Source organism: Vombatus ursinus, unplaced genomic scaffold (genome assembly GCF_900497805.2).
Source record: "Vombatus ursinus unplaced genomic scaffold, bare-nosed wombat genome assembly UNPS02009994.1, whole genome shotgun sequence".
In the NCBI taxonomy this organism is placed as follows: domain Eukaryota; kingdom Metazoa; phylum Chordata; class Mammalia; order Diprotodontia; family Vombatidae; genus Vombatus; species Vombatus ursinus.
Window position 1 is genome coordinate 6,806,740 of NW_020949772.1, and position 288,358 is coordinate 7,095,097.

General features: G+C 40.6%; 4 protein-coding genes across 16 annotated transcripts in view; 3 read left to right on the forward strand and 1 right to left on the reverse strand.

The window, feature by feature from the left end:
• Window positions 1–28,712: 28,712 nt before the first annotated feature.
• Window positions 28,713–115,846, reverse strand: KNTC1 (kinetochore associated 1). Of its 4 annotated transcripts, none has more exons than XM_027853497.1 (64): window positions 115,596–115,846; window positions 113,944–114,099; window positions 110,527–110,647; window positions 108,864–108,979; window positions 108,387–108,465; window positions 106,967–107,044; window positions 105,671–105,705; window positions 105,237–105,347; window positions 102,898–102,991; window positions 101,514–101,566; window positions 101,157–101,272; window positions 99,752–99,803; window positions 99,003–99,101; window positions 98,223–98,266; window positions 98,078–98,143; window positions 97,893–97,968; window positions 96,818–96,943; window positions 96,634–96,723; window positions 95,809–95,862; window positions 94,439–94,500; window positions 93,699–93,810; window positions 91,688–91,831; window positions 91,419–91,475; window positions 91,220–91,321; window positions 89,230–89,346; window positions 88,993–89,136; window positions 88,610–88,708; window positions 87,675–87,778; window positions 86,890–86,989; window positions 85,695–85,829; window positions 85,080–85,199; window positions 82,455–82,527; window positions 78,876–78,943; window positions 75,962–76,242; window positions 74,997–75,169; window positions 73,610–73,707; window positions 69,410–69,548; window positions 69,155–69,211; window positions 68,065–68,228; window positions 66,713–66,817; window positions 64,366–64,494; window positions 61,291–61,407; window positions 60,047–60,156; window positions 58,581–58,791; window positions 54,418–54,507; window positions 51,958–52,129; window positions 51,806–51,864; window positions 51,456–51,672; window positions 50,443–50,516; window positions 49,621–49,831; window positions 49,418–49,527; window positions 48,005–48,051; window positions 44,420–44,495; window positions 43,470–43,588; window positions 42,636–42,771; window positions 41,669–41,764; window positions 39,879–39,935; window positions 39,408–39,462; window positions 39,232–39,295; window positions 37,692–37,821; window positions 32,285–32,374; window positions 31,565–31,710; window positions 31,113–31,203; window positions 28,713–29,476 (listed from the first exon to the last, which is right to left on the reverse strand). In XM_027853497.1, the coding sequence occupies exons 2-64, from the start codon at window positions 114,070–114,072 to the stop codon at window positions 29,453–29,455; spliced, it is 6,624 nt and encodes a 2,207-aa protein (XP_027709298.1). In that variant the 5' UTR covers window positions 114,073–114,099; window positions 115,596–115,846; the 3' UTR covers window positions 28,713–29,452. The 4 variants fall into 4 exon arrangements, with proteins under 4 accessions (XP_027709298.1, XP_027709299.1, XP_027709296.1 ...); XM_027853498.1 differs by having other exon boundaries at window positions 51,513–51,672; window positions 89,230–89,349; XM_027853495.1 differs by having other exon boundaries at window positions 89,230–89,349.
• Window positions 115,847–116,138: 292 nt separating this feature from the next.
• RSRC2 (arginine and serine rich coiled-coil 2) lies at window positions 116,139–134,393 on the forward strand. Of its 3 annotated transcripts, none has more exons than XM_027853525.1 (10): window positions 116,139–116,227; window positions 121,415–121,571; window positions 122,742–122,785; window positions 125,283–125,495; window positions 126,336–126,509; window positions 127,162–127,284; window positions 130,537–130,616; window positions 132,436–132,668; window positions 133,038–133,127; window positions 133,743–134,393. In XM_027853525.1, the coding sequence occupies exons 2-10, from the start codon at window positions 121,491–121,493 to the stop codon at window positions 133,920–133,922; spliced, it is 1,218 nt and encodes a 405-aa protein (XP_027709326.1). In that variant the 5' UTR covers window positions 116,139–116,227; window positions 121,415–121,490; the 3' UTR covers window positions 133,923–134,393. The 3 variants fall into 3 exon arrangements, with proteins under 3 accessions (XP_027709326.1, XP_027709325.1, XP_027709327.1); XM_027853524.1 differs by having other exon boundaries at window positions 125,305–125,495; XM_027853526.1 differs by lacking the exon at window positions 116,139–116,227 and adding an exon at window positions 123,625–123,702 and having other exon boundaries at window positions 121,523–121,571.
• A 5,973-nt stretch (window positions 134,394–140,366) lies between these two features.
• On the forward strand, window positions 140,367–164,168 carry ZCCHC8 (zinc finger CCHC-type containing 8). The gene is made up of 14 exons (XM_027853544.1): window positions 140,367–141,053; window positions 147,615–147,657; window positions 149,224–149,298; window positions 149,691–149,796; window positions 151,558–151,635; window positions 153,056–153,159; window positions 153,288–153,353; window positions 154,104–154,164; window positions 154,753–154,895; window positions 155,078–155,220; window positions 157,981–158,099; window positions 159,121–159,207; window positions 160,260–160,380; window positions 163,103–164,168. The coding sequence occupies exons 1-14, from the start codon at window positions 140,807–140,809 to the stop codon at window positions 163,903–163,905; spliced, it is 2,196 nt and encodes a 731-aa protein (XP_027709345.1). The 5' UTR covers window positions 140,367–140,806; the 3' UTR covers window positions 163,906–164,168.
• Window positions 164,169–214,032: 49,864 nt separating this feature from the next.
• The window catches only part of CLIP1 (CAP-Gly domain containing linker protein 1), a 147,759-nt gene continuing 73,433 nt past the window's right edge, over window positions 214,033–288,358 (forward strand). For 3 of the 8 annotated variants that reach the window (XM_027853480.1, XM_027853481.1, XM_027853482.1), the window contains exons 1-10: window positions 214,033–214,108; window positions 243,988–244,183; window positions 246,437–247,014; window positions 269,241–269,365; window positions 271,902–272,121; window positions 275,215–275,412; window positions 275,982–276,085; window positions 279,017–279,077; window positions 283,921–284,025; window positions 286,982–287,926. In XM_027853480.1, the coding sequence (XP_027709281.1) occupies window positions 244,099–244,183; window positions 246,437–247,014; window positions 269,241–269,365; window positions 271,902–272,121; window positions 275,215–275,412; window positions 275,982–276,085; window positions 279,017–279,077; window positions 283,921–284,025; window positions 286,982–287,926 (2,421 nt within the window). In that variant the 5' untranslated portion in view covers window positions 214,033–214,108; window positions 243,988–244,098. The remainder of the gene's footprint in view (window positions 214,109–243,987; window positions 244,184–246,436; window positions 247,015–269,240; window positions 269,366–271,901; window positions 272,122–275,214; window positions 275,413–275,981; window positions 276,086–279,016; window positions 279,078–283,920; window positions 284,026–286,981; window positions 287,927–288,358) is intronic. The other 5 variants (XM_027853483.1, XM_027853486.1, XM_027853485.1 and 2 more) reach the window with 3 other exon arrangements.

The window sequence follows — 288,358 nt, forward strand, 5'->3', positions numbered from 1 at the left end:
AAGCATTAAGAGTTTTCACTGAGGGAAAAAGGGGCTTCTAAGTATTATAGTTTCAGTTCCGAATCTCAGCATGGCAAGAAAAAGTCCTGGTTTGTGGGGAATTAGTCACCTGGCTTTGCTGCTAAGCTCTTTTCTGGCTCCCAGGCACTCCTGGATTCCTTGGCGAGTAGAAGCTTGTCCCTGACCTCCTTAGTTCTTGATAGGAAACTTATAGATGGTCCCACCCTATCTGCCTGAACAGAGATAAATAAATAATGAGAGTAATCTCGGGACATGTTTACTCTGCAACACTTCTGAGAATCAAAGAGCTATTGGGAACCCAGGGACCTTGGGGAGCAACCTCCCCACTTAAAGATGAGGCATCGGACCTTTAGGGAGGTGACAAGATCATGGGCTCATAGATGTAGAGCCGAAAGAGACCTCAAAAGCCATCTCGTCCAATTTTCTCTCTTCCCTTCCCCTCCCTCCCATTTTATAGGTGAAGAAACTGAGATCTAAAGAGAGGAAATGACTTGTCCTGGGATTACACAAGTAGTAAATGACAGAACAGGATTTGAACCCAGGTCTCCTGACTCCAAATCCAGTACTTTTTCTATTTAATTGCCTTTAGTTACTTTTCTTGTTAAAAATTTAATTGACATCTTTTGTTTTCTTACATCATCTAAATTTTTGTGTCCCTCCCCCAACTCAATCCAGGAGAATTATCCCTAATAACAAATTATGAAAGAAAAGAGGGAAGAGGTAAAAACCCCCAGCAAAACTGATCAGCATATTTTTTAAAATCTGATAATATATAAAATGCTCCATATCCGTGAATGAGCCACACTTGTGGAGCCCCCACCTCTGCAAATGAGTCAGGGGACTTTGATTGCCTTTCAATTGATCATTCAGCAAGCATTTAAGCTCTTATTCTGTGCAGGGTGTACGAGACACTAAGCTGGGCTCTGGAGCAGCAGAGAGAAGAAAGCTAACTAGACCCTGCCTTCAAAGAGCTCATATGCTAACAGGGAGAAACACTACGTGCACAAAAAAGTATACATGATATATACAAAGTGGATACAAAGTAATGCTAGAGGGAAAAGCGCTAGGAGCTGGGTTAGGGTTAGAAGATTGAGAGAGGTTGCCTGCAAAAGCCTGCATGTGATTTGTATTTTTAAAAATCAAGCACATTTTTATTGATAGCTTTTATTTTTTCATTATCTACATTTCCCCCTGTACCTCTTCTCCTTCCATGCCCCATTATTATAAAAAAAAATTTTTTTATAGAAGATGAGGTAGAAAAGAACAAAAATTCAGCAAAACCCATTGATATGTTGAAGAAACCTACCATTCTATCCAATGTTCTACACCCATAGACATCACTCCTATTCATACCTCTGCAAAGGAATGAGGGGAGATATCTTTTCATATCTCTTTTCTGGGGCCAAGGTTAGTCATTTCCGATTGTTCTTTCCCTGTACATCGTTGACTAAGTCTTGAAAGAAGCCTGGGATTCTAAGAGTTGGAGAGGAGTTGGGGAAAACATTCCTGGCATGGAGGATACAACCAGTGAAAAGGCACATAGATCATCGCTTTTACAAAGAGGAAGAGCCTGGTGCTCTGAGAAAGACCAGGGATTTTCCCTAACTCAGAATCCATGACTCAGTGGAGGAATCAGATTCAGAAATGTATAATTCTTAAAACAGCGTGAGTCTGCAAGTATCTACAAAACTATCCCTCATGCAAAGAGGAGGATTGGTTCCCTTGAGTAAAGCAAATGGGCAGGGCAGAAAATAAGTTTTCTCTCTTTTCTCTTATCATCCATTTCAGCCGATCCCTCCAGGGACATTTTGTTGGCTTCAGAAAGTCTCCAGCAGTAACATGGAAGTATATTTTGTGGGAGGGCGTGATTAGTTCTACTCTATGACAACAACTTAAAATAAATCACAATATATCTCAAATATGTTGAGCGCCTTTTAATAAAGTCATGAGTCTATTATCCACAGGAGTTCTAATCTAAACTGGTCTTTAAACTATTTGCCCTTTGGGACCCCTCCTCTTGGTCCACGGTTCAATTAAATTGACTGTCCTCTGTATAAAGTAGGACTTTATTTCTTCTAAACAACCTCCTTTCCAAGCACCAAAGTGATGCACCCTAGTTGTAGTATTCCAAACACTGAGGAAAAATGCTATGTTTATCATAATTTTATAAACTTCAATTATGGCCATCTTAGAGATTTAATCTTGCCTGTTTTTCTTTAGTATGTTCCCTTGATCATGTCATTGTTCAGTCATGTCTGACTTTCCATGACCCCATTTGGGGTTTTCTTGGCAAAGGTACTGGAGTGGGTTGCCACTCACTTTACAGATGAGGAAACTGAGGCAAAAAGGGTTAAGTGACTTGCCTAGGGTCACACAGCTTAGCTTGATTTGAACTCAGCTCTTCCTGACCCCAGGCCCAGCAGTCTATTCACTGTAACACCCAGCTACCTCCCTTGATCATACTCATAACATTTCTCTGGACCTTCTCTAGACACCACAGTACAGTAAATTGGACACTGGTCTTGGAGTCAGGAAGATCCAGGTTCAAATCCCACTTCGGATGTGTGATCCTGTACAAGTCATTTAATCTCATTCTGTCTCTGTTTCCTCATCTGTAAAAAAGATATGGTTGGACTCAGCTGCTTCTGATGGCTCTGTAAATCTAGGACCCTCAGCACTTTGTGTTCTTAAGGTGGGGTGAGCTCACCAGAAAGAAATACATATGGGGGCAGCTAGGTGGCGCAGTGGATAGAGCACCACCTCTGGAGTCAGGAGGACCTGAGTTCAAATGCGGCCTCACACACGTAATACTTACTAGCTGTGTGACTCTGGGCAAGTCACTTAACCCCAATTGCCTCATGCCAAAAAAAAGAAAAAGAAATACATACGATGTTTTAGGCATGGGTGCTATAATTTTATACAAAGCTAGGGATAATAGCAAATGCCATTTACATAGTGCTCTGAAATTTACAAAACACTCTATATACATGATCTTATTAATGATCCCTACAATGACTTTGTGAGACAGGCACTACAGGTATGATCATCCTCATTAGCAGATGAGAAAACTGAGGCTCAGAAGGGGTCAGTAGAATGGAAGCACCTTAACAGTAGGTACTGCTTTTTTTTTTTTTTGTCTTTGTAACCCTAGCTACTAGTTCATCCAATGGCACACAGGAGGTGCTTAATAAATGCATGCTGCATTAAACTGAATGACTTACCAAAGGTTTAACAGTTGTTAAGTGTCAGAGGTAGAATCTGAACTGAAGTTTTCCTGACTCTTATCAGCTAGGCCAAACCATCTTTGAAAAATATCAAGATAGCTAGGTGGCAAAATAGACAGAGTGCTGGGCTTGGAATCAGGAAGATCTGAGTTCAAATTCAGCCAAATTCAGACACTTACTAGCTGTGTGACCCTTGGCTAGTGACTTAACCTCTGTCCTCCTCAGTTTCCTCAACTGTAAAACAGGGGTAATAATATCACCTACCTTCCAGAGTTCTTGTCAAGATCAAATGAGACAATATTTGTAAAGTGCAGAGTATATAGTAGGTGCTTAATAAATGCTCATTTCCTTCCTTCTTTCTAACACCTTTCTTAGTGATTGTGAGCAGTTAGATGACATTTCTGGATGCAACAGATAACAAGATGTCTTCATAGAATGGCTTAGAACATCGGTTCTCCAAGTGTGGTCCCTAGGGGTCTGCAAGATTAAAACTATTTTCCTAATAACACTAAAATGTTATTTCCTTTTAAAATACTTCTCCCTTTCAGCCATGTGAGGCTGAATTTTCTTCATATACTTCAACCAAAATAACATATCACAACAGATTGAATGCAGAAGCCCATAGGAAAATCTAGCTGTCTTCTCTTTAGTCAGACATTAAAGACAATAGTAAAAATATGTAAAACAATGCCACTCTTCTCATTAATTTAATTTGGAAAATATTTTTTAACTAACAAATGTCATTTATGCTAACATGTAATGGTGTTATTATTTTAATAAATAATTAATAATTATTTATTTTATTATATGATAAAATAATGATGATGATGATGAATTAATAAATAAATATTTCAAAATTTTATCAGTTTTCATTTCTAACATGGTAAATGTTCATAGATATAACCCACATAAATAAAAGCTCTTTGGGGTCCTCAACCATTTTTAAGAGTGCGAAAAGTTCCAAGGCCAAAACGGTTGACAACTGATGGTCTAGAGTACCTTATAGATTTTTTTTCCGGGTTCTCTTGATTGCTACTCAAAGATAAGTCAGCAGCATTTGAGGTATGTGGCACTGATGATGGTGCTTGAAGTCTTAGACTACAACCACCATTTTTGTTTTGTTGTTTCAGTCGTGTCCAACTGTTCATGACCCCATTTGGGGTTTTCTTGGCAAAGGCACTGGAGTGGTTTGCTGTTTCCTTCTCCAGATAATTTTACAGATGGGGAAACTGAGGCAAACAGGGTGAAGTGACTTGTCCAGGATCACACAGCTAGTAAACATCTGAGGTCACATTTGAACTCGGGTCCTCCTAATTTCAGGGCTGTCACTCTATCCATTGCACTACGTGGCTGCTATACGGCCCCTGTAGGGAGATGAAAACCTAAGAGCTGGGCACTGCCAACAAACTTGGTGCTGGCAATCCATTTTTCTGTCTTCACTGTCAGATTGCTGTCAGGTTCCATGAAGATGGAATTGAACTCTCTATACTTTCCCTCATCAGACTTCATCTGCACTATTATATTTGGCTTAGGGTTCTAAGACTGAAGAAAGACATGAGGAAGCTGAGAAGTGTTCAGTAGAGGGTGACAGATAACGAAGGATCTAGAGTGCAAGATATTTGAGTATTGATCAATATCTGAAGGGCAGCCATGTGAAGAGGGATTTGGATCATGGTTTCAATACTAGAGGCCATCTTGTCAAATCCCATCTTTGTTTTTCACAGATATTGACTTATTCATCACGTTGGCCATACCTATAATATATAGTCATACTATTGACAAGTAGTAAGTATTTGATACAGTACTCCTAATACAACTTGAAAAGAAATATAACCTAACACAGAAAATATGCTGGTTGAAAAAAGAGGAGTTTTATTTTCAAGATGGTTATGAAATGCCATTCGTTTGGATATGATGTTTCCTCCCCCACCCATTTTAAAAAATTCTGAAACTAATGAATATCAGCTAAAAATGAGCACTTGTCCTTTAGGTGTGATAGTAAAAAAATAGAACTTACCATTTTTATTAAGAAAACAAAACTTAGTTTTATTGTAAAATACAGCATAGCTCATGGGATTGAGATCATTGGTTCCTAGACCTAGAGAGCATTGGGTCCATCTTTCACGTTTTACAGATGAGGAGACTGAGGCTCAGAGAGGGGAAATGACTCATGTTAAGTCACACAACTGGTATGTGCCTGAGTCAGAATTCGAACCTAGGTCTTTCTTGGCTTCATTGCTCCGTTATGTTACTCTGCTTCACCAGTTGGGGCTAGGCAGATTATGTAATCATAGGATTATCATTTAGAGCTAGAAGGGAATTTCTGGATCATCTTGTCCAACCACAGTTTCCCCATTTTACAAAAGAGGAAACTGAGGGCCAGAGAAGATAAGTTACTTTCCCAAGCCCACACAAGTGGTATAAACCAGAGCCTGGACTCTAACCACAGGATCACTGAATTTAGAGATGGAAGGGATGTCAGTGGAATTTACTTCAACCCACATCTGAAAACAATCCCCCCGCCCATGTACCTGATAAGTGGTCGGGTGTATTACGGTGGGACATATTGGAACAAAGATCCTAACCTATTCCCACCTTTGCATTGAAGTTACCAGGTATTGTGTATGTTGATTTAATTTGGAGGGTCTCAGTCTTTAATAGAATTTTTCTGTTTATCTTTTGAAACTGAGGTTGATTGAGTGAAAAATACTAAGTGCTTACTATGTGCTAAACACCGAATTAAGTATGGAGGTTCAAAATGGAAAAGCAATACAATCCCTGTTCCGAAGGAGCTCCCTTTCTGACAGGAGACAACACCTGTTGGAGGTCTCAATTTCAAGTCAGTCTAGAAACATTTATTAAGTGCCCACTATATGCCAAGCCCTGCGCTAAGGGCTGGGGATCTTTTTGTTCATCCTTCATTTTGAAGATGACCAATAACATCATGGGGAGGGGGATTTATAGAAAGACAAAAAAGAGCCCGTGCGCTCAAGGAGCTCACCATCTAAAGGGGAGACAAGATGCAAACAATTACATACAAAGAAGACGCAGATAGGCTAAATTGGAGTCAGAGGGAAAGATCCTATGATCTTTAGGCAGCATCAGGAAAGAGGCAGCAGGGCATCTTTAACGTTCTCTTGATTTCATCATTTCTGACAATGAGCTATTTGAGAGTGCCAAGGACTTTGGTAAAGAGAACTTTCTCTTCCGGATCTTTAGTAGCTATGGCTGCTGAGGAGGGAGGGACCACAGAGGCAATTGGAGGTTGCATCTCCAAAAAGGCTGATTCGTGGATGGAGTACCCACCCTGGAGTCAGGAGAACCTGAGTTCAAATCCAGCTTCAGACACTTGACACTTACTAGCTGTGTGACCCTGGGCAAGTCACTTAACTCCATTGCTTAGCCAAAAAAAAAAAAAAAAGGCTGCTTCTCTGCATAATGACTAGGGCCAGAAGAAGAGGTGGGGGCGTGGCGGGCTGTGGGGCTCAGAGTCCTGGAATATTCTGCCCCTTTGGCTCCAATCCTTAAATGTCCTTGGCTTCCTTTGAGATTCAGGCCTTTCTGCAGAACTACCTACTGCTTTCCCAGTACTACACCCCTAACCCTGTTCCACCCCAGACTTCCTTCTGAGACTACCTCTTGTTAATATTGTATATATTGTGTATGTTCATAGTTATTTACATTTGTCTCCTCCTCTCCACCCCAAAGAGAATTTGAGTCCTTGAAATTCAAGGAATATATGTGTTGTGTATGTGTATATGGGTGGGTATATGTGTATATATTTACTACTTTACATATTTTTCCAATTATATGTAAACTTTTTTAACATTCTTCTTCTAAATTCTGAGTTCTGTGGAAATATGTTTTATATGATTGCACATGATTGCTTGCCATCTCAGGGAATGGAGAGGGGAGAGAGAGAGGAAAAAAGGGACAAAATTTTAGAACTTAAAATCTTCTAAAAATCCATGTTGGAAATTGTCTTTATATGTAATTGGAAAAATAAAATACTATTTACATTAAAAATAAATAAAGTTTTGAGCTCCAAATTCTCTCTCTCCTTCCCCTCCCCCTCATTGAGAAGGCAAGCAATAGGTTACACATGTGCAGCAGGGACAGTATTTTAAAAGTTTTCATAAGTTTTTATTGATGTCTTCTGTTTGCATCATCATCTCCAGCATTCTTTCCCCTTCTCCTCTCAGAGAGCCAACCCACATAACAAATAGCATTTTTAAAGACAAAAAAAAAAATAAAAAAATCAGTACAATTGATCAATCCATTAACAATCTGCAAACATGTACCCCACATCCATGGGGGGGGGGATGTTCTCTCCTGTCTCTTCACTGAGTCATGCTTCGTCTTTATAATTTTGCTACATTCTCTTTTGAGTGTGTGTGTGTGTGTGTGTGTGTGTGTTCTTAGTACAATGTTTTTTACTTTCCTTGTATAAGAGGGGTTTGGCTAATGAAAGCCCAGTCCCAGGAGTATGTACAAGAGACCCACCTAGATGTATGGGGAGCCTACTTACAATTATGCCAACTAGAAAACCTTCCCGTCTGTTTTAGAGCATGCAAAGGTATTCTATGACTATTTTCAGTCTGCTCACTGCCTGCCTTTCTGATCAACTGCTGAGTGGAAAATGGGGGTACGTGCAAAAAAACTCTCACAGAGGCAGCCTGGTCTCCCTCCTGCCTGTTGTCATTTGAGTAAGGAGGATAGAATGCTGTGGGCCTCTGGGAGGGGGAGGCCTCATGAGCCTTCCTCTTCCTTCTGTCTCTTGTTTCTATGCTTCCCAGATCTTAGGTGAAGGCGTTTTGGAGATAACGGTGAACTCGTGAGATTCAAAAGGTCAGAAGTCTGAGCTTCTAGAGGTCCAGGAACTTTAGTCCATGCCACAGTTTGCCAGCAGTTGAACCCAGTGAGGAATGAGCCTTAGCATCCCTGCCCAGGAGTCAATCAGACCTGGCAGTGAGATGCTATTTTCTGGAGTGACTTCCTTGCTCAGTTTTGCCACTTTTAAAAGTGAACTTAGTTGGGGAGGAAGGAGGGATGTCAGGGAGCAAACATTGTAAGTTTGAGCCCACTCTCCTCAGGCACTGAGATAATATAAGGGAGAGTATATATTAACTTTTTTGTACATCTGTTCTTACTATATTTTCTCAGCTACATATTATCCCTTGGTGAAAGAGTATTGATATTTATTGGTTACGTGATACTAGGTGCTAATCACTGGGTCAATGAATGACATAAAGTAGATTAACATTGCAATGGGGGCAATACATATATACATCATTCCATTCATATGCACACACATACATACATATGTATTAGAAAGACACACCACATCCCTTCCAGGGATCAGGCCTTGTTCTGGGGTACCTGTCCTCTCAGTGCAGGTCCAAGTTGGGATAAGGCTCCCTAGAGTCTATAAAGGCTACATTTGTATCCCTGGCATTTAGCACAGTACCTAACACCTATTAAGGGTTTAATAATTGCTTATTGACTAGACTGTTTCTCATTGCCTTTCACCATGTGATCAAACTGACTGCCAACTCTTTCTTATAACCCCATGGAAGTGAGAGAGGGTATAGCATGTACCACTCACAGGTCCATTTCATTTGGCCAACATGTCTTTCCTAGGTTTCCCAATCAGTTCAGGTGGTTTTCACAGCATGCCAAATATATTTATTTAAAAGCACTTATCAAGCACAAATCAGAGCAGAGTTTCAGGTGAACCACACAGCAGAGAAATTCAGCTTCTGGAAGAGTAGGAGGGTAATGTTAATAACAGCTTGATTTTTCCATAGGCAAACAATGTCCAAATGCTCTCCACTTCTCTCCACCTGCCTTTTATTTTAGTGAGGGAAATTAATCACAGAACTATGTAGGATGCAAATTAATGGATCCCAGAGAAACAACTTTTATTAGCCACCTTTCACGATAAACAAAAGAAATAGCTCATCCTCCAGGGTTCCCATGGCAGTTGAACATTAGGCTGGTTAATACTTATTAATTTTTCCCCCTACTTTCAAGGAATTAAAGCAAGACTGCTATAAATAATACAACTCCTCTAGAAAAAAATTAAGCACCTCAATATATCTAGCTTTATTATTATTCTTAATAAAAAACTCATCTTTTTTATTTTAAAGGTATAGGTTCTAGATCTGTTATTTTATCCATACAGAGAACTCCTGGATGAGGAAACTCTCTTACCACTGCAGGTCAGCATCTTCTCTGCAACTTATATTAGCTTATCACTGACTTGCCCAGGGTCACACAGTCAGTATGTGTCAGGGATAGGATTTGAATCTGGGGTTTCCTGGCTTCTAGGCCAGCTCTCTCCCCGCTTTGACTTACTGCCTCCTTCTTTTAAAAGATGTGACTTGAGGGGCAGCGAGGTATCTCAATGGATAGAGTACTGGCTTTGGAGTCAGGAGGACCTGAGTTCAAATATGACCTCAGATGCTTCCTAGCTGTGTGACTCTGAGCAAGTTTCAACCCTGTTTGCCTCAGTTTTCTCATATGTAAAATGAGCTGGGGAAGGAAATGGCAAACCTCTCCAGTATCTCTGTCAAAAAAAACCCCAAATGAAATCATGAAGAGTTGAACATGTTGCACTGTATTTTTATTTATTCCGTTAAACCTTATTCAGTTAAATCTTAATCTGGTTCTGCACACTAGGTTGCTTTCCTGGCTGCATGCAGCTGGTTTAGCAAAGTCTGCCACCTCAGGACTAGAGGACTTTTAAACTTCCTTCCCTCTCCATACGTGTGATCCCAAGCAAGAAGCAGAGGGGCAATTTGAACCCAGATCTTCTCCAAAACCTGAGCTTTTTTCCTTTCATAGCACCAGTATATGTCTCTAAGCAATAAATATATTTTAAAGAATTTTTATTGATCCCTTTTGCTTTTACATCACATTACCAATCTATCCTTCCTCCTCTGCTATCCAGAGAGCTAGCTCTTCAAATAAAGAACAAAAGAACAAAAACAAAACAAAACGAAACAAAAAACCAGCAAAATTAACCAATGGATCCAAAAAGTCTGACATTGAATGTGGTGATGCACGCCTCTGGTCTCCCTCCTCTGCAAAGAAAGGAGAGCATAGCTTTCTCTCTCTCTTTAGGAGCCAAGTTTTATTTCATTTCCATTGTTTTACTGTTTCTGTTCTCTTTATCTTACTTCGAGTCACAAAAATTGTTAACCAGGAAATTGAGAGGATGCCCATCAATTGGGGAATGGCTGAACAAGTTGTGGCATATGAATGTAATGGAATACTATTGTGCTATAAGAAATGATGAGCAGGCAGACTTCAGAAAAACCTGGAAAGACTTGTATGGATTGATGCTGAGTGAAGTGAGCAGAACCAGGAGAACGTTGTACACAGTAACAGCCACGTTGTGCGATGACTAATATTGATAAACTTAACCCTTCCCAGCAATACAAGGACCTAAGACATCTCCAATGGCCTTGTGATGGAAAATGCTATCCACATCCAAAGAAAGAACTATGGAAGTTGAATTGCTATTTTTTTTCTCTTCTGTTGAGTTTTGTTTCCTCTTTCTGGTGGTTCCTCCTATTGGTTCTAATTTTTACTTGTAACATCACTAATGTGAAAATATGTTTAATAGGAATGTATATGTATAGCCTATATCAGATTGTGCACTGTCTTGGGGAGGGTGGTGGGGAGGAAGGGGGAGAAAAATTTTAATCTCAAAAGCATATGGAAGTGATTGTTGATAAATCAAAATACATTAATAAAAAAAATTTTTAAAAAAAGTGAGGTCCTTAAGAAAAAAAATTGTTGACCAGAAAGTGGTTAAGTTTGTCCACCAAATTTGCATAAGCTTCATCATAACTGTCTGGGGAAACCAAACCTACTCAAATTGAAATCTGACAACCCATAGAGGATTCGTGGCTCAAAGGATCCCTGGGTTTATTAAACTACCTCCTGGGAAAACATTCCAAATTTGAAGAAAAGGCAAAACTTAGCAGACTGACCCGAGTAAAAATGGCTCAGCCCCCTTTCTAGGTTTCTGTAAGAATGTCTTTTTATGGATTTTCCATTTATGAGCCTCGAGTGACCCTGAAATCAATCTCAAGAACTCACAGTTGTCCTCAATTTCTTCAAAAGTGAACTGGGAAGGCACTAACGTGCACAGAGATAAGTAAATACAAAAGAATTGGGAGAAGCAGATTTCAAAAGGTTCTGAGGAAAGATAGATAGGAATCTGTGGATAAAATGCTTCAGGGGAAGTCAGTCCAGCAAGGACGGTAGATACTCAAGAATGAAGTCCTGAAGATGAGAACATTGATTGGTTGTTGTCCTTCATGCTCAAAGAGGACCAAAATGACATCACTATGTTGGCGTCAAGATACAGTGTGTCTAGGAGCAGCCAACTGGCTCAGTAGATAGAGCACCGGCCCTGGATTCAGGAGGACCTGAGTTCAAATCCAGCCTCAGACACATAACACTCACTAGTTGTGTGACCCTGGGCAAGTCACTTAACCCCATTGCCTAGTCAAAAAAAAAAAAAAAAAAAAAGATACAGTGTGTCCGACTGGCTGATCAGACTGATATAAGTTTGGAAGGCTCTACCACAGGTCAGGCACAAAGAGTCCTTATGAACATCGGAACATTGTCTCTCAATCGATGCATCTCAGATTTCTTTTGAGCTGCTGCAATTCTATAGAACACAACGCCTTCTTTGATGCTGGCACGCCATGCTGGATGGTGCTGTGCCAGTGTCTCCGATGTCTCACAATCGATTCCAGAATTCTTCAGAGAGACCTTGAGAGTGTCATTGTATCATTTTTTCTGACCTCCGCGTGTGCTAGTCTTGTGTGAGTTCTCAGTAAAATAGTCTTTTAGGTGAATGTACACTTAGCACTCGAACAACATGGCCAGTCCATTGGAGTTGCGCTCTCTGCAGTAGACTTTGAATGCTTGGCAGTTCAGCTCAAGAAAGGACCTCCGTGTCTGGTATCTTATCCTGCCAGGTGATCTTCAGAATCTTCCTAAGACATTTCATATGGAAGCAATTCAGTTTCCTGGCATGGAGCTGGTTACTGTCCAGGTTTCACAGGCATACAACAATGGGTCAGCACAATGGTTCTGTAGACCTGCAGTTTGGTAGTCAGGCTAATACTCTTCTCTCCCACGCTTTCCTTCAGAAACTATTAATTTGTTCAAATACATTTTTAGTGACGCTTTTGATTTTTGATATCTCCAGAACTTTGACAGGCACCCCTTCCTTTCCCCCACTCCCAACAGCCTTCCCATATAATAAATAATATTTGAACAACTATTTAACTATGTTCAAGGTATGATGCTAGATATTGGGGGGAGATGCAAAGATAATTAAGACATGGCCCTAAGAGAGCAGATAGTAAAACAGGAGGATATAACCACACACACACACATACACACACACACACACTCTTACACATATATGTGTGTGTGTATATATGTACACATATATAACTATATTATTATAGAAATATTATTTCAACAGAGCTCTGATCTTATATTAGCCGTAAGAGCTAACATTTATATAGTGCCTTTAAGATTTGCAAAGTGCTTTATATAAATTCTCTCATTTGATAGGTGCTGTTATTATCTCCTTTTTATAGGTGAGGAAACTGAGACTCAGAGAAGTTAAGTGACTTGCCCAGGGTCACATAGCCAGCAAAATCTGACACAAGATTCAAACCCAGGTCTTCCAGACTTCAAGACTTGTGTTCTAGCTATTGGGCCACATCTAACACAGTCATGATAATAATTCGTATTTACATAGAACCTTAAGGGCTTCAAAAGTACTGTCTTCATCCTTCTATGAGGGAGGTAGGGACAAGCGTTATTACCTCCTGGCCATTTCCAAATCATGCCATAGATACCCAAGCTCTCCCACTCCTTCTAGCACTAGACCTGAGATCAGGAAGATCTGAGTTCAAATCCAGCCTCAGACTCTTACTAGCTGTGTGACCCTGGGCAAGTCACATCACCTCTTATCTACCTTGGTTTCCTTATCTGTAAAATGGGGATAATAAAAGCACCTACCTCCCAGGACTGTTGGGAGGACCAAATGAGATAATAGTTGTAAAGTGTTTAACAAACCTTTAAGTGCTATATACATGCTGACTTCTTCTTCTTCTTCTTCTTCTTCTTCTTCCTCTTTCTATTCTATTTATTCTTTCTCTAATGTCTCTTATTCTTATATCCCCAGTGACTAGCACTAGCGTTTGGCACATAATAAATGCTTAGTGATTTTTCATTCATTCATTCACTCATTCATTCATTCTCTTTTTACAGAGGGGAAACTGAGGCTTGGAGCAATTAAATAATTGCCCCAGAACATAAGAGGCTTCTGGTACAACCATCTCTGAGCAGCACATTGAGCAGGAGGATGGAGTCTTGGAGGCCATCGTTTTCTACTTGGAGAGTTAAGAGAGGCTTCATAGGGGTGGGAACGGGAAGGAGAAGGAAATGGAGACTTAATAGCTAACACTAGAACAGGAGAGTGTTGTAGAAAATTCAAGAAAACAAACTCAATATAACCTGGATAAACAAATCACAACTGTCATTTTTATGTGGCCTTAATGTTTGCAAAGTCCTTTGCAGACATTATGTCATTTGAATCTCATAACAACCCCGAGAGGGAGGGACTGCACGTATTTTTATCCCCACTTTACAGATCAGTAGACTGAGGCTCAAAAAAGGGATTGGTATGCCCAGGGTCACACAGCTAGCAAGTACTGGGGTTAGGATTTGCACCCAGGTCTTCCCAGCTCCAATTCCAGCACTCTTTCTAGTAGGCAGCCAGGTGACGTAGTGGATGGAGAGAGAGACCTAGAGTCAGATGCAGCCTTGTGACCTTGGGCAAGTCATTTCTCCTCTGTCTGCTTCGGTTTCCTCATTTGTATAATGGGGATAATAATAGCATCTCCTCCTAGGGATGTTGTGAGGATCAGATGAGATGATATTTGTAAAGCACTTTGCGAACCTTAACTTACTACATAAAATATAATAATAATTATTATAATAGTTATATTAATAATTATTCCTGTTACACCCCCCTGCTCAGAGTATGGAAGCCCCTGCTTGTTTCTACTACCATCCCCTTCTCCCTCAACTCCTAGTAGAGTTTGGAAGTGGAGCCTTTCCAGAGACGTTTTGTTGGGGGGCAAGGTGAGATGGGATAAAGAGGTAAGTGATGTTTTTTTGGGGGGGCAGGGTGAGAGGGGGTAAAGAGGTCAACAGTAAGAGCTGGATTATGAGTTTGCTTTTACACTGTTCTCGACACTGTTCTTAATAGATTTCTCCACTTCAGTAAACCCTGGCACTTAACTCCCAAGTCATTGTGTAACATGTAAACTATAAAACCAAATGACCAAGTCCATCTTCTGTTTGTTTTACCAAGCCTTGACTGGTGGGGGAGGGGTGCTGAAGAGAAATAGAGCAAGAAATCAATCACTCAACCGACAAGCATTTATTAAATTCCTACTATGTGCCTAGAACTGTGCTAAGTGCTGAGGACATAAAGACAAAAGGCAAACAGTCCCTGCCCTCAAGAAGCTTATGTTCTAGTCAGTGCAGACATTCTTAGTCTGGGGTTTGTGACTTAAAACAAAATTTTTTTTGGTACCTGTTATTTCAATATGATTGGTTTCCTCCATAATCTTATGTTTCATTTTATGCATTTAAGAACATGATTCTGAGAAGGGGTCCATAGGTTTCACCATACTGCCCAAAGGGTCCAAGACATAAAAGATTATGAATGTCTACTCTATTGGATAGGGCACTGAATTTTGGAGCCAAAAAGGTTAAAATCCTGCTTCAGATACTTGCCAACTATCTGACCCTGGACAAGTCATTTAATCTCCCTGGGCCTCAGTTTTTCCATCTGTAAAATGAGGGGTTCACCTCCATGGCATCTAAAGTCTCTTCCAGCTCTAAGTCTCTCCTGTGATCCTTTGTGCATATATAAGTAAGAGCTAGAGACATCAGGAAAGTCTTCATGTAAAGGTGGTGCCTGAGCTGAGCCCAGAAGGAATCCAAGGATTCCAGAGGCAGAGGTGAAGAGGGAGAACATTTTAGGCATGATGGACAGCCAGCGCCAAGGCATGAAAGTGACTCCAATTCTGGCATCTTCCCCTGAAATCCCCAGAATTCCTCAGATCCTGGGGTATGCTGGAGCCAACTCAAACTGGCTCTGGAAAGCCAGTTGTTAAATTTTCAGCATAGCATTTACACCCCAGAACATGCTACAAATTAACACTTGGTTGACTGTCTTGCTGATGGTCTAGACTTAAAAAAGTGATAGAGAAAATGTTAACAACACAGATTCAACTTAAAAAGATGACATGGGTTTCTAAAGAGCCAGTTGTTAAACATTTATCAGCACACCCCCTGCTCAGAGTATGGAAGTCCCTGCTTGTTTCTACTACCATCACCTTCTCCCTCAACTCCCAGCAGAGTTTGCAAGTGGAGCCTTTCCAGGGATGTTTTGTTGGGGGGGCAGGGTGAGATGGGATAAAGAGGTAAGTGATATTTTATTTTGGGGGGCAGGGTGAGAGGGGGTAAAGAGGTCAACGGTAAGAGCTGGATTATGAGTTTGCTTTTACATTGTTCTCGACACTGTTCTTAATAGATTTCTCCACTTCAGTAAACCCTGGCACTTAACTCCCAAGTCATTGTGTAACATGTAAACTATAAAACCAAATGACCAAGCCACCTGCAGCCTAGACCTGTGTCAAAGTCAAATGATTAGGAAAAACAGATTTCACTGCTGATCAGGCCAGTCACATTTTGGACAGAGAGAAGGCGCTTAATAAGTGCTTATTAAATGAAGCACACTAAGGAATTCAGCATGGCTCGTTTGAACTAGAGGCCATCCCACAGGCAACTGGACACCAAGGGAAAGAGGAAGAGGCATGTGAATTCCGCTCACTCCTCCAGACGGGGTGTTTCTTCATGCCTGCCAGGGAACTCAAGACCTGCAATGTGTATGGTCTAGAAAGAGGTGGTTTGTTTATTCTAGGGGCCTTCAATTGACTGGAATGTGAATTGTTTCCAAAACAACCAATAAGGGTGATTAAAAGGAGAAAAAAAAAACCAACTCATAGCAAAACATGAAATCCTGCTGATTTAGAGCCAGATACGGGGGCCAGGCACCTTAGCTGCATCTAAATGACAAAACCCAGCATGGGTTACATACAAAGCCCAAGGTGGATATGAGGACTGTCCACTTACCAAAGACATAGTCCAGCCAGAGCACGGGAGGAAGGAGAAATAGTCTTTGAAAACTTGTTTCTTACACATAAATTCTTTTTGTCTTCCTGTTCACATAACCCGAGATTGCTTTAGCTTTGTCCTATCCACATTCCTATACACAATTTTTCCTATATGCACTACCCTCTTTAGTATTTTTGGGGGGTTGGGGGTGGGAGGGGGAAGGTAGGAGACTGGACATATTGTTTTACTGGTGAAGAGAATGCCTGGTGAGGAAGCACCTTGTTCCAATGCAGATCTAACCTTAGTATCATAAATAATAGCTAGCATTTAAATACTACCTACTATGTGCCAGGCACTGTGCCTAGTGTTTCATAAATATTATCTCATTTGATCCTTACAACAACCCTGCGTAGTAGGTGCTATTATCACCCCCATTTTACGGTTAAGGAAAGTGAGGCAGGCAGGTGAAGTTACTTGCCCAGAGTCACACAGCTAATGTCTGAGGCTAGATTTGAATTCAGGTCTTTCTGACTCCAGGCCCAGCACTCTATCCACTACATGACCTAGTTGCCTCTAGACATAAAACTGTCTAACTTTTCCTATTAATATTTAAGCATACAGCCCAAAGGGTTATAAAAATGTGCATACCCTTTGACCCAGCAAGAGCACTTCTAGGGCTATATCCCAAAGAGATCACACAAATGGGAAAAGGACCCACATGCACAAGAACATTCATAGCAGCTCTTTTTGTGGTGGCAAAGAATTGGAAACTGAGAGGATGCCCATCAATTGGGGAATGGCTGAACAAGTTGTGGTAAATGAATGTAATGGAATACTATTGTGCTATAAGAAATGATGAACAGGCTGACTTCAGAAAAACCTGGAAAGACTTCTATGGACTGATGCTGAGTGAAGCGAGCAGAACCAGGAGAACATTGTACACAGTAACAGCCACATTGTGCAATGACTAATATTGATAAACTTAACCCTTCCCAGCAGTACAAGGATCTAAGACATCTCCAAAGGCTTCGTGATGGAAAATGCTATCCACATCCAAAGAAAGAACCATGGAATTTGAATGCAGACCGAAGCACACTATTTGCTAATTTTTTTTGTCTTCTGTTGAGTTTTGCTTCCTCTTTCTGGTGGTTCCTCTTATTGGTTCTAATTTTTACTTATAACATCACTAATCTGAAAATTTATTTAATAAGAATGTATATATATATAGCCTATATCAGATTGCACGCCGTCTTGGGGAGGGTGGTGGGGAGGAAGGGCGTGAAAAATTTTAAACTCAAAAGCATATGGAAGTGATTGTTGATAAAATAAATTAATTAATTAAAAAAATTTAAGCATACAGTCCAAGGTATTTAAAAGGAAGATAGTTTCCTGCCCCAGAGTCCTCCTCTGATGGCTCATCTTGAAATGGCTATGACCCTGGATTCTCAAAGGCTACACATCACAGGAGAACAGTCTCTGGTAGGCCCTGCACAAAGCTGGAAGGCTTTGAGTGCAGACCAGAGGACGGGCCGAATGCTGGTGGAGACCCAATTGAGATAAGGCCTGAGAAGGCTGGCTCCACCACAGGGCAGGTGCATGTGATAACAACACCTCTCAAAGACCGTCTGCCGAGATCTAGACAATGAAACCTGTGTCAGTTTAGGGAATCCACGCAAAGAAGAAATTTCAGGCCCTCAAGCAATGGACTCCTGGCTTTCCAAGGCAGAAACACAATGCGATGAGTGAATGGATGAATGAAAAAAAATCATTTAATAATTGTCAGGCAGCTAGGTGGTGCCATGGATAGAGAGCTGGCCTAGAGATGAACTCAAATCCAACCTCTTTGCTAGCTGTGTGACCCTGGGAAAGTCACTTCACCACTGGCTGCCTCAGTTTCCTCTTGTAAAATGGAGATAATAATAGCACCTCCCTCCCAGGATTGCTGCAAGGATTGAATGAGATAATATTTGTAAAAGCACTTAGTACAGTGCCTGGCACATGGTAAGTACTATATAAGTGCTAGCTATTATTATTAATAATAAGTGTTTACAAGATGTTGTCCACCTTCAGAGAAACAGAGGACAAATGAACATAGTCTGATCTTACATAGAGGCATAGGAATGTAGATGTCTATAGATGACTATGATTATAGATATCTAAGTATATGTATGAGTAAGTGTATATATGTATGGGTATATGTATGTATATGCATATATGTATAACTGTGTGTATATGTCTATGTATGTGTATATGTGTATATGTGTATGTGTGTATATATTTGTGTGTACACATATATGTTTATTATATATATATATGTATGTATATATGTATATGTGTGTGTATATGCTTAATTGTAGCCTGGAGGTGGAAAGGGGAAAAAAGAACAAAATAAAAAAAGTACACAGCAGAGAACAAAAGAAAATTTACAAAGAAGCAAAGATGGACAGCTCTCAACACAATGCATAGTATTTATTGCATAAGTTTTCTTGAAATGGAAATTTATGACTGTATACTTTGAATCCTCTCTCATGTTTTGCTGTGCATATGGCAATACTTTTTTTTCTTTTCTTATTTTGTATTATTTTAGTTTTAGTATTTAAGTTTGTTCCTTTTTCTTTTCTTATTTTGTATTTGTTTAAAATAAAAAATTTTACCAAAAAAGTGTTTACTGCATGCCAGGCACTATGCCAAGTGCTAGGGATATAAATACAAGTAAGTACAACAGTCTCTGCCCTCAAGGAGCTTACATTCTAATAGGGGAAGATAAGATGTAAAGGAGAGGTTGAATGTGGGAAGGGGAGAGTTATGCGCTGGACCGCATTGTTTGGAGGTGTCCAGGAAGTATCATGGCCTGATTCTGGGCAAGATAAGAGGGCAACTCATACCAGAGCATGGGGTCCCAAGGTGGCTGGAGGAAGAGGGCCAGACAGCATGGTTTGGAAATGGCGACCATAAGTGGTAGGAAATGAACACCCTCCCTTGTAATGTTCTCGCCACTGACCTTTTACTGTATAACCCTGGAATGATGGCAATAGTATCATCTAACCAATTAACCCAAACACCCCCCTCCGAAGTTGGACAAATGTCTCTTCCCTTTACGCCTCAACCATCTCTCTTCCTACTTTTGTTTACTGTCTTCTTCCTTCCTCATTAACACTGACCTATTTTTTTCTCTTTGCTGAACTGCTTCCTTTTTTCAAAAAGGCCAAAGTAAAAATTAAAACAGGATTAAAAAAAATCCAAACCAATAACTTCACTTCATATGCCAAATCAAGAAGACATGCCTCACTTTGGCTCCCAGAAAAATCTCACCTCCCAAGGTAAATAGAGAAAAGATTAGGGGATGAGGACCAGATAGGGACAGGATATATGGAAAGGATTACTACCACTTTTGTTACAAAATTCTTGAGAGTCAAATCCAATGGACCTGGGGTCCGTGAATCTATTTTTAAATGATAGATAGATAGATAGATAGATAGATAGATAGATAGATAGATAGATAGATATAAAATAGACAGATAGTTATAATAGACAGATAGATAGATGAAGGAATAAATGGATACATAGATATAATAGACAGACAGGCAGATAGAGAGAGAGAATAGACAGACAGATAAATAGATGAAGCAATGGATAGATAAATATAATAGACAGAGAGACAGATAGTTATAATAGACAGATGAAGGAATGAATGGATAGACAGATATAATAGACAGGTAGATAGAGAGAGAGAGAGAGGGAGATAATAGGTAGATAGATAGATAGATAAACTATATTTCAATAGAATTGGTTTCCTTTGTAACCTTATGTATTTCAATCACTCAACAAGCATTTATTTATTAAGCACCTATTATGTGCCAGATACTGTACTAAGCACTGGGGTTACAAAGAAACAAAAAGACAGTCCCTGCCCTCAAGGAACTACAATTTAAGTGAGGAAAGAAGGAAACAAGTATATATTAAGTACCTGCTAGGTGCCAGGCACTGTGCTAAGCACTAAGGATATAAAGAAAGGCAAAAGACATTCCCTGTCCTCAAGGAGCTTACAATCTAATGGACAGTTTATTTTGTTCTATGCATTTAAAAACAGAATTTTGACAAGGGATCCAAAGACTTTGATTGTCAAAGTGGTCCAAGACACACAGAGAAAGGTTTAGAACCCCTGATCAAGTCTGTCTTTTTCTAGATTGTACGCCATATCCTATAGAGTATGAATGCTCAAGAGTCAGAGGAAAACACATAGTGTGTCAGTAAGATGTCTGGCTCTGTTGTTCCACCATATACAACAATGACCTGATTATTAAATGGTCTATGACCATTGTGTGTTGCAATTTCTTCATCTGACTGTATGGAAAAACAATATAAGTTATGAGTAACTTCTCCCTTTAAGGCCAAAAATACCAAGTCTATAAAAAGAACGTTGAGCAAAGTGAGTTGGTGCTAATCATTCTTTAGCTGTAACACAATGTTCTCCTAAATTATTTTGTGATTTATTTGAAGAAAAAGGGCTATTTTCCCTGGGCTAAAATGTTATATTCTTGGGGGCAGGGAAGGACTTGGCTTTGCCTTAGTGTCCCCAGTACTGAGCACTATGCCTGGCACACAGGAGGCACTTACTAAAAACTTGTTGATTGATTCTACGTGCATACACAGGGTTTCTTAAACTTTTTCCACTCGTGACCTCTTCAGCGCTTCTTAAACTGTGGGTCACAGATAATGTGAAGACCCAGGTTCGAATCCTACCCTCAGATCTTTCCTAGTTGGGTGATTATGGGCACATCCCATTTCAGTTTCTCCAATCACAAAATAAGACGAAGAAAAAGGGTCCAGGGCCCTTTGCAGTTGTGGGGAAAGTTCACTGTAAGACTTAGAGCAACGTAGAAATTCGAGTTTTTAATAATAATAATGAACACCTAGACATGTTCTTCCAAGTAATTTGTCTTTTTTTTTTTTTTGGAGAGGTAATCAGGGTTAAGTGACTTGCCCAGGGTCACACAGCTAGTGAGTATCACGTGTCTGAGGCCGGATTTGAACTCAGGTCCTCCTGACTCCAGAGCTAGTACTTTATCCACTGACCCTTTATCCAGCTGCCCCTCTTCCAAGTGACTTGAAATTCATGCCTTCTAAAGCTTTTTGTAGCAAGCTACTTTCCTTAGGCCTCCCAAGAAAGCTTCTGCTCCCATTGGCTGCCTCTAGTACCCAGTCTCGAGTTTCTACTGTGGGGATTTGGCAAGGTCCATGATGGTTTCAGGCTTCTTAGCAAATTTTTTAAAAATGTATTTATTTCTATTGTTTAGTTTGGCTGAACAACCTTTGTTCCCATTTTCTTTCAAAATCTTTGTCAGGAGAAAGGGCTCACAGGGTAGAGGATATATTCAGAAATGAAGGTGGACAGAGGACTGGACCTGGAGTCAGGAAGGCCTTAATTCAAATCCTACATGAGACATTTAATAGCTATGTGACCTTGGACAAGTCACTTAACCTGTCTGCCTCAGTTTCCTTATCTGTAAAATGGAAATAATAATAGCACCTTCTTTCAGAGTAGTTATGAAGCTCAATATTTGCAAAACTCTTTGCAAACCTGAAAATGCTAAATGAATGTGAGCTATTAAAAACAAAGTAAGCTAAACTTTTTTTTAAAAAACCCAACATCTAGTCCAGGGGGGTGGGAAACCTGAGGCCTTGTGGCCTCAAGTGTGGCCCTTTGATCAATCCAAACAATTTGTTCCGTGAAGTTTGGATTCAGTCAAAGGGCCACACTTGAGAACCTAGAGGGCCACATGTGGCCTCAAGACCGCAGGTTCCCCACTCCTGATCTAGTCCTTTAGAATTGCCAGGTGTTTGGACTCAATTGCATTTATTTATTTGGTGAGGCAATCGGGGTTAAGTGACTTGCCCAGGGTCACACAGCTAGTAAGTGTCAAGTGTCTAAGGCCAGATTTGAACTCAAATCCTCCTGACTCCAAGGCTGGAGCTCTATCCACTGTGCCACCTAGCTGCCCCTTTTGGACTCAATTTAACACCAATTTGTATTGAATACCAATCACATGCCAGGCACTGTACCAGGTACTGGGGACACAAGGACAAAAATGACATCACTCCGGGCCATCAAGAAGCTTACGTGCTAATAGTGTGCTTTGTGTACGTGACAACAAACTCCTAGATAATGAAATGCAAGGTCATACAATGTCATTTCAAGAAGGGCAGAGAAATGACTACTGGGGGAGATCAGGTGAGCCCTCCTGTGGGCTGTGAGAGGTACCTGACGAGTGCTTTGAAGAAAGCTGGGCTTCTAAACAGATACAATGAATACAACATTAATAATAAATAATATGATAATAAATAAATAAATAAATAAATAAATCATGATAAATAAATAGATAATAAAATAAATAATAATAAAGAGTCCCAGGTATATTTGCCAAAAACCCCATGGCCTAAGGAAGGAAGATGAAGGGAAAAAGAATATGCCTTTGCAAAGCCTTAGATAGAAAAGATTCTGTCCTCAATCTTCTCCAAGTGACCCACTTTCTGGTTGGCTTTATAGAAGAGAGACAGGAAGAACTGGCATTTTGCAAGACTCCCTAATTTTACGGAGTAACACAGTGGCAAGGCTTACTCTACTGGATTAAGCAAGATTTGCTCTTACCATACATTTCTCATTGATCTCATGACAGATTGGAGAGCAATTCTGATAGAGTGATGGTCTTCTGACTTGCTGATGCACGTGTCCTGTGGGCTTATGTTTAGCTTTCGCACTAGTAAAATGACTAAGGGCTGTATACACAGAAAGAGATCATGGAGTCTCAGGTTGAGGAATGACCTCAAAGGTGGCCTTGTCCAACCCAAACTGGACCAAGAGTCTCTAACATTGCTAACAAACTCACACGCTTATTCTACCTTGGCCTAAAAAGGAGAGATTCATTCATCCTGTTTCTAGATAACTCTGATTGTTAGCAACTTTCTTCCTTGTGCCATTGAGTCAAAAACTGCTTCCATTGCTTCTAGTTTCACATGTGAGGGCCAAGAAGAACATGCCTTCTACATGATAGCCCTTTACATGCTTGAAGGGGAAGAGGGAAGGGGATGAGTGACCCCATTTAGGGTTTTCTTGGCAAAGATACTGGAGTGATTTGCCATTTCCTTCTCCAACTCATTTTACATATGAGGAACTGAGGCAAACGGTGAAATGACTTACCCAGGGTTACACAGCTAACAAGTATCTGAGGCCAGATTTGAACTCTGAAAGACTCATCTTCCTGATTCCAAGCCCAGTGCTCTCTCTATTGCCTCACTGAGCTACCTTTATTAAGCACCTACTATGTGCTAAGCACCCCACAAATATTATCTCCTTTGATGACAGCAGGGAATGAGCATTTATTAAGCACCTCCTATGTGCCTAGCACTGTGCTAAGCACTTTACAAATATTATCTCCTTTGATGCTAGAAGGGAGTGAGCTCCTATTAAGCACTGTGTGCTAAGCACTTTACCAGTATTATCTCATTTGATGGTAGCTATCATATCCCTCCGAAGGTTTCTCTTCTCCAAGCTAAACAACTGTCATTTTTTTTTAAGGCAATTGGCGTTAAGTGACTTGCCCAGGGTCACACAGCTAGTTAAGTGTCAAGTGTTTGGTCTGAGGTGGGATTTGAACTCGGGTCCTCCTGACTTCAGGGCCGGTGCTCTATCCACTGCGCCACCTCGCCGCCCCAACAACTGTCATTTCTTTAACCAACCCTTGTCTGGTTGAATATGGTGATCTCCATGATCTCAAGGCCCTTCACCAAACAGATCACTCTCCTCTGGACCCCCTGCAGATTGCATAAATGTGAATAAAATTACCATTATTATAGAATTATAGACTCAAGAGTCAGAAGGGTCCTCAGGAGCTATTTAGTTTTGAGCAAGAGTCCCTTCTATAACGTTGCAGCATAGAGTAGTGGAAAGAATGCTGGATTTACAGTTAGAGGTCCTGGGTTCAAATCCTGGCTCAACCCCTTCTTCCCAGGGGATGTTCAAGCAGAGACTGGGCGACCATTTGCAAGGAATCATAGATTTAGAGTAGGAAGGCACCTTGGAGTTCTTTGACCCCCAACTCTGCCATTTTACAGATGAAGAATCAGACCCGTGAAGAGTTTTAAGTGACTTGTCCAAAGCCATGCTGGTAATAAGTGGCACACTTCTTCGTTTCCCAATATTATTGGGCTTCATTTACTGATCCAAAGGTCAGAGCGTCATAGACCAAGGAAGGAGTTCTTTAATGGATTTATGCAAGGAAAAATCACAGAATTAGGTTAACAGAGAGCAACTAATTCATCCCCTTCCTTTTAAAGATAAAGAAAGGGAGGGGTCAGGAGGTGGTCCAAGGTCACACAGGTTCCAAGTGGCAGAGCTGGGACTCTGGCTTAGGACCTTTCTCCCCCCTACCGGGAGAAACTGCTCTAGGGGCAGCTAGGTGGCGCAGTGGATAGAGCGCTGGCCCTGGAGTCAGGAGGACCAAATCCGGCCTCAGACACTTAACACTTACTAGCTGTGTGACCTTGAGCAAGTCACTTAACCCCATTGCCTAGCCAAAAAAAAAAAAAAAAAGGAAAGAAAAGAAAAGAAACTGCTCTAATATAACTCAAAGCTTCTAACAACCAGGAAACTGTTTTTCCTTTTTCCTTCTCTCTCCAGCTCTTAGGACGCTGCCCTGAACACAGGAGGCACTTAAATACTTGTCAGTTGATTGGCTGATTAATTGGTAAGTCAAATCCTCAAAAAGATTTAACCATTTCTAAGTTGGGAGGGTCCATTGTGGATGTACGAGGCCAATTACACTCTGCTCAAGTCTTGGGCTGAACTTGAACAATTTCTAGTACAAAGCAGCAGTTAGCCATGACAGTAAAATTAGCTAAAATCATGAAAATTAAACAAGGTACACTTATTTAATTTGACTGTAGCTAATCTAGTAAAGCAGGTGCTACCATTTGCTCATTAAATAAGGAAGCATTTAAAACATTCATTTCCCTTGGGAACCTGGGAGGGGATATGCTAAAAACAAACATTATGGCTAATTATCCACTTTATCTTCTTATTAACCAAATGTTGAAGATAAATTTGTATTCTAAAAGACATTAGGCCTCTAGCCCACAAATGGGTGGGGGCTTAGCTATCTGGCAGTGGATGCTGGGCAATGAAATCCAGGTTAAGCTCCTTTTCAGCTCTTGGGAATCACTTGGCCAAACCCCAGGGATCCCTTTCCATTTGTTAAATTCTAGTGCCCCCACATGAGCCTTTCCTTCCCTGGCATTTATACCCAAGAAGAGGGCTGTGCAACATCCTTAAGAAATTTCAGCTTCAAAACTCCTGTTTTCTTTGTTGGTTTGGGGGTGAGTTCTCATAACTAAAATGCTTTCTAATTTTCCATTAACTCTAAGAAAACGAATGTTCACTTGTAATATAATTTACAATCCACTTAATTTTTAAAACTTGATGTTATTGTCTCTGTATTAATCTAATAGGCAAAATACTTCTAAGTAACAGGCCTAGAAGGGACCTCAGAAATTATCTAGTCCATAAACTTAACCCTTCCCAGCAATACAAGGATCTAAGACATCTCCAAAGACCTAGTGATGGAAAATGCTATCCACATCCAAAGAAATAACTATGGAAGTTGAATTGCTATTTGCAATTTTTTTTTCCTCTTCTGTTGAGTTTTGTTTCCTCTCTTTGGTGGTTCCTCCGATTGGTTCTAATTTTTACTTATAACACCACTAATGTGAAAATGTTTAATAGGAATGTATATATATAGCCTATATCAGATTGTGCTCCGTATTGGGGAGGAAGGGGGAGAATAATTTTAAACTCAAAAGCATATGGAAGTGATTGTTGACAAATCAAAATAAATTAATTAAAAAAAAAGAAATTATCTAGTCCAATACCTTCTTTTTACAGATGGAGAAACTGAGACCCAGAAAGATTATGTGACTTGCCCACAGTAAAGGAAGATAATGAATGTAGAGAACCCTTGTCCTATACTAAGCTTCACTCTCCCCTACTGCACTCCATAGTTAGACTACCGGAGTTGGGGAACCTGCGGCCTCGGGGCCACATGTGGCCCGCTAGGTCCTCAAGTGCAACTCTTTGATTGAATCCAAACTTGGATTCGGTCAAAGGGCGGCACTTGAGGACCTAGCGGGCCACGTGGCCTCGAGATCGCAGGTTCCCCACCACTGAACTAAACCCTTGAAGGAATGAGATGCTTTTGGGGGCTTTCAGAATAATTTTAAATTTTTATTGATTTTTTTTCACATCACCATCATTTTCAAATACATCCATCAGTGAGCCATCCAGAAGAAAAGCAAAGCAATTCTGCCAAATTAACCAAGAGACAAATGGAGTTTGACAACCACTTCTGCAAAGAAGAGAAGATACATATTTTCTCATTTTTCTCCCATAGGCCAAGCTTGGTCATTATAATTACATAATTGAACGAGCCCCTTCATATGCAAACCCAGTGGGGCTAGGGAACAGGCCTTGATTTCCTAGGTGTGTGGGGAGTTTTGGAGAGGAGCTCTCTCTACCAATGCAGGCTGCCACCTTCTCTGAAACTTGTCATCTGAGAGAGTTGCTCGGAACCCTAACAGGTCAAATGACCCACCAGGGTCACTCCTGGGACGTGAACGCATGTCTTCCTGGCCCCAACACTGATTCTAGATCAATTAGGTCAGATGTGCTTCACTTTTGTTGTGTCCTGCAACCCCTGGACTATGGACCCCTTCTCAGAATGTTTTTAAATGTATGAAGTACCCAGGCTAACAAAGGAAGCCAATTATACTAAGACTAGGCCATGCTGCCTCTCACGGAAAAGCAAAATGCCACCGGATAATTATGGATTCTGTCACTGGTTCTCCTTTATAGCCTTGTACCTGGATTATGGCCATCACTTCCAAGCTAAAGATGGCTTCCCTCCCTGGCAGTATGTTCTGCTCCCCTCTGGCTGATCATTCTGCCCAAATGCTGTTCTCGTCACATTCCCCGGCCCCCAAATGTTTCACGTTGCCCGGGAGCACATTAGGATTTCCTGGCAGCCCCATCCCACTGCTGACTCACACTGGGCTTCCTTCCTTTCAGGCGCCAGCTTTTACATAAAGCAGGACTGTAGTCTATGCAGGTCTCCCCCATCCTCTGCTTCTATGGTCGATCTCTGCAAGCCCAAGTGTTTTCCAGCCCAGCCACCAAGAAGGAAGGAAAGAAAGGCAGAACCATGGACGGCTGTGAGACCACCGAGGCCAAAGGTGACGCCCATTCCTTGTACCTCTGGGTTTCTTGGTTTCTGGGCCCTTTCTGACTGTTGGCTTTGAGCATCAACCACACTGCAGGGATTGCTGTTATTCTAAAAGTACTAGCTTTAAGAGATGGAGATTAAGAAAGTAATATCATTAATAGCCAGCATTTGGTTTTCAGGTTAACAAAGGGCTTTACAATCTATCTCATTTGACCCTCACAACCCTAAGAAGTAGGTTCTCTAATTATCCCCATTTTACAGAGAAGGAAAGGAAAGCTGAGAAAGGTTAAGTGTCTGGCCTAGGGTTCGCACAGCTACTAAGGCTCTGGCACAGGATTTAAACTCGGATCCACCTGACTCCGAGTCAGGCTTGCCATTTCTATCTCCCACTTCACTTTGGGAAACTGAGCAAAGCTCATGATAAGTAGCTTTGATTTAATTCAATTCTCCCTCCCTCTCTTTTTAGTGGGAGTAAGTTTCCCAGTCAGAAGTTATCAGTTATAAAGAGGTTCATTTAAAATACAGATCAAAGCCCGTGATCCATGAAATTCTCTGTATAACAAAAGTGATCCCTCCCCTCACTTGCTTGGAGCAGTACTAAGGAAGTTAGGTTGGATCATTTTTTTTTTTTTTACATGGTTTGCACGTACTTTTTTAAACCTGTGATTTCAGTGGCATGGGGAAGTTGCAGAAAGGAAACCCCCTCTGTCAATGTAGAGAGACCCTGCCCTGCTACTTTCAGCCTCCGATATCTCTGGGTGGCCCTGAGCGCTCAAGGGAAGAGAGGTATTGATCTAATCGACAAATCCAGAGGCCCGGGGGGCACTCAGAGGCCAGTGTGTCAGAGGCGCGGCTAGAACGCAGGTGTTTGAGGCTCTGGGGCCGGCTTGCGGGGCCATCTCCAGTCCTCCTGATCTATATCTGGCCAGTGGCTCTGGAGAAGAGAGCGAGACTGGTGACCTTGCACAGCGCTGCCTCACTTCAATCCAATTCGCTTACAAGTCAAGACATTACCTTCCTGACCTCAAGGTCCTCTTCTAGACTGAAGGCCAAACAAACAACAATCAACCACGGCCTGCTGCCTCCTTCTCCGTATTGAATTCGGAACAAGGGGGGAACATTAGCAAAGAATGTCGGAGCAGGTTGTAATGTGATTTGGTCTTTAATGTAAAATTGAGTCAGTGATGATTTCTCAGTGGTCAGAACAAAAATAAATTACAGTTAACAGTTTATAGTCACGTGAATAATCACAAATGTCTTAGGCTACAAACAGAGGAAAATAAATACAGCATCTAAGTTTTATACTATTGACAAAGCATTATTTCTCCAATCGCCTTCAACAAAAGTAACGTATTGAGGATAACAAAACATTTTATGGATGCGCGGGCTTTAACACAGAGCACACATTCCGAGGACGGCTCCTTGCTCCCCTTTCCTTGAAACAAAAGGGAAGAGAATTCTCATGTTGATCCAATGGCCAAATTCTAGACGTGCGTGTGGCACGTCCAAGAGTTCTGTGGCCTTTGAACCTCGGGCTACTCAGAGGCCAGAGAGCGCATGGACGCACCGAGATGCTCCATCTCACTTGACAAGCAGTTACGTTTCTATTGCACAGTAAATGCTGAACCACAGTGACGACTGTTGTTAGTGAATGTCAAGTTCAAAGCTCCACTCGTCCGGAAGGAGGTATGAGGTTTGTGACAATTACTTTGATTCACTTAGAAACATCTGAAGGGAGACAAAGGAGACAGAGTAAATAATCAGGAGTCTGATTTCTCTCTCTTTTTTTTTTAAGGCAGTTGGGGTTATGTGAGTTGCCCAGGGTCACACAGCTAGTAAGTGTCAAGTGTTTGGTCTGAGGCCGAATTTGAACTCAGGTACTCCTGACTTCAGGGCCGGTGCTCTATCCACTGTGCCAACTAGCTGCCCCTGGGAGTCTGATTTCTTAATAATTTTTTTTCCACAAGAAAAAAGATTTTGCAACGTCAAGCAGCGTTTAAAAACTGAATTGGATAGGGCAGCTAGGTGGTGCAGTGGATAGAGCTCCAGCCTTGGAGATAGGAGGACCTGGGCTCAAACCTGGCCTTAGACACAGGTTTGTTAGACACTTAGACACTCACTAGCTACATAACCCTGGGCAAGTCACTTAACTCTGCCTCAAAAAAACCCAAACAAACAAAAAAAACTGAATTGGATTACTGAAATGCACGCACAAAGCAGCTCATCTGACCCTCGGAGTTTAGGCAAGACAAAGGAAAAGTTGAAACATAACCTCCAGACGGCACAAGCAATTTTTTCCTACTTCCTAATTTTATTTTCTAAGTTTCTCTATTGAATCAACTTTCCCTTTCTTGAGGAAAAGTCGTCTTGCACCATCAGTACAAGTGTGTTTGGTCTGATCTGAAATGAAGAATAAAAAAGTTTTAATAAAGCTTCATTTACACGGCATTCTAAACAAAAGCTTCAGCTTATGCTTGAGGTATACAATTGGATTTAAAGTCATTGGCACGTTGGGAACTGAAGACTGGACTCTAGAGTTCAAAGCCTGCCTCTGACATTTAATACCTGTGTGACTCTGGAGAAGCCCTTATGCTCCCTGAGCCTCAGTTTCCTCACCTGTAAAATGAGGGGGCTGGACTAGATGCCCTTGGAGGTCCCTTTCAGCTTTAGAACCAAGATCCTATGTCCCACCCTCCACCAACACAACCTGAAGCCCACCTACAGCAGCCCAGAGAGGCTGTGACTGAGCTATGATCACTGCTAAGTGTCAGAGTCCAAGGCCAGGCCTTTGCCCATCACCCCCCAGTGCCTCCATGTCATCAAACCGCAACCTGCCAGAGGCGTTATCATTCTTGTTGTTTACGTATCGATACAACACCTGTTCTTCTATTGAAAACGTAGCTCCATGAGCAATCAGAGCTGAAAGAGACTTAGGGAAAACGTCTAAGCCCACAGCCAGGGGGTGGCCGAATCTTCAGACTCCAGACTCACCAGGACGCTTTTCCCAACAGACCACACTGCTAAAATCTATATTTCAAAGATTCACTGAAAATATGAGCAAATTCTGAAGTACACACAGCCAAAAAGATTGTAAACACACCCATAATCTTTTTTTTTTTTTTTTTGGTGAGGCAATTGGGGTTAAGTGACTTGCCCAGGATCACACAGCTAGTAAGTGTCAACTGTCTTGGGCCAGATTTGAACTCACGTCCTCCTGACTCCAGGGCTAGATTTCTATCCACTGAACCACCTAGCTGCCCCTAACCCACAATCTTAATAAAGAAAAATGGTCCACTTTAGGATGCCAGGAACGTGTATTTCGGAAGTGAAGGGCACTTCCTATGGTTACAGATGCTCTCCTTACCTTTACAATGTCACAAGGAGCTGTGTCTGGGGGCACAGGGTTCCCACATTGTTTTAAGTATTCTGTTATTAGGACTGAGGCTTCTTCCAAACTATGTAATAGAAAAGTAATCTCATTAATGCTTCAGAGGTCATGTGGTTGCAATACAAATAACATGGACCTACCACCAGCTATAGTCACATTGGAGGAGAGTTATAGGAAATAGTTTGACTAGTTATGGGCTAAAAGTGCAAGCCAGGCCTCAGCATCTGAACAAAATCCTGGCAAATGCTACTCTGGTAAGGGACAGTGCTCCTGTGGCAGGACCCATTGGGTCGCTGACATACAATTATCGATTCAAATATCAGCCTTTTTCCTGGAATAAGGAATTTCAACCCCATTCAGTTGTCTCTGTCTCGTTTCTTGCTTCAGACATAGAAGGAGACATCTCAGGAAGCACTGGGCCAACATACCTGTCATCATGGACAAGATAGTTCACCAACTCCTTGACCTTCTGGGTACTTATCACTTGTGATTTCAACAGGGGAAAGTATTTTGTGTTTGCCAGCATCCCGAACTGCCTCTTGTTTATGACGTGATTCAGAATAAAATTCCTCACCTGTGAAATGACAAAACTTCCTCCATTCGGATTGTGGCACAGACCCCAGGCCATCACCCTGAGCTAAGGCATTTCTGATGACTGCACACAGGACACCCACAGTAGATCCCTTTTCCGGGGGGGCTAAATCCTGTCTAGGACATGATAGGACAGCAAAGACTCGACAGTGTCTGTTACTGTTCTGCACGGCACAGGGAAAGAATCTGTTTAAATAGATATCACAGCTGGAGATGCACACTTTGAATACGTGACTGTGCGAAGGAATGTTCTAAGGAGCGGCAATTTTGTCTGCACAGAGAAGGCCTCCTCCACTGATCTCGTCAGTCCCAGGCCTCCGCCTGAGGCCCAGAGAAGTGAAGTGAAAAGTCCCTCACCCACCCCCAGCTAGGAAGGGTCAGTGGTGGGAGCTCCACCAGGGCTTCCTGATGAACTTGGGCTCAGCATCTTCTCCCTCTACGCCAGGCCACCCCTTGGCAATCTGGAAGTGAGAATGTCCCAGTCCTCATCGAGGGCCGGCTGTCGCCCACGAAGATAAAATCTGTGATGTCAAAAGGGAACTGAAGCAGTTACTCACTTGACAGGCAAACCCCGCCAGCCGCCCGACGTTCATATGCTCGTCTACTTGCTGTAAGACAGTCTCAGGATTACACCAGCCCAAGAAATTCTGTGGGGAAAAATGGAGTAGGAAAAATCAGCAGTGGAGATTCAAAAGTGACAAAAAGAAAGCTGCATCCTCACTAGTAAGTTAAGTCACGCTTGGAGCATTTCCACTCGAAAATTGCCAAGAAGGAAAATCAGATGTAGAGGAGATGATGGAGCCATCACGGGATTGCTCATCATTGATGAATCACAGTTGAGTTCAGTTCAGTTCAATCTAACAGGTTCTTACTGGGCAAGGCAGTAGGGATACGAAGATAAAACACAGTCCTTGCCATCTTCCCGGGAGCAAGGGGGAGATCAAACATTTACACATATAAACAAACACAAGACACTTTTGAAGAGGAAGGGGACGCCAACACATGGGGGAGGAGGGAAGGCCTCCTACAGGAAGTGGCACCTGGGTTAAGCTTGAAGGACAGAGGGATTCTAAAGGAAAGAAGGGAAGGACGGAAGGACAGGAGGAAGGAAGGAAGGAAAGAAGACATTCCAGGCTCGGGGACAGCCTGTGCAGAAGTACAGAGGTGGCAGGGGCAGCCGGCTTGGACAGAAGTCACTACAGCACGTGAGGGGAGGACTATTGGACAGTCCTAGACAGATAGGCTGCAGCCAGGTGGTGGTGAGAGGCTTTAAATGTCAAGGTGAGGAATTGAAATTTTATCCTCAAAGCCACAGGGAGCTACGGAAGCATTGGGAGCAGGGGAGTGACTTGGTCGCACATGGGGTGACCCAGGAAGGGTATTCTGGCAGCTGTTTCCGGAGCCGCCGCTGAGCCCTCCAGGAGGACCACGTGCAGGCCGCACGCGCTCTTCTCCACCCCGGCCTGACTCGAGCACGTGCAATACCATCCTTCTGGCCCCCAACCTTCCACTTCTCGCCTGGGAACTGTAATCCACCAGCCACTGCTCCTGGAAAGGGCCTGTGTATCTCTGTGAGTTCCCCGACCTGGTCACCCACTTCCTGTGTGCACTATCTCAGGGACTCGTTTCCTTGTTTTTGGATCACAGGAAAGCAGCATAGAACCTGGCCCACAGTAACGGCCTTTTCATTCATTCCTATGTGGAAGATGGACGGGAGCAAAAGAGACTTGAATCAGGGGGGCCGATCAGGAGCCGTTACAACCATCCAGGGGAGAGGTAACAGGGACGCGGCCAAGGGCGCAGAGGGAAAGGGTGTGTCCGTGAGAGACGTCATGGGGGCCACTGAGCGCGGCGAGAGAGACGGCTCAGACGTCCCGTGGGGCATCTGCAGGAGGGGGAGATCCCACATCCGGTGAACTGTTTCCTGCTCGGCTGCCTTCTCCTCTCACACCTCCCGCACTAAACCACGAGGGTGTTTTTCCCAAAGGACTTCCCGGCCACATGTTCCCCTTCCTGCTCTCGCACAGGTGATAGTGGGAAGCCACGGGCTAGCCCTGGTCCTGGTCACCTTCTCTCTCACCAGCTTGAGAACATGCGACCAACCTGGGTCCTGGAGAAGAGATGTTTTACCAAACCCTGCCCCATTACTTCAGCCTGAGTTTATTCATTCAGTGAACCTCTACTAAGTTCCAGGATGGAAGATGTTCGGTGCAGGCGTGGACGTGGAGATACAAAGAAGGAATGGGATGCTCCCTGTCCTCTTGGACACAAAGAGGCTAGAAATACACACCCCTCCCTGCTGTGCGGGGCTGGGAGACTGCGTGTGCACAACACTGCACATGGTGGACGATACGTCATCGCCATAACGGACATTTACACAGAGCTTACTTTGTGCCATGCACCATGCCCAGAGTTTTCCAACCGGGACCCTGGGAGGGAGGTGAGAAGGAAACTGAGGCAGATAGCGGTTTAGTGATTTGCCCAAGGTCACAGAGCTAGTAAGGATCTGAGGCTACACTTGAACTCAGGTCTTTGTGACTCTAGGCCCAGTGCTCTATGCACCACCTCACTGTCCAAATACAACTGATAGGTCGGTTGGTTTCGTTTTTTGGTGTTTTTAATTCTGTTACAAGAAATGCTTCCTAGGTAGAGAACGGAAAAGGATATGGTCAGAAATGAAGGTGTTGTATAAAACCAAAGATATCAACAACATCCCCCCTAAAAAAAGGTATAGCCCTTATCCCCTAAAGGGATTTAAGATCTAGTAAGAGAGATAAGACGGAGACACAAATAACTATTATAAAGTATGGGCCTCTTTTTGGTGCCAAATTGGTTGTGTTGAAATAATGTCTTGTTCTGGCCCCCCGACCACCCCACCTCAAAAAGTTAGTATAGTAAGTTTATAAGTAGTTAATAAAGGTAACAACAGTAGGAAGTCAGATTGCAAAAGGGGAACATAGAAGTTACTTACAACTCTTCCACAAATGAAGGATGTATAACAGTTCCTTGAAAACCGTCTCATAAATTTACAGGAGCATAACAGGCACCAGCAACTATCTCATACACTCACTGAGGCCACATCCTGAGATTACGTACTAAATTAGGGGAAGGCAGCTAGAGCCTCTCCATCTGTAAGCTACAGATAAACCCCAGACATGCACAGTAAAACCAGGAACACATTACGCAAACAAACTAACCCTAAGATGGTGTCGATAACTTAGAGATGTGGATGTGTTAATGAACTAAGCCGAAGGTGGCATGGGTAAGAGTCAGTCATTCCCACCACCAAATATAAAAAAGGGGACCCCAAACTCCTGCCCCTGGAGCAGGGTCTGTGCTGCCCAAGTGCTCCCAACTCCAATCCAGTGATGTAAATGGCTCTTTGTGCCCCCAGCACTGCCCAGCTCCCTCCACCACCCCCTCCCTGGTCCCCACACCATCAGCCTTTGTACTCTCTGGGCCTCACCAGGGTGCCTGAAGCCCTACTCCCCACGTGCTGCCTCAAACAACTGCTCTGCTTGCCTCCCTTGTCTTTAAATTCCCATTGTTCAGCACAATGCCTGGCACATAGTAGGTGTTTAATAAATGTTTACTGATTTGATGACACACAAGTGGAACGTACACATCCAGAAGAGGAACAAAGTGCTATGAAAGATTCAAGAACAGAAAGAACACTTCACCTAGAGAAATCATTGAAGGCTTCAGGGAGGAGGTGGCATCTGAGCGGAGGCTTGAAGGACAGAGGCTATCGGGAGCTAAAGCTGGGAAGAGGGAGAGCAGCTTCTCGGTGAGCAGGATGGTGTGAATAAAGGCACGGGCAGAGGCAAATATGGGACAAGTTCTGGGAGGGGCAAAGAATCCAATTTCCCAGAAATGCAGAGTGTGTGAAGAGAGTAAACGAGAGAAGAGCAGAAACACAGGTTTGACAGAGACTGTCAAAGACCTTCAATGTTGGGTTACGGAGGAGTCCTGCCTTCATCTGAGCTCTTCTTAACCGCGGTAATCCTTGTACTGTTACGTAACATCTCTTTTGCAGTCTTCAGCTACTAATCAAATCCTGGAGGGCTTTAATTTTCACCTGTTTATACAGTCGCTCAGACTGGACTGTGAGTAAGAAAGTCCATCTTTGGAACAAAAACAAATGCGTTTCTTTGAATCATGCTTCAAATGACATTTCTTTTCCTAGCAAAGACCTACACGGCTCTTAGTTTGATTAACTAAAAAAAAAAATTTGAAAGAAAGAAAAAGATAGTAAGTCTGAATGGATTTTTCTGGTCCTTCAGACACCAGTCCCCACAGAAGAAGATGGACGGCTGGGGTTGGTGCTAAAGACAAAACGACACTCTGCATGGAGGCCGAGCTCTGAGCTGTAGCAGCCACAATCTCTTCCAATAGAAATTCTTCCTTATGTGCCACTGGACCCTTTGGGCAGTGTCTGCTGAAGCCTAGGGACCCCTGCTCAGAATCGTGTTCTTAAATACACCCAAAAAATGTAGATGACAAAGGAAATTAATGATAACGAAACAGTTATCAAAATAGTACAAGCTGGGCAGCAGGTTACGAGCCTCTGCTTTAAAGGAACGATCCAGATGAGGCTCATGGGCTCACAGCATTTAGATTTGGAAGAGACCTTGAAGGTAGGCAAGTTCAGCTCCACTTTACATAGAGGAAACTGAGGCCAAGAGAGGGTGAAGGACGTGCCCGAGGTCACACAGATTTAAGGAGCAGAGCTAGGATTTGAGTTCAGAGGCAATGAGTAAAAGTCAGCATTCTTTCCTCAATAATAATAATAGCTACCATTTCTATAGCCATACTGCGTGCCAGATACCGTGCCAAGTGCGTTACAATTAGCATCTCATTTGATCCTCGGAACGTGCTACTAGTCTCAAAGAAGGGCAGCTGGACGGTGCAACAGATAGCGCTGGACCTACAGTGAGGAAGACTCATCTTCCTGACTTCAAATCTGGCTTCAGGCACTTACTAGCTGTGTGACCCTGGGCAAGTCACTTCACCCTGTTTGCCTCAGTTTCCTCATCTGTAAAATGAGCTGGAGAAGGAAACAGCAAACCACTCCAGGATCTTTGCCAAGAAAACCCCAAAAGGGATCATGGAGAATTGGACACAACTGAAAAACGACTGAACAGTCTAAAAGGAAGCTCCTGTATGAAACCTTCTTGGACTGACCCAAGGAGAACTGAAAACTTTTGTGTCTAGTCTTCCTACCCCTAGGCTCCTCCCAAACACACACCCAACCAAGCATTCACAAGGGTGGTCTCATTCCAGTACACTACTCAAAACAAAACACGTCAATAAAAACCAACTACTAAAAGAACTGGTTTTCAATCTGAAAGGGACAAATGAAAGGAGCCCCTGGTAATATGACGGGCGAATCTTCTTGATGCAGCCGGTGCGTTAGGCAAAGACAACCACTGCCCCATGAACAGAGCACGTTCTGTGCCTGCCACAACAAGGGCCAGCTCTGAGAAGGGCACCTTGGGAGCGCGGAGAGGTGATGACAAGTACAAGGCGCCACCGAGCGTGGGCACTACAAAAGTGAAAATGCCCCGAGTGAGCTTCAGCCTCCCAGAGGAGCAGAACCGGGCCCATTGGGCGAGAACAACTCAGAACAACTAATGCCCAGGAGAGGGACAGGGTGGGGAGGGCTGGGGAGGAAGCAGCCAGCAGCCAGGAGCCAGGGAGCTCTTTCAGAGCTTAATATCTTGAAAAATCAAGACTTCATGTGGGATTCTTTCCCCATGAGTAGAAAATTAATGCGGTCCAGGGAGAGTCACTTCTGACTGCTCACAGTTTTGACTACTGGTTTTCAGGAAGCAGGAATGAGAGCTGACAGCTGAGGTCTCGCAGGCTCGTGGAGAAACAAGCAGAGTCCTGGGCTGGGCAGACGCCACGCAGGGGGGGTCTGCCGGCCCCTGGGCAGGGGTCCCTCCTCCACCTCCTGAGTACCTGAAGCTGCTGGTCTCTCTTGTCCGAGTGCGGCATCAGCAGGAGGCAGGCCAAGGCAAAGGCTGGAAGCTCCAGCTGGCTGTACTGCTTGGCAATCCCAATCATATCCAGGTCCATGGAAACAGGGCACCTTCAAGAGAACAGGCAATCACTTCCTAAAGATAGGTCTGGGGCAGAAGGAGACACTAACCACCTTTAGTAATCTCCCACAATTGCTTTTTGTCTCCTCAATTTTTTATTATTAAAAAAAATAAAAGATTTTTCAAACAATTAAAAAACTGCTGGCTTAAATGCTGATTAATCAGTAAACTAAAGTCATCCATGACCTTGCTCATGGACTGGCATGAAAGGGAAGGCTAAACTCACAACTAAATGTATCATCTAAGCATTTATTAAGTGCTTACTGTGCTCCAGGCAGACAATGTGCCGGGAGCCTCGAGGAGGGCATTGTCATGGGGCAGATGGAGAAAGGCTGGAAGGCATTCGGATGGGGAAAGTAAACAAAGTTCCTAACTATTTGCTGACTAGGGCCTCCCCTCCTTTAGCTCTTTCCTATTTCCTCCTATTCTGTCTAGAGCTCATTTGTCCGTAGCTGTTTGCAAGCTGTCTCCCCCATTAGACTGTAAGCTCCTCGAGGGCAGGGACTGTCTTTTGCCTTTCTCTGTCTCCCCAGAATTTAGCACAGTGCCTGACACACAGGAGGTATTTAATGAATGTTTATTAATTGACAGACTATTTAAATCAGGCTTGAAAGGCTAAATCCTTAGATAATACAATGTATCTGTCTCTAAAGACCTAGAAGTCTTAAGTCTAAAAGTATTGTTTCTCTTGTTAGACACATACTTGGTGCTCCACAAATCCATGGGGAAAAATAATCATTTTATTTACAGAAAGTAAGCTAGGTAGTACAGTGGACGGAGCACTGGGCCTGGAATGAGGAAGACTCAGCTTCCTGAGTTCAAATCCGGCCTCAGAAACTCACGAGCTATGGGGCCCTGGGCAAGTCACTTCACCCTGTTTGCCTCAGTTTCCTCATCTGCAAAATGAGCTGGAGAAGGAAATGGCAAAGTACTACAGTGTCTTTGTCAGGAAAACCCCAAATGGGGTTACAAAGAGTTGGGCGTGACTGAAACGACTAAATAACTAAAAACATTTATCCACCAAGGTGCTACTTACATGGCAGAAAAGATAGGATCAAAGACACCAGACTGAGAAGGCACCTCAGAGGTCCTCTAGGTTTTTCTTTCCGGTCCCTACATTTTATAGATGAGGCTGCGACTTGCCCAAAAGTACGTGGACAACAGGTGGCAGCGCTGGGATTTGAACCCAGGTCCTCTGATCCCCAACTCAGTAGGCCCTCAATACCACACACAGCAGCACAGAAGCTAAGGCATGATAGGCCATGAGAAAAGCTTACATGGCAGGTTTAGCCTTGAAAAAATGTGGAGGCCTGCCTAGAGAGTTTCTTAAGATTAAGCGTTTTTCTAATGCAGTAGGTTTATCATTTTTCTTGACAATATAGAAACAACATTTTACTTACTCGAGCAGAACCACGAGACTTTCACGACAGGCTGACAACTGAGTAGGACTCAGTGGGCAAGAGGCTGAGAATAAAATTTTCAAAACCCAAATGAAAAACACTGACATCACAACACTGTTCTTCTTACTGAATTATAATACCTGGGTATTGGAAAGCCAAAGAACGGAAAAAGGTACCTGAAATTAGAGGTATCTGGGAGACGCGCTGCCACGCCCTGCCGAAGTAAGGGATCTGTAGGAAGTAAACGCATCTCACAGATTCAGGGTCTGCGGCAGGGCCTCTGTCACCTCCAAACCGCGGCCCTCAGGCAGAATTCCTGCACGACACTGCCCACCGTAACAAATTCCTAACTGTCTTCCCATTCAGGAAAATGTCATCCCCACCGGGTGGATCATACCAAGTGACTCCACTCACCCAGGGTCAGTGGAACCATGGATGTCCAGGTCAAACCATGACCGCTCCACTGATCAGAGAGCACAAAGCATGGACCTGACCCCCCTCCAACAAGAGGCCTTATTCTGCGACAGAACACACTGTAGCGTACTAGGTAACCACATATACCTCATGAGGGGGGAGATCCCACTAAAATATCTACCTTAACCCAGGAAAATGCCACTGTACAAAATCTTCTTTTAAAAAGTACATACCTGCCATAAGGAATGTATATTGGAAATTGCCGTTAAAACATTCCTTAGATAGTTAATCTGGAAAAAAAGAAATTTCAATGAATAATTTATTATTCCACAGTTTCAAATGAGATATTTGAAGATAAAACATATATTCTATCAAGAGTACACTTGTAAATTATACATAAACTGCCCAGAAATCTGTGCAGACATTTTGCATATTAATTTAATAATAAAAGCTAGCATTTCTACAGCTCTTTAATCTTTGCAAAGCACTTCAAACACGTTATCCTATTTTTTTTTTCTTTCTGGTGAGGCAAGCAGGGTTAAGTGACTTGCCCATGGTCACACAGCTACTTAGTGTCAAGTGTTTGAGGGGGAATTTAAATTCAGGTCCTCCTGACTCCAAGGCCGGAGCTCTATCCATTGTGCCACCTAGCTGCCCCATATGTTATCCCATTTAACCTACACAAGCAACCAGGCAGGTAGGCAATATTATTTCCCCCACTTTACAGATGCGGAAACCGAGGCTGAGTAAAGGTTAAGTAACTTGCCTAGTATCACACAGCTAATGAAAGTGTGATGCAGGATTTGAACTCAGGTCTTCCTACCTCCAAGTCCAGTTTTCACACTACCTTTCCTGGCTGCCTCCAAATGTTTTTTCCCCCATGTTTTGCTCCAAAGCCTCTTGGGGGACCTAAAGGGGACCCTGGGCTCTCAGAGGCTATGCCAATAGCACATAAACAAGGGTATGGCCAGGCTTGAAAGGCTTCAAGAAAACATCTCTTTGTCATCTGAGGACCCGCCACGGTGAAGGGCAGAGGCTCGGAACCACGGGGCTGGTCACCGAGTGGCTGCTGATGTTTTCAACAATTCATGAAGATGGGCTATTAGAAGCAGCTAGGTGGCCAAATAGATTCAGTGATAGACCTGGAATCAGGAAGACCTGATTCAGACTCTTACTAGCTGTGTGACCCTGGGCAAGTCATTTGGTCTATTTCCCTCAGTTTTCTCATCTGTTAAAGGGAGATAATAATAGCACCTTCCTGTCAGGGTTGTTGCAAGGATAAAATGAGATAATATTAGTAAGTACTTTGCAAATCTTAGAGCATTATATAAATGTTTATTATTATTATTATTATAGCACAGAGGGACTGCAATCTTCACTGACAGGAGAAGTACCTGGACTGATGAAATCTTAGCTTGGTGAAGGACTAAAGTATAAGTTTAATAACAGCTCTTGTAAACAAGTCTGCATCGAGAGATTTAACACCACATTGCACCATATCCATTTATGGATGGTGGGCCGCGTGATGGAGTTTCTGCAGAATAGGATAATTTGTCTAAGTTATCGATACTCACGTGTTTTCTCTCCCCTACAGCTTCTGAGTCTCAGGACCGAAGGGGCTTGTACAGGCGCGTGCATATTATTTTTCTTTCTATCTCTCTATAGAGATAAGCCTAGCCTAGACCTTTGCCCATAATGGGTGCTTAATAAAGGTTACTTTTAAAATGTACATATCTGCAGTAGATAGTAACCACCACCAACACCACCACCACCACCGGTGTAAAATACTTAAGAAATTCACTGCTGGGGTAGCTAGATGGTACAGTGGATAGAGAACTAGACCTGGAGTCAGGAGGACCTGAGTTCAAATCCAGTTTTGGATACTTAACACTCACTAGCTGTGTGACCTTGGGCAAGTCACTTAACCCCAATTGCCTCACCCCCCCCCAAAAAAAAGAAAAAGAAAAAGAAATTCTCTGCTAAAGTCACAACATTTTCTCTACTGAAGAGGAATAAGTCTTACCAGGTTGAAGCCAAGCAGCTTTTGTAACAGCCCACTCCAAAGCTGAGTGTCATATACCTTGTATTCCAAACAAAGTTCAGTCACCAATCTCACAGCCTGAAGCCAAAGAAAAGGAATACTGTTATCAGGCAGTCATTCATTAAGCTCTGTGCCAAGACCAGGGGACACAAAGACAAAAAGAAAACAGTCCCTGCCCTCAAAGAGCTTATATTCTATCAGTGACTTAGGCGATCCCCTACCGCCACGTTCTCCCCAGCTGCAGCTGCTGATACACCTTCAGAACAGAAGCCTTGTCCTAAGTACCAAACTCTTGCCCTGACTGGTGAGGGCCTCATGTGGTGTCCATATGGAGACAAGCCCAGCCACCTTCTCCTTTACTTGCCGCCATCTTTTTGCCAAATGCATTTGCATTTTTCTATTCTAGAACCATCATCAAATCAATACCACTGCTACTGAAAAGGGTGTATCCACCTACTACCATATGGCTTCAGGAACCAAACCTGTAACTTTGCAAATTAAGATACTGCTCCCCTCCCCCAACATGTGTTGCCCCTCACCTGCTCCCATGTGTTTTTTCTCCCATTCAAATAAAAGCTCTTTGAAGGGCAGCGACTGTATTATTATTTTTTTTTTTTTGGTATTTGTATCCCTGATGCTTGACAGTGCCTGGCAAAAGCAAGCACTTAATAAAAGCTTTTTTATTCATTTGTCCATTCAAAAATTAGAGGGAATTTGGAATCTCATATAAAAAGGAACTGAACCTGAGTGTATCTATGCACTGACAAATTTTATTTTTGAACATCAGTTGCCTCCAAAAAATCCTTTACCTGTAATGAAGGGGAAAACACTGTGGCTTCATGGTATTGGAGAGAAAAATAAATTCAGGGCTACAGAAGACTCTTCCCATTGCTCCCTTTTAGCCCCAGAAAAGAGTTTTCAATTTACCTGACTGACTCAAATTACATACCATAGGTTCATGGCTATGATTTTTCCATAGGCCCTTAATCATTCCTTCTTTAGGACTGTTGTGAAACGATTCATATGTGAGAGGGATGTTCAACATTTCAAATGCAGCCAGGAAAGTGATGCATTTCAAAAAGCACCTTCAAATAAATACATAAATAAACAAATAAATAAATAAAGGAGGTATTTGGAGGGACAGAGTTTTAGTAGTTATCTACAAATGAAGAATTCTAACCATCACATTTAAATATCTTCAGAGAAAACATTCATAATTTGAGATTAAATAAATTATTTGTTACATTTTAAAAAAAATGGAATAGTCCTAAAAAGTTGCTTTCATTTCTAAAAACATTTTAAACATTAAGTTATAAATGAGTGTAAGGTGGCAAACAAGGCTAAAACACACTCTGTTAGGGGGGGTGTTTTAAGAGATTTTTTTTTGTGCTGTTGTCGTTCAGTTGTTTCAGTCTGACTCTTCGTGAACCCAGTTGGGGTTTTCTCGGCAAAGATACGGGAGTGATTTGCCATTTCCTTCTCGAGCTCATTTTACAGGTGAGGAAACTGAGGCAAGCAGGGTGAAGTGACTTGCCCAGGGTCACAGCTAATAAAAGTCACATTTGAACCCAGGTTTTCCTGTCTCCAGCCCTGGTTCGCTATGCACTAAAAAGAGATTTTTAGTTTTTTGTTAATGTTAGCATCATACCCTCAAATGATTAATCATGTTTATTAACATTTATTAATTCTTGAAGGCAAAATCCACTAAAATGAATTAGGCTCCATCAATTATTCAGGGAGTCACAACTATACATGTTTCTGCTACAAATTTAATTCCACTTACTTTACTTCCTCAAAAGGTTTCCTGAAGAGAGACTCAATTGTTTCTCTGTCTGCCAAACACAAGAGACAGTGAAGAGCTCGTCTTCTATAAGCAAACGTCAACTGACCTACAGCACGAGTCTGAAAACCAAGAAGAGTTTTGGGAGTCCGTTCACTCCTGCCGGATGTAGTCAATATCACCTGCTCAGACTCAGACAACAGACACAAGACCAGGAGACCCCACCAAGCACCACAGCCCAGGCTCTTTGGCAAAGCAGATTTTTTCTGTATAATCTGTTAGCTCTGCCAATGGGCAGTAGCGCGCACCACCACACATGGACTGTGCCTGGGACGTGGGCAGAAAATGCAACTGGAGAGAAGATGGTGATGGTAGCCCGCCCCAAGCGGCGAAGTTTAATCATGTCTTGTTCATACGGTTTATAATGGATGACTTGTTTTCCAGAAATCTAGCGGTAAGCAAAGACTTCATTATGAGTCATAGAGATTTCTTAAAGAAATTAAATCTAAAAATGTGAAAAGAGCACGCCATGAGGGATGGTTGAAAAAAATGAGACTGTTTAGCCTAGAGAATAAAATTGGGCACAAAGGCTGCCCTGAGTATCTGAAGGGTCGTCATGGGAAAGAGGGAGTCACTTGGCTCTGCTTGGCCCCAGCAGATAGAAGTAGGATCAACAGCTGAAAGTGGCCAAGAGACAAGCTTAGTTTGACATGGGGGGAAAATTCCTAAAAGTCTAAAAGTGGATGGACTGCCTCAGGAGGCAATGGATTCCATCTCACTCAAGGTTTTCGAGCCGAGGCGGGAGGACCCCTCGTTTGGCACATCACAGAAGAGAGTACTTTTGAGCTAATGGGCTAGACTAGCTTCCCTGTCAAGCTGCTCCAACCTGAGATCTTGAGATTCAGATATAAGAGGCAAAAGTAGGTTTCAGTTATGAGTTTATGTAAACTTACAGATACAGAAGTTGCAGCCAAAAATAACATTCTTGAACTATAATCAATGGGACGTATTTGGAGGAGATATATAACTCTGCAAATAACAAAGAGGAAAAAATCCATTTATATTTAAAATAAATGATAAAATACTATGAGATTATAGTAGTACAAATGAGACTTCAGTTTCTATTAGAAAAGATGAGACTTCCCTTAAGTATAATTATATGTACATATATTTTTATATAAAAAGCATATATGTATGTACACATACACACACACCTCTTAAGTATAACAATTAAAAAATGGCAAAGAAAACTTGTTTAATGACGTTAAAAGGGGAAAGCAAATAAGGATGCTACTGGGCTCAAATGGCTTTAGTCTTCCTTGTGTAACCTTACTAATACTTGTGATAAAGCAAGAAGTTCTAGTTTTGCACTGTACCAGGTGTTAGGGACCCAAAAGCAAAAGGAAATCTGCCCATGCCTTCAAGGAGCTTACATTCTACCAGGAGACGACTTATACATATGATGCAACATGAATAGGAAGCAGTTTAGGGAGGGTGAGCACTAGGAGTTGGGGGAAATTAGGAAAGGCTGCATGTAGAGGGTCACTGAAATTTTTTTTTTAGATAAAATGTGTAGAACAGAGCAGAAAGAAGAAAAGAATTACAGACAAGCAGGACAGTTTTGAACATTACATACTGAATTAATTGTACATTTTAAAAGCAAAGCAAGCTGTACATAACTGAGATTTGTAATTTCAATTCTTTTTTTTCTGTTAAATTCTGAATAAAACAATTATTTTAAAGCAGTGCTTGAGAGAGATGAAGAGGGAGAGGATTCCAGGCATGAGGGACAGCCAGTGACAAAGCACACAGAAATGTGGGAAAAAGAAAACTAGACCACAATGTGTAGGAAGTGAAGTAAGGTAGAATAAGGCTGGAAAAGTGGGTTGGGACCAGGTTGGGAAATGCCAGGAGTTTAATTTAGATCACAGAAGGTTACTGAGCAGAGGGAGACAATGTGCTCACACTGTTGCAGCTGTGTAGAGGACATAATGGAGTGGGGAGGGACTGGAGGCAGGGATACCAAGTAGGAGGCTATCGCAATAGTCCAGGCTAGAGGTGAAGACAGACTGCACTCTGGGTAGCGTCTGTGTTATAAGGAGGAGAAAGTTTTGATAGATGTTGTGGGGATGGAAATAACAAAATCCAGCATCAAATGGCCCTGGGGATGAGGGAGAGTGAGGAGCTGAGAATCAGCCTGAGTGATGGTACTCTTGACAGAAAGAAGACTGAAAGAGGGTTGGGTTTTCAGGAGGAGGGACACGTTCTGCTTTGGATGGATAGAGTCTGAGACACCTATGGGACATCCAGTTCAAAAGTCCAACAGGAAGGAATAAAGCTCAAGAGAGAACAGGGTGAGTTATAGGGCTATGGGAATAATGTGCACAGAAATGATCATTTTACCCATGGAGAGGACTGCGGACAGAGCTGTGTGATACATCCACAGTTCAGGGGTCATGACATGGATGATGGTCAGCAAATGGAAGGAGGAACAATTAAGACAATGGGCAAGAGGCAATGAGGTCCCCTTTCATCATCCCCCTCTAGTCAATAAACTTCGGCTCCCCATTGCTTCTACGTTCTTCTAAAAATCAGAAGAATACCAGGAGAGAGGAGTTTCACAAAAATCCAGACAGGAGGAGAGGGATTATCCAGGAAGAAAGGGCGATCATCAGTGTCAGATGCTGTAGAGAGGTCAGGAAGGATGAGGATCGAGAAAAGGCCATGAGATGTGGCAAGTAAGAGATCACCGACAACCTGAGAGAGCCATTTCAGGGGAGTGATGGGGGTGGAAGCCAGACTGCAAAGGGTTGTGAAGTCAGTGAGGGCAAAGGAAGTGGGAACAATGAATGAAGACAGCTTCTTTTAGGAGCTGGGCTGAGAAAGACAAGAGCTGGAGGGGATGGTAGCATCTAGTGGCATGAGGGGACACTGGGGTGTGTTTGAAGGCAGCAGGGAAAGAACCAGTAGATAAGGAGATGTGAGAAAGGGGATGACTAAGGGGGAAATCTGCTAGAGAAGCGGGGAGGGATTGGGCTCAGGTACACAAATACAAGGTTGGTCCTGGCAAGAAGAGTTGGGAGGATGATGCGAGGAGGGATATGAAATGGCTGGAAGGGATGGCAGGGTACAGCAAGGATTTTATTTTTTTAAAGGCCGCAGAGAAGAAACCAGTGGAGAAAGGGAGATTGAAGACAAAAGAGGAAATGACTCAAGGCCAATTTAGAAGACTCTCTCTCTTCATTTCGGCCTCTTAGAATCCCTGGTTCTCCTAAGGCTCAGCTCAAATACCTCGTCTAGAGAAGGCCTTTCTGGGTCCACCCTCTCATCTTCCACCTACTATGATGGATCTATTTATGTAGAATGTGAGCTCCTGGAGGGCAGGTACAGTTTGTTTTTGCTTTTTCTTTGGATTCCCAGCACAAAGCAGAGTGCCCAGCACATAGTACTGCCTAATACATGCTCACTGATTGATTTACTGCCAGAGAAGACAGAAAGGGATGGCTGTTCATTAACAGATTGTGGTACACAATGTAATGACACTGTTGAGCCACTGTAAACGACGAATGCAAAGAACCACAGAATTTGGGGGCTAGAAGAGACCTCTAGCCTAACTCACAGAATTCAGAACAACATGAAAAGACTTGTATGAACTGATGCAGAGTGAAGTGATCAGAGCCCAGAAAAGAGTACACACAATGACTATAACAGGATGAATGAAAAGAACAAAAAATGAAACTGAAGGCGGTATGATTACCTAACTTAATGACCAAGTTCTGTCCCAAAAAGATGAGAAAACACAGCCCCGCTCTTTGGTGGGGGGGAGTAGGGGGGCGGGGAAGAAACGGGTATGGAACCTTGCTTGTACAATCACACTCTGCTAACGTATTGGTTGGTTTTGTTAAACTATTTTTTTTGGGGGGCTGGGGCAAGGCAATTAGGGTTAAGTGACTTGCCTAGAGTCACACAGCCAGCAAATGTCAAGTGTCTGAGGCCGGATTTGAACTCAGGTCCTCCTGACTCCAGGGCTAGTTTTCTATCCACTGCGCCACCTAGCTACCCCTAAACTACTTTTTTCTCACTGTCTTTTTTTTCAATTTACATAAATGGGATGATTCCCTAGATGAGTGAGGGGTAATGTATTCAGAAATGAAGATGGTATACATACAAAAGATATTGATAAAATATTTTAAAAGATGTCTGAGTCTTGGAATGCATGTTGATGATAAACAATTATGATCTGCTGAGTATTATCAAATAATGAATCAATGAAATGGACCTAGGGGAAAAAAAGATTTCTGCATAAGCTGTATCAAGAGTCTCAATGACGAATCATTAACCCACTCTGTAGTATAACTCTCCAAGATCTGGACCTGGTGACAAGATATAGTTTAGAGTACAGGACTTCTTACACTTTTTCCGCTTGTGACCCCCCATTTGTGATTGTGACACACAGTTTATGAAGTGCTGGACTTTTAGACGCAACTAAAACATTTATTTTTGTAAAACTCTTCTAAAAGTAAAGAAAATGAGTGTACCTTTGGAGGGCTTCATCTCCTTGAATATTAAAGAATTCTGAAGGTATCTTTGAAAATTTAAAAAAAAAATCAAATTAAAAAAATCAAATAATGACATCCAAAAAATTCCTTAGTTTGTATAGGTATAGCTCCATTTAGGAAATTCAAATCAAATCCCATATGTGAAACATTAAAAAAAAAAGTCATTCTTTGCTTTATGAAAGGATTCTTGTCTTTACAGTGGGCCCCACCATAGGATTAATTTCCATACAATGCCCTCTTTATGAATTTAAAGTATAACTGACATGCCCTTTTCAGGAGCTCTCCAGGGACTGAGTCAGTGCCAGGCTTGGTCAGTGACTAATGCTCTGATCCCCTTCAACCTTCTTTGCTCATCGGTACCCCACCTCCCCCCAGAATAGCTTCCTGAAGGCAGCGCCTTTTTCATACATTTTGTTTCTGTATCCCCAAGCATGGTGGCTCACGCATTGTAGGCATTTACTGAATGTTTGCTGAACCTTGAGGAAGAAGGTAGACTATTTTTTTTTTCCTGGATCTGTCATTTAATTGGTGTAGGGAAATCCTGGTGAAGAAACTTCCTCCACCAAGGCAGGTGAGGCCTCTCTGCAATTTCTAATCCTAAGAGAGCTGGCTGGGGGCACTCAAAGTAGAGGATTTGCCCAACATGTGCAGAAGCAGGGCTTGAATCCTAGGCTCCCAGACTGAAGCTGGCCCTCTATCCATCACTCCATACTGTCTCTTTTAAGGCATCTTATTTATGTATAACCACAGACTTCAAAGAAAATGCTGCTTACTCCTGGTGCTTACTCTTGATGATGCTATCCACTAAGCTCTACCTTAAAATCCTAAAGAAATAATGGAAAAAAAAATCAATATTGGGATAGCAAATGCTATCCTGAACTAGAAATGTTTCTCAGGTCCTCTTTTATGAATAAAAGAAAAAAGAAGAAAAAAATCACACTTTGGAAATTCTCAATCCTAAGACGTTAAACTGCCTAAAAAAAATAATATTGTAAAGAAAAAAAACCCAAAGCAACAAAATTCACCCTATTCAAACCTTTTCGGTGTAAGACCTAAAGACTCAGTACAGAATCCCCCCATGGGAGGAGAGCTCTTTTCATCTTCGGCCAGAGGTCGCCATGTGGCAAGAGTAAGAGAGAGGAAATGGATTGCCCACATGCTGTACTGGCATCTTTAAGACGTCAAGAAGCTGCCAGAAAGGGCCTACGCCGGGGGGGTGGCTCCCCTGTGACAGATGCGTGTGAGGACATGGATAAGGCTCACAAGAAGTAGGACCAGATGGGGAGCGCGTGCATACAGTGAGGCGTTTCTGATCCCTGCCTGGCTTGGGGCAGAGGTCATGAGTTTCCTGTTTACAACACCAAATCCCCAGAGGGATCCTTAGGAACTCACTTCATTGGTCTGTGTTGTTGGACATAACCATTTTTCAAGAAGCGTGTCCCAGATTTTTTCCAAATCCAACTTGTTAATTTCAGCTATTTCCTTGGCAGCTGCATGGATATCTATAGGCACACAATAGAAAGTGAATTTTTAACCAGCATTTTGAATACAAAAGGAGGGAAAGCCAGGCAGCCTCCTTCTGTGCCAGGCCTCACCAGGACACTCTTGGCCCGCTGGTTCCTGGACCCTCAGCGGGATGCTGCTGTGCTCATACAGACTAGTGATGAGCTGGGCTGGCTTCCCCAGCAGCCGCAGGTGCTCCGGGGCGCTCAGGCGGTGGGTGATGAGTACAGTCTCGGTGCCTGACCGCTGGTACTGCAGCCTCAGTTGCTTCAACAAGGCCTCAGCTTTCTCATGGCTTTCATCCTTTGAAAAAGAAAAATCACAAACCAAAAGGCAATCCTGTATTACAAAGAAGAAGTAATGTTTGGAGGGTAGCTTCATGCTTTCTCCACACTGACTCTGCCCAGGAAGTTATGCAAATGTTACTCTCCACATTCCATAGATAGGGCCCCAGGGCCAGACAGGTAAGATGACCCCTCTTTGGCCCATCTACTGGCTGCTGCCCCAGAGTTTCTCCTCATCAGCTCTAGACCCTTGACTGACTCACAGGCAGGTGCCTCAACCCCTGAACAAACCAAAGGATCTCCCATCAGTGGGGAGGCATTGATTTATTGATATACTGATTTATCTATTAGTCTGGACCTGTGATTTCACCGGTGGAGGGAGCTCCAAAATAGAAATTCCCTTTATGGGCACAGGCCAGTGACTGGTCTGCACATCAGCCTACTGGAGAGTTGGCTGGGCACTGAGCGGTTCAGGGGCCTCCTCTTGGCCTGTAGCCACCATGTGTCAGAGGAAGAACTTCCTGCCTCTAAGGCAGTGTGGCCACCGTGACACATTACCTCTCAGAAGGTACCTTAAGCAAGCACAGCACACACAAATGATAAGCTGAGAATGACATCTAAAGGACCAACCTGGGACGGAATCTTCTTCAGCCATTTCTCAGCCAAATAAAGGCAAAATTTCAATGTAGTTATCTTGTAGCAACCTAAAAAGGGGAGAAATTCACCTTGTCTCAAATGATCCTTTTTTAGTTAAGCTGGAAAGTAACACTTCCAGTATATTTCATTTACATATCTGATTGCTTTTTATCTTGCATAAATTATCTACAAAATACTTTTGAAGAATATGAATAGTCTCTATTTCTTCTTTCGCAATATGACTAACGTGGCAATATGTTTAACATGACTGTACGTGATTGCTTACTGTCTTGGGGAGGGAGGAGGGAAAGGGGAGAGGGAGAAAAATTTGTAGCTCAAAATCCTACAAAGATGCACGTTGAAAAACCATCTTTACATGTAATTGAAAAAAAAAATGCTATTAAGTAAAAAATTATTTTAAAAAAAGAATATGAACAGTCCTTTGCATTTTTCTAGCTTAACCAAGGCAATTTTTATTACCTGTAGCCAAAAGGAGAGCCCTAGACCATGAATATACATGCAAGCAAGTCTAATAACCCTGTTCTCCACTCATTGAGAATGGCTGATCGATTTATTGTATTGAGGAGCCAAACACATAACATGAGAGTGGTAAAGTATTGAAGACAAATGGGGGTGCGTACAGCGGGGAGATGAAGGTACGAAGCTGGGAGATTGATGATGGTATAATTAGCAGGGGCACAGTGACCCTGTTGTGGTTAGAACACATACTGAATCTGACTAGGCACATTTCACTGTTCTGCCTAGAGACAGCATACTTTCCCATGGGAACACATTTCCCCATAGTTTCTTTAGGAAAGCAACACCTAGTTTATCCACAGGCTTTTGCAATAATGCCGAGATTTTTAGAGATATAACCAAATAAGATAGAACTGAGATCTTGATCCTATACCTAGGGAGCAAATAAATCACGGACCTACATCTATTCAGCCAATGTTTCAATGCCTCGAGGAGTTGGGATAATGGCTTCAATACTCCCCAATTCCTACCTTCTGGAATGTCCTGAGCAAAATTGATGGCCACAGCAACGGCCCATTCAGGATTACCTATGGATAACAAATAAGACTGCAGAGTCTCATAGGTTTTCGCTATTTCCTTGCTGTTCAAGGTCGAGCCCTGAGCCTGCATCTGCTTCAGCAACTTTGGCTTCAAGCTTTTTTCAAAGACTTGCTTGGCTGTCGACACATACAAAGAATCCAAAGAAACCTTTAATGATAAAGGAGACAGGTCACAAGTTAACAACAATTTACACAAGGTATACGAGCGGCACAAAATTCTCGTCGTCAGAGCCTGGACCAGTGGGTTAAGAAGAGGGCTGGCAGGGGCTTTTGCCCGATACCTTCATGAGTTTAGTGATCAACAGGAACGTTGGGAAGGACTCCTCCCTGAGCTCGGCAGCTACGAGACAAATGGAGAAAATGGTTTGTCTGAGAAATCAAGGGACACATTTTTCACTTAACACTGAACCAAAGAAACCAGTGAATAACATACAAAGGATCTTCCAGAAGTTCTGCACTTTTCCGAAGAAAATTAGGTGAAAAGGCAGCCGAGTCTGAGCAGCCGAGGACAGGGTCATCGCGTGGTTCATGATGTACTCGTGTTCCAGATTCCCAGGAGGGGATGCTCGTCTATAGGATTTCAAATGCTTCACGAGACTCAAGCCCTGCGTGGAAAGAACAGTGGTTTCCTATCAGATGAACAGGTATCCGTGACCTTCTTTGAAAAATCTCTACTCTTGGGCCAGCTAGGTGGTGCCGTGGATAGAGCACCTGCCCTGAATTCAGAAGGACATGAATTCAAATCTGGCCCCAGATACATAACACTTACTAGCTGTGTGACCCTGGGCAAGTCACTTAACCCCATTGCCTAGCCAAAAAAAAAGAAAGGAAAAAAGAAGAAAAATCTCTACTTTCGAATGTTTAAGCCCCAAGGAAGATTACTGCTTTCATAGAGAATATCATCCCCTGGTTCTTCTTTTACTCCAAGTGACAATTCCTGGCCTTTGTATATAAGAACATAAAATGTGTCACACAAGACCAGACCTCTGGGCCTTTAAGCACAAGATCCCATCCTTCATAGTGTCACCAAGGGATGTTTCCTGGAAACATGTGGCGATTAATCTGTCCAACATTCCCTCAAAGACTATGGATCTGTCTCAGACCACCCTGTTTTACTGAACACTGCCTTCCTTTTGGCTCATCCAACAAACCTCTTAATGTAATGAATGTCTCTGCTTACCGTAAGACAACAGGACATGAGGTTCATCACAAGGCCAACTGCCGTGTGATGGATTTTTAACCTATAGCTATTCTCAAAGATTATCTACTACAATTGAGGAGAAGGTGCAAATTGTGTCAATGGAGGAAGGACCCCTGACAAAGTAATGGACACCTGGAATACTGAAAGATGGGGGAAAACAATTTAGAAAAATTTCAGTGTTGGACCCACTAACAGTAAAATGGACATTTAATAGAGAGATATGCGCTTTGTCTATTTAATAGAGAAATTCCCACAAAATTATGAAAACTTTTGGAGCAGACTCAGTTTCGTGCATTTTGGGCAAACTCGGTACTCCTTCAGCCACAGCTGATACACACATTTCTTTTGGGCAATTGCAAATTGCTTCAGTCTCCTGTTATGTTTTTGTTCTCTTCACCCACGGCTCTAATGACCTCACTCGCAGCATGTGACTATCAAGGGAACAACCATCCTCCCAGTCCCCCAGGCTCACCACCTTATCATCATTAGCAGCTCCTCACTGCATTCACTCCACAGAACTAAACTACTGCCAGATCTTGTTGAGTTTCTACCCTCATCACAGCCCTCACATCTGTCCCCTTCCTTCCCCTCCAAAAGCCACTACTCTTGTTCAGGCCTTTATCGTTGTTGCTCGTCCTTCTTTCTGGAGGAGGACCATGACCTCAAGGAGGTGATGCCACGACATGCAAGTGAATTGGATTTAAGCGAGGGTGAGGGCGGGCTGTCAAAGTCACCAGCCTCGCTTTCTCCTCCAGAGCCATCTGGGTCCAATGGCCAGATATGGATCAGGACAACTGGAGATGGCCCCCAGGCCTTTATCACCTCTTGCCGGAACAGAGCAGAGGCCTTCTAAGTGGTTCCTTTATTTCAAGGTCCCTCTACTCCAGTCAATCCTATGCACAGCTACCAAGTGCTTCTGGGCTATGTCACATCCCTTCTTGATGAACTCCAGGGGCTCCCTGTTAGCTCCAGGAACAAAAAGAAAGACTTTCCACACCTTGGCCCCTTCCCATCTTTCTGGTTTTCTTATACTTAATTCTCCCCAAGAAATACTTTACACTCTCTACAATTTAGGTGCACTGGTGCCCCTGCTGTTCCTTGGACACAACATTTCCACTCTCCTCTATGTGTCTTTCCACTAGCCATGTCCCCCATGCCTAGGACACTCTCTCTTCTCACTCCCTACCACTTCTCCCTGGATTCTTTCAAGACTCAGTCCAAGTCTAGGCCCTCCAGCTACTACTTGTCCTATGAAATTACCTTTACATTTACTCAGTATGTATCTAACATGCATGCAGTTATTTACATGTTTTCTCTCTCATTAGAAAATGAGCTCCATGAAGACAAAGACTGTCCTTGCTTTTCTTTGCATCCCTGGACTGTTTAGTACTTGGAATGTAGAAAGTGCTGGATAAATATTGATTGATTGGTTAACCAGATAGATTGGTCCCCTAAGGAAGTTTCAACACCTTAGGAGTATAAGGAAGTTAATTTACATTTGGAAAACACCAATTTAGCAACATTAAGATAAAATGCAAAGCACAGCAGGAGGGAAAATACTTCTGTAAATACTTCTAAAACTTTTAGAAGTTTTAGAAAGGCTGCTCAAGAGAAGTGTAAAGTCTAATTCTCATGATCCAACAGAAACATAACACAGGGGCATAGTTATTATTTATAGATTCTCTGGTATACCTGATTAATATTGACATTGGTGACCTTTTCATCAGCTTTCTGCATAATTTTCAAGACGACTTCAATAATTTCATAGTCATATGGATCCAACTGTTAAGAAATATAGACATAAAAATTGTCACACAATAGGATCAGCTTTCAAAAAAGATATCAATCCCAACGCACAAAAATTGCATTAATTAAAGTTGTGGATATACACATAAAGCACTCTCAAATGTAGTCAACTGATTCACAGGACCTTAGGAAATCTTAAATTGCTATTAAAATATGTGCAATCAAAGAATTTGTTTAGTCGTCTTTTTCAGTCATTGTCCAGCTCTTCTTGACCCCCTTAGGAGTTTTCTTGGCAAAGACATTGGAGTAGTTTGCCATTTCCATCTTCAGTTCATTTTACAGATGAGGAAATTGAAGCAAACAGGGTTAAGTGACTTGCTCAGAGTCACACAGCCAGTTAATGTCTGAGGCCAGATTTGAACTCAGGAAAATGAGTCTTCCTGACTCCAGGCCTGGCGCTCTATCTACTGAGCCACCTACCTGTCCTCAATTAAAGAATAAGTACCCAATTTTTCTCATTTCTACAATCAGCATTACCAGAACAAAATTTAAATATTTAACAGGAGCTTGAGGTTGAAAATACCCTTTCAAAAACTGCTGATACCAGAACAAAACCAGGAACTATATGAACACAATTATAAAATACTTTCCACACAAATAAAGTCAGATCTAAATAACTGGAAAAAAATCAGTTGCTTATGGGTAGGCCGAGCTAATATAATAAAAATGACAATTCTGTCTAAATTTAATTTATTTATTCAGCACCATACCAATCAAACTACCAAAAACTTATTTTACAGAACTAGGAAAAACAATTACAAAATTCATCTGGAAGAACAAAAGATCCAGAATATAAAGGAAACTAATGAAAAGAAATGCAAGGGAAGGTGACCAAGCCATTCCAGATCTTAAATTGTATTATAAAGCAGCAATCATTAAAACTACTTGGTACTAGCTAAGAAATAGAGTGGTAGATCAAATGGTCTGCAAGACAAATAGTCAATGACAATAGTAATCTACTGTTTGATAAATCCAAAGACTCCACCTTCTGGGATAAGAAATCACTATTTAACGAAAACTGCTGGGAAAACTGGAAAACAGTGTGGCAGAAACTGGGCCTAGACTAACATCTTACACCCTATACTAAGATAAAGTCAAAATGAGTATGGATTTGGACATAAAGACTGTTACTATCCATAAGCAAACTAGGAGAGCAAGGAATAGTTTACCTTTCAGATCTATGGAGAAGGGAAGAATTTATGACCAAACAAGAGATAGAGAACTTTATGAAATGGAAAATGGATAATTTTGATTACATTAAATTGAAAAGTTTTTGCACAAAGCCAATGCATCCGTATTAGGAGGGAAGCTTTTCTTAGAAAACTAGGAAAGAATTTTTATAACCAGTATCTCTGATAAAGGCCTCATTTCTAAAATATATAGCGAACTGAGTCAAATTTATAAGAATATAAGTCATTCCCCAATTGATAAATGATCAAAGGATATGAACAGGCAGTTTTCAGAGGAAGAAATTAAAGCCACCTATAATCATATGAAAAAATGTTCTAAATCACTACTGATCAGAGAAATGCAAATCAAAACAACTCTGAGGTACCATATTACACCTATCAGATTGGCCAACATGACAAAACAGGAAAATGATAAATGTTGGGGAAGATGTGGGAAAATTGGAACACTAATGCATTGCTGGTGGAGTTGTGAACTAATCCAACCATTTTGGAGAGCAATTTATTACTTAGTGTTCCTTTTGTTGAGGTTATTAAACAGTTCTCTGGAAATGGCCTACTTCACTCTGTATCAGTTCATACAGGTTCTCCCATGGTCCTCTGAGCTCCCATCTGTCTTTTCTTAGGGTGTTAACATTATTCTATTGCATTAATTTATCACGACAAATTGGTCATTCCCTGTTCAAGGGGAACCCACTTGTTACTAGTTTTTTGCTACCACAGAAAGTGTCCATGTATAAGAAACCTTGCTTTCTGCCCTTGACCACCCTGAGGCATATGCCCATTAATCCCTGGATCAAAGGAATAGGAAGAGTTTAGTGGTATTCCTTACTTAAATTCCAAAACAACTTCCTGATTCATTGGACCAGTGTTCCTACTATCAGCAACAGTTGATTAGCATTCCTGTTTTATGCAGCCTCTCCAACACTATTTCCATCTTCTGTTTTATGTTTGTTTGCTTTTTAAAAGAAGGTTCCAAATAACCAAGAATCTGGGAAGGGTAACACCTGTGCTTTAAACCTAATAATTGTGTTAGATTCTCAGTTAAAGTTAAGAATATTTTATTTCTTCCATTTATTATAAGTAATTTGGAAGAAAGTGAAAAATGACCATTCCTTGGAAGTAGCAAAGCTCGAAACTTGGGACCGATTCTCACAAAGGTTCTCCTTATTCTTTTTAAGATCAGATTGAGAAGATACATAGCATAGTGAGAGTTACTGAGGTCAATGTGTATTTCTAGAGGAGAACAGGAATGCAGTGCTAAGAGCTCCATTTGCCTCTTCTCTACTGCCACCATGTGGACCCCTGAGTATGGGAGCAAATGCCCTATAGTAAGTGACCTTCAGCATGTTCAGTGGTTTAATCCGGGAGTGTTAACTAGCAGTCTCTACTAAGGCAGTCCACAACTCCCGTGTTGAAATGAATCTCTGGCTTCTTTTCAGCCCTGCTTAGCTTGTGTCATCCCTGAGTTTCCATTCTCACGCATCCTCCACGTCCAATCTGTTGTCAATCTTGTTTCTACCCACACGCCTCTCATATACGTCCCCTCTTTTCTGTTCGCACTGCCATCCCTGGTGCTGGTCCTCGTGACCTCAAGCCTGGAGTACTGCAATAATTTGCAGGTGGGTCTGCCTGCCCCCAGGCTCTCCCCACTCCAGCCCATCCTCCAAACAGCTGTTAATGTGATTTTCCTAAAGTTCAATAAAACTCCAGCGGCACCCCAGCCCCTCCAGGACCGTGCATCAAGTCCTCTGTGTGACACTGTAGGCTATTCCCAAGCTGCTTCTTCCCAGACCTTTCTGGTTATCCTAACCTTCACTCCCCGCCACCTCTCTATGACCCAGCCACGCTGGCCCACCTGCTATCACTTGCACATGACATTCCTCTGCACAGGCCACTGGAGCCTTCATCTCTAGGGTTGCCTTCCTTCAACTTTGTATGTATCTTGTATGTACCTTTTATTTATTTACATGTTACCTCCTCCATTAGAATCTAAGTTCCTTGAGGGCAGGGGTTGCTTACACAAAATTTTGCCTTTCTTTGTATCCCAGGGCTTAGCATGATGCCTGACACTATGCCTGTTAACGGGAAATTAAATTTTGAACCCTTTCTAAACACAATAATTAGGCAGAAAGGTCCCAAATATGCCAAAATAATCATAAGCAGTACTTTTTGCAGTAGCAAGGAAAGTGGAAACAAAAGTATGTATCAATCTGATGGGGAAGGGCTGAACAAATGAAACATAAATATGCAAAACATATTTATATAAATGTGATAAAATATTAGTGTACCACAAGAAACAAATACAGAAAATTCACAGAAACATGAGAAGACCCATAAGAACTATTTCAACGCAAAGAAAGCAGAATCAAGAGAATAATACATAACAATGAAAACAAAAATGAAATGAAATGAAATGTTAATGAAGATAACAGTAAAAGGAAACTCGACTGGATTAAATGGAATGACCAATCCCCCTACAAAATAAGGATTTACAGTGCTTTCTTTGGTTGGGAGGAAGTCATTGAGTTTTGCACAAAAGCTTTTCTTGGTTACAAGGGTGAATTCTCTTGGAAGGGAAGCAAGAAATCATTGGTGTAAAAACCAAAAAGTATCAATAAAATTTAAAAAATTTTAGTGGTTTGAAACTTGAAAAAATAGAATTTCAAAAAAATCAGTGCGATTATATAGCCCAGCACTTACTGGCTACATAATTTTCCCACTAAAATAAAAAAGGAAACATGTCTCCAATTGCGAAACGTATTAAACTATCCATTAGTCCCCTTTCAAGTGTTAATGTGAGCACCTGCCAAAGAAATAGAAGATAAAGATGAAAAGAGGCAAGGTGAAATGACCACCCACCTTGTACAGGATGCCACTCAGACTCACAACCACATTCCTTGTGCTTTTCAGTAAAGGTACGATCTCAAGTGCTTTGGCCAGAATTCTAGAGTGGGGCTGTTTCACAGAATATGTGGCACTGTCTTCCTCACCGTGGTCGACATGATTATGGTGGAGAATCAGGGTTTCGATGAAGAGCTGAAGAGCTGCATCACTGTCCAATTCATACGTGCTTTAAGGAGGGAAAAATTAAGTTGAATGTACAAATCCATGTTCAGTGGTGAAATGCAGAAGGGCCCCAGTGGACACAGGCTCTGCACCTGAATTAGGCCTCCCTCCTCTCGCAGTCTGACCACATGAAGACTGCGGCTACTTCAAGGACCTATGACCCACGTTGGTGTGGCACTCCACTAACAAGAAAAGATTGCAACCCCTTTAGGATTTAGCAGAGGGTCTTACAAGAGTTGCTGTGACTGAAAAATTGACAGAGTTCAATATGATCATGAGTTTCAACAAATATCTTTAGTCTGGTCCCCAAATGAGACGACACATTGTCTTCCAGCCCATGATATCTACAGATATCATCACACAACAAGCTGCATTTCTGAAAGTAGCTAAAAGGTTAATGTACATAATAATAATATACCTTGAATCTCTGGTAACGTTTTACCCATAAAACCCAAAAAACTACATCTGTTTCAGAGAATGATGACTGACAGCTTTGAAATCTAAAGATTAAGAAGGGCTCTGCAAGGACAGATTTTTAGATGAACTAGATTCTCTCTCCTTTGGAAGGACATCTGTATTGAGCTGAATGACTTGGGGCAAAAAGGCAGTATACATAGACAACTCCTCACTGCAAAGTTCACAGGAATGAATGTTTGCTCCATATTCATGTGGCAGATCTTAGATCTAAGACAGACTTGAAATTTCTAGGGTCAGCTAATTTTGAGAACAGTGTTCTGCATTAGCAAAACTCCCCCAACTCTCTGAATGCAGACCACTGAGGGAGAAGGAAAAGTCTACTGTGAATTGATAAATTCAAACTGCACACTAACGCACTCTCCACACTTCAAAGCGTCCACCACCACAAAGAGCCGGGCTGCCTCCTTGGTCAGAACAGTCGCCTGCTGAAAATACTCTCGTTGGCAGGAGAGAAACTACTCAAGAGGGGAAAAGGGAGAGCCAAAGAAAGATCACTTAGACTCTACTCATTTGTTAATCTAAAACTGTAAATCCTTTGCCTCCCACATTTTCATTGTTGAGAGCCCTTAATCCCTACATCCTGTGCCTCTCCTACTCATCCAGAATGAAGGATGAAGAGGAAGCAATTAAGACGAGTTTGGGTTTCTTCTGTATACCAATGGATTACTCTCAAGAATCAAGAGAAGGGAGGGTACTCCCATGAGCCACACAGGTATTATTATTGTTATTCTAGCTAGATGTGCTGCTGATAGAATGTTCTAAGATCTAGCTGAACTGATTACCTGCAGTATTCCAGAATGAGAGCTGTGTCCACATCTGTATTCTTCACCAGGGTGCTCATGAGTTCTTTTTTTCTTAGTGAATGCTCCCTGAACACCGGCTGAAAAGAAATCTAGAGATAAAAAGCAAAAAGATACCACAAAAAAAAAAGAGAGAGAGAGAGAGAGAAATGCCTGAGAATTAATAGATACAGGTATGGGACTTAAAATAACCACATAAACAAACACATAATTTTTCTGATCTTGCAAAAGCAAAACCAGAATTCCCTAAAGCTCCTCAAATTCTATTTCCCCATCGCTCCTCCTAAGAGTCTAAATATGAATAGCGGCAGCTTGCAATATCCCCAACAGTCACATTTTAGGGGCAATCTTGTGATGTTTGGCCATATGAGCCACATGCAAGATATGGTCTCAAAACATTATGGTCATACCATGTGGGGCTCAGAGATAGGGCACAAGGCTGGTCAAAAATAGATCTGAAACATTTACCCTAGTTACAAAGTAGGCCAAAGAATCACAGCGCTACAGCTGGAAGCAACCACAGAGGCCACATTTTAAAAGACTTGGGTCATGGGATTTTCAGCTAAAAGGGACCTTGGAGACTGTACAATCCAGCTCCCTCATTTTACAGATGAAGAAACTGAGTCCTGGAGAGTTCAGTGACTTGCCTGAGGTCACACAGGAAGCTAATTGGTAGCTAGGATTTTAACCGAGGACCTCTGACTCCAAATTTCCTTTCTACTATGCGCTGGATGGATTCTTGAAAAGTTCATTATTTATTTGCCCCACAAAATTAAGTATCTAAATAAAAATCCACTGCATTTATACCATGCAAATATAGTTGCACAGTAGAAAGAGCACCGGATATGGAGTCAGGGTTAGGTCCCTTCGGCCTGCTGCTTATTCTCCGGTATGACCTTGGGCTCCGCACTGATCTGGGACTCAGTTTCTTTATGTGTAAAGAAGGGAATTAGACGAAATGATCTGTGAGGTTCCTCCTTCAATGCTTACTCTGTGATTCGATGAAGCCGTCTACTTCAAGCAAAGCTAAGATACAGTCTTGAACTGTCCAGTGACCCTTCCACTTAAGGCTAGGCCTGAACTTGATGGTGGGTGTTGGGACCACACACACACACACACACACACACACACACAAAGAAAACAGAACTCTCCCCTCTATCCCTAACCTGACAAAGGAAGGCTATTTCCCAAACAAAGCATGTGAGTCAAACACTCAGGCCACTTACCCCAAGTTTCCCGAGGCGAAGCCCCCACCAGGCATCTGTAATTAATTCCTGGAACTTCCGCCTTATTTCTGGTTCCTTATAGAGATAAGCCAGTTGAGCTCCCACCTGGGACACAGCCTAGATGCAAAAATAGGACAAAATTTGGTTGGAAGGTAGAAGACTCTTCCATCTTGCTCAATAAAAACCTCCCAACAGTAACATCTTGTTGTGTGAAGGCCCTCAAGGCCATTCATCAATCAGTAAGCATCTACGATACACCGACTATGTGCCAGCACTGCGCTCGGTACTAGGGATGCAGACAGACACGGAGCCCTAAACAAATGATTTTGAAAATGAAATAAAAGGCAATGGAGATCTCTCCCCCTTCTCAAAGACAAACTCTAGAAAAAGTTGTCTCTGATGGCCGCCTCCACTTCCCTCTTGCCTCGTGCAATTCGAAGCCCTTTGAAATCAAGCTCCTGACATCATCAATCAGATGAAACCACCTTCTCCAAAGCTGCCTCTGAGTTCTCAACTTCCAGATTGGATAATCTTTTCTCAGTCCTCCCAGCCCCTAATTTGAAACCCCTCCTCCCAGACACGCAGGCCCCGGGCTTTTGTGACACCTCTCTCTCTGGATTCTCCTCCGACCCGTTCCTCAGTTCCTCAGTCTCCTTGACCGTTCCTCAGCCTCCTTGACCGGCTCATCACTCACATCACACCCCGAGCAGTGGATATTCCCCAAGGTTATGCCCTAGACCCCTTTTCTCTTCAGTCTGCACAATCTCTCTTGGTGACATCTTAGTTAAATTATCATCCCTAAACAAGTGACTCCCAAATCTTATTTCCAGCTTTGGTTTCTCTTGAGCTCTGAGAAAAATTAATATTACACCATTATATTAATAGCGAATAACCAATGATTGTTTATTACTTAATAATAACTAAATATTAATTTTCCTCCTATATTTGTCAAGACCTGAAAAGGTCAGCCTCTGAAGGGTATAACTGAGTAAGGTAATCTTCCAGCCCCAAGGCATCTACCTGGGGAGGGACTCTTACTTTCTGTTTACTCTGTAAACAAAAGCCAGCCTCAGTCCCCAAGATGTGTCTGTCCTTGATTCCCTCCATTAGAGTTTAGGGCTATCCAGATGAGGAAGGAGAAAACTAGCCAGGGAGGTGAGGATGGAGACGTTTCTCCATCCAGCAGAGGACGGATGTTCTCGGTAGGAAGAGCTGAAGACTTTGAGCCCACCTCCTCACTAAATGTCCACCGATCAGGGTAGAGTTTCCTGTCAGAAGGGATACACCTAATTTAAAATGTTTCAGAATCTCTCTTGGCATCTTTGGTGACCAAGAGAAACCACTGACCATTGATTTATTGACTATTGGCTAGCCTAATTAATACACTGATTAACAGTGCCTGGAAACCTCACCTCTCAGGGCCTTATTTGCGACAGCTGCAATCCTGCTTCCCCACCTACTAGACATCTCAAACTTGACGTGCCCAAAACAGAACTCATTACCAATCTTTCCCCTCAAGCTCACTCCTCTTCCACGCTTCCCTTTTTCTGCTGTGGGTACCACTGTCCTTCCAGTCTCTCAGGTTCCCCATCCTCAACTCCTCATTCACCTTCACCTCACATTCCCAATCAAACTCAGAGGAGCTGCTGAATAAACACTGGGTGCATTTACAGACTGCAAACTATAATGCCGGGTATGCCATCGTAGTATTAAACTGCTTCTTCATCCAAAGGGTCCAGCAAATGTCTATTAGGAGAATTGTCCCATGAGAATGTGGTTCTGCTTTTATAAAGGAAGCCAATGGATTCCCTTCACTGGAATTTGCTTTATAGTTGGCTTTGCTAGAATGGAACTATTCTTCAGAGCAAATAACCATGCTGGTGGGAAGGGGGAAGGTGAGAAATACTATTTATAATGCCCAATATTAATCGTCATCATGGGTGTAGAGCTGACCGGGTCTTCAGAGGATCTTACATACTCAATCAGGACTCGCCTTCTTCCACAAGATCTCTCACGTCAGACCTCTTCTCTCCACCCCAACAGCTCCCAGGCAATCAGTCAACAAGCCTCTATGAAGTGCGGACTGGGAGCCAGACACTGTGCTAAGCACCGGGAATATGAACTGAAGCAGAAAGACAGTCCCTGCCCTTGATACGTTCTAATGGGAAAAAAGCAGAGGAGGGGAGGCATGACCGAGAGAGTTCCACGGAGGAGACTCAGCGTCCAGCCTGGACAGGGGTGAGGCTCTTTCGCCTGGCTTCTTCCTTCCATTGGAGGTTCTGGGTGGCACTGGCCAATCAGAAGGTGAGGCCTGGGGAGGTGGGGGGGTGGGGTACTTCCAGTGTGAAAAGTAGCCCAGGGGTGGAGAGGAGAGGTTTCCTATGCAGATACTGACTGATATGGCTCTCAGCTCTCAGCCCTTTCCACATTCACAGGAGCTCTGCTTTCCCACAAAATTATCTTCTGATGGTGCGAATTTGACATTGTATCTTGTTTGTTTTGTTTTTTAAATCAGGAGAACTGAAATTGGCCTTTACAAAGGAGTCAGCAAGACAGCCTCCGTTCAGGGCCTCATCACCTCTCACTGTCCACAGCTCCCTCCCTGGTCTCCAGCTCTCCCCAGCCTACCATCCACACAGCTGCCAAAGTGATTTTCTGGAAGCATGGATCTAACCGTCTATCCCTCCCCTACTTACAATCCTGGAGTGGCTTGCCTCCATGAGTTAGCTTTTAGAGTACTTTGCCCCTCAGTCTTGACCTATCTGTCCCACCTCCCAACAGGCGACAGTCCAACCAAACTGGCCCTCTAGATGTTTCTCATGCATGGCACCATCTCTTGCCCTCCTCTGCGCCTAGAATGCACACCTGAATCAACTCTGCTTTGCTAAATCCCCCTTCTGTGTCTTCAAGGCATAGCTCCAAGACAACTTTCGGGCCCCCAGTTCCTACATCCCTCTCTCCCTAATTACTTATTCATCTGATTCACCTCCCATAGTACCAGGTAAAGAGTAGAAGCTTTAAATGCTTATAGAATGACATGTGAATGAAACAAAGGAATTCTTTTCTTAGCCATACCAAAATCTTGTTGTAATTCTGCCATGTGGTATCAATGACTTTCCAGATAATTTCAAAGACATCTTTCTTAGGTAAAAGAGTGCAGTAACCCAGGGCCAGGTCAAGATCCACCAGACGACAATTAAATACCTAGAGGAATAAAGCATCAAAATCAGTAAAATCTTCCCATTAAAACAAGTAAATTTCTAAGGGTCCTTTAGTTACTAATCTAATGATGGGCTGTCGGTGAGACCGAACACAAAGAAGAGGAGTTACTTATCCTCATTTGCAGTTATGGCTTCCATTTGCTCGTTCTGATGTTCTCAGTCATTCACTGGAAGTTAAGAAAAGCTATACAATTCAACCTGAAGTTTATACAACTCTCTGAAGGAACGGACCCCATCTTACCTAAACTCGGGATCTCTGGGGCCGAGTATGCTGCTCCATATAGAGCAAACCTTTAATAAGTGTTTGGCAAGATGAAATGAAAAGTGCCCATAATAAATTCTATAGGGTAAAAATAGACAAAGGCACAATAAACTGTGAGAGCATTGGGGGAAGGGGTCAAAGCAGAATGGATTCAATAACTACAATGTCAGAAATTCAGAACTGGTCTATGGGTAGTAATTTGTTTCACACAACTGAAAATGTATCGGATTTTTCAGGCTAGAGAGCACAAATGGGTTCAAGGGCCCAACAAGACACTGAATCCCTGCTCTTCAAGACATTAAAAAGATTCCGGCCAGTGAAAGCAGAAGCCAAATTTGGGGAGCTCATAATACGGCAGTGGAGGATCCCCCAGCACGGGAGGAAAAAACAATTCTGTTGTCCAATCTTTTCCCCCAAACTTGACTTGAACAAAACCAGAATGTGGCCTCTACATTGGCGTGATTTTTGAGCTTTTACCTTTTAAAAGAAATCTCACTCTATGGGAGCATTCTACATTTGGACTAATGTGGGCAGATAATTCAAATCACCTGAAAATTTCATAGCATCCATGAACTAGGACTGAGGATTCCCAGCTCATCAGTGGGTATAGTCAGGTACCTATTGGGGATTTCCTGGGCTGGCCTCTCGGCCTGTACTAAGGCTGACTGTTCACTGGGGCCTTCCTGCCTTTGGCTGCGGGTCCATTCCTGTTTCTTCTTCTGCTCAGAGGAATACTCCATTAGCTTTCTTTAGATTTCCTCACCAAGAGAGGAGTGTGGGAAAGCATTGCTGGCATTTCCACCCATCCTCATGGGGCTGGTTGGCTTGTCTCTAAACCTGGTTATGACAAATGCCTCCTGCTCCTCTGTCCAATGAGCACCATCTATCCTCAGGTAACTCTCTCCCCACGGCACGCTCTGCCTCATTCACTCCCCCGGACAACACAATGTAAATCTGTAAAGGGCAGGGACTCTTTCTGATCTTTAGAGCTCAGAGTCGGTGCTTAATAAACGCTGGGTGCATTTATGGACTGAACACTAAAATGCGGGGGATGCTGCCGCAGTGCTAAACTGCTTCTTTATCTGAAGGGTCCAGCAAATGTCTATTAAGAGAATTCTCCCATTAGAATGTGGCTCTGCTTTTACAGAGGAAGTCAATGATTCCCTTCACTGAAATTTGCTTTATGCTTGACTTTGCTAGAATGGAACTATTCCTCAGAAGGGGACTTCAGAGGAGATCTAGCCCGATCCATTTATTTTATAGACGAGGAAATGAAGTACCAATAAGTTAAGTGACTTACTTGATGTCACAGAGCTTAACAAGGCCAAAATGTGAACTCAGGTCCTCACCGCAAAGAAGGCAGGTAGGTGGCTCAGAGGACAGAATGCCAGGCCTGGAGTCAGGAAGACCTGACTTCAAATCTAGCCTCAGACACAAACTGGCTAGGTGACCCTGGGCAAGTCACTTAACCTCTGTTTGCCTTAATCCTCTGGAGGAGGAAATGGTAAATCACTCCAGTACCTTTGCCAAGAAAACCCCATGGACAGTATGGTCATGAAGAACTGGACATGACTACAAATCTCACTACAATCCAAGGCTTTTTTCCACTGAACTACACTTAAGAGTACCTGTCCAGGCCAATTAGAAAGTTCTATTAGTTAGAGTAAGAAAAATAAAATGACTGCAACAGAAGAACTGGACAGGGACCAAAGCTGTTGGTGTCACTGATACTGCAGGGTGAGGAAACGCCCTCCGACCTCTTGTCCATAACCTACAGTCTTACAAGAGTTGTCCAGGGAACTGAGTGGTCCAGGGTCACAGAGCCAGCATGTGTAGGGATGAGACTTGAACCTGAACAAAGTCCAGAAGACACAGAGCTACGTGGAGAGGTATAGCCCAGATAAGCTTCACAGGACTGATTCCCACCCAAAATACTCACTTTGTGTAACAGGGCTGCAGCATTTTTTCTGATTAAGTTCGTGGATTTTTCTTTCAAGCCAACAACAATACTTTTTGTATTGATCAACAGTCTCTCTTCATACAACTTTAAGAAAAGATCCAGAGTTACTAGTGCAGTGAGAAGAGATCAATCTTAAACATTAAGTTCATATGACTGGGTGTATTCTCAGAACTTCCTCTGACTTCCTCTTAGATTCCAGCACCGTAGAGAATTCAATCAGAGTAAGAATGAAAGCCATGCGTTGAATCAGCATCAGCATTTATTAAGCCCCTGCTGCTTCCACGGGGTCCTCTTTGATGCCGTGAATTAATATCCCTTACAAACAGCAGGCACTTAAAAAACGCTTGCTGACTGATTACTCAAAGAGAAGTAGAAGACAAAGCACTCGGCAAAGGGCTACGAAAAGAAAACTATTATTATTACCTAGAAGCAATTATTCCCACACCCTCAGGACAACAGCTCCCACCTCGAAGACCTCACTCCAGGTGATGCCCAGTGTGGTCACTTGATTCATTGAGCACTGTATCTACTTCACCTCATTTGACCCTTGCAATGACCCCATAAGGTGGGTGCCGTCAATATCCCCATTTAACAAATAAGAAAACTGGAGCTCACAGAGATTAAATGACTTGCACAGGGTCACACAGCTAGTATCAGAGGCAGAGTTGGAACCCAGCTCTTTCATTGTTCTATCTACTATTCCAGAAGGAATGAATCTTGAATCAACTTGAGGACAAGGGTCATTTTTATCTGTGAATTAATCCTTCATGCCTAAAGGAGTTCAGCACACAGCAGGCACTTAATAAATGCTTATCCAAAGGAATAAGGTATTGACTGGTAATGCCATCTGATAAAGGAAATCCCCAGCCAAGACAATTTGTCCTTCAGAATTGTTAGGTCTCTGAATATTTAAATTAAGCCATCAACTAGGGAAACTATAATAAGAATTTGGGTCACATTACCAGTTAAGAGATAGAAAAAACTTTAAATTTTCTCATCATGGAGTCCAGACTAATTAAACAATGTGTCCAAATTCCTCTTTTCAATAGATCTTATTTTTGTAATTTTGGGGGGACCAGGCCTATGATTTCAAGAATGTAGGGAGCTCTCAGTGAAGGAACTTCCCCTACCAATACACATAAAAATTGGCACCTTTTCTGCCACTGACGGTCTCAAAGATTCTCAGGGTCACCGATAATTTAAGTGACTTGCCAAGGTCATCCAGCCAGGATGTGGCAGAAGCTGGATTTGAACCCAGATCCTCTTGACCCCAAAGCCAGCTCTCTGTTCACGCCCCTTATCCACACTTATCCATATCCAAGGCCCATTACCTTCTCACTCAAGGAGATATTCATGCAGTTTGACATTCCGTGCTGAAGGCAGATGCCAAAGGAACCTACTACAAATTTCAGAGCCAGCTCCCACTGGCTGGATTCCTGCAAGCTCTGAAGCAGCGCAGAGATAGGGTTGATGATAGGTAAAAGAAGATTCTCTCCTGGGAAATGACAAATAGTTTGGTGGGTCAAAAATGTTCCCCTTCCTCCACCCAAAAAAACCCCCCAAAATAATGATAGTGAAATGCAGATCAGGTCAATTTTAAAAGGTATTTATTACCTATTTCATTATTTCAACACCTCAAAGCTCTGGGTCTACCAGAAAAAGGGCACAACTCTCCAGAACTTATCACACAGTCTTGGCGCATTGCATTGGCCAAAAAATTTATCACTCTGAGACGGATCTTAAGAGTGACCAGCCTGTACCAACTTAAGTAAGCCAACTCTTTGTGGGGACTGAGCAAGAGTTACCACTGAACCTCAGCTGGCAGTGTGTTCATGGGCTCCTTGTCCCTCCATACCACCAGGAGGCATCAGAGCCAGACTTTGGTGATGAGCTCCTTCACGGTGACAGGGCTGGAGCTAAGATTTCATTGGTGTGTGGAAGTCCTGATGGGGAGACTCCCCCACCCACTCTGCAAGTCAAAGGGCTCTAGAGAATCACTTTGGAGTTTACACTAACCTTGCTTTGGGGGAAAACAGTAACATCTGCATTCAAGATCTCTGATACCACACAAGCAATCCTGATGATACATGGAAAATCTGAACTACAACATCATTAAATGTGGCATAATGAAGGACTTTCATGGTACTTTGTTTATTAAGGAATTGCTCAACGACAACTACTTCAGTTGACCAACTGTCACTAGCCAGAGATCTCTTTCCTTTGAAATGAAACTAAAATTTATAACTTGACTCATAAATTTTTTTATGCAGTTGAATAACATAAGGCCCCTATAATAATAAACAGAACCAATCGAAGATGATAGTGAAGAAATTGAACCTCCCACTTAGAATTTAAGAGTTCATTTAAATTTACAAAAATAGAAATAATAACCAAAGTTATAAATTTTTGATTTTCAGATACCTTTATTAAATGGGCAATATGGCAAACTGGCAGAGTCCAAAGGATATCTTTTGCCTCCTACAAAAAGAGAACGTTAATTTGAGTGATCATCGGAGAAAAAACTACAAGAATATTTTATGCAACTTTCTTAGATGCTATATTACATATGCTATATTACATATATTACATTACATATATTACATAGCAACACTTCATAGGTTTTTTTTAAATAGAATTAAGGTAGGTATAGAAAATAATGATCTAAGTGAAAGTTACCAGATGCATGTATAAGAGATGAAATCAGTTCATAGATAACTGGCAGCACCAGCTGTGTTTCAAGAACAATTCCATCCTCACTGAAGAAGTCATCGTAAATCCACTCTTCGTAGGGATCTCTGTCAGCTCCAAAGGAAGTCTAAACACCAAATGATTGGGAGGAAAAAAAACAAAAACGCAAATAAAATAGGCCACATACAGTCTCCAACCGCCCTCAGGGGAACCAGTATTGGTCACAGCAACGCAAAGAACTTGGTTTCTCTGGGAGGACAAGTAGACGTCATTAAGTCTTGATGTGAACAGCGTGTAATGCCAAAAGTGATGACCTTTATAATCTGTGATATGACGTAAACTCTTATTCTAGACTGAGGGAAGAGGTGGCGGGCCTATGAAGTCCAAGAGTTAAAATGAAAGCCTGTGCAAGAAAACTGGGCAAAAGTGAAGAGTAGGGTAGCTGTTTTCTAAATTATTACTTGAAAGAAGAGGAGAAGGCTTAGAAGGGAGGGAGGCAGAGAACATATAATAATAAAACCAGCATGAGATCAATGTGGGGTACGTATGTGAGTAGACTGTTATGGTTAAGCCCTTGGATTCAAATTTTACCAAATTTCTGGCTTTCCTGTCTGTGTGACCTTGGGTTAATCAATTAAGTGCCCTGGGCCTCAGTTTCCTCATTTGTAAAATGTAGAGATTGCACAATCTAGATCTAGAATGCAATGAAGTTAAATGTATCACTAACATTACTGGGAAATCTGATACCGTCCTCTCATATTAAAAATACATTAAGACAAAAGATATGCTCTGGTTCCCCTTGCCTGTCAGGAAGGAGGGTTCACTGCCCAAGAACAAGGAAATTCACATGTGTTCGGGTCACAAACAAGGGAGAAGAACAAGCAGTGAATTTTTCAAATAAACTTCTTCAGTACAAGTTGCTTTATGAACTGGGGGGCCTTGGTTCACTATGCTTACTGGATTTCACACCTAGAGGTAGCCAGGTGGTACAGTGGACAGAGCGGTAGGGCTGAAGTCAAGAAGACCTGAGCTCAAACCTGGCCTCACACGTTCACTAGCCGTGTCACTTACCTTCCATCTGCCTCAGTTTCCTCAATTGTAAAACAGAGCTAATAATGGCAACTACCTCCCAGAGTTGTGGCGAGGACCAAATGAGATATTTGTAAAGTGCCTTGGTGGTACATAGCAGGCAATTAATAAATGCTTGCTTCCTTTCTACATGTTAACTGGGGCGTGGAAGAAAGTCAGGATAAATAATCATTGTAGACAATTTGGCCAAAAGACCCAGATTCCAGGATGGATTCCAAGAAAGGAAGAACAGTTGTGCCTCTGAAATGATGGGGACACACAGCTACTGCTTATTTCCCTGCTTTGTCGTCCCTTATTTCTATAATAACAGAATTATTATTCTATTCAAGAATTTCAGGAAATAGCTTCAGGGTGCCTATCAGTCATGTTGGAGAGGATGGAAACTGGCCTGGCCGTGGCAGAAGATCGGCAAATGGGAGAAGAGCTCTATGTGGAGTACCCGGGCACTCAGGAAGAGCAAGGAGAGAAGGACTGAGTGGACAAGAGGATGTGTTACATGGTAAGAAAGAAGAAGTGAGAACTGGGGCATGGCAGACCTAGCCAGACCCAGCTGGGTACAGACCCCCTGCTACGCATGGACTGGGTGGGGCCTAGTAGATGGTTGTGACCAGCTTTGTTCTCATACCTCTTATCTATGTCAGGCAGTTTGGGAGCTCTTTCCAGCACACTCTGGGGAACAGAGCATGTGAAGGGGCCATAGGGTGGAGTGGCACATGGGAGACAGCTTCCAGACACTGAGATGCAAAGCAAAGCCAAGGAGTCAAACAGGCACTAGTCAGGGATGTTGTAATGCGGCTTTGTCAATGAACAAGCCACATGGAGCCTGTGACATGAACACCGGTCAGCAGCCAGCTGGACCCTCAGAGCGTGAGGAACTCCATGATGGACAGGACCATCTCTGCCTCTACATTTGGGCCATCACTGGGGTGTGAATTAACATCAGTATGTAGTCCAACCCACACTCTAAATTTGAACAAAATCAATAGACAGCTAGCCCAACTGTCAATCCTACCTTATCTGGCTTCAAAAAACTGGAGTAAAGCCTCTACCTTTTTATTCAGGGACTCAGCCTTCCAGAAGCTGGAAGGGACTTCAGAACGCATCTAAGCCACCTTGATGGGATGAAGAAGAGACAGCAAGTGGTCACCTGGACACACCAGCCACGTCCCCTAGCAGCTGCCAAGAAGATTTTCCTTTACATCAAAGCCAAACCTGCCTCCTGGCAACTCCTGCTCCCTGCTGCCAGTTTGCTTTTTGTGGCCAAGCAGGCCTAGTCTCATTTTCGCCACGAAAGCCCTCCAAATACTTAAAGAAAGCAGCATGTCCACTTTGGGTCTTTCCTTTTTCAGGCTGACCAAACATCCCCAGTTCCTTCCACTGATTGTCATGGCATGATCTCCAAGCCCTTGCCCATTCCGGTTGGCCTCTAGCTTATCAATGGCCTTCCTAAACTGCGGCCCCGACAACTGGACACAAAGCTGCAGAAGTGGTCTCGCTTTCCGAGTGTTACACCCTCTACCTCTCTTAACGGCTGCCTCAGCTGTCTGGGTTTCCATATCACTGTCCACTCATAGAAGGTTCATGGTCCACTAAGATCCCTAGATGAACCACTGACTAGCCATTCCTCCATGATCTTGTAGCTGTTGGTTTACAGAGCTCAAAGTACAAGAAATTACACTTATTATTACAGATTTTCATCTAATTAGACAGGCCCAAATATTCTAATCTGTCAAGATATTTCTGAACGTGGCTATGTGATCCATCTGAGCTCTCCCTCTCAGCGTGGCTTCACCTGCAAATATGGTAACTATGCCCTTTGTCCCTTTATCCAACTCACTGGTAAAAATATTAAATAGCAAAGGGCCAAGCCCAGATCCCTGAGACACTCCATGGGAGACCTCCTAATGACACAACATTGACGCATTAATGATTATTCTGTGGGTTGACCTATTCAACCAATTCTGAATCCCGTTAATCCTTTCATTGTCCAGCCGGCCCATCTCTGTCTCTCTCTCTCTCCCTCTCTCTCTCTCTCTCTCTCTTTCTCTCTCTCTCTCTGTGTTTTTCCTACAAATAAAGCAAGAGAGAATCTGGTAAACGCTTTGCTAAAATTTAGCCCAGGGGTGGGGAACCTGCAACCTCAAGGGCACATGTGGACCTCTAGGTCCTCAAGTGCAGCCCTCTGACTGAACCCAAACTTCAGAGAACAAATCCCCTTAATAAAAGGATTTGTTCTGTAAAGCTTGGACTCAGTCAAAAGGCTGCACCCAAAGACCTAGAGGGCCACATATGGCCTGAAGGCCGCAGGTTCCCCCACCCCAGATTTAGGCAAACTGCACCAACTGCATTCCCTTAACCTACTAGTTCAGCAATCACATTAATAAAGAAGACGAAGTTAGCCTGGCATGACTTGTTGGTGATGAAGCTGGTTCTTTGATATAACTGGTTCTTTATCTAGATCATAGGTTGTTATGCAGGGGTCCAATAAAAGGAAAAAAGAATGACATCTTTGTTTTCATAAGCCTCTAACTGAAATCCAATTCTTTAAAAACATGATCATGAACACAGGTCCCAGGTATCACTAGATGGGGGGGGGGAAGGGGCAGGACACAAAAAGGGTTAATCCTGCTCTGGCTGCACAGAAACCATCCATTCAGTAATACCTTCTAAAACCTTGCTAGGAGTAAAGTTAAACTCACTGATTTACAGTTTGCTGTAACAACAACAATAAAAAAATCCAGGACATTTGCTATATTGTCAGCACACAGAGTATCAGGCTTGTATCGGTCTGATCAGACCTGCTCTGACGACTTTGGAAAAACCTAGATCCTTTCTAGGAACAGAAGTAGAATGCAAACGGGGGGAGAGGGGGGGAAGGCAGCCCACTCTCAAGGAAAGCTGCTTAGACCTACTGCCCCTACCTTCTCCTCCCTCTGGGATCTGTCTTCCTCCTTCCACTCCTCCTCTAGCGCACCCCTCCCTACCAGCCCAGTGGAATTGGCATTAACAATTCTGCAAGTCACTTAAAAATGGCACCCAGGAGGATAACAGGTAGATTTTAAAGTTTCTTACACAAGAAGAAATTCAAATAGACAATACCTTTGTTAGTGTTCCACACTCCTCCAGCTGGCACTGTCTGTAAATCTCCATGGCAGTTAAAGTATATTTACACATTTCCAGAGCATCTAATAAAAAATCTGGAAGAATTTAAAAGATGTGTCATCAGTCTAAATAGAAGAATCTTTTTACCTAAAACAGTCATTCAGCCATTTCCATTTAAAATTTTCAAGGTGAAAAATGGAATGCAGAGGTTATTTTGTTTTGCCTTCCTATGAAACACGGCCCCAGGATTTTTCTTACTTTGGTTTGAAAATGAGATGTTGCCTCTCTCCCTTTCTTCTCTGCAGCGGTGGGGGACTATGGGTGTGGAACACTGCATATATTATCAGACCTAGTTGTTTTTTGGGTAATTTTGCAAAAGTATCTTTTCTCTTCCTTTTTTATTTTGTGTGAAGAGAGATGGCTCTCCAGTGAGGCGAAGATAAAAGGATGTAGTTGGAAATAAAGATGAAGTAAAAACAAAGGACATAAAAAAAATTTTTTTCAAACAAATTGGTTATAAGGTCAAAAAATTAATAAAGAAAATCAGGAGCTGGGGCAAAAATTTTCTCAATCCTACAAAGCTGAACTTGGATAGATAGATAGCTATGGAGATAGAGAGATAGCTATGGAGATAGAGAGATAGCTATGGAGATAGAGAGATAGCTATGGACATAGATAGACAGACAGCCAGCCAGATAGATAGATAGATAGATAGATAGATAGATAGATAGATAGATAGAACAAGTGAGCATTTACAAAGAAATCACTACTATGTGCCAGATGTGGTGATAAGCACTGAAGATACAAATACAGGAAAACAGAAGATACCTACTCTCAGGGAACTCACATTCTATTCGAATAGGAGAAGATAGCACATCTATGGCAGCTGGAAAGGTGGGAGAGCAGGATCCCGAGCAAAGGAGGCAGACAAAAATAAGGAGGAGCGGGGCAGCTAGGTGGTGCAGTGGATAGAGCACCGGCCCTGGATTCAGGTTCTGGCCTCACACACATAACACTTACTAGCTGTGTGACCCTGGGCAAGTCACTTAACCCCACTGCCTATCCAAAAAACACACAAACAAAAAAACCCTCAAAAATAAGGAGAAGTACAGAGAGAGAGAGTTGAGGCATGAGATGATTCACTGCTGGGATTTTGCCCAAAATGGCAGGTTCAGAGAGGGAATCACCCATCAGTAAGAGCAGAGTCTCCCATCCTCTATGGTTAACAAGAAAAGGATCTACATTTGAAGTGTCAGGCAAGAGTTCATTTAAACCCCACTCTGTAAAACAGGGCCAATGCATAGTCGGTGAGAGCCCTCAAAGCTTCCTTGGCAAACAGTGCCATGGACACCTCACCATGTTGTTAACGATGCTACGGTCTCACCTGGGCTACAGATGGTGGCTGCCTGGCATGCCAGCTGATGGATCTCCAGAGGAAGATTCAAACCCTCAGGCAGAGTCATTGGAGCATCAGCCCCCAGCATCTGACAAAGCTTCTCACATGCCAGAACCAGCACTCTTCCCTTGTTGGGATTGCAGTGATTTTGAAACAAATTCCTTTGGGGAAAAAAAGGGAGGGTCCATAGTTAGAACACTGGTCTTGGGAACTGCTGTCATTGTCTTTGCTTCTATTAAAGGAACTCGCTGGATATTAATGATTAAGTAATGCTAGTAAAAGTTTTTTTTTTTTTAACTTGGATACATTATAAATAGCATCATTCCTTTTTCATCTCTTGCTTTGGTAGAAAATGAAGGGACAAACTGCTGAGTGAGTCAAGGCCAGGGACCTGTCATGCTTATGTTACACATATATGTTACATAATGAAGTTCAGTTCCTGATCTCTGGAGGGGCAGTTACATCCTGGGTGTAGAGGATAGAAGCCAGGATTTGAAGTTAGGAGGACCCAAGTTAATTCCTGCCTCAGATACTTTCTAGCTGCATGATCCTGGTCAAGTCATTTTTAACCTTCTGAGCCTCAGTATCCACATCTGACCCCAAGCCCAGCGCTCTATCCACTAGGCCACCTAGCCTCCTAAGCAAACAGAGTTATGTGACCTGCCCAAGGTCATATAGCTACTAAGTGTCTGAGATTAAATCTGAACTCAGGTCTTCCTGACTCCAAGCCCGACACTCTATCCGTGAACCCCCTACCTGCTCCAAGATATTACTATCAGTCAAACTAATATACTGGCTTAAATTTGTGGAAAAGCCCTCATAACAACAACCTACTGTAAATAGCTAAATGCTTTCACAGAAGAGTCCATTCATGTCATGGGAACAATGGAGGAAACCGATGTCATTTTCAGAGCATTGCGCAGAGCTGGGACAGGCAGCCTCCCTACAGTCACCTGCAGAGCTCGAGGGCTTCCTCAATTCTCCCTGAATTTAAGGTCTCCAACACCACTTCAGCCTCCAAGTCTTGCTCCGACACCAGCAGACACAGAGTCTGTCTATACAAACTCGATCGAAGGGACGCATTCTTTGGGTTTGTGGGGGCCTCCTCTGGGGTCCTCCTAGATTTTTGCCAGGCCTGGGTAATTTCCTGAGTGTTAATGGGTTCTTTGTGAAGTCCAGCTACCAGTGAATGATTGCTGTAGCTTTCAAACGGAAGGAAGAGCTCAAAATCCTCCTGTGATAAAATAAAACAAGACAGGATCCTCAAGTATTAACATCCCTCCTTTACTCATTCACTTTTCATGACCCTTCTAATGTGAAGCCCATTTCTCACTGGGATGGGAGCTCCATCTAAATAGGACGGTTCCTTCTTTGTCGTACCCCCGATCCAGCAGGTATCAAGTATCAAGCGTGTATGAAGTTCCCACTACGTGCCAGTTACTGAGCTAAGCCTTGGGAATACAAAGGCTAAGAACAAAATGATCCCTATTCACAAGGATTTACATTGCAATGAGGCAGGCCCCAAAGACATTTATAAGTAAAAAGAGTAAGCACACACCAATAAAAAGGAGGCAAAGACTAGGTCGTTTGAGAGTGGGTGCTGAAAACTGAGGGGATCTGAGAGGCCTTCACTGAGAAGGTGGTGTTTGCACTGCGTCCTTCTGAAGCCCAGGGATTCAGAGAGTGGAGGCAGTGTGCACCATGCCTGGAGGACAGGTGGAGGACAGAATGCATGAGTAACCAAGACAAAGTCTGGCTGTCCCCATGGAGAGGGGGGAGGGGAGCAATGGACAAGGAAGCTCCAAGGAGTGCAGAACAGGGGGGCAGCTAGGTGGCGCAGTGGATAGAGCACTGGCCCTAAAGTAGGGAGGACCTGAGTTCAAATCTGACCTCAGACCAAACATTTGACTCTAGCTGTGTGACCCTGGGCAAGTCCCTTAACCCCAATTGCCTTAAAAAAAAAGGGATGAATAAAATGTATTTAAAAAATAAAAATTTTAAAAAAAAACTCAACAGGGAGCAGCTAGGTGGCCCAGTGGATAGAGCACTTGCCTGAAATCAGAAGGACCTGAGTTCAAATCGGGGCAAATCACTTAACCCTGATTGCCTCAAAAAACAAACAAACAAACAAAAAACAAAAAAACCAAACATTACATTCTAGAGGCAATAGGGAAGCCAGTGGAACTTACTAAGTGGGAAAGCGACAAGGTCACCGGGCCTAGGACAAAGTAGGTGTTTCTGCTTACTGTTCAGTCATTTCAGTCCTGTCTGACTCTCTGTGACCCCATTTGGGGTTCTCTTGGCAGAGATATTGCAGTGGTTTGCCATTTCCTTCTCCAGCTCATTTGACAGATGAGGAAAAGGAGGCAAACTGGATTAAGGGACTTGCCCAGGGTCACAGAGCTAGTATATGTCTGAGGCTGGATTTTTTTTTTTTAAAACAGTGCTGGACAGCCTGCAGTAGACTATTAGAATACTTAGAACAAAGAGCAAGATCTTTCTGACAAGTAACAAGAGACCCAAAGCTTTATTTTTTATATATTAATAAAGGGAATCTGTCTTTAAACTAGTTTTATACCCATTAGACTGGATCTGTCTCCCCACAGCTTACATTTAAAGGTCCACCAGTCAATCCTCTTTCACGTAAAGGCTGGGGAAGGCACAGAGACCTTACTGTGACCCACTGAGAGCTGGTTCTTAAGGCAGAAAGGCTGCCAAGGGGAGCAAGCGACAGCTCCCCCTGGAATCAGGAAGAGCTGGGCTCAAATCCCAGCTGGGCACTCATTAGCTGTGTGACCCATGGCCAAGCCTCAGACAAACATGGAAGCCGAGGTGTCCCCAATAGGATCTGCCACCATGGAACAAGCTCCTGCACCTAAAACATCAAAGGCCCTTGAGCTGGTGACAAACACAAAGGGCTTGCTGCCACACAACACATGGAGGGTCAGCACTTTTAGCACCAGTATATTACCTATGCTTTGTGTAGCTTTGATTATTTTTACCACAATCAAGTGATTTCCCCATTTAAATTTCTTAAACAATCTTACAAACATAATTTCTGCTTAGTGTTAAGAAAAAATCTTTTCTACATAAATGCCTCTGAGAGTTAGGGTTAGGCCTCAGTTTGATACTATAGTTAATGGAAAAATATGACACAATTAACTAAAATTAATTTGACAATTATCTTTTCAGGAATGCTTGCTTTCTAAAAGTAATCTCCTTGGATTGGCTTCTCTGTCTCTTTCTCTCTCTCTCTCCCCCTCCCTCTTTCTCTCTGTCTCTCCTTCTCCCCCCACTCAACTCAAGAAAGAACATAATGGTACCTGTCCAGGCCTTTAGTGCCTGAATCCGAAAACCAGAAATTCGTGAGAGCTAACGGATCCGTTCCCCAAGTGCTTGTCAGCCAAACCTCCAAGCCCTCCTACACATCAATATAAATCAAAGTCTTCAAAATCAGATTTTAGGACACTGACTCCATTCAAGGTCAACAAATTTTTAAAATTAAATTTCAAAGTAAAAATAGATTGGCTAGAAATCAACAAAGCCAACGTCCTTGAAGATATTATCAAATGGTATATGATAGGAATAAATGGTTGCTTGGAACCTCTCTTTACTATCCTTCCCCTCTGCATAGTAAAGGAGTTGAATGAATCAATGAAAAAGCACTCACTAAGGATTTACTTACCACAAGTCAATCAAGGGGGAAGTAAACTGAGGAGAGTCAATACCAGTTCTCAAGGAGCTCCCACTCTAATTGGAGCAGATAATACAGAGAGGAGCATTCACCAGGACTCCTTTCAGGAAGATCCAGTACCTATCCCTAACAGTAGCAGTCTGCATCAAGACCCCGCAACGCAGATTCCTCACCTGTAAGCTCCTAATGGTTTTAAATATTTTTAAGTTTTCTTCGCATTCATCCATCTTCAGAGGGTTTTCTGTAATTAAAATTTTAAAAATAGCAGCAACAAATTATTACAAGAGCCTTAAGATGAGCAAATTGACAGATTCCAAAGAGATCAGAAAGGATGGCTAAACATGTAATTGACTTTGTTTCTCCTTTCTATCATCTTAACGGATTTGCACCAGGGCTGAGTAGATGAAGTAGAATACAAACCACTTCATTATCCAGGACGATTAGAGACAAAAGAAAGTGCAGAGGATTAGAAGTGAGGGGACAGAAAACCCCAAACTCACCAAATTAAATTTTGAAACGAACTTTTGCCCTGACAGCAAGGTTACTTCCCTAATGACCTTGCTTGGGTTAACAATACAATGAGTTTGCATTTTCCTGACCACACACAAATGAAGGAGAAGGCAGATAGTTCTGGAGTAGGCTAGATGGCAAGGAAAGACAAGAAGCAAAAGTTAGCTGCCTTTTATATGGCTCAGCAGTCTTGTTGCCACTGTGCTAAGGAAAACTCCCCTGGCCTTTCTTGAGCTTTCTGACATCGTGTGCTTGAAGCAAACAGGTCATCCATGATGCTGAAGTCTGTAAAACCAAGCTTGGGACATAAACTTCAAGCTGCAGTTTTGGCCAGCTAATTCCCTGACCGTCCTGATGAGAATCTTTTTCTCCTCCTTTCTGACATATATACCCTTATCTTCTCCTCCTGCTTTCCGTAAAATTCCATTATACACAACCTGCTTGGGTATTTACATTCTATGTACATTCTACATTGATGACAAAGTTATTTTGGGCTCTCTGACTTTTTTCCAAACAGATGAGCCCAAGCTCTGAGCATAAATAAACCGGCAAATCTCTGCATTGTTGATTAGGTAATCAATGAACTCCTTGGATAATTCCTATCACAATATGAACGCACACACACAGGAAGGACCTGGGAACTCTTGCCTTGAACACATATCAAGCTCATCCACAACATAATAGATAACACCTAAGAAGCTGACTGAGTTGAGTCAAGATACCTTTATGAAGCATCTGCTACATGCCAGGCACTGCGCTGAGCCTGGGGAGAGCTCCCAAGGAGCTCACAGTTTAACGGGGGAGAGAAGATGTAAATAACTGTGTACAAAGAAGATATAAGCAGAATAAATTGAAGAAAATCAACAGAGGGAAGGCATTCGTATTAAGGAGGACCAGGAAAGGCTTTTCCGCAGAAAGTGAGACTTTGGCTGAGACTCAAGAAGCCAGGAGGGGCAGCAAGGTGGTGCAGTAGATAGAGCACAGGCCCTGAAGACAGGAGGACCTGAGTTCAAATCTGGCCTCAGACCAAACACTTGACACTAGCTGTGTAACCCTGGGCAAGTCACTTAACCCCAATTGCCTCAAAAAAAAAAAGAAGCCAGAAGGAAATGAGGAAGGAGAGAATTGTAGGCACAGAGAGATGGAGTATCTTGTGTAAGAAACAGCCAGGAGGTCAATGTCATGAGATTATTGAATATATGGAAGTTAAAAAAAGGTATAAGAAGACTGGAAAAGTAAGACGTGGCCAGGCTACGAAGGGCTTTACAAGCCAAACAGAGCATTTCACATTTCAGCCAGGAGGTAACGGGGGTGACTGAAGTTGACTGAACAGGGGCAGAGCTATGAAGGGGGTATGACATTTTAGAAAGATCAATCATTGTGCTTTGGCCTTTGTTCTCAAAGAGGACCATGACATCAGGGAGATGATGACATGACTTGTAATTGACTTTGATTTGAGTGAGGGAGGGCTATGCAAGGTCACCAGCCTCACTTTCTCCTCCAGAACCATCTGGGTCCAGTGGCCAGATAGCGATCAGGATGAGTGATGCAGTGGGAGACCTTGGGTTTTTTTTTTAAAACTAAGGTCTTTCTGAGTTCTCACTTTGAGTGAGGCACTGCCCCTTCAGTGAAAAGGCCTTTTAGAATTGTGGAACGATCAATCAATTTGACAGCTGACAGGAGGATGGACTGGAATGGGGAGAGACTTGAGGCAGGCAGAACCAGTGGCAGCTACTGCAGTAATCCAGATATCAGATGATAAGGGCCTGTACCAGGATGCTGGCAGCATGCTCTCAGAGGAGAGGAGGGCTTATACAAGAGATGTATCGCCAGGACTGGGACATCAAGTAACTTGCCCAGGGTCCACCACATAGCTAGTAAGGGCCAGAGGCAGGATTTGGACCCAGGTTCTCCTGATTTAAGTAACATTTACATAAGCATCATCACAAAAGTTGACAGCAGGTATATGCATTCCTAGTCTGCCAGAAGAACAGTGGGGAAGGATAGCTGTCACATGGAGAAATAGGGACAGCACCAGGGAAAAAGAGCTGGAACAAGTTAGAAGACTTAGAATAGGATATCAGTTCTGAGCTAATTTGATTAGTTAACTTGGGTAAATAACTGTTCCTATCTGGGCCTTAGTTTCTTCACCTGTAAATGAGCACGCTGACTAGGATAGCTCCTGAGTCTGTCATAGCTAAGGCACTTCACAATTCCAGCAAACCAGCCGGAACCAGCATGGCACCATGAAACCAGCAAACCTTAAACCAGCAAAGGTGAAAACTGTGGCTGATGATGAAACCTTGGCCAGCATTAAGATTTAAAGCTCAAATTGTGGAATCAACTTCAACATAACTTACATTTATTAAAGACGGAGGTGGCAAAGCACAGGGCTAGGCACAAAGACAGGAAGGCACAGAGCTTGCTCTTGGGAAGCTTCTGGTCCACGGAAGGGAGGCGTGAGCAGGCGGTGAAGTAGTGGGGTTAAGTGTAGATGACTCTTTGTACAAGTTCAGCAGTGAAAGAGAAGGGAGACAGATGACCTTGATCAAGGATGAGCTTGACAAGATGGAGGAGTTAATGGAGAGTTATTAACCAAGATGTGCAAGTGACATCTCAGGATGCAGAAGAAAGGGAAAGGGGTGGAGAGGAAGATGGCAGTCAGGAATGTAGAAGAATACCCAGAAAGGTGTCAGATGACAGCTCTAAGAATTACAGGAAGAGATTCCAGAAACTTCAACAGACGGCCAAAGCAAGGGCCCAGAAGGGGCAGATGGAGCGAGGACAGGTCAAGGACGCTGTGAGATACAGCGAGTCAGCATTAAAGGGGTCCAGTCAGAGATGTGGACTGTTCCAGGTCCAGGTTAATGCTGGGAGGTGGAAAGAGCATGAGCTCAAGGATGACAAGAAATGTGTACAAATGGAAGAGGAAGGCGTAAGGGCACAGCCGAAGCACAGGGGAACAGGACCTTGTGGGGGTGAGCAAACAAAAGGCAGTTCAGATGCACACGGGAGGGAACAGCACGGGGAGATTTGTCAATAGGCAGGTGTATCTGGATGATGGATAAGTAGGAAGGCTAAAGACAAACAGAAAAGGTGTTTGGCCTTAGGGGATGGGGAATACTGAGGAGGCACAGATGGCAAATTCAGAGACTGGTAGCAATTAAAGAGCCCCAAGCTTCCATTAAAGAATTAAGTCACTCTGCTACACCAAGAAGAAAGAATCACCGTGAAAAACTTGCCTTTCTGAATGTCACGTAGAGCTTTTATAATGTTTACAGTTGTCTTGGCTATAGATACCCTCTGTATCTTGTCCTGAAATGAAAGTGGCCCAGTGAAATTTTTTTCCACCTTGGATTGATTTTAATACAAAGCAAAATGCATACAGAAATCTATAACAGTTTTAAAGACAAAAAAAAAAAGGGGTCCTGTTAATGTGGTCCCAATTATAAACTCAACAATCTATGACAGACAGGAGCTTCAATGAGCCATTCACAAATACCTTAGGTTAAGTACAGTTATGTTGAAAGAACTCTTTTGCAATCTCAAAAAAAACCAAAAACTTCCTGTTAACGCCCCAATGGTGCTTGACATAACTTAATACGTCTGGTAAATGGTAAGTGCTTGCAGTGAATTATTACTTGTCATCCAAACACAGAAGCTACTGCTTCCTATTTACTGTGATGGATGCCAGCTGGCTGCCTTCTTCCTCTCCTCCTCCTCCTGACTTGTTCCTCCCAGCTTTCTTTGTACAGTTTTCTGCCATTAACTTTCGTGGCAGGACAGATCCCACTCTTACGACATGACATGGAAGAGAGTGAGGTTAAACCAAGGATACATAGCGAGTTACTAGCAGAGGCTGGATTCAAACACAGCTCCTCCGACCCCAAATCTGGCAATCTTTCCACTGCTCCAGCGTGTATATAAAGTGCTTCATAAACAATTATGTTTTGTTCTTTAGTCGATTAGTCATGTCTGACTCTTTGTGACCCCATTTGGGGTTTTCTTGGCAGTGGTTGGCCATTTCTTTCTGCAGCTCGTTTTAACGATGAGGAAACTGAGGCAAACAGGATAAAGTGACTTGCCCAGGGTCACAGTTAGTAAGTGTCTAAGGCTAGATTTGAACTCAGGTCTTCCTGACTCAAGGCCCAGTGCTCTATCCACTGAGCCATCTACCTGTTCTTATCTCAGGTTAGTATGTGATAAAACCTCATAACCCTCAGTTACTTGCTTGGATATCTTCTTTGCTTATTTATTTTTAGGATTTTTATCTGAGTACAATTTAAGTGCCAATGAACATACATCTTTTCCATTCCCTTAGGTGGGAAACGATGACTCCGCACACCTAGGACTTCATAGGAATCCACAATGTTTTCGTGACCTGTTGGAACAAGTGTCCGTTCTTGGGAGTTTTCAAGGTGATAAAGCCATCCACCTGGACAGCTCAGAGACTCCTTTCCCTGAAGAGAGGGAACTAGCTCAGGTCTTGGGAGGCCCTTCCCAGTCCTACCCTCTATGATCCTGAATGGCCACAACACAATACTACGGTCATCAAGTGCTGTTCCCATATCAATAATAAAAGTAATAGCTGACATCTACAAACCTGAAGCTTACACAACCTTTATATGCGGTGTCTCTTGTATTTAATCCTGACAACAATTTGACGACTTTGGCTGGGGGAAGGGATGCCCCCAGCAGTGGAGGGTATGGGAAAGACCCGCTTGTGGGGGGTGGGAGATGGTTCCTGGGCTAAGCTTTTGGGGAGGTGGCCACTCTAAAAGTCAGAGGTCGGGAGGAAGCGCATTCAAGGCCTGGGGAGCAGCCTATGAAAGGCAAAGAGAGAAGACATGACAACAGGAAGAAAGTCAGCGGGGCTCGAGCATCCAGTGACGAGGAGTAACATCATTAAAAAGCCTGCAAAACACTTACTAGCTGTGTGACCCTGGGCAAGTCACTTAACCCCAATTGCCTAAAAAAAAAAAAAAAAAAGCCTGCAAAGGTGAGTGGGCCCAGTTCTGAAGGGCATTTCATGTCAAACAAAGGAGCTGGTGTTTTATCTTAGAGGTTCCTCAACAAGGGCGTGACCTGGTCAGACCTCAGCTCTCAGGAGATCACTTTAGGGAGGAGGAGACTTAAGGTAATCAGATCATCCACCCAGAGTGGGAGGAACCTCAGAGGTCCTCTGGTGCTGCCCCTGTTATGGTGGAGGAAACTGAGGCCCAAAGAGTATCAGTGACTGTCAAGGTCACAAAGGAAAGTAATCATCAGAGGCAGAATTTGAACCCAGGTCCTCTGACTTCAGAGCTCTCCACGAGAGGTATTGAGGGCCTGAACTAGAGTGGTAGACATTGTGTAGATGCCATTTTCCCCAAGAGAATGTCAGCTTCTAGAGGGCAGGATCTGTTTTGTTTTCCTTTGTACCCCTGGGGCCTATGCTAACTGTTCAATTTCAGAGATCAGAAAGCTGAGGCTAAAAGTGAAGTAACCTCTGGTCACAGCAAGAGACCGTGGAGGCAGGATTCAAACCCGAGGCCTCCCGTCTACAAGTCCAGAGCTCATCATTATTACAGGACATTATCAGACAGTCCCCAGATGGCACACAATTCCCACTTTAATTTATTTAGCAGGACACAGTGGGAAGGAAGGTCCAAAGCCCTCTCTTTAGGTTTTCTTATCCCTGGGATTGTGCTCAACCCCAAATGATATGGAAATGAGCAGTTAGCCTATAAATGAGACATTTGCTGAGAAATTTGGTCATCAATCCACCCATGAAATTTAAAAAGTGGCTCTTAGTGAGTCAATAAATCTATGTGACACAGCCCCCAATATTCACAAGCATGGCTCGCGTCACCAAATGTAAATGATACCTCTTCAGAGTTCTCTGGCTCTTCCTGGAGCGCTAAGCGTGCCCATATAATCACTCTTTCTGCGGTTTTCTCAGCTTCGGCAGGAGGCAGGGATTTCAAGAGCGATAGGCATTCTTCACCCTAGGAATATTACATGAAAAGGGCAAAAATGGACATCACTTACAATGGAAATAATTTATCCCTCACCTCCCCCGCTCCTTGTCTTTTGTTTTTCATTTGCTTAAAGAAGAAAAAGTATCTTTTCAGAGAAAACAGATTAACAGGCCAAATTTGCATAGACAGAAAAAGCACTAAACCGCTTTGCAGGCAACAAACGCTATCCATCCCCACATGCTGAAATGAAACTTAATTTCTGCTGTCTTTGTTTTAAGAATTACCAAGAACAGAGACCCACTGACATGCAGAGCACAAAGCAAGACCTGCCCTATCATTGGATCAGTGGGTACAAAGAAACGACATCAGAAATGAGTATCTGGTGCTTCTGGCCCACTACAAGTAAAGGGTTTGATGCTACTTGTGAAGGCCGTGGCCACGAGAACATGGCCTCTCCTTCACCCCCAAATCACAGCTCACACATCTGTTGGTGTAATTCACTAGCTTCCTGGGCTGACGTACCTGTTCTCTGCTCATCAGGTCAATGATCCATAAGCTGTAGATTTCATCTTTAGACAACAGGTATGCTTGGGCTACCTTTAAAGCATCCTCGAGAGAGGTTGGGCCATTTTGCTTAAGGATGTATCTGATCACCCTCTGAAACCAAGCATAAAACAATCTTACTTTTTTTGGAGAAACGATGCTATGAGGATGAAGAAATCTGACTAAGAGAACCCAGAACGCCTCAGGAGGTTGTAGTTTCCTATAAAGGGTCCCATAGGAACAACAATTGACTTTTCAGGTTAGACAGCACCTGACTCTATTTTCTTACTGGATTCTCAGAACAACTGTGGAGACACTTGAGAGAGGAAAAGTGACTTGATCAGGGTGACGGCTCTTTAGTGTCAGAAAAGAGATTAGGTGCCAGGGTTTCCAGACTCCAGGTATGCCGCACCATAGAAATGTAAATGAAAACTGTGTCAGGGCAACAGGTACTATGTGAAGATAAGCACAAGTGATAGAATTTTCTATTGAAAAGTCTATGTTCCTTTCATTTTGGGCCCTTTCAGCCTCTTCCACTAGGGTTCTAATATCAGTAAATATCAGTAAAGAGTCAGGAATTTTTTACCTAAAAAAAAAAGTACAAGAAAGTAGTTTTAAATGTATTTAAAAAAAAAACAGGAATCACAGAGCATAAACTATTGGAAGAAATTTAAAAGGAACCTTAGAGACCATTTAGTTCAATTTTCTTTTTTTTTTGTTGTTCATTTATTTCAGTCATGTCCAACTCTTTGTGACCTCAGTTGGGGTTTTCTTGGCAAAGATACTGGAGTGGTTTTCCATTTCCTTCTCCAGCTCATTTTACAGATGAGGAAACTGAGGCAAATGGGGTGAAGTGACTTGCCCAGGATCACACAGGTAGTAAGTGTCTGAGGCCAGACTGGAACTCAGGTCTTCCTGACTCCAGGCCTGGGACTCTTTCCACCACGTAGCTTCATTTTACAGATGAGCACACTAAGGCCCAGAGGTGTCCACAGTTATTGCAGAGGTCAAGACAGAACATGGAGTAGGATTCCCATAGCCTTACCTTGAAACTAGTGCATTACCTAATGACTCCTTTAGAGGAGGAAAAATCTCATTACATTTCCCACTATGTTGCTAAGAGCAGAAGAAGTTGAATGGGGTGAAGGGAGAGTGAGCCCTTTAGCTTCCTTACCATGATCTCCTTGTTTAAAAGATTGGCATCTCTTATTCCATAACCTCGAACAAGCTTCTTCATCTCCATTAATTTGTAACTTTCCTGTAACAATTTGACTCTAAAAAGCAAACGTCATAGCAGGGTGAATAGTTTATCCTCTTGTGTAAGGCGATAATAGTAATTATCACAATAGCTAGCATTTACACAGCACCTACTATGTGCCAGGTGCGCTGTGTGTGATGCTTTACAAATGTGATCTCACCAGATCCATGATCTCATTCAGTCAATCAGCAAGCGTTTCCTGTGCCAGGCTCTCAGAGTAATGAAGGAATTCCCCCCAACCACAAAGCTCGCACACCCAATGCCTGCCCTCCCTGTGGGACTTTTGCCCACATTCTCCCAAAGATCTGGCACAGGGGGTCCTCCTATTTGCTGGTGGCTTTCCTCAGTTTCTCCCACCATTAGTGTTAATGTTGTTGTTTGGTCATTTTTCAGTCACGTCCAACTCTTCATGATCCCATCTGGGATTTTCTTGGCAAAAACACTAGAGTGGTTTGCCATTTCCTTCTTCAACTCAATTTAAACATGAGGAAACTGAGGCAAATAGGGCTAAGTGACTTGCCAAGGGTCACACAGGTAGTAAGTGTCTGAAGCTGGATTTGAACTCAGGTCTTTCTGACTCCAGGCCTGGCGCTCTATCCACTGTGCCACCAAGCTGCCCATCAGTGTTAATATTGCTCATTTAATTTAAATGACCTACATTTTCTCTAACAAAGTAAATGTTTGACAAAATCAAGTCTTACTTGGGATGATCCATTTCCAAGTGCTTTTTCACCAGCTGTTCTACGGCTGTGCTCCAGGGCACCACAGCCCCATACATGATCTGCAGCACGGCATCAAAGATGAGCTACAAGAATAGGCAGGCTGCCGTTACGACAGATCCCCACATTGCAGCGTGGGGCCTTCCCACCTAAACTTCAGCCCGCCACTCATTCACGTCTGCCTGTCTTCTTCAAGTTTTCTAAACGAGGCCCTTCATATTGTTTCAAGTCACCATGCAGGCACACAGTCACCTTGGATTTATTTTGCTATATTTGCTGTGAACAAATATCCTGGTTTCATTTTTTTAAAATTGCTATTTTCAAGATACGTGTTTTCCAACACACTCATCTGCCCTGTCAAAAGCTCTGCAAATTCAGGGTCTTCTGCAATCTGCCCCTAATCTACCTCTCCAGAAATTATCTTCTATTTTTTTTTAAATTTCCTCTATAAACGTGGTACTTATGGCATGCTGGTTTGTTTGCAATTGCCCAAACCCATCTCGTGTCTTCCTCTATCCGTGCCTTGGCTCATTGCTGGTACCAGGGTGCCCTCTCCATTGACTCTGGCTATCAAAACCTGCCCCATGCAGCAAGGTCCAGTTTGAATGCTGCTTTCTTCCTAAAGCTTTCCCATACGCAGGCAGAAGCAAGCTCCTCCTCAGAAATGCTCTAATGGCTATTATTCATAAGGCATTGATCTCATATTGCCTCCTATTGTAAATACGTACGGACATGCCTCGTCTCTTACACTAGACTGTAAGACTGTTGAAGGCAAGGACCACATTCTGTTTATCCTTGTACTTCCACGGCATCTTGCACATAACAGGTGCTCAGTAGGTGTCTGTAGCATGGAGAACCAAACTCTCTTAGAAAAAGCAAGATGAAGGAATCTCAGCTCCTCCGTAGTGGTTACTTACATCCGTATCAGATAAACAGCCTATAATTGCCATGGCTTTGGACTCCCAGGAAGTTTCAAAGAGTGATGCAGATTTGCAACTATATCTCTCCAACATATCCTAAAAACAAGAAATAAATCAGCGGAGAAAAATCAACTGGTTACAAACACGAAGGGAAGGCTGCTGAACAGGAAGGCCCCATGATTCCTGAGACAAGAGTAACAACTCGGTCTGCTCTCAGGACCAGCAGTGTGCCAACAGCACAGTGGGAAAACAGTGCACGCCCGCAGAGAGGCCTGGGCGGATGCCGAGGAACGTCCTCGGGAGCCCAACACCTGGTCCGCTCCCAAGCACTCCAGAAAGAGATGCAGCATGAAGACGAGTGCACCCGGGCTGAAGCTCACCTTTATGTACAGCAGCAGAAGTGGCTCCTCCTCCAGGTAATGCTCCTTCATGTACAATTTTACATATTTCTCTAAGACGGAAGGAATAAGTTCTGGGGCGAAAACTTTGTCAAGCATCCGAAACACAATGGTAGCGGTGTCCTCCTAAAAGCCAGAAGACACAAGGCCTAGATGTAACGAGTTCTGAGCAGGGCGGAAGGCCGTGAGGGGAGCCGCTCATGGAATTGGGCATTCTACCTTCTCAAATTCAGACAGGGCCAACTTGCAGTTGTATTTCCGGTACAGTTTGATCAGTTCTTGCAAGCTGTCCACCAGCTTCTTCAAATGGCAGACTTCTTCGGTGTTCTGATAATCCTTCTGAAACAAAGAATCGTCAGCACAAAACATCTGAAAAATTACAGGATTACACACAGCTCTTGCACATCAGCCAGTGACCATCTCAAGGCCATCCAGTTCTTGCCATCTGCCCTACTGCGGACCTCCTTTATAGGTGGCACACTGTTTCCTCCAATTAATGTGAGACTAGAGCAGGGAATACCACCTTCTCCTATCTGTATCCCTAGTACAAGGAGCAGCATATAAGAAGGGTCTCATAAATGCTTTTCTATTCATTCCTTCATTTATTCATACTGGTAGCATTTTTAAAATGGCTTTCATTGTCTACACATGCCAAAGGTTATTTTAAAAGTAGTTTACATTCTTAGAAGATTCAGGGTTAACTCTAGACTAAAATTATGCAAATATTCCAAGGATTCATGATTTTGTCACCATGCAGAAAAAACTGCCCACATTTCTAGCTTGGTAGATGAATCCCAGTGAGTTGCTTATGGCACATAGAGGACAATGTCAAACATAAATGTCACAGAACTAAGTGAGTATCAGAGGCAGGATCTGAACCCAAGCCCTCTTAGCTTCAAGCCCAGCACTCTATGCACCAAGGGACCCTTCCTCCAGGGCAAGTATCATCATTATTATTTATTATTAACAACAACAACAATAAAGATGGCTCATATTTATATACTGCTTTAAGGTTTTAGAGCACTTTATGTATATTATTTCACTCGATCTTGCAATTGAACACGGAACAAGATTCAGTGTTATGAGTCTAGGAACTAAAAAAGCTGAAAATTAGCAACATGAGACTTCTATTTTTGTCAAAATATTTTAAACTAGACTAACTAGAGGTGCTCCCACTTATTATGACAGCTTTCAAATTTGACAATTTCAAGGGTTTTTAAAATCTTACATACAAATTCAAGCCACTTATTTGTTATACCATATTATACAGCATACTGGAAAAAATACTGGCCTCGAAGACAAGAGACCCATATTCAAATCCTGTCCCTGATCCTAACTACATATAATCATGGGCAAGTCATTTAACCTCAGTGAGACTCAGTTTCCTCATCTATAAAATAGGATTATTATTATCTGCACCATCGTACCTTCTAAGAATACTGTGAAGATCAAATAAGGGATTTGTAAAAAGCACTTAGCATGCTACCTGGCACACAGTAGGTGCTATATAAATCCTTATTCCTTTCTTTTCCCCCCTTTTAAAGAGAAGAGTAAAGAGATTCTCCCCAAGAAGTACCAAATACCATCTTATGAGGTGCTAAGAACTTAATGTTTAAGAGACGGGAAGGATAACAGGTATTTAACTCATTTCAGAATAAATTCATACAGGATCAGGAATTCTATTCACTGAGGTTTCCGCACTGGAGACAAAACTTCATCTTACAATAATGCTGTCCATAGGGGGACAAGGCCATTGAAGATTTTTTCAGTGAGACCTTTTGGAAACTTGTTCTTTAAGCCACAAAAGCTCCAAGATCTTCACAATAATGAGATGAACTTTGGCATGGCTTAATCATTCAAACAACGGCTGTAGCTGGACTAATACAGCCTTGGAAAACCAATGCTAACTTTGGTTCTAGCACTTTTGAAATGGAATCTACCACTTTCCTAAGAGGAAAAAGTTCCCCTTAAATTTGGTCATATTGTTTTCTCGGTGGGGACAATCTGTATTGTCCTTTGATTAATTTCAACGGGTTAATGAAATACTCTCAAAAATCTACATCAGGAAGAAAAAGGCAGAAAAGTGGTGAACACAGAAAAAGAGACGATCATATTCCTGATCCCCTAATTCCCCACTACATACTCACAGAAATTCTCAGAGTTTTTCTGCTATATAACCGAACATAACTTTATCATACAAATATCATACCAACAGGATGCAATGGCAGGAAGATGTCAGCCCTAAGGAATCTGGATTTTCAGACGTAAAAAACACTTGGGCCACCTCAAGTCCATTCTCTGGCCAGTTTGCCTGTAAATGGTATCAGATGCCAGGAGAGAGCTTTAAAACCACCAAAGGAATTATACAGAACCTAAGCCTTTTTCTGTATCAATTACACTCTTATTACCTTATCAGTTAACTCAAGATTCCTCGCTGCTTGCTCCAACCATTTTGCAAGGATTCTCTGAAAGAGAGATTGTTCTCAAACTAAATGCCAGCTTGTCATTGTGTGCACACAGTAGGTAATGCAGAGCTGAAACCTCCAAAGAAGCCCGTTTCCAAACACACTAACAACAAACTGCTGTTAAAATAAATTGATGCTTCAAGAAGAAAGCCAAGGAAGGAAAGAAAGGAGCAACTCCACTAGAATGAGCACGGAGCAGAGGGACCACGTACCTGCCCGTCCGGTAAGATTCTTTTCACAAATGGAATCACGTCACTCTGAAACCACAGACAAAGCTCTCGCATGGGGATACTTGTGCTAATTGAGTTCAGCAAATTGTCCAGCGTGTTCACATCAAATCTGCTCTCAAAATCTGCCTAAAAACACAGGCGATTGTTGGGATTTGTCCTATGAATTTATCCAAACCGACCAAGAGCTTCCAAAAACGAAAGGCTGCACCAGTAGAACAGCAGGAGAGAAGCAAGTCATCAGCAAAGGGCCTTGACCCGCCAGTGCTGGCTAATCAAGTCAGACAATATCCGAGTACCACCAACTCCCTGTGGACTACTCCCCTACACTGGTCTGTACGGTGTGAACCGTGAGATCGACATATTTACCAGCACACGGCCATCATGCCCACTAAGAAGGACAAAGATTGAGTGGGGCTTTTTAGGGTTTGAGACTAATAGCTAACAAAATGTTACAGTGATGGATACAACGTAGGTGTGCTTGACGTAACAAGTGCTTTTTGTCGCTGACTTGATAATGAACTCTACCACTCTACTGTCAATAGACATAATGAAATGGAAACAAATAGAGCAAAATCTGTCATGCCCACTCTGGTTCTGATTCTTATTGGCTCTGTGACTAGAGGCAAGTCAAGTCACATTATCTTTTTGTACCTCAGTTTCCTTATTTGTTAAAAAAAAGTGGGGGGAACTAAAAAAGGGCTGCAGCTTATTATCGAAGACGACTTGTGGCCACTTGGATATTACAAACATCATCTTTTATGATCAGAAAAAAGGCGGATGGGTTGGCTGTGTACCAAAAGCCAGGACAACAGCAGGACCCCCACAGGAAGGCCTCTGCCATGGGTGAGTAGAAGTCCCAAGGAGAATTTTCGGGAAGACTGAAAGAAGCGAGTTGGCAATTTGAACCAAGAGAGGGAGTACCCTCAATGATGGCATGAAGTATTGAATATTCATGACTTCTACTATGATAAAAGGATGATGCAAACCAGGAGCCTTGATAGGTGAGTTATCATATTTGTTTTCAAGGGTAACAATAATACACACACGAGTTCTAAACACATAATACAATCATAAGGTAGAGAAAGGGTTGAGTTTCCTATCTTACTAATATAAAACTTCAACATTTGAGGGTTTTGAATCCATGACTTCAGAGGGCAACCACTCATCCTATACAAGAGATGCAATGGAGAATCCTCAAATCTCAATGTAGTGTCAGATTTGGGGACTTCTCATAGCAAAAGTACGTAGATTTTAACATGTTACATTAAATGTTAAATGTTTTCATACTGTCTGTTTTAGGAAAGTTATGACCTATATATCTAAATGTGCTTAAAAATAATCAGGATTCCAGGCTTGTCTTATTTTGCCGAATTTCTAAAGAGCTGGATGTTACTGCAAAGGGGCACGGGTGGGCTACAGATTGCTGTCCAGAAGGACTATGGGAAAGCACTTTCCCACAGGAACCTTGGCTGCTGCTAGGCGGCTCAATGGAAAGTATCTGCTCAACTTGCTATAATGATTTTCTCTGCATATTGGAATAGTGGGATGGATCCCGGACCCCAGGCAGCCACTGAGTCTCATTGACTCTACTTTGGATACTTTTGTTAGTCTCCTAACTTGCACCATCTTCATTTGAGTCATTTTTGTCTTCTCAAAACATTATGAAAAATTCCACTCTGCTCTCACTGGAGAAGGTGCTGCATCATAGACTGAAGACTCCAAATCTACATTTGAACAATCAAGAACACTTGGGCCAAATGAGAAAAATTCAGAGTAATTAATCAATTATTCAATAATTGTAGTGGAGCCATAGCGTACCTTCAAAGTTATTTCATGACCAGAAATTTCACATCTTTTAAGGGGCCGGCTTGCTCCAAATGATCAGAAATTTAAATTCAACATGTCATTCCTGGCAAGGTTAGTCTCCAATATTCATTTAATGATATTTCCACAAGCTATGGAGTCATTCACATAATAATATGAAATCTCTTACCCGATGGCGAAGCCAAAGAAACTGCGCACAAAAAAGGTTTCCTTCCTTTAGCTGCAGATAGATATCCTTCAGGATATCTTCATTTTTCAGAAATTCAATCCAAGCAATTCCACTGGGATATCAAAAAGAAAAAAAATAACGATTTGTCAGGAAAGGATTAAGTATATGCCTAAAAAAGCTAACATCATTACTGTATAACACGAATTACACATGGGATACATGTGGGGTAGCTAGGTGGTACAGTGAATGGATAGAGCACTGGCCTGGAGTTGGGGAGATCTCAGTTCAAATCTGACCTCAAACACTAGGTGTGTGACCCAGGATAAGTCACTTAACTCCTAATTGTCTCACAACTGGTACACAATGGAGGACACAGAAAACCACTCCAAAGTCATTGCCAAGAAAACCCCAGGGATTTGGGGTGATGAAGAGTGGGACACAACTAACGACTGAACAATAACATTTGAAAAGGAGAAGGACTAAAGGAAACTTAGCAAAGAGAGAGAGATAAAAATATGGGGAAATTTGGGGACATCAAAAAGAATCTTGTCATTAATTTCTTCATAAGGCATTCAGCTGACCATTTAGCAGGAAATAAAATCCTCTATATGCCCCTGAGCCATCAGAAAACAAATTCTGCTTCCCTTTCCTGGTTTAGTTAATAAAAATGATTCACCTATGATAACATCCCATATATTCAATGCATAACTTAAAACCTGAAAATTGGTAAAAATATAAACCTGAATTTGTCTGGTCCAAACGCTCCATAAAAAGTAGCCAACTTTGCACGGGCTTTTAATACCTATAATGGAAGTAACATAATATACACTATTTCAAAAGCAGACACACTAACAGACAAATACACACACACACACACACACACACACACACTTAGAGGAAACCTACACTGAAGTCTAACTTTGACACATCTCTGTGGTACAGAAGTGAGTCTAGGTTCTTAAAACTATGTTGGTGAAACAAAATTCGGCAAGTTTCTGCCAAGCTGGAAAGACTTCGGAAGTGGGTCCAGTGAAAGACCAAATGTATATTGTGACAGGATCATCCTGGCTAAACTCAGAGAGACTCACCACCAGAGTGGGCATCAGGGTGATGACTCTTTTAATCTTCTGGCTACAGCAATTCTTAAAAACCAGCTACTACTAAGTCTGAGAGTGGGCTGATTTCTTAGTTTGTGAAATGAGTAATCACTGTGATGAAATCACAGATCACTAAAGGATATATAAAATGCACATATGAATGTACAGGTACTCACATATACACACGAATGTTTATGTATTTTTGATTCTACATACTGGTGAAATCATATGACAACAATTAACACTACTTAGAAAATGTTGTTTAATAAAATTATTTCTAAGAACACTAAGCGTAACGTCATTTTAATCCAATGCAACATGTCTAACGTTTCCTTGAAATGTAATTAATGACACATGAAGTATAAAGTAATTGCATGGCCCTTTCAAAATCAATTACTTCAGAGTCTCCACATTGATTTATATAAAAGTCCTTAGGAAAAAATTTTTTAAAGAAAGTCCTTTAGGGCAACAACTGAGCTAGGCCAGGCTAGACGTTTTGTTAAAAATAATAAATACAAGTAGTAGGGAGATTTGTCATGCAAATATTTGTTATTATTATTGTTAGACAAAATATTACTGATCCTTCTGGTTAAAAATGAACCACAATAGGGGAAAATCAGTGTTCATAAGCACTAGTTTTTCTCAGCTGGAAACAAACATTAGATTAACTTATAATAACTTATCAAGTTATGGCAGACATTTGAAAATAAATACTCTTAGGGGCAGCTAGGTGGCACAGTAAATAAAGCTCTGGCCTTGGAGTCAGGAGGACCCGAGATCAATTCAAGCCTCAGACACTTAACACTTACTAGCTGTGTGACCCTGGGCAAGTGAGTTAACCCCAATCGCCTCACCAAAAAAGCAAAAAAAAAAAAAAAAAAAAGAAAGAAAATAAATACTCTTTATTTGATATAAGTGGAAATTTTAAAAGTATGTCAGAACATATGGCAAATCTTATTTTGTAAAAACTATTAATTTAGACAAATCCAATACTGTTTCCATTCATTACTTACCTCTGTTAAGCTATCTGAATAGGTAGTAGTCATTTTATCTTCTTTCTTCAAAAGCTAAGACAATTGAAAAAGAAACATACAAAGTTAGAGAAGCATGTGTCCAAATGAGAGTTATATGATATTCTCCATTCATGAGAATATTTTGGGGTTTTTTTAAATATTAAAAGAAAACTTTTCCTTAATTAACATAATTGTTCTTAGTTTTGTGCTAAAAGAACTGAAGTTAGTAACCTAATGCTGTTTAGAGAGACACACATTGTCTTTGTCCTTCATTTTCTAAGAGGACCAATGACATCACTGGGTGACATCTTGACCCACAAGTGAACTGGATTGAAGTGAGGCAGAGTTGCACAAAGTCATCAGCCTCACTCTCTCTTCCAGGGTCATCAAAGTCCAATGGCAAGACAAGAGTCAGGACAACTGGCAATGGCCCAGGATTCAGTGGGGGAACCTAGTCTTTTTGATGTCTGATCAAGCTCTGAGCCTTCATGGTTATTGGAATAAATTGTTCTCATCCACTTGGGAAGTCTTCACATGCTTGGGGTAGACACCCCCAAACTCATCGACGGGTTTGAGGCCTGTCAGTTACCCTCAACCTGGCTTAGCTCATCTGCTGAGACATTTACCAGGGTGTGATTGCTGCATATGCTACAGCTTCTTGTAGCCACAGGTGACAGTTGGGTGAAAGACACCAAAGGTGGATGAGCAGCCTTGCAAAGGGCGTGGCCACCCTCACACCAGAGGTGCTAGTCCTCCTGGAACACCCCATACACCCCAGAGGGACCCATATAACAAAGGAGGAAAAGAAGATGTAGGAAAGCTTACTCTGACTTTGGCATAATTCAGCATTTCCTGAGTTGTCTCGAAGGTTGGCCACTGAGCTTTCAAGCAGTAATCCACTACAAACTGGTCATCCTGTTTCATAGAGGATACGCTATCAGACTTTGAGACTCTTTAAACGCAGATCACTGGGTTAAAACACACTAAATACATAATGTGAACAACATACCTTGATTTTACATAAACTTTCTTTAGCTTCATCTACAACTTGCCGCCAAACTGTTGGCCCATGCGTGCCTACTGAACACAAAGCCATTCTTTCCAATAGGTCATTTGATTTTACCTTATAAACAAGCTGTTAAATGCATAAAACAGTTTTAGCTTATGCAATGACATTAACACCAAGCATATCTTAAACAGTCGGGGACCTCACTCCTAGCATTTCTTAGTGTCCTTAAAACAGAGGAGACAAACTCACAACCCTTAGCCAATGCTGACAGCAAAAAAAAAAAAAAAAAAAAATGATTGGGAAATGTTTAACAAAATAAATAAAAATACCATACCAACCCAGATAATGTTAATTTGTGGTTTTCTAAGTCAATGTGCTGCTGGCTTTGAGTCTGACACCACTAAAGAATCCAAGGGTTTTGTACCTTCCTCACGAACAAACAAAATCTGTACCCCTGAGTGAGGCCTCCACCTTGTGAATTGGCCTAAACCATCCAAGTGTTCTATACCTTCCTCACAACAAAATCTCCACCCCTGAGTGAGGCTCAGAGACGTGGAGAATAGATGGCAGGCACATGTAACTTTTGAATAGGAAGGGGGGGGAAAGAACCCCAACACTGGAGTACCTGCAAGAAAACCGATACCATTAAGAATGGCTATCCTGCCATGTTTTCTTGGTTAATAAGTGCTGAAGTTTTAAAAGCTGACACTGCTAATCTTCACGGTATGTCAACATTCCCGTGCTAGCTGAAGCCAGCAGGAATCCCTAGGTCTTCTTTCTGTGGCCAGTGTTCTGCCTGACAGGCCAAACTTGGGTTCTTCAGTTCAGGTGGCCAGAAAGAGTAAGGAAGCACAGAGAAGCCACGGAGGCCACCCTGACTTCCCAAACATGACCCTCTGCTTTCGTTCAGTTTTTCCTTGAGGTTCTCCTATGAGAGAGAACCCACAACCCTCCCAAGCCAGCTCATCGAGCTTGGCCAGCTCTAATCGCTAGCAGGGTCTCCCTAATATCCAAACTCCATCTGTCTCTACAACCTCCACCCATCACTGCGAGTTCTGCCACTGAGGCCCAGTACCTCAACATCCAGTCCAAAACTGATGGCAAAGCTTTCAGCTTCCGCAAACTTGTGCTTGTGAAGTAATCTACTCAATCTGGGAAATTGGAAATGAGATGCAGTAAAATAGACAATATTTATTAATTAAATATTGGTAACTAGTTAATTAAAGACTATCTCATTAATCAATATGACAAAGAAGTTACCTGTTTTCTGGTAAGGCTTCTGTTAGACATCTAAGCACTACAACGGACACTGAGCCTTCAGGAGAGCTGAAAACAACAATGGGAATCATTAGAAATACCCCTCTAGTTCCCTGCTCTGCCTGAAGAAACAGAAAATATTACCTACTTGTGGTCATTTTCGCAAATTCCTTCCAGAAGGTAAATTGTATCCTGCAAAAATAAATCAATAAGTACTGACTAAGCACTTACTATGCTTCGGGCACTGTGCCAGGCACTTCAGAAACAAAAATAAAAACCGAGAGCGGCCCTGCCCTCAAGGAGTTTAGACTCTGCTTGCCAGAGACACATATACACTATGAGCAGCTGGGGGTGGGAGGGCAGAGAAGCAGGAAAAACTATAAGTAATTATGAAAAATTTAAACAGAAAAGAGAAATGAAAAAAATCTATCTCACTTCAATCTCTGATTTCTATAAATAAGGAAGAAACTTAAATAAATATGCTGGCATTCCAGGAAACAGTTTTATTTTGCTTTTCATTTGGAAGAGCTGATATTATTCTTGGACATATATTTGGGGAAATTATGGCAATCAGTAAAGATTTTTATTAATTGGAAACTGAGCCAAGAATTTCATTATATTCCACTTGGAGCATAGACTAGCGATATTTTTAAAGGCAAGGGCTCCTAAGTTTATATTCATGAACTTGGGTTTTAAAAAAAATATTTATTTTGATAATTGTATTTCAGTCTAATTTATTTCCTTTCTAATTCTGTGCAACTGATCTCAGGCATGTAACGACCTGATTCTGAGAAGGGGGGTTTATAGATTTTCCTAAACTGTTAAAAGGGTCCACGACACAAAAAGATTAAGAAGCGATTCAAGGAGTGCGTGCGTGCGTGTGTGTGTGTGTGTGTGTGTGTGTACGTACACACATATATTAACTTACTGAGCTGACTCCCATCCTGACAAGTGTAGAAACAGCAGAAACTTCCAAAGAGTAGAGCAAGGTCATTGTAGGTAGTGAGTAAACCATGAGGTTTCTCATCTTAACAAAGAGTAAAATCAAAAACAAAAGAAGAGAAAAGGGAAAATGATTCATTTCGTTACCATCTGATCCTGAAGACAAAGCACAGATCTGCTAAAAATTTAGTTGGACAGGAATCATTATGGGATGTTTCTTTAAATCTATAGGTCTTGTAAAAAGCACTGACTCCTTAGGTACAAGTTCTAGTATTCAGTACCTATGTAACAGCAAAAATTTTATACCGGAGCTCCATGACAGTTCATTGTTATTAAGCTGGATATACATTAATCAAATTGAATTCCTCTCAAACACAGCCAGTAATAGAAAAAACTTACTGTGATAGCTGATAAAGGGGAATCTACTGGTCTTAGGGAAGTAAGACATGAATTATGAGAGCATGAGAATTACAAGGTTCTGTTTAAAACACTCAGAAGCATCGCCTATTTCCTGACATATATTTTAAGATACAAAAAAATCATAATTATAATCTAAGCTTCAGAAGGAAAAAAAGTATTGTATTAGTTGGGGTTTGCTTTTGCTATACATGTTTAAAAATCTGACAGCTGGGCTGATACACTGAGCACTAATTAACATCAATTTTTAACTTCTGCTAATGATGTTTTTTCAAGACTGACCCATAACAGGAACTAGGTCATCAAAAATATCTTTACCTGATTACTGGAAGAAGTCAGAGCTATTAACTTCAGATTAATAATTCCTTGCCTAAAAAGGAAAAAAAAAAGGGCACTTTCATTAAGTCAAGTAATTAATCTTTGCCAACTGTTGGGTATATTAGAAAAAGTGTTATTTCCAGTCTGAAAACATGTAAGCGGGCTCAGATCAGTTTTTAGATTACCATGCTACTATGTTTCCTCATCTGATTCAAAGTTCATTTCAATTCAATCACTCGGCACATCATAGTACTCATCTATATACCCCATCCCAACTTTGAAAAAAAGATGACTAACAAAGATGAAAATGGCCACATTAATAGAAGGTATCAAGATCTCCCTCAGTTTAATTTATGGTTCAATTTGCCACTTTGTCACAGAATAGCGAAAAACTAAATCTTACCCAACCTTCAAGTTCCACACTGAGCCCCACATCCTGCCCTTCAAATTTTCCCAGGTACCACAGCCTACACTGGAGTCTGAGCTTTCCATTTGAGAAACTTAATTGCATACTTGTTATCTGTATCATTAATGCAGAAACTTGGAAACATAATTCCAGAGCTAGGAAGAACCTAAGAGATTACACAGTCCAACCCATGTGTTTTACCAGTTTACTTAAATATGGGCTCTATTTCACCCAACAGACAATGTGAATGACACACAGCCAAATACCCAAGATAACCCAGGGAAGTTATGTAGCCCTCTGGCCTTACGAGACCACCCCATCCCCCTTCTCAGAAGGGAAAGAACTTAGGGTTGCTAAGGAGGCCAGCAACCTTCCCTCTGGTGAGTGCCATTAGGACGGAATCATAAAATGATCCTTCAGATTAAGTCATTTTAAACCCTATTTGCCTCAGTTTCCTCATCTGTAAAATAAGCTAGAGAAGGAAATGGCAAATCACTCCAGTACCTTTGCTCGGAAAGTACACGACTGACAAACTGAATAACAAACCACACCCACCCACCTCCAATTTAGATAACTCCCTCATTTTAAAGGTGAGCAGACAAGGGGGTCCAGTAAGACACAGTTTATCCAAGTCACATACAATTAGTAAGTAGCAGAGGTAGAATCTAAGACTCTGGCTCTACTCCTGGTGTTCTTTCCAGATACTACAGATCCCAAACTGATGGGCCCCCTCTCAGTCTCCAGCTCTTCTCCACCACAAGAAAGGCTGCTACAAATCTTTTACACATGGATCCTTTCTCCTTTCTTTGATCTCTTTGGAGAATGGACTTAGGAGTGGTATCACTGGATTAATGTGCCTGTTTTCCCACAGCCCCTCCAGCATTTGTCATTTTCCTTTAACCTTAGTCATAGATGAGCATTTGGTAAGCATGCCATAGTTAACTGAATTGTCAAAGAGAAGGAAAGGGGAAGGGCAATCCATGACATGCTTCCATTTACCAAGTGACTGATGAAGAAGAATCAGCTTCTGTGGTGAGAATAAAGTCTTCAAAACAGGTACAAGGCCAGTTCCATACAGGAATTAGAGTATAAATGTCCCATAAGCTCAATATATTCTATTAAAAAAGACAGAGAAATTTTACAATTTAAAACTTACTTTGGTATATTGAAATAAAAACAATGAACATTTCTAAACTCTGAGAAAGTAGATATATATGTACAGCATATATAGCTTTAGGATAGAAATGTACTTTTCTTTTTATAACAATGGACTCATTTCTATTTAGTGCATAGGTTATTGGGAATCACAAATTTTACAACAGCATTTTAAGAAGAGGTATATAATCGGAGACATACAGCAGTATCCAAAATGAAAAGCAGATTGTCTATAAGTTGAACCTTCTTCACACCTACAAAAGAAAATAAATAGAAAAGTTTAGGTTGGGTATTCTACATGATGACAATCCGATAAGCTTTTTCATAAATTTATTGACTATCAGAATTACATAGGAAAATATATCTGCCATGAAAGGGAAGGTTAAGCTTTGTCATTTAATTAGATCAAACATTAATGAGACAGTTTCACTCTGAACCAGAACATAAGCTAACTCTTTCACAATGGTCACTCCAAAAAAAAAAGAGATTCCAATGGTCATTTGTCCCTTGCCCTAGTTTTCAAAACAACCCTCAAAAGTGAAAACTGAGGAGCAGTGATGAGGAAAGTGAGAACTCTAAAACCCAGCTCACTACAATTAAGTTACTGGAATTGTAACAAATAATTTTAGTTCAAAAACTCGTCCTTGTTCTGTACATTTACTCGGAAGTTATGAATTTGTAACATCATTGTGTTTACGCTCTACTAACGCAGCAGATCTCAATGGAGCTAAATCGGGGTCGAACGTCTGTCTACTTATGTGGCTCCGGCCAACCTGGCGATGAAACTGGCTTGGTCTTCAGGTGACAGGAAGCCAGTCCCTCCTTACTCTCCATCTCCCATCACTTTCCACGTCCTGTTAATTCTGCCTTCACAAGACTGCTTGCTTGTACACAGCCCTCTCTCTCCTCTAACACCTACCTCGGTGCAAGCCTTCAACACCTCACGCCCAGACTCCTGTGATGGCTGCTGATGGGTCTGCCTGCCTCAGTCTCTCCCACTCCCACTCATCCTCTGCTCGGCAGCCAAAGCTCTCTTCCTAACAATGTGTGTGTCTACCCAAGCCACCCCGCTATTCAGGAACTTCAGCGGCTCCTCATTACCTCCAGATCAAATATAAAACCCTTCGTTGGGCTTTCATAATTTGCACCCCTTCCCCCCCCCCCAGACATCTTACATCTTACTCCCACTCACATACTCTCCAATCCAGCTTCACGGACTGCTCCTGGAACAACACATTCCATCTCCTGACTCTGGGCATTTTCGCCAACTGGGCCTCATGCCTGAAATGCTCTCCCTTCTCACCTCTGCCTCCTGGCCTCCCTGGCTAACCTTCGTGTCTCTTGCACTGACACAGTTGCTTGCATGTTGCCTCTCCCAACACACTGTGAGCTCCTTAAGTACAGGAACTGTGGTTTCTGCCTTTCTTTGTACCCTGGGTGCTAAGTGCAGTGCCTGGCACTTAGCAGGTGCTTAGTGCAGTGCCTGGCACTTAGCAGGTGCTTAACAAATGCTTATTGGCTTGAGTTGCCCTGAAGGAGGACAATAACAGAGACTAACAGCAGCTTCAATAGGTTCCTGCTTTACCTTCAATCATGTCTGAATCAATAAAATTCTTAACAGATGCCACTTTGTTCTCAGGATCCAGCTCCCATTTAGAGAGCGCAAAACGACCAGCTCCCTAAGAGAAAAAGAGGAAAAACTACAGTATCATTTGCAAATTTGCTTCATGGAACTGAAAACAACTAGAAAAAAGTATGATAATATGATACGGTCATCAAAGTCCAATCGGAATTTTGTAGAAAATAAAAATGATCATATCCTATTGCTTTATTATTTTAATTTGCTTTCAAGTGTATTAAAAGGGAATAAAATCCCAAAGAAGAATTATTTATGTGTGTTACATATGTCAATCTATGGAAAGAGAGCAACAGAGAGAGAAGAGACAGAACAAGAAAAACAAAGACAAAGAGACTGATTCAAACAGAGACACAGAGAGGCCACTCAGAGAGGGCCTTGGAGACCTGTAGACGGTTTTTTCCCTTGAGATGTTTTGGTTCTGCCTCTGCATAACAAACAAGAGGAGGAGGTACACACTTTCTGGAGGTTCCTCCTGGTCTTTTTAATGATCTCACTGTGATCCTTAGACATTATTTTGTTTGTTTGTTTTGTTTTTGCCCTTTTTTTTTTTTTTTAAGTGAGGCAACTGGGGTTAAGCGACTTGCCCAGGGTCACACAGCTAGTAAGTGTCAAGTGTCTGAGGCCAGATTTGAACTCAGGTCCTCCTGACTCTACGGCCAAAGCTCTATCCACTGTGCTACCTAGCTGCCCCTGATCTTAGACATTATTAAAGCAGTAATCAATTATCCTATTTTGTAGTCAAGGGAACATTACATAAGAGCTTAGCAAAATGAATTGTTCTAAAATGCTGGTGAACAGTAGGTTAAAAAGATGCTTATGGTACTATCTACAGGTTGAGATCTAGGTATCTAGCAATACGAACTATCTATCATATTGCAAAGTATACAAGGTTCCTTGACAGAAGCAACTATAGAATTAATTTTAACAATTCAAATATAATTAAGATAAGCAATGCATAACACCGATAGATTCTTTCTAAAGGGGGTCATTAGAGCCAAGCAGATTGTTCTACAAAGAGTTAAACAGAAGAGAAAAAGGTTCTCCAGATGTTCCTATTTGCAGGTGACATTATTCTGGTTGTGTCAAACCTCAGAACGCTTCAAGGGCCTTCTGGATGAGACCCAGGGACACTCAAAATTGATCAGTCTATCAATCCACTCAGGAAGAATCAAGGCCATGAAGAATGTTGATTGCTCAGACTATGACATTGAGACACTCCATTTTCCCCAGATGAGCACTAATGAGATGGCGCCAGAACTGAACAGGGAGAGTAGAGGGGATTACTGGCAGCACTTACAATGATCCTAAGTTTTTCCTTGACAAAAGACCAGCTTTTCAACACTGAAATTCTCCTGGTAATGTGCCAAGGCTCAGCTTTAGGTATGTCCACAAGAGATACTATAAAAGGATTGCATCTCGAGGTTGTGATCACCAGAAAAAGAGGCAGGTCAGCAAAGTAAGAAAAGTGAGAGATGACAGACACTAGTTTACATCCATGAGATGCTAAAAGACCCAGAGAAAGAACTATGCTGTGTTAGGTAGAGCTGCTATGGAATATTTATAGAAAAATATAGACAAAAATAGCCCAAGAGAAGAGGGCAAAGATGTGCTATGATTTATGTTTCCTTTCATTACAGGGAATACCTGTACCAATAAGATCAAAAATCCATCAAAACAATGGTGAAGGGATATAAAAAATAGCAAATATTATCAAAAATATATACATGTGTGATCAAAATGGCAAATAAAAATGCTGACATTCTATATGATTCATTTTGACTCTCCCCATAAAAACAATCATGTTGGTTTTTAAAAGAAAATTTAGGACCTACACTATAAGAAATTAAATCTAAAATGCTGTGGGCCACTCTCTGTATTAAAGAGTTTTTGCTATGCTCAGATTATGTTTTTGAACCATTTCTTTCTGATTATTGTGTAAGAATTAAGCTTATTTTGCCCAATTTCCTTTTTTTTTTTTAAACCAACAACAGGTTTGTGAGCAAGAAGGGTAACTTGAGCCCCTGAAAAAAGGCAAAGAAAATCCCAGGCAGGGATTAAATCAATGACCTTGGCCTCATTAGCACCACTCTCTAATCAAATGAACTAGACAATGAAGAAAGTAAACTGAATCAAAAATCCAAAGCTAGTTTTGCTTATCAAGTTAGTTTCAAAGCCATAAAATCTTCTGATTTTCCAATTTACATTTAATTATCACTTCTATACCAAACTAAATACTTCATTGCATCTAATATTACAAAATAAGATGTAGGAAAAAAAAGAATTACCCCAATCATCACATGGTTTTCACTTGTTAAATCACCAATCACAAAGCTTAAACAACCAAGGTTATGATAATTTTCAGTAGCTATAAAATTGGTCTTGGTTTGTCCCTGTAACTGCAAAAAGGAAAAAAATTAAGTTAAATTATTATCCCTAATTTATAAAAGAGCATAGGTGGGGGTTGTGCAGTTATTTTTATAAAATTTTCTAATTCAAAAACTTCAATGAAATTTGGAAAATTTGGCTAACTTAGAGTTTAATATAAGTAAAACCACTTTGAAAGCTATTATACCAAGTGAAACTGCTAAAAATATCTACGACAGTTTAATCATTTCTAAAAAATAAAGAACAAAGGAGTAGAATATGTTATACAAAACACAGAAGTGGAATCATTTTGTCACAAGGTCAACAAGGTTTTATTCTTTATTAGTCTTCTTACCTCCTTTGCTGCTCTGAAGTCCTTCTTCTCAATGGCTACATTAAGAAAACATTTTAGTATTAGCAAACAATATGCAAACAAGGCCCACCCTTCAGATACTATTCACATATTTAAATTAATAGCTCCATAAATCACAGAAATCATTGAGAAAACATATGGTCTAGTCAAGTGGTTCCCAACCACCGAGATACAGACACCCGGGGGGCTATGGAACCAGTGTAAGAGATCCTTGGTTTTACATACACAGCAAGCACAATTTCTCATGAGCAGCTCGGTGGCACAATGGGTAGAGTTGAGTCTTCCTGAGTTCAAATCCAGCCTCAGACACATAATACTCACTAGCTCTGTGACTCTGGACAAGTCACTTAACCCCAATTGCCTCACCAAAAAAAAAAAAAAATACAACTACCACTATGTGTCCATCTATTAGAAATTTTTCCTTTACCTTAGAAAAGTCAAGATATTCAACAAGGTTGGGCACTGCTGATCTAGTGCATACAAGTGGACCAGGAATCCAGAAGATTAAGACATATTTCTAGTCCTACCACTGATCAAGAATGTTACCTTGGATAAATACTGCTTGGGTCTCTAGCTCAGAGGCAACTTGAATTCAAATCTAGTCTCAGAACCTTACTAGCTGGGTGACCCTGGCGAGTCACTTAACCTCTGTTTGCTTCAGTTTCCTCATCTGTAAAATGGGGATAATAAAAGCACCAGGGTTGTTGTGAGGATCAAATGAGACAGTAATGATAAAGTGCTTTGTACAGTGCCTGGCACATAGTAGGCACTTAATAAACGTGTTTTGCCTTCCTTCTAGGCAGATTTGTTTACTCTCTGCCTCCGAGAATATGCTAGGCACCCCCTAGCCTCTGCCTGCTCAGGACATTCTAAACCCGAGCAGTGCCTGGCTCAGATCTCTGCTTCTCAGTTGAATCTCTTCCCAGCCTAGCTCTCAGTCTCTCCTATCACCAAAGCCACAGTACTACTCCTTGGGCCACTCATTTAAAGATCTGTCTGCTGACTAGCAGGTCATCTAGTTTCTTTTGTCAGTATACTTTGTCTTCCCGACTAAACTAAAGGTCGAGGAAAGCAGAGATAGTTTACACAAGGTATATTTCTTTGTATTCTCCAATAATAATCCAATAATTATTTTTAATGAATGGGTGACTTAACCTAAATCAGTAAATCTATAATATGTCATTATAATGAGGATTCCAAAATTCATCAGCAGAATGCTATAAATATAGGTACGAATCAGAAATAGGTCATTTTTATATGCATGAGCCTTTGTCTCACCTTCCCGAATTTGCATAAGTTGTAGATCCATAATGCAAAATAATCCATTGTGTGTAAGAAGGAACATATGATATGTACCTATTAATGTGGAAGAGAAAATAATTATGTCAATTTAAATATGTTTTCACAATGTTTTCAGAAACAAAACTGTAGATTTTGTAGGCATCAGCCAATTACAGAAAGTGTGACTACCAACATATTTATACAGAGTAATGATGATACCAATAATAGGTAAATAATGGTTATAAAAAATTAAAATTCACTTTATTCAAATGTAAATTCAATATCATTGTTTTGCTCAAATGCAATTCAACAAACATTAAATGCCTACTACACACAAAGATTTTGAGGAAACAGAATTTTATCTGATGAAAATGAAAAATAATCCCTAATCTCGAAGGCTAACATTCTAAAAAAAAGCATAAATATATAACTTAAGTCAAAAATATGGTTTTTTGAAATAAACAGATTGGTCCATTTAACAATTCATTAAACAAAAAAAAAAAATAGAGATTATGCTCATGAACTTTATATATTTAAAACCAGGAAAAATAGAACTTCTGATAAAAGAATGGCAAGTTATTTGCCAAAGTGATAGTAATAAATGCTAGTTGATTCTCTGAAGCTTTTCCTACAACATTACACTTTTCTAAAATAGAAATAGCTGAGGTGCTCAAAATGTACTTTGAAGAGTCAGCTTATGTTTGCCAAAATAACAAGTACTATGAATTAGTAAAATCCACACATTTTTCTTTTATAGGAAGTAAATGTTCCCATAGGTATTCATTTTACTGAATTCTCAAAATAGTGAGCAGTGTGCCACTACACTAATTAGCTCAGAAGGGTTTTATATTTAGAAAAATAATTACAGAAACAACTAATTAGTTCATACAACATCTCTGGTATGAAGGAACCTAGTATGTCATTAAAAAACATTTGTTCCTTTTCAGAATGTTATAAAACCTCTTGGAAAAAGAACTAAGAGTTTTGGAAAACAAGAACTTATCATATTATTGGTTACTTCTACAAAAAGTTGAACACAGGAGAACTAGCACATAAGGAAGGAAATTTGTGTGGCCAAATGCCTGCCACCCACAAAAGCACTAGGTGAGCGACAACAAAAGCAGAATCGGGAGAATGGACTTTGTGTTCATTGCAACCGTCAAAGAGGAAATGTGAAAGAGAAAAAAGCAAACTAAGAGTCTTGATGAGAACTTGGAGGAGTGAAAAACTGTTACGATACCAGGTTAAGATGAATTCATTTTCATGTCACTAATGACTGAGCAATTTCCAATGGCTGCATTGATATTCATTGTTAAGTTTCAAGTGACTATTTAAAAATAAAAATAACCATGTGAGCTGATCTGGGCACGATATCAGAGTGATTGTATAGCTCGAAAATCACAGCAGGAAAACTCACCTTCCTTTGAGCCATCTTGTTCTATGATAAGATCCTGATAAGTACACTGATTTTCATCTGGCGCTCGCTGAACAAATGCCTAATTACAAATTAATTTTTTAAATGATAGTTCAGTTCTAAAAAACAAAAAAGCTTACAAATGGAAGACAACATATTTCAAACCCAGAAGCATCATCAGCAATCATTCTTCCCCAAAACACAAAATTTTAATCAAATGACGAAAAATATTTTGGGCACGCTCACTAGGAACATCTTCCTCTCCTCAAAACACCATTTCATTGTTCATTTCTTCACACACAACTTGTTTCCTGGCTATGATATCTAACATTACTGAACATGAACAGTCAGTCTCTTAATTTAAAAGGAAAAGTCATTTTTACAAAATAAAATTTAAGTCAGGGCTCCAGCTAGCAATAGTTAGCTAGGATATGATTCGGAATCTAATTCATGAAAAGGAAACAATAAAAGAAGTCATACATTAGTAAGCAGAGTCTTGTTTGATGTCACATGAATAAGGTGTAAGTTTCCACTTCTCTCACCAACCAAAAGAAATTGTCCTCCTTGACACAAGCCAACTACTTCCACTTTAGTATCTGAAAATTTCAAATCAAAGGACAAGTTTCTTTAGACTTTTGACTTTACTTACAAAGACTACACCTCTTTGAAAGCACTTTATTCAGAGAATTTGGGAGTTGGAAGGGACCCCAGCAACATAAAGGAATCCCTCCTACAACGTGCCTGACAAGTGGTCAGCCAGCCCACCTCTCAACGCAACTGATTCCACTTTTGGACAGCTCCCTCTGTTAGGAAGTGTGCCCTCCTATCAAGCCTCAGTTGGCTTCATTGCATCTTCCACTCACTTTCCTAATTTTGCCTACTAGGACAAAGCACAATAAGGTGGATGCCTCCGACATACCACACTCTCCAAATACCTGAATGAAACTCTCCTCTGTCACCCTCTGAGTCTTTCCTCTTTCAGAGTGTAACCTATCCCTCCCAACAGACTGGAATGGTGGCCAAATTTAATAAAAGGAAATGTTATAAGGATAAATGAAAAGCCCCACAGATGAATTCTTAAAAATCAAATGCACAAACAGAGACAGGAAGAAACTGGCTAGAAACACAGTTTGTGTGAAGAGGTCCTAGTGATCTTAGTGGACCTCAAGTTCAAAACAAGTCAAGAGGATGATGTAGTGGTCTAAGAAGCTGTGATCTTAGGCTGCCTTAATAAAAGGATAATGTCCACAAAGGAGGCAATGATCACATTGTGCTCTGCTCTGTTCAGAACATACCTTCAATATTGTATTTAGCTCTAGACACCAAGTGTTAGAAAAAAACACCAATAAATTGGAGTGTCTTCCAGAAGACAAAAGCCAAGATTGTAAAGGGCCCCCAAATTTAGTACCATACAAACATAAATACCATACAAAATTTAGCTGAAGGAAATGGGGATTCCTAGCAGGCTCATGATCACAATTTTCATATGGCTAATAGGTATTTATTTTTTATTCTCAGGTTTTATTGGTGTCTTTCAAAAAAAAAATCACAGTGAAAGGCTAACACCTAAAGAGACAAGTTCACTTGTTCTACTTAGCCCCGTTTGGCAGAATTAGGATCACTCAGTGGAAGATACAGAAGGACATATTTTGGTTCTCTACAAGAAAACATTCCCCAACAATCAGAGCTGCCCCAACGTGGAAAGAACAGTCTCTCCTTCCGTGGGGGTCCTCAAGAAAAGAATGCATATCAGAGATATAACAGAGGGGCCATTCATGCTTAGCAAAAGCTGAGGTCTCTTCTAACTCTGAGTCTAATAAAAAGCATCCTTTAACATGTACTTTAGCAACTCTTTATAGTATCCTGAATGTACAATATTGTGTAAGATTTTGAATGTATGTCACATAATGATCTATCACCCAATAGAGACAGTGTGCGAAAAATTCTGTGCACAAATTTTAAGCATTTCAAATTCAATGAGAATAATTCTGCCTAAGCTGATTATCTGCAGTTCTTAATATTTTCAATTGCCTAAGATATAATAGGATAAAATAGCAAAAAAACAAGATTAGGTAGGAGTGGAGAATTAATCTCCGTGCCTAGCTGACTTACAATGTGTTTCATCTCTCTTCATTAAACTTACCAAACTGAAGGTGCAGTTGGAGAGACCGACAAATATTGTCAAAAAGTGTCACTGACTGATCAACCACGATGATAAACCCATCACTTGAGCTGGAGGCATGCAACTTTGGAGAAAATGAAGCCTAGAAGAGCAAAAAGCACATCTCTGAAATCCATAGCATTTTGGGTTCAGTAAAAACACGACGTTAGGTAAAATAATGTTGCTAGTTAATCAGTTCTATAGGAATTATATTATAAATGGAATGTAGTTAAAATGTAATGATGAAGCTATGCATACAACACTACCTATCCTACAGGCAATGTTACATATCTAAGACCTGCAAAGATTTTCATCAATGGGACCATTCCTACCCTAGTTAATCAAGCTTAAAACTTCTCTTTTCACCCACATAGCCATTAAGTTAAAAGTTTCATGATGTCTCTTATTTTCATTTATTGTTTCCATTTTATTTTAACATCAGTCCCCCTCATCTCCTTGACAGACCTTCCATACGATTTTTGTGGAAAAGGTAAAAAGCTATGAGCTACAAAATAATATAATTAATCACATTCAGAACTGACTGACTTTGTTGTTCAGGCATTTTTCAGTTGTGTTCGACTCTCCGTGACCCCATTGAGGGTTTTCTTGGCAAATATAGTAGAGTGATTTGCCATTCCCTTCTCCAGCTCATTTTGCAGGTGAGGAAACTGAGGCAAACAGGGTTAAGTGACTTGCTCAGACAGCTTATAAGTGTCTGAGGCCAAATCTGAACTCATGAAGATGAGCCTTCCTGACTTCAGGCCCAGCACTCTATCCACCGCGCTCCCTAGCTGCCCAGTTGGTTGACTGGCAGGACCCAAAGAAGTCCTTAATGATTCAATATCATATTACGGTTGGCCACTTGCTGTTTAAAATGTTTATCAATGACTAAGATAAAGGTAGAGATGATGCAGTCATCAAAAAAGCTGATGACACAGCTAGGCAGGATAGCCAACACCTTAAATGACAAGGTTAGGATCTAAAAAGATCTTGACAGGCTATAACACTGAGCTGAAACTAATGAGGGGAAATTGAACAGTGATAAAGTAGTCACTGGGGAAGCATGTTTAGATAGCAATTCATCTGAAAACAACAGTAGTCAATAGTGTGGTAGGGCAGCCCAAAAAGCTAATGTAGCTACAATTAAGAGAGGCAAAGTGTTCAAGCCACAGAGTTAATAATGAGGCTATACTCTGCCCTTCTAAGATGACATCTAAAGTACTCAGTTCAATTTTGGGCACCACAGTTTAGGAGGGATATGAATAAGCTGAAGATTGTCCAAAGAAGAGTATAGTCTGCAAGGCTTTGATCGAATCAACTTGAATTTGGGCTGCAGGTAAGGTTACAGAGGACTCTGAATTTGGGATAAGCGGGTAGTGGATGAGGCTGCTAGATGGCTCAGTGGATAGAGTTCCAGGCCTGGAATTAGGAAGAGCTGAATTTAAATGTGGCCTCAGACACTTACTAGCTGTGTGACCCTGGGCAAGTCACGTCACCCTGTTTGCCTCAGTTTCCTCATCTGTAAAATGAGCTAAAGAAGGAAATGGCAAATCACTCCAGTATCTCTGCCAAGAAAACCCCAAATGGGGTCACAAAGAGTCAGACATGACGTTACAAAAATAGACAATAGAAGGGTGCAGGGAGAATTGACAATAGAATTGAGTCCTGAGTGGAGGTATCTACCAGACAAAAGCTTGGCTTGGGACTGTAGATGAAGTTACAGGGGCAAAGAGTTATTAATCTATGTCAGCTTGACTTAAAAATAGAATTAAAATCAATTTTCGATTTTACACCAGGATGGTAATGGACTTTGAGGCAACACTCTATGAGGATCAGCTGAGGTAGCAAAAAGTGATCAACCTGGAAAAGAGAAGACTGAGAGGGGACATGAGAGCTGTCTTCAAGGGTCTTCATGTGGAAGAGGGATCAGACTGGAGGGTCCATGAGTGCAGGATTAGGGTGGAAGATAGAAAGAGGAAGGTTCTGGCTGGATGCAGGTAAAAACTTCCTAGTGCTTAAGCTACTCTAGAGAGCAAAGGGACGTCTCAGGAGGGAACGTATGGCAAGAAAGGGTAGGCGATGATGTGGAAGAGGAGTTATTATGTCTCCCTGGCTCGGACTAGCGGACCTCTGAATTCCCTTCTCGTTCCGCAACATCCGTCATCACCTCATACATGGACTTCTTCGATGGCCTCGCAAATGGTCTCCTTAATGCCATTCTTTCCCCTGGCATTTCCTCTACACGTCACCACCAGATCCACGGTCCAAAGCACGGCTTTCACCACTAACAACCTCCAGCCTGTCATACCACAGGTGTTACACCTCAGATGCCCTGCCTCTCAAACGTGCCCAGCTCCGGCCCTTTGCTCCAGCGCTTTGTTCTCAATAATCTCTCTCCCCTTCTCTGCCCACTGAATTCCTGGAGAGATGGCATGCTCTAGGAGCACACAGACCTGAGTTTGAATCTTGTCTCTGTCTCTTACTAGCTGTGTCCACGAGTAACCCACTTACCTTTTTCAGCTTTTCTTTTCTCACCTGCAGAATTGGGATAACTATATATGTAATATATACATATACATACATATATACAAACATACATACGTATACATATATATATATGTGGCGGCTAACAATACAGGGTTGTTGTGGGGCTTTAATGGCAGAATCTACATAAACCACTTTAAGGAAGAGATGTCAGATCTAAGCCCTAGCTTCCCTTTACAGGCAAACTCTGTCAGGAGGTTTTCCCTAATTTCCCCAATACTGGATGACAACAGTAAACCACAAACAAGTATTTATTAATTGGCTCCTCACTGATAGGCAAAGGGGATCTGGCTACAAAAGCCAAACATTCCCTGTACTTAAGGAGTTTACATTCTAATCAGAGAATAACAATATAGACAAGTGAATACAAAACACACTACAAAGTAAATACAAAGTAACTTCAGGGAAGAGAAGGCACCACCCCTCTCCGGGATCTTGAAAGGCCCCACAGAGGAAGTAGCACAGGGGGAAAGTGTCAAGATGCCAGTGCTACAAAGCATGGAGGTAATGATAATAGCCTGAATAAGGCCGCTGCCGGGGTGTTCAGAAAGGAAGCAATCAACGTGAGAAAGACATCGTGAAAGAAGAAAATGGAAACAGACAATACCGTGGTTTCACGTCATGGTGATCTAATGAGAATTACGGCACCATGAACAGCAGTACAAAAGCTGGAAGGGGCCAGTGATTTTATGGGAAAGACAGGCTCAGTTTAAGACATGACGAACTTGAGGTGACAGTTCACATTCCCATTCTACACGGCCAACAAACGGTGTCAAACTCTGGGACTGAAGGAACTCACACAAAAGGAATTATTTTACACACACGGTAGATTGCTCGACATGTCAGAAACCTCACCTTCTCAGAGGATATCTTGACTAATGTGTCCACTTGATATAAAGTTGTTCCATGTTCTTCTCCTGAACCAATACTTAGGCAACCACTTCCTGTGTCGTCGCTTGTTAGCAGCTCAATATCATCCCACATATTTGTCAGTTGTCTCCCTGTGATAACCTGTTACGACACCGCTGAATAAATTTTGAAGTTACAACAGGATATGGAGTCTGGGTCTCCAGACATTCAAACAGAGCAACCTATCACTGAGAGGCATCACAGTATGGTAAAAAGGGTGCTAGATTTGGAATCAGAGGTCCTGAGTGCAAATCCCTACTCTACGTAGCTAGGTAACTTTAACCAGGATGTTTCACCTCCCTGGACTGGTTTTCTCTTCTGGAGACGAGATGAATTCCAAGGTTCTTTCCAATTCTTAAACTTGTGATCTAGCACAGTATACTAAAAAGAGTAACGTGACTTGAAATCAGGAAAAACTTGGATTCAGATCCCACCTATACATGTCATTCAATCTCATCTCAGATCGTACCTGCAGTTCCTATCTCAGTTGTTGGAAGACCAAATGAATAATGTATGTTAAAGTGCTTTGCGAAGTTTTAATTGCTATAAACTATGAGCTCTGAGAATCACAGACTGAGTGTAGGAATACACTCTAGAGGTTGCCTCGCCCAACCAACAACCTCTTATTACCTACCCCTAAGATTGCACTGAGTGTAACTGATTATATGTGAGTACCCCGCTAACAAGCTTTGATCACAAGACTTAAGGGTTGGAAGGAGCCTTGGAAATACCATCTAGTCCAACCCCTTCATTTTACAGCAGAAGAAAATGAGGAGAGATGAAGTCGCAGGCCCAGGGTGAGTTACAGAGCCGGGATTTAAACTTAAGTCTACCAAATCCTGATCTCGTGCTCCCCCCACTACACAAGTATGATCAATGCTGAATGTAACTGATTACTGTTGTTCAGTCATTTCAGTTGTGATCGACTCTCCATCACGCCAGGTGGAGTTCTCTTGGCAAAGATACTGGAGTGGTTTGCTATTTCCTTCTCTGGGTTAAGTGACTTGCCCAGGGTCATACAACCAGGTGCCTGAGGTAGAATTTGAACTCTGGTCTTCCTGACTTCCTGAATCCAGGTCAGGTGCTCTATCAACTGTACTACACAGCTACTCCGACAGACACTCAAGCAAAAGGATTCATTGTGATCTTTTCAAACTTTAGGGGGCAGCTAGGCGGTGCAGTGGATTAGAGCAGCAGCCCTGGAGTCAGGAGGACCTGAGTCGACCTCGATTACTAGCTGTGTGACCCTCGGCAAGTCACTTCACCCCAATTTGTCTCAGTTCCTCATCTGTAAGATGGGGACACACTAGAGAAGGAAATGGCAAACCAGTCCGGTGTCTTCGCCAAGAAAACCTCATGGACGTAAAGTCAGACACGACTGAACAACGACAAACATCCTATCGGAAGTCTGCCCCTCTGCATCCGACCCCCCCCTGCACCTGGTTCTGCCCTTGGGGGCCAGGTCAAATCCTTCCACAAGGCAAGCCCCCAAGTCATTAAAGATGGCAAGCACGTCCCCGACCGTCCCCCCACCCCAGGCCTCTCCTTTCCTGGCTCAACACCTCCCAATCAACATTTATTAAGCGCCTACGGTGTACCTGGCGCTGTGCTAAGCACTGGGGACACAAAAAGAGGCAAAAGACAGTCCCGGTCCTCAAGGAGCTCACAGTCCCAACCTCCTCGGCAGACACGGCTCGCCGGCCTCACCAGTGACCGCGTGAGCGAGGTAGGACGGTCTCAGAAACCACGTCCTCTCCTCTCAACCGCCATGAATCGGTACCGCCACCCCCAGTTTTAAATTGGCGGGAGAAGTCCCGACCCAGCCCTTCGCTACGGCGGCCAGAGCGGGCCAAAGCTCCTCCAAAAGCGAAGGCGGCCCCCGCCTGGTTCACATTCTTATCTAAGTAGTCCACCTAGAAGGCCGCCTCCCCAGTGCGTTCGCGCCCCGCCCCTTGTTTCTCGTTCAGTCTCCCAGCCCCCTTCGAAAGAACTACCAATCGCCGCCACGAACCGCGTTGCCGTAGTAACTCTTGTCCCCACCCCCTCATTCGTCCCACCCCCAGGATGCTTTGCGGCGCCCCAGGCCCCAGCCCCTTTGTGCCATCCGGGCCTCTGGCGCGAGCGGCTTAGTCAGTCAGCGGCGAAGCCTTGGCGGCGGCGGCGGCGGGTACTGGTGAGAGTGGCGGGTGGAGGCGCGGCCCCAGCGGCCGGGACTCTGCGGAACATGGCGGTAAGTGGTGAATCCTCGAGCCGGAGCCGAGCCGAGCCGGGGAAAGGGGAGGGAAAGGGCCCCTCCGCGAGGAGAGAGGTTTGACTGCCGGGGAGGGAGTGCGCGTTAAGTGTGTGGACAAAATGGCGCTGCGGCCTCCTCCAGGCCCCGCCATCATGGCTGCCCGCCGGAGGGTGGGGGAGGCGAGGCGGTGCCGGCTGAGCAGGAGGGGGGGCCGCTGGGAGTGCCTGCTTCCAGAACTTTCCTCGCGCCACCCCGGCGGCCTTCCCGCGGCCCCCGGGCCTGCCTGCGGAGGCAGGAGAGGTTTCACTTCCTGCCCCTTCGTTCTTGGGATGGGGGTGGGGAGAATGGGATGGTGCAGCCGGAGGAGGAGGAGGAAGGCAGGAAACGGCAGCACCGAGGCTCCTTCTGCCCCTTTTTTTCTTGGGGGTAAGGGGGCGTTGAGAGGGGCGGTGTCTACGTAGGAAGTGGGGCAGGAAAGAAGGAAGCTGGGCCTAGCCGGTCCCCCCGGCTGCCGCCGCTGCCTGCGCATGAAAGCGCCCCGAGAATCCTTCCCGACCAGCGTTTGCTGTGTGCGTATGTGTTTGGGTCTGAGCCAGGTAAACTTGGCTGAAGGGACTTGGGGAGCATGTTCCGAGGCTCAGGTGTCCTTCATAGGACCCATTGATCTGACCTGGGGGAGATCCTCCAAGACCCCTCCCTCATTTTTCTAGGATCGGAAGAGATTTTTTCTTTTTTAAAAGGTCATCCCCTCCAAGCCCTTCATTCTCCTGGGATTATAGATTTACACCTTGAAGGGACTTTTTTCCTTTTCCACTCCCAAGCCTTTTTCTAAAATGTTGGATTTACACCTTGAAGGGGCTTTTAAAAGATCATCCATGTAGGATCATAGATTAGAGCTGGAAGGGACTTTAGAGGTCGTTCAGTTCTCTCGTTTTCATAGCATCGTAGATTTACATCTGACAGACCTTAGAGACCATAGAGTCTAATCCTTTTATCTTCATATATGTACATGCATATATTTGTAGGTGGAAGGAACTTTAGAGGTCATCCAGTCGCCTCATTTTTATAGAATCGTGGATTTTACATCTGATAGGGACTTTAGAAGCCTTCCAGTCCAGCCCCCTTTTCCTAAAATTGAAGATTTATAGCTAAAAGAGGTTTTCGAGGCCTTCCAGTCCAACTCCCTCTCATTTTTCACATATGAAGAAAATAAGGCATTAAGACAGTTTCTGAGAATTGCTTAAAGACCATAAAAGTAGTAAGCAGCTGATCCCAGATTCTAACTCTGGTAGTCTGAATCCAGGGCTCTTAACATTACACTTTCTGTCTTTTCTGAGATCTGAATTCTGCAAGGTATGTGAATTATTGTGCTTCTCTCTCACTGTCTGCCCCATGTGGCTAGATTTTAATCTGTAAGTCTGAAAGACTTATCTCTTCAATGTAATACTGTACTATGTGTCTTAAAGATCTATCTTAATCCCCAAATTAAATTTATTACATCCTTATTTTAAGTACTGTAGTAAAAATACTTGTAGCACTCTAGTTACCTTCCTTGAACAAGATTGTATTGTTCTTAGCTACATACCAATGGGTGGCATTACATAATTTCTGTTTGTCTTGTAACAATAAAAATGTGTGAGCTTTTTGTGTTCTTTTCTACTGACAGGTATAAGGGAAAATTCTTGTAAAAATATTTTTTGGATTAGTTAGTGTGTTGTAACTTTTTGAAGACTTTTCCCCCTTTGTAATCTAGAGTATATTAGCACTGTGCCTGGCATGTAGTATGTATTTAAAATGTTTTTCAGATTAAAGCAGGTATGCTATTAACATTTATTGCCTTGATTCCCTCTGGCTGGAGTCAGGCTGTTTGTTCTCCTTTCCTCAGGTTCTCCCCCACCCCCCTCCAGCCATCTGGTTGTATTATTACAATAGTTTTTAAGAAGTTAGGAGTTCCAAGGATTGGTTACACTGGCTCTATGTGATCAGGAAGTTGGAATTACATTTTCAAATGACTCCTTGCTTGATTTTTCTGGAAAATAAATACATGTGTGAGTATGTAAAAATAGCTAGCTGAAACATCTCATGGGCCTAGATTTTGTTTCAATGATCTAACTTTCAGTCTTAGAACTGTAGAAAGAAATACGTTAATCTGTCAGATATCTTAATCCTCTTACTAAGTAAACATTTTCTTGGTTTGTACCTTATAAGAAAACTGCTATCAATGCAGATTACCAGTAAACGAGACCATGAGTCTGACTATACCTATACTGCTAAAATGACATCAAGCAGCAATAGTCTATTTTGATTGCGAGTTTTCTATAAAATTTTCCCCTAAACAATTCTAAATAGAAAATTGTTGACCCTGTTAAATGAGTAGCTTTTTCACAGTAGCTTTCAAGCTAAGGAAATTTTTCTTACTACATGAACAAGTTTCTCTTAACTTGGTGTACATGTAATTAACTTTATTTAAGTATTGACTAGTGTTGTCTTACCTTCTTTTCACCAGCTAATGATTTTCTTTTCACTGTAGGATAAATGAATACCAATACCCCCTCAAAGCTTTGGGGTGCTGTGGGGGCAGGGCATTGTACAGACATCTGGTAATCAGTCCTAGCCCCAGAGGTGTTTCTCTCTCATCAGTCCATCAACAAAGATTGATCAGGGACCCATAAAAGATGAACCATTTTGATGTAGATATGAAGAAACTGAGACATGGATAGGTTAAGTGATTTGCCCAAGATCTCTAATTATGGGTTGGGTTTTGGATCCAGGGCCTCAGATTCTACATTTGTGCTTTTTCCATTTTACCGGGTTCCTTTCGGGGTAGGTGATAGAAGCTTGAGTACTGGGGGTGAGGGGAATTTGGGGTTTGGGTGACATTTTCTAATTAAGTGCATAAGCATTTATTAAATGACTAACTTCTTTGTCTTTCAGGGTATTACAGTCTTAAGATAGTTGTGAAGATGGGGGGAAATGACTTCCTATCCTAATGTCTCTTAAGATGAAATTCAGATTCCTCAGCTTGCCATCTGGTTCCAGCCTACCTTTCCAGATTTCATATTCTTTCCTTTCTGCCACACCATCTCTCCTCATCCACCACCCCACCCCAACTAGTTGTATACTCTTTGAAAGGGAACTTTTTTTTTTGCCTTTTGTCTTCCAGCCTAGTGCTTTGGCTTCTTGACACTCCCCATTCCTGGATGGCTATCTTATTCCATGTATATCAAAATCAGGCAGCTAAAATCATTTTTGGAATTTTAAAGAATTCTAAATAGAACCTGCTGCTCAGCCAAGTTCCTGACTTTCAAGCCCTACATCAGTGGTTCAAATTCAAATAGAAATGAAGGCCACTAAACCATATATAAAGATCCATGGGAGTTGCATATTGACTTAGAAAACCACATGATAATATCTGTGTTCTATTTTTTATTTTAACTACTTCCCAATACCATTTTAATCTGCTTTGGACACCATGTGTTTGACTCCTCTGCCCTACATAATCTAGCCCACCTTGGCTATCCAACTCCTTTTCCCCCTGTTACCTCTGAACTTGGTGCCATTTGTTACCTGCCAGGTCTTCTCAGTGTATATGTGTGTGTGTACTTATATATATATATACTTACATGCACGCACAAACACCCTATGATCATTCCTTGCCATTTTTCTCTCCTTAGGGACCAAGGTGCAGCTCAGATCCTACCTCTTTCCAGCATCACTTTTTCCTTGGACAGAAGAACCCATTTTTAAAAATGGAAATGGCTTGTTCAAGAATGTTAGCTGCATTTATTCTATGCTATTTTTATCTAATTTTGTTTTGTAATAACTAGCATAATAAAAAAAACATACTAGTGATTTATAGCATTCTTAATTTAGAGCTGGGAGGGTTAATGTTTATACGGTACTGCTAGATACTGTTTCCATTAAAAAGTGGTTAAGAAATTTAAGTTCACTATCAGATACTGCTTATCCATAATAGCAAATTTTAAAAAAAAAATTTATATTGGTAGACATCGTTTCATCTGTGCTAAAAATTACTCTTAAATTGTTTGTCTTTCACTCCTTATGCTCATAGCATGTTTTTAATAAAATTATAACTTTGTAAAATACATTTTGGATAAATCGGCTAAATGAGTACTTAAAAGCTTATAGGATGATCTACCTAGTGATCATGCAAAGAACAGAAAAGAGGATTGGATTGCATATTGATGTTGAATTATTAATGACTCTTTGGATCTAGCCATTCAACCAGTTAAAAATCCATCTTTTTCTTAAGTATAACATGAAATAATCATCAAATAAGGGTAGAGACTGGATTTGTGACTTTTATTGGTATAGGAAACTTCCTCCTACAAAAGTTGGTGGGAATAGTGTCTTGACAGCTCAAAGAGTTCCCTCAAATGCTTAGTTCAGAATCTATGTAAATTATTTCTGCACCATTTTCCTGACGTATTAGTCTTTGTCGCTCCCTTCCTGAAGGGAAATCTTTGTCATTTCCCTTCGTTTCAGTGGCTCCCTATTCCCTCTAGGATAGTGAATGGAAAGCGTTTACCAAGTGCTTATTGTGTGCCAAGCACCATGGCCACTGCTAAGGATACAATTATGAAAGCAAAGCATGGACCTTGCCCTCAGAAAGCTTCTAATTAGGGGAAAATAATACATAATGAAGTGGTGACCAACAAAGTGTGGTTTTCTCCAACACAGACATAATCAATTCTTAGGAGAGGGTAAGTGAATTAGTAATAGGGGTTTTGAACCCCATCTTCCTGACTCACAAGTCCTGTTCATTTTCTGTTTTCATAATTATGCATATAATAACTACACTGATTTAGAGTTTATGAACAAATGGCAGAATTAGAACCTGAGTAGATCACTGGTAGCATTTTACTAACTCAAAACTTAACAGTCAATCCTGTTTTAAAAATCAGTTTAATTCAATGCACATTGTGTCTATAGTTCATCTATATCCCACCCTACCCCCTCAAATAAAAGCCCAGCCACTTCCCTTAAGGAGCTTTTACTACAAGATAACCTTTTCTGATCTACTACTTAGAATTTTTTTTTTAATCCCTTGAATATATGTATTTTTCTGTATTTTTTTAAGAAGCCAGAGTGGTTTTATATGTGTGTGTATTTCTTAAATGCCACGAAAAGCTTTAAATTAATCATTGTTCCTTGAACGTTTAGGCTAGTGACACAGAACGAGATGGGATAGCCACAGAAAAGTCATCTCCAGATAGAGATAAAAAAAAGGAACAGTCAGATGCCTCCACTTCTCCTAGAGCATCAAAACATCATTATTCAAGATCACGATCAAGGTCAAGAGAACGAAAACGGAAGTCAGGTATGAATATTCTGAAACGCTACTTAACGGTATTTACTATATTCTGTATAAACTACATATAAATTATTCTGGTTGTAGTTGATTATTATATTGATACATTTGTCAACTTTATCAGAAGTTTAAAATGAAAGTATATTTATTTCACGTACCTTATTTTAAGGCAGGAAGTATATAGTTGATAGTGTTGCTATTTGCTCCTCCCAAAGTTTTCTGCCTCTTTGAATGTTTTCTGTTTTCAAAGTGCAAATTGATTGTTGGTTGTGCCATTCAATATTTATTACTTATAATCCTGTAAAGTAATTAAAACCATAAGGGAGAGGGGTGAAACATGGAGAAATAGTCTGTTTATAAATGAAATCAGAAATACTCTGATAATACTTGAATCCATAAGCTGATGGGGGGGTATTTAACCGATGTATTTATGTCAGTTGTAGTATCATGGAGAATGAGGTCTACCTATATAAATGAATGCTTAACAACCGAAGTTTATCCCTTTAAGTACAAAACATTTTTGTAAAAATGTTGGCTTTTCATGGAAATTTTTGCCCAAAAGCTTATGTATACTTTACTGTGTGCTTAATCTTTTCTTAATGACTTGAGCTCATTAAAAACTTTAGTTATGTTATAGCCATATCCTCAAGAGCTGCTGAGATGTGTTACCCGTATACAAAGTGGCTTCAGGCTGCTGTGATTTTTGAGTAATTCTACCTGCTTTTTATATTTCTACAGCCCTTCCTTCATGATGTTTTTCATTTCTACATACTTCAAGCAGCCAACTTTTAAATTTGCAGTGAGCTGCACCTAGTCTTATAAGAACTGCATTTACAACAAAATGGAGGGGAGGAGGAAGAGGCTGGCTCTTCTCAGTAAAAGTTGTTGAAGCTCAAGCATTTGTGGCTTCTTTTTTTTAACTGATGAGGGCCTTTTTAAAAAAATGTTCTGATTTTGAGGTTTTGGATACTTGATATTGTCAGATAAACAGAAGTTTCTGTAACAAGACCTGTGTAGATAACCGTAAATAGGTAAACAAAAATTAAAACCTCAGTCTTTGGGGAGTCATCCATAAACAGGATCTCTGTAGAACTTGTCTTAATAGAATAAAATAAAATAATTTAAGATTGTATCTTACTGAGCACCTGCTTATGCTAGTGATAATTTTTTTCCCCACAGATAATGAAGGAAGAAAACACAGAAGTCGGAGCAGAAGCAAAGAGGTAATTAACACTTTGTAGAGTATAGGTAATTTTAAAATACTTTTAAAGTTTCTTGTAGAAATGTATGTGTGAAATATGTAACTATGATATGGTAAGTACCGAAAACTTTGAAAATTTGGAAGGTTAATTGGGTTATGGAGTATCATAGAGAAGCATGATTTGGATTCCTCATTTTAACAAGAAGATAGTTGTTTATGGGAAAAGTACATTCAGAAACTTAATTTTAATTTGTCGTGAAAGTTTTCACAATGAAATTTTCATATGAAGAAATATAATTGGTTCTTTAGGGCTGTCACACAGAGCTTCCATTAACCTGAGGTCCCGAGTCTTCTGATGCCTTAACACTGCTCAGGACTTTTAAGTAACAGTCATCTGCCTAGGGATACATTCATTTTATTTTATTTTTTGGAAAGATAACAAGTCCTCTTTTCTAAATTAGTTCGGTTTTTCTAATGTTAGTATTGAACGTGGAAAGACTGCTACAGGGTCACAAGAGTCAGTGAGGGGCAGCTGGAAATGTGGCAGTAACAGCAGAGCTTGAGGGAAAAGGCAAGGGGAGTGAGAAGAGGCAGCAGCTGTGGTACAGAGGAGATAACTGGCTCAGCCACCAGAGAAGACGTGGAGAGAGCCAACAAGGAACAGCAGAAATAGCAGCCAGAAAGGGAGGAGGAGTCCTTTTGGGGGCTGGGTGAGGGACTCCTAAAGCTAAATGTGGGGCAGGGACTTCACCTCCTCCCCTAATGGAAGCTCTGTTAAAATTTTAATTTAGGAGAGTTTTTGTGAAAATGACTATTTTGTTTAGCTCACATGATAACATTTCTATAATAAATCATACTCAGCGTGCTAATGCGCGAAGAGACTGAACTGAAGACGCTGCAGACTCAGATAGCAAAATTATAAGCCTACTTCATGATAAGGTAACTATTAGTCATTCAAACTCCTATTTCCCTTAAATATATCTTAAATCAGTTAAGGGTTTTGATGGGTTTTTTTTATTCGTAGTAAAGTATTATGTATGGAAAACTGAAATAAAGTTTGAAAATTGACCCACATTTTGGAAAGCCTTTCTAATTTGCCATCATACTGCAGAGTCTAAGAAAAATTTATCTTAAGTGTTATTTTAGAGGGGAATTGGCAGTAAAAGTAAAATCTACATGTCACAAATTTCTCTTGTAAAATTAACTGTTATTATATAATCATTTTCATAAATTACAACATGCATGTTTAGACAAATGGTGGCGCTCTTCAAAGTATTTTAGAAAAAAAATGCCAAGTGCAACGAAATACATTATTGCATGTATTTTACTGCATGGAGTAACACTGTAATATCATGAGAAGCACATTGAACTAAGAGTTAGGAGACCTGGGTTCTAGCCCCAGCCTTGTTAAAACTTAACTGTATGAACTTGGACAAGTCACAGTGTCTTGGACCTGTTTCCCTCATCTGCTAAATTAAGAGGGTTGGACTAGAGTATCTTTAAAATGTATTCCAACTCAAATTTTTTTTTTTAAGTCCAGAATCTTGAACTTGAATAACAGCTGGATCAGAAAGGCAAATCTAGATGCCTGTCTCAGGGGCAAGAGAGAATAATATGTAACATTACTTTCTTGAATATATGGGTGCTGATAAATTTAGTTTTAGCTTAGCTGCATCTGTGAAGGCATTGATGGTACATAGTGTGGTATGGTTTTATTTTTTATACTGGCAAAAATAATATGATGGCTTTGGGATTAATTGTGCTATTCCTATCTTGAATTCCAGTACCATTTTTAAAGTAAAAGTGCTTGCCATTTTTTACCGTAGGTACCTGTATCAAAATAAAAATCCCAAACCTGTCTGCGTATGTCAAGAAGAAAAATGACTGCTTCACAATTTAGTCTCCAATGAAAACATTGGAGACAGTCAGAACTGACCTTGCAGAATACTTTTAACACTATAGCTGTAAAAGGAAGAATGTGTGTCTGCTTAAAATAATTCCGAGGGTGCAAAAAAAGCTTAGTAAGCTAAATCTTATTTAGAATAGTCATCCATTTAAAACTGCATTTTCTAATGCATTTCCTAGTTTTCTAAGTGTCTCTAATCAACTGTTTAATTCTAACATCACAATTCAGTGGTACTGTGTACTTCAATAGTTAAAAGATTTATGCATTCATAAGTGATGTGTGTATCTGGTGTGTATCTAAATAGTCGGTTGTATATATTTGAATAAATGTGTACCTCTATTTTATTAGACTATGAGGTGAAATTGAAATTGTTTTCACCTTGCTATTGAAAAGATAATTTTATGGGACATTACTACTATATTTGGGGGTGGTGGGAGGGGAATTATAAAGAAGAAAAACAAAAGTAGTAATATTCACTTGCAACATTGGGTGATGTGAACGTAGATAATTATTGACTGAGCCACACTCCTAAGGTTACTAATGTTGCATCACAACATATTTTTATCTTCTGATACCCATACTAACTCTCTTTGTTGCACTATTTTCCTGAAAGAACCAACTTCTTCTTACAACAGGCAAGAAGACATGAATCCAAAGACAAGTCCTCCAAGAAACATAAATCTGAGGACCATAATGATAAAGAACATTCTTCTGATAAGGGAAGAGAGAGACTAAATTCATCTGAAAATGGTGAGGACAGACACAAGCGCAAAGAAAGGAAGTCATCCAGAGGCAGAAGTCATTCAAGATCTAGATCTCGTGAAAGGTGAGTTGTTTATATCAATACTTCAGCAGCACTGGTCAGATAGTTTCTTCCAAAGAGTTCTGCATTTCTAAATACACATTAACCACATGAGCCCCAAACTGTTTCCTGCCCTTATCCAGATATACCAGGTTTTAAAAAATAATTGAAGGTGTAGTTAATAATTGCAGGAAATGGCATCTTATGGCCCTAAGGATTCAGGAATGGTCAAGAAAACTAGAGAGCCTATGTAGGAGAGGAAGGACCCCTTGATGGCATGTGGTAATAACTCAGCCATTAAGTAACATATCTTTTGATTGGATGCAATATAGTTATTAACAGTAAAAAGCAAGTGCCTACTTTGTGTGAGACATTTTAAATAAAATTTCTTTCAGTAGTTCTCATTGGCCACATTTGTAGAATTTTTTTTTTTTAAGCTAAAATAATACTGCCTCCTATAGAAGGCATCGAAGCTATACTCAAGATTTTCTTTTTCTGTGTGCTTTAGAAGAATCTAGAAGCTCAGGTAACCAGTTGGTTTTTCTTAAAGGACAAGAATTTGAGCATTGCACATTTAGAAAATGTTCAGAAGCTTGCTTTTTTTGTAGATTTATGACTTTTTGGAACATCAACTTTAGTAGTTACTCTCTTAGAATTTTGTAGAGTGTTGCCATTTGAGGCAACCGAACACATAGACTAAGTGGCATCCCAAAAATGTATAAGTGGCTTTGAGGGAACAGTAAATTTGAAGTATATTTCTTTTGTTTTTTCTCGATACAGTAATAGTGCGTAAGTGTTTCCAAAATCACTTGTAATTTAAAGATCAGTGAGTAAAAATATATTTTTTAATGTTTGTTATTTCAGGCGTCATCGTAGTAGAAGTAGAGAACGGAAGAAGTCAAGGTCCAGGAGCAGAGAGCGGAAGAAGTCAAGGTCCAGAAGCAGGGAAAGAAAGCGTCGGGTTAGGTCTCGATCAAGGTCAAGATCACGACATAGGCATAGAACCAGGAGTAGAAGTAGAACCAGGAGCAGAAGCCGGTATATGTTTATATATTACTTTTAAAAGAATTTGTTGACAGCTAAAATATGTGTTTTTAGTTTTGAATTGTCTAGAGCCAGGAGTGGGGAACCTGTAGCCTCAGGTGTGGCCTTTTGACTTGAGTCCAAGTTTTAAGTTTGGATTCAATCAAAGGGCTGCACCTGAGAGGACCACATGTGGCCTTAAGGCCACAGCTTCCTCAATCCTGGCTCTAGAAATAAGACTCTTTGGTTTTATTTTTTGGGATTTTTTTCTTTTTCTTTTTCTTTTTTTTGTCATGAGTGGGTTGGATTTAGATGATTTCCAGAGTCCTTTTCTAGTCTGTTCTGCCCCCAAAATGAAATTATATGTAAAATGAATATTACTTCTTACAACATGTTTGGCATTTTAAAAATATATTCTGAAAATAAAATACCAATTGGATGGGCTGCACCAAATTTTTAGAAGAGGGGAATAGAGAACAAAGTCCCATTTATATTTTACATTGTTATAAAACTATATGAATCAAACAGTTGTTGAGTCACAGAATTTCTATTTTATAAGAAATTTTACACATAAAAATCTTAGTTCATTTTTCTGATGCTTTATTGTTATGTCATATCAATATAGTAATAAATTAGCACCTCATAAGACTCCTAAAATTAATTACAGGGAAAGAAAGAAGAGAATTGAAAAACCACGAAGATTTAGCCGAAGTTTAAGTCGGACTCCCAGTCCACCTCCTTTTAGAGGGCGAAACACAGCAATGGATGCACAAGAAGCATTAGCTCGAAGGTATGTTTATTGTCTTTACTCATTTACCTTAAGTTGGCTTTGATGAGCTTGACGTCTAAAAAAGATGAGGGGTTGATCCTGTCACTGAATCAGGGGGATCAAAAAAATACAATAGGTTCCATTTGTAATCATATTTTAAATAGTGTGGCCTTTTGCAATACAGAAATAGATAGTTTCATTAACTTTTACCTCATAGCATGGTTTCATTTCTTTGCAAAGCTTATGAAGATTGAGGTGGTTGAAACAAACAGATCCTTCCCCTTTCTTCCTCTTCTTAATTATTTAGGTTTTTGTTTGTTTGTTTGTTTCAGGGTTTTTTGTGCCTGGTTTTTTTTGCAGGGGGGAGTTTTGGTTTTGTTCTGTTTTGGTTTTTTTCACTGAAGGATCAAAAAGTCCCAAGACTTGGGATTGAGAGTGCAGTGGGCCTAAAATTCTTGAAACTGTTTTCACTTATGAGACAAGGAAATTTACTCTTTTGATTATAAAAGACACTTTACATTTCTACTTCTTAAGAACATAAAATAACTAGACCAATATTTGACCTTTGGTTAGAATTATGTGAAGTATGTTATCTGTTTTGAAGGAGGGAATAATTGATGTAGTTACATGCTGTGTCAATAAATAGAAACCGTTTTGTGAATTTGCCCTTAGAAAATCTTAAATAAAACCCTGTTGTTAAGACAGGGAAAAGTACACGTTTTCTTAGATTTTATTGCCTAATTATGTGTGGTTCCTGGGATAACACACAAGGGAGATGGAGCTATCTCATTCAAATCTACCAAGGTTAAGTCTTCCCAAAAACTTAAATCATTTGCAAAGGCAGGAGGAAAATCACAGCACTTCATATTTGCTATTTTTCCCATATTCTGCGAATTCTACACTAGCTTTTGTTGTTTTTCTTTTTAAAATTGAGTTTCTATTTTTTTCCCATTGCAAAAATACAGTTATCACAATGTAACCTGATGTACTGCTGCCCTGTGAACCCAGCCTGGCAGAAACTGTCTCCAGCTGAACAGCAGCAGCAGCAGCAACAAAGGTGTGAGCTCACCCCTTCCTCATTCCATTCACCTTAGTGAATGGTGTTGATTTCAAAACTTGCAATGGCCATTTTAATGCAAGTAGTATCGTTTATTAAGCAGTTACTCATCCTTTATATTTGATTTTTTTCTTATTGAAATTCAAAGCAACAGAATAAGTGAGTATTTGTTATCAAATCCATAAATAAATGTGCGTTAGATGGCAAAAGGTGATGCTCTCAAAATGTGAGAATTTTCTTAGCTTTTCTGTGTTTAAATTTATAGTGAATGTTACACGTGCAGAATTTTTTTCAAAACCCACCAGTTTACAATTTACTCTTACAGTATGCTTACATTTTTCACTTCCAGATTTTAGTAGGATTTGAGACTAACACTGGTAGTTCACAGTTCCTTGCCCATTTATGTGACTTAACTACCCATTCTTCACTATAGGATCAGCTAAGCTGTTACTGGGTTCTTGAAATTTGAAAGGACAACTTAGTTACTGAGAAATTAGCTACAGTATAGGAAATCTTGAAAAATAAGAATAAAATGTATCTTTGTAGTTAAAAGTATTTAAATAGCTTTGCAAATAGTTTCAGGTACAGCTGTTGAACGATAACATTTTCGTTGCCCGATCTCTTGAGCTCATCGAAGTGATGGTTGTTATCTTGTATTTGCTCAGAAAGGTTGAAATCATACTGATTTGATGTAAACCTTTCAAAAACTATTAGAGAGCAAATACAAGCTGCCTGTTCAGCTGAATCAGACAGTATGCCAGCCTACTTCCTTAGCATATTACAGGTAGGTGGGCCTGTTAATTTACAACACTGATCTCTTTAATTGTTGCTTTTTTTAAAATTCCATTTCAAATGCTGAAAGTGAAGTGCCAGGTACCAGATTCTGCCTGCTCAATAACCTATAGTTCTCTTATTCAACTTTGGCTGCCAAAATGGAATTCTTTTGTTGCAAAACTGCTTTCTCTAGAAGTGCAACCAAAAACAAAAAATCCTGTTTTATTCCTTGCCTTTCATGCAATTTTACTAGTAGGAATCTCATGGAATTCGAATTTTGGAAAGTGATTTTGGCTTCTTAGGAAAACACGTTATCAAGAAACAGTGATTTAGATTTTATATAGGGAGGGGAAGACTTCTGAGTTTGTGTTTTAATTTTTGTCCCAGAATTGTAATTTCACAGCTTTAGAGAATTCACTCCATGGATGCTTGTAAGCAACTAGTTTGGGACTAAAAGTATACTCTTTTAGTAACACATAATTGAATCAAGAATAGCATAGTTCTTTTAAAATACATTTCTGTGAAATTTTCAGATGCTTTGCCTTCTGAATTTTTTAGGCTTAATAATAAACTTAATTTTCAGTCCAGCCTTGGATTAAGTGAAGCATGAGTTAATCGTATGTATTTGACTAAAGAGTCTTGCAATGTTGTCTAGTCCCCTGGTTTTTATAGGAAATTTAGACTCAGAAAGTTGAAATGACTAATCTCACAATAAATTAGTGGCAGAGGGCTCAAACCCAGGTCTCCTCTATTCCTAGGTGCATTGGTCTTCACACCACCACAAAAATTGAAAGCAACCAAATGAAATGACTGAAACATGTTCACTTTTTAAAAAATCTGTACAAGAGTAACAGAGCCACTTGCATTAAGATGAATTTGGGAATTGTAACATTCGTTATTTCATTGTATTAATTTGCAAGGCTGTGATAAATGCTTTAAAAGAATATATTGAAACACATAATCGTCACGAGTTAAAATTTTACTTGTTCCTCAAAACTGTCTCTGCATCCCCTGAAAAACATTCAGAAAATTCTGAAATCAACATTGTTTTCTACTCACCAAACCTTAATTGTTTCTGAATGTGGACAAGTGAGTGTTTTATTTATAAGGTTGATTTCTTAGTAAAACAATGCCAGTGTGTGATAAGTTTACAACCATCTTATATACATTCCCAGTAAAAAATAGATCTTAAAATAGTTTTATCTCTAACATGGACATTAGGACAGACTATTGCCAGAGAGATTGCCTTTAGGGTAGAAAAGGTAGTTGTTAAATATTACAAGACCTACAGAAAGAAATTTTTAAAGGAAGTTAAAAGAATGGGCATATTAAAATCCCTTATTACTTTTTTGTCCTAAAAAAAAGTATTAATGTGTAATTTCATATCTTTTTAAGGGGTTCTTTCACCTTATGTACTTTGAAATTTTTTCTGTTATCAATAGGTTGGAAAGAGCGAAGAAGTTGCAAGAACAGAGAGAAAAAGAAATGGTTGAAAAACAGAAACAGCAAGAAATAGTAGCAGGTAACTTTTTTCATAAATTGATTTAGCCAGAATTTTAAGTAACCATTCTGACTATTTAAGTTTGACTGAAATTCCAAAGAACCTTAGTTCTTTATTTGAAAATAGAGACAATGGAAAATGTGTAATTGACGCACCATGTTAATAATAAAATGTCTCTGAAAAGTTGGTGATCGAAGAGAGCTAAATGTGAAATTCCATATTAACAGATTTGTCTAGATGCAGTGGACAGAACACTAGGTTTCAATTTAAAATCCTTGTATTTAAATCTTAGTTCTACCTGTGTGACCCTACCTGGCTTCAGGTTCCTCAGGTAAAAATGAGCTAGGGTTGATTATATAGTTCCAATGTTCCTTCCAGCCCTAAATCCATGATCCTAAAACTGACTGAATTTGTATGACCATAATTTAGAATTTCTTTCCATTTATTTGTTATATCTAAGTTGCTTGTGTATGTGCTGTTTGTAGTTGACACACCTTCCCTAGGTCAGGGAAAATTACATAATGATTAACTCTCACCTGAACTATTGCAATAGCCTCCTAACTAGTCTCATTTCCAGTCTCTGGAGTGAGGCTGACACTGCCACATGATTCTGCATGATTTGAGTCATTTCACTCCCCACTCAAAGAATCTTCAATAGCTTCTTGTCCATCTCCAATCCATGTGAGATAATCACACTACACTTCAGTTCATGTACCCTGCATTCCGTTTAAATTTGCCTTGTCTGAAGCCCTACAGTTTGATGACTCTTTGCTCTTGTTGGTGCATGTGTCTAGAATGCAGTCCTCCCTGACAACTGTTCATTTTTAAAGGCCTTCCTCAAATGCTGTTTCTTCGGGGCAGCTTGGTGGCGCAGTGTATAGCGCTCTGGCCTTGAAGTCAGGAAGACATGAGTTCAAATCCAGTCTCAGACACATGACACTTACTAGCTGTGTGACCCTGGGCAAGTCACTTTTAACCCCGATTGCCTCACCAAGAAAAAAAAAAAAGCAAAAAAAAAATGCTCTGTCTTCCATGAAGCTTTCCCTAATCCTTCCACTAAAGGAGTATTCTCTCCTTTTAACTTTATATCACACTGTACTTTTTTATCTTTCATATACCTAGCTATTTTATATTGTCTACAATTGCCACACTTTTCACCTTTGGACATCACTACTCCCCTGGTTGAAACTGAAGCTGACGTTGACTTAAATCATTAATAATCCATCCTTTAATGGCCAGTTATCACTATCTGTAGTATTTATTTTTGGAGTATTAAGTACCTACTATGTGCCAGGTACTGTACTAAACACTGGAGATAAAAAGAAGGGCAGAAGACAGTCCCTACCCTTAAGGAGCTCACAATCTAATGGGGGAAGATAATACATAAAAAAAAAAGCTGAAAGGGAAGGAGGAGTACCTAGCTTGGGGCCATAATGCAGACCTACAGCTAAGTGGAAAATGATGATCTGGGAAGAGCTCTTCAAAGTCTACCCTCTGCAGTCAGATGGAGAAGGATTTCCAGGGCTGGGGGTGCCAAGTAGGTGGGAGTTTCAGAGTTGTTGCAATCTTGCTGGAAGATGAGTTACTGCAGACAGTGCTCCTAGTCGGAGACAAAAGTCTAGGAAATCAGAAGGTAGGAGATGATGAGATGGCTGCACTGGGCCCTTCAAAGCAGTTTCCCTCTATATCTGTTTCAAAATCATATACAAAAGCTAGGGCATTATGAATGAATTCAGATTTTTAAAAATTTAACTGCTGTTATCTTTAAAGTTTTGAACTAAGTGTGATTGTGCCTTTAAGTAGCCTTGCATCTTAATATTTGCTTATGTTTCTTCTTCAGCAGCTGCAGCTACTGGAGGGTCTGTCCTCAATGTTGCTGCCCTTCTAGCATCTGGAACACAAGTAACTCCTCAGATAGCTATGGCAGCTCAAATGGCTGCACTACAAGCCAAAGCATTGGCAGAGACGGGAATAGCTGTACCTAGCTATTATAATCCAGCAGCTGTGAATCCTATGAAATTTGCTGAGCAGGAAAAGAAAAGGAAAATGCTTTGGCAAGGCAAAAAAGAAGGGGTAAGCTTCTGTTATTTAATGGGTCAATGTCTCTTCTGACATTTGCTGTTTCAAACACACACCAAAAATGGCCAGGGGGCAGGATGGGGAACAGAGGCATGGTGATTTTATCTTGAAAAATTATGTTGGGCCCAGCTTGCTTTAAGTATTTACCAGGCAACAGTTATTAGCCACTTTATAAAGTAGCCATAACTGAGTCTGGATTATGGGGCACTCACTTCCACCTCACATCCCCAGAACAGAACAGAGTCTTAGAATGGGATTTCACACAGTGATAGAGTTGGTTGTTTCCGGGTTTTAAACGGCATCATAGACTGTTTTAAACATTATGACTGATTGAAAATGTACGTGTTTTAATGTCTCCTACAGGATAAGTCACAGTCTGCTGAAATTTGGGAAAAATTGAATTTTGGGAACAAGGACCAAAATGTCAAATTCAGAAAATTAATGGGTATTAAGGTAAGGAGATGTGTGTATGTGTATGTTTGCATATGTAGTTAGGAGTGACCTAGTTAAGTGTCTCGTCACCTTTACATTCAGGGTAGTAGTTCTCGTATTACCCAGTACGTGGTTTCATTAGTAATGCTTATCTAAAACTCATTATTCCTGTAGAAATAGACTCATTGTAAATCTGTTAATGACTTCCAAAATCCAAATTTGAAGCCTGTGCCAATTAGTATATCTTTGATTATAGTTGAGTTTACACTTAAATTGCCTATGCTAATTAAGACATTCTGCATAATAATAGTTATAACTGCTAACTTTAAAATGGTAACATCTCTAATCTGGGTGGGAGTTTATCCAAAATAATAATTAGCATTCTCCAGTAATATGTAAGAAAATAGCAAAATATGTATACTGTCTTATTGCTAGGAACCATTGTCTCCAGTAGCTGTAATATATTGCCACATACTTTTATAAAAATTTAGTGTAAGAATTATATGTACAATTTGTAGAAAATATTTCCAAAGCAGAGAAAGTAAGGTGTTCCTAAAGTAGGTCAACTTTATATTGTCTGTCAGTTTTGAAAGCTTAAGTCTGCCTAATCTGTTTGCTTATATGTTTGATTTCCAGAGTGAGGATGAAGCTGGTTGTAGTTCAGTTGATGAAGAAAGTTATAAAACTCTGAAGCAACAGGAGGAAGTATTTAGAAATCTGGATGCTCAGTATGAGATGGCAAGATCACAAACCCACACACAAAGAGGAATGGGATTGGGCTTCACATCTTCGATGCGGGGAATGGATGCAGTTTGAAAAAACATGATTTTAACGTTTGGGACTTTGTGAATTCTTGTTCTGATGTCAGGTCCTTGTTCACCAAACAGCTAGCATTCTAGCTTGCATGGGTGTTGCATTGACTTTAATTTATTGAAAAATACAATTTTTTTGTAAATATCAGATCAGTGATACTGGTGTTAGTGTTGTAATCAGGTTAAACCCACTTCCATTAAACTTGACAGAACTATAGAAGGACAATATTTTTTAGTTAACAAGTTCTACTTTTCAAACAAATATAAAGCTGCAGGTGGGGTAAAATCTCATACATGGATATTTCGTGTCCACTGTCTTGTGTACTTTTGTACTTAACCTTGTACAGTTATTTTCATCTCTTGAAACATGAAAGAAATGTTGTGTAGATGTTCTTTAGAAGATCTGGCCATTGGGCACATAGTCCAGCACAGAAAGCTGGATGGTGATGATAATAAAAGATGTTTTTTCTCAAAACTGGTGTTACTTTAAGTTCCCTGAAATCCTTGTTTGAATTGGTTTCTTTTATGGTTGCTACAGCATTTTGGTATAGTTTATAATAAAGACCAATTAGGAACTCTCTTTAGTAGAATAGTTAGAACTATGCTGTAGGGAATACCATAGTGAGAGAAAATGTAAAAGATTTTTCAGAGCAGGGGACATAGAAGCTGAATTGAAAACTTTCACTGAAACAGTACTGTTCTTTGCTGCTGGGGGTGGGGGTTAGGAGGGTGTACAGCATTTGTTAAAAACTGTATGTTATTCAGGTAATAGATTAATACATTAAGGGTGTAAGCACTTTTATTACAATAAAGTGCCTTATAACAACAAGTGTTATGTATGCACTTTGCTTGATCAACCTGAGTTTGGATCTTTTCATCTCTTTGAGGTATCTAGCTTTGCAAATTAGTTGCATTAAAGACATACAGCTCTTGAAAACCACTTTGTCACTAAATGCAATCCGGCATAACTCTAGAGTTTGTTATTTTGTATTTGTTTGTTAGATTGGTAGATCATCACTGTAAAAGGGATCCAAGTAACTTGGCCATGGCTTTTGTGTTTTTGTTTTTTTTACTTTTACTAAATCCAGTTCCTTATGCCTTTTCTCTCCTTGTTACTACCTGAAAGAAATCAATTAGGTGCACCTTTACAACACAGATTCCAAAAATGTTGCCTATAATGCAAGTTTGTGTATGTGTTTGAAACCCATTTTCTCGTTGGCTTTCATGATATCATTAGAGATGACTTCCTTTGGAAAAGATGTTAGCCACAGAATGGTAATAAAATCACACAATGCAGCAAAAAGGAAAAATGGTGTTTTTCTGGTAAAGTATTAGTGGAATCCCTGGTGATAAGGTGACAGATTTGATAATATACTTAAGTGGAGCAATTTCAGTAAGCAGAATACAGTTTACTTTAAAAGGTATTTATTAAATTTCCATTGTTTCAAAACAAGATCATGGATTTCTAGCTAGTTTGACAACTCTTTGTTGATATTGTGCTGGAGTTAGTGACTTTTTCAAGTACACTGGCCTGAGGAAAAAGCTATAGAAACAATTTGAATAGTGGGTGCACACTTATTGAAGTGTTTTCTGTGGTCTGAAAATTGTTGAGTCCTTTAAAAATTGTTAGTAGTAGTTGATATGTACACTGATTTAAGGGCTCAAAAATTAACTTGCCCACCATTAATAAGTGGTAGAGAAAAGATATAACCCCCAGTCTTCTGATTAGAAATGAGGTGCCTTTTGCCCTTACAATCAGAATACATTTTTGGATGTCGTTATGCAAACAGTGCATGTTATTTCCCAATTTCTATTTTATAAGTTAAGTTTCACATTCCCAAGCCACACTATCATGTATGGGAAAATAGGAGGAGCCAGAGAAAGTTGTACTTTTAAGCAGGAGCTTAATGTATGGCTCATTTAGATAATCAAAAATGTATCATCTTCACTTTGTTTGGAACTTTCCCTGTTCTTTCTGGGCTAGTTAAATTTGAACTCTGGTTGGAAAGAATCTCCAGTTGTTGTTCATGGATGGTTTTTTACAGCATCAATAACTGCTTGATTGGAAAAACTGGAATAGGTGAAAAAAGTCCATATGCAATTTGGCAGTAGCCTATTGAGGCTTTTATTACTAGTATCTTGAAGATATTTTTAGTCAATAAGCTGGGACCAGAATTAAATACATTGGACTACAAAATTAGCATTAGCATAGCAGTTTCCTGCTGTGAAACCCCATCTTTTTACCACCAGTATTACTGCTGGTTGTCAGTCAACAAACATTCGTTAATGCAGCACATTATGCTAAGTTCTAGGGCAAAAATACACAGTTCCTACTTGCAAGGATCATGCATCGTAATGAAACAACATGCAGACAGCTGTACATGGGAGACACATGGAATATTTGTAAATGGGAGATAATTTTAGAAGGAAGGCGCTGGGCGGGGGGGGGCGACTGGAGAAGCACTCCTGCACAAGGCAGGATTTAGCTGAGTTGGAGAAAGTTGACGGCCAAGATGTGGGGAAGTAGTCCAATAGGACGACAACCAATAAAAATGAAGGCCGAGAGTTTAAAGGTCATGCAAAGGATTTTACATTTGATCTTGGAAGTTATAGGGAGCTTTTGAGAAACATGGCACACTACAGTCTCAAAAGTCCAAATTAAAGATTTCCCAAATAGCTAAGCAAAACGATGCATGCTTGATTATGACATACTATCAATGAGAACACTTGAACAAAAAGTAGCATTAAAGACACTTCAAGGACAACCAGAAAAGTCAATGAATTGGTAATATACCAAAACTGAGGAATTCGGAATGCAATTTGGAACTAAGCCCCAAAAGTTACCAAATTGTGTATACTCTTTGACCTAGCTATGCCATTACTAGGCCTTAGCACCAAAGAGAAAAAGGGTATACGGTATATATACAAAAATATTTCTAGCAGCTCTTTTTGTAGTCACCAGAAATCAGAAACTAAAGGGGTGTCCTATTGGGGAATGACTAAACAAATTGTGATGCATGTATTAATGTGATGGAGTGTTACTGTGCCAAAAGAAACAATGAACCCGACATATCAGGAAACATGGAAGACCTCTGTGAAATGATTCATAGCAAAGTGAGCAGGATGAGGAAAACAGTTTATACAATGATAACATTACATAGGGAGAAGGAAGTGGCAAGCCACTCCAATATCTTTGCCAAGAAAACCCCACACAGGGTCAGGAAGAGTTGGACACAACCAAACAACTACATCATAGAGAAAAATATTAGATATTTTAGAATGATGATCAACAAATAATAACCCAAGAGTCCAAATGAATGATGAAACAACACTCATCTTCTGACAGGTAATGAACTTAAAATGCAGAGGTATTTTCGGATATGGCCGATGTGGACATTTATTTTGTAGACCTATGCAGCTGTGATTTAAGAACTCTATTTCTTATATTTTTAAATTGGCTCAACGAGAGAGAGGGAGGAAAGAAAGTGAAAGGTCCAGATTAGTGTTTTCAAAGGATATTTATACTGTGATACACCCATTTCAATGTAATTTGTTGATGTACTGTGGTGGTGGACTGAATTAAATCTCAGGCACTGAACCACACATTTATTCTACACACCGAGTCATTCACCTACCAGGAGATGGGTAGCACAATTCTTCATCTCAGGTCCTTTGGAATTGCAGTTGGTCGTTGTGTTCATCAAAGTTCCTAATTCTAAGTTCTCTGACTTTACCATACTGTTGTCACTGTATAAATGTTCTCTTACTTTTTTTTCACTTCACTTTGCATCAATTCATATGCCTTTCCATGATTCTGTGAAACCTCCATCATTTCTTGCAGCGCAATATTATTCCATCACATTTACATACCATAATTTGTCCAGCCATTCTCCAACTGATACTCCATCAGATGTCCTGTTATTTGCCACCTCAAAAAGAGCTGTATTTTTGTGCATCTTTATTTTGTTTAGGTTAGGACTAATCCCTCCTTTAATCTACTGACCTGCTACTTCTGCCTTCTGCCTTTCCATCCTATTTCCCTGAGGAGGTGTATTTTAATATCCCACTGTGTGTATTCAAGTGTCAGCTGCTCTCCCCTACACTATCCCCCTCAAGATGTCAACTTGCGTGCCCTAAATATGTAAGATAATTTTCTTTAACCTTCCTTTCCCTTCCTTCCCCACCTGTGTATTCTTCTTCCCTTCCTTCCAATTTTTTTCTTATGAAGATAAAGACATAATAGAACCACTTCCAGACTTCCTAATTATATTCCTTCTATGACCCCTGATGCTGATAAGATTCAGTAGGAGCATATGTATCTCCATAACAGAAGGCAGTTTATCCTTCAATTCTGTATCATTGTCCATGTTTACTTACCTTTCTTATATTTCTCTTAACTCTTGTATCTGAACCTCAGGATTTCTACACAGCTCAGATCTTTTCATCAGGAATACTTGGAAGTCTTCTGTTTCATTAAAGATCCACTCCCCCCCTGCAGGACTATATTCACTTTTGCTGGGTATATTATTCTTGATTGTGAACCTATATGCTTTGCCTTCTAGAATATGGTATTACAAGTTCTCTTCTTTTCGGGAGGTGGTTGCTATATCATGTGTGATCCCGATTGTCTCTTTTGTACTTGAATTTTTTTTTTTTGACTCCTTACACCTTTCCTTTGACATGAAAGACCTGAATTTTGGCTATAATGTTCCTGAAAGTTTTCATTTTGGGGTTTCTTCCAGAAAGTGATCAGCGGATCGTATTTTCACTTTGTCCCCTGATTCTAAGAGATCTGGCCAGATTTAAGAATTCCTGAAATGTGATATCTAGTCTCATTTTTTATCATAGCATTAAAGTAACCTGATAAATCTTAATTTTTTTCTCCTCAGTCTACCTTCCAGATTAGTTGTTTATGCTGTGAGATACCTTACATTTTCTTCTATTTTTTTCTCAGTCTTTTGACTTTGTTTTATTCTTCCTTATTTTGTCATGGAGTCAATGACTTCCATATGGTTCATTCGAATTTTCAGGGAGTTTGTTGCTTGAGCAAAGTTTTATATCTCTTGTGCTAAACCGTTGATTCTTTTTCCAGTTTTTCCTTCCATAGTTCTCATTTCTTTTCCAATTTTTTTCCTCTTGTGATGTCATTGCATTGACAAAAGCTTTGAACTTTTTAAAAATTCTTATTCATCCAGACATTTTAGTTGGATTTGTGCCTATGTTGTATTTTTCTTTGAGGCTTTGCTTATATGTTTGTCATTCCTGCTGGGTTTGTGTCTTGAGAATCCCCGTCACCATAATGGCTTTTGATTATGGGATTCTTTTTTTGTTTGTTTGTTTGCTCACTCTTCCAGCCTACTTCTTAACTTTAGACTTGATGTTAGGACCAGGCTCTGTGCTTTTCCATAGGAAAGATCTGAACTAGTCCTTTTGCTCCTTTTTTGGTTTACAAAATATTATGTTCCATGAACTCAAAGAAAGATTGCTCAGGATGGGGACCTACAAGCTTCCAATGCTTCTAACCTGGTATGATCTAGAGTAAAGTCTGATTGCTATCACTCTGATTAGAGCTCTGCAAGTTCTTGACCTGCAATAGAAGGATGCTGGAGTCTGCCACTATCAACCAGCTGGGTAGCTCTACTAGAGTGACAGAACTGCACTGTCTCCATTGTTCAGGAATTCCTACCTTGTTATTTACAGTCCAGGACCTGTGCTAGGGACTAGTGGGTGTGGGACACATTCTCCAGCTAAGTCGTACCTAGATCTGTGACCCAGAGCTCTGGGCAATCAAGCTGTTATGTTGTTATCTGTCCCTGTCGTCCCCATGAAGACTGAGACTTCCTCTTCCTTCTTTGCATAGCCTCTCAAGCTGGAATACTCCCTACAGTGGTGGGTTCTATGAAGACCTTATCCCCAGAGTGCATAGACCTATTTTCCTATGCATGCCTGGACTGGAAAAATAACTTCTTGACTTTTGCTTGGGATTTCCCCAACAGAATTCTGTCTGGTGTGTTTTCTAGATCTCTTTGGAGGAGTTGAGGAGGGGTGGAGCTCCCTCCTGCTACTCCTAAGATGGCTTTCAACACTTCTCTCTCTTCTATGGGTGTGGAACCCATCTGTGCTATTTGACAGAGTTAATGCGTTGCTTAGTTTTGCTCTTTTTTTCTTCATTCTTTTTAATAAGGTCCGGTTCTCTGGAAGAGTAAGGGGGGGATGTATTGGGATATAAATGTGATATAAAAACTAAATATAATAAAATTTTAAAATAAAGAAGCAGCTGTATCCATCTCAAACAAAAAACAACAATGGGAATAAATACTGAACAAGTAAACTTGCTTAACATATATTTACATAGGACCACAAAGGAAATCAATTACATTGAAATGCAGCTATTAAAATGTTTTAAAAACAATTTTACCGTACCCGATTTAAGAACCCCCCCCCACTTAAATTAATTATTTAACCACTCCTTCCCCCAACGCCCATTCCCTCTTAAGCCCTTCGGCAGTTCTACGGTCCTTCGGAACTTTCTCCTTTTACACCACGTTCCGTGAAGACTTCTTCTCCCAACGCGCTCCTGCTCACACCGCCTAGACTCCGGGATTTCCGAGCCACCAGAACCAATCCCGGTATGCAATGCGAACAACGGGCGCCCAGATTCCTTCCACCCCACCCCATCCCATCCCCCTGCACTGTGTTAAACCACAAGTCCCGGCATGCCTGGCGCCCGAACCGTCTCCGCTCTCCCATTCGGCAGACTATTGCCTTCTGGGAGTTGTAGTCCAGTCGGCTAGTTTAGACAGGCCGTCTCGAAGCTGGCCGTTCCGGGAGACCGTCCGCTCTTCCCCGTCGCCCCGCCCTTTCTCCCGTCTCTCCTAGAGCGCCAAGATGGCGGCCGAGGTGGACTTCGGCGACCGGGAGCTGTTCGAGGCTTTCGGCGGGGACGACGAGGCGTCCGGGGAGCCCGTTCACATCCGATTCGAAGCGGAGGAGGGCACGGCGGAGATGGCGGCGGATGAGGGGGAGGAGGACGAGACGCCGCAAGAGGAGGCTGCGGCTAACGGCGTCGAGGACGAGATGCTGCGCGAGCGGCTGCGGCGGTCCGAGGAGACCATCGAGCAGCTCCGCGCCGAGAATATCCTTCCGTCCGGTCGCCCGTCCCGCCGAGCGGCTGGGCCGCGGGGAGCCGGGAAGCCCGCCTGGGGAGGGCTGGGGGACCCGGTGACGTCAGGCCCGCTTGCCCTTCCCGCCCGGGCGTCGGGGCTGGAGCTCGAGGGGCCGCGCCTGCCCTCCTCCCCGGGGGCCGGCCGCGGCGCGCGAGGGAGGTGCCCGGGGATGCCCCCGCGGGGTGCCAGCCCTTCTGTCTGCAAACGTTGATTAGGCGCCTGCTGAGTGCGCACCCCGATACCGCTCCTGGCGCTCTTGCGGCTTGAGTTGTGCTTGCAGGGGAGACCACGTGAATGCGGATGAGTTATCCGTTAATCAGCATGACTTTATTAAGCTCCAGCTGGGTGCCAGGCAGTGGGGCTGCCCCTCCTGCCCCCCAGCTGCTCAAGTTGTGCCCGGAGGGGAGACCACGGGTAAGCGGATGAGTTATCATAATCAGCATGCCTTTATCAAGCGCCTTCTGGGTGCCCCTCCTGCCCTGCAGCTGCTCAGGTCAGTTTCTGAAGAGAGAAAAGGAGTTAACTGACAAAGTATCAGTAGATCTTTTAGCAATTTATTTGGTGCCTACTCTGGGATCCCACAATTCTTCCCCCTCTTCTTCGCCCCTTCCCCGGGCCGTCTAGCTAATTAAAAAAGTGGGAAGGAGAAAGAGAGAAAGTAAATCGATTGAGTGCCCCGTAGAGATTTATGAAGCCGTCTTGATTATTTCCATCTTGTCCCATCTATAGTTTTTACCTACATAGCTGTTTGCATGTTATCTTCTGGGGACCCCCCCCCAATTTCATTGAGCTGCTGGAGGGCAGGGACTGTCTTTTGCCTTTCTTCGTATCCTTGGGGTTAGCGCGGTGCCTGGCACATAATAAATGTTTATTGACTGACTTTCGATGCCCTTGCCCTCCACGAACCTGAGGGGAGGGGCAAGAAGGAGAAAACATTTAAGCAGATGAGTATTAGTTAATCAGCAATTATTAAGCCCTGCTGTGTGCCAGGCGCTGGGATACAGAGACAGTGGCATCGCTTCCTTTCCAGTTCTACTGATGGGGAAACCGTCTGTAGGTGTGAAGATGAGTAGATAATCTGTTATCAAGAATTGATTAAATCCTGGGGATACAGAGACCAGAACAGTCCCTGTCTTCCAGGAGCTTAATGTGCTTCTGCGGGATAGAAGGGGAGAAAAAAAAGTGTATTGAGATGGGTAAATAATGCCCCTGGTTCCCATGAACAAGACACCCCCGTTTCTTCAGGCATTGCTCTCCCTCGTCATCTCTGCCTCCTGACTTCCTTGGGTTCCTTTAAGTCCCAACTAAAATACCATCTTCTGCAGGAAGCCTTTTCCAACTCTTCCCCTTACTTCTAGTGCCTTCTTTCTGATTATTTCCTATTTATCCTGTGTATAGCTTGATCTATATATGTTTGCTTGTTGTCTCCCCATTACTATAAGCTTCCTTGAGGATAGGGAATGTCTTTTGCTTTTCTTTGTAACCCCACTGCTTGGCACAATGACTGGCACGTAGTAGGTGCTTCATTGATTTAGTTAATCAACAACCATTTAAGTGCCTGCTCTATGCCAGATACGGGGCTGCCCAGACTGAAAAGAAACACTAGGTACACAAAAACGTAGATGCTAAAAATAGACATTATTTGTATGCTGTTGTTTTCACATTGTGTCCTCCCTCCTTAGACTGTCTAGTTATTTGTGTGGGGTCACGTGGTGGTTTTTCTCCCAGGCTGTAAGGTGCAGGAAGGCGGTACTGTGTCTGGCAGAATCCAAGTGATAAGATAGTTTGGGGGGTTTTGTTTCTGTATCCCCAGTGACTGGTACATGATAGGCACCACAGTGCTCTGAACACACTGAGGTACGTTTGGTTTTTTACTTGACTAGAAGCTTAATGAGGACAGATAAGAGTCTACCTAAATAATATATTTTCTCTTGTAAGTTCTGCATATGTATGTTTATTTAGTGCCTTCTGTGTCAAGGACTGTAAATACCAAACAGCATTTTATATTTGGTCCTGGAAGTAATAGGGAACTGAAGGAGTGTATTAAATAGGTGGGGATCACATGGTTAGATCTGGGCTTTAAGAAAATCACTTTGGCAGCTTAGTAGGAGGATGGATTGAAGTGGGGAGAGACGAGGCAGAGAGATCAATTGGGAGGGTTTTTGTCCTAGTACTGGTATGAAGTGATGAGGGTATAAACTAGGGTGGTGGCTTTTTGAGTGTAGAGAAGGGAACATGTACAAGAAATGTTATGAGAGTAGAAATGAGAAGTTTGGGGATGGATTGGATGGGTGGGAAGAGTGAGATTGAGGAACCGAGATAAGTAGGAGGATAATGATGCCCTGGACTGTAAATAACGGCGAAGGGTTTGAGGGGAAAAGATGAATTCTGTTTTGGATTTGTTGAGTTTCCAATTTGTACGGCCAAAAGGCAAGTTGGTGATGTGGATCGTAGCTTAGAACAAGAAATATGGACTCTGGGAATCATCTTCATAGAGATGATAATTAAACCCATGAGAGCTGATGAGATCACCAAGGATGATAGTGTAGAAAAGGACTGGGACCAGGGCAGAGTCTGTTGGGACACCTGCTGTTGCTGGTGGTGATCTGAATGAAATTCCAGCAAACAGACCTGAGAAGGAGTAGCCAGGCTGGAGGAGAACCCAGAGAGAGCAGAGAGGACAGTGCACAAGAGAAGAGGGATGATCAGCAGTGTCTGAGGCTGCAGAGAGCTCAAGAAGCGTGAGGACTGAGAAAAAGCCATTGAATTTGACAGTTGGATCCCTGGTAACTTTGGAGAAAACAGTTGCATGGTAAGGCAGGAAGCCAGATTGCAGAAAGTCTAAAATGGAGAGGAGAGGAGAGGAGATGAAGGCCCAAATTGCAGAAGGCCTTGGGTTTAGCTATTGGGGGGGGGGGGTTGGGATGTCGGATAGTGGACGTGGACAGATGGAGGGAGGGTTTTTTAAGGTTGAGGGAGATACGAGTGTGTCTGTTAGCCCTGGAAGCAGCCAGTAGAAAGGGAAAGATGAAGAGTGAAGAATGTGGAAAGGATAACAGGGGTAATCTCCTGGAGAAGATGGGAAGAAGTGGCATCAAGGTTGCATGTAGAAGGGGTTTGCCTTGACAGGGAGAAGGGCCACCTCTTCATGCGAGACAGCAAAGGAATATGTCTGAACGATGTGAAATGGGGGAGAAGGGGAGATTCTCAACAGATGGTCTCAGTTTTTCCAGTCAAGTATGACATAAGGTCCTCAGCTGAGAGCATAGGGGAAAGGGGAAGAAGGTTGCAACAGCTTCTGGTTAGTGGGATAGCAGATCCAATAGGGAAAAGTAAAAAGACAGCTTTGCTGTGGTGAGGGCCCGGGTGAAGTTAGGTAACAAATTTACAGTGGACCCAGTCAGCACCTTCCTGATTTTCTCCAGCTCTGGTCAACAGTATGTGAATAGGAGGGAAGGAGGACTGTGGGTGGGAGTGATCCCAGGCTACAGTTAGGAGCTGACCTTGGGGGCTCAGGGAGTGGGCAGTGGGAAAGATGAGTAAGCATTTATTAAGCTTCTACTGTGGGCCAGGCAACTGGGCTAAACTCTAGGAAGATGGATGGGAAGGGTCTGGCAGCATTAGATACTTGATAAATCTGTGAATAATAAAACCTTTTTAAAACACTGTGTGTCAGGCACTCTGCTAGGCTTTGGAGATGCTGATGCCAGCCAGCAAGATGCCATCTCTGCCCTCAGTTTCTGAATGAAACACAAAAGGAGTCAGGGGTGGTTAGTATGGTAGACTTGGAAATAGCCAGGAAAAACTTATTTATCAGAACCCTTGGTCCCAGAGGACAGTCAGGGGGCTGAGGAAGATGACCAGAGTACAGGTGATGTGGTCTGGAAATGACTTATTAGCCAGGGCATGGTGACCGCCTGCTTAATCACTGCACCAGCGTGGGCTGATGAGCTGTGTTACCTCTGCTGGCCAGGAGCTCACTGGGTGTTTAGCGTTCCCACTAAGGGTGCTGTTGTGTGGTGAGCCCCTGGGAGCAGGGGTCTGAGGGCGGGAAGCTGCCCAGGCCGGAAGCAGCAGGCTAAGCTCCCACTGCAATCGGGAGATCAGGCCCTTCCTCTTGTGGCCCCTGCACTTCCAGCCCTGGCGAGGTAGGAAGTCCCAGTCTAAAAACCAGACTCCCCCCCCACACACACACACCCTCTTCAGTCTTATTACTGGGGCACTCCCTGTGTGGTCATCATGTCCCTTCTCTTTCCACCTCTTTGAATCCCTGCCTTCCTCCAAGGCTCTGCTCCTCCATCCTAGCTGCCCAAATGACCCTGTGTTTACTTTGTATGCCTTTTGTCTCTACTACTATGGATACCCCGTTTCCCTCAGGAACTTGTCATTTCCTTTTTGTCTTTGTTCCCCTGGTGCACTTGTGTCTTGCCCTTAATCAGCCCTTGTTGGTGCAGTGATGAAGTATGGGGCCAACCTGACGGTGATTTAGCAAACGTGAGCTCACCTGATGCTGAGTGCTCACCGCACCAAAAAGCAGAAAGATGACTGGCCCTGTCATCCAGGACCTTGTGCTTTCGGAGGGCATGTGACAGTTGCACAGACTTAGAAATAATATTCTTATGTTACAAGGTCAAGTGTAGCAATGCTTCAAGGTGCTCTAGGAAAATTCGGCAGGAAAAGAACATTCTTTTCATGAATGAGTTGGCCCCTGCACCTGATCTGGAAGGGAGCGTGAGATCATGACAGGCAGAGATGAAGGACAGCCCAGTTCAGGTCTACTTCATTTAAGGCGTAGCCCCCACCCGGATGCACTTTACATCGATTTTCGAGGAAGGTGAAGGGAAGTTAAAGGCGTGGCCCAGGCAGACACTGAGCAGCTGGAGGAATGGCATCTCAGGGGAAAAGGGCAGGAGAGTTTGATTTCGAAGGGAGGGATTTCTTTGCTGACAAGGTGTGAGAGTTTACCTGACCTGGAAGTAAATAATGACCATAGGAAAATAAAAGAAAATAACTTTGAGAGCTGTCTTCCTAACCAGTATCACCCCATGCTGTCTTTTCCTTTCCCTCTTATATGTTGTTTATCGTTTTTAGATGGTAAGTTCTTTGAGGGGAGGGACACTCTTGTTTAATTGTTTACCTTACCCCTTGAACTTATCACTGTGCCTGGTACAGGGTAATATTGGAAAGAAAGCTCACTCTTGCTGTCCATTTAAACTCTGATCAATGCAGAGATCAACCTTGACTTAAGAGGCCCAAAATATCTCTCTTTTTAGCAGAGCAGTGGTGGTCTATGGGTCCTGAATGAGGTATGTGTCATCACATCTGGCCAGTGTGTTGGTTTGTTTTGCTTTTTACAAGGGAGGGTTCTTAGAAGCAGAAGCTCATTGGTAAGTGACAGTGATGTAAAAAAAAGAAAAAAAGCAGTAAAACTTTTAAAAAAGAAATAATGTAGAATGAAGCATTTTTGCTGTGTTTTTATGTTTGTATGGAAAGATGCACAGTACTTTTCACCTAAGTCCTTAATAAATGTTTATTGAAGGGGATCGTGGTCTCCTGAAATATTTTTAAGAGGACTGGGGATTTCATTGTGACAGATTGCAAAGAATAAACTCTTCTGATATATATGTGCGTGTGTGTTTGTGTGTATGTATACATCCACATGTATATCACCTAAATAAGAGTAAAGATCAATTTTAAGGAGTTCTTCCTATTTGGAAAAGATTCCTGACTCATGAAAGTGCATCTTCTGATTTTAGAAAGTGCTGAAGTAAATGGAATTTTTCCTCCAGTACTTTTTCCAAACTCTAATAAGATACTCATTATTCCTCGTATAGTAACTGTCTTCCTGGTCTGTGTTGTCATTCTTTTGTGGCCCTTGTAAGGGCTGTGCTCTTTAAAGTGATTGATCTGAACTTGATTTCTGTTGAAAATAACCAGAGTTCTCATATAGCACTTCATGCTTTGCTTTACATGTGACGTCTCCCTTCCCAAACACTGACCAAGCCCTTCCTGTGTATGTGTGTGTGCTTTGGTTCAGCCCATCTTCACTTCTTGGTGCCATTCGGTTCTGAGTATAGGTGTGATGGAGTGTATGAGTTGGAGGGGAATGTGTGTGTCTCTTAACCATTCTGTTTGAGAATTCATTGGAGGGGATACTGCCCAGGAGTGGCTCAGCAAAGTGTTAAGGGTTTTTGATGAAGGGTTTTTTGGTTTAGTTTTACAAAATTCTCAGAGCACTTTGCCCTTGTCATCTCCAACCCTGTCAGCACAAAGATTTTGATCCCTGCTAATAGATGGTGAGCTCCTTGAGGGCAAGGAGGATCACTTTTCATCTTTTGCGCCAGTGCTTAATGAAGTTACCGACTTGCTCTTAGTGTGTACAGTTTGGCGGGGCAGGGTGGGGTGAGGTGGGGAGGAGTCCTGCTGTGTTAGGCGGCTTCTAATGCTCTGGCTGACATTTGTGGATTTACGGTCTGGCTAGTCCTGCAAACTGTAAAGGTTTGATTTGTATTCCTTAACAAATAATTAACATCAAGAACTGAAAAGAAAACTCAGCGTTCTGTCTCGACCAAGGTATGAAATCGTGGAATAAACCTTAGTTTAATACCATTAACAAGAATGACTTCTTAGAAATCAAGTTCTTTATTTTATGCCTTTTTTTTCCAAACTTCCTAGAATTTTAGAAAAATGAGTACGGTCTGAATTTGCCAGATTTTCTAGTTCTTTTACCTTTATGTATATTCTTACTAATCTGTTGTAAGTGACTTTGGAAAACATTGGTTAAATCATATCAAGGAAAAATGTGAATAGAACAGACAAATTGTCATGTAGCTTGTTGAGCAGAAATGTTTATCTAAGCTTTGTATCTCACCCAGCACTCAGTAAGTGCTTAATAAATCTTTGTTGCATTAAGCCACTATTTGGCTAATTTTAATTTACTTAAAATATGTGCCCACCCCTTCTGAAAGGCATTCAAAGGCACACGGATGTAAACAGCTCGAGATAGCCATAGCACTGTGTAATATTAAGTAAAGAAGCCATCTTGGGCAAATCACTTTAGTTCTGGGCCTCAGTTTCCTCATTCATAAAAGAGAATAATGTGCACGCTTAACCTATCTTCAAAGATTTGTAAAGGTTGATGGGATTTAGTGTAAAAGACTCCCAGCTACTTGATTTAACTTACAATGACCTTCTTAATGAAATCTTATACTTAAAAATAAAAAAAAAAAAACACTTAAATTCTCAGAAGCATTTTATTTGATTCTGGTGTGGAAGGTCTGATTACTTAGTGATTTTTCTGTGCAACTGTTGAATAGTTTTTCTAAGGTATTTTAGGAGACTAGAGGTCTAATTATAATATGAATGCCAGATCTTAAACATTTTATTTATCCTTTACAAGAAGTTTAACAACAATACTTTTTTTTGTAATTTAAAAATAATTCAAGTTATAACAGAGTGGTTGGTGAGGACTGATGTAGAAGAGAGGTGTGGTCTAATTTCCTTTCCCTCAACTCTACCCCGTTCCCAAGATAGGACATGTTTACTGGCTTATAAAGGATTTTGCCAAATTCAAAACAAACAGTTTTCCTAGGTTTACAATTCCTACTAAGGAAACTACTAGTCTAGGAGCAAATAAACTATTAAATTGGGAGGTGAAAAATTAATAGAATTTAATTTGTTGATAGTTGTCTTGCCAGGCAAAAGGTAATTGGAATAGTCATACTATCTTGAATATTTTGGTTAACTCTGGTGAAACATCTTTTTCAAATAGATAATATGAAATTATTTTCTGTGTTTTAAGCCAGTTTTATAATATCCTGGGGCTCAGTTTTTCCCCAGTGTAATATACCTCTTATTTTATATTGGAATTCAGTGGAAAAATTAGATTCATTTTACAACTAAATTTTCCAGCAATAATTTGTTTTAAGCAAGGATGCCTGTATGTAGAGTACATATACTAGCTAGATTTTTGCCAAAATGTAGGTTATTTCTTCAGGTGTATGGGACTTGTTTGTATAAAATGAGGCCTTGAGACCTACAGTATTAAACTAGGGCTAATTACATAAATACATTTTTATTATATATGTTGATAAATGGTATAATATCAACTATAAAAGTATGTTTTAACTTTTCTTTTAGTGGGATTTTGGTGAACAATTCTAAATTAGATGGACCCTTGCTACAAATTTTATTTATGAACAATGTTATTTCAAAGTAAGTAACTTTTAAAAACATAATAAGTTCTTATGTTCATTAAAACTATTAGTTTGGCTTTTGTAAATGTGCTTTCTTTAAAGTATTTCTTTAATCCCTAAAAATACTCTGGATGGAAAATTACTTAGGTTACATTGTGTGCTTTCTCCTTTAAGTTTTTCCCTCTTTATGAAATAATTTGTAAAAACTATCTGAAGTGGGATTATCTTGAACAAAAGTTGTTGCCAATTCTTTAAGACATTAGTAATTTTGTAAATTTTCTAGATTTATATGTAGCTTTATAAAGATCAGTTATTTGGAAAAAAATTTTTGAAAGTGTGCAGAATATTACATTTTTATTAAATGTTTAATCCTTGAGACATTGTATTTATGTAGTTTCTCCTCTTCTACAGGCAATATCATCAAGAAATCGAGGAATTTGTTTCTAATTTAGTAAAACGATATGAGGAGCAGAAAAAAGGGGATATTGAGAGGACTGCCTTTAATGTGCTGCCCCAGGTATGTCCCGTATATATGCCATGTCTGTCCCATGTCCCAGAGGCTCTTTAAGTAGTGTGTTCTGGTGATTCCAAATCCACTGTCCTTTGTATCATCCTTTGCTGTCCTCTGATCAGAGAGATCTACCCACTTAGCATCCAACTTTTTATCAGACTGTCATTTTACAGATTAAGAAAATAGGACTTAGGAGGAAAGGGGGTCTGAAATCAAGGAGGTCGGAAGGGGAAAGGGGAACCTAGAAAGGACAGAGGGCATCTGAGATCAAGAAGTGGAGAACAACATCCAAGATCAGGGTCTTCTGATTTCCAGACTCTTGCTTTCTTTTTTTTTTCCCCCCTCTATAACAGGGGCATCTAAGGTTGTATGAATTTAGCTATTCGGTTTCAGTTACAATTATATCAGCAGTGGAAAGATGCCTGGATTTGAAATTGAAAAGTTGATAAAATTTAACTTGGATTTCAGTTGTTGCTCTGTTACTCTCTATGTGGTGTTCGGTTGTTGGATCTGGCCTCTCTGCCTCAGTTTCTCCATCTCAGTGTTTAATAGATGATGACCCTGATGGTATCTCTAAGGCCTCTTCCACCTCTAAATTCTTTCATCCTTTTAATTGACCCTAGACTGCCTAGTGTGACATCTGACCACAGTAGAAACTTTGGATCAGGTAATAAATATAGTTTAGACTGGACAACTTAGAAGACCCTTTACAACTCTCATTCTGTGAGCCACTCAGCTGATGTTTTGATAACTAAAGGTTATACAACAGATCTCATTCTTCCCCTACCCCCCATTTCAAAAAAAAGATGTATGCAGCACACACTGGAATTAGCTCTCCAGTCATCCCCTCCCTGGCCTGCTTTCAGAGTCCCCCTAAGGCCACCGTGTGACTGGCTTAGAGGACCCTTGGCTGTCCCTGTTGTGGCTGTGGAAGCCTAGAATGAAGATTGGGTTTTTGGTTTTTGTTTTATTTTTTGTTGTTGTTTGTTTGTTTGTTTTTGTTTTTGTTTTGCCTCTTGCTTGTTAAGATAGGACTGCAACACAGTGCTAGCTGCTTTTTTATTAAAAAAAAAAGTGAGTAGCACTTAATACACCACACACAAAGGAATCTGATAAAATTTCCTTTTTTGAATGAGAGCTGTTTTGAATGTGAAGATCAAAATGACTCCAGTTTAAATTGTGCATTTAGCAGTTTGTTGAGCTATTTATCCTACCATACTGCTTTAAGAAACATCAAAGAATATGCTTAACACCAAAGCAATAATAATTTAATGTTTCATTGAGCCAGAATGCAGTTTTCAATTTGCAGTGACTCAGGGTCATTGGGAAAATCAGTTGTTGTTGTATAGTACTTTGGGACAAATATTAGTTATTTTCATTTTCTTATCTGATCTGTAGTAAATGTGTTGTACGTGTTTGAACTTTTAGCCTCAGACTCTATCTGATCTATCCAAATCAGTCTCCAAATTACCACCCATTAAAATAGGATTCAAATATATTTTTGTTTCATTAAAGACTGTTGCACTTTATGTATCTGCTGCTTCCTCATTAACCCATTGATGCAATCTGTCCTTCTGCATCAACATTCCTCTCTATGGAAATGAATATAGCATGTCAGAATATGATTGTACATACTGAGTTGTACTCAGGGGTATGTTTTGAATACATAGCATAAGGAATATGTCTTCTAACACTTGCATCTTGGAATTTGGCACTCATTAAAGCCAGGCACCTTATTGTGAGGTTTATTTTTTCTCTCCATATTAGCCTTCCAGTATTGTGTTGGAAGAGGACCGTAAAGTGAAGAAATCCAAAGCAGTAAAAAAAATTAAGGAAGCTTTTAGTGTAAGTTCTTTTAGGTTTCTTATATTTTCTTTTGTTTGATTTTTCTGCAGATATGTTTTTCCTTTCTGTTAGTCATATGGAATTTAATATAATAACATTTTTGAAAGTTATGTGACTCAGACTTCATAAAATGATTTTAAAAGTAGCTTAATATTTTCCAAAGCATAAAATCTTTTGAAAGGGAGACATGCTAGATACCTAACTAATTTTGTAGAACTATTAAAGTACATCCTTTGGTAAGGGAGCTACCAGTTACGCTAGATTTTATTGGTGTATGGGCATCATTTAGAGGACTCAGCCCTTTTTGTTTAAGTTCGTTACTTTATGAATACGGATTAAAGTGTGCTTTTTGAAATTGCAGGTGACATGAAACTGAGTAAATTGATGCAATCAAGATTCAGAAAGAGCTTGACAGACTAGGATGGCAGGCTAACGCAGTGACATTTAATAAGGACAGATGTGACTAGCACATTCAAATTGTTAAAAAGTTAACTGCACCAGTATAGACATAGGCCAGAGGGGGCTTCAGAATGGTTCATACGAAAAGATCTGTTGGCTTTACTTGATTGGAAACAACATCGGAGCTTGCTTTGTCCAAGTGTGACATGATTGCTTAAGAAAACCAATGAGAGTCTAGTGTCCAGATCATAGGAAGTTGCCGTGCCGTTGTATCTACACTGTTCAGACTGCAGTTGGGGTATTTTATTCATTTCTGTGTGCCAAGTTTTGAGAATGGCATCAGCCTACTAGAGCGGCATATGAGGGAGCAGTGGGCATGTGCTCATGGGAATAATTGGAGTTGTTTGTTTTGGAGGAGAGAAGAGTTGGCGATGGGACCTGGGGAAGGACAGTGGCTCTCTCCAAATATTTGAAAGACTTGTGTGTTCTAAGATACAAACATGATGTACAGACACGAAGAGAGAACTCGGACTTCAGGTGGAAGTTAGAGTGAGTCAGGATTCAGTCTCACAAGGAAGAAAACGTTGTTATAATGATGCCAACAGTGACAGGGCTGTCCAGAAGCAGAAAGGGATGCTTCATGAAGTGGCAGTGAGATCAGTGTCACTGGACGACTCCTTGTGAGTGACTAATCAAAGGGATTCCTGCAGTGATGGGAAATTACAGCAATCTCATTCTCTGAGGTGATACATCCCATCCTGAGATTCACTGCTTTTACTCATGAATGCCCATAAGAAGAGCTCTGAAATAGCACCTTCCCAGAAGGTGGGGAAATCTGGACACTAGTTTTTACTTACATAGCAAGATCTGGTTCACTAAATAGGACATGGACTTCCGGGCCTGTTAGAGAAAATAAAATGCATTTTTAAAAGTTTAATTAAGTATTCCTATGTTGTTGATTCATCTACATACTTACTGTTTCTATTTAAATAGCACTATTCTCTGACTTGTTTTTCCACAGGTTGTAGGAAGTGTCCTATATTTTACCAATTTTTGCCTTGATAAATTGGGGCAACCTCTACTAAACGAAAACCCTCAGCTTACTGAAGGATGGGAAATACCCAAGTATCCTACTCAGTGAAAAGAAGGAAGGTTCATACAACTTGCATTACTTACTTCTGCTTTAAGTGCACCTTTGATTTAGAAATAAAAAATGTCACCGTATAACTGTTCCTTAATAAAATCCACTAAAGGTACCAGCAAGTCTTCAGCCAGATTGTTTCTCTAGAAGGGCAAGAAATACAAGTAAAGGCAAAAAGGTTTGTGCTGAGAGCTGTTCTTAGTTTTTGTTGTATATTGAACCGACACAATCCCTTAGCTTGAAAAGTATATATCATACTTATCACTTGTGTTACTGGGTAACAAACGGTTGATTTGAGTCTTATTGAGGAAGCAGATGCTAGGGGGACCAAAGGTGATGTGAATGCTACTCTTGATATTTAATACACAGGGTGATGCGTTGATTGTTGGAACTGTTTCATACCTAATTACCTGGGGGGAGGGCTTAAAACTTTTTCCTATCATCTTATTACTTTAAATAATAGAAACCATATGCTGTTTGCCCTCCTTCTTTCTATGTTGCTTAAACTGAATTTGGGAGAGAAGACCTTGTATATTCCTCTGTTGGTCACTATTGCAGTGATCTTGTCCAACCTTTCCAAGGCCTGAGATAGAAAGTAAGGAAAGAGCACTTGAATTCTTAGTTGTTAGACCATTGCAAAATGCGGTGCATATTAACATAAATTTGAAGCTCGGCATCACATAGTGTGACTATGGACAAGTCCCTTTGCCCTTTGGGCCTGTTTCCTTGAAATCTGTTAACATGAGGCAGTTGGACTACATGCTGTCCACGGGCTGTTCTAGCTCTCACATCTTATATTGTGCTCATTCTGGTAGGTTTGTTCTCATTTCCGTGCTGCACAGACGTTGTTTACAGCACTGTATGACTGATTGTGCTTTTTTGTTGCATCCCTTACATGATGACCTCTCTTTCCTTTCTGAACTTGTAGACCCAAGGCTCACTGCTTCAATTGTGGTTCTGAAGAGCATCAGATGAAAGACTGTCCAATGGTAAGTTTCCTGTGTACAATGTCTCTTTGGCCGTCCAGTTTCCTGTATTTTCAGTATTTTTGTAGCAGCTGAGGAGTACTCAATTACATTTCAAGACGTCAAAGTTTCAGCTAGTGTAATCTGTTTCAGTGTCTCAGGTAAACGAAATGTTGTATAAGAATTAAAAACAGTCTTTAAGGAATTTGACAGTTTTATGATAAAGTGATACTACAATTAAAAAAGAGCAAATTCACCCTCTTCCTCCTTTTTTATTTTTTAATTTTTAATTTTTTGTTTTATTTTTTGTTTGTTTGTTTTTGGTTAGGCAGTGGGGTTAAGTGACTTGCCCAGGGGTCACACAGTTAGTAAGTGTTAATGTGTCTGAGGCTGGTGAACTCAGGTCCTCCTGAATCCAGGGCGAGTGCTCTATCCACTGCGCCACCTAGCTGCCCCACGTTTTTTTATTTTGTGCCTTAAAAATCTGCACAGTGTTTTGTCCAGAGAAAACATTTATTTGTCCAGCCCAGGTCAATGTGATCATTGTTTCCCTGTAATTTCTATATATTTAAACCATACAACTTTATTCTTTTCAAATACATTCTCTCATAGCCTCGGAATGCTGCTCGTATATATGAGAAGAGGAAAGAGTTTATGGAAGCCTGTGGAGAGGCAAACAACCAAAATTATCAGCAACGGTACCATGCAGAGGAAGTTGAAGAAAGATTTGGAAGATTCAAACCAGGAATTATTAGGTATATCTAATTATTCTACTTTTTATAGAGAAGTTTATTCTTTTTCCTCACAATATTATCTTCAGAATAATTGAAATGCTATATATAAATGTTATCTAGTCACTGAGTTCATATATAGAAATACAAAAAAAAAAAACCCACCATGCCTTTAAATCATTTTCCTTATCTTTTTTTTTTCATAGTGAGGAACTTCAGGATGCACTTGGGGTAACTGATAAGACCCTTCCACCATTCATATATCGAATGCGGCAGTTGGGTTATCCACCAGGTTGGCTCAAAGAGGCTGAATTGGAGAATTCAGGACTTGCTCTCTATGATGGAAAAGGTAGAAATTTTTTTAAGTTTGAAGAGTGTCACAGCTATGGTCTTTACTACCTAAATGACTGTGGGACCATTGGGTTCAGGCTGGTGAGACATCCTTGTGATTCACTAGCTGGCAAATGGCCTCATACTACAAGAACCAAATAGAACCCAGAGCAGTGATTTTAATGAAGCATCCAGTTGTATCCGCGGCCTCTATTCAGCGAAGGTAGCCTTTGGCGACTACTGAGAGCCAATAAACCAGATGTCTACACAGACATACCTCCAGTTAGTTTTAAAGTGCTCCCATTATCACCCAAATATTTCACCAGTGTTGATAAAATCAATCATATTTCTGATGACTTTTTTAAACGAGGTGTTTACCTTTTTGTCAGTTGATAAGCATTTATTAAGTGCCTAGTCTGGATACTACTGGTACAGTTAGTCTTAATTGTGCTCGTGTAATCCTCTCTACACTGATCAAGGTATCTTCTCTAAGAAGCTGTTTATTTGAAAGCCACAGCCTGCCTTTGTTGGCCTGAAGGTGTAAGGTAGTATGATACAGTGGAAAGTTCTCGAAGTCTGGGGACGTCACTTACCCATTCATTGGCCCAAGAGGAGCATTGAACTGGATCGTTTATAGGGTGTCTTTCCATCCCAGAACTTTGTGAATAAATGGAATCATGCTGATTGTTTCTTATTTGCCTGGGTGCATGCCAGGAGAAATCACAGATTCCAGCCCAGTAACAAGAATGACCATTTTCTTAGCTTGGGACCATGGGCCATCTTCTGTGATTTATGGATGAGGCCTGGTATGGGGAGTGACCTAGCTTACCGGGACACACAGCAGAGCCAGGGGGCTGACCCTGGCTTGTTCCACTGTACTGTGCTGCCTTCCCCTAGTGTGGTCAGGGTTGATTAATCAGAGCTCCCCTTACAACGAGCCTACGATGAGGTAGGTAATCCAAATGCTAGGTTTATCCCCATTTTACAGATAAGGAAATCAAAGCTCAGAGAGGGGCATCCCCTGTTAGAGCTTTGCATCAAACCCATGTCTTCTGATGCGGATGTACTCAGGGTTCTTCTTCCTATGTGTGACTGCTTTCCATTATCACTACCAATTTTGGGCTTCTTTTCCTCTAGCAACATTTATTATGTTGACTAAAGCAATAGAAGGAAGATGCCGCATTGCACGAGTAAGCTGAGGCCAAACCCCTGGTTTCCCCTGGCTTCTTAGTAGGTTCGTTACCTGGGTCTCCTCCCAGAAGGAGGGAGGACTTCACACTTCCATTAAAATTCTGGTCATGCTCCTCCGGGACAATCAAGTGCCCAGATTTGCTTGAGGAGATGGGGTTTCAGGAGTGCACTCCTGTTCCCCGCCATGAAGTATTTGGAGGGTCCTTGTGTAGAAGAGGAGCTCCTTGGCTCTGGAGGGCAGAACCAAGACAAGCTGCCGAAAGGCCAATTGAGATTGGATGTCAAGGACAACCTGCCAACCAAAATGGCGCTGGCTGCCTCTGGCAACAGTGGCCTTTCTCTTCATTGGAAGTGTCTGAGTGGAAACCAGGTGACCTCGTACCAGGCGTCCTTTTCAGATGGACTGATGCTCGAGGGTCTAGGGAAGATCAGTGGTACTCCATCCCAGATCAGTGGTAGAAGCCAGGGAATCCCAGCAGGGTCAGGCTCTTTTCTTTATGTCCTTGTCACATAGAACCAAACAGATGAGCAAGAATTTGTGGCCCTGAGGCTCTGTAAGAGTCTTAATAGATTCAAGTATCCCAGCTGTAGAGAGGCAGCGTTACGGATGACTGCCGTATGAGTCATCAAATGAGAACCGAGTTTGAAGGGACATTCCTTGGTGGCTGTCTGGGCCATCGGAGTGAGAGAGCCTTGGAGTTAGGAAGGCCTGGGTTTGAGTCACACGTGCCTCTGACACTGTCTGTCTGTTTGGACGTGGGTAAATTACTTAAACTACAGGTAACTTTCTGAGACCGTCAGATACACATGAGTTGCCACACTGAAAGGGAGGGAGTTTTCAAATCGGGAGTTACCTAGACTGAGTATATATACTAAGTTAGGAAAAGGCGTCAGCATATTTAGAATTATTTCAGTGGAATAAAGTAAAAAAAACTTCACTTAACTGGGGGAAAAAGTCTATTAATGAGGGTACTCTATTCCCCAGACATTCTAGGTAATCAATTTTTAATGTATTTAGTAAATTTTAAATGTCTTTCAGGCCTATATGGAACAACAGGATTCATGCCTATTAATAATAATACTTTTAACATCTCATGAGCCTCAAGAACCCAAGCTTCCCGTTTATTTTTAAGCTGGTTGTCCTGTGTAGATGATCCTTCACTCTCTCGTGTTCTCTGCCTTATACATCAATGTGAAATCTTTGTAAGAAAAGCCAAGAAATAGGAAGTACTTATCTTAGGTACTAGAAGGTAGGAATCCCAAGTCCATCCCTGCTGTGTTGCTGTTTTCACTGTTATCTCTACCAACCTGGTGGCAGAACTATTCTAGAACCATTCTAGCCATAACCTGGGTGAGCCTGTTGGCTTCATCTCCACAGTGGTGTCGATCAGCAGAGATCTGGAAATATCAGCAATTGTATTGCCGTATATGAAGAAACCCGCAGAGTAGTCTGACCTAAAATTATGGTCAGAATAATTCTCAGAACAGTTTTGTTGCCCCAAGGGCAGGCATGTTCTGTGTCTGCTGCGTATGCGGATACCTTGGTTCGATGCTGGCTTCTAACGGCGCCTTCCGTGGTTTCTCATAGATACGGCTGACGGTGAAACGGAAGCAGGAGAGCTGCAGAATAAATGTGTCACTTACGATCTCTCTAAATTGGTCAATTACCCTGGCTTTAACATATCTACCCCCAAAGGAATTTCTGACGTAAGTGTGTTTCTTCTTCTGTCTTGTATGACATTCTGTTTAAATTTGATATTGTTAAAATTTTAGTTTAATTCATTTGTTAATTTTGTGTAAAAAAATAGTCTATTTTTCAAAGGCAGCAAAAAAACCGGTTACTGATATATCTTAAATGTCTTAGAACATAAGCTGTATGCCCAAAAAAAAGAAGAAAAAAATGAGTTGAATTCGTGAGATGGTGATAAATATGAAATTGATCTTAGAACAATACTTACGCAGAGGCAGCATGGGCCAGACAGGTGAATGGGTGTCCTCAGTCATTGCTGCTGGGGAGGCTGCGGCTGGTAGATCACTCGGGGCAGCAGTATGGAGCTGCGTTCAGACTCAAGCCAGTCAGGTGTTTGCACCAATTCCCACCCTAGTATTGTGATCTCTGGGGGTTGGTGGGCTGCTAGGCTACCCTGCCAAAGCAAGGTGGGAATGGTCGGGTCAGAAAACTGGAGCAGGTTAAAGCTTCTATGCCAGGCAGTATCAGGATGGAGTTCCTGAGTGGCCAAAGAAGAAAGAAGCAAGAGAGTGAGAAGACTAGCCTAGCCTTACCTGAATTGTATGGGTCCTGGAAAGCCAGAGGAGAGGATTTTGAATTTGAAGCAAAAGGAAATAGATCATTTTTGAGCACATTTAGGGCCCATTCGCCTGTTCCTAGTAGCATGTGAGATACATTGCAGGGAGGAGATGCTGAAGCCAGTTCACTTGAGAGGCTTTTGCAGGAAGTCAGCAGTAAGATAAGGAAGGCCTGCATTTTCCCTGTGTCCACAGACCTCTCTTTGCCAGAGGATAACGTCAAGCATTTCCTGGTATATAAGCACAGTTTGTTGGTGGAATTAATTCCGCAAGCACCACTGGTCTGCATCCCTGCTAAGTAGTGGGAGATTGACCCACGGCGAAGTCTGATCGTCTGAGTCTTGGGTTTGCCTCTTGATGACGTGACGTCAACCACCACGACACGTTCACCAAATACAGATTTCTGTTTTCCATTATTCAGGACTGGAGGATATTTGGCTCTATACCAATGCAAGCATCGCAGCAGAAGGATGTTTTTGCGAGTTACCTGTCTTCTAATTTCCAAGCAGTGAGTAGATTGGGTGTCTTTAATGTGCTGCATTCTGTGTCTTCCCTCAGGCTGCCTCCCAGAGGGGCCCCTGTACTGGATGAGTAGGAAAGAGGCCATTTTCAGGTGGGCATGGGGGGGGGCTCTGACAGCCTCCCAGAGGGACCCCATCCTGTACTGGGTGAGTAGGAGAGAGGCCGTTTGACAGGTGGGCACCGGGGTCTACCCACTCTCCTCGGGGTTAGATGGTCCAAGTCTGGCTTCAGTCCTGGCTCACTCCAGTGACTTTCTCTGAGTTGGTTTCTGTTTTCATAAAACATGGATTTGTGATACTAGGGTATGATCACAGGGTTGTAAATTTATAAACATTAAAGTGCCATAAGATGAGTTGTTGATTATCATAGAATATTTAGCTAGTCTTAGAAATCCTCCACTCACATCACACTTGGATGCCTTCTCCTTGTATGGGGGTGACCTGAGGGTGACTAAAACCCTTCTGCCAGAGTGCTGGCTTTCACAGGCCTAGTGTGGGGGCCAGTGACAGGCTCTCTGTCTCCCACCAGTGGGTCAGCTGCATTTGAGTTGAGAGAGAGACTGCTGCCAAGGGCTGGTTTGGCAGGGGACATGCTGTGCATGGAAAGACCATCTACTAGACAAATAGTGCCTGCGATGAAATCCCAGCTCCCTGAAATTTAATTATTCAAGTTCTGGAAACCTGCAGCCTTTTCTTGTGATATCTATAAAGCAGTCATTTTTTTCTTTTGGTTTGTATGATATGTTCAAGAAGAAATAATAGAAAAATCCACTCTAGCTAGACCCTAGCCCTAGACCAAAGGTTCCCAAAGTGGGCGATACTGCCCCCTGAGGGGCACTGGAACGACGGGGGCGTAGTAGCCTCGGGTGCTGTTGAGGGCTGTTGAATAAAAATAAAGGAGCCGTGGAAGCATAAGGACAGAGGAGAAGCAAAGCTTGTTGCACGTTGTTGGGAAGTCCAGTATTCGTGGCGGTTACATGACGCAAAGGGTTCGGTTGTGTCACGCTGTTCTAATAACTGGCTTCTGTCACAACTTCAGATGAGTCCCCAGTCTGGCAGCAAAAGGGCCGCGTCTCACTCTAGTCCTTGCAGCCCAAAGAAACAGAGAAGGGGGAGCAGCACGACTACGTCCTCAGCCACGGACATGGACCTCGACTCAGGTGAGCCTCATTTCATTCCAGAGTAGCAGAAGAAAGGAAGCTGGAGCCATGAGGAAGTGCCCCGGGAAATGTCAGGCTGCAACACTGCCCACCCCACCCCCAGCCTGAAGAGGGGCCTAGCCCTTATGGTGCCCTGCCCTTTACAGAGTGTTGTTATTAGCCAAGAAAGATCTGTTGTTCCTCAGTGACCTGAGTGCCACGTGATGAAATGTGTGCAGTGTGGGTGTGTTATATCAGATCCAGTGATTAAAAAGTCATTCTTTTTCCTTCTTTCCATCCCCAACTTTTCAGGTTTGGGTTGGACTAGAGAGCTACTCAGATCCTTCCCAACTTAGGATATTTTGTGGCTCTGAGCAGTTCTTCTATTAATGGGTCCCTATTATTATATAGTATCGTGGGCAGATGAGAACATTAATTAACCTGTTTATTGGTTTTAAAAAACTTATATATTGGTGATGTTTGTTTTTATGTAATCTTCACAATATAATAATTTCCTTCCCTCTATCCATTAAGCCCTTTCTTAGAACAAAACTTTTAAGGTAGGGAGACAATTCAGCAAAACCATTGATCTAGTCTTCAAAACCCAATTCTCTCTCTCTCTGTCTCTCTCTGTCTCTGTCTCTCTCTCTGTCTCTGTCTCTCTATCACACACACACACACACACACACACACACACACACACAATTTGAATGTACTCCAAGTGGCTCTGACAGCCGGGCTGCTGTGATGGTGACTGGATCTCATAGGACATGTTTGAAACTTTGAAAACTAAGAAGCGGTCGTGGCTTTTCCAAAGAGAGTCACTTTTTATTCATAAAGAACCTGGCAAACTTTGAAGCCGCAGTTTACAACCAGACATCATTATCGTTGTGATTAGCATGGGGACCCCACAGTGAGAAAGGATTGTGCGTCTGCCCCTTGCTGCCTTGGTCACCGTGGGACAGCCGCTTCACCCCTTTGGGCCTCAGTTTCCTTCGTCTGTAGAATGAGGTGTAGGGACTAAATGACTTGTGCGGTCCCTTCTGGCTCGAGAGAGATGATCCTTGGTTTGTAATGTGGAAGGTGCTGATGCTGCCAAAGCCGCTGAGCCTCTGCCAGTGGAGGAGGCTCACCTGACTAGTGCTAGGTAGCCGTGTTTGATGACTTAAGACAGTATTATGTGTAGCCTTTGTTTTGCGATCAGGACTAAACCTAAATATATGCGGTAAGTTGAACAAGGCAATAACACAATTACTCTGTTCCCCTTCTGTTCTTTTTTCTTCCCTACCCGAATTTTTAAAAATCTGTCGCCAGCCACCAACCACCAGCTTTCTCTTGTAACACGGGTATGTAGTTAAGCAAAACAGAGGAGCATATGGACTGGGCCTTCTTCTGGAACACTGTCACCTCTCTGCCCAAAAGGATGGAGTGGTTTTGTTGTCATCGGTTTCTTGGAATCCTAATTGGTCGCTGCCTTGGGCGGAGTTCTCAGGTCTTTGTGGATTGTTTGCCCTCACCTGATTCTTGTGATTATCACTTAAATTATTTTTCTGGTTCTCTTCTTTTCACTCTGCAACTGCTAACAAAACTTGCTGGACTTTTCTGCACCTCTCACGTTCGTCTTATTCCGCCATTCACCAAAGTTATGGAACCTATTTTATTTCTCTTCTCTGCCTTGACAAAAAGTGCTACTGTCAATATTCATATCCATGTGAGTCACTTGGTCCTTGACCTAGCAGAAGTACTTTTTAGGAAGCAAATTCCTTAATTTAGTGACAGTTCCACATATGTATTATTTCTTTTGATGGCACCACCATCTTCCCAGGCTCCAAACCTGCTGTCTTTGGATTCAATATCTTGAATATACCCACTCCCACCATAATTCAAGCTCTCCTTTACCCATCTCCTTTATTTCTTAGCTTGCAGTCGCCTCCCAACTGGTCTTTCTTCCTCCAGCCACGCCCACTCCCATCTAACTCATCCTGCACCACCAGCCGCAGAATGATGTTCCTGATGGACACCTCTGGCAGTGTCCCTGCCCTGCTGAAAATCCTCTGGCAACTCCCAGTTGCCTGCCCAGTAAGGACCAGCCTAAGGAATTGAGAATTCATTGCCTTCTGCACTCTGGCTTCAGCCTCTTTTCAGTCTCCCTTCATGCTCTTCCCTTTATCTACTTCCTTGTGGCAGTCTGACTTGAGTCCTCATTGATTCCGCAGCTCATCCCACTACACCAAAATCACTTTCCACCTTCTGAAAGGCTTTCTGGTTGAACTTATGCCTCTTCCTCTTTGAAACTTTCCTTGATCTCCCAGCCCTGTGCCCCTAAACTACAAGTCCCTCCTCGGATCTCTCAGAATGCTTTGTTTCCACATCTCCTGTGCATTTATCACATCGTGTGTGTGTGTGTGTGTGTGTGTTTTTCCTCCCTCTTGATGCAGTATATTAATCCCTGTGAAGTGCAAAGGCCCAGACACAGACTTGGCTTGTTGTCAGAACACAGAGGGGTCAACTTTTTGGCCACAGCTGTTTTCAGTGACTGAGCCGTGGAGGGGTGACAATCTGCATTAGCAGAGGGGAGACCCAACACTAGTGAAGCCACAGGTCTTTGCAGAATGTTCAGTTGAATCCCTAGAACACCAACCCAGTTGTGATTGACTAATGAATATATCCCTAAGTCATATTACAAATATTAGTCACACGTTAATTACAAATTCTGAAAGAGCCTCTTAATTTTATTTTTTAGATATGGAGGTACCACATGGTTCTCATCCTGGTGAAGGATTTCAGTTTCAACCCCCGTTGCCTCCTGGATCTCCCTTGATTAGAACTCCTCCTCCATTGCCCCAGGGGACTCCTCCATGTACCCCACCCAGCTTTACGCCTCCTCTCCCCAGGGGTACCCCTCCTCCCACTCCCAGTGACTCTGCTCAGCCCAGGAGTGGAGCTGCGTCCATGGATGAAGATACTTTGACCTTGGAAGAGCTCGAGGAGCAGCAGAGGCTGATCTGGGCTGCCCTGGAGCAAGCTGACAGCGCCAACAGTGATTCTGACCTCCCCGTGGACACACCTTTGACTGGAAATTCTGTTTCTTCATCCCCCTGCCGGAATGAGCCAGAAACCTCTGCCCCGGAAGGAAACGTGCTTGAGGAGCAGCCGGCAGCAGAGCTTGGCGTGTCAGACTCTTGTGTGCAGGTCTGTGGCCCTGAGCATTCCAGACCAAGCCCCAGCTCTGAGGAGGGGATGCTTTGTGAAGAGGTCAAGAAGGAGGAGCCTGCCCAGGCAGACTCCGAGGGTGGCCTGGACAATGGCACTGTGGACTTGGACTGTGAGGGCAGCGAGGGCAGCAGGTGCGATCTCCCCCAGGGGGTGGCCAGTACAGCAGCGTCTGCCAAGACCAGCAGCCCCATCCCAGACATGAGCAAGTTTGCAGCAGGAATAACCCCGTTTGAGTTTGAGAACATGGCCGAATCGACCGGCGTCTATCTCCGGATACGAAGCTTGTTAAAGAACTCGCCCCGGAACCAGCAAAAAAACAAAAAACCTTAAGGGTAGCCTCTGGGTGTTAACCCGAGTGACCCTGAACTTCAGCCTCACTTTGTGTTCTCTGTTGCTTGGAGATCAACAATGTGGGCGATTCTTTGTTTTGTTCTTTCCCTCAGTGTTTAAAAAAGAGCTACCCAAAGCTGGATGGCGCTGTGAGCAAGCCCTGGCCTAGTCAAAAGGCAAGGTCCCCCTGAAGAATGGAAAGCCAGTGGATTTGCTCATTGAGCTTTTCATTTTCTGAGATAAAAATGGGAAGAAAAAAATGATGTCTGAGTTCACTTAATTGATAAGGTTTATACCTTTTTTTGACTTGTGAGTTTCAGGAGTGGTAGTTTTTAAATCTGTCCTTTGTACATTGTTTTCTCTTTCTACATTTTGCTAATTGTCCTTGTAGATAAGTTTAACAATAATATAAAGTTTTTTAAAGCTCTGACCGTTTTAAATTTCCCATATTTCAGTGCGGGCAGTCAATTGAGAATCAGGAATTACTAGCTTTGGCTCCATTTTGGGTATTTTTATATGTGATTTTCCTGGGTCAATTTTTAATATCAATTTTTTCTTTTTGTAACCTCATTCTTCATGTAAACTCGCTGCACAGATATGTTCATTCTTCTGTACAGAGGTTTAATAAATTAGTTTTCATATAAATATTCATAAGCTTCTAGTACACATAAGTGCATCATGGCTACTGCAGTGTGGGCAGTATTTTGAAGTAAATGTCCTGCTCTTTAATTAGGTTCCTATACTCAGTGTTCATGAGAGAGTGCTCTTGTGGTACAGAAACTGGTACAGGGAGGGAGCTTCAAGGTGGAGGGCTTCTCACAGTCACTATAGTGAAAGCAAGAACCTTTGAATTGACCAATTGAAAAAATAAAAGATCCAGCTGACCCAGGCCAGTATACAACAAGGAGGGTTGTCCAGATTTGAACCATTTCTTTGGTTGAAACGTGCAAATGTAAACCAAAGGAAAATGGGATACTTTAAAAAAGTTTGTATCCACTCTTGTTAAATGAAATTGAAACTATGCTAACTTCGTTATTCTCTGGGAAATGTCTTTGAATGTCAAAGACCATTTTTGTTCTATAACCAGAAAGTCATGGATGCTCTTTTTCCCTTGGGAAAAGCTCTATAGAGCTGTATAATATCCTTCCACTTCCCAAAGGCCATGGGAATTGCTTAAGTCTTTGGGAAAGGTTGAGTTAGCCTTAGAAAGATTTAGGTCTCCTTAAGTGTCATTGTGCTGCTATGCCGGCAGAGGGGGTAGAATTTACCATTTTGAAAGATTCATTTTTTTCCCCCAATTACATGTAAAAAAAATTTTAAACATTTGGTTTTAAAAATTTTGAGTTCCAAATTCTCTCCCTCCCCTCCCCTTGAGAAAGCAAGCAATTTGATGTAGATTATGCATGTGAAATCATGCAAAACATTTCCATATTAAGTCATGTTGCGAAAGAAAACGGAGGCCAAAAAAAACAAAACGAGAAAAAGAAAGTAAAAAAGGATGCTATGGTCCGCATTCAGACTCCTATCAGTTCTTTCTCTGGAGGTGGATAGCATTTTTCATTAGAAGTCCTTCAGAATTGTCTTGGATCTTTGTATTGCTCAGAATGGCTGAGTCATTGACGGTTGATGATTATACAGTGTTGCTGTTGTGTACAGTGTTTTGGTTCTGCACGCTTCAGTTTGCATCAGTTCATATAAGTCTTCCCAGGTTTTTCTGAACCATCCTGATTGTCGTTTCTTACAGCATAATAGTATTCGATCACAATCATATACCACAGTTTGTTCAGCCATTCTCCAATTGATGGGCATCCCTTTTGAGGGATTCACTGTGAGGGTTACAATAATAACCAAGTCTATTCTTCTATAGATGTTAAAGCAAAATTCGTTTTGCTTGGGGGAAAGGAACTTACACAGGAACAAATTTAATGGCTTTTAGAGGCTATATCCTCTCTTTTTAGAGGTACAGCTAGGTGGCGCCATAGTGCACAAAGCGCTGGGCCTGGAGTCAGAAAGACTTGCCTTTCCGAGTTCAGATATGCCCTCAGGCACTTATTAGCTGTGTGACCCTGAGCAAGTCACCCAACCCTGTTTGCCTCAGTTTCCTCATCTGTAAAATGAGCTGGAGAAGGAAATGGCAAACCACTCCAGTATCTTTGCCAAGAAAATCCCAAATGGGATTACAGAGAATCAGCCACAACTGAAATAACTAAACTACCTAAAGGTACCTAACTAGCATAGCATCTGGGTTTCTGATTCTGTGCCAGATGCTAGGGATTCAAAGATAAAAAACTGGCTACCTCCAAGGAACCTGTAGCCTATGAGAGAATACAACAATAAAAAAACTGAGGAGATGTAAAGCAAGTTGAGGAGAGAAAAAGAGCACTGAGAACTAAGAGGATCAGGAAGGCTTCCTGGAAGAGGCATCCCTAAGCTGAACTTCGAAGGGAGTGGAGGTAAGAAGGCTTGGTGTTCTAGATGTGGAGATAGAACAAAGGAGATGGACTGCTAGGTTTGGAGAAAAAGCAGGTCTGGTTTAACTGGAATGTAGATATCGTGCATTCAAGAGCCACCATCTCTAAGGGTCTTGCGCCATGATGTTTAAGAACAAAAATGAAATGTTCCCATGGAAGCCAACCTAATTTATGTGAGAGAAGAAGCTGTCCCCAATTTTTACAGCCGTTGTGTACGTCACCAAGGGTGTGGGGTGTCTCATGGGTGGAACAATACGGGGTTGTTCAAACTTGTCTGAGTGTCAATTGGTTGCTAGGCGTGAGAAGTAATGGATAGTAACCAAGGAAGGACTTTGTGCATCACGGAAGAGTTGGTGGAGATTTGTTCCTAATCTTTGCCTTGGGTCAAAAGGAAGGTAACTTAGAATACAGGTTATTCAAATAGAGAGCATTATGTCATTTACCTGCACACATACCTAGGCAGTAAGGCAGACACTCCCCTGTGGGAATACACAGTAATCTTGAGTTTCCTTAAATTGTACAACGTCTGTGATCTTTTTTACTTTCTCAACCAGAAGCTTCCTGACTGATGAGGAGGGAGAAGGCCACAGCTCACAGTTCTCTAGGCTTTAAGATTTGTGAACTTCTGCGTACACTTTATACCCCAGTTGATTCTGCCAAGAACCTTAGGAACTGGGTGGCTCCATTTTATCAAGAAGGGAACTGAGATTTGAGAAGAAACCCAAGTGACTTGCCTTTGATCACACAGCTAGTAAGTGTCGGAGGTGAGGTTTAAACCCAGGCCTTTTGGATTCCCAAGGCCAGTGTTCTGTCCACTATATTCCTCCATTTCCTTCATAGAATCTGCCTTTTTGCCTGATAATTGCTGGCGTGAACCTACAGTGCATTAGCAAATAGGGAATATCGAAGTGCTTTGTGAAGCCGGAGTCACTCAGGTTCCCAAAAACTCAGTGTGTCTATGCTAAGCAATTTATTTTGACGTTACAAGTCTTTTATCCTCCTCCTCTTTCCCCTCCAACTCTCAAGCTCCTTCCCAAACCCTAACATGTTTGGTGGTTGAATTTCAAGGGAGATAGGTTCACATCAGAGCAACTAACTTTCTAGGGCCCCAACTCGGGGCCTCTCGAGGTAGCCCGGACCACCCAGTACTTTCTCAGACCCGTGCCACTCCTGGAATAGAGGGAGCAGTGACCATCTCCCACCACAGCAGGACCCTTCTCCAACACCACCTCCAGCTTGGGGCTAGAGATAAGATTTCTTCATTCTTTTGTACCCCAAGATTTCCAGATAAACCAAGGAACGCTTGCTTCCTGACTGGGTTCCTTATCTGTCTCTGCTCCTGGGGGCTCCTTGTGTTTCACAGAACACGTTATTACAGAGAATCGGCCACGACTGAAATAACTAAACTGCCTAAAGGTACCTAGCTAGCATAGCATCTGGGTTTCTGATTCTGTGCAAGGTGCTCGGGATTCAAAGATAAAAAACTGGCTCCCTCCAAGGAGCCTGTAGCCTATGAGAGAATACAATAATAAAAAAACTGAGGAGATGTAAGGACCTCTGTCTAATCTTGTGCTTTCCTCAGAGAGCTTTTTCTCCAACCTTTAATATTCTGCCTGGACTCGGCTCAGTGGTTAGCATCCTTCCATCCCTTTATTCTCCCCCCATGCTAGTGATCCTGAACCTTTAATGAACAATGTATAAAACCCACTTGCATCTTTGTGTCATCACTCCCTCAGGCCTTTCCACCTCAACCCTTTCCCCCTCCCCATTTCCCACTATAGATCTGTCTGCCCCTTCTACTCTGCCCTCTGGAAAGCCTGCTCTATAATTTAAAAACTTCCACCTTAAACCTCTTTCTTCCTCACTCCTTCCATCTTCTAGTCGTCACCGAGGCATGGCTGTCTCCTGATAATGCTACTTTTCAGCACTGGTTACACTTTGTTCCATACCTCCTAACTCACCAGTCATGGTGGGGTAATTGAAATGCTCCTTGCTCCCCATGACCTTCCCTTGATCTCTTCCCGGGTTCCAAATTTATCACTGAATCCTGATTCTAGTGGGAGTTGTAGACGTGTCCCCTCCTCCCCAGGACACGCTCCTTTCCTCAATGAGTTCAGAGTATGCTGACTTATACCTAGCCTTTAATCACTGAATGGGAAACCGAGACCTGGGAAAGACCTTAGCTTAAAAAGGTCAAGGTCTTCCACTGCATCTGGAATCATTGCCAGTCATCCTGACCTATGTCTCTCCACTGGACTCCAAATGACTCTGGAGGAGAAGAGAGTGAGGCCGATGACTTTGCACAGCCCTGCCTCACTTAAATCCAACTCACTTGCAAGTCAAGACCTCCCCCTCCTGATGTCACTGGTCCTCTTCTAGAATGAAGGACAAGCAACAGCAATCTATGTACGCCTCACAATATTTCTTTCTTCCCCATCTCTTACTGTCATCCTAGGGAACTTCAACCTACATATTGATGCCCCTCCTTCAAATATTTTCACTTCCTTGTTCCTCAATCTACTCAAGTCCCACAACGCACTCTTTCAATTCAGAAGTGGTCATACCCCTGTCTTTGGTATTACTTACAACTATTCCATGTTGGTGAACTCCAAAATTCCTTTATCTGATCCTAATCTTTTATCATCTGAGCATTCCCTGTGCCTTTTGAACTATCCTTCTTCCTCAAAACCACTGTTGCCTGGCTCCTCAGGTCTTTCCCAGGCTGGCATCCCTGCATTGGTTAGGCTCTCCTCCCTTTTCTGTCTTGACTCATTGGTGAACCATTTCAACTCCATCATCTTCCCTAATCTCGCTGTCCCATTGTCAGTCAATCCTTGTCAAGCCACAGTCCTGGATTTTTTCCACTACCTACCTCCTTCTCTTCTATTCAGATGCTGGAGGAAATCTAACCTCAAGTGGGCAAACATTCTCTTTTCTCTGATTTGCTATCTCACTCTCCACAGTGGCTGTTCTGTGTCTTCTCAAACTTCAAGCCTTCCATAGTTCCCCCTCTCTCCCTCTCAGCTAAGGACTCTGCCTCATACTCCACTCAAAAAATATGAGATTATTCACTGAGAATCCTCCCTTCTAGCCTTATCTCACCTCACTCAGATGTCTTCCACACTATCTTCACTTTAGTCTCAGATAAAAAGGTAGCCTCTAAACGCACCTTGATCCCATCTCATCCTGGCTTCTCCAACGAATGTCCCTCCCTATCATAACCACACTCTTCAGTCTCTCCCAATCTACTGGCTCCTTCCCTCCGACCTGCAAACATTCCCACGTCTCTATCCTTAGAAAAATCTCACTTGATCCATCCATCTCCACTGAATTCATCTCTTCTCCCTTTTAATATCAAAACTCCTTGAGAAAGCCATCAACACTAAGTGCCTGAACTTTCTCTCATTTCATTCATTTCTAAAGCTTGTGAAATTTGACTTCTGGCTTCATCACTCAACTGAAACTGCTCTCTCAAAAGTTACTAATGATCTCTTAAATGTCAGATCTAATGTCCTGTTCTCAGTCCTGAGCCTCCTTGACCACTGCAGCATTTGACCCTGGTGATCACCATCCCCTCTTTTTACTCTATACTATCTCACTGATTTCATCAACTTCCACGGGTTTAATGATCATTTCTATGAAGATAATTCCCGTATCTACCTCTCTCTCTCTCTCTCTCTCTCTCTAAATATATATATATATGTATGTATGTATATATGTATGTATGTATGTATATGTGTATGTGTAAATAGATAGATAGACAGCCCTAACACTCTCCAGACCTCCAGTCGGGAATCACCGATTGCCTTTTGGACATCTCAAACTGGATGTCTCATAGGCATCTCAAACTCAACATGTCAAAAACAACTCATCTTTCCCCTCAAATTCTACCCTCTTCTGCTGTCAAGGGTGCCAACATCCTCCCCGTCACTTAGGCTTACAACTTTCACGTCATTCTCAGTTCCTCGCTGCTACTCACCTGGCATAACTAATCAGTTGCTAAGACTTGATGTTTCTACCCTTCAAACATCTCTCGTATCTGTCCCCTACTCTGTATTTATACAGCCGCAACCTTGGCACAGGACCTCATCACCTCTTACCTAGACTTATACCTTCTAACTGGCCTCCCTGCTTCAAATCGTTCCCCCCTCTATACTTCACTCAAATGCCAAACAAGAAGACTTCATATTTGATCCTAGAAGTGATAGGAAGCCACCTGGAAAAATTGCTTTGGCATTTAAAGTTCTTTATAACCTGACCCCTAACTATCAAGCCATCAATAAATTACTTATTAAGCACCTACTATTTGTCAGGCATTGTACTAAGCACCGAGGATACAGAAAGAGGCAAAAGATGTTCCTGTCCTCAAGAAGTCTGCAATCTAATGGGGGAGACAACATGCAAACATATATATACAAAATGAGCTATAGACCGGATAAATAAGAAATAATTAACAGAGGGAAGGCACTGGAATTAAGAGGGCTTGGGAGGGGGGCAGCTAGATGGCGCAGTGGATAGAGCACTGGCTTTGGAGTCAGGAGTACCTGAGTTCAAATGCAGCCTCAGACACGTAACATTTACTAGCTGTGTGACTCTGGGCCAGTCACTTAACCCAATTGCCTCTGCAAAAAAAGAAAAAAAAAAAGAAAGGCCTTGGGGAAGGCTTCCTGTAGGAGATGTGATCTTAGTTGGAACTTGAAGAAAACTAGGGAGATCAGTAGGCAGAGAGGAGGAGAGAGAGCATTCCAGGGATGGGAGACAGCCAGAGAAAATGCTAGGAGCCGAGAGATGGAGGGTCTTGTTTGTGGAATAGCCACAAGACCAGTGTCACCGGATCAAAAAATACATATCAGGGTGAAAAAGGTAAAAAGGTGTAAAAAGATGGGAAACGCAGGAGGCGACCAGGTTATGAAAGGCTTTGAATGCCAAATAGAGCATTTTATATTTGCTCCTGGGGGTAATAAAAAGCCACTGGAGTTTACTCAGGTTTTTGAGAGGGTGATATAGTCTGACCTGTGTTTTAGGAAAATCACGTTAGTGGCTAAATGAAAAAATGGACTGGAGTGCAGAGAGACTTGAAGCAGGCAGACCCACCAGTAGTTACTGCGAAAGTCCAGATGTGAGGTGATAAGGGGCGGCTGTTTAAAAGCAGAGAAGGGGTCATATCTGAGAGGTGTTGCAGAAGTGGAGTCCAGCAGGCCTTGCAACAGCTTGGATGTGTGTGGGGGGTATGGAGGTGGGGTGAGAAATAGTGAGGAGTCCCAGATGACTCCCAGGTTGGGAGCCTGAAGGACCTGGAGGACGCTGTTGCCCTCTACACTTGTAGGGAAAGTAGGAGTGGAGAGGGTTTAGGGGGTAAGATAATGAGTTCTGTTTTAGACATACTGAGTTTAAGATGTCTGCTGGACATCCAGCTCAAGATGTCTGAGAGGCCGTTGGAGAGGTGGAGAGTTTGGGGCAGGAAAGGCAGATTTTGAGAATCATCAGCAGGGAGATTGTTCTTAAATCAATGGAAGCTGATGAGATCACCAAATGGTAGGATAGAGGAGAAGAGAAGAGGGTCCAGGACAGAAGCCTGAGGGACACCTACAGTTAGAGGGTGTGATCTGGAAGAGGATCCAGCAAAGGAATGGTCAGATAGGACAGAGGAGAACCAGGAGAGAGCCGTGTTCCTAAAACTTGGAGAGCAGAGAGTCGGCAGCCTTCTTATACTTTACTCTCCTCCAGGGTTGGACTTTCTAGCAATATTAGTCAAATGTGACACCCCATTTCTCATCTCTGTGCTTTTGCACTTTCCTTCTCTCTACCTTCTAGTTTCCCTGGCTTCCTTCAAGGTTTGGCTCAAATCTTACTTTCTCTAAGACACTTTTCCCATTCTCCCCAGCTGCTAATATTTGGATTACCTTCAACTACTGTATTGTGTGTGTATGTAGGGGTGTAGGGGTGTTTGGTGGGTGGAGAGAGAAAGAGAGAGAGAGAGTTAACTCATTCGGATGCTGTTTCCCCCATTAGAATGTATGCTTCTTGAAGGTTTTAGTTTTTATTTTTTTAACCTTTCTTTCTATCCCTAATGTTAGACACTATGCCTGGCACCTAGTAAGTGCTAAATTAAGACTTGTTGACTAGCTGAGAGTATTTAATTATATGAAAAAGAAAAGTGTATATAAATAGAACTTTTAACACAGAGCTCTCTGTGTGTATATGCATGCTCTTAGTAATTTAGAACTTTCTTTTAAAAAGTGAGATAGGGCATGTTTTATAAATGTATTTAAATCTGTTAAGAATTTTTCAGGTAAAGAAAAACAAAACTTGCAGCTCTGATCTAGAAAATTTTGTATCTACTTAAAATTTGTCTATATATAGAATGACAGATTTCTGCAAAAAAAAAAAATGGAACTAAATCTTAGTCTAAGACATCTTGACTGAATTAGGTATCCTGTATTAAACTAAAAGGAGATTTCCCCCCATCCACCTCACCCCATTCAAGCACTTTCCATCAGTATTTGGATATGGAAATTATTAATTCTGTAATGACTATCCTATAGTTTTCTTAGACACAGAAGTTTCACTTCCATAGGATCATGGTTTTAGGGCTGAAGTAACCTTGTGGTTGTTCAGCCATGTCTGACTCTCCATGAGAGGTTTTGGGGGTTTTTCTTGGCAAAGATACTGGAGTGATTTGCCATTTCCTTCTCCAGCTCATTTTACAGATGAGGAAACTGAGGCAAATGGGGTTAAGTGACTTGCCCAGGGTCACACAGCTAGTAAGTGTCTGAGGCCAGAGTTGAACTCAGAAAGATGATTCTTCCTGACTGAGGGCCCAAGGCTCTATCCACTGTACTATCTAATTGCCTTAGAGATCATCTATTCCCCCCCAAAATGACTTGCCCAAGGTCACACAGATAGTAAATGACAGAGTCAAGATTTGGACCCAGGTCCTCTGACTCTGCTTCCAAGATTCCCTCCATTGCATTCTGCTGGCTCCCCTTTCATTCAAGCTCGCTGTCCACGAACAGGTTGGGCTTGCAGTCTCTGGAATGAGCCCGGTATTTGAAAAATTGTTCATTTCCAAGTAGTCACAGAGAAAGTACAATGGATATGACCCATATTCAACCTTACATCATTCCTTGCTGCTGAGCTTTCTTCTTTCAGTTTGTGATATCATAGCAGAGGGTTGTTTTTTCATGTTTCCAAGGTGGAGAGGCTAGGTGATTACTCATAAAGGCGACTTCTACTACTGGATGAAGACAAGCTCCACGAAGATTTCCCACAGGTTTGTGTGAAATATAGCACACTTGCTCCACCCAAGCTTAGCGCTCTCAACAGAATTACAGACATTACAACTGACAGAATTGCAACATTGTTTAGTACGTGGGTGGATCCGAGGCCAGTGATTATAAGCATATAGGTAAGTGGAAAAAATCCATGTTTCTGCTATGATTGTCTGCAAGTTCATTTTAAGCTCTGCTTCAATCTGAAATCAATTTCATCAAGAATTTTTATAAGTGCCTATAGGTACTGTGTTAGGTTTTGGCAATATGAAAAAAAATTTTAAAAAGTCTTTTCACTCAAAGAGCTTACATTTCACCCAATCTTAGACTGATTCCTCATTCCTCTTCTTGCTTCTTCCTCCATAAACTGCTTTATTTCTGACATTCTGAGCCTACCGTGACAGCCACCCAACTCATCAAAAGCCATTGGATATATGTTGGTATAAAATACGTGTTTGAAGGGCAGCTACGTGACACAGTGGATAGAACAACAGCCCTGCAATCAGGAGGACCTGAATTCAAATGTGGCCTCAGACACTTACTAGCTGTGTGACCCAGGGCAAGTCATTCAAGCCTGATTTTGCCTACAAAAAAAACAAAAATAAAACAAGTAAAATAAACAAAAACACACCAAAAAAAATACACATTTGGGGGGAAGAGGATACAAGCCAGACATAGTTCCTACCAGAGAGATACCATCTCCCCAGGCCCTTGGGTTCCCAAACCTAGAAGTCACCCTGGACTCTTGACTATATCTGTCAAGGGCCCCATCCAAGCCATTGCCAAGATCTGTCGATTTCACCTTTAAGATAGCTCTTGTCCATTTCACTTTTGCAACACCTTTCGCTGATTTCACCTCTGCAGCTTTTCTCATCAATTTCACCCCTGCCCTCCTTCTCTCCTGTCACTGCCACCCCTCTGGTGCAGACCCTCATCCCCTCACACCTGGACTTATCACAATAGCTGCTGGGGGTTCTGCCTGCTTCAGGTCTCTCCCCACTCCAGTCCATCCTCCATTCAGCCACTAAAATGATTTTCCTAAGGTGAAGGTCTGACCATGTCACCCCTCTACTCAGTAAGCTCTGGTGGCTTGTTACTGTCTCCAGGATCAAATGCAAAGTGCTCTGTTTACGGGGCTGCTAGGTGACGCAGTGAATAGAGCTCTGACCTTGGAGTCAGGAGGACCTGAGATCAAATCCAGCCTTAGACACTTAACACTTACTAGTTGTGTGACCCTGGGCAAGTCACTTAACCCTGATCGCCTCACCAAAAAGAAAAAAAAAAATCTCTGTTTGGCATTCAAAACCCTCCATGATGCAGCCCCCTCCTATCTTTCCATCTCCTTTGTTTTTGTTTTTTTTTTTTTTGGCTAGGCAATGGGGTGAAAGTGACTTGCCCAGGGTCACACAGCTAGTAAGTGTTATATGTTTGAGGCCAAATTTGAGCTCAGGTCCTCCTGAATCCAGGGCCAGTGCTTTATCCACTGTGCCACCTAGCTGCCCCCTACCTTTCCATCTTGCAGCCCTCTCCCTGCCTTGTACTCTGATCCAGTGACACTGGCCTACTAACTGTTTCATGAACAAGATGCTCCATCTCTCAGCTCTGGGCATTCTCTCTGGCTGTCCCCCATGCCTGGAATGCTCTCCCTCCTTATCTCTGCCTACTGGCTCCCTTCAAGTCCCAACTAAAATCCCACCTTCCACAGAAAGTCTTCCCCAACCCCTCGTAATGCCTTGTCTCTTTTAATTACTTCCTATTCATCCTGTATGTAGTTTGCTTTGTACGTGGTCTCGCTCTTTTGATTGTAAACTCCTTGAGTTTAAGCAGGAACTGGCTTATAATAGATGCTTAATAAATGGTTGTTGATTGAGATCGGTAACTAGCAATTCTCTCCAAGCAATACAAAAACTCCCTCAAATTAACTTTTAAGATATCCATTTGAGGACAGAGAAAGTCCCCAGACCTTGGTACATAGGACTCCATGAGGGAGAATCCCTAAGATGCTGGAGATGTTGGAAACTGAGTCCTGGGGAGACAGCCGCAGTGGGAGGGAACAGGGGCTGGGCTGGAGAGGAGTTCGCCTCTGCTGTGGCCGCAGGCAGGAGAGAGTCTGAGAGCTCCCCATTCTGATTCATTTTCCCAACTATATCCGAAGTCGAGTTTTCTCTGCTTTCCGAAGGCATCCAGGAGCTGTCAGAGCTGTCTAAATTTCAGATCCAATCCCTGGGGCAGAGCTCCAGGCACCCTGCCCTAATTGTAGTCCTGAAGGAAGGAGGAGCCAGAAAAGTGTAGTTTTAAAGGACAAAAATAAACACTAATATTATAAGTGAGTATATAGAAAGGGAGTCACTGATCACAGAGGGCCCTGGCTTACATTAAGATTAGGTCATCCCTGTCTAAGGGATGCAGTGGATAGAGCACCATACCTGGAGACAAGAAGACCTGAGCTCAAATCCAACCTCAGATATTTATAGCTGTGTGACCTTGCACAAGTCACTTAACCCTGCTTGCCTCAGTTTCCTCATCTGTAAAATGAAGTGGAGAAGGGAATGGCCAACCATTCCAGTATCTCTGCCAACAAAATCCCAAAAGGGGTCACGGAGAATCAGTCACGACCGAAACGACTCAACAGCAACATGCTGGTTTAACCTCATTTTCCTTTTTTATGAAAGTTACTGGACTGACAAGTCAGGAGACTGTGATAAGGGGTAGTTTACCTAGAGTTCAGCTGCGCTTTTGACACAATATCTTATGATATTATGAACAAGATGGAGGCAGGGGATGGTATAGTTAACTGGATTTGGAACTGCTTGAATAATGTCAAACGTACTGTCTGTCCTCTTTTCTATTCTTTTTATGTTGAAATATTCATAGAAATATTCAGAGATCTAGAGCTGGAGACCATCTATTTCAACCCCTTCATTTAGCATATGAGGACACTGAGGCCCAAAGTCTAAGGTCATATAAGTAATAAGAAGAAGAATAGCTAATATTTATGTAGTGCCTACTATGTGCAAAGGGTTTTACAAATATCAACTCATTTGATCCTCACAATGACCTTGGAAGGTGGTAGGTACTATTATGATCCCCATTTTATACATGAGGAAACCGGGGAGACAGAGATTGAGTGACCTGCCCAGGGTCACACAACTAATAAGTATCTGAGACCAGATTTGAACTTAGGGCTTCCTGACTCCAGGCCCAGCACCCTATCCATTGTATCAGTAGTAAATGGTAGAGATAGAATTTGAATTCCAAAGCCATATTTGATGATCTTAAAGTTTGTAATAAAAAAAAGGAAAGAAAATTTGTATTTTAAAAAATGATTTAATGTTATCTTGGAAAGAAGAATCTGTGCTTGGCTCCATGCTGAAATTTTTATCAATGATGTGGGTAAGTAGATGGCCTGCTTTGTAGGTAAAGCTAAAGGGACAGCAAATGTCCTGGATGCATGAGGATCTAGGCTAGAAAATGGGGCTGAATCTCAGTAGAGAATATGAAACAGGGACAAGTATAAATGTCTTACACTTGGGTTCAGAAAATCAACTTCACATGTATGACAAGGGAGAGGCTTTTGGTTAGATGGCAGTTTGTCTGAAAAAGATCTGGGGGTCTTAGTGGTCTGCAAGCTCAACATGAGTCAAGGTGTAATAGGATAGTCAAAAAAGTTAAGGTGATTGCTGATGGTGTTGGAGATGACTCTAATAACAACACTCTCTTAGTTCAGGTTTGACCTCGGGGTGAAATGAGGCACTTGCAAGACATTGAACAGTTAACCAAGGGAGGTTTATTTTGTCCCAACACAGAACAGACATACAAATATAAAGTGGTTCAAGGACCCGTTGCCTCCCTACAGGAAGGTGTGTCTGGTCAGGGGCAGGATATGATAACTTTCATAGTCTCTGGAAATCTATTAAGTCTGAACCTTTCCCTTCCCTGCCTTTCCTGCCCTCTCCTGCCCTCCCCTTCTCTCTTCTCCCCTCAGTCCACATAAGGTATCACACCCTTACCTGTGGCTACTCTGCCCAAAGGAATGTAAATTTTTATGCTGAAACCTCACAGGATATCTTGGGGTTTGCAGGCTAGATTTCTTTCTTAAGGACCAGGCCTTAAACCCAAAGCACTCTGGCTGTCATTGATTGGCCAACAATAGGTTCTAGGCCAAGCCCCACATTATGGTGGTCATTATTTGGGCCCTGACTGGCTCAGAGTGAATGTATATAGCAATTGTTTCTGTTTTGGCCAGAAACCCTGAGAGTCTTCCCTTCCCAGATTGATTTTTTTTTCTTTTTTCGACTAGGTAAAAGAGGCCATTCATTCTCTGCCTCATTTCTTACCTAGCCTTAATCACTAAATGGGTATTGCCTCAGTCAAACTGAGACCTGTTAAAGACCTTAGCTTAAAAAGGCCAAGCTCTCCCACTGCATCCTGGACCATCTCTAGTCCTCCTGATCTATTTCTTGCCACTGGACCTAGAAGGCTCTGGAGGACAGAGCAAGGCTGGTGACCCTGCCTTACTTAAATCCAATTCACTTGCATGTCATGGCGCCGTCTCCCTGATGTCATGGTCCTCTTTGAGAGTAAAGGACAAACAACCACAGTAGGTCACAGCCAGAAGATGGCTCACCAAGCTGAGTGTTGGATTGAAACCAAGCAGGGAATATTGTACGTGCTCTGAACTGGGGGTAAGGGACCCCTTAACACATATGCTTCAAAGTAAGCCCACCCCAAGCTTCCCTTTACTTGTCTAGAAGGCCAGCTGAACATCCCCCAAGGCAGGGGTAGGGCACGAGGAACACAAAGGAATGTTACATTTTGAGTAAGTATGCCCATCCAGAGCTAGGGTCTAGTTACAGGTAATAGCTAAGAGGTCAAATTTGCCTCCTTGTAATAGAACCTTTAATTCTTTTTCTATGTTACCTGAAAAACCACATTCTAGGGAGGAAAAGGGGGAACTCCTGGACAGTACCAGCCTCATGATTACTTCTCTAACAATCTCAAATTCAAGAGTTCAGGCATTCAGCCTCCTAGAGAAAGAGGAGTAGGTATTCTGGGTAGTATTAGCATCATGGTTGCCTCTCTAATAACTCCAAGTTCAAGAATCTGGGGATCCAGTTTTCTAAAGAGAAAGGGGAACTTCATGGATAATGACAAATTCCTGGAGAAGTCAGTGGGGACCCAGTCTTTCGGATAGAAAATGGGGGTTTTCTTGGGCAGCATCAGTCTTAGGATTCCTTTCTCGTAATCCAAAGATCAAGAGTTCCAACACTGTCTTCTAGAGACAGAAGGTAGAATTCCAAGGCATGGCTGGACTTTTTGGAGGGGAAAGGGCAGGAAAGAATATTCATGCTTGGTCCCTCCCTAGGTAAGGGAAAAAAAAAAGAAGAATGAAGAAAGAGAGCCTCAACAATGAGAGAGAAAAAGACCTAAACTTTTTTCTCCTCTATGGCTGTGAGTTATCCAGACAATGAAGGGCTTATGAGAAGAGTTGTCTCAGCAATCCCAAGTATGTTTTCCTTTTGGCAGGGAGTTCAAGACCTTAAATGGTGCCATAAGCTGGAGTCCTGCATAGGTTCCTAAACAAAGATATTCACTGTAATGTTGAAATATGCCATCCTTGTAACCCCAGATTCATTTTCCTTCTAAGGAGCCCTTCAGCTCCATAGGGAAGTAGGATTAGGCTGGAGGCTTATATGCAGCTCTGGGTTGACAGTGGGACTTAACAGGATGTCAGGGCATTGCCTTTTTTTTTTTTTTTTAATAATTTAAAAAATTTGGTTTTATTTTCTGTTTCAAATCCTCTTCCTCCCCCCCCCCAAGAAATCAAGAAATTCGATACTCATTCTACATATGAAGTCAGAACATCCCAAAATTTGATTCCCTTCAGACAAAATTGTAAACCATGCTAGCCCTATTAATCTGGAGGACTATATGGGCCCTGGGGATAAGACAGGATGGGTCTTACCAGAGAAGGGAAAGCGTTATATTGATTGTTTGCTGGGGAACCTGCGGTCTCAAGGTCATATGTGGCCCTCTAGGTCCTCGAGTGGAGCCCTTTGAACTGAATCCGAACTTTGTAGAACAAATTCCCTTAATAAAAGGATTTATTGGGGCAGCTAGGTGGCTCAGTGGATAGAGTGGAGTCTGGAGCATGTGAGTTCAAATCCAGTCTCACTCACATGACACTTACTAGCTGTGTGACCCTGGGCAAGTCACTTAACCCCGATTGGCTCACCAAAAAGCAAAAAAAGAAAAGAAAAGAAAAAGAAAAAAAAAAGGATTTGTTCTACAAAAACCTGGACTCAGTTAAAAGGCCCCATCCAAGGACCTAGAAGGCCACATGTGGTCTCAAGTTTCCCCACCCCTGGTTTCTGGGGTACAGTGAATCTTTTGTGCTTTCTCCAATCACTGTGGATTGAAATAAAAGTTGTTCTGTACCTGATTTAGACAGAGTTATCTTGAGTACTTATATGAGAGCCAAGGACCCTTTCCCCCATATCTCTTTAGATTTAGAAACAAACTTTGGTCAAGCTATTTTCTTGAAGAGATTTCCCAGAGTAAACTCTAGGTAGGGGCAAAATGAACCCAAGTTATGACTTTGGGAATGGCTCTAAAGATTGTTTTCCTAGGGTATATATGCCTGAGACATAACAGAGAACCTCCCAAGGCTTATCCAAGCAGATGACTACTCTCTACCGCTAAGGATTCATGGAGGGTGGGGCACAAAGGCACTGCTCTGTGCAGTACCTTCATCTATAAAATTAAGACTGTTGGACTTCTTTCCCACTCCAAATCTATGACCTTATGAAGGAACCAAAAAAGTATTTCCAACAATTACAGAGTCTTGTATATCTCTAAAATTCCAGTTCTGTGAACCAGGGGACCTTCTTCTCAATGGCTGAGAACGTTGATTGGTTGACTGGTTGTCGTCCTTCATTCTCGAAGAGACCAAAAATGGCATCACTGTGTTGGACTCAAGATACAGTGTGTTCCACTGTGACTGATCAGACCAATGTGAGCTTGGAAGGATCTTCCACAGATCGGACACAAATAGTCCACATGAACATTTGAAGTGGAAATGTCTCTAAATCTGCACGTCTCACATTTCTTTTGAACTACTGCAATTCTGCTTTGCTCATAAAGTTCTTTGATGCAGGCAGGCCGTGAGAGGCGGTCCTTTGCCAGTGTCTCCCATGTCACACAATTGATTTCAAAGTTCTTCAGAGAGACCTCGAGAGTGGCCTCGGATTGCTTTTTCTGACTTCTGTGTGAGCACTTGCCTGGTGTGAGTTCTCCATAAAATAGTCTTTTTGGCAAGCGTCTGTTTGGCATTTGAGCAATGTGGCCAGCTCATCAGAAGTGCCCTCTCTCCAGTAGAGTGTGAATGCTCTTCAGCTCGAGAAAGGACCTCCGTGTCTGGTACCTTATCCTGACTGGTGGTCTTCAGAATCTTCCTAAGATAATTCAAATGGAAGTGATTCGGTTTCCTGGTATGGCACTGGTATGCTGCCGAGGTTTCACAGGCATACAACAATGAGGTCAACACAATGCCTCTGTAGACCTTCAGTTTAGTAGTCAGTCTAATACCCCTGCTCTTCCACATTTTCTTTCAGAGCCTCCCAAACACTGAGCTACCTCTGGCAATGTGTGCATCAACCTCATTATCAATGTGTACATTCCTGGAAAGTATATTGCCAAGGTAAGTAAACTTATCCGCAGTACTTGAAACTTCTCCATTTGTTGTAACTGATGGTTCCACATATGGATGATATGGTGCTAGCTGATGGAGCACCTGTGTTTTCTTGGTGTTAATTGTCAGGCTAAAATTAGTGCGAATGGCAGAAAATCAATTGAGCCATATTTTGTTGCATCTTCAAAAAGTGGTATACTTACTAGCTGTGTGACCCTGGGCCAGTCACTTAACCCCATTGCCTAGCCAAAAAAAAAAAGTGGTATAACAACTCTCCACTTTAGTCTTGGCTTGTAATCTTTTCAAATTAAATAATTTATCGTCGATGCGGTAGCTGACCTTGATGCCATGTTCATCCTCATTGAAGCCACTAGACATTGCTGAAAACATCATGCTAAAAAGCATGGGAGCAAGCACTCAGCCTTGCTTCACTCCACTGGTTCATGGGAAAATGCTAGAGCATTATCCATTACCCACAACTTGTGTAAGCATGCTGTCATGAAACTGATGAGCTTTTCAGGCAACCAAATTTTGCCATGATCTTCCACAAGCCCTCACGGAGATTGATGAATGTTGTGTACAGACCTCTGTTCTGCTCCTGGCATTTCTCCTGGAGCTGCTGGGCAGCAAACACCATATTGACTATTCCTTGGCCCTTTCTGAAGTCACACTGGCCCTCAGGTAGATGACCGTCATCTACGTGAAGATCAGTCTATTAAGGAGGACTCTAGCAAGAATCTTGCCAGCAATGACGAAGAAAGAGGCCCCCTCCCCCTTCGCCCCTTCTGTGTGATTGTCACAGGACAATTGATTTCCTTTTCCTTTATAGAGATGGACAATGGAAGTATCTTTGATAACCCCTGAGGGATAACCTCCTCTTGCCATACAACCCAGAAGATTTCAGTCTGCTTTTGTACGAGCAGTGGACCCCCCACCTTGTAAATCTCAGCTGGAATAGAATCAGCACCAGGCACCTTGCCACACAAGAGGAGCCTAATGACATTTAAAACCTCTCCCTCAGTTAAAAGTTCTTCTAGAGAGCGATTGACTTTAATCTGAAGTCACGGACAGTGGCTTCAGCATTGATTGATGACAGTCTGTTGAGAACACCATGGAAGTGTGCAGCCCATCTCTCCAGGATCATGTCCATATCACTAATCAATGTGGCTCCATGGCTTCTGAGTAGTCGAGATGCATCATAAATAGCTTTCAGGGCATCATAAAAGTGCTTTGGCTGAGAACATAGGCACATCCCTTCCATTTATCTTTCCACCAATGCAGCTATTAGAGGTTCCTGGGGAAAGGTCAGGATATGCTTGGACTTTTTCCACCTCCTTCCTCCTGTCCCCTCACAAACAGACATGGATCCACTCTGCTCTTAGCTCTGTTGCTCTGGTCTGTCCTTCAAAATGGTTAAAAAAACAAGGGAACTGACCCCCTTTTTATAGGCCAGCACAAAAGGGAGGCTTCTCCCCTACCCCCAATAGTTCTAAATAATTTATGCCAAATTTGATGCAATCAGATTTAGGCAGTTAGATGGTAATAGTGGGTAGAGCTTTGAGTTAGGAAGACTTGAGTCCCAATCCTGCCTCAGAAACTGACAGGGTCACCCTAGGCAAGCTACTTACCCTCTCTCAGACTCAGTTTCCCCATCTTTAAAGTGAGGATAATAGTACCTACCTCATAGTGTTATTGTAAGAATCTAATGAGATTTTATAAATAGATATAAATGTAGGTATATAGTTATATATGTATATACACATATATACATACACATATATGTATGTGTATACACACGTATCCATAGTAGACATAGATATATACCTCTATATGAATGTCACTGCAAACCTTAAAGTGCTATATAAATGTTAGTGATGATGATGATGCAGTAGACGGAGCACTGGTCTTGGAGTCAGGAAGAACTGAGTTCAAATCCAGCTTCAGACACTTAATTTGTTGTGTGACTCTGGACAAGTCACTTAACCTTTGTCTGCCTCAGCTTTGTCATCTGTAAAAAGGAGAATCATAAGAGTACCTACTTCTCAGCGTTGTTGAGAGGATCAAATTAGATAATATTTGTGAAGTGCTTTGCAATAAAGTGTTATACAAATGTTAGCTGTTATTGTTTTTGTTAAGGTCCCAACCAAAGGCGTACCACCCTGTATGTTTATCACATCCTTCAAGGGAGCTCCCCTGATCGAGCCCACCATGTACACAATGAGTGGGTTGCACTCATTGGCCTCTAAATTTCCTTCCAGTGTTAACTCCTGGCCAGAAGAGGCTGGTAAGACAAGGGGGAGGGGCTGTTATTTTCCTTTTCCAGAATAGCCTGCCTTTTGTGTGTGCACCAGCCAGATTCTGGGCAGCTTCCATCCAGAGAACACTTAACAAACTGGAAAAGCTTCTTTTTCATCATACCCTGGCATCACTGTTCTCAGTAAAAGCTTATTTCAGTCAAACCCTGCCTTGATAGCCCTGTTCTGCTCAAGATTAGTCTGTACTAGTCCGGAGTCCTACCGAAGACTCTGCTCACCCTCACTACAAAGGATCACAGACTAAGAGCTGGAGGCCACCTTACGTCTACTCTTGGACCAACCTGTTACATCAACTAGGTGGTGAAATGGACAGAGCAGTGGATCTGGAGTCAGGAAGACTCATCTCCCTGAGTTGAAATCCGGCCTCAGATACTCACTAGCTGTGTGACTCTGGGCAAATCACTTCACCCTATTCGCCTCAGTTTCCTCATCCGTAAAATGATCTAGAGAAGGAGATGGCCAGCCACTCCAGGATGTCTGCCAAGGAAACTCTAAATAAGAAGTACAAATAAGAAACTCCATGAAGAGTTGGACATGACTGAAATGATTGAACAATAACAATTACACTTGTTGGGACAGCTAGATGGCTCAGTGGATAGAGCATTGGGCCTGGAGTCAGGAAGACCTGAGTTCAAATCCCGGCTTCAGACACTCACTAGCTGTGTGACTCTGGGCAATTTCACTTGACTTCTGTTTGCCTTAATCCACTGGAGAAGCAAGTGGCAAACTACTCCAGTATCTTTGCCAAGAAAACCCCATACGGGGTCACAAAAAGTCAGATACGACTGAACAACAATTGTACATGCAATTACAATTACACATTACAATTACACACAATACAATTACAATTACACATGAGGATCATTTGATCCTCACAACAACTGAGTTCGATGCTATTATTATAATACCCATTTTTACAGATAAAGAAACTGAGGCACAGCACGGTTAAATGACTTGCCCAGAGTCACATGGCCAGTGGCTGAGGACAAATTTAGAGCTGTAAGAGACCTTAACTTTCATCTAGCCCAACCCCTCCTTCCTTCATTTTGCAGAGGTAGGAAACTGAAACCCAGACCGATTAAATATACCTTGCCCATGGTCACATAAGTTATTAGTGGAAGAGCTGGGATTCAAACCCACATCTTCTGACCCTAAATCCAGTAATCTTTCTCCTATAACTGTTCTGCAAATATGCAAGCTATAATTATAAGAATTTTTCTCATTTTTCTTTTAAATCCCGACTTAATAAATACTCACTGACTTGACTTGACTAAATCCCAGCCTTGGAGAGAAGGAAACAAACACAAGCAATGTTTATGTGCCAGCTACTTGCCAGGTAGTGTGCTAGCACTGAGGCCCTGGCCTCAGGGAGCTTACACTCTCCTAGGGGGCTACACCAAGTACTCAGAAAAATCAATACAAGATAATTTGGGAAGAGACAGGGCATTGATGTTATATGAGAGGAAGAGCCTAGCATACATCCTTGAAATCAGGCAAGTTCTCAAAGGAGGAAATACAGGAACCTGCAGCATGGCCCTTTTAAGGTTCTGACAGAGCTGCTTTAACTAGGAGTAAAGGGAAAGAGAGCTACATTGCAGAAAATAAAAAGGGAGGGAGTTTTTAAGGGAACCACCCTGTTGAATTAGAAAACTAGCTGCATTAATTTTTGTTTGTACTGACCCCATGATTTCTTGGGCATAGGGATATCCTGGTGTGAAATCTCTCTTCTCTGGTGTAGATCAGCAACTCTTCTGTAACTTGACTGAGGCAACACCCATTTAGTAATTAAGGTTAGGTAAGAAATGAGGCAGAGAATGATCTCTTTTACCTAGTCAAAAAAAAAAAATCAATCTGGAAGGGGACAACCCTTAGGGTTTCTGGCCAAAACAGAAACAATTGCTACATACAATCACTCTGAGCCATCAGGGCCCAAACAGTGACCAAGTGGGGCTTGGCCTGGGACCTATTGTTGGCCAATCAATGAGAGCCAGAGTGATTTGGGTTTAAGGCCTGGTCCTTAAGAAAAAAAGACTTCAACCAGCCAGCTGTAAAATTCAATCCAATGGGCAATGTTAGTGTCAAATTATTCAAGTTAAGGCACACAGCCTTCCTTTCTGTGACCTGGAAGTGAATGACAATGAGGAAAGAGCGCTGGTTTGAGATTCAGAGAATCTGGATTCAAATCCTGCACTTGCACATAGTAGGCACTCTGATCCTGTCTGTGGGATCTTGGGCAAATCCCTTAAATTCCCTGGGACTTTGTTTCCTCAAATGTAAAATGAAGGGTTGAACCCGCTAGCCTTGAATGTTCCTTCCATCTCTAAATTTGTGATTTTATGGAGAAAGTGGAAAGTGATATATTATGTCATAGGATCATAAGGATATAGATTGAGAACGGAAAGGAGGACATCACATCCAACTGCTTCCTTTTACAGGTGAGGTAACTGAGGACCAGAGAAGCTAAGTGGATTGTTCAGAGTCACACAGGGAAGAAGAAGAATTGACATCTGTGTAAAACTTTAAAGGTTTACAAAGCACTTTACATACATTGTCTCATTTGAGATTCATGATTACCCTGGCTATTATCCCCTTTTTCCAGATGAAGAAACTAGGGCTGAGAGAGAGTGCTTTGCCCATAGTCACAGGGTTAGGAACCCAGATCTCTGCTGACTTCAAGTCCATTGCTCAGTCTGCTATCACATTCTGCCTCCATAATATCATGTTCAAAAAATTAGATTGTGAGCTCCTTGAGGGCAGGGACTGTCTTTTGGCTTTGTTTGTATCCTTAATAACAGATGTTTATTGACTGACTACTGACCACCTATATAATGGGAGGGAGGGATACTGGCCAACGGAAGCCTGGTTCCTAGAGTTTTGCAATGTTCCTTGTTGCCGATCCATGTGGAGGCTTGGTGACCTTGCATCTGAAAATGTGGGATGGACAGGCTTGTTTCCTTCCCAAATCAGTGCATGTGTAAGTATTCTCTGGCCATTTTCTGTTGAGGTTAACAGGCTAGATTTCTTTCTTAAGGACCAGGCCTATAAACCCAAATCACTCAGGCTCTCAGTGATTAGCCAGCAATAAGTCCCAGGCCAAGCCCCACATAATTAGTGGTCATTGTTTGGGCCCTGATTGGCTCAGAGTGAATGTATATAGCAGTTGTTTATGTTTTGGCCAGAAACCATGACAGTGTTCCCTTCCCAGACTGATTTTTTCTTTTTTTTGACTAGGTAAAACAGGCCATTCTCTGCCTCCTTTCTTACCTAGCTTTAATCGCTAAATGGGTGTTGCCCCAGTCAAACTGAGACCTGTTAAAGACCTTAGCTTAAAAGGGCCAAAGTCTCCCACTGCATCCAGGGCCATCTCCAGTCCTCCTGATCTATATCCAGCCACTGGACCCAGATGACCAGGGAGGAGAAAGTGAGGCTGGTGACTTTGCACAGCCCTCTCTCACTTAAGTCCAATTCACTTGCAAGTCGTGGCATCACCTTCCTGATGTCATGGTCCTTTTTGAGAAGGAAGCACAGACAACAGCCTATTGACTCACTGTGTAGTGACAAAAAGCCTTTTAATTGGCTGCTGAGCCAGAATTGAGTATGCATAGCAAAGGTTTGATTGGAGGAATTCTCTCTCTCTCTCTCAATCTCCCTCTCCCTCTCCCTCTCTCCCCATTCTTCTTCCCTCTCCCTCTCCCCCCCCCCCATTCCCTCTCTCCCTCTCCCCCCTGATAGCTTTCCATTGAGGAGGGGAAAAGCGCTACGGACCTTACCTCTAGGTAGGAAATGCTATTTGGTAAGATATGCGGTGGCTGCCTTATCTCCCCACCCAACTACCATGTGGCTGTAAATGTATGGCAACTTTCTTTTCTTTTTTATTCTTTCCTGATCTTATGTGAATAAATATTAGAGAGGGAACAGACCAGGTTACAAAACTGAACTTTGGAAGGCTGGAAGAGCCAGTCTGGAAACTAGAGGCCATAGCAGAGTCTACTGGTAGCCACGGAATCTGAGTCTAATGAGGAGCCGCCTGTTTGACCCAGCTCAGTAGTAAATAACCATGGCAGTCGATTATGTCTTGCAAACAAGGAAGCTACTCATCCATCAGCTGTGTCACCCCCAGAAATCAAAGTGCGGGGGGGGGGGGGGGAGGGGGGATACTTTGTCCTACCACTTCAAGTTTCAGCCCAGTCTCAGGAACCAGTTGGGTATGTAGAGAGATGAATATGCCCTAGATCAGGGGAGATGTGGTACCTTTAGTGCTTGATATACCTTCTGAATAAATGTTCTTTTGTAAAAGCTATGTAATCTGGGTTTGAAGACTGGGTGGGCTATTTGCATGAGGTTCTCAGTGGTGAGGAGAATGATTCAATGCTGTGTGAGGAGTGGGACTGTTGAGAAAGCTTTGGAGAAGATAGATAGTCTTCATTCCCACTTCAAGAGAAAACACACAATTCTAGATTCTCTTTGGGACTGAGTCCAGGGAAAGGGAGAAAAGACTTTGGAAAGCAACAGGCTTGAAATAGGTTCAGTGTCATATCATGTCCCAGATTTCCGGTTTGTCTCCCTAAAGACTTCAGGGAATTTCCCCTGGAGTGAGATCAGGGGTTCTTTCTTTGTTGAGCTATCTCACTTGCAGTAGGAGAGCTCATTCACTCTGTGTTTTCTGGTATATTCTGGTTTCTAGAACTCCTCCAATTTATGTTTGATCTCTGCTTGGATAAGTGGCTTTATTTCCTATTCGCTACTTGTCATGGTCTTTTGTGTAACTAGCGTTCGGTGGGAAAGAATCAAGTCTGTGAGGGTAAGTTTACTCTTTTAAACATTAATAACCAAGAAAGCAGCTTGAACCTAAAAAACAATCATTCCCCCAGATTAGCAATATTTAGGGGAAGCAGATAACTTTAGTTCTATTCCAATGCATCTCTCTCTCTCTCTCTCTCTCTCTCTCTCAGAAGAAGAAGAAGAAGAAGAAGAGGAAGAAGAAGAAGAAGAGAGCAGCTTAGCCTTATAGCCCCTTCTCCTGCCCCTCACCAGGTAAAATCAAAGGCTCCTCTGGAAAGGTATGGGCCATATTCCAGAGATAAATCTCATTGCCTCCCTTCAGGTCCCATTTAGCCAACCCATGTCAACATATATAACCTTTGTGGGCAGCACATATATCCTGCAGCTAATTGGTGTTAATTGGTCAATTGATATTGGGAAGATGTTAATTGGCTATTGATATTGGGGTAAACACACTGGCTGAGGGCCAATGTCAGAGTTAAATGAGGTAAATGTCAGAGTTAGGATTTAAATGGAGGTCCCTTCCAGACTCTTGACTGAGCTTTATATTGACACCATGCTGTCTTTACGTCCCAGGCACTTTTTGAGGTGGTTTTATGTGTGTGTGGGGGGGAGGGGTGGGTGTGTGGGGGTGTGTGTGAGTGTGTGTAGTGGGATTGTTTGTTGAAACTTGGCTGCTGTGTCAAACAAAATTTAAAAAGCATCAATTTAAAAAAAGCAGAAGCAGAGATTATTTCTGCATAGCTTTGAATGCCTAGGAGACCTAGTAGTACAGGAAAAAAATTGTACTGATAAATGCTTTTTTTCTGAAGAAATTAAAAGGATAAGAGGCAGTATGGTATAGTAGGAAGGATGCAGGATTTTTAGTCCAAGGACTGGGTTCAAATCCTGACTATCACTTACTACTTGAGTGACCTTGGGCAAGGGAGCTAAGTTTCCTCACCTATAAAATAAGGGGGGGGGGCAGACTAGAAGATCTCTAAGGTCCCTTTCAGGTCTAAATCTGTGACCCTGTGACCTTGGACAAGGCATTTAACCTTCCTGGGACTCAGTTTCCCCATCTGTAAAATGAGGGGTTGAACTAGATGTCCTCTAAGGTCCTTTCTGGCTCTCCAGCTCTGCTCTTAGGAAACATGCCTTCTTCCTCTCAGTAGAAAGGTAGATGGGGACTATTGGTATACACCATCAGACTAGTTGCTGTGGCTTTACCTAAATGCTGTTTTTGTTTCAAGCAAAGCTTCAATTTTAGAGGAGGGGAGATGAATATTTGTCAAAAGAAAAAGCAACAGTAAGACCATTTTTCAAAAACACAACAGATTAAGAGTCATGCACCTGTAGTACAAAGGAACAGATAAACTAATTTTTTTTTTGAAAGCTGGCATGGTCTACCTTGTAACAATATAGGCCTATGAATGAGAAACTATTAAATTGAGATCTTGCTTCCACAACTGACTCACTCTGTAGCCTCAGGCATTTAATTTGCCTAACTACTCAGTTCCTTCAACTGTGAAATGGGTATAATAATATTTTATCTCTGGACCCCTTCCAACATGTTATAAAATTAATTAGCCTTTGCTTTGTAATTCCAATCTAGAGATCTAAAGGCTCATTATGGCTGAATATTCTGCTGACATTTTTAGCTGGAAGATATGGAAAAATCTAAGTGTACAGGTTCTCTGCCCTCAGCAGAGCATGGAACCTCTTGATGGTACCTTTTAAAGTAACAGATTCCACCAGAAGGCTGACCTTTGGCAAGAAAGTGAAATATTTTATCTTCCTTAATGGAATAGAAGGGTTTTGGCCACCTTTGTTTCCTGTGTTTTCTAAAGGAGTCACTGAGAAGTGAGAAAGAATATTTTAATCTGAACTCCCTTCAGTTTAGATGAAACCTGGTCTTTGATTTTGAAACTGGATGTTCAGTTTTAAGGGGGGGGGGTCATAATTTTGTAAAGAATTGCATAAGGAAAGAGAGCAACTAGGTGGTGCAGTGGCTAGAGCACCAACCCTGGAGTCAGGAGGACCTGAGTTCAAATTTGGCCTCAGACACTTGACACTTATTAGCTGTGTGACCCTGGGCAAGTCACTTAACCCCATTGCCTAGCCAAAAACAAATAAACAAACAAAGAATTACATAAGGGAAAGGAGAAATAATCTCAAAGCTTCCAGATTACTGGAGAGCCATTACTTAAAGCCCAAAGAAATACTGGCTCTTCCCATGGCTTCCGTGACAATGGTTCTTTGGATCTTTTCCCACTTGTCTGATCATCCCTTCTCTGTATCATTATCTTTGCTGTGTCATCATCTCTCTTTCTATCTCTCTCTCTTTCTCTCTCTCTCAATCCATAAGCATGGATGTTCCTCCAGACTTTCTCCAGGGCCTTCTTCTCTTTCTACAATAATAACAATAATACCTGCTAACATAATATTTTATCATTAATATAGTATCAATCATTGTAATACAATGTTTTATTACCATAACTAATGTAGAATATTAATACAATGTATTAATAAACATATCGACCATAATATTTTATTATTATAATATATTATTGTGTTTATTATTTTATACTTTTAATATGTTTATACATACTTAATATATTTAATAATTTCAATATTTTATTTTTATTGTTTATTACTTTATTATTACTATAATTAATATATTATATTAATGTAATGTTTTAAGGTTTATAAAGCACTCTACAAATATTATTTCATTTTATCTTCACAACAACCTTGAGAGGTAGGTGCTATTATTATCCCCATTTCACAGATGAGGAAATGGAAGCCAAGGAATGTTAAGTAACTTACCCAGGATCACACAGCTAATAGCTGTGTCTGGATATGAACACAGCTCTTTTTGACTCTAATTCCAGCACTCTATCCACCACACCACCTAATTGCCCTAGCTATGTTTCTTATCAAGTCAACAATATTCTATAATGTGCACTGGCAGGTGATGCAAGGGGAAATTTTCCAAATAGTTAGGACTATCCAAAAGGGCTGTGTCTTGAGAAGGCCTTTAGTGAAGCCTTTAAGTGAAGCCTTTAAGTGAAGGTTAGAATGACTTCTTTCTTGTTGTGGATGTGGCAGAGAAGATCTGAGTTAAGGCAAGGGTTGGCCAAGATGGCCAAGATGCTGTGATTCCTTGAGTAAAGATTCACAGTAGCACCCCAGTGGAGATGCATGGTGTAGGGGCCCTTTGTACCCCTCCATGCCCCACCAAGCACATTCAGATCAGGTGGAAAATACCCTCTGGGTGCTTCCTGGCAGCCGCGAGGGTTCCTAATTGGCTGCTGAGCCAGAGATCTGTGGAGATACTGAAGGAGTAATTCCTGCTCCTCAGGTTGCTCTCTTTCCTCCCGGGCCTTGAGGTGCAGGGACTTCTCTCTGAGGGTAAGTGAGAGGAAGATTTTTCCCTCTTCTGCACCAGGCTGCAAGTCATGAGCCTCTAAGGCAAGCCTGTGTCTGGGATGGGGCTGACTTCTGCTTGCAGCTTCTTCTCTTGGCACATGAGGCCTTGTGAGATCTCACGAGGTATTGGAGAAATGGAATTTGGGCTACCAGAGCAATTATATTGCAAACAGTAGCAGCAAACTAAGAAAGAAAGAATTTCTGAGATAGAGATAGATAGCGAGAGAGAGAGGGAGAAAGAGAGGGGGAGACAGGAGAGAAACAGAGAGAGAGAGAGAGAGACAGCGAGGGAGAGAGAGAGAGAGGAGAGAGAAGAAAGGGACAAAAAGAGAAATTCCATTTTAAAATAATTGCAAACAGTATAAAATATTTGACATGATACTTATCAACACTCACACAGGAACTATATGAGCAAAATTATAAAATACTCTTCTCTGGCCTGAGACACTTGACACTTACCAGCTGTGTATCCCTGGGCAAGTCACTTCACCCCATTGCCTAGCCCCCAAAAAACCAAATAAATAAGTAATTAATTAAAATAAAATACTCTTCCCACAATTAAGGATATCTAAACTAGATAATTATTAATTGTTCATAGGTAGGCCAAGCCAATATGATAAAAGAGACAATACTAACTAAATTAATTTACTTATTCAGTGCCATGCCAATCAAACTACCAAAGAATTATTTTTTAGAGCTAGAAAAAATAATAGCAAAATTCATATAGAAGAACAAGGGCAAGAATATCGAGGGGGACCAGAGGAAAAAAAAGTGAAGGAAGGCAGCCTAGCAGTACTTGACCTCAAACTCTACTACAAAGTGGTAATCGTCAAAACAATCTTGTCCTCAATAAGAAATAGAGTGGTTGATCAGTGGAATGATTAGGTACATAATATACGACCATAGTAATCTAATGTTTGATGAACCAAAAGATTCAAGCTAACTGGGGCAAGAGCTCACTGTTCAACAAAAATTGCTGGAAAAACCAGAAAGCAGTGTGGCAGAAACACGGCACAAATAACATCTCACACTATATACCAAGATAAGCTCAAAATGAGTACTTGATTTAGACATAAAGAGTAATATCATAAGCAAATTAGGGGAGCGTGGAAAAGATCTATGGATAAGGAAAAAGTTCATGACCAAATAGAAGGCAGAGAGGATCATAGGAGATAAAATATTACATTAAATTAAGAAGTTTTTGCACAAACAAAATGCAACCAAATTAATACAATCAAAATGAGAAGGAAAGCAGGAAGCTAGAGAAAAATTTTATAGCAAATTTCTCTAATAATTGTCTTAGGTCTCAAATATGAGTTAAATTTATAAAAAATAAGAACCATTCTCTAATTGATAAGTAGTGAAAGGATATGATCAGGCAGTTTTCAGAAGAAGAAATCAAAGTTAGCAATAATCGTATGAAAAAATACTCTAAATCACTAATAATTAGAGAAACACAAATTAAAACACCTCTGAGGTACTGCTTTATATTCATCAGATTGTCTAAAATGACAGAAAAGGAAAAGGACAAATGCTGGAGGGGATGTGGGAAAGTAGGGACACTAATGCATTGTTGGTGGAGCTGTGAACTGTTCCAACCATTCTGGAGAATAATTTGGAACTGTGTCCAGAGGGCTATAAAACCATGCATGCCCTTTGACCCAGCAATACCACAACTAGGTTTGTATTCCAAAGAGATCAAAGAAAAAGGAAAAGAACGCATATGTACGAAGATATTTATAGCAGCTCTTTTTATGGTGGCAAAGAATTGGAAAATGAGGGGATACCCCTCAGTTGGGCAATGGCTGAACAAGTCGTGGTATATGATTGTGATGGAACACTATTGTGCTGTAAGAAAGGATGAAGTGGATGGTTTCAGAAAAACCTGGGAAGCCTTATATTAGCTGATGCAAAATGAAATGAGCAGAACCTGAAGAACATTGTACACAGTAACAGCAACATTGTAACGACAATCAACCATGAAATACCCTAGCTATTCTGATGAATACGATGTTCTATGAAAACTTATCTGAACAGATGCAAAATGAAATGAGCAGAACCAGGAGAACATTGTACACAGTAATAGCAATGTTATGATGATGATCAACTGGGATAGACTTAGCTACTCTAATCAGAACAATGATCCAAAATAATTCCAAAGGACTCATGATGAAAAATGCTACCCACCTCCAAAGAGGGAACTGATAAACTCAAAGTGCAGATTAAAGCAAACCTTTTTCACTTTCTTTATTTTTCTTGCTTTTTTTTTCTTTTGCAATGTCTAATGTGTAAATATGTTTTGTATGATTTCACTTGTATAATGGGTATTGTATGTCTTGCCTTTTCAATTGGTGGGGGAAAGGGGAAGGAGGGAAGGAGACAATTCAAAATAAAAATTAAAAAAAAAATTAAGGACAGGGTTTGGCAAAGGGCACTAGGTAGTATAGTGGATAGAGCATCAGCCCAAGAACTGGGTATAAATCTGTCTCAGATACTTAGTAGCTATGTGATCCTGGGAAAGTAACTTAACCATTGTTTGCCTCAGTTTCCTTATCTAGAAAATGGGGATAATAATCCAGGATTGTTATAAGGATAAAATGGGATAATATTTATAAATTGCTTCACAAACTTTAAAGGGGTATATAAATGCTGATTATTATTATCATCATCATTATTAATCACTATTCATCTCAGCCTAGTGGTGCCTGACAGAGAGACTTCCTAAATCAAAAATCATGGTCAAGAGCTGGAAGGGATGTCTGAAGCTTTAGATATGATCAGGTCCAACCCCCTTATTTTACGGATGGGAAAACTGAGACCTGGGGAGGCTAAGTTACTTGTCCAGGATCTCATAGGTAAGTGGTAGAATTAGGATGCAAACTTACTTCACATTATTCCTATTTTCTAATGAGTCACTATGCGAACAAACCATCTCAAGCAATAGTGAGAGATTATCATGGTTTTTATCAGTAATTTTTTTAATTACATGAAATCTGCTAACCTGATCATAAACTAAGAAGATTAGAAAGGCTAGTGCAAGTTACAGAAGGCAGAATTGACATTGACAAATGTTTACCATTTGCTCGTTACCAGGAGGCATCATGATGTCATGAAAAGGATATTGTCCTTAGAGACATGCATGACCTGAGTCCTTTGATATCCCCTGGCCAAATCACTTACATCTCTGACTCTGTTTCCTCACCTGTAAAACAAGGGAATAATAATTTAGTAGATAACATCTCGGATCTAGGGCTGGAAGGAATGTCTGAAGACAGTCCAACTGTCTCATTTTGTTTTTAAATAAATGAAGAAACTGAGTCCCAGGGAGTTTAAGTGTTTTACCCCAAATCTCACAGGTGGTACCAGAATGCCTACTATGTGCAAGCACTTAATAAATAAAAATAGCTATTACCAAGATTAACATTTTTATTTTAAATTTTATTTTATTTTTTATTATTTTATTTTATTTTTTATTATTATGATTATTTTAGAACAATATAACTTTTACTTTGATTTATCCAGATCCCTTATGTCAGAATTTTTCAAAATTGATTGGGATTTATCCTGTATCAAAATTACTTTGCTTCTACGCAATGCTAGAATGATTCAGCATTCCCAACTCCAGCTCATGTGACTGTGATTCTCTCATGCCCAGTTGGCCCATGACCATGGCCTGATGCAGTCATTTTCTTATATTTGGAATTAAGAGTTTAGAAAAAGAACGTGTCATTTGCTGTGAATAGACTATCAGTCAATCAGTCAGCAAATGCCTGCTATGTGATTTAAAACAAAAACAGTTCCTGATTTCAACGATCTTACATTCTATCACATTTCTCTGGCACTACTGTCCTAATTTCCACTATCACCAACTAGTAAGTTCTCCAGAGCATGACTACCGTACTCCCTAAGATAATGATGTGACTTTTTTGCTTGGCTCTTTGTATACAAAACCTTGAATCTGTGTTGTGTCTGTTCTTGGCTTCTGATGCATATATTGCCATCAGTTCATCCAGGGATGTTGCTAGGATGCCGACAGCAGGATGTCATATCTAAAATTTAAGATCCTCTTCAAATGACCATGCTCTGACCCATTTTCCCAGAGTTAGGCTGCTACATCTTTCCTTCAGGGTTCTATGGGGACCCTGAGAGGTTTGGGAAGCTTCATGTCCACTGCCATTGGCTCAAGTCCCAACCTGTTGTGTTTTTTCCTACATTCCCCTTTAGTGCCTGATTTGCAGTCCAGTTCCATTTAACTGCTTAATATCAATTAACTGTTACAAGGAGATATTTACTTTGAAGATATATCAGTAACAAAAGTACAAACATTTCCTTCAACACCTCTGGGGCATGTTTTCCCCTATCTATAATCCCTCAGTGTCTGGGAAGAGTGGGCTCAGACTCAGCGCAGGCAGTTTCTATGTAACATCAATCCCGACAAATTCTCTTCCAGATGCAGCATGACTTCTGGAGGAATGCTCTTCTAATCCACGTGGCCCCAAAGGTCACTCATTCTTTTTAGGGGTATCCATGTTGGGCTAACTGCAAAACTCCAGTGGCTTGCTCTCTTAACCTTTCTAAATTCACAAGGCTGATTGAAGCCTCTAATTGCTTCACCTGAAACAGAAAAGAATAAAAGGCAAGGCAAAAGGTCAAGGCCTATTTTGTGGGCCAGCATGTCAGCCTCTGGTCTTCCTGGCTCCGGACCCAGCCCTCTATCTACCGAGCTATCTAGACCCCCCTAGGGGTTCAAATCTGGCTTCAGACACTCACAAGCTGTGTGACACTGGGCAAGTCACTTAACCTCTGTTTGCCTTAATCCCTTGGAGAAGGAAATGGCAAACCATTCCACTAATCTTTGACAAGAAAACCCCATGGATAGCATGGTCCATGGGGTCACAAAGAGTCAGACACAACTGAACAACAACGTAAGCTTCAGAGGGGAGAATTCCCAAAGCCTTTCCCTTTACTGAATTCTCTCTCACAGGATGCCATCAGTGAAGGAGTCAAACAGAGGGAGTATGGCCAAGGCAACTGAGACCTCTGAAAGGGCCCATGGTCCTAGTTCTTTGGCTGTAGCCAGTCAAAATGTCTAATTTTGACTATGTGTCTAGCAGACTAAATCCAAATATAGAATGTCTAAGCATTCTCCAGAGTCTCTCTAAAAACTTCCATCACACACAATCATGATGCTCACAGAAGTCTCAATGACTGATTCAATCAAGACCCCTGTTCTCACCCCCCTCCCCATAAAAAATAATGGGTTTAGCATCTTAAGATCTTATTTTATGTGGGGTGGGGTAATTTGATTGGTTTACTTAATCAATTCCCTTCCCCCACTCCATTCTTACATCTACTAGAACAGAAATGTTTCTTTCGTCATTTTGTATCCTAGATAAGGAAGGAAAGAAGAGAGGGAGAGAGAGAAGGAGGAAAGAAGGAAGAAAGAAAGCATTTATTGAGCACTAACTGTTTCCAGCACTTTCTTAAGTGCCAGATTGACAATTCTTTCCCTCAAGGAGGGCAAGAATTTCTCTACCTTCTAGTGGGCAAAGACAATGAAAAGGGGTAGAGGGAGAGATGGAAGGTCTGTGAGGGTGATTTTGAAGTCCAGAAATTCAGGAACAGGTTAGGGAGGGGAATGAAGGCAGAGCCCCTCCATAAACATGGAAGCTATAGGAGGAACTCACCAGTGGGAGAAGAGAGGCAGGCCTTGCTGAGGAATGTTCCGGGGTGAGGAGGCTCCAGGAGGTTCAGGACGAGAAAGCAGTAACAGCACCATTTTGAAATCTAGAGTCAGGAACGGGGCAGGCAATCAATCAATCAGCAAAGAATTCATTGACTTCTTATTTGCTGACCTCATGGAATCATAGAATTTTGGATCTGGAAGGGAACCTGGAAAAGAACATAAACTCCTTGAAGGAAAGGAATTTTATTCTCATTCTCAGTGTCCACCATAGTAGGCCCTGACACATAATAGGTCCTAGGTTTATGCTTGTTGAATTGAATTAGATTAAATCAGGTGGCCCACTCCCACTGTGAAACCATTCCCAGTGAGAGCTCTGGTCCATGAGACATAAGGTCCAGTTGTAGTTTTTACAGTGATAATGGGTGCAGACTCTTCATAGCATTCCCTGCTCCTTATTCTCCACAATGTAGCTTTTGTTTTCACAGAATAGCTTTACTTTGGGAAGTGAGTGGATGGTTTCAGACTGAGTAACACACACTCAGCATTCTTTCATCATCTGGCCTTAAAAATAAACAACACGACAACAGTCGTCAGCATTGTTTGTAAGACAGATGTAGGTAGATGATCTTGATTTTTTTTAAGTTTATTGATGTTACATTTTATATAATGTTTCATTGAACTTTTGCTTTATCTTACTGGGAAACTGCCTCCACATCACTCCCCAGCTATTTCCAAATCATGCTGCTTGTACTCAGGTCCTTCTCCTCTTCCCCCTCCCACCAGATCCTGGTCTCTACTCCAAGGACTCTGAGAGGTGAGCTTCTAGCTTGCCTTGCTCAGAATTAGGGCTCGATGCCATTTCCAAATCAAGCAACGGAACAGTTCGTTTTTTAGCTCCTCCCATTAGGAAGCTAAACTCCAGGGCTAGGTCTCTTGCTTATATTTGTTTGTTTTTTCTTTTTCCTTTTTTTTGGTGAGGCAATTGGGGTTAAGTGACTTGCCCAGAGTCACACAACTAGTAAGTGTCAAGTGTCTGAGGGCGGATTTGAACTCAGGTCCTCCTGACTCCAAGGCTGGAGTTCTATCTACTGCATCACCTAGCTGCCCCTCTTGCTTATATTTGTATTCCCAGCATTTATCACAGTATACGTCTGGAGTATAATAAGCACTAAATAAATGCATTTTCATTCATTCATCCTTGTAAGCATGCACACGTAACCACTTTTTTCTTTTAACATGAAAATAATTTTCTAATATTCACCTCCTAGCAATGAACCCCTCCTTTTGTTGTTGTTGAATCCTTTCAGTCATGTCTGACTCTTTGTGACCCCATTTGGGGTTTTCTTGACAGAGATACTGGAGTGGTTTGCCATTTCTTTCTCCAGCTCATTTTATAGATAAGGAGACTGAGGCAAACAAGGGTTAAGTGACTTGCCCAGCTAGTAAGTGTATGAGGCCAGATTTGAGCTCATGAAGGTGAGTCTTCTTGATTCAAAGCTCAGTGCTCTATCCCCTGTGCCACCTACCTGCCATTCACATTGCCTCAGTTTACGTCTTCTCATATTTCTCTGAATTCGTCATTTCTGTCCTTATTGTACAAAAATATTCTGTTACACTCATATATTATAGTTTGTTCAGACATTTCCCAATCAATGATTGGGAATCAATTATTTCCATTATTATTATTATTATTGTAGTTGTTATTTTGATGCCACAAAGAATACTGCTATGAATATTCGTTTAAATGGGGTCTTCTTCTTTATCTTTGACCTCCTTGTGGGGTACCTGCCTAGTAATGGGAGCTCTAAGTCAAAGAATATGAACAGTTTAGTGACTTTTAGGACGTAATTCTTTTACTCTGCCATCTTGGCTTCGCCCCCCATTAGGACATAATTCTAAGATAATATTAATTTGACCAGATATAAAGTTAATTCTGAGTCCATAATGGTCACCAAGGAGTCTGACATGTTTCATCATGTGTATTAGGACCAATTTTTCTTCCTTTCCTTTTTTTTTGTAGCTTAAGACAGTGAATTTACTCATTTTATTTACTCTCTTTTTCAGTCTTCGGTTTCATGAGCCAATCACAAATATTCTCATTCTTCATAGCATTCCCCCTATCTGTGACTTCTTGCCCCTAAGATAACATACTCCTCAGCCTGGTTTTGAAAACCCTCCACAATCTGACTGTAACTTACCTTTCTTGTCTTACCTCACAGTACGCTACATTCCAGCCAGACTGGACTTCTGACAAATCCCCCAGTATGGGCATTCTGTCTCTAGCCCCCCTGCTTTTTCACAAGCTGTGTATCATGCCTATACTGTGCTCCTTTCTCATCTCCAACTCTTAGGATCATGGCACTAACTGGGAATTTGGACATATGGAGAAAATTTGGTTGAAGGGAGTATAGGGAAGACAGAGACCTTCACACGCTTTCTGAGGAAGCTGGCAAGAGCCCTTGCTGCTGATTGCACTGTTGATCCTGGCATCCACTGCGGTTCAGGTTTCCAAAACAGATGGGCAGTCTGCCCCAGGTGGATGAAGTCATGCCAGCACAACAGTGCAGGAAGTCAGGCCTTGGGAGAATGACAACCCAGGGTTAGCCGAGAGAGAGGGAGATGAGATTTGTTGGGGTGGTTAGAGCCAGCAGCATGGGAGTGGTGGACAGTGACACAGTGGGGGACTGATGGAAGAAGCCACCCCTCCCAAAGACTCATTCACTCCCACGCAGGGTATGGCTCTGCTTAGGATCTTCCCCCTCCTTTAAGGCTAAATTCCTGACAGCTCCTCTCTGAAGGCTTCCCCCAATCCCCCCCCCAGGTGTTAGTTGCTAGTCATATGACCTTATATTTACTTATCTATATAACTGTTATATTCACAATCCAGTAGAATGTAATTCAGCTTTTTGACTTCCCATTTTTTGAGCAAGTGTCCTGGTGTTGTCTTGGACACCATAGGCCAGGGGTGGGGAACCTGTGGCCTCCAGGCCATATGTGGCCGTCTAGGTCCTCAAGTGTGGCCTTCTAGGTCCTCAGGTGTGACCTCGAGACTGCAGGTTCCCCACCCCTGCATAGGTACTTAGTAAATAGTTGTTGAATTGAATTACAAGAAAGTGTTTATATTGGAAAAAAGTGAAATAAACTTGGAAAAACCCTCTGATATTCCTATTTGTGCTTGGTTTGCTTTTAGAAGTTGTCATTTACCATTTTTGTTTCAGCATTCCCCAAATGAATTTGACAAGACATGTTATGAGCTTATGGATATAAAACCAAAAGAATTCATTGTTGTGCTGTTGTTTAGTTGTTTTCAGTTCTATCTGATTCTTTGTGACCCTTTTTGGGATTTTATAACTCCTTAACATTGCTTTTTTATCCAGGAAGGGGTAATAGACATTTGGGATCTACATCTGGGCTTCAGAAGCAAATGATAAGGGATCAAAGACATGAAATATTGAAAGCCAGCCTCAGAGTTTGGAAGATGTAGGCCCAAGGCTCACCTTGGACACACACACACACACACACACATACACACACACACACACACACACACACCTCCTTTATGACCCTGGACAAATCACAACTTCAGTCTCAATTTTCTCATCTGTGAAATGGGGATAATAATACCCCATGCCTTACAGGTTTGTCATGAGGTCCAAATAAGATAATATATATAAAGGATGATGCAAACGTTAAAGCCCCGTAAAAATGTTTGTTGTTATTATTATTTTTATTTTAAGTTGGAGAGCCGTTGCTGATCTACTTTGATAAAGGTTATTTTCTCACTGGAAGTTCCTCATACCAGTGAAATAATTGTGGAGAAGGAGCTGGCCTGTTGCATCACCACTAGCAACAATTGCCGACCAGCTGTCACCAATAGGTAGATAGACACAGGAGTCCTCAGAGTGGCAGCACCCCCCTCTGCTACCCCCACCACCATGATTGCCTCCAGCTCCATCCTCCCAGCTATCATCCGGAGAGGTGGCTTCTGTGGAGAATTGACCAACCGTCACTACCAACTGTCCCTCCCCAGGCAAGCAAGGCAGCCTAGCTCAAGTAGCCAGGTACCCTGAGGGAGAGACAGGAGGCTGCATGGCTCAGGCAGTTTAACCACCACAAACCATCCCCTTGGCTACCATCTGCCCTCAGACCCTGATGGAGACAGCCCATGATGCTGAATCCAAGAGTCTTGGGGAGAGCAATGCTTCCAGCCTGGTGCTCACAGCCATCATCCTGGGAAGCAGCCCCTGTGGAGATGCAGCCTGCCCAGTGCCCCTTCAGGTGCTACATCTATGGAAGACCCAAAAAAGACAGTTCTCCTCACTAAAGTCCTTGGCACTGACAAATGGCTTAAGATCGGAAATTGCTTTGATTTTATCAGTGGAAATGACACTAAAGAGGAAACGTGACCACCTGTTTAGCTGTTGTATCCTAAGAAAAATGGGACTTTTCCATCTGACTTGAAGCTGAAACCTCTGATAATATGTTTTCTACATTAGAGCATGAGCTCCTTGAGATCAGACTGTCTTTGTTTTTCTTTTTCTATTTGTATTCCCAGCTCTTATCCCATTGTACATCATAAGAGCTTACTAAATGCTTCATTCATTCAATTCATTCATTCATAGGTCAAGTCACAAATCCAAAAACTTTCTATGCCTTGCCTCCAATTAGAAATTTCAAACTCAACCTGTCAGTCAGTCAGTCAATAAACATATATTAAGGGCCTACAATGTGCCAAGTACTGTGCTAGGGAGACAAAGGAAGACAGAAGAATGCCCTTGAGAAGCTCACAATCTAACATGGGAAACCACATACAAAGAGCTAGACGGAGATAGTACGGAGAAGCCATATACAGGGTAAATAGGAAATAGTCTACAGAGACAAGGCATTGGCACTAGAATTAAGAGGGATTGGGAAAGGTTTCCTATAGAAGGTGGGATTTTAGTTGGGACTTAAAGGAAGTCAGGGAAGCCAGGAGGCAGAGATGAGGACAGGGAGGATTCCAAGGTTAGGGCACAGCCAGGGAAAATGCAGGGAGCTAAAAGATGGAGTGTCTTATTCCAGGAACAGAGAGGAGGCCAGTGTCACTGATTTGAAGGATATACAGTGGGAGGGAGGGTTGTAAAGATAAGATGACTGGAAAGATGGGGAAGAGGGATGGAGCTCGCGTAGGAAGGTCCAAAACGGAATTCATCTTCCCCCAGCAATGGGAGGACTGGCCAATGAGGGCCTAGGCCTTGGAGCACGAATGGATTTGCCCTTCCTAGTGAATTACACAGGGCATTAACAATATTCCCTGCCTGAGTCTAATCTAACCCATGGAAGATTAGTGAGATTATTTTGGCCAAGAGTGACCTCACTATGATGAGGAAGAATCTTTGAATGGAATAAGTTGGAACTTCGTGTGGGCGTGGATGAGCTGCTGAGGAGTCAGAGATGGAGGAAAGTAGCAGCAAGCTCTCTGGCCGACACCCCGATTTACCCATGAGCCTCACATCCCTGTTTCTTTTGCTTTTATTCTTTCCTGAGCTTAGTCAGGCAAATTGGAAATTAGCCTATTAGGTGAATGAGCTGGAGAGGGAATGGACCAGGTGAGGGCCTTTTGAGCTTTGAAAGGGGTTGAAAGAGTTATCCGAGGTCCCCCACCCTGGTAACCAAAGTGGGCAAATAACCTATTTGACTCAGCCCAGAATAGAATGACCTGTCAGCAGAGATATCATGTCTGCCAAGGAGCTAGGCCAGCCGAGCAAGGGAGCTGCTCATCCATTGTGATGCCTACTACGCCCCAAAGTGAACGTAGTGGGGACCCCATGAAGGATAAAAAGGACATCCTAGGCCAGGAGGCATAAGCTACATCTCGGGCCCACATATTCCCTACATGAGTGCCTTATGCTTTTATTCTTTAAGCTTGTGGTCACTCTCCCCAGGGACCTCATGTATTCAAGTACAGAGTATGTCTGGGTTTGAGGGATGTTTTTGTAACTTCTGTCCTTGGTAGTATAGTTGATAGTTTTGGGTCTGGAGTCTACTACAGTAGAATCCTAATTGGACTTCTGGCTTCCAGTCTCCTCTCCAATCCATCTTCTATATAGCCATCAAAATAATCTTTGTAAAGCCCAAGTTTGGACAGGTTACTGCCTTAGTTTAGGGACCTTTGGTGGTTCTCAATTGCTTTTGTCTATGCCTGAAACACTACGTCTTTACCCTTACCTCTTAGAATCCTCATTTAACTTAGCTCACATTTCACCTTCTTCATGAAGCCTTTTCAGATCTCCCTAATTGTTAAAATCCTTTCCCTTCTTAAAAAATCATGTTTATACTTAGGTTGGTGTGTTGTATTCCCATGTAGAAGAATGTAAGCTCCTTGAGGGCAGGTACTTAACAAAAGTTGTCTTTGTATCCCCTGTATCCAGAATAATGCCTTACACGTGGTTGGTGGTTGTCCTTCCTTCTCGAAGAGGACCAAAATGACATCTCTATGTTGGAGTCAAGGTACAGTCTATCTGACTATGGCTGATCAGAGCAATGCCAGCTCAGACGGCTCTACCAGAGGTAGAGCACAAATAGTCCATGTGAACATTTGGAGTGGAGATGTCTCTAAATTTGCACATCTCGCGTTTCCTTTGAGCTACTACAATTCTGCTTTGCTCACAGAGCACAGCACTTTCTCTGATAAGGGCATGCCATGCTAGGTGGCGCTTTGCCAGTGTCTCCCATGTCTCTCAACTGATCCCAAAGGTCTTCACTGAGACCTTGAGAGTGTGCCTGTGTTGCTTCTTCCGACCTCCATGTGAGTGCTTGCCTTGTGTGAGTTCTCAGTAAAATGGTCTTTTAGGCAAATGCACATTTGGCATTGAACAATGGGGCTGGCCCTTCAGAGTTGGGCTCTCTGCAGTAGCGTTTGAATGCTTGGCGATTCAGCTCAAGAAAGGATCTCAGTGTCCAGTATGTTACCCTGACAGGTGACCTTCAGAATCTTCCTAAGACAATTCAAATGAAAGTGATTCAGTTTCCTGGCATGAAGCTGGTAGACTGTCCAGGTTTCATAGGCATACAACAATGAGGTCAGCACAATGTCTCTGTACACGTTCAGTTTAATATTTCTTCTCTCCCATACTTTCTTTCAGAGCCTCCTAAACACTAAGCTAGCTCTGGCAATGTGTGCACCAGCCACATTATCTATGTGTACATGCCTGGAAGGTATCCTGCCAAGGTAAGTGAACTTATCCACAGCAATTCAAATTTCTCCATTTGCTGGTTCCACATGTGGATGGTGTGGTGCTGGCTGGTAGAGAATCTATGTTTTTTCTTTTCTTTTCTTTTCACATTAATATATATTTATGGGATAAAACAAGCATTTCCACAACAGTACAATAAAAAGACAATTATACATGAAACTGCAGATCTACCATGCACAACTTGCTATTCCTTTCAAATATACAACAAAATTATGATGTAAATTTCTTTTTTCTTCTTTTTTTCTATTTTCCTCCATACCCCGCCCTAGAGATGGCTACCATTAGACAAATAGGTATATACAAACAAATATGTATATATATGTAAAATTGTTTTATATATACTTCTATTTATCAGTTCTTTCTTTGGATGCAGATGACATCTTTCTTTGCATGTCCTTTATAGTTAATTTGAATATTTATAATAGTCAAAATAACTTACTCATTCAAAGTCATTTTTAAAACAATATTCCTGGGGGGTTTTTTGTTTGTTTTTTTGCTCTTTTTGGTGAGGCAATTGGGGTTAAGTGACTTTGCCCAGGGTCACACAACTAGTAAGTGTCAAGTGTCTGAGGCCAGAATTGAACTCAGGTCCTCCTGACTCCAAGGCTGGAGCTTTATCCACTGCGCTACCTAGCTGCCCCTAAAATAATATTTCTGTTACTGTATATAAAGTTCCTCTTGGTTACGCTCATTTTGCTCTTCATTATTTCATGCAAGTCTTTTCATGTTTTGCTAAGATCATTGAGCTCATCATCTCTTATAGCATAGTACTATTCCATTACAATCATATACCACAACTTGTTCAGTCATTCACCAACTGATGGGCATCCCTGCAATTTCCAGTTCTTTGCCACCACAAAGAGAGCTGCTATACACATTTTAGAACATATAGGTTCTTTTCCTTTTTCCGTAATCATCTTTGAAATAGACCTAGTAGTGGTATTGCTGTGTCAAAGTGTATTAAACTACCTAACTCTTTGGGCATAATTCCAGATTGCGCTCCAAAATGTTGTATCAGTTCACAATTCCACCAACAATGAATTAGTGTCCCAATTTTTCCACGTCTCTTCCAACACTTGTCGCTTTCCACTTCAATCATTTTAGCTGATCTAGTAGGTGTAAAATATCTCAAGGTTGTTTTAATTTGCATTTCTCTAATGAATAATGATTTAGAGCATTTTTTCATATGACTGATTGTTTTGATTTCTTCGTTGGAAAATTGCCTGCTCATTTCTTTTGACCACTTATCAATTGGGGAATTACTTGTATTCTTATAGATTCAACAAAGTTCTTCATATATTTCTGATATGAGACTTTTATCTGATAAATTGTCTACAAAATTCCCCCCCCCCATTTTCTTCTTTCCTTCTGATCTTGGCTACATTTGTTTTATTTGTACAAAACCTTTTTAATTTAATGTAATCAAAATTATCCATCTTACACCTAACTTTGCTATCTCTTATTTATTTATAAATTGTTTGCCTATCTATATGTCTGATAAATACTGTGTTCCATGTTCTTCTAATTTTCTTGTAATCTCTCTCTTTATATCTAAGCCATATATCCATTTTGGCCTTATCTTGGTAAATGGTATAAGATATTGGTCTATGCCCAGTTTCTGCCATACTGTTTTCCAATTTTCCCAACAATTTTAATCAAATAATGAATTCTTATCCCAAAATCTTAGGTCTTTACATTTGTCAGATATAAGGTTATTATGTTTATTTGCTGCTTTAAATTGTATGTCTACCCTATTCCATTGATCTACCTTTTTTCTTCTTAGCCAGTACTAGATAGTTTTGATAATTACTGCCTTATAATATAGTTTAAGAGCTGATGCTGTTAAACCTCCTTCCTTTTCATTTTTTTATTATTTCCTTTGGTATTCTTGACTTTCTATTGTTCTAAATGAATTTTGTTATTATTTTTTCTAATTCGGTAAAATAATTGTGTTTGGCAATTTAATTGGTATGGCATTGAATAAATTAGTTTAGTCATTTTTATTGTATTGGCCCTGCCAACCCATGAACAATTAATATTTCTCCAATTATTTAAATCTTATTTTATTTGTATAACAAGTTTTTTTAAAAAATAATTTTGTTTACATAGTTCCTGGGTTTGTTTTGGCAGGTGTGCACCCAGGTGTTTTATACTGTCTAGAGTTATTTTAAATGGGATACATTTTACTCTCTCTTCTTGCAGAGTTTTGTTTGTGACATATAAGAAGGCTGATGATTTATGTGGATTTACTTTATATCCTACTACTTTACTAAAATTATTAATTGTTTCAACTAACTTTTTAGTTGAGTCTTTGATGTTGTTAGCTCAGGATTAGCACAAGCAGCAGAAAATAGATCCATACTTTGATGCATCTCAGCCTCAGAGGCTGCACTGAGTGCACAATCATCTGAACAAAAAACTCATGTACCAACTCTCCCTCTACTTTAGTCTTGGCTTGTAGATTTTTCAAGTTAAATAATTTACCCTCAGTATCATAGTTGACGTTGATGCTGTTTTCAGCCTCATTGAAGGCATCTGACACCTGTGCTGAAAACATCATGCTAAAAAGCACACAGTCTTATTTCACTCCATTGATAACTGGGAAAGTGTGAGCATCATCTATTATCTGGAACCTGGGCAAACATGCCAGCACTTAATAAATGTTTGTTAGATTGAGTTATTCTTTATATTGATTGATTTAATCATTTAGTATCACATGAAATGAAAATTCAAAATTCTTACCACCAAGTTTCAGGAATGAAAGTGATTCAGTAATTTTCTCACTGCTTTTTTAGATACCATATTGAAAACTTCTGGTTTAGGAATCTTGTAGAATTCTGCCTTTTATACACTCTCTGTATTATTTTCTCTTTGCAATAGTATAAGTCCTGGCCACAGGGACTTGGGAGGCCCAAGCTGCTGAGATATATTTAGAAAGACGAGATCTATGGTCTGGATTGCTCCATTTCACATGTCCAAGGGAAAGTGATTTCCTGCTTTTGGTGAAGTAGGAAGAAGGCTGTGGCCAGGCACTTCCTTCTCCATGCTCCTATCTTCAAGAGTGTTATTTGGTTAGAATTGTATGTGTTCATTATACATGAGGTATTTGTAGTCTGGGGTATAATGCTTTTTAGGATAAAAGCCACTTCATTTTTTCACTTCCAAGGGGAAGATAATAGTTTACTGTCCGCCAGCTTAGCTCCCATCCAGCAAAACATTTATTAAACAAAAGACAATCATGAATAGTGAGCAAGTATATTTATTCAAGCAAGCCGTTAAACAGAAACCAGTGATGTTATATAGACTAGGGTAGACAATGGTATACAGAAGAGCAAATGGGCTCACCAGCCTGGGAGCAGGATCAAATCTCAGCTCAACCAAAGGGAGAACAATATCACCCGAGTAGTCTTTCTCTGGGGTACAAATGATTGGGAATCACATCCCTCTACAGGCAAGCAGAATCATCACGCTGTCCATCAGCAAGCTGCCAACCATATTTTAAATAATTATTTTGAAGCATTATTTTTAAACATAGTAATTAGAATAAGACCTTTGGTCAGAGTTAAAATGTTGATAAATCTTCAAATCTGGCCTCAGACCAAATATTTGACACTCACTAGCTGTGTGACCCTGGGCAAGTCACTTAACCCCAATTGCCTAAAAGAAAAAAAATGTTGATAAATGGAGTTAATTTTTTAAAAATGATTATTTAGACATGTATGTCTCACACCTTCATCTTCCCTTTTTCAGTCCTGTCATAATCAGAGGAAGTTTGACATAGTAAACCAGTCTTGAAGCTAGGAAGGTCTGGGTTTGAGTTCCCCCTTTGATACACATTGTCTGTGAGACTCTGGGCAAGTTACTTAACATTTCAGTGATCTAAGCCAGAGGGGTCATATTGCCTTTGCAGCCAGAACCATATTAAAATGTAACTGGAAAACAGTGTTTTTTTTTAAATAATATTTTGTTATTTTTACTAATTACATGTAAAAACAATTTTTAACATTCTTTTTTAAAATTTTGAGTTCCAAATTCTCTCCCTTTCTGCCCCCAGATGGTAAGCAATTTGATATAGGTTATATATGTGCAATCATGCAAAACATATCTGCATATTAGTCACGTTGTAAAAGAAAATACAGACAAAAACCCCACAAAAAATAAAGTGAAAATTAGTATGTATTGCTCTGCATTTGGACTCCATCAGTTCTTTCTCTGAAGGTGGAAAGCATTTTTCATCGTGAGTCCTTTGGAATTGTCTTAGATCATTGTATTGCTGAGAACAGCTAAGTTACTCACAGTTGATCATCATATATTATTGTTGTTATGGTGTATAATGTTCTCCTGGTTCTCCTTACTTCACTTTGCATCATTTCATGTAAATCTTTCCACGTATTTCTGAAATCATCCTGCTTGTCATTTCATATAGCACAATAGTATTCCATTACAAGCACATACCACAACTTGTTCAGCCATTCCCTGATTGATGGGCATCCCCTCAATTTCCAATTATTTTCTACCACAAAAAGAGCTGTTATAAATATTGTTTTACATGTAGGTTCCCTCTGCCCCCTGCTTTTTATGATTTCTTTGGGATCCAGACCTAGTAGTGGTATTGCTGGATCAAAGGGTATTCTCAGTTTTTTTGGCATAGGTCCAAATAGCTCTCCAGAATGGTTGGATCAGTTCACAGTTCCACCAACAGTACATCCGTGTCCCAATTTTCACACATCCCCTCCAACATTTATTATGGAAATAGTCAGTGTTGGAGGGGTTGTGAAAAATAGGTACATTAATACATTTTTGATGGAATTGTGATATGGCATAAGGTTTTGGAAAGCAATTTGGAATTATGCAAATAAAGTGACTAAAATATCTATACCCTTCGAACCAGAGACTCCATTACCAGATTTATACTCCAAGGAAGCCACTGTTAAAAAAAAATATCATATAGATTCCAAACTATTTATAGTAGAGCTTTTTATGATAGCTAAGAATTGAAAACAAAAAAAGTATCAATCTATTGGGGAATGCTAAAACAAAATTGTGGGCTATGAATGTAATAGAATATTACTGTGCTGTAAGAAATGATATGTATGATGAATACAGAGCTTCATGGCAAGAGCTATATGAACTGAAGCAGAGTGAAGTAAGCAGAATGAAGGAAACAATTTACACTGAACTGCAACAATGTATATGAAAGAATAATGACATGCCCCAAACTCAAAAATAAATGTAACAATATTAAAAAGATTAAAAAGGACTCAGAATGAAGAGATATGAGAAGACACCTCAAATTCACCCCATGGTGGAGTTGGGCTGACTACAGGTGTTACACATTGTATATGTTTTTGGACTTTTTCAATGTATTGATCAATTCTGCTGATTTATTTGCCTCTCCAAAAAATACTTGTCATATGGGATGGTTCTCTGAGAAGGGAGAAGGAGGGATACATGAGATACTCTGGTTATGTCAGAAACAGAAAATATCAATAAAAACTTATTTTAAAAATATAATTGGGAAATTAATCAATAAACATTTATTAAGTGCCTCCTCTATGCCAGGCACTGTGCTAAATGCTGCAGATACAGAAAGAGGCAAAAGACTGACCCTGCCTTCAAGGAGCGTACAATCTAAGCTAAGTCAGAGGTAGGAGAAAAGAACAGAAGAGCTGAAAAAAAAAGGAATGGAGAAATGAAGAGAATAAGGTGTTTCAGTACGACTTAGCGTTCCCCAAAGCCAATCTTGGCTTCATTAAGAGAGGTGCACTGTCTAGAATGAAGATAATGTTATTCCACTGAACTCTGACTTGCTCAGACTGCCTGTGCAGTATGGTATTCAGTTTAATTTTAGGAAGGACAAGGCGGAGAGTGTCCAGAATGGGGCAATTGGGGTGCTCATGTGCCTAAAGACCATGACTTTTTAGGTTCAGTAGGAGGACTTAGGATGTTTAGTCTGGCGAGGAGAAAATTTAGATAGGATGTGGTCTCTGCTTTCAAGTCTTTGAAGGACCGTCCTTTGGAATAGGGATTCGATTTCTTTTGCTTGGCCCAAGAGGCCAGAACTATGAACCATGGGTAGATTTCTAGCAGGTGTCAGGGAAAAAACTTTCCTTTCTAAAAGAGGAATGAGTTGCTTTGGGAGCTGGTAGGTTCCCACTTACTGCAGGTCCTCAGATGAAGGCTTGTTGACACTTTTTAGTAAAGGACATTCTTGCTCAGATCTGGGTTGGACTGGATGGTCTCTGACTTTTCTTCTAGTTTTAAGATTCAGTGATTGTAGTGGAGTGTGATAGAATGACGCTAACATTTGTGTCATTGCCTGCCTACAAATTAGAAAGGGTGTGTGTGTGTGTGCTGGGACGGGGGGAAATTGGAGGAGGGGAAGGACTGTCAGGAGATGATACAAGGAATTTAGAACAAGGGGTTTAGGTAGCCTGATTTCTAAATACCCCCTTGACTTGGGGTATCACCTTAATACTGCGGCTTCTGAGGAAGTTGAATTAGCATCACTACATAAGATGAATTATTAAGGAGTGAAATTATCTTAGGAAACACGTGATCTCATAAAGATGAACAGCGAGAAGAAAGGGCAGCAAATATTTCCAAAGCATTCCCACATCTATCTGCCCATTTTGTCTTTATTAGTCTTAAGTTAGTGGACTCTCTCTGATTGGTGAGAGTAGCCCCAGTGCTTTGAGAAGGGTCGCCCTCCTGATTATTCCCTTGTCCTGGGGCACAGGATGAAGCAGGAGGCTCCCTTATCCAGCACTTAAGAGTTGCAAATCCGGGTGCTTGCTGACAGCTGCAAATTCCTCTCAGAAACTGGGAAGCTGGTGGTGTTGCCATGGTCTATGGGAGTGTAATGCTGGTTGCCTTCTGTGGCTCCAACTCTGAGCCAAGCTGTGGCTGAGGGTTTTCCTCCCTCCCCTCTTGTCACTTTCAAAGGCTTTCAAGGGAGGCCCCTTAGGGAGAGAGGGAAGGAAGGATATTAAGCAGGGCTTCAGTCCAAGTGGCTGACACTGATAAAAGAGGCTTTTCTGAAATCAACAGGGTAAGTCTGTGGCCTTGTTTCAAGGGATTTCTCCTCCTCTGCCTTTTCCGATAGTCCCGGAAGGGTAAGAAGGATTCAACCTCAGTCTGAAAAGAAGCTGGGTAGCTCCTTTTTAACAGTGCTGAGCTGGTTGATTCCTCTTGGCTAATTCCTACTGTGACTGGAGAGCCCTGGAAAAGAATATGAGATATAATCATATAGATCCCCTCAATTGTAGGCTCCAGGCCTGGTTGTCTTGGAGTCTGATTCGCTCACCTTCCCATTCTGCCTCCATTAAAAGTCTGTTATCATATCACCAGAGCGCAGCATTTTGGCTCTGCAAGGGATATATTGAAGTGGTGAGGACAGCTACTTGCTATAGAAACCATGGTATATGTGTGTGCAAACAAAGACCCAGGAGAAGCAGGGAAGGGAAGAAAGGGAGAGAGTGAAAGAAGCGGTTGGGGAGTGATATGGGGGAGGGGAGTATAGAAAAAGAGAGAAAAGGGCTAGAAAGAAGAGAGATGGAGGAAGGCTAAGAAAGAAAGGGGCTTGAGAAAGCAAGGGTAAAAAGAGGAGGGAGAGAGTAAGGAATAGGGGGAGGGAGAGGGAGGGAAGGAGAGAGTAAGGAATAGGGGGAGGGAGAGGGAGGGAAGGAGAGAGAAAGAGAGAGAGGGAGAGGGAGAGAGAGAGAGAGAGAGAGAGAGAGAGAGAGAGAGAGAGAGCACTTAAAAGAGAGAAGGGGGAAAGGGTCTGATGAGGATCAAGAGAAAGGGATCTGAGAAGATAGGAGGAATGAAGGGTGTGAGAGAGACAGAAAAGGAAGCTGGGGAGAAAGGAGAGAGAGAAGAGAGCTGGGGAGACAGGACAGAGAGAAGGGTACTAGGGACGAAAGGGAAAAGAGAGTTAAGGGAATCAAAAGAAACAAAACAGAGAGAGTGAAATAGATTTGGAGAGACAGGAGGAAAGAAATATAGAAACAAAGATAAGAAAACAGAAGAGACACACAGAGACAAAAATAGAAGCAGAGAGAAACAGAGACAGAAAGAAGATAGAGATAGAAATAAGAAACAGACAGAGTAGTTCCAGACTGACTTATAAGAATGAGACTGAGGAAGCACATAGAACAAAACTGAGAAAGGGGTTGGAGGAGAGAGGGTGACAAAGGGTGTGAGGTGCCCAGGAGAGGGAAGGAGAAAGGGAAGAAAAGGGGTAAGGGGGATCAGAAGGCAGGCAGCAAGGGCAAGGCAGATAAAGAAGAAGCCTGTCTGGTTGGCTGGTGGGAAGGAAGGAAAGAGACACAGACACAGATTCATAGACAGAAAGATAGACACATATACACAGACAGAGATGCTCAGCCACAGCCAGACGTGATGTGTAGGCACAGATACACAGACACTGATACATAGACACCCACATAAAGACAGACACATTGACACAGGATGCCCAGATACATACTGACACACACATATGCACAACCACAGCTACGTACAGACACACAGACAGACAGACACACAGGCACAGACATACACAGCTAGCCAGACTCAGACAACCAGACAGATACACAGACACTGATACACAGATACCACACAACGACATATATATCAACACAGGAAGGCCAGACACATACACACACAGATGCACAGCCACATGTAGATACACAGACACACACATACACAGACACACACATACACAGCTAGCCAGACTCAGACAACCAGACAGATACACAAGCACAGACAACAGATATCAATACACAGACACCCACATAAAGACAGACACATCGACACAGGACGCCCAGACACACAGACAGACAGACAGACAGACACACACACACACACACACACACACACACACAGCTTCAGCTGCTCAGACACAGCCACACACCCAAACACATACAGACCCTCGGCCAGACACATACATAGACACGCAGATACCCAGCCAGACAAGCACTTAGATACACAGACGCCCACACAAAGACAGACGGACGCACACCCAGCAGCCCGCCACACGCCCAGCCAGGCGGGCGCTCGGAGGGCGGCCGCGGCCCCTTTAAGAGGGCGGGGCCTCACGTCACGCTTCCCCTCCTTGGTCCCCCGCCCCGCGGGAGCTGAGACTCGGTTGGAGGCGCGAGGAGGAGGCGGCTGCTGCTGCTGCTGCAGTGACTGACTGACTGACTGACCGACCGGCCGAGCGGGGCCGCGGCTGAGGCGGCGCCTGAGTCTGGGAGGGAGGCGCGGCGGCGGCGAGAGGACAGCTCGGCCCGACAGGTGGCGGCGGCGAGGACCCGTCTCGACCCGGCGCGTCCGGTCCCGGTGAGCCCGGCGGCGGCTACGCGGCCTCCCTCCTTCCTCCTCCCCGTCGTCGTCCGCGTCCCCTCCCCTCCTCGGGCCTCCGGGCGAGGCTGCCGCAGCGAGGCCCCGGCCTCGCCCCCTCCCTCCACGCTCCCAGGGCCGGGGCCTCGTTCCCCTCCCTCGGCTGCCGCCTCAAGATGGAGGCGGGGCGGCTGCGGGGCGGCTGCGGGCCTCCCCGGCCCGGCCCCGCGGGGTGACCCCGTGTGTGTGTGGGGGGGAGGCGGGCCCGGCTCTGCCCTGGGTGGGGGGGGTGGCGGCGGAGGCCCGGCCCCCCCGGCCCCGGCGGGCTGTTGACCCCGCGGCCCCTCGGGGCGGGCCGAGCCCGAGTCACCTGAGGATTACTCAGCTCCTTGGCTCCGGCGGCGGCCGTGGCCTTGATCCGGTGCCCCCGGCCCCCCTCGGCTTTTGTGGGCATCGCCGGAGCTGCCAGCCTGGGCCGGGGGCCGGGGCCTGAGCCGGCTGACCTCGGGGCCTTGGGTCACTTCTCATTTCTCTGATTCTCGAAAACAGCCCGGGTGGGTGCCCAGTAATCCGAACCTTCCACCCCAGCGGGGCGTCAGGCGGTGAGAGACGATGACATTGGTTCAGATGGCATTTAAAAATGAGTCTTAGCATCCCCTGCCCCCCCCCCCCCAAATCCTACTTTGTTTTGGGAGTGAACTCAGAGTGACCTGTTATGTGGTTCGGCTCTGTCTCCCCTTCGTGCATCACCCCCCTTCTGTCTGGCCATCGTCCAGCCTCCTGCTTAGTCCACCTCTCTGGAGTGTCGGAATGAAACAGCAGATGCCAGGCACCGCTGTGTTCTCCAAGAATCACAACTTGGGTTTGCGATCTTGTTGGGGGAGGGAAGCAGAGGAGGAAATTCTGCTAGGGTTTCTCAGAATGGAAACCTTGTTTTCCTCGGTGGTTCGCCCCCCCCCCCCCCCCAAAAAAAGGCTTCTTTAAGGTAAAGACTCTGAGAGGTTGAGTGCCTTTGGTACCTTTTTGACCCCGGGGCCTATGGCTTCCGAAAAACGAGAGGAGCTCAGCTTGGGCCCAGAGGGCAGGAAGTAACTGTTAAAGACTTAATTTTGCAGGCTTTTTTTTTTTTCCAGAGAAGGGTCAGGTGTTTTTCTAGGTTGCTCGGCCCAGTTCACCAGGGTAGGAAAGGACAGTGCAACTCGGAGCAGGAAATCTGTCCAAGGCATGAACTGCAGTACCTTCAACAGATTTCGAACACTTTTTTTTAATGGGCTATGTGTAGTGATGAATGCTGTCAAATAGCTTTTAGCCTCCTAGCAATTGGCCAGAACTTCCTTGACCCTAGGGTGCTTAAAAAAAAAAGCCCCTCCCTTTTTTTTCTCTCATGGGGAGTGAAGAGGATATAAAGATGAACTGGTGAAATTTCTTTAATTCATATGGTGTTTTTGTATTCTGGTATTGCTATCCTTTCATGTGTATCTATCTTTTTTCTCAAAGTAGACTGTAATATATTTGATTGGGGAGGTGGAGAGAATCTTGTCTTCTATCACCTTGTATCACTTCAGCATCTAGTCCGGTGGCTGGGTCATAGTAGTCATTCAGTAAATTTTAATTGGTTGATTGAAAATGGGCCTAGTATTTGTTATAAAAAATGAGTAACAATTTTGTCCCTCTGTTTCCATTGCAACCAAGTTAGTTCTTCAGCGCTCCCTTTTTTGAATGATAATTTTAGTTGTGAGTTCTTTATTTTTAAATATATCATGGGAACTATGGTGCCTGATAGTGTTCCCTTTAGTTCATTCTTCCCCTCCCCACCCAGTCAGTAAATTCACTGGTGCCTCCTTAGGTTTAGCCAGTCACCACCTTCCCTTGGCTTCCCTTTGGGGAACACAGATTGTTCCTGTCTCAGCAATTTAAAAAACAGTACCTAGTATTCCTCAGGCTAGTTTAAAAGGGTTTGCTACTATACATTATTTCAAAGATCTGTGATTTTTGTTAGTATAGGTGCTTCCTTCCCTTGTTTAGTAAGTGGGTCTTTGAGAATTGCAGAAAAAAGTCATTGACCAGGGAAATAGGTCATAGAATTTTAGAATTGGAAAGGATCTCAGAAACCATTTAATTTTAGTGCCTAGATAAATGCCTACCTACTCTGCTTTAACACCTCTCGGGAAGGGGAATTTATTGCAGAATGAAAACAAAAGCTGAGTCAGGGTTTTTATGGTGGTGTAAGAGCTGGATTTGGAATCAGAGAATGTAGATTTGAACCCTGACTTTGCTGTTTATATACTGTGTGACCTTGTGCAAATCATCTAACCTCTCTGGGTCTCAGTGTCTTTTTTTGTAAAATAAAAGGAGAGATGTTCACTAGATAACCTTCAAGGACTCTTCCAACTCTAAATCTTTGATTTTATGAAAAATTTCAACGTCACAAAGGGCTTTGTTGTTGTTCTGTCACGTCCAACTCTTTGTGATCCCTTTTGGGGTTTTATTGGCAAAGATACTAGAGTGGTTTGTCATTTCCTTCTCTAGCTTATTTTACAGATAAGAAACTGAGGTAGACAGGGTTAAGTGACTTGCCCAGTGTCACACACGACTAGTAAGTGTCCGAAGTCAGATTTGAACTCAGACAGTTGAGTCTTCCTGACTCCATATAAATAAATTTACTAGGGACTAGGACATATTCTTGGCTTTTTTCTTGTCTAATGTGCTTTTTGTGTGTGTGTGTGTGTCTGTGTCTGTTTGTGCGTGTCTTAATTCGAATGTAGCAGACCACTGTTTAAGGTAGTTCAGGAAAACTGGCTCTACTAAGATCACACTGCTTAATTATGGGCAAGTCACTTTAATTCTCTAGGGTTCAATTTAAAAACAGGACTTGGACTAATTGATCAGTAAGGTCCCTTTCAGCTCTAACAGTTCTATGAGTTATATCAATCTTCCCCTCCCCCCCCCAAAAAGCATAATTTTAAAAAAGCTTATAGTCTCCTTTTATCTTTCAGGCTATATGCTCATGGAATCTGCATTTTTCTCTAACTGGAGGAAACAATCCAAAAGTTCTTCACTCATTCTCTTACCTACCTATTCTTTACTCTGATGGCCTCTCAGAGCCCTAGATGGGATTTTAGAAGTAAATGAGACTCATCGAGGCAAATTAACTTACATGTTAAGGGGAATTTACTGGCAGTCTTTCCCTTTGTCTTAGGAATGGGGATCATCTTGGACCCATTAGTCACTAGACTCCTTGTGAAGAATGGGAGAGATTGGGAGATTTTTACTGGACAGTAGACTTTTATTGGTTTCCTTAGAGATAGAGTGAAAGAAAAAAGAAAGAAAAAAAGAAATAGATTGAAAGATTTTCAGTTAGACTAATGCTGTTGAATAGGTAAAGTCAAGTCACAGGAGTCTGAGATTTTATTAGGAGAAAGTATCAGAAAAGGGGTTGACTACTAAGGTAGCTGAATTGCTTGAGACTTGTTAATCAAGTTCCCATTTGTATCCATCAGGACCTTTGCTTCCACCCTTGTAAATCCTTGTAAATGTAATTTGCTTAGATATACTTTTGTGAAGTTCTACTCTCACTTGCTGACTGAGAGAACATTTTTCTCTTTACCTTGAGGCAAATACCTACAAATTAACATTTGGTATGAAATTTTATATCCTAGTCAGTAATAGGAAGCAAGCAGCATGGAGGAGTGAGTGGGAAGAGTACTGGGCTTGGGAATCATGAGACCTGGGCTTGAGTTTTGGCTCTGACATTTCAGATCTCTATGTGTGATGATAGGGAAGACTCTTAACCTCACTGAGATAGGGTTTTTTTTTTCTCATCTGTAGAAATGATATAATAATTACATTAGTTACCTTGTAAGATTGTTGTGGGATAAGAGATTTGTAAACCTTGAAGGGCTGTATTAATGTGAGATTATTTCTAACTATAATTTCTTTACATGTTTAGGCAGTTTTATAATGTCATACGTTTAAACTCAAAATAAAAGTTGAGTCATTAAGTCATTAAGGTGAGCTTTTAAAGCTGTGACTCAGAAGCACTGAATTCTGGTGTGCTTTCAAGAATATGCATTAGTGGTACCACACAGGAATCTCAAGAAGGCAGCTAGGTGGCTCAATAAGATAGAGTGCTGGATTTGGAGTTAGAAGACCCAAGTTGAAATATGGCCTCAGACACTTATTAGCTGTGTGACCCTGGGCGAGTCACTTACCTCTGTTTGCCTTAATCCACTGGAGAAGAAAATGGCAAACCACTCCAGTGTCTTTGTCAAGAAAACCCCATGGCCTACTAGTATGGTTCACAGGGTCACGGAGAGTCAGACATGGCTGAACAACAACAACAATAGAAGTCTCAGAAGAGTACTTTAAATTGGAGTCACTGAATTAGAGGGAAGCATTTTGAGCTTGGAAAGTCTGTCATTATCCAAGCTGGAATTGGTTAGGCCATCTGGGTTAATATCCTTGCCCTGGCATGAAGTACCAAGGAATCTTGGCCATAATTAGTGAAGACCTTGTTTTTTTAATCATCTCCAGATGGCACTTCCAGAAGGACCCATCCCACTAATGCTGAAGGCACTGGGACAATGGGGGGGGTCTCATTTATATTAAATTTTTGTGCTGAACTTGAGTCTGAAGGCATTCATTTATGAATCTCTACCTTGATTGGAACCATCTTCCTAAGTTCCTTCAGGGAAAGAAGCAATACGTCTATGTATTGTTTCCATGGGGAATACTGCATCGTTTATCAAGTCTCAGGAATCCTGATGAAAATATTGTTCAAAGCTGTCAAAGTGCAGCTTGTAAGCATGAAAACTCATTCCATTTAGGCTTGGATTAAATTAATTCTGCATTATCCTTTGTTAGTTTATCTCTAGTGTAACCTGGAATAGAAAGTGAGGAACTTTTCTGTTCTGTTTAGCAGTCTGCCCTCTTTTCTTACTCATCATTGCCAAGGCCTTGCTTTTCTCTGAAGATTTTAGTCTAAAGGATCCGGATGCTTAGACAATGCAAATTGTCTAAAGTTTAGGAATGATGAGTAAAATAAATGTAACTGTTGGTTTAACTCCCTTTCCTCAGGTCTGTTCTTGCAGCATGCTACTGATTTGATGGATGATTTTTTTCTCCTCAGAAAAGCTAAGAGGTATTAAGGATACTTGGGAACATTTTTTCATTAAATGTTTCCCTTCCTTTTCCTGTCTCCTCCCCCCCCCCACTGGATTTGTATGTAGAAATGTTAATGTTTTGTAATACTGTCAGCCAAGAACATGTTCAAACTTTCCCTTTCTAGGCAGTAGAATACATTTGACAGGAGCCCTGAGAGTTACAGCCTATGTAAAAGAAAAACCTTTTCACTAAGGTTCCTTCTTTATGCACTTGCTATTTAAAAAGTTTTGTGTGGTTTACATCACATTAATGTTAATCACATTCATGTTAATTTCTTTTTACTCTTAATCCCTTTTAGCAGCTAGGATGAGTTACTTGGCTGGTTGGGTTGGAAATCTGGTGCTTAAAAAGAATGCAATTGAAGGCAAGTCTTTTGTATTTTCAAAGGAAGGGAATATCTGCTTGTCACGTTATTGTGTGTGTGTGTGTGTGTGTGTGTGTGTGTGTGTGTGTGTATTCCAGTTTTCCTTAACCCTTATGTTTAAGTTTGGGAATAGTTTAGGTAGATCATGGTTTACTTTCATGTTTGATTTTATCTGGATAATCATACAGTTCTCTTTGGTTACTTTTTCCTTCTCAAGACATTTTCCTAGGGTCAGCTAGGTAGATAGAGCACCAGCCCTGGAGTCAGGAGGACCTGAGTTCAAATCCTGCCTCTGACACGTAACACTCACTAGCTGTGTGACTCTGGGCAAGTCACTTAACCCCAATTGCCTCACAAAAAAAGACTTTTTTTATTCTGGTAATTTAAAATTTTGTAATACCATAGGTTCTTTAGAACCTATAGATTCTTTTAGAATCTTAACCTTTTCTATAAGTATTATTAATATTCTTAACCTTCTCTGTAAATATTATGAAGATATTCTCTGGGGGAATTTTTGCCTGTCAGGAAAACAAGATATAAAATCTTCATTCATTGTTAGGAAAAAAAAAAGTAGTATACCGTATTCATGGATCCTCTCCTTGTTAAATGTCTTCTGAAATATAGATCCTTAGAATATAAATGGGCAGAATTGGAAATTAAATTAGATTTTCAGTATTTAAGTCCTTGAAGTTATTTTTTTTTCCTTAAAGTTATTCGAAGTATATCTTCTCTCCCTCTCTCTCTCTCTTTCTCTCTTTTTTGTGTGTATCTACTCTTCTGCCTAAGTGTTTCTCATAGGTTTTTTTTTTTTTTTGGTGTGTGTGTATGTGAATGCTAGATTTTTAATACCTTATAGCCATTTTTTTGGGGGGGGAGGGGCTAGGCAATGGAGTTAAGTGACTTGCCCAGGGTCACACAGCTAATAAGTGTTAAGTGTCGGAGGCCAAATTTAAATTCAGGTCCTCCTGACTCAGGGCCGGTGCTCTATCCACTGCATCACCTAGCTGCCTCTGTAGCCATTGTGATAGAAATATCATATGTACAAATAAATTCAAGAGGTATTTGTAGAGTATCTAATATATGTAAGGCACTGTGCTAGATGTTGGAGGACAAAAAGATGACCTATACAAGGCAAAATGTGTGAAGCATTATTAGACAGGTGTAAAGAAAGCCCCCTGGGTGGTTCATTGGTAGAAAAGATGTTCTTTGGCTGTAGTGATAGTGGGATAACATTGAGGGAACTAGCATTTGACCTGGGCCTTGAAAGGATGAGAAGGGAGAACACCGTAGCAGATTGAGAAGGGGAGAGGGCTGCATGCCAGGCAGAAGAAATAGTGTGAATAAAGGCTGGAGGTAGGAGAAAGCATGGTTTGTGTTGATGGATCTCCAAGGAGAGTTCAGTTTGTCTCAAGTCTTAGGGAAAAGAGCAGTAGTAGATGATAAAGCTGGAAACTGAGTTTGGGGTAGAAGATGGAATGCTTTGAATAATCATGCTAAGAAATTAGATTTTCTTTGGTAGGCCATGGCAGAAGTTGAAGACCTTTGTGCAAAGGAGTGACATATTTAGACTTGGACTTGAAAAAGTTAGTAAATCTGGCTTCTAGATATATATTAGGTAAATTGGAATGGGGAGAAACCAGAGACAGCAATATTAGTTAGGAAAAAAACTATCATAAAAATCCAAGTGTTAGTAAGTAAATCATCATGAAAATCCAAGTTTAAAAAAAAAAAGGATGGCTGCTCAGACATTGTTTAGGTAGAATTGATGGTACTTTGGAAACTTATGAGATGTGGAGGTAAAAAGGTTTCAAGACTGTGAGCCCAGGATAGTGTTGTAATTTACATGAAGTGGCGGTGTTAGGGTGGTAGATGGAAATGGGGAACTCGAAATTGGGAGAGATAGGGAACTGTTCTAGCTTTGGTGATAGTTGTAGTGATAGAAGTGGATGAGGTACACTGAGGGGGAGAGAGTAAAGAATAAAAAAAAAAAGAACGGTCAGAACTTTGGGAAACAGCAACACTTGGGGAGGGAGGAGAAGAAGAGAAACTGTCAAAATAGACAGCAGCCAGAGTCAAGTGCAGAGATAGGAAAACCAAGAGTTTCAAGGGAGGGGATGAACAATAATACCAAATGCTTTAAGAAAGTCAAGATGGATTAGAGTTGAGAAAAGGCTATTGAATTTGGCCATTTGTTAGAATCTTGGTTTGTTTTTGGCAACAAATATTTTGTACATGACAAAGGCCTTAGAAGTTGAAGATACCACCATTCTTTCAGTTTCCCAGGTTCATAACCTTGATGTTAACCTCAACACTTCACTGTCCCTAATCTCACAGAGCCAGTCTCTTGTTGAATTTTCCTGTTACTACCTCTTCAGCACCTAGCATAATGCCTAATGTATCATGATACATTGTTGCAGATGGGTAAGGGATGTGTAAAGTGCTCTGTAAGAACAACTTTTTTTTTCTTTTTTTTTTTGGTGAGGCAGTCGGGGTTAAGTGACTTGCCCAGGGTCACACAGCTAGTCAGTGTTATGTGTCTGAGACCAATCCTCCTGACTCCAAGGCAGGAGTTCTATCCACTTTGCCACCTAGCTGTCCCTATAAGAACAACTTTAATGTCATAGCATCTTATGCTTGTTACTCTTGCTATATTTTATAATCATTCTTCTTCTGGTATCTTTTTCGAAAGAAAATAAATGCTTTTGGTTTAAAGCCATGTGGTTGGAGATGGTTACAAGTAGAACTTTAAAATTTCTCTTTTAGATGTAATGGTTAGAGTCTTGAGCTTGGAGTTAGACTTGCATTCAAGTCCTACCTTTGCTGCATAATGGCTCTGTGTTCCTGGGCAAGTCTCTATTCTTCTGTTTGCCTGAGGCATTTATTTAAACCTTGAATGGGATTGAATGAGATTCTTTGATAGAGGCAGACAGACTCCCTATCCTGCCAAAGGAAATCACCTCTCTTTCTTTCCCTTCTAGATATGCTTGTCTTCCTGTAGTTTCTGCCTCATTGATTGATATCCCTTTGTAATAAAGGGTTTGGTTTTATATTTTAACTCAAATTTGTATATTCTTCAGAGTCACTTATAGTACTCTTTTGTGAAAAGCAGCTTAAATAAAATCTTAGATGTCATTCTAGAAAACATTTTGAGTAGGAAAGATGCACTTAGAGTTCTTGCCGTTGTGAACAAATTATGTAATGAATAATAGGTTGGTACTAAAGATTTTGAAGAGTTAAGGATTCAGTGATCTTATGATCACTGTGATTTACACATGTTTACATATATTATCTCATTTGATCAATACCAGTTGCTCTCATATCATAATTCATCCCTTTCGATGTGCCAATCCGTTTACCATTTTTTCGGTTATTTCTTTCCACTGCTTAGAATGGATTTTTTTCTTCTAAGATAATTGGATCTGACCCAGTTATTTGTATTGAGTAAAAATATAAGGAACTAAGTTTCATGTTTTTATGAAATTGGTAAGCTAATGTGTAAGTTGTTCCTTTAAAAAAAATAACCAGATGCATTCCTCAGGGCTTCAGAAAGACTGTAAAAGTAGAAACTAGGATTATTTTTCCACCCCATATATGAGTAAAAGGAATAATTAAATGTCTTTTTTACAGAGTAAAAGCAAGAAAACTTTTTTTCTGTGCTAAAGATGGGAAAACTGCAACAGTTCCATAGACTTTTGTAAACTGACTTTGTGTTTCTTGTTTGGCATATGCCTATTGGAGTAGATTAGATGTACCTGCTTGGTACAGATAATGATTTTAGCCTTTTGACTAAGAACATGGCAACAATATGCCTAGTTTTATTCTTCGTAGTAAAGATTTGAAAGAAAAGCCATTTTTAACCTTCCCTCATACTTGTTCCACCCCATCTCAGTGCTGTGTTCTAGTTTCATATGTAAGAAGCTAGAATTTGGACACTTTAATAAAGAATTCAGAAGAATTCAGACAGCATTGTGGGGTGTAAAGAGCATTCAACATTTTGTAGCATCTGTGGAATCAGTCCTGCCTTTGCCACCAACAAGCTCTGTGTCCTTCTCTGGGCCTTAGTTTCCTCACTTGTAAAATGAGTTTTGGACTGTATGAGTTTTAATAATTTATAGGATTATATTTAGAGATGTACTAGTTTTTTCAAAGTATAGTTTTCTGTTATCAGATCATTAGGTGAACTCTTTGCGGGAAGAATGGATCAAACCTAGTAATTCCTCTTCCATTGAGATGCTTTCCCAAGCCAGCTGTGTGTAATTTATCCTTAAAGTTCCAGGGATTTTGCAGAACCTTTTGGAAAGCAAGGAGAGAATGGCATTCACCTTTCTCTTTGTATTCAGAGGGTTAAGTAAATTTTTTTTCAGCTGGAACAACTGTAAGGAATTGAAGTTCCTTTCTGCTTATCTTAATAGTTGGAGCATAAATTTTCACTTAAACTGGGCTGTTCAAAGAAGTTCTTTGTTGCTGACAATTACGTTCTGGCAGAGTAGAATTCAAATACCTAATCTGTTTCCCTTTGTGGGCATTGATACTTTATTTGTTACTGCCACCAAGTTTGGAGCTCTGGGGACAGCTTTCACTCTGTAGTATGTTATACGCAATTTAGGCTTTTGTCTCCCCCCCCCCCCCACACACTTTATTTTTAAATAATATCAAGTAGAAAACTGTTTTTCAGTGAAGTATGTATGTCCATGGAGCTGAACTCTCACAACAGCTGGGCAAATATTTTGTTCCTCCCTAATTGGTTCACTCTTCATGTCTCTCATATTCCTTCCCTAGTACCCGTTCCTCCATTCTCTCAGGTGAGGATCTCATTTCATACTTCACCAAAAAAGTTGAAGACTAGTCACTGAGAACTTTTCTTTTTCCTTCCTCCTCATCTGGTATCATTCAGACATCTTCCTCTGCCATATCTCCTTCACTGTGGTCTCAGATGAAGAAATTTCCCCCCTTCTTCCCTCCCCCTACCCCCAGTCATCTTCACTCTAATTTTTAATCCCTCCCTATTGATGTGCTTCTTTCCTGTTGCTTGTAGGACTGTCAGTCAATTGGTAAATATTTATTAAGTGCATACTGTGTGCCAGGCACTGTGCTAAGTGCTGGGGATAGAAAGAAAGGCAAAAGACAGCCCTTGGTATTGCTGGATCTAAGGGTATGGGGAGTTTGGTTGCCCTTTGGGCATAGTTCTAAATTACTCTCCAGAACGGTTGGATCAGTTCACAACTCCACCAACAATGCATTAGTGTCTGAATTTTCCCACATCTTCTCCAGCATTTAATACTGATGCTTCTTGACCTTGTTAGCATTTGACAGTGTTGATCACTTTTTCATCCTTTCATCTTAAGGTTTTTGTGACATTGCTCTTTCCTAATTCTTCAACCATGTCACGCTTATTAACTGTGAGGATTGCCCAAGGCTCTGTCCTCAACCCTGTTCTCTTTTTTGCTCTTTTTTCTCCTTTGGTGATCTCATTAGCTCTCGTGGATTGAATTATCATTTTTGTGCAGATGATTCTCAGATCGAGATACCTAGCCTTAGTCTCTCTACTGAGCTCTAGTCTCACAACATGACCTGCTGTTTGGACATCTCTAATTAGATGTACAGTAGGCATCTCAACCTCAACATATCCGAAATGGAGCTCATTATTCCACTGCCCCCTGTCCCCTACCCTCACCTTTTCTCAACTTCTCTTACTGTCAGCGATACCACCATTCTTCTAGTCACCCAGGATCGGAACCTTGATATCATCCTCTATTCAGTCTCACCTGACTGACATAATATAATCAGTTGCCAAATCTCATTTTTTTCTTCACAGCATCTCTTTTTTTTTTCATAGTATCTCTCTTATATGTCCCCTTCTTTCTACTCATACAGCCACAACTTTATTACAGGACCTCTTTACCTGTCTCCTAGACTATTGCAGTTAGCTCCTAAGTGATCTCCCTGACTCAGATCTTTGCCCACTTCAATTCATCCTTCACTTAGATGTTAAGATGTTTTTTGTTTGTTTTGTGCTTTTTGGTGAGGCAGTCAGGGTTAAGTCACTTGCCCAGGGTCACACAGCTAGTGAGTGTTAAGTGTCTGAGACCGGATTTGGGCTCAGGTCCTCCTGATTCCAAGGCTGGAGCTCTATCCACTGTGCCACCTGGCTGCCTCCAAGATGATTTTTCTAAAGTGTAGGTTGTAACAAAGAAAGACAGTTGAGCAAAAACAATTGATTGTATGTTGTGCTTAACATGGATCATTTTGTACCATAGTTTTTCATGTGATTTTTCATCTTTGTAGTTCCATCAGAACCTAATGCAGTGTTCTATGTGCAATATATTTGTTCAGTTGAATGGAGAAACTAGTTTCTGATATAAATACTATAAAGCTTCTTGAGCTAGTTAGTTAAGTAGCATTTATTAAATGCCTACTATGTTCTTTTTGTGGTGGTGAAAAATAGGAATCTGAGGGATGCCTATCAGTTAGGGGATGGCTGAAGAAGTTATGGTACAGGAGTGCAATGGAATACAATTGTGCTGGAGGAAATTATGAAGGGAATGGTTTCAGAAAAACCTGGGAAGACTTGTATGAACTGATACAAAGTGAAGTGAGCAGAACCAGGAGAACAGTTTATACAACATTATAAAGCTAATCAACTTTGAAAGACTTAGGAACTCAATACAATAACCAATCACAATTTCGAAGGACTCATGATGAAGCTTACTATTCACCTCCAAATAGAGCACTGGTGGACTCAGAGCACAGATTAGAGCATCTTTTTTTTCTTTCCCTCCCTCCCTCCCTCCTTTTCTCCCTTCCTTCCTTCCTTCCTTCCTATGTGCTGGGAATACAAAGACAGACAAAAAAATAGTCCCTGCTCCTAAGGTGCTAACAGTCTAATGGGGAAGGAAATATGCAAACAACTATGTACAGATAAGATATATGCAGGATAAAAGGGAGATAAACAACAGAAGGAGGGCACCAAGAATTAGGAGGACTGGAAAAAAGTTTCTTGCAGAATGTGGGACTTTAGTTGAAGCTTGAAGGAAGCTAGGAGGCAGAGATGAGAAGGGAGATCATTTTAGGGATTGAGACAGTCAGTGAAAACTCTCAGAGTCAGGAAATGGAGTGTTGTATGGGAAAAAGGAAGCCAGGGTCACTGGATTGCAGAATACATGACATGGAGTATGGTGTAAGAGGACTGGAAAAGAGAATTTACCATTTGACAAAAACTGTTGGAAAAACTGGAAAGTAATCTGGCAGAAACTATGTATAGACTGTTATTTTATACCATGTACCAAGATAAGCTTGATGGGTATATGATGTAGACATAAAAAAGTGACATCATAGGCAAATTAGTGAAGCATGGAAAAAATTACCTGTCAGATGGAATAGGGGAAGAGTTCATGACCAAACAAGATATAGAAACATTTATAGGAAATAAAATTGACAATTTCAGTTACATAAAAATAAAAAGTTTTATACAAACAAAATTAATTCAGCTATAATTAGAAGAGAAGCAGGAGGGGCAGCTAGGTGGCACAGTGGATAGAGTACTGGCCCTAAAGTCAGGAGGACCTGAATTCAAATTTGGCCTCAGACCAAACACTTGACACTTACTAGCTGTGAGACCCTGGGCAAGTCACTTAATCCCAATTGCCTTAAAAAAAAAAAAAAGAAGAAAAGCAGGAAAATGGGGAGGGAAGGTAGAGGCCGGCCAGGCTGAAGAAATAGCAAGTTTCTATGATAAGAGATCCATTGGTAACTTTGAGAGAGAGCAGTTCCAGTTGAACGGTGAGGTCACAAGCCAGACTGCAGAGTTAAGAGAGAGAGAAGAAAGGAAGCAGAGGCATCTATTGTAGACAGCCTTCTCAAGGAATTTAAGCACAAAGCGGGGTAGAGATTCAGGACTGTAGCTAGTGGGAATGGATAGAGGAAGAAAGGGATTTTTGAGGATGGGGGAGCAGAAATGTGTGGGATCAGTAGGAAAGTAGTCTGCAGACAGGGAATAATTGAAGATTAATGGAACAGCAGAAATGAGACAGGGGACAAGCTGATGAAATGGGATCCCTTGGCAAGGAGAAGGACCACTTTTTCACATGAAATATGAGTGAAGGAGGAAATAGTGCAGAAGGTATCAGAATGATGAGACATGAGAAAAGGTGAAAAGAGTAAGTTCCTGACAGATGAGAGTAGCCTCACTTTTTTTCAGTGACATATGAGGCAAAGTTCTCAGCTGAGAGGGTAGAGGTGAAGGGGGAGCTGTAGGAGCTTTGAAGAGGAATGAAAAGTTTTAGAAAAGCGTCTATGGGGAGTGGGGTGAGTCAGGGAGATCTAAAAGCATTCATTCCTTTGCTCCATTGAAGGCCGGTTAAGATTGTGTAATATAAACTTTTAGTGGACACAGTGAACTGTGTGTTTCTTCATCTTTCTTCAATGATACATGAGTAGGAGGAAAGGAAGTAGATGGTGGGAGTGATTCAAGCAAGTTTGGGGTTTGGAAGGGCCAGATTTTCAAGAGGCAGGGGACTGTCTAGAAGAGGACAGTGTTGAGTTGAACTGATTCACCAAGGTCAGGATGGGAAAGGGAAGAGAGTGTAGCTCATTGTAAGGTGATGGGAAGAGTATAGGTATTGGAGGTCAAGCTGAGGATGAAGAACAGGAATTGTAAGGCAGGAGGAGAGGCAGAATGACAACAGATTATGATCAGTTAAGATCTGCTGAATAGAAATAATATATAATATAAATTATATAATATAAATATAATAATATGTAATGAATACATATAACACATAAATACATAAGCTCTGTTATATATATAAATATACTTTGATAGGCTGTTATAAATTGACTGGCTAGCTAAGGCTATGTTAGTGCTACTGAGTTCCATTTAGAATTCATCACTATTTCAATTAAAGAAACAATTAATTTTCCTAGCACTTAGTTTTTGTTATTTCTTTAATGTTTAATTCCTCTTTTCATATTGATCCTCTTAGTACAAATATTGGTTAGTCTATTGACTTAGCATGTATCCTTTATACTTTATCCTTGCCAGGGATCCAGTTTGTTTGATGTTTATTCAGACTTGGTGAACTGAGTCTATTAAGTAAAAAACTTTATCCTTTTAAAATGTAAATGTTAGTGGTTTTGTTAGGTCACTAAAAAGAAGGATATTGTAAGGTCAGTCAGTACCAACCCCTTATCTTCCTGTAAGGTTTTAAGTATTTCTACATTACTTCATATTTAACCTTCCCAATGCCCTTGTGAAGTAGTAGGTAGGGCAGATGTTGTTATTCCTGTATTACAGATGAGGAAACTGAGATCTAGAGAGGTGAAATTACTTGCCTTAGGTTAAATGGCAGCCATCTTAAATTTCTTATATACTAATGTACTTCTTTCTGTGGGATTGTAGACATGGACAGTATACCAGTGCCATGCCAGGAAACTGAATTGCTTCCATTTGAATTGTCTTAGGAAGATTCTGAAGATCCAGAAAGATTCTGAAGATCACCTGGCAGGATAAGATACTAAACACTGAGGTCCTTTCTCAAACTAAACTGCCAAGCATTCAGACTCCAGGAGAGTACAACTCTGATGGGCTCCATTCGAATGCAAAATGTATGCTTGCCAAAAAAACTGTTTTATGGAGAACTCACACAGGGCAAAGGTTCACATGGTGGCTAGAAGAAGTGGTACAAGGACACTGTCCAGGTCTCTCTTAAGAATTTTGGAATTGATTGTGTGACATGGGAGACACTGGCACAGGACCACTCAGCATGGCGTGCCACATCAGAGAAGTTGCTGTGCTGTATGAACAAAGCAGAATTGAAATAGCTCAAAAGAAATGCAAGATGCACAAATTTAGAGAATCCATCCCAAATATTCATATGTACTATTTGTGCCTGACCTGTGGTAGGACATTCCAAGTTCATTGGTTTGGTGAGCCACGGTTGGACACACTGAAACTTGACTCTAGTCTAGTGATGTCGTTTTGGTCTTCTTTGAGTACGAAGGACAACAACTAACCAACCAACCAGACTGATTTGGGGTGCTTGCAATCTTTTTAAAATTTATTCTGGCTCTAGTTATTTTAGTATTTCAGACTAAAATGAAAATTAAATTTGAAAGCTTTTTATGACTATAGATAGTCTTAATAGGGACCACTGTGAATGCTGGAGTCTTTACTTCATTAAATAATATCACTATTTGGATTTTTTATCCGTTAGCCTCTGTTTCCTATACTAAACACTAGCTATAGTAGATGCATTGCCCTGTGTTTAATATGATTTTTGTTTTAAATTCCCTATATCAGCACACAGAGTAAAATTAAAGGGCTGAAGCAGAATCTAATATGATTCAGCTGAAGTAAAAAGGGCATGGTAGCAATCTTGATCTCAGACAAAACAAAAGCAAAAATAGACCTAGTTAAAAGAGCTAATCATGGAAACTATATTATTCTGAAAAGTGTACTGTAGACAATGAAGTAGTATTAAAAAAATTTTTACAGCACATTTCTCTGATAATGGCCTAATTTCTCAAATATATACTGAGTATAGAACTGAGTCAAATTTATAGAAGTAAAAGCCTTTCTGCAGTCGATAAAAGGTCAATGGATATAAACAGGCAGTTTTCAAAAGAAGAAATCAAAGCTATATATAGTCATATGAAGAAATGCTCCAAATCACTATTGATTAGAGAAATGCAAATTAAAACAACTCTGAGGTACCATTTTACACCTATCAGAAATGACAAATGCTAGAGGAGATGAGGGAAAAACAAGTACACTAATGTGTACTTGCTGGTGGTGGAATAGTGAACTGGTTCAGCCATTCTGGAGAACAATCTGGAACTATGCCCAAAGATTGTAGAGCTGTGCATGTCCTTTGGCCCATCAATACTGCTACTAGGTTTTTACCCCAAAGAGATAAAAGAAAAAGGAAAAGGACTTATATGTCCAAAAATACTTATGGTAGTTCTTTTTGTGGTGGCAGAAAATTGGAAATTAAGGGAATGCGTATTAATTAGGGGATGGTAGAACAAGTTGTGGCATATGATTATGATGGAATACGATTGTGCTACAAGAAATGACTAGGGGGTTGGTTTCAGGAAAACCTGGGAAGACTTATGAACTGATGCGAAGTGAAATGAGATCATTGTGCACAGTAACAGCAATGTTATAATGATGATCTCCTGTGAAAAGCTTGGCTACTCTGATCAATACAATGATCCAAGACAGTTCGAAAGGACTAACGATGAAAAAAAAAAACTGCCTCCAGAGAGAGAACTGATGAACTCTGAGTTCAAATTGAAGTATAATTTTCTTGCTTTATTTTTCTTGTTTTTTTTTCAATATGGCTAATATGGAAAGATGTTTTGCATGTGTGATTTCACATATATAATTGATGTTATATTACTTGCCTTCTCAGTGGTTGGGGGAGATGTGAGAGAGAAGGAGAGAATTTGGAACTCAAAATTTAAAAAGAAAAGAATGCTAAAAATAAATAATAAATTGAAACGGTTTTTAAAATTCCCTATATAAGCCATTTAAGTGGTAGAGGCACCAAATGGTTTCCAGAGCCATCTCCTTGTCTTTTCTCTAAGTATTGTTCATCTCACTTATCCTTGAGGTGATTTTAGCCTTGGAATTGTTGACTGTCCCATACAAGTGTTTGTAAGTATCACACCCATTTTCTTTCTGTTCCAGGGACAGACTTCTGAGAAGCAGCAAAACTATTACCTCACAGTCTTCATCATAATCACTAGCACTTGACATTTATTGAGTACTTAGGAACACTGCACTGTGTTCTTTCTTAGCAGTTGTCTCATTGGGGTGCATTCTGACTTGACACAGGATATTTTTTTTGGTACCACTTGACCAATGCCTGGGTTAAATATGTAAAATCAGTTACTAGATGGAATATTATGTACCAAAGAAATACTAATATATTAATAAACTAATTATTAATGTTCATAATGACAGTTTATTAATAATCAATATATTAACATATGACTTACCTTAAATTTAAAGGAGTAACATGTTTCCCAAATAGTTACACTATATAACAGTAAAAGATTTAGACTTTTTTCTTCTGACTTAAATTTTAAATAGCTTTTAAATATCAAACTAAATGTTAATAGTTACTTAATCAGAAAGTTGATTTACTGAGGTATTCAGAGCTTATTAAACTTTGTGGATTAATAAATAAAAAAGCTAACATTTGATTTCATGGTCATGTCCACCCAACATTTCTTTTTCCAGCTAAATCCAAGCTCCTTTCATTGTTCTGATGCTATCACACCATTCTTTTACTCTCTACTGGTTTTCTGCCTCAAAAGACAGCTAAGCATAGTGCTGCTTCTATAAAACAGTACTCTCTCCCATACTAATTGAGATTCTGCCTTCTGTTATATTTTTCTAAAACCTCCAGTTTCTTGTATTTTGAAATGCTAAATTTTATATTTGTTCAGAATTGTATGTTTTACATGTTCAGTATTTTTACTATTTTTTTTTCATTTGTAATTTGATAGGGCAAGTGGCTTGTGCCACATGCAGGGATCTATTACTGATATTTCCTCAAAATAACTATTTAAAATTTTTATTCTTGCCAAAAACACTTTTCCATTAGCCTAAGGAACAATTAAATGATAAATAGTTTTATATATGAATGAAGAACCAGGTTTCTTCTTCTGAAATAGGTGGTGTACCCAAGCAGAGAAGATGAATGTTATGCACCCACTGAAACCAAAAACCTAGTTTGGCAGAGCCTTGACTGAGCCATAAGGAAACTGCTTTATGTTCCACCTTAATTTGTAGCCTGGAAAGAACTTGCTCCCAGCAAATCTAACTCACTGGTTGAATATTTGCTGTTCCTATGTACCACTCACTTGAGTGGAGATGGTAATTGAAAATTTTGCCTATGGCATTGTGGTTTTTGGCATGAGTGATTTTTTTTTTTAAGTAGTCTCTCAGATTTTGAAGATTATGAAGTCTTCTAATACTATAGTTCTTTTACCTGGTGCTTAGATAGTGAGAGATATTATAATTAATAATAAAATTAAAACAACATTAATAATAATAATAACTAGCATTTATACAGAGCTTATTCAGGGTTTGCAAAGTGCTTTACAGATATCTCATTTTATCCTCACACAATGCTAGGAGGAGGGTGCTATTATTATCATTTTATAAATGAGGAAACTGAGGCAAACAGAGGTTAATGACTTGTTCAGGATCATATGGCCAGTAAATATCTCAGATCAGATTTGAACTCACGTCTTCTTTACTTCATATCCAGCACCTCATATCCCATGTACCACCTAGCTGCCTACATTATCCCTCAGAACTGTATGGATTTGTTTTGTTTTGAGAAGTTTATGAATATTTTTGTTGTGGGTTCAATTATCTTCTTTTGTTATTTTGTTATTTTTTCTAGCTCTATAAAATAATTCTTTGGTAATTTAATTAGTATTGCACTGAATAAGTAAATTAAAATTATTTCTTTATGCAGAAGACTCTTACATCTTATATATACAGCCCTGATCTCTGTCTGGAGTTCCAGTCCTGTGTTACAAGCTGCCTGTTAGACGTTTTAGACTAGGTGTTCTTGGGCATCTCAAATGCGTATCCAAAACAGAACATACTATCTTTCTCCCTAAACAAACCCTTCTTATTCACTTCCCTTGTTACCCAGTTTATAACTTCAGTTATGTCATCCTTGACTCCTCGCTTTCCTTTACCCTGCATCTCTAATTGCTAAGTCTTCTTCATTCTGCCTTTACAACATCCCTGGCATCTGTCCCCTTCTCTGTACTGACACAGATACCCCTCCTTCTCCCCCAGTTATGGCCTCTGTCATCTCTAGCTTGGATTATTGAAATAACCTCCTAAATGGACTCTGCCAGAAACCTCTCCCCTCTACATAGCTGTCAATGTGATGTTCCCAAAACACACATCTGACCATGTCACACTCAATTAGTTTCAGTGCTCCCTATTGCTTCTGGGATCTAATGCAGACTTTAAAGCCCTTCACAGTCTGGTTCAAACCTGCCTTTCTGTAGTTATTACACATACCTCCTCTTCACATTGTCTATAGCTCAGCTAAACTGTCCTTCTTGCTGTTCTTCCTTCCTCTTTCTCTCCCCTTTCCTTCCATTCACTACATTCTAGCAGGATTAAGTGACTTGCCCAGGGTCTCACAGTTAGTTTCTAAAGCTGTATTTGAATGTGTCTTCCTGATTCTGGGCCTGGAGCTCCATCTACTGCATCATCTAGCTTACTCCAGTTAGTACATAATTGGTGCTATATAAATGCTTATTCCTTTCCCCACCTTCTCCAGCTGCCTCTGTAGTGCCTCTCCCCCCTCCATTATCTTGTAATTGCCTTGAATTTACTTATGTGTACATATTGTTTTTCCTCATAGAATGTAAACTCCACGAGAGCGGAGAATATTTCATTTTTTTCTATCATGGCACTTAAAACATCATAAATTCTCACTGGGGCTACATCACTGAGTTGTTTAGTTTTTATTGTTGGAATTCCTTTGTGTGGAAGAGCAGTATCTGGGGACCTGGGGGAATTAATGGCTGATACTTGGGAAAATTAGAAGTAGTTATAAAACTGCCATCTGGATTGAGTTCAATTTCCTTGGCATAGAGGAATGCTTTTAAATTGGTCTATTTGTCATTGAGCAAACCTCCAAGCTGTTGGGTATTCTTCAGTGAATCTGATGATGGACTTCTTGGCTTTGTAGTACTCAGGAGGAAAATATAAAAATATATATCATATGTTATCCATTGTATAAATATAAAAAAATGGCTAAATAAGGATATTATAACTATTCAGTTTTAGCTATATTGTAGCTATTCTGTTTTTTATAAGAATTGCTTATATAAAAATGAAGCTAAGATTAGAATTAGATAAACTTTAAGTTTGTGACAGTTATTTCTATCTTCTGTATGTAAATTAGCATTGATTGAATCTAGTTCATGATTAAAATGGTTAGATAGCAATTACTGTGAAAAAATTGTTGGGGTTTTAGTAGACTGCAAAGTCAATATGAATAAGTGTGATGTAGCAGCGAAAAAAGCTCATGCAATCTTGGACCTTATTAAGAGAAGAATAGCTTCCAGGAATGGGGAGGTGATAATTCCACTGTGCTGGGCCGTTATCAGACCACATTTCGAGTATTTCTTCTGGTTCTGGGTGCTGTAGTTTAGAAAGGACATCGATAAGCTGGAGACCATGCAGAGAAAGGCAGCTAAAATTATGAAAGGCCTTGAGTCTGTGTCATATATGTTCAGATATTTGAAACGCTGTCATATGGAGGAGAAATTAGATTTATCCCTTTGGCTTGATGGCAGAATCAGGAGCAGTGGGTGGAAGTTACCACGAAATCAGTTTAGGCTTGATGTCAGGACAAACTTCCTAGCAATCAGAACAATACAAAAGGAGAATGGGCTGCCTGCCACAAGAGGTATATTCCTCTTGCTAAGCAGAGCCTGGGTAACTGTTTGTTGAATAAGTCACTATAGGGATTCCTTTCGTGTTTGAGTTGGACTGAGATGGACACTGAGGTTCTTTCCAATTCTCAAATTGTTATGTGATTTTTTTTTTTAACCTGACTTGTGATTTCATTGGTGTAGGAAACTTCCTAAAAGGAAACACCTCTACTAGTGCATGAGAGGCACTGTGAAGTTAAATGACTTGCCCAAGGTCACCCAGCCCTGTACATGTTGGAGGATGAACTTGATATAATGTCTTCCAGATTTTGAGATGGAAACTCTTATTATTGTTCCACAACTGCTTCATTTGAAAATATGGGAAGGGAAATACTCCAATAATGTGGATATTATTAATCCTACCTTTAGAAATACTAGTCAGTTTGAAAATGAGTCATGTTGTTTGTGTTTCCAGTGACTTTGTGGGTAAGAGGAGTTTCAGAGGCTGGAGCAGACAAGAAATCATGCCTGGGTAGAAGCCTTGTGTCTTTGCAAAAAAAAAAAAAGATGTAGTAGATACTTCTGTAACTTGTGACTTCAGGGAAGAGGATTAAATATGAATGAATCCTTGCCAAGAAATAGGATATTATAATAATAGAATCATTACTTCACTGTGTACAGATACTTTCTCAAGCATCATTTTAAAGTAAGTTTTAGGCAACATGCATCTCCATTAAATTAGATTTCTCTTGTCTTTCTAGGGCAGGGCTTCGTAATCTTTTTTTTTTTTTTAATTATGGACTCATTTGGCAGTCTGGTGGAAGCTATAGACGTCAGAATAATGTTTTTAAATGCATAAAATAAAATATGCAGGATTACAAAGGGAACCAATGATGTTGAAATAAAGTTATCAAAATTTTTTTAAAAAAATTCATAGACCTCAGGCTGAGGGTCTCCTGTATTCTAGGGAAATCTTATATTCTACTCTGAAAATTGAATAATATTCATAAAATCATAGAATATCAGAACTTGAAGAAACCTTAGAAATAAAATAATCTAATCTCACTTTTTAATTTTACAGATGAAGAAACAGCCCTGAAAGTGTAATGTGATTTTTTTTTTCAAGGTTACACAGCTAGTTATGTTAAGGGTAAGAGTCAAGGGTGGCGTCCAGATTTACCTATTCCTACCTAGTCCAGGACCCTTTCTAACAGACTGCTGCCTTTTTGTTAGTGCTAAAATGACAACAAAAATTATCTCCTGGCAGAATGAACTCAATGAAGATACTTAGACTTTAAAGGATATAGCTCTCATTGTCCCTTTTTTATGTTTAGAAAATAAAGTAGCATCCCAATTTTACAAACATATGAGAACATACCTTAGCGAGACTAAGTTACAATGAATGTGGTTCAGTGATTTGTCTAAGGTGACAAGTGAACAGGATGGCAATATAATGCCAAGTTTGTTGATGCAGAAGACACTGAGCTTGTTAGAGAATCTGATCTTATCAAGTTCAGGTCTTGTCTGCACCAAGAGCCAAGTCAGCTCTGAGAAGCTAGAGCCGCAGTAGCTGTTGCTTGCTACAAATTGCTTGTGGACCTCTCTGCTTTTTCATTTGTTTGGCTTGTGCTTGAAATCCAAAGTAGCTGCTAGAAGAGATTTTGCTTTTTAATCAATGACAGGCTTCCTACAATCCCAGACTAAAATCTCAGAAAGTAAATAAGAGTCGTGAAAAATAAAAACTACAGTTTTTCTTTTCCTTTTCATTGTCATAACTTGTAATTCCTGTTGTAATTTTATTAGGGAGCTTCGGATTAACTAAAACATTTTTTAAAGGTGTTCTAAAAATTAGCTTCTTTACATATTTTGCTAGTAATATTTGTTCTTTTGGTTTTTCCCTTGCTTGGAAAAAAATGCCTTCACTTCAGTTGTTTTCTAACATATATATTTTTTTCTCTGTATGAAGCTGTTCTGCTTCATGAAGTGCTTATCTTTAAAATTCATTTTCTTAGCAGTTTAGGCCAAAAGATTTCAGAGGCCCAAGTGAAATTGATCCTTTTGCCTACAAATTATTGACTTGTTGTTCTTCTGTGTACTGGGCATTGACACATAGTTAAATCAGTTTTCTAACTTGTTTAAATACAACCATCTTAAATGTGATCCTTACCTTGATTTAAAATTTTTTTTATTTCATTAAAAATTTCCCAATCATGCATACATTTTTTAAAAAATCATTTTTTTAAAAAAAAATTTAAGTTCCAAATTTCCTCCCTCATGCTTCTCCCTCCTCCTTGAAAAGACAAGCACTTTGATTTTGATTATATGTGTAAGGTCTTGCCAAACATATTTTCATATTAGCAATGTTGCAAAAGAAACACAAAATAAAACAACAAAAATAAGGAAAGTTAAAAAAAGTATGCTTTGATCTGCGTTCAGAATTCATCAGATCTCTGGAGGTGGATAGCATTTTTCAACCTCAGTTGTCTTAGATTTGTCTTGGATTGTTGTCTTGATTGGAGTAGTTAAGTCTTTCAAATTTACTGTGATTTTAAGAACATTTTCAATCATTTAAGATTAACAGTAGAATCTCAGTTCTCACTCTATGCTGACTTGCAAACCTGACAATCTTAGGAGGGAAAAAACCCCCAGAACTCTGATAGTCTCACCCTCTTTTTTAGCAAAGATGTAATACCTCAGAGCTGTGATGAGGTCTTGTGTTGCTATTGTGACTTTTTCAAAATATGCTATTTGCTCAATAAACATAAACCCAAATTGTAAATAGAGGAGTGAAGGAACACCTGAAACGCAAGGATTTAGAAATTCAGAAGTTACAGTCTAGGCTAGGGTTATGAGAGCCCCTGAAGACAAAGATGACATCTTTTCTCTTTTTGTTTTACATTGTCCTTAGTTTTTCTAAGTCTTTAGGAGAGACCAGGTAAGAAAGGGAGCATGAAATCTAATTTTGACACAACCTACAGAGCACTAAGTTGAATAATAGTTGCTTTTGGTTTCTTCTTTGCTTACCTGCTACCTAGATAGACAGTATAGACAGTGGTACTTTCAGAGAGGAGAGAAATTTTTCCTTATATCTTAGGACATCGGGAGCAATTTCAGGTCTCAAGTAGACAGTTTTCCTTCCTTCTGGAGTGCAGAGCATGTAGCTTGGAAACAGAACCACTTAGGAATTCTGTTTTATGACTTCACTATCATGATCTGGTAGCCAGCTGGAGAAGCTGCTAGGTTTGCCCAAGCTTCTGGCAAGATGTACTACTGAGGCGAGGCCTGACTCAGTTCTGGGGACAACATGAGGTACCTGGTCTTCTCCCATCACCAGACTCAGTTGGTCTTTCTACAACCTCCATAGATAAGAGTACAATAATTGTTTGAGGTCAGACCCACCATATTCTCCTTAGAAGGAACATATTTTACTAAGGAAGTGCTTATTTTTTAAATGACCTCTTGGAGAATGCAGAAATTAATTTTGACTTTAATAGTAAATCAAGACAAATGTTATGTCAGTTGGACTTTTGGGTATATGGCAGCCCTAACCACTAATTCGTCTCCTGTTTCCCTTCAGTTTACTATCAACTTATAAAGAAACGTAATATTTTACTTTGTCTAAAATATGGATTGCACATGTTAAGAGAATTAGATGATGCTTTGGGTGAATCCCCTTTGGAAGATTTGCAAATGGAAGCAGATTGTGAACTGCATTGTTGGAGGGACTGAATATCCATGTCACTAAGATCATAGATGTATTCAAATGTAATAGCATGTCGGCAGTAAGGTTCCTATTATTATGATAACAAAAGAGTAGAGCTGGTTATCAGCGGAACACATTTTTGAGGTCCAGGGGCTTAAATCCGAAAATACCCATTTAAAAAATTGTCCTTTATTTTTAAATCTGTTGCTTGGCTTAGTGTACCTGTTTAATTGGAATCAAAAGTGTAGGTTCATGTTATCAGAATCCAATATTCTGATCTCACTAAAGGATGTCTATTTACTCTTCAGATTTAGAGACTGAACTATCCTGGGTTTGTCTCTAGAGCCTGGACAAGGAGAATGTATAGTAGTTGGCATATGGTAATGATGACAGTAAAAAGGTGACCTCTTCTCACAAGGACTAATTGAAATAAATCTGATTTTTGGTCACATTATGCATAGACTTAATTTTGAGAGAGTTGTATTCTTAAATGATGATACTATTAGTAACTTTTTTCCTTCTGAGCTTTATGCATGGCATTTTCCAAGTAAAAGATTTTTCTTTTATCTGCATGATTTTGAATGCTACAACTTTTGATTAAACATGTTTAGGTGAAATCTCAAAGGAATAGCAATAGTACAATTTATTTTATTGATAGTTGAAGTTGTATTTCAGCTTCTGTGCAAGTTGGGAGAAACTTTTCTAATTTCAAAACTGAGAAACAATATCCATATTGTAATTAGGATCAACTGATATATGGTGGCATTGGGTCTGAACAAATAACTGAGAACTCTAGATTCTTGGAGGTAGGTAGTCAAGTGATTCTTGATTCTATAAGGAATTCTCCACTTAAAGTATGGACTCCACTATTTTTTCTTTTTTTTCCTCTCTGCTTCTATGAGAATTTCAGTACTATCACAAAGTGATGAAATGTGAATTAAATCCTGATTTTACTTCAAATGGAGATAGTGCATTTGGCTGGCTCAGGTAGTTGGGTGAAATTCAATTCAACACTTTTTTTTTTTTTGCGAGTTTTGGTGAGGCATTTGGAGTTAAGTGACTTGCCCAGGGTCACACAGCTAGTAAGTGTCAAGTGTCTGAGGTCAGGTTTGAACTCAGGTCCTCCTCACTCCAAGGCTGGAGCTCTATCCATTGTGCCACCTAGCTGTCCCACAACACACTTTTCTGAAGAGCTTATTATGATCTAGGGAACTAGGTGTAGTGCCTAGATTTCAAGGGAATCTAGGGGGTTCAAAAGAGCAGAAGTGATCAGGGAGTGCATTCCAGCCTGCGCAAAGATGTGGAGATAGGGCTTGGCAGTTTCACCAGTCTCAGGGGAATAATGTGGAATAATGTGGAATTAAGTCCATAAATGTAGGTTAAGGGCATAGTGACATACTAATTTCCCCCTTGTCCAACAGGACTGTTTTTGTTTTTAAATTCGCTTTGACCTCTGGGTAGAAAAACTGCTGAACCTTTTTTCTTTTAGTCAGCCTTTGTAGGAATGATTGGAGAAAAGAATTTTGATGGGGAAGGGAAGTATTTAATGTTCTTTTTATGTGGTAGAAGAGTCTCTACAGAAATGGGGTAAAATACAACTTACTCAGAAGAATTAAAATTTCCATAGAAATAGAATCCTCTCTTGCTAGTTCTTGTTCTAGTTAATGGGAGTAAATTAATTTCAGGTTACTCTGCATGAATCTCCTTAGTTTGGAGGGAATAAAAAATATTTGTGATTTGATGGAGGGATAGAATGCTTTCTTCCCTGTCTCTGACAGTGGCTACATCTGACATAGCCTGGGAAATGCAAAAAACTTCTTTCCATGAAATAACCAAAGGGGATAAGGCACTGTTTAGGAAATAAGTCGTTTATCTTCTCTTCTTCAGTAGTAACTGGTCAAATCCCGGTTGACTCTCAGGCCCAAGACATTAAATCTAGTTCAAATTTCTTGCCTGTCTTTTTTCAGGCTTGGCTTTTTTTATCTCTTAGGATATTTACCTGTGCGTTACAGGGACATTTGTTTATCCCTTCTTTGATGTTTAGCAATCAAGCTTCCTGTCCTCAAGAGGAAATGCAAATCTTTTGTAACCAAAAGACAGAACGGGATTTTGCAGCTGTGATGTAGGTTGATGTATCTTGGTGGAAATCTACCATCCAGCCTAACTTGTCTTCCTGTCCTACAGAAACTCAATCCTGGATCTAGGTCCCACTCTTAATAAAGAAGATTCCTCTTTTACTTCTGAGAAGATAAGCATTTTAAGCAAAAGAAGTGATTACATTTGGTTACTTTGAAGTGATAGTCACTTAACAGATCTAGATACAGTAGGAACACCTGTTCATAGAACCATTGCTATCTTCTTTTCCCCAGCACCCTGAGATCCACAGGACCCTTCCATCTGACTTGCAGCTAGAACTTTCTCTTTGTGTTCTCTGTGCAGTTGGAAAGTAAGCTTATTGAGAGCAGAGACTATCTTTTCTGTTTGTATTCCCTGCTCTTAGCATGCTGATTTGCACATATAGTAAGCTTAACAAATGCTTTATTCATTCATTCATTTTTTAGTATGAATATTTCCCTGTTGTCTATGCCTTTATTATATTTGTGAGGGAAAAGCAAATGCAGGAGTTTGAGGGGGTGGTACCACCTATTTTCATTGTGGATTAAAGAAAGTCTATGAAAAGGTTGTATCTTACCTCAACATCTTACAAATTGTTTCTAGTTTGAAAAATGTACTGGCTAAACTACTTTGGCACATGATGCTTAGAATTGAGATGTGGGTACTTTATAGAAGATGAGTCTATAACATAATGTGATAGATTTTTTTCCTTTTTTTTTAAAATAATTTTTTGTTGATCTTTTATTTTTTATATCACCAGAATTTCTCTCCCTCCCCATCCCCCATCCCAGAGAGCCATCCTTTATTACAAATAATATTTTGTGACAGACTTATTAAAAACTGAGGGAGGGGAAGGAAGGAGAACTTATATATCCTAATACCCTGGGAGGTTATATATACATTTCAGTAATGGTGACATGGCCCCAAATGTTTCTGGAATACCATTTTTGTTTTTAGAAATTGCATTCAGAGACTGTGGTACATTCTTGTGAGTGCCCAGAGTAGTAACAAATTTTTGTTGTCTAGGTGGATTTGATTTTGGAGTTTAAGGTCACAAGGAGCAAAGCCTGATGGTGGCTAATCCCTAAACTATTCCAAAGACAATTCTAAGAAAAGAGGTCCAAAATGGTTTTGCTAAGATTTTTTCCCCCATACTTCTTAAATTGGTTTGTTTAAATATGGCATTGCCTACTTTAAAATGGCATGCAAAGGTGTTTCTTGGTCGTTATAGCTCCTGAGTAGCTTTAATTTCATTTAAGCAAGTTTGACATGCCATTTTTTTAATAATAATATGAAGTAGAAAATAAATTTGGGAACTAAAATCACTGATACTTAACTTTTTGCATTTTTGTTGGAAAAGACTAAATTTCATTCTTGCATTAAATCTTTGTCAGAGTTCCTTATTTTAGAATGCTAAATCTGTGTAATCTGATCAGGAGCCAGAGGAATATGCGTTAGGAAAGCTGAAGCTATAGTCTTATTGGTTTTACATTCAGACCTGCTTCTGTTATCCAAAAGCTTTGTAAGTCATAGGCAGAGACCTTAACACTGGAACTTATGTATGAATGGAATGTAAGATTGGTCCCCGAAACATAGAGGAAAAACTCTGGGCTTAGTTGGTTAACCCATTTGGGTAGAGTAATGATTCTCAAAATTCTGATCATAGAACTCTTAACTGAGGCCTCAAAGGGACCTCATTGGACCCCTATTCCTGCTTGCTACTACAATACCTTTTTTTGGGGATCAGTCAACATTTAGTTAGAGATGGGGGCCAGGTTAAAGGAATAAGCCAAGAAAGAATAGATCAGTGTTTCAAATGTAACCTCCTTCAGCTCCATTCTGCCTAATTTCAAGGGTTAGCCTTTTACACTTGAAATGAGACACTTTGTGTCATCACACTGTGTCGTCTTATCTGTGCTGGTGGTGATGATGGAAGTCGCATGGTAGCCTTACTCAATCCACCCATAATGTGATTCCTGAATTTATAACAGTAAAATGTCATTTGAGAAACAGTTTCTGATTCTGCCCCATGTTCTCTAGTAACTTCATGCAAACACTAATGTATCTTAATCTTTCATTTTGAACCAACTCACAAGCTAAATTGATGGTTCTAAACAAATATGGCCCCCGTACTCCATACTTTGAAAAACCACTGAGGTAGAGCACGTACTGTGAGGCAAGGGTTATAGTGAATTTCCATTACAACTGCAGACTCTGCTTCCAGCTGATGGAAGAGGCAATGGAATAAGAAAGGATGGATGGTTCACTATAGACCTGTACCCACTACCTACAGGAATAGGGGGGATTTCAGCCATTTTAATGTTGGACTGACTGTACGTGACTTAATCAGAGAGATTTGAACGTACCTTTTAAGGAGATCAGAAAAGGTATTATCTATGCCAGGAGCACTTAATTTTTTTTGTGTCATGGACTACATTGGTAATCTGGTGAAGCCTAAAGACCCCTTCTCAGGAAAACATTTTTGTTTTTGTTTTTTGTTTATTTGGTTTTGTTTTTGGAGAGGAATCAGTGTTAAGTGACTTGCCCAGGGTCACACAGCTAGTGAGTGTCATGTGTCTGAGTCCGGATTTGAACTCAGGTCCTCCTGACTCCAAGGCCGGTGCTCTATCCACTGTGCCACCTCGCTGCCCCAGGATAATATTTTTGTATGTACATAATAAAATGCATAGGTTTATAAAAGAAACTAATTATGTTGCAGTAATAAAAATATTTTTTAAAAAAGTTAGAGACCCCAGGTTAAGAACCTCTTCTGTAGGCTGTATATGTTATAGATATCATCAACATCATCATCATCATCATTATTATTTTGAGACTGGATTTTCCTATCTTGCCCAGGCTAGAATTACCAAAGCCAAAAATTTTCTTAAAGTGAAACACTGTCTTGATTTAAAAAAAATCCTATTCTTTTCTAGATGTTACAGGCTTGGAATTCTGAAGCAACTGCCTGCCCCTGGGTTACATTAGATGATGGCTTCCTTTTACCTCATTTGGGGAGAATGGATAGCTTTATAAATAAGTTGAGAATATAATAGTTAATGTGCTGACTTTTGGTGGTTGCTAAAAATATGCTTGTATGTTTTTTTTCTGCAGGTTTAACTTGAAGACTGACTTCAGCATAGGAGCACTTACGTTTGTATCAATGGTTGGGAAAAGATAGTGACCAGAAGCAAAGGGGAAAAACATCTCGGTGTAATAAGGAAGATGAGTATGCTAAAACCAAGTGGGCTTAAGGCCCCTACTAAGATCAGTAAGCCTGGATCTACTGCCTTGAAGACACCTGCTGCTGGTATTTTTACATTTTCATTTTTTAAGTACAATCAGATTATGGTATAATTTGAAGATACTAGTTTTAAGATCTTGATTTATATTCTCTAGTTTAAGATAAACATTTTAATTCATTGACTTTTAGAGCTGGATGTTTCCTTCATAATTTCAGACTTTACTCCTTTTGAAAAGTTTACATTTGTTGTTCAGTTTAGTTGAATTTAGTACAGTGTAATAACTGCTAACATTTATATAGTGCCTACCCTGTGCCAGGTACTGTGCTAAGCCCTTTAAATATATTATCTCATTTTATCCTTATGGCAATGCTACGAGGTAGCTACTATTATTATCATCCCCATTTACAAATGATGAAACTGAGGCAAACAGAGATTAAATTGCTTGCCAGAGTCACATAGCTAGTATCTAAGGCTGGATTTGAACTCGGGTTCTGACTTCAAGCACTGTGTCACCTAGCTCCCCCATAGGTATCATCCCTATGTAGGTGACTCCTAAATCTGTGTGTCTTAACACTAATCTCTCTCTTATCTCTTAGATAGCTCCTGTTGGATGCCCCATAAATATCATTATTTTTTCTCTTAAACCTGCCTCTCCTCGGGTACCATCATCTTTCCTGTCAGCCACATGTATAACTTGAAAGTCATCCTTGACTCCTCCTTTTCTCTCAGCATATCATTATCCAGTTAGTTGCCCTGTTTTGTCAGTTCTGTCTCCAAAACATCTCTTGCATCTTTTTCTTTCTCTACATTCATGCTTATCCTTATTGCTTCTCCTCTTCACTACTGTCAGAGCTCCCTAAGTGATCTTTCCTGTACCCAGCCCTTTCTTTCTGTAATCCATCTTCTGCATCCAAAATAACCTTTCTAAATCTGATATCTATGCAGCATTCAGTGGCTTCTTCTTGACTCCAGGATAGAATATAAACTTCTTAGCTTGGTATTTAAGGCTCTCCAGCCTTTTTTCACATGGCTCCCCTTCATGGATGGTGTTCTAGCCAAACTGGAATGCAGTACTCCATTTTCCTCTTCTCTGCCTTTACACAAACTCTGCCTTATGACTGGCATTTAATCCTTCCTCATTTCCACCTATATGAATTCTTGGCTCCCTTCGAGGTTCAGCTGGAGTGCTACCTCCTTCATGGAACTTTCCCTAGTGTCCACTCGTCTCCCCCTTCCAATTTATTAGTGCTCTCTCCCCACTTAATTTTCCTTGCACTATAATTATTTGTGTAGAGCTTGTATACCTCCATAAAATATAAGCTCCTTGAGGGTGAGAACTATTTGTTTTTGTTTTTGTATCCCTAGCACCTAGCATAAGCCCTAGCTGATACTAAATGTTTAGTGACTATTTTAACTGAATTGAAAGTATCAGCATTCTTTAAAAAAAAAAACAACCCAGCAGTTTTGTTTTGCTTTTTTAAAAAATGCTTTGTTACCTCTTTGGCTTTTCACCTCTTAAACTGCAAGCAGTTTTTAAAAAGATTAATCTCTGGCAACACTTTATATAAAAGATGAGCACTTATTGGAGATATTGTAGAAGAGATTCTAGCTTCAGGTAGACCTTAGACTAGACCTCAGAATTCCCTTCCAACTCCAGAATTTTATGACCACACTGAAAACTACACATATGTCATTGCATATCCTTCCTTCCTAAGGAGCTGTGTGGAAGAGTAGAATAATTATTACTCTTCATTCTCATAGTTCTGTTCTTATTGGTATGACTTTCATCTCTTTTTTATCTGAATAGGGGCAATTTTGGGGATGCTAGAGAGTGAATTTGTGGTTTCATTAGATAACTTCTGGTCCTGACTAACTCTAGTTAACTAATTTGTGAAGAAAAATGGAGCCAGAGATACTTTGCAAAAGATTGCTTTCCATGACCTACCTTAAGTTAAAGATTAAAGTTAGGGTTATGTTTTAAATGGAGTTGTATGAGTTTAGATAATTATTATTTTATATTTAACCTTTTCCTCTGAGAAGCTTTTGGTACTTTTCTAATCTTAACTGCAAGTAAACAGCAATCCTCACTGTCATACCTGGTAAAAGGCTTCATTAAATAGAAATTAAAGTGAAGCCTTTTCTTATATTTTTGTCCTTCTCCCCACTTGGAAAACAAAAATAAAAAAAATTATATGTACCAGAAACAGAACGGACTGTTTTGCTTTCTGCAATGTATGTGCTTTTGATTCTGGACTGTATATGCGTAAGTATTAGGCTTGATCTCTGCTGATATTATCTTCTTTTTTTTCCTGCTGTAGCTCCAGGTCCAGTAGAAAAGGCAATATCCATCGATAAAACATCAAGTACACCATCCCCTGAGACTCATGAAGAGTTTGTGGATGACTTTCGAGTTGGGGAACGTGTTTGGGTAAATGGCAACAAGCCTGGATTCATCCAGTTTCTTGGGGAAACACAATTTGCACCAGGCCAGTGGGCTGGAATTGTGTTGGATGAACCAATTGGCAAGAATGATGGATCAGTGGCAGGAATTCGGTATTTCCAGTGTGAACCTTTAAAGGGCATCTTTACAAGGCCTTCAAAGCTGACGAGGAAAGTGCTGACAGAAGATGAAGCCAATGGCATGCAGGCTGCTCCTGCTTCCAGAGCCACATCCCCTCTCTCCACTTCCATGATCAGCATGGCATCCTCATCTCCAGCTGCACCTTCCCCATCCAGTATACCCCATAAAGTTTCCCAGCCCATAGCTAAGGAATCTTCTACTACTACTCAGATCAGCAATCTCACCAAAACAGCTAGTGAGTCCATCTCCAACCTTTCTGAAGCTGGGTCCATAAAGAAAGGGGAAAGAGAGCTGAAAATTGGTGATCGAGTCTTGGTAAGTTTGAAACATTGTGCTGATGGAGTCCTGTTCATACACAGTGAATGCTGCTCTGTGACATTAGAGTCATTTTTTGAGGAATGATGGTGCTTTTGTCCTCGAACTTAGGTTTATTATTACATTTTGTGGTTGTTCAGTTAGAACAAGTTTGTAAGGAAACAAATTAGAACATAATTGTAGCCTGGGTAATTGATGCACAAATTTTCAAAGATTCATTTTGGGTTTTCCCCATTGATTTAGCCAGGAGAAAAGCATTAAATATTTACTAAATGTAGTTATTAATTACCTTTCTGTGTAAGGCACTACTATGTGTAAGGTACTATGATAGCTTCTGAGGATTCAGAGATAAAAATGAAAAAGTCTCTGCCTTCAAGGAGTATCCATTCTACTAGAGGAATGCAGTGTGTACGTAGATGAGATAACATAGCTACTATATTTGACAGACTGCTTAGCATTCGTTATCACCCCACTCTACCACCTCCTGTCCCTTTGAGAGAAGAGTAGGGAGAAGGCCTATTTATGAAACCAACATCTGTCATTGCATTTACTGCTTTTTAATATTCTTTTTGTTCATATTATTGTATATATTCTTTTGATTGTTTTCTTCACTCTGTATTAGTTCATATACATTTTCCTATGTTGCTCTGAATTCCTTGCATTTGTCTTTTCTTATGGTGCAGTGATATTGCATTACCTTCAGTTTATTTAACTATTCTCTAATCTCTAGGTTCTCTTACTGATTTTTGCTTTTTTCCTACTAAAAACCTTTCTATGACTATTTTGATCTGTATATGAATTTATGTTATGTATGATATGTATATTTTTCTATGAATATTTTGACATGGGCTTGAAAGCATTCTTTTAGAGGCCATCCAGTATGAACTATTCAATATGTAGAAGAGAAAACTGAGACCTGAAGAACTAAAGTAACATGTCCAAGGTTCCAAAGAGAGTGCTAGAGCTAGGATTAGAACCTAGGTTTTGAGACCCGGATGGGTGGAGCCAAGATGGCAGAGGGAAAGCAGTGACTGTTTGAGCTCTCTCCCAAAGCCCTCCAAATACCTAAAAAAATGGCTCTAAACAAATTCTAAAGCAGCAGAACCCACAAAAAGACAGAGTGAAACAAATTTCCAGCCAAAGACAGCCTGGATGTTTGATTGGAAACGTATATCACGCCGGGTGAGGAGAGGAGCACAGTTCAGTGTGGGCGTGTGGGCGTGTGGGTGTGTGGGCGCGCAGGCTGCAGCGACCCTGGAGCAGGCCTCAGAAGACTGAATTGCAGGCAGCTGTGGCAGTTTCCAGACTTCTCAACCCCTGAACGCCAAAGACAACTTAGAAGGTCAGTGGGAAAAGTCTGTGACTGCGGTGAGAGAAGGAGCTAGGTCTCAGCTGCAAGTCTTGAGCGCGGCGGGCCACGGCTTTTTCCTGAGCTTCTGGCCCACAGACTGAAGGGGAATCGAGTGGCTGATCAGAGGAGGATTGCAGGGATCTCTTTGCCAGTGCTGAGGCAGGAATCTCTTGTTTTGCCTGTGCTTGGATCTGGGTCACAGTTCTGAGGAGCGGCCCTGGGACAAGAAGGAACGCTGGTGCAGTAGAGCTTGTTGTGGTGGTGGAGAGAAAACACCTCGCCCCTTATCATACCACCTTGGAAGAACTGAAAATTTACAGGTCCCTAGAAGTACCTCTGAAAACAGCTGTACAAACCCTCGAAGCTTGGGACAGTACACTCTTCACACTGGAAGCAGACTTTTACCTTAACAAAGAGTTTAAAACTCAAGTAATTGGCCAGGATCATGAGTAAGCAGTGCAAAAAGAGTCAGACTATATTATCTTACTTTGGTGACAAAGAAGATCAAAACATACAACCAGAAGAAGACAACAAAGCCAAAGCTCCTACATCCAAAGCCTCCAAGAAAAATGTGAATCCGTCCCAGGCTGTGAAAGAGCTCAAAAGGGATTTTGAGAAGAAAGTAAGAGAAGTAGAGGAAAAACTGAGAATGATGCAAGAAAATCATGAAAAACAAGTCAACAGCTTGCTGAAGGAGACCCAAAAAAATACTGAAGAAAATAACACCTTAAAAAAATATCCTAACCCAAATGGAAAAAGAGGTCCAAAAAGCCAATGAAGAAAAGAATGCCCTAAAAAGCAAAATTGGCTAAATGGAAAAGGAAGTCCAAAATATTACTGAAGAAAATACTTCCTTAAAAATTAGAATAGAGCAGTTGGAAGCTAGTGACTTTATGAGAAATCAAGACACTGTAAAACAAATCCAAAAGAATGAAAAATTAGAAAACAAAGTGAAATATCTCATTGGAAAAACAACTGACCTGGAAAATAGATCCAGGAGAGAGAATTTAAAAATTATTGGACTACCTGAAAGCCATGATCAAAAAAAGAGCCTAGACATCATCTTTCAAGAAATTATCAAGGAAAACTGTCCTGATATTTTAGAACCAAAGGGCAAAATAGAAATTGAAAGAATCCACCGATCTCCTCCTGAAAGAGATCCCCAAAGGAAAACTCCCAGGAATATTGTAGCCAAATTCCAGAGTTCCCAGGTCAAGGAGAAAATATTACAAGCAGCCAGAAAGAAGCAATTCAAGTATTGTGGAAACACAGTCAGGATAACACAAAATTTAGCTGCTTCTACATTAAGGGACCGCAGGGCATGGAATATAATATTCCGGAGAGCAAAGGAGATAGGATTACAGCCAAGAATCACCTACCCAGCAAAACTGAGTATAATCCTGCAGGGTAAAAAATGGTCATTCAGTGAAATAGAGGACTTCCAAGCATTCTTGATGAAAAGACCAGAGTTGAATAGAAAATTTGATTTTCAAATACAAGACTCGAGTAGAACATGAAGAGGTAAACAGGAAAGAGAAAATCGTAAGAGACTTATTAAGGTTGAACTGTTTACATTCCTGCATGGAAAGATGATATTTGTAACTCATGAGACCTTTGTCAGTATTAGGGTAGTTGGAGGGGGAAAAATTATATGTACGTATATATAGATATAAGATAGATAGAGGGCATAGGGTGAGTTGGAAATGAAGGGGTCATATCTGGAGAATAAAATTAAGGGGTGAGAGAGGAATATACTAGGAGGAGGAGAAAGGGAGAGGTAGAACGGGGTAAATTATCCCACACACAAAAAAAAAAAACAGAAGCGAAAAGGCTCTTACAGTGGAGGGGAAATGGGAAGGTGAGAGGGAATGAGTGAATCTTATTCTCATAGTGTTTGACTTAAGGAGGGTATAACATACACACTCAATTGGGTGTGGAAATCTGTCTTACCCTACAGGAAAACAGGGGGGGAAGGGGACAAGAGAGTAGGGGCATGATAGAGATGAGGGCAGATTGGGAAAGGGAGTAATCAGAAGCAAATACTTCTGAGGAGGGACAGGGTCAAAAGAAAGAATAGAATAAATGGGTGGGCGGGATAGGGTTAAGGGAAATAGAGTTAGTTTTTCACAGCATGTCTACTATGGAAGTGTTTTGCATAACTGCACATATATAACCTATATTTAGTTGCTTGCCTTATCAATGAGGGTGGGGGGGGAGGAAGGGAGAAAATTTGGAACCCAAAGTTTAAAAAACACATGTTTAAAAAAAAATGTTTTCACATGCAACTGGGAAATAAGAAATACAGGAAATGGGGTGTAGAAATCCATCCTGCCCTACAGGAAAATTGAAGGGGAAGGAGATAAGAGAAGGGGAGGAGAGATAGAAGGGAAGGCGGACTAGGGGAAGGGGTATTTAGAATGCATGCCATCTTGGGGTGGGGGGAGGGGCGAGATGGGGTGAAAATTTGGAACTCAAAATCTTGTGGAAGTAAATGTTGAAAACAAAAAAATAAATAAAAAATTACCATTTAAAAAAAAAAAACCCAGGTTTCTAGATTCTCAGTCCAGTGCTTTTTCTGCCACAGTATGTGGCCTCTTGCGTACCTTTGACTCCCATACTTGTAGGAGGCCTTTAATGCCTATTATTTTCTAAGGGGTTAGAAGAAACCAGGGCTGAGAAGTTAATATCTTGGCTTCAAGGTCAGTAGATTTCTCTTTTTACTCTTATTAAAGACGATGAAGAACTGATGCTTCTAGGATTTAAGGCTATTTTCTTTTTTTAAAAAGCCTTTCATTTAGATATAGTACACAGCTCCACTCCACGGAGTTTCTTGTCCTAAATTGCAACATGGTAGCTGCCTTCTCCATGTAATAATACGTTTTTATATCTTTAACTGGCTTTGTGGCAGACACACAATTGTGTTTTTGTGAGCAACCTTATGTTTTTTTTTAAACCTTATTTATCCTCATTTTGGATGAAATGACATGCAATGCATTAGACCCATAGTTGGAGAATAAAATGAGACTGCCTTCCTTGTGCACCTAGTGCTTAGCCCAGTGCCTGACACACAGTAAACCCTAAATAAGTGCTTGGTAACTTTACTTTCTACTAGTGTTGTTGGACTTATCACTAGGGAATTTGCATTATTATAAGAATGACATGTCATTTTTTTTTGGCAAGCTATGAATACTAATTTTTATTTATTTTCGTAATTTTGTTCTTTGCTATAACAAGTTAATTGGTCTGATTATATGTAGCTCATTTGAAAGTAACTAGAACATCAGGGTTACTGCTGTTTCTTACATAGGTTCCACTGTTGGTTAAATTTTTGATGGTTTTTAAGGCAATTGAATAGTAACTTTTTAAATGTAGGTATTAAAATTGTGGATGTTTTTATGCCAGCCTGTTTAATAGGCTGCTCAGTTTGGCACTGGGTGGCCTATTCCAGAAGAGAATAATAACAAGTAAACTGTATCTTGTAAGCAGAGAAAATTTAGTCAAAGCCTTCATCCCTTTGGACTTGTTTCTCTAAATGAATTCTCTTCCCATCTCTAGCAAGTGTTTCCTAAAAGAACACAATTCATTTCTAATATATGGCATTGTAGATAGGAAAAGATGAGTTAAATCCTGCTTCTTACATTTATTAGCTGTGAACCTGTGTAAGTCACTTAACCTCATAGAACCTCAGTTTCCTTATCTTTAAAGTGGAGGTACCAGTTAACAGTGTAGTATAGTAGTAACTATAGTTGTAGTAAACTTAGGTGCAGTGGATGGAGTATGGGGAATATGTTTCTCAAATTTATAAAATAAGTCAGTAGACAAATGTGATTCTCTTTCTGGGATAAATGCCTCAACTATTTTTAAAAGTATGTTCCATGATTGGCAGCAACTGGAGAATGAGGATGTAAGTTGCTAGTAAGAGTTTCTTGAACTGCATGGATAGTTATCAGTCAGCAAACATTTATTAAGTGCCTACTTAGCAACAGACACTATGCTAGGTATTGGGGAAAAAAAAGAAAAAAAACAGTTCCTGTCTTCAACAAACTTAAATTCTTTTTTTTTATAGCCCTTTTTATTTTTTTATTATTAAGTTTTAGTTTTAATTTATGGAATAAAACAAGCATTTTCATAACATAGTACAATAAGAAAAGATGATTACACATGAAACTACAAATCTGCTATGCACAACTTGTATTCTTTTCAAATATACAACAAAATTATCATGTAAATTTCTTTTTTCTTCCCCCTACCAATCCTATAGATGGCTACCATTAGACACAAATAGGTATATATATGTAAAATTATTCTATACATACTTCTGTTTATCAGTTCTTTCTCTGGATGCAGGCAGTGTCTTTCTTCATAATAACACGTACACATTTAAGTATTTCAAATCAAGTTGACAAGTCAACAAACATTTATTAAAGCTTATTATATGTTAGGCTCTGTGCTCAGCTGAAAGACAGTCTCTACCCTCAAGGAGCTTACTTTCTTTATTTTATTTTATTTTTTTTTGGCGAGGCAGTTGGGGTTAAGTGACTTGCCCAGGGTCACACAGCTAGTAAGTGTCAAGTGTCTGGTCTGAGACCAGATTTTGAACTCAGGTCCTCCTGACTCCAGGGCCAGTGCTATATCCACTGCTATATCTAACTGTCTGAGGAGCCTACTTTCTAATAGGGGAAGAAGGAAACTGAATGGAAAATGAAGAGAGGTGGTAGAATACCTACTTGCACAGGGGAATGGTAAAGTTTAGAAGATCAGGAACATAAGTTGTAAAGGAATGAACAGGTGGCTGGTCTGGGTGTCATTCTTAAAATGGATCTTTTGGGAGAAGCCAGCCGGTCAGAGGAAGAAGTTACAAGGGCAGAGGATAGTTGAAGTGTGAGAAGCCAGGGGTGGAGTGAACTTATTTACAGGGTGAAAAAGTTTCTGAGGCATGGTAGACAAAGTTCATACAGACAGTCAAGAGTGCGACCTGGAGAGGGATGGAAGGATAAGCATTTTTCTGTCTTTTGTAAGTTATTACACAGCTGACACTTTGTGTCGTGACCTTAGAGATTATGTTTCAGAGATATAAGTGAGAGTTTCGAGAGCCGTTCCTAATTCCAAGAGTTTTTGAGATGGTTGTTCTTCTTTTCTCTGTTTTATAAGCTGTTAATTTTAAAACCCATTTGGTTCATGCCAGAGTTGTTTGGTTGCTTATCTTTTCAATGTAGCAATCAATGATCCATAGGCATTAGAACTGAAATAATCTAGTTCAACGTCTTCCTTTTATAGATGAGGAAAGTGAAGTCAAAAAGTAGTAGATTTACCCAAAGTTACACAGCTGATAAGTGGTAAAGTTGAATTGGAGCTGTTTTTGAAAAGTTCTCCTGATTAGTTATATGATTAGATATTGAAGTATTAGACCACAGAATCTTATACTTGGTCAAAAGTTTGTTGTCCTTGTTTTCCTGCCTTTTGACTATGAGAATATAGAGAATGAAGTGTACTTTTTTTGTCTAGTAAATACTTTTTTTTAATTTAAATTTTTATTGATATCATTGTTTTCAAATCGTCTGCATTTCCCAGTATATTGGTTTGATCATCCCCCACCTCTAACCCTCAGACCACGGTACCTGTTTAAATCTTATTTTTAGGCATATTTTGTGAATGTCAAAAAAGCACCTATTAGTATCTGTCCTTTTATATTCATGTGTGTGACATCATCAATTTGGTACTGAAAAGGCACATTGTATACAAGGAAGATTGGGGCTTGTTGCCATTCCTGCTCCCAGGTTAAGAACTTTGGGCAGCCTACTGGACTGGGAACTTTGGGACTTGCTGTCCTTTGAAGTAGGTTGCTAAGAGGAACAGCTAAAATTCAGTTAATTTCAACCAATATTAATGTGTACCTTTTTTTTTTTACCTGTGTCATGTTTCCTAACTTGTATTTCAACCTAGGAATAACTTCTCACTTAAATATCATCTTAGATGTATTTTTTCAACACATTTACAAAAGTTTCCTGAGCCTGAACCTTTCTCTAGCTTTTGATCAACTGCATGAAACCAAGTTGAGCTTTGTTGATTTTTTGCTTTGGGTTAAATATAGAGCTCAGTAAACAAACCTGGTCCTTGATTGATAAAGTACTTTATATGGGATCTTCTGAGGTGTCCTCTTATATGACGATACTCAGAATGGTAAATAGTCACTTGGAAAGAAGCAGCTTTAATGCTGTGGTCATTGTTTCCATTTTGAGAAGTATTTGAGTAATTTTGTTGTTGAATGAAGTTATTATCACTCTAAGCATTTTTTCATTTAAGTTAACATTTTACCTAGATCCAGATATCCAAAATTCTCAGAAAAACCTAATATTTACTTGATTATTCTTTAAGTTTAACATCTAGCAGGAGTGGCAAAACTTAGTTTTGAAACTACAAGACTAACTGTAGAAACTTTCGAACCATCTTAATGGTTCAAGATTTGGAAAAGGGATGCAGCTCGTAGCATAAGTTATCCTCTGTTATCTCTTTACTATTCTTACTGGAACCACCTTAATTCATATCTGCATAGCCTCCTTGCCCTAGTCTTTCTCTGGTTATAGCTGTACAACACCCTGCTATGAGAGATCAAGGAAGCATAGCATTGATGTTACTATCATGCTTTAAAAAAAAAAAAGCCTTTAATGAATAGCAAATTGAATTTCAGACCTACTGTGTGCAAAACTCTATTTTAGAGAGGTATTGGGGATAGAAAGATGGAAAAATTATGTAGTTCTGTCACTAAGAGATGTGTACATATTCTACTAAGGTAGATTGTAAGTTTCTTGGGAGTCAGTTTTGCATTGTGGAAATAGGGCTTGAACATGGAGTTAGGAAACCTGAATTTTAATTCTGTATTAGGCATACTAGTTGGGTGACCAAGAATGGGGCCCTTGAACTCTTAATTTCTTCATCTGTAAAATGATGTACCTCCTATCTCAGAGGGTTATTGTGTGTGTGTATGGCTTGTTCTTAAGGAAGAATACAATATATGACCAGGTAATTATGATAGAAAGTGGAGCATGAAAAATAAAGGCAGAGGAGAGATCCAGATGCAAAATAAATTTGAGGCTGGAAAAGATGTAGTCTGAGGGGGCACTCAGCTAAGGCTTCATATAGAAGGCAGTATCTGAGGTGATGGCGGAGAGAGAAGATTTTGATAGGTGGAGATTAGGAAAGAGTGCTTTCCAGAGGAATAGCCAAATTGAGTTCTGAAAAGTTAATGGCTTTCAGGCAGCTTGGTGGATAGACCACCAGCCCTGGAGTCAGGAGGACCTGAGTTCAAATGTGGCCTCAGACACATAACACTCACTAGCTGTGTGCCTCTGGGCAAGTCGCTTAATCCCAACTGCCTCACCAAAAACAAACAAACAAACAAACAAAAATTGATGGCTTCTTATTACCTGTTGAGTAACGTCTGGACTCACCTAGCTGCCTGGCATTTAAGACCTTTCATGACTTAGCAGCAAACATACCTTTTTAGATTTATCTTCTGTTATTCCCCATCTCATACCGAGATTAGGAAATCTGAAGTCCTCCTGACTCTTGGCCTGTGTCTGTGTGCTTTTGCTCACAGCTCTCCTCTAAGTTTGTTCTTCCCTCCCACATTCCTAAATGGTAAACTTTGTGTTATAGTGGATTGGGAGCCAGCTGCTAGTCAGGAAGACCTCCCTGATTTCAGTTCCTGCTTCTGGCGGGGGTTAGGTGACCAAGGGCTGAAGTCACTTGACCACATGGGTCCAAGGTAACTCTCTAAGACTATAAGGTACAGATCTGCATTGGTAAAGGGAACTTATTCTCTAGGTGTTCCCTACAACAGTGATATCACAGATCTGGGCTCCCCTCCCCTCAAACAAAACAAAACATCCCTTGGTTGTAGCTTGAAATTTGGGGAATAATTGAACTCAAGTAGCCTCCATGTTGAGGCACATTTCCCACCTGATGAACAGGTTGTGTTCAGCTGGTTGGTTTGTTTAGTTGTTTGGAACTTTGAACAAAGAACCCAGAAAAACAATGTAGGCGGTCAGATTCCAGGTTAGTCTATACAAATAGATTTAATGTATCATATAATGGAATAATTTCAGCTATAAGGTAGGTGTGGCACCTTTGTTATGTGGGTTGGGCTGGTATTCCTTGGCTTGGCTTCCTTGCTATCTGAGGTGTAAAAGGCCCAACCTATGGGGAATTGGTGTTGGTGTTGCTACTCTCTTTTTACATTTATTTACAGTTCATCTAATTCATATCTTAATACATGGTTAGTTTTCGTAAAAGTTTTATGTGATTCTGAGAAATATGTGTATGTTTTGATGTTGCCATTTAGAAGGTACCACAAGTCTTTTAGCTCTAATTTGTCCAGAAGTTTGTTCAAGTCTCTATTTACCGTTTTGTTTCTGTTGTGTAGTTGTTGTTTCTTCTGTTAGATATGTCTAATTTAGGAAGAGGAATATTAAAATCTTTTTTCTAATAATGTCATTTTCTCTGTGTTAATGCAGTTGCTTTATTTCTCCCTTTATGAATTTTGGAGCATATGTGGAACATTTGGACCATTGCTGTTGATACTGGTTTGTTGTTTGTGGTTCCTTTCAGCGTAATGTAATTCCTTATTTATGTCTGTCTACATCATGAATTTTTGTTTCTACTTTGATAGCGTGATCACAACTCCTGCTTTTTTGGATTCACCTGGTGCATAGTAAATTTTATTCTAGACTCTCATTTTTAATCTGCATATGTCTTTTGATTTTTAGATGTCTTTCTTTTTCCCCTTATATAAAATATTCTATTTTCAAGCATCTATAATAAGTAGACTTATGGATATCAAATCCCATTAGCATGAATGAGATCTAAGAGAATGTCAAATTATCTAGTCTTATTTTTAAAAATGGTATCTTGTTTTTTTCCCAATTACATGTCAAGACTATTCTTAGCATTTATTTTTACAAGATTTTGAGTTCCAAATTTTTCTTCCTCCCCTCTTCCTAAATTGGTAGGCAATTTGATTTAGGTTATATGTGTTATATCGTGTAAAACATTTTCATATTAGTCACACTTGTGAAAGAAGAAACATAAAAAGGAAAAAAAACATACAAAAAAGAATAAAATAAGTGAAAAAAACATGCTTCAATCTGCATTCAGAGTCTATCAGTTCTTTACCTGGATGTGTATAACATTTTCCTTTATGAATCCTTTGTACTTGTCTTGTATCATTGTGTTGCTGAGAAGAGCTGAGTCATTCATCGATGATCATCACACAGTATTACTGATACTGTGGGCAATGTTTTGCTGGTTCTGCTCATTTCACTTTGCGTCAGTTCTTACAAGTCTTTCCAGGTTTTCCTGAAATCTGTCGGTTCACTATTTCTTATTACACAATAGTATTCCATTACATTCATATACCACAGCTTGTTCAGCCATTCCCCAATTGATGGACATCCCCTCAATTTCCAATATTTTGCTATCACAAAAAGGGCTGCTATAAATATTTGCATATGTAGGGCCTTTTCCCCTTCTTATGATCTCTTTGGGATACAGACCTAGAAGTGGTATTGCTGAATCAAAGGCTATGCACAATTTCATTGCCCTTTGGGCATAGTTCCAAATTGTTCTCCAGAGTTGTTCTCCACCAAAATGCATTAGCATCCCAGTTTTTCCACATCTTCTCCAACATTTATCATTTTCCTTTTTTGTCATATTAGCCAGTCTGATAGATGTGAAGTGATAGCTCAGAGTTGTTTTAATTTTCATTTCTCTGATCAGAAGTGATTTAGATTTTGTCATATGCCTATAGATAGTTTTGATTTCTTATTCTGAAAATTGCCTGTTCATTTATCAGTTGGGGAATGGCTTGTATTCTTATAAATTTGACTCAGTTCTCTGTATTTGAGAAATGAGGTCTTCATTAGAGACATTTGCTGTAAAGATTGTTTTTTAGCTTTCTGCTTTCCTTCTAATCTTGGTTGCACTGGTTTTGTTTGTGCAAAACTTTTAATTTAATATAATCAAAATTATTTTACTATCTCGTTTGGTCATTGTCTATGGTACCTTTTAACAAGATGTGGTTTCCTGCCTTATCTCTTTTAATTAGGTCTACTTTTGCTTTTGGTTTGTCTGAGATCAGGATTGCTACCCCTGCTTTTTTTTGTTTCACTTCAGCTGAAGCATAATAGATTCTGCTCCAGCCCCTTACCTTTATTTATTCTGTGTGTCTCTCTGCTTCAGGTATGTTTCTTGTAAACAGCACATTGTAGGATTCTGGTTTTTGATCCCCTCTGCTATCCGCTTCTGTTTTATGGGAGAGTTCATCTCATTCACATTCACAGTAATGATTACTGTGTGTTTTCTTTCCATCCTATTTTTCCTCCTGTTTGTCCTCTCTCTCCTTTCACCCTTTCCCTCCTTAATAGTGTTTTGCTTCTGTCCACTGGCTCCCTTGGTCTGCCCTCTCTTCTGTCAGTTCCCCCCATCCTTTACTTGATCTCCTCCTCTCCTACTTTTCTGTCAGGTAAGATAGATTTCTATATTCATTAATATATATTCTATATATCTGATTGCATATATTATTCTCTCTTTGAGGCAATACTGATGAGAGTAAGGTTCAAGCAATGCCCATCGCCCACCCTCACATCTTTCCCTCCACTGTAATAGGTTTTTGTGCCTCTTCACGTGAAGTAAGTTACCCTGTTTTCCCTCTCCCCTCCTTCTGCACCCAGTGTACTCCTCTTTTGCATGCATGCCTTAATTTTTTTATGTCAATCCCTCAAATTCACCTTACACCCATACCCTCTGTCTATGTATGTTCCTTCTAGCTGTATTATTAGTGGTACAATTTTTAAAAATTACAAGTATCTTCTTCCCAGGAAAGGAAACCTCAGGTTTGCCCATTATTATCCCCAAATATGATTTTCCTGTAAGTCACTTCTTCCACAGTTGAGTCAATGAGTAGGCAAGCTTTCACCACCCAAAAACTGGTACAGTTTCAGGGAGAAGTTTAAATAGCAAACAAATGAATCACTACAACAATATGGGTGTAGTCTAATGGAGACAACTCAAAAGTTTTGTCAGTTATGGAGTTACACTGGCCTGGAGAACTTACAGAGGATTTACTTGTGCCAAGTTAGTTAAACCATTTAAAGGCCCCAGATGGGAATTACCCTTTGTCTCATTTTAAGTGGCTAAAATGGGGTAGTTCTCTGGTCTTGATCCTATAATGATTCTCTTTGTTTAATAGGTTTCCTGTTACGGAATAGCAAGGAAGGGAGTGAAATTTTAAAAAGAAGTGGATTTGGTGGTCAGGAGTTAGGCCTTTTCTCCACAATTTCCCCCCTCCTAATGACCAGTCTGCTTAGCCATCATTAGATGACTGACCTCCATGCTTGAAAAGTATCAGACTCTAGCTATGGGCCTTCTTCAACAGACCATCATACAAACCTCAAGAGATCAGCTTGCAAAGTTTAAGTGGGAGATTGGGACAGCTCTAGCATCTGACTGAACAGATAAGACTTTCCATATAAATAAGTGCTTTGAGGATGATCAAAGGAGGCATAGTGCCTGCTGCCATGTTAGGTTGGCAGCAGATGGTATTCTTAATACTCTTGATGATGCTCTTTTTTGTAAGTGACTTTGTGCTTGGCGTTTGAAACGTGAGGTGTACAAGAAGATGATTGCTGGTTAGCCTGTGAGGGTATTGGTATAATTACATCAGGAAATCTGCAGGAGTAAGGTCAAAAAAGACTGAAAAGATAGGAAGGGACCATATTATGAAGGACTTTAAAAATGAAACAGAGGATTTTATATTTGATCCTGGAGGTAATAGGGATTCATTGGTCTTTATTGGATGGGGGATGGGATGACATGGTCAGACCTGTTATTTGACCCTTTAGTAAAGGATAGATTGGAGTGGGGAAAGACTTGGGGCAGACCAGCCAACAATCTGCTGTGGTAGTCCTGATAGAAGTGCTGATAGAAGGTAGTGATGATAGAAGGTAGTGCTGATAGAAGGCCTGTACCAAGGTGATGGCAGAGTCAAAGGAGAAAAAGGGGCATTTACAAAAAATGTTACAACGGAAAAAATAAAAGAAATTGGCAACTGATTTCATATGGAGGGATGAGAGAGAGTAAGTTGAGGATGATATCTAGGTTACAAGCCTGTATAACTCAGAAGATGGTGGTATCCTAGTCTTGGGCTGTTATAACTATAGGATTGAAAGGGAACTGGTACCTATATATTTGAGTCACTGTGTCTTGGAAAGGGAAGGGTACCAAATATATAAGGGGGCTGCTTGGTAGGTATTGGTAGTCAGGTTATATACCAGGGGACCCTTATTGGTTTTTTGGGGGGAGGATCACTAAGAGGAACATCCTTGTTCAGATGGAGAAGGGTGAAAAAAGGGGGAGTGTATCATGGTCATCAATATTATGAATTCATGAATGTGAGTAAGTACTTTTGTGGATACTTATGTTAGCTTCTGGGCCAGTTATTGTGGAGAGGACTAAGTGAAAATCCTTGGAGATGGCTTAAACTATGCTGTTTAGTTCATATTAATATCTGGTAGAGTAGCAGGAAGATGTACGACTGTGCTTTAAGTCATAACTCCTCCACGTTGATCTAGAAAATGCATCAGACTGAGTCCTAATAGGAAAATCCAAGGAAAAAAAATATATTGAGTAATTTTTCCAGTCCATGTTGGCAAAGGGAGATAGATAGTCTGCAGATGTTGAGATTGGGTTTAGCCAGGAACAGTTACATAGAGTATTCCAATGTAGGGAGAGACTATTAAGCAGGGGCAAGAAGAGGTCTACACACAGGGCGGCCTGTGCCGAGAGCAGGAATATGTACCAGCTGGCCTCTCTGTCACACACCCATCAATTCTTGTTCACAGATCCAAGTTGGACTAAAGAGGGGATCTGTGCTGAGGGTGATATTCCAGGGTAAGATGTGGTCCTATTCCCTAGGCTGTGTACTGAATAAGGAGCAAGTTGAGAAGCAAGGATCCACTATGTAGCTCTGACTCCAGGAGTGGAACAGGATTTTACTTCTAGCCTTTAGTCCAGATTGCAGCCCGCAGCTAAATAACAAGGTAGGAATCCCAAACCAAAGGAGAGCATACATTTCTATGATTCTGAACCAATAGAGTTTTCCATCTGGTTGATAGTGGATGAGTCCAACAGCAGTCTCTTGGGATTCCAACTTGGACAAGTCCACAGGTGACTTGCTCAGATCCAAACCCAGGTCAGGAACTTTGTGAGTTCAGACCAGGAAAGCAGTGACCAGACTTTGCCCTCGTTCAGATACTTTGGGAGCACTGAAAGCTTGCAAGTACCTGCTTTGAACTGTCCCGGACATCCTGGAATAACACAATAAGAAAGCTGCAGTAAGATTATAGAGGACACAAGCTCCAACCAGATATTCCTTCTAGAAGTACACAGAACCTGGACATAAAGTCCATAAGTTAAAAAGTAGACTGGAAGAATGAGCAGAGAAGAATTCCACCACAAAAAGCTATTATAGTAGAAGAGATATGCAGCACACAAAACAGGAAAAAGACAATGACTCCAAAATATCTTCAAGAAAAGCTTCAAAGAAGAATATGGTTTGGGCCTAAGTTAAGTTCGAATTCTTGGAAGAAATGAAGCACTAGTTTAAAAAAAATGTTAAATTTTTTTTTTTAATAAATAAAATGAGCACTAAAGGAAAAGGTTGAAAAGATATGAGAGCTATGGAAGAGAGAATCAGGAAATCACTTACCACAAGAGGTACAAAGACTTTGACAATTGCAGTGTGCCAAATAGAAGAGAATGACTCTATGACACAACAAATATTAAAACAAAATGAAAAGACTGAAAAACAAAGAAGAAATTATAAGGCATCTCATAGCAAATAACTGACCTGGAAAACAGATCAAGGAGAAAAATTTAAGAATTATTGGATCACCTGCAAAAAAGAGCCTAGATATCACACTTCAAGAAATCTTAATATAAAACTAGTCAGATATCTTAGAACCAGAGGGCAAAGTAGAAATAGTATCCATTGGTCACCTCCTGAAAGAAACTCTAAAATGAAAACTCCTAGGAACATTATAGCCAAAATCTAGAGCTTCCAGGTCGAAAAAAAAAATACTGTAAGCATCTAGAAATGAAAGAATTCAAGCACGTAAGGAACCATAGTCAGGATCACACATGATTTAGCAACCACCACTGCAAAGGAACAGAGTTAGAGTACCCTATTCCAGAAGGCAAAGGTTATAAGTTTACAACCAAAAATAACTAAATGAGCAAAACTGAGTATAATCTACAGGGGAAGAACTGGATTTTTAGTGAACTAGAGTACTTCCAAGCCTTCTTGATGAAAAAACCTGAGCTGTGTAGAAACTTTGAAATGCAAATTCAGGAATTAAAGACTACAAAAGGAACTGAAACTATACCCTTCACACATAAATTTAATTCTTCCACAACTTACTTGATGGGTATAAAAGGACTTTAAAACTAAAAAGGAACCTAAAGATGTTAGTCATTTTGTAACTATTGATCTTGAATAGAGAGACCATGAACTCTAGAATCTCATGAACCTGTGATCATGCCCTCTTTTGAGTAAGTTGATTCACTTTTCTTTTATCAGTCCCTAACTACAAAACTAAGGAAGATAAAACTTAAGTCTCTGGGATATTGGAAGAATGAAAATTCCCTGTCTTTAATGTCTTAGATTTATTTGCCACTAATAGATTTCTTTTACACTTTATCTCATACTAGACCAGTATTAGGAATCCTTGTAATCATTTGACTTCGAAAGAAAAAAAATCATCGTCTTGGGTTATGAGCCCTAATGAGTTTGCTGGGCTAAAGCTCAGAATAAACAAAAACATTGGCCTATAGAATTATTTCATGTTTATTTTTTATTACATGAAAGATACCTATAATAAAGAAAGCATCTGCCACCTTTGTCAGTTTAAAGTCAGCCTCACAAACTGTTCTCTCATTTTCTCTTTTATAATAAATAACCTTGAGATGGCTTTAATAGAGATAATTTAAAAATTGTTCAATTGTTGCTTTTATCAATGGGTCCTTTTATATTGTTATTTCAGAAGTGAAAGCAATGATCCTAGTTACAGTTTCTGTTCTGGCATTTGCTAGATATGGCCATAACTTCTAACCCATGGATCTTAATACACTTTCTTCTTTTTGTACTTCTTTTTGTCCTCTGGAGGACAGCTCCAATGGAGTTTGAACAAACTGTGTTCAGAACTCGAGTTCACTAAAATTTAAGGGGCATCTCTATCTTTTTGACTTTGTTTTATTTTTTTTTTTTAGAACTCATCTGTAATTTCATCCTACTACTGACGAGATTTAGGGGTGGGGAACCTGCAGGCTCAAGGCCACATGTGGCCTTCTAAGTCCTGGGGTGCAGGCTTTTGACTGAGTCCAAGTTTTACAGAACAAATCCTTTTATTAAGGGGATTTGTTCTGTAAAGCTTGGATTCATCAAAGGGCTGCACTTAAGGACCTAGAGGACCACATGTGGCCTCGAAGGCTGCAGGTTCCCCACCCCTGGACCAGAAATTTAAGAACCGATCATGAAATTCAGAGAGAAGTTTATTAGTGGTCAAGAAAAGAGCTCTTTTCTAGTCTTTTTAAAACCACATTGCTGTAACATATTAACCTTTTACTAATTTTTCACACTTCTACTGTAATACATTGACCTACATGCATAATACCAGCTAGTTTAACTCTTAATAACATTCTCTTCAGAATTTATATTTCTTTTTTTTTTTTTTTAGAGTTTAGGGTACTTTATTTTTTAATTACTTTTGATTTATCAACAATCACTTCCATAAGCTTTTGAGTTTTAAATTTTTCTCCCCTCCCTCTCTATCTCCCTCCCCAAGATGGCGCACAATCTGATATAGGCTCTACATATACATTCCTATTAAACATATTTGCACATTAGTGATGTTGTAAGTAAGAATTAGAACCAGAATTTTTATATATAGTCACACAGCTAAGAAGTTTTTATTATGTGTCTGAGGCCGGATTTGAACTCAGGTCCTCCTGACTCCAGGGCCGGTGCTCTATCCACTGCGCCACCTAGCTGCTCCCAGAATTTATATTTCTTAAAGGAGATTTTATTAGTGTATTTCATCTTTCCTAAAAAGTGTAGATATTGAATCCAAGAAAGTATGAGGCCTAGATTCTAATCTAGATTTTAACTCTAGCTGGCTGTGGGGTTTTGTGCAGATTTCTTTATCTTTTCTGGCCTCAAGTGTATCAGCTCAAAAATTAGGGTATAAAACTGGTTTATTGTTAAGGTTTCTTCCAGATAATTCCTCATGCATTCTTTAAGGATCTCATTTAGCTTTGAAACAGTGAATAAAACTTTCTGATACTTTGTCTACCATCTGGTGCTCTTTGGAAGCTAGACAGTACCATAAGAGCTGGCATTTATATAGTGCTTCAAAGTTTTGCAAGCATTTTTTCCTGCATTGTCTGGTATGAGTTCCCAAAACAGCCTTGTGCAAGGATTATTATTGTTATCATCCGTTAAAGACTGAGGTGCAGAGGAAATTGACTCCCAGAGAAGTGACATAACTTGCCCGTGGTCCAGAATTTGTGTCAGGAGTGAGGCTTGAACCCGTGTGTGTCCTCTTAAGTTCAGCGTTCTTTCTACTATTCCTTGCTGCTTTTCCCTGTATAAAGGATTGGCAGTCAGCAGTTTAGGAATCTTGAGCATTTTGTGCTAATTTATGGAGCAACAAGCTACTAGTATAATCTGTATTTGTATTATTGACCTGAGGGGGAAAAGGAACTTGAATATCATGACAAAATTTTCTTGAATCATTGACCCATAATGAAATTATACGTCTATGAATTGCTTAACGATCCCATAGTTAAAAGCTTCTTAACCAGAGCAATTAGATCCTCTACTTTTTTTCCCTTCTCCTTTTTCCCAAACCTGGTCTGTGCCTCACCTCATGGCTGACCTTTTAAAAATATACTTCTCTTTACTAAAGGATGTACATAAGTTGTAATTAATTCTAGCATAGAATATTTGTTATTATACTTAGCTTCTCTATACCAGAAGTAGCATTCATGAGCTTTATAATATTGTGAAGGAGATTTAAGGGAGGTGGGAGGTACATGAGCCTAATATAGTTTCTGGGTTTAAATTTGGCAAGGGCTGATTCGGTATTTTACTTCCCATTTTAATCCTTTAAGCTATGAGGCCAATAGAAACAGTAATTATGTCTGTAAAAAGAGCATAGAGTTACCTCCATCTCCACCCTCCATCTCCACCCCAGACCTAAATTTTACAGGAAGCAACAGCCTAGATCAACTGAGGTATATCTTGTCCAAGGTTTGCCAATGAGTGATTGGTAGAAGAACGGACCAGAGTTAAATATTTCCGAATTTCTGTGTTTGGTTTAGCTCAAGTAACTCTTTGCATCAGCCTTGACTGAATTTTGGGATGCTTGTGATCCCATTTTTATACAGGGGCATACAAAGAAATTTATCAAACATGAAGATCACGCACACACAGGCCTGCACGAGTAGAAGAGCCAGGTTTTCCTCTGTAATATTGACCACTGGTTAAAGTGACTTGTACTTTAAATTTTGTTTTTATTTTATTGAAAGCCTCAGTTGAAATTAATTATATGCTCTGTGTTCCCCAACCCCTATTGGAAAATTTGGATTCCTGCCTTAGTTTTACTGTATTGTTCTGGGATTTGTTCCTCTTTCAATCTAGGGCTACAGTTAATATAAATTAACACTATATATGATAGGCATTTGCTGTTTACTCATATTTACTTTTTTTTTCTTTTTGCTTTTTGGTGAGGCAGTCAGGGTTAAGTGACTTACCCAGCGTCACACAGCTAGTAAGTGTCAAGTGTTTGAGGTCTCATTTGAACTCAGGTCCTCCTGACTCCAAGGTCCCAAGCTCTATCCACTGTGCCACCTAGGTGCACCTCTCATATTTACTCTTAATACCTTTTGTCTTGGTTCTAAAGCAAGTGTTTTACTTAGAGCTAAATTTTTCTGAAGGGAATCAGAAATATTACGATGTGATAGATACCATTGCATGTGTGTGGACTAGTGGGCACCAGATTGCCTTTTGGTAAGGGAGCACGTTGGAATGAAAGTACCTTGGTAAACGTGTAGTTTCCAATTTTTTTTAGATGCTTAGGGCATGTATTTAGAAGACATCAACTCTCTAATGTGATTAAATAGAGAGACATTTGAGAGGCTTCAAAATGGAAACAGGAAGTCACATGAAGTTTTCAGATGATTTGCATCTTTTACAGAAATGGGAGAAATATTAACTCAAGAAATCCAAACTTTATAAAAAGGAAACTGCCTTCTTCTTCAGGTAACTTTCAGAAAAGCTGTGGTGTCTTTTGGTGCTTTTTAAAAGATAAATAGATAGTACAGACCCTACATGGGAAGAGATGAGTACTAATATGGAATTGGGGTTTTCTACCAAGGTTCTGAATTGAATTCTATAGTTTGATGTAAGGATTTACTACTACAGACTCTAAGGTACTTGGAAAAGTTATATGGCACAACAGACCCTTAGATTTACCCGCAAAGCATTCTTTAGTCTGAAGAGATTACACCATGTACCATAAAACGGGCAAGTGTTTGTCAATAGTTCCTTAATATGATATGGAATGTGGAGAGGAGGAAGACTAAAGTCTAATTTATGTGAATATATTAAAATGGCCAGTGTGCCCTCTGAGCCTACTGTTGTCTTCTGGCATTAATTACAGAGAAATCTCAGACCAGCCTTGGGAAAGTAACTTTTGAAATAATAATTTTTAGGAAAGAGAGGAACTTTTCAGTTAAGGTTCCAACTTGAGAGATATCTTGTGCCATATTCTACCTTCCCTACTACAATAGCTTTGATCTTTTTTCCTTATCCTTTGACAACTAACTATATCGGTGAGTTTATCAAAATAATTAGATATTTTATGAAATTAGATATAGTCATTAGACATATTCTGAAATGACAATGGTTTGCTTGATCTCTGAGATGCTCTCATATATGAAATACCGCCTTTTATCACTGACTCCAGTCTTTTTGACCTATAGGTTTTTGGTATAAGGAAGTACCTTATTATAGTAGTCTTATTATAAATGAAAAGAGAAGAAAAATATAAACCTTGGGGCTTAAAAAACAACTTTTTGGTGTATCAGTGTGTATGACATAGTTTACTAATTTGTGAATGGAATAAAGCATTTCACAACTGGGATACTACTGTCACTTTCCTTATTCTTCTTATTTCAAAAGCATATGCTACATGGATCATTCAGTCAGAGCAGTTTTTGTTGTTATTGTTGGCAAGAAACAGTATGCAGAGTTTGAGCATACTTTCTGAATTATGAAATCTAATTCTAGGTGAAGGAAAGGCAATGAGTATTAGCTTTAGACACAATCTCTCATATATTTATATATACACACATCTATAAAATATCCCTAGCAGAAACCTAGCCCATGGATGTTAAAAATTTACTTAAGGCTTCAAATATTCCTCAGATAAGAAGCCAAAAGGGAGTTAGGGCTTCCCAAAGTAATTTAATTTTCTTTATTTGTGTAAGGATCCCAACTAGCTCTGATTCTTTGGTTATCCTTGTGGGATTTAAATCTCTACTCTTTATTATCCCATGGTCACCTCTGAACCTTGAAAACTTAACTTTAAATATGTAACTAAATCTGTTTGGATGGGCCAGTTTCCTTAGAGGATATATACAACTGTGATTCTGTTTTACTATATCTGTGATTTTTATGGCCAAAGAGAATATACAAGATTGCTATATGTCAAAAATTATTTTTCTCTCTCTGCAATTTTAGTCTCTATAAAAGCTTTATCAGAAACCTATTCAGTGCTCAGTTATTTTCTGAACCCTGAACCTGTGCTTGAGCATAATAAAACCTAGGTTTTAACCTAGAATCTCTGCTTTGTGATAGTGTTATTTGGCAGCAGTTACCTGTCAAATGAACTTAGTGGTACTATCTTCCTTATAATATGTTTTTTTATATATAACGTATTATTTCAGTATTGAATTTAAAGACAATTTCCAATTTTTTTTCCTGGAACTTACACTTTTTTTTTTTTAAATCTGAAGTGATAAGGCACGTAAATACACGTACTATTGAACTTTTACCCTGAGTCTAAAATCTCTCTTGTAATATATGGCATTCACTGATTTTTCCCCCCCTCAATAATGTATTATTGTAGTAACAAAACAAATGAATAAATAGTAAGTAAACATTTATCAATTGCCGGCAGCGTGCTGAGTGCTGTGCTAAGCCTTGGGATACAAATGAGAAAAAGAAAGATAGTCCTTGCTCTCTTGGGAGCTGACAGTATAATAGGGGAAGATAATAAGTTCCCCTTGTTAGGGAACTCCCAGTGAGGAATTTCTTCCAATTAGTATTGGCACCTTTATTTGCAATTTATAATCTTGAAGAGTTGCCTAAAGACCTGGAGAGATTACTAGGTACCCAGAGGCAAGACTTGAACTCCTTTCTTCCTGACTTCAAGGCTGATTTCTCTCTATTCTGCCAGTCTATCTCTCCAGGACTCTTTTCCACTGTGCCACACTGCCATCTCTTCTGTTATTTTTCCTCTTTAGATTGTTTCATTTAAATAGTTTTAAATGTCTTTATCATTTTAATTGTATGCTAGCATTTTATTATGTTGATCTTTCTATAGTTTTTCTTGAAGAGTAGCCCAGCGAGCAGGGTTGAGGAAGAAAACTTTTTAAAAGGCGGAACAAACCATTAATAGAAACAGTTGAGCAGGATATTTTCTTAGCGATTTACCCCTCTGTTTCAGTTTCCCTTGTCATTCTTTTTCTCCACTTCCAGGTTGGTGGCACAAAAGCTGGGGTAGTACGATTTCTTGGGGAGACAGACTTTGCCAAAGGAGAATGGTGCGGCGTGGAGTTGGATGAACCTCTCGGAAAGAACGACGGAGCAGTCGCTGGAACAAGGTTTGTTTAATGATTGTGTGTTTGAGTAGAGCTTTTGCCAGGCACGTGTAAAAGGTGACCAAAACAGATGCGTCCCAGTGGCCTGATGTTTCTCACCAATGACACTGATTTGGTTGTTCCGCACTGAATTTAAGGTATCCCTTGGATAATCCCTTTAGTAATCTCTGTCATACCTTTGGAAGAATCTTTTATTTTCAGCCTAGAGAGGAATATTTTGGAACACTTTGTAACTTTGTTCTATATGTGAAATCAGCTTTTCACATGAGAGATGAAGGCATAGTGTGAAGAAGAGAGATCTAACTTTTGTAAAAAATGAATGTAAACCATATGTTTTTAAAACTCATATCTAAGTTTGTCATCCTATAACTGCAGAATTCATACTCTGCATAAACAAGGGCTAGTTCTGTCTAACAGATTAGCCACAAGCCTGCCTGACTGTTCAGAGGCAAATTCTTTCTCTTCTGGGTACTCAGTTTTCTATGTATTTAAACCTCCATCCCACAACTGAAAAAATAGAGGTAACATTTGCCAAAAGAATGATTGCTTATCTGAGTACTTTTAAAGATCTGTAATCTTTTCACCATGGGTTCTTCTTGTTGACAGATATTGTGAAAGGTTTATTTTTAATTGTATATCATTGATATAAAAATAATTTATAATAATCAACTAACACTGCTTAGAACACACATATACTGATGTGAGTGGTATAGGTCCTATTGGCTAAATATATTAATGATTGTGTGTTTGAGTAGAGCTTTCGCCAAGCACGTGTAAAAGAAATAGAAGCTTTGAGATGACAAATTCATACAAATGTTCACTTTCAATATTGTGAGAAAAACATAATAGTCCCCTAATTTCATTAAACAGCCGACAGTTATTATTTGCCTCAGTAATTGAGATAAGTAACTTTGTTTATCTGTATTTTAATTCGTCTGCCAAACCTATATACGTTTGATTTTGTTTTATGAATAGGTTATTCTGTTCTATTATAATAGGTTCTTCTATCTATATGATTCTTCTGTTATGTAGGAAAGTTATATCTGTGTACTCTTGCTTCCCTTTTATCAAGTAGATGAAATGTCTGGTCCCTTGGATTAGGATTTATTGGTCTGTTACTATGGTTCTACCTTAGCATTTAGTAAATTTTAAAAATGTTCTTAGATTCATATTTCACATATGTATATATTTTGTGTATATCTCATAAATGAATATATGTATACACAATATCAAGAGACACAAACAGAGAGAGACAGACTGACAGACAGGGGGAGGGCAACATAGTGTAGTGGATGAGAGTCAGCATTGGAATCTTGAAGACCTGGATTCGAGTCTGTCCTCTGAGGCCTCTTATATATTTAAGTTGTATGACCTGAGGCAAGTGTCAGTTGCCCAGCTAATTCTTTAAGAGTTAAAAGGAAAAGGACCTATATGTATAAAAATATTTATAGCAGCTCTTTTTATGGTGGCAAAAAATTGGAAATGAGGGGCTGCCTGTCAATTGAGGAATGGCTGAACAGCTTGTGGCATATGAATGTAATGGAATGCTATTGTTCCATAAGAAATGATGAGCAGGTGGATTTCAGAAAAACGTGGAAAGACTTAGATGAACTGATACTAAGCGAAGTTAGCAGAACCAGGAGAGCATTGTACACATAACAGCCACAGTGTGCGATGACTAACTTTGATAGACTTAGCTCCTCACAGCAATGCAGTGATCTAAGACAATTCCAAAAGACTAAAGATGGAAAATGCTATCCACATCCAGAGAAAGAACTGTGGAGTCTGAATGCAGATGGAAGCATCGTATTTGCTCTCTCTCTCTTTTTCTTTCTCATGGTTATTCCCTTTGGTTCTGATTCTTCTTGACAACATGACTAATGTGGAAGTATGTTTAATGTGATTGTACATGTAAAGCCTATATCAGATTGCATGCCCTCTTGGGGAGAGGGGACAGAAGGGAAGGGGAAAAATTTAGAACTCAAAATCTTATAAAAGTGAATGTTGAAAACTAAAAACAAAAAACAGTTTAAAAAAAGACCTAAGTTATAGATGAATTGCTGATCTGTAGTAGTAGAAGGTATTTCCTCATCAGGAATTTCTTATACCAGTGAAATTATAAGCCCAATAAAAATGAATAAATCTAAATCTAAAACTATATCCATGTGTGTAGGTGTGTTTTATTTAAAATTTTTGATACATCCCTATGATTTCATTAGCATAGGGAATTTCTAATATGGAAACTCTCTTTACCAGTATAGATGAGTGATTCATCTGTAACTCATAGTCTTAGTTGTCCCAGGTGTTTAGAGGTTATCGCTCACTCAGAGAGCCATGTTGTCAGGTGTAGGACTTGAACCTAGGTCTGCTTGACTCCAGGCTGTCTGCCTTCACATGTTTGAATGGTAACGTGTGTTGTATAATCTTGATGTTGTTACACGCGTTGGCATAGATCATAGTAGCCAACATTGGGGGGAGATGGGGGGGTGTTCTAATGGTCATTATACCTAGTAATTTGAACTCTTATTGTTCTCTATAGGTATTTTCAGTGTCAACCCAAATACGGTTTGTTTGCTCCTGTCCATAAAGTGACAAAGATTGGCTTCCCTTCTACAACACCAGCCAAAGCCAAGGCTGCCGCTGTGAGGAAAGTGATGGCGACCCCAGGCAGCCTGAAGCGTAGTCCTTCGGCCTCCTCTCTCAGCTCCCTGAGTTCTGTAGCCTCCTCCGTAAGCAGCAAGCCCAGTCGTACAGGATTAGTAAGCTCCAGTTTTCTTATTGCATGCTTCACACCTTCCAGGTGCAGCAAATGCTATTTTGTCTTTTGCTTTGCTTAAGCAAAAACCATAAATTCCTTTCTTCTCTAAAAAAAAAAGAAAGAAAAAAAAGCATGCGTAGAAGTTGTAGCTTGCCATGAAACCTGTTACTAGTAGATCACATATATGTTTTTATAGTGCCCTAACCACATCAAGAATGCTAACTTTTTGAAATAAGAAAGAGGTTTCTCACAGTCACTGCCAAACTCTTCATTTCTTTAAACTCAAATTTATCTAGTTCTTCTGTACCTATATAGTTAAGTGGCCTGACATTGGTGGGTGAGTGGTTTCTATGATACAGTTTGGACAAACTAATGATGTGGAAATTCAAGAGATATTTTTCTTCTTAAATAGAAGCCTCTTTCTTTTTTCTATTTTCTTTAACACTTAAGAAAAAATACTTTGAATACAAATTTTGAAGATTCTAATATTCTGTTATGCAAAAAACTCTTATTGTGGAGAATGTTCCTGGTTTCAGAAAGAGGAAACAAAATAAGTTTTTGGGTTCTTTGGGGGATTAAAGAAAAATCTTGAGTCTTTTTTTTTTTAAGGCATTTAAAAAATAGAAACATCAGAGTTAAAGTAGGCAATACCCACCCTGATCATAAATGCAGCAACTAATGTTAAAGAATCATAGACTTTAAAGCAATAACTTGGAATTGACTTATCCTTTGGTCCTTGTCCTTAAGTTTGGAACCAGAAAGGTCATGTCACCTACTGCCTCATTTTTGAAATGATGGAGAGTAGCCTTAGAAATAGGTTGTGACACACACTGTGTTTAGTTTGTTTCTATTGTAATGGTAGATTAGAGGTTAGGATTTAAGATATTAATTGAAGAAGGATTTTAGGATGTTCAGTTTCCCTTTATGTTATTTTTTGCTGCAGATGGATGACTTATGCTTTGGTCGTGGAGTTGAAGGCCTACCTAGTTTGTTTAGGTGTTGTACCATGTATGTTGTGCCTGTTGTCAGAGATTTTTTTTCCCACCAGCCATACCAAAAAATTTAGAGAAAGGTTAGGCTATTTTAGTAGCATTTGGAAAGAAAATCTACCTACCTAGAAGAAGACTCTGTTGTGCTTTTTTGGGGAAAGGTAACAAGAACCCTGAAATGTTGGTAAAGGAGTCTCCTCACTTTTTGCAAATGGTAGGGATGATTAACTCTAATAAATTGAGTCTGCTTGGGTAAATCTAGGTGGATTATAGAAAATGTTCATGGGAGTGTCCATTCTAGGAATTTTTAATTTGGCTATGTTTCCCAGGGTGCATATTACTAAATTTTTTTTTTTTAATTTTAAGCACTTAGACTTTTAAAATTCCTTTTTTTTTTTTTTAAAGTTCCAAATTCTCTCACCCCTCCTTTCCCCAATCCATTGAGAAGGCAGGAAAAGTAGAACCCTTTGCTAATATGTATAGTCATATAAAGCAAACTTGCATATTAGCCATGTTAAAAAAAAAAAAAGGAAGAAAAAGAAAGAAATCTGCTTCAATCTATAGTCTCAGTCCATCAGCTCTCTATCTGAAGGTGGAGAGCATGCTTCATCATGAGTCCTTTGGAATTGTGGTGGGTCAAAGAAGCAAAATTACTCCAGGTTTTGTACCTACTTCAATCCTTATCTATTTGTTTTCTCAGAGCAGTGGGTCAATCTTTCTGGTAAGGAAATTTCTGAATGTGAGTTGAGTTCTCTTTCATTTTTAAGGATGATGATTTTGTGTGTATCCTAGAGGATAATGTTTAAAAAATTAAAAATTTTTTTTAAGTCATCTGAAAATCAATTAACTCTGCAAAAAGTAAAAAGTTGGTGATTATTATTTTGTTATCCTGAAACATATTTTAGAAGCAAGCATGGAAATTATTCATAACACAATAGACATATTTCATAATTAGGACTTATTCATAATATAAAACAGTATAATATAATTAGATTCTTTCTTTTTCCTTGGCATCAAATTGCCAGACACATGTTCTCATCATGAGTGCCCTTCGTATGAGGACTCACATAGCTAGAAGACATTCAGATGCTAAATGAAATTTTGATAATAAACATTGTACAAGGTAGGAATCTAAAGATGAATGCGTCCCAAGACAAAAGATGGCTGTTAAGAATTCTCCTGGCCCCTACAAGCTAGCTTGGGAGGTTACTTTTCTGCTGGAGTTCACATCTAGTCTTCTGCTGGCTGATTTTTTTTCCTCAAAAAGAAGGGACAAGAAATCTAAGACTTTAAAAAAAAAAAAGTGAATACAAGGACTTCAATTTCTTTTTTCTTTTTTACATTTTGGAAGGTGGATGCAGTTCTTCTTACAATCTTTTTTATATAGGGTGCTTTGAAGATGCTTGGCACTTCAGCTTCACCAAATCTGTGTTTCTGGGTACATGGCTTCTCTGAATTTTTTTTTTTTAACGGACAAATTACTAACACAAACCTGTGATTTAATCCTCGTTAATCACCGGAAGAGGGGTCTGTAACTACATGGGAGAGCTGTTTCATAACTTAATGGCATTTGCAACCCTCAAAGAAGTTGGATAAAGAATGTATTCAAACTCAAGATTGTGGATCAAGGAAGAATGTAGAAGGCACAATCAAATTCTCCTAACATGAGGGTATTTGTACATCTAGCTCAAGCTCAGGCAGAAGTGGAATTAAGTGAGACTAGTTCAGTGGGTCCTGCAAATGTCTCCTGATCTCCCACCCATCTGTACGTGTAGATTGAGGTCATGGTTACTTATAGCCAATCCACTTGGCCTGATCCTCACCACATCTCCTTCTTGACTGGAGTAGTCCTGTGACCAGGCATATTGACTTTTTGTTCTCAGTGTTTGGCCTGAAGTGAAATTTACAGATAGAAACCGTATGCTTGATCTCTTCTTTACTGAGAAATCTCTCCAGAGTTAGCTGTTAGGCACGTCCAGGAGGTAGGAGGCACTTTCGCTTGGCTGAAGGGATGCCTGTTGTGCATGTACCGCTCACTGTCTGCTACTTCAATGGCAGAGCCTCCGTAATGGCATTGCCTTCACTTTTTTAACTTTACTTTGCAGTTGACTGAAACTTCTTCAAGATATGCCAGGAAGATCTCCGGCACCACTGCCCTCCAAGAGGCTCTGAAGGAGAAGCAGCAGCACATCGAACAGCTGCTGGCTGAGAGGGACCTAGAGAGGGCGGAGGTGGCCAAAGCAACAAGCCATGTGGGGGAAATAGAGCAGGAACTAGCTCTGGCTCGGGATGGACATGATCAGGTGAAGTCTGGGCACTGAGGTCTCTTGGCAGAGGTGATAATCCCCAAGTTGAGTCAAGAGGTAGAAGGTATACTTCATGCCCAGAGCTAGTGAACTGTTTTGAGAGTTGTGGAGATTTACTGTAAATTCTGCTGTCACTTGTTTGGAAGCTGTACTTTTTGGTGGAAACGTTTTTGTCTCTTGGGCCACAATGATTTGCCAACCTTTTCATATCCTGATGTCATTTGTTTTAGGCTAGCTTGTGTGTAATAGGACAGGAATGTCATGTTTTTAAAAAAAAACAACAACCCAAAAACCTTCCTAGTAATCACATCTCATTTCATAGATATATGGATTTTGGCTTGAGAGTGAATTACTTACTATCCCCTTACCTTTTGAGTTAAGGTTATATCTTTCAAATGGGAACGATAATATAGACACAGCTTCCAGGAGGAGTAATTTATTTATGATCATAAAGCATTTTAACATAAGATTTTAGAGTAAAAGTCTAACAATTTAGTTATAATTTTATGGTGTTGTGTTATCTATGCCAGAAACAGTCTGTTTACCAGCATTCTTGCCTTTGCTAGCATGTCCTGGAAATGGAAGCAAAGATGGATCAGCTGCGAGCTATGGTGGAAGCTGCTGATAGGGAGAAAGTGGAGCTTCTCAACCAACTAGAGGAAGAGAAAAGGTGATCCCAAACTGCCCCGTACAACTGTGGCTTTTTTAAAAAAGTTGTGAATTATCTGAAACATTCTTCCTGTTATATTCCTTTTAATTACTACCATTGTTGTCAAAGAATGAACATATTTGTTTAGTGGACATCTTGTTACTCATACTGTGTGATGGGCATTTGCTTTTCATTTGGGCCTTTGGAGGTTTGGAATTACTCATTGTCCTAACCCTCCTTAATGAAGCATGTGACTAGGGTTGCCATATTCACTTATATAGAATTTTAACTCTGAACCATGGTCTGATTCACCTTCTGTGAAATGTTCCCGTATTTATTGAATACCTTTGTTGTGTTTTATACTGTGCCCAGTTTTGTTAGTGAGATAAAAAAGTACATAGAATATGGTTCCTGCAGTTGAGGAGTTCCTAGTTTTAGTGGGAAGGTGACACTAGAGAACTCCCAAAGGCCTTCTGTATAATCAAGTGCCTGTTGTGTTCCAAAGAGGAACTCAAGATGGGGTGTTATAAAGGATTTTCTGGTACCAGCGCACAAGCTTAGGCCTCTTAGAGAGAATTCATGTGAAAGTTGTTTGAACATTGCTGTGTATATCCTACAGTTTTCCCCCTCCTATTATTAACAATGGAGCTGTTAGTTCAGATAGTTATCTTCTTATACTGACAAGTGTTTATTGAATACTATTTGCTCAGGACTGTGGTAGGTTGTAGGGAATACAAAAGAAGTATCATAACAGTTTGTTTTTGAGGAGCTTATAATCTCATTGAGACATAAAAGCACCAGTCATTTAATCAGTATTAAGCAAGCATCAACCGCATGCCAGGCTCTGTGCTAGGTACTAGGTATACAAAGACAAAAATAAAACTCTCCCCAAAGAGCTTTGAGGTACTGGGGAATATAACATGTGAAGAAATAGTAAACATTTATTAAGCACCTACTATGTGCCAGGCACTATGTATGTGTAAGTATGTATAAAATAAATATAAGGTAAATTTATGGGGAGGCACTAGGTTCAGGGTCCATCAGGAAAGACCTTGTGTGGGAGAGAACACGTGAGCTGAATTTTAAAGCAAACTGGAAATTATATGAGGTGGCTATGGAGAGGTATTACATTCTAGACATGGAGGACTGCTCACGTGAAAAGAAGGGAATAGGGGCTACCACATGATATGTGAGGAACAGCCGGTGGCCAGTGTGGATCCTAGAGTTGACAAAGGAGAGTAATGTCTACTAAGCCCAGAAAGGCACATTTAACTTGTTTGTAGGTTCAGTACGAAGCTTGGGGAGTTGGCTAACATGTTAGATGATAGAGTCAGCAGAACCAACATCTATATAGCACTTGGAGGTTTGCCAAGCTCTTTTACTTACGCTATCTTGTTTGATTGTCATTCCAACCTTGGGAATTGGGTGCTAATACTATCCTCACTCTAAAGATGAGGAAACTGATGTAACTTGTCCAGGGTCACAACAGCTAGTAAATATCTGAGGCTGGATTTGGACTTGTCTTCTGACTCCAAGGCTAGCCTTCACTATGCCACCTAGCTGTCTCCCCACAAAAATTCTGCAAATAACATGGTAAGTTTAGACCATTGGGCTGAATCTAATAAGATTTACCCCTATCACCTTCACAGGTACAAGAGGTGAGCGTAGCTAGGGAGCAGTCAGTCTACAAAAGATTGAGGCCTCTAGCAAGCTCTGTGTGAGTCAACTGTGATGTGATCTCGAAGAAAGCTAAGACAATATGAGGTAGCAGTAGGAGAGGAGTGATGGTTCCATCATAAAATACTGTTCAGTTCTGAGTACCACATGAATAAGTGGGAAATGTGTGGAGAAGGACAACCACAACTTGATGAAGGGCCTCAAGATCTTCCCTTACTACGTTCTCCTGGAATCATTCTTATTGGCCTAAAGTAAACAAGAACTGTCTTTGAATGTTTCCAGCACCAGTCTTTGAAAAAATAAGTGGACAATTTGTTTCTCCCGAATGCCCGAATACCTAGTAAAATTTTCAGCCATCCCTCTGTATGCTGTCATCCTGCAGATTGCCTGGCAGCGCAAATGTTCCTCAGCAGCCAAATATGCAGTGAGTTCAAGAGTAATTTGCAGCTGTGGAAATGGCTTAAGCTAGGGAAGGTTTTAGGTTTTTTGGGTTTTTTTTTTAGTTCTTGTTTTCTTAATTTCTTGCTTTTGCTACAGATGATGTGGGTTTGAAACACTTTGCATATGTGTGCTTGCTTTCTTTTTTCTTTTTCTGTTTTCCCAAGAAATGTGAATCTTGTACATTTCTGGAGTCTTCTGTATTCAGAAGACTGTTTACCCACTGTTTTTACCACCAGAGTATGTTTACCGCTCTGTTTATTATTGTTCATAGCCCTTTCTGGAACCAAGTCTCATGATCCCCAAATGACTTGGTCTGGAGCCAGGGCTACCCCATTCATCCTCCATGTCTCACCACTTCTTTTGAACTAGGCTCCTTTGTCATTGATGTTTCAGATTGAATAAGACTTGGTTTCCTACCTGGAACCTGTGTGTTGATCTTCCAAAGTAAAGGAAGCTATTTTTGTGAGATCTTGTATCCGTCTCTGTGGCAGTACAGACCTAGCCTTTGTTGTCGATTACGTTGTCTGGATCTGTTTTAGGTGTGATGACCACAGGAATTAGTTCACTTTTTTCATTTTTGTCTCTGTCTTCTTGTCATTCTAATAGAATATGTTGTTATCTTTATATATTCTGGATATCAAATTGAGGCTGGTGTAGTCAGAAATGTAGTCATACAGTTCCTTATCTTTCCTAAGGTAAATATTGCCATTTTACTTCCCTCAGAGCATCTGGAAAGATCATCAGATGTATTAGTGAGGTGGTAGGTTTTTGTTTTTGTGAACACAGGCATATTTCTTGGTTTATTCTAAACTTCCTTGGTTTTTCACCCCACAGGAAAGTTGAAGACCTTCAGTTCAGAGTGGAGGAGGAATCTATTACCAAAGGCGATCTTGAGGTAAAACCCCTCCAACTCCCTAAAAGCTCCTTTGGGAAATAAGGTAGAGAAAGAACCCCAGTTGGAAAAATTAATACCATGCCCAGAGTCTGACTAGTGGTAAGAGGAGTTTGTAGGAATGAGACACCTAAGAGGTGTCCCTTGGAACTGATGGCCTGACCTGAGTGATTGTGCACAGAGACTTCACATGTCTATGAGCTGGCACAAAGGGCAGGGCTGCTGGACTGCCAGGTGTGGCTAGGTGGCTGGTGCTGGAGGTGGTGGGCTTTATTTAGAATGTGACTGCAAAGGCCTTGACAGCAGCCCTGAAGAAGAATTTCTATTCTTTTCTCATATTCGAAAATTAAAATCTCAGACAGTTTTAATGAAGACACAAATATGGCAGTGAGTTTTCTTGTTAGAGCCATTCTGGGGTATGTGTGTGTGCGTGCGCATGTGTGTGTGTGTGTGTGTGTGCGTGTGTTTCATAGTCACATTTTTCTTTAAAGGACTATTTAGAGTTATTGTAGCCACTAGCATAACCTTTGCCTCACTTGCAATTCTTTTTCTTAGTGAATCTGGATAAAACTAGATGGCGTGTGCCAGTTGTGAACTTAAGTTATTGTCAGAATTGTTCTTAACATTTTGGAAGAAGAGACACTCTGGCATTTGTCTTTTTTTTCCTGAGAGCTTTATATTTCTTTTTTTTTTTTTTACGAGTTCAAAGCCCAAAATTAAGAATGTAGCATTTCCTTCTTTTTCTTTAATTTGCAATCTAGGTGACATTGCATGTTTTAAATTCACAAAGAACTGGTGACTCTTAGCTTTCTCTTGCTCTTTAGAGCATTATTCATGCCAAGATTTTTGTGTGGGATGCTTTGAATTGAGTGAGTTTATATTTCTATAACCACTGTTAGATTCCCCATCAGGAAATCTTAGATCAAAAATGCTGGGCACCTTTCAGATTCATTTTAGCACTTTTATCTGCAACATTGTTTTTAGATATTGTTCTGTTGTTTTCAATGGATAGAGTATAAATTTGAGCTACCTCGAAAGTCTAAGATTATAAACTGCCAAGTAGTCCCTTCGTTACAACTACTAAAGAAACAGAGGCTCTTCTTAGTTGAAAATAAGCTTATTGAACTAATGATAAAGGAGCCCCTTTCATTGTGTTAGTTTTGGGGAACCAGACCTTAGACCTCTATCACTATTTAGGTATCAGTAACAATTGTCTTTGCTCATTTCACTTCCACTCACATTTCTTCAGTTGTACTTTTGTGTTATTCTTATCCATTTAAAAAATGCCCCCAACCTCATCAGAAAGTCCCTGCTTTCCTAAAGTTCATGAAAATATCTTACTTAAAAAACCAGTATTCTGCCTCAATGCCTATAGCTGAACTATACCAAGAATATGTTCAATAGTTTTAATCAATCACTTTTGTTGAACCTTTGTCAAATGTTGAAAGTAGTTGAAAATTTTTTGTTCTTTATTTTATTTTTTTTTTTTTTACTGATAGCAAAAGAGCCAGATATCTGAAGATCCTGAGAATGTAAGAGGGCACTTACCTGTGTGGAGATTTTCCCTGTTAACACAGATTGTATACAGTTAAATGCTTATTTATATACTCAAATACTAACTGCAATTTGTCTTCAGAACATTGACTATAATATTTCTGTGCATGTGTCTTTCCAGAGCAGTTATATTTCTATTTAGAAGAAAGTATGTATAGTGATTAAATTCTCTAAAACTCTTATGTGGACAAATGAGAATATTTCCTTTGTTAATAGAGGCCTTAGGTCTGGCCTTCAACGATTTCATTTTTATATGGTAGCTTTTACAACACCACTAAGGAGATGATAATGGCATCCTGAAGCTTGAAATATCTTTGGTGGGAAAAGAGTAGGAGTACAAGGACAAGTTTAGATCAGTTTTTCAAGTCTTCTGAGACTTCTTCCTTGTGTACAGTAACAAGGATTTGCAAAATTCCTACTACTTGTATTATCCTTTCCATGAGCTCCCACTACTGGTTAGTAACTACTAGGACAGTTGACAGTCATGAAATCCAAGTTTGCATTTGAGACCACGTTGCATGTTCCTCATTTCATGAACAGCTCAGAGGAAAGCATTCTCCAGGGAAAACATACATTCAGCATTCTCGTTGTATACAATTTTAACTTCGATTTGCATGTATTGAAGTGATTTTTTTTTTTTTGGAGTGGCAAAGCTATTCTGTGTGTGTGTTTTACCTGAAATAGTAAACTATAAACCTCACTCAACAGAATTAAAAAAACATTGCTTCATTTTTCATATATATATTTTTCCAGCTGTAACATTAAAGTAATGGAATCAAAAAACTCTTGCTTTGATTAGTCCTATGAAGAGAATAAGAATAAGGTTAAACCAAAGGTCCACTTTTCCCTATCTATCCACCCTTGGTAGTATTGAAAACTCAATCCTGAACTTGAACTTCCTTCTGAAAGATTCCTTTTTGTGAAGCTCCATTAGTGATCTGGGTCTCTTTTTTCTCCTTCTGAAACAGGCTTCTGCTACATATGGTGCCCGGCTGCATGGGGTCTTCCTCTTGCTGCTCTTGTGTGCTCTTCTCCTTGCCTTTGCTTTTCTTTTTGACTTCCTGTTCCTGTCTTTTGGGATCATTTGCCATCTTTCAAGGCAACAAAATACTTGAAAGGGTTTCTTCAGTCATTCAGGTGTTTGGTACATTTTTAATAGATGTTTCACTGTTGAGACTGTGCTTATCCAGATGTCCTTTGTCTCAATGTAATCTACAGGATAAACATCTATCCTGTTAAGGCACATAAATTATCAGAATTTGTATAGGGGGAAGAATAGAATATAACAGGTCCTTGATTTTCATTTGGTAGTTCTGCAAAAATCTTGACAGCAATTAGAGCTGAAGAACAATGCAATAGGGTACTTTGTGGAATTGTGAGTTCCCCTTCATTGGCAGTATCTGAAAAGAGGTAGGATGACCACCTATCAGTGATATTGTACACGTCATCCTAGTGGTAGGTTTTGGGGTTGAACTGGACAACCTTTAAGGTTCTGTGATTCTGCATCACTCAGATCAGTGTCAGGTGATTGAGAAGACATTGTATGGTGGTGTTTTCCCTCTGCTTCTTGTCTGGATTTCACTGTTGAGGCTAATTTAAAATTTCTGACCACAGTGGATGCTTTCTTTGGGAAAGCAATTTGAGTAGTATGTGAATAAAAGTCATGTATGGGGTTGGAGACAATTTATCCAGTTCTTAGAATCTGAATTGGATTCAGTCATCATGTTGAAAGTATAAGAAAACTTTTCTTCCTCATTCCTTTTAAAAATTTCTTTAATATAATTTGAAGATTTAGAAGTAAAAAATGCCCTTCCCGCTAAAACATGATGATTTTTTTTTACGTTTTTTCTTCTAGTTAAACTGCACAACAACTATATCACTATCATTAACTATAGTCACTGACTCTAGGTGCTCAAATTGGCCCATTAATTTAGCTCTTGCAGTGTAAGTGGTTGTCAGCTGCCAGGAAGAGTAGCCCTTCTGTCTGTATTCAATCAATTGTTCCATCAGCTGATTGTTACATTTTCTTTTTATGTAGAGAAAATAGGTTGGGCAAAGAATGTTCTTGGATTAGTAAGAAATATAGTAGATTCATTAACATTTTGTCTTATTCAAATCTGCCCAAATCTCTGGTCTTTCTTTTTATTGGAGGTTTTCAAGCAGAAGCTGAATGACCTGATATTTGTTATATTGGCAGTTCCTTTTTGGGTATGGCTGGCCTTGATATCTGCTGAATTTTTTTTTTCAAACTCTAAAATTCTGTGTTTCTATGAATCATATCTAGTCTCCTAAGCAATCTAAATGCATGATAATGGAAAGTAAAATTTGTGAGTTAATTCCCGGCTTTTCATTCTGTTTCCTCATTTTTTGCCCTCATTATATAGGCATTCTTCCCCTTTGTAGCGAAGTGTAACGAATTTTTCCCAATTCCAGCAATGTCATTTTTCCTTATTAAGTCCACTTGTTACGTCTCATACCTGACTAGGCAGAGAACATAGAACATATACTCTTTAATCATTTTTCTAATCTTTTTATTTGACTCCTTTTTCTCTGAGGATGAGTAGCTTTTGGAACATATTTCCTCTTTGAAAGAAATAGGAGCTTAGAAGTTGTGATTCTTGTCTTCTGTGTACTCTAAGTGGGAAAACCAGTTGCTAAGGATCCCAGGCCCTTCTGCTTACCTCAGCAGATGTCCTTCATGTTATGCCCTTACTTTTGTTTCTGAATGCCATTAAGGAGTGATATCCTTGTCCTCAGTCATGTCAGATATTTTTTTAAGATTTGAGAATCTGCCTCAAGACCTCAGTGAGATCTCAAGAATAACTGAATAGTTTTCAAAATAGTGCTTTCATGGAGTCTGTAAGTCAGTTGCATACATATATGTCAGATATTGACATATTGGAGAATAGGGGTGACCATAGCTTAGAGAAATATTAACTAATCTAATTTGTGCTGATAAATTTCACTTACTTATCGATATAACTCATGTTTGGCTGCATGTATCTGACCCTCTCCATCTCGCCTCATGTGCTTTATTTCTCTTTTCTTATTCTCTGCCTCAGTTCATTTACCCTCCTCACCCACCATACCATATTCATAGCCTACTTTGTCATCCCCCACCTCTTCATCTCAACCTCTTCCTCTCCCCTTCTCTATCTTTTCTGTTCATTTTTTTTTTTTTTTTGCAAAAAAAAAAAAATTGGTGGCTCTGCCTGCATGCCGCTCTCTCTTCTTGTGCTGGCATGTGATGGTGGCACTTTCGTGTTCTCTTCCTCTTCCTTTTTACTAACAGACGCAGACCAAACTGGAGCATGCCCGCATTAAGGAGCTTGAACAAAGCCTGCTCTTTGAAAAGACCAAAGCTGACAAACTCCAGAGGGAGTTAGAAGACACTAGGGTAATGGTTTTCACTATTTAATGAAACGAGACCCCGTGGTTGAATTGTGGACATTTAGGGGCCTTGTGCTTTGTCATTCATATGACTCATGTCCCAGTGGTATAACTTAAGCTTGGTCCTGGTATTGTTCAGATGCTCATGAACTTAGAGTGACCCATAGTTCCAGGTGTTTTCACATTAGTCTTTAAAATTTTTAACTGTTCTTTTTCACACCAATTGAGTTAAGAAATAATGCAGCCCATATGTGCATCAAAAACAACAATAATGGTTGTGCTGCAGAATATATATATATATCTGTGAGTTGACCCAACCAGTCAGTTATCCTCTCACTCTCATTTTTGTAGAGATTGGACTCTCATGGTCCTTTTTTATTTTGCTGTTTTAGGCTTTGGCTTTTTCCCTGCCTTCTTCCCTGGTCTTTGGTGGGAAGGGGGTAGAGCATTGGCTGAGTCTTGGCTTCCCTGTCTCCCTGCCCAACCCCTGCCCTTCCCTCTTCCTTATTTCCTGGTACCTGATCTGTCTTTGCATCCTAGTCTTTCTTTTCTGGCCCTGCAATAGGTTTAATCTCCCTGATTAGGAGGATGACTAAGTAGCAGTGCCATGCACTGGGACCACAACTGGGTTTTTGAGGCCATCGGTTTGTGGTTCTATTTTGACCTTTGAAACTATTAGGAGTTTCAAAGTGAATCTTTTGGCCTCATAAGCATCTTTGTGCTTAAAAGAAATAAATCTTAATTAAATATTTTAATCAAAACATTTGATTTTCAGATGGCTGAATGGCCAAGTGTCCTGAAGCTTGACATTTCAAATAATTATGCTAATTAACCCTTACATTGTAATTTTTCTTTTTAATCCTTAATATTTTTACATTTTTTTCTTGATGAGAAATCACTGATTTTTACAATCTATCTATAATCCAATCCCTTTTATTTCTCCATCAGAAGGTTTTGTACTGTGTGTGTGGTTTTGTTTTGTTTTTCTTTTTAACTTTCTCTCCCAGCCCCAAATTGGAAAATTTCCTGTGTTTTTGGTTTAAGGGGGAAAGAAAGGGCACACTGAAACACAAAGCATTCAGTTAAACGCTGGTTCATAGTTACTTGTTAGCCAAGGAATTAGCCTGGGAATTGGGAGGAGCAAATAGGACTCAGTTTTCATAAAATTGAATGGCTATCAGGTAAGTATGCTCTCATTTATGTAGAGCTTTCCAAGGGGTTTGCTTTGCTAGCAAGTAACTTTCGATAATTTTTTGTCACTGTCATTGGTAAATACTATTTATAGTATGATATTCATTCCTCTAATAAGTGTCTTCTCCTAATCCCCACTCTGAATTTTCAAAAACTCTCTTTATATTATAAGATCATCCATTTAGCTTAATATCACATAGGGTCAGAGGTATGCCTCTTTATGATAATATAGGGGAACCTGTTTTTTTTTTAGGACTTTAGAATTCCAGTAAGGATATACCAAAAAAGATATTTTCTCCCCTTTTACATACTTAGAGTGTTACATATATTTTAATAGCTTCATTGTGGCTGATTTAAATTACTCTGCCCATTAGGCATATATTTTTTAAATATTGTAGACATTGCTCTACTTCATTAATATTTTGTCACCTGATTTTGTGGTACCTGTCTCTTGGCTTATTTATGAGAATTTTTTGGGTCAAATTTATTTCCTTAAACTCTTTATAAAGTATCAGTGACAGTACAACTCTGGAATAATTTACAAGCTTATCCTGTCTGTAGAATATTTCAGATTCATTTTTCCTTCTCTTCTTGCTGTGTACTTTGTGGTCATTTTAATCCTTTCCAGAAAGTGAGGGAGTCAAACCCAAATAAGTTTTTATTATTTGTTGGCTGTTCTAATAAAAGTCATTGTGAAAGAAGAGAGTTACGTCAGGGAAAAGCATCATCCTTAAGATTTGATACATCCTTAAGAAATAATTGGTATCAAGATAAATATATACAAAGTTGTTAGATACAAGTAGTTTTGGAAGATGGGCTCTAGCAGTTGGGAAATGAAGAAAGGTTTCATGCAGAAGATGATGCCTGAGCTATCTCTTAGAAGAGTCAAAGTCTATGAAGCAAAGGGTAAGGAGGGAGTGCAGAATCTAAGCCTGTAGGATGGCTAGTGCAGAGGCCTGGGAGATGGGGGTTTGTGTGTGAAGGAGAAGGAAGGCCAGTTTGGTTAGACTGCAACATTTCACTGTACTTTTTATGCCAAAAGCTAGCTTTTTTCCAGGGATCCTGATTAGTCTAATAAGTAGCTTTCAAAAAGTGCTAGGAAAGAAAATAAAATTGTATAAAGTTATTTGGTCAAGTCAGTAGTGGACTTGATGAAATCCAAGAGGGGGCTTATTAGAAGACACTTAATTAGAATGATAGGTAAGTAATGATTCTTCTCACATACTTAAGAAAAACTATTGGAGATAACAGTCTAACCTGGGCAATAGGAAGTTACACTAAATTATTCTGCTGTGCACATTTATTACTTGGTGATGGAAAGTTTAAGTAATTCAGACTCTTTGTCTTACTGCCTCCTTTGACGTGGATCAGGTACTATCATTCTTTCTTGAATTAAGTAAGGCAGGCTTTACTCACAAAAGGCAGAGAATTCTTCCTTTTAACTTGCAGAACATGCTCTAATCCTCTATATTTTTTGTAGGAATTGAGGGACAGAATTATTAATGTATTTGAACTTAGGAAAGGTAAACTGAGATTCCTTTAGTGTCTCAAAATAGTAATTTTTAGTAGATTTTTATGAAGTTGTTTTTGAGAAACCAAGAAAAAAGCAGCTGTAAATATATATTAAGTACAGATGTTAATATATTTACTGCTTTAGTGGATACTGGGAGAGTTCTTGATGGCTTGTTTTTACATAACTTCTAGATTAAGTAAAACCCCTGTGTTTTGTTATTTAAATAATATGTGTTTCTTTGAACTGCTGTTATTAATAGGTGGCTACAGTTTCAGAAAAGTCTCGTATTATGGAACTAGAGAGAGACTTAACATTAAGAATACAGGAAGTAGCTGAGCTTCGAAGAAGTTTGGAGTCCAGTAAACCAGCTGGTGATGTGGACACTTCACTCTCTCTTTTGCAAGAGATAAGCTCTTTGCAGGAAAAATTAGAAGCCATGCATATTGACCACCAACATGAAATAATTTCTCTAAAGGAACGTTTTGGAGCCACGGAAGAAAGTCATCAAAAGGAGGTGAAGGCGCTTCATGCAGCATCTGAAAAGCTCTCAAAGGAGAATGAGTCTTTGAAAAGCAAGCTTGATCATGCTAACAAGGAGAACTCTGAAGTGATAGCTCTGTGGAAGTCGAAACTCGAATCTGCCATTGCTTCCCATCAACAGGCAATGGAAGAACTCAAAGTTTCATTTAGCAAAAGTGTTGGGTCTGAGACGGCAGAATTTGCTGAACTAAAGACACAGATTGAAAAATTGAAACTAGACTGTCAGAATGAAATAGAGACTTTGAAATGCAAACAAGACTCTGAACGGTCTGCTCATGCTAAAGAGATGGAAATCCTGAAGACTAAGCTGATGAAAATCATTAAAGAAAAGGAGCAAGGTTTAGAAGGCCTCAAACTCCAAATGGAAAAAGCAGAAGACCAGCATCTAGTTGAGATGGAAGACACATTAAACAAATTACAGGAAGCGGAAATAAAGGTAAAAGAGCTAAAGGTACTGCAAGCCAAATACAATGAACAAACCAAGGTTATTGATAATATTACAACCCAGCTCAAGGCTACCGAAGAAAAACTCTTGGACCTTGATGCACTTTGGAAAGCCAATTCCGAAGGTAAATTGGAAGTGCAAAAACTTAGCCAGCAGCTTGAGGCAGCTGAGAAACAAATTAAACATTTAGAGATGGAAAAAATTGCCACAAGTGGCAAGGTTTGTATCAACATCCTTCAGATTTTTCTTTTCTGTTTGTTGTTCTCATTTTGCATTGTTTATTACTTTTGAATTCAAGGCATTCATATCCATTCCCAAAATAATTCACTTGTTGCTTGAAGGTTTCCCAGTGGAGTGAAGTATCTTTGTTTCATATGAGGAGATCTGAGAAAATTCTCTATCTAGAATATGGAAGCTTATCTTTAATTTTGCATGTTGTGATTTTGGGTCCTCTGTATACTCTTTTTGCTGACAGGGCTTGTTGAAACAAGAGTTGTTCAGCTCTTGTTTCAGTTTAATCTATGTCTTCCATCTCGCTACATGATGTGCTTATCAGTTATCAAAGCAGCAAAGCTTCCTGTGATTCAATAAGTAAGCAATATTGAGGCAAATTGAATGTTGATCAAATTCACTAATTATTTAAAATACTAG

Excerpts from the sequence above, each read along its gene's own strand:
- KNTC1 (XM_027853495.1), bottom strand. The coding sequence starts at position 114,072 with ATGTGGGATGATATTGAGCTGCTAACAAGCGACGACACAGGAAGTGGT. Across the intron at positions 85,830-86,889 it reads TTTTAAACAAGGAGATCATG|AGGGTGATCAGATACATCCT; the intron begins GTAAGGAAGCTA and ends GCTTGGTTTCAG. Across the intron at positions 60,157-61,290 it reads TTCGCCTCGGGAAACTTGGG|ATTTCTTTTCAGCCGGTGTT; the intron begins GTAAGTGGCCTG and ends TTTTATCTCTAG.
- RSRC2 (XM_027853524.1), top strand. Across the intron at positions 122,786-125,304 it reads GTCGGAGCAGAAGCAAAGAG|GCAAGAAGACATGAATCCAA; the intron begins GTAATTAACACT and ends TTCTTACAACAG. Across the intron at positions 125,496-126,335 it reads AGATCTAGATCTCGTGAAAG|GCGTCATCGTAGTAGAAGTA; the intron begins GTGAGTTGTTTA and ends TTGTTATTTCAG.
- ZCCHC8 (XM_027853544.1), top strand. The coding sequence starts at position 140,807 with ATGGCGGCCGAGGTGGACTTCGGCGACCGGGAGCTGTTCGAGGCTTTC. Across the intron at positions 154,896-155,077 it reads TTCAAACCAGGAATTATTAG|TGAGGAACTTCAGGATGCAC; the intron begins GTATATCTAATT and ends TTTTTTTCATAG. Across the intron at positions 155,221-157,980 it reads TGCTCTCTATGATGGAAAAG|ATACGGCTGACGGTGAAACG; the intron begins GTAGAAATTTTT and ends GGTTTCTCATAG.